The 288358-nt window shown below is 41.2% G+C and overlaps 1 protein-coding gene across 1 annotated transcript; it reads right to left on the bottom strand.

Annotated features, from left to right (window-relative positions):
• Positions 1–136206: 136206 nt before the first annotated feature.
• Positions 136207–268234, bottom strand: LOC134431404 (nipped-B-like protein). Its single transcript, XM_063179421.1, has 46 exons — positions 268093–268234; positions 266267–266432; positions 265045–265175; positions 256941–257040; positions 255840–255991; positions 254606–254766; positions 247980–248073; positions 225241–225873; positions 203139–204641; positions 185505–185687; positions 182611–182808; positions 182393–182464; positions 182219–182308; positions 180166–180269; positions 178570–178656; positions 176142–176373; positions 175703–175854; positions 175267–175347; positions 174098–174198; positions 170962–171100; positions 170678–170760; positions 169029–169161; positions 167067–167210; positions 162043–162132; positions 161584–161798; positions 161385–161487; positions 160522–160620; positions 160270–160416; positions 158386–158520; positions 156884–156982; positions 155606–155659; positions 155202–155310; positions 154527–154663; positions 153074–153214; positions 152654–152747; positions 152389–152543; positions 152033–152123; positions 148778–148951; positions 147661–147851; positions 145456–145563; positions 141101–141301; positions 140637–140783; positions 138459–138754; positions 137960–138134; positions 137135–137320; positions 136207–136572 (listed from the first exon to the last, which is right to left on the bottom strand). The coding sequence occupies exons 1-46, from the start codon at positions 268154–268156 to the stop codon at positions 136207–136209; spliced, it is 8316 nt and encodes a 2771-aa protein (XP_063035491.1). The 5' UTR covers positions 268157–268234.
• Between the last annotated feature and the right edge of the window lie 20124 nt (positions 268235–288358).

Below are 288358 nucleotides of genomic sequence, written 5' to 3'. Positions count from 1 at the left end.
AGGTCCCAGAAGCCTCTTGGAGTGTGACATCAGGAGACAATGAACTGAGACTAAAACTTACTCAGCCAAAATGAGTATATTGCAGTCGGGGGTAGTATGTAATTTCATTTACAGAATTTTTTATGCATAAAATTATAATTGGAGTCTTAGAATTAGAGAGTATCTCTACTCAAAGCAATGCTGAATGGCCTTGGTCCCAGGCTTTTAATCAGTATGCTGGATCCATGGGAGAACCTTCTGAGATCAAAGATTTAAACCTATCCACTGTAGTAATCCACGGGGATCCAGTCTGTGAGGAGCAGGAGTGGCAGGAACTGGAACTGTGGAATTGCTAATGCAAATTAACATCTCAAAAATCCAACCAGCCTGCTCCTCCTTCCTAAAAACATCTTTTGAGAGCTGGACAATGTGTTTACAAAGACAGGTATACCTCAGGAGCAGAATAAGTAAGGATCTAACTGAGATATTAGGGACAAGATTGGGAGTTTTAAATGGAATTGACTTAGAAATACTGATGAATAAACTGGCCACTACAACAAGTGGCCTAGCAAAATTGAACCAGCCTTTACAGTTATCTCTATTGGCATTAGGAACGAGCCAGTGGCAGATTTCAAAAGTACTGCCAAAGCAAGAAAGTACGAAAAGGCTGGGGACCAAGACCACAAGTTAATAGTAGAAGCACTTCATACAGTTCAAGATAATGTGTCTTTAGATTTCAGTTGTATACAAGCACAGTTATGGATACAGGCGACAGCAGCTTTGATCCTACAGGAAGGGGATGAAGATAATTTTCCAGCTGAAATTCGGAAGGTTGTCTGGGATAATGCGATTGATTTTGAAAGGAAGTTTCCATCCTAGTGGACTATGGTAAATTTCACCTATGATCCTGCTTGTAATGTGGCCACTGCCTTTGTGCTTACCATATGTAATGCCACTGTTTACGTTATCCACCCCATCATTGCACTAGGATTAAATAATGAAAAAACGGTGCTCTACCCTTCAGAACATAGAGTGTGGGCACGAAAGGTGAATGGAAAGTGGCAGACAGTAAACTTAGAATCCTGCATTACTAGAGAACAGATGGGATTCATTCGTGAAATCAATACTATTAATGCTTAAGATGTGTGTCTAGACACTGAACAGAGTGTTTGCCACTTCAAGATTCATCCCATCACTGATCAGAAGACTGTGCTTGTATATACTGGTAAAGGGTGTGTGTGCTTGAGAACTGCCTGTGCTATTGTAAAAATTGATAATGATGTTATTTTGTCTAGTAGAAATCATTCTAATTTTTGTATTTGTAATTTTGTTAAGATTATCGAGTGTGATTTTTTGTACTTGGCCCCAGTGACATCCCACCAGTTGATTAAAACCAATTACACAACGTATCACAGACTATCACCTACTCCTATCTGGATGGACCTCACATTGGTAAAACAATTAATTAAACACCAAAGACCTACTGGAGATCTGTTGTCATCATATTGTGAAAGTTCCCATGCCTTCTTGGTGACTTCTCATGGACATTCTCCTCACAGCACTAACTCATTCTTCTTCACAGTACAGCCAACAAACTCCATCTCTCTTCACAACACAACCAACAAACACCAACTCACTCCTCAGCTAGCTAATCCACTCTTGTAGCACTTGTTTTCTTATTGGACACAGCTGTGGCCTATTAAGGGCAGGCCTGTTCCTAATCTTTGGTGATTAGTACAGCTGCAACTCCTCAGGTGTGAGACTACCTTCTGCACTATCTTTATTTTCTTACATTCTATCCCTCCACAGAGATCTTGAAGAAAACCCAAGAAAGCGGGGAGAAAACCCTAATTACTGTCCAGCATGATACAAAAGAACCAGAATCCTGCAAAGAATAAAACAAAATGCAGATCATCACTGGTGGGATGTAATCTTTGGGTGGTCACCAACTGCAAATGGAATCTTTAATAAGCTTGTGTCATCCTACTGTAGTTTTGTTAATATTAGTTGGAGTAAGTTTAGTGTTATCCTTTTTATTGTTAATTTGGAATTGGAGAATACTACAGCGAGTAGCTGTGTTAACCTCCTTATCAAACGTACGTGGTAAAGCACTAAGGCATGCTTATTGTCATAGGAATTTGCAAGAAGTAAAAGAATTTACTTATTCCTTTTAGGAAAGGGGGTAATGAGGCAGAGTAGAAATTTTCCAGGGTAGAAATCCATTTGGATTTAGGTGAAATGTACATCTTTGAGTTAAGTCTGTAGCTTGCTGTTTAGTCTGACTGCCTGTTCTCGTGAAGGGCCTGTGCTTGGAGGGACTGCTTCAGCCAAAGGACAAGCCATAAGAGGGGAGGGGAGGGGGGCAGACAGAGCAAGGCAACCTGACCCAGGAATTCTTTCTCATAAAGAATTAGTGGCAAGTGTCACGCAAAATCAGTGGAATGAATATGTATGAACTTACTGTGAAATTGCATGCATATCTATTTGAGAGGGAGATAAAAGGGGATCTGGAGTTCCCAGAGGTACCCATGTCATTTTAGGGGAACGATTCCCACACGCGTCCAGTGCTGTAATAAACATACTGGCTTTACAACTTTCACAAAAGTTGTGGAGTTTGTTTATTTCCGCAAATCAGTGATAAGAGCAATCCATTTGCTCCATGTGGCAGTGGTGGCATGGTGGGTAGAAGGAATCCTTGCTTTGAACATCCACCCTAGCACCAGTAGTCAGGGTGCCAGGAGGAGTTGTGCTTCCTTGCCAATCACCTCTGAGGCAGCTTGGACTCCTTCATAGGCAGCCAAGATTTCATTCTCTGTTGGGGTGTAGTTGGCTTCAGACCAGAATTTGACTCCAGAATTCTAGGGGTCGACCACAAGTCTCACCAGGCACTTTCTTCCAAAGTCTCCAGGACAGATCCTGGCTCCCAGCTGCAGACAAGAGCTTGTTTTTCACATCTGGTCCTGTCCTGATGGGGCCAAGGGATACCGCATGAGCAATCTCCCGCTTAATCTGGGCAAAGGCTTGTTGCTGTTCAGGGCCCCACTGGAAAGTGTTCTTCTTGTGGGTGACCAGGTAGAGAAGGCTCACAATCTGGCTGTACTCAGGAATATGAATTCTCCAAAAGCCAATGGCACCTAAGAAAGCTTACGTTTCCTTCTTGTTAGTAAGTGGAGACATTGCAGTGATCTTATCGATAACATCGGTGGGAATATGACACCGTTCATGTTGCCACTTTACTCCCAGGAACTGGATCTCTTGAGCAGGTCCCTTAAATTTGCTCTTCTTGAAGGCAAAACCAGCTTTCAGGAGAATCTGGATGATTTTCTCTCCTTTCTCAAACATTTCTGCTACCGTGTTCCCCAAACAATGATGTCGTTGACATACTGCAGATGTTCTGGTGCCTCACTTTTTTCTAGTGCAGTCTGGATCAGTCCATGGCAGGTGGTAGGACTGTGCTTCCACCTCTGGGGCAGTTGGTTCCAGGGGTATTGCACTTCTCTTCAACTGAAGGCAAACTGAGGCTTTCATACTGCTGCCAGAGGAATGGAGAAAAATGCATTAGAAATGTCAGTAGTGGCACACTACTTTGCTCCTATGGACCCCAGCTCATACTGGAGCTCTAATATGTCTGGCACAGCTGTGCTCAATGGTGGAGTCACTTCATTCAAGGCACAGTAGTCCACAGTCAATCCCCATTCTCCTTCAGATTTGTGCACAGGCCAAATGGGACTGTTGAAGGGTGAGTGGGTCTTGCTGACCACCCCTTAGCTCTCCAGCTCACAGATGATTCTGTGGATGGAGATAACAGCATCTCCAGTTGTTCTGTGCTGTTGGCGGTGCACTGTCGAGGTGGCAATTGGCACTTGTTGCTCTTCCACCTTCAGGAGTCCTACTGCAGATGGATTCTCCAATAGTCCAGGCTAGGTGTTCAATTGCTGGACGCCCTCTGTCTCTACAGCAGCTATTCCAAATGCCCATCTGAGTCCCTTTGGGTCTTTGAAATACACACTTCGGAGGAAGTCTATGCCTAAAATGCATGGGGCCTCTGGGTCAGTCACAATAGGGTGTTTCTTCCACTCATTTCCAGTCAGACTCACATCAGCTTCCATCAAAGTTAAATCCTGTGATCCCTTTGCCACCTCAGCGATAGAAACAGATTCTGCCCCCATGTTTTGATGGGTTTAGTGTGCACTGCCCACCAGTGTCGACCAAGGCCTCATACTTTTGTGGTTCTGATGTGCCAAGCCAACGAATCTACACAGTCTAAAAAACAGTTTTCCCTAGCGTCTACCTGGCTAGAGAAAGGGTCCCTATAAGCCCGGTTATCCTTTTTCCCCTGGGCATATGTCTTGGAGGTTCCTTCAAAGGGATCGGACATGTCAACATCATCATCATACCTGGCAGTTCAGCTACAGGCAACTGGAGCTGCTTCCTTTTTGGTCGAACTTCCTCTCTGAGTTTTGCTCTCCTTCAATTTAAGCACTCCTTGTGCCAGAGCAGCAGTGGGTCTTCCATCCCACCTCCTTATGTTTTTCCCACACTCACGCAGGAAGAACCACAGCTCACCTCATGGGATCTACCTTCTGTCCCTATCTGTGGAACTTCTATGTTTGGTACCAGAACTTCTGATCTATACTGCCAAGATTTGGAGAAGGTCCTCTTTAATTTCCTCTCTGAGTTTCTTGTGATTCTCCTCTATCTTATCTTCTAATTTCTGCAGACATGTTTCCATATCTGCAATTCTTGCATGTGTTGCATGTGTTGGGCCACGCATGTGTGGAGAGTCTGGTTCAAGCATGGCTTAAAGAAAAAGGCCATGAAGGCATACAGTTGAGGGAAAAGTAAAAGGTAGTGTAAAGCAATTCCCAGGCTTGATTCTATAAACAATTATGCTCTCTCAAGCACCACTTTATAAACAATAAGGTTCTCAGACAGTCTTCCCATAACAGGCAAAACACTCTGTCCTTGGGCTCTCTGGGAAAAGATAGCTACTCTGAGAACAGATATGGAAGTTTTGGGAACCTTTCATATCACAGTGAGAACGCTGGTCCTGTTTTCAATAAACAATCATGGGTATGGTAAAACAAAAGGAGGGGTTAGAGTTTTCTCTGTTAACCTATCATGAGCTTGGATTTTGCAATATGCATGAAGTTAATTAACACTGTTATATAAAGTGGCTGATTTAATCAATAAATCGAAGTCAATGCTGATCAACGACAAGGTGGGTTGGCTTCCTTCGCTTTCAACATGCATGTCATCTGCATGTGCTTGGAGTTTCTTTGCCATGTCAAGCATAGTCTCCTCCCTGTCATCCTGCTTCATTATTGCTATAGCAGAAGTGTATTCTTGTAGCCCAAGTCATACAAGTTTTCACCACATCACAGATGTACATGGTACCAAGTCTGGATTCCTAGTTGTTAGGTCATTTACGAAAACAATCTCTGCCACCACCATTTCTCTCAAGCACTGAATCGCTTGTTCTATGGTCTTCCACTGGATTTGCTGCATATAGACATTGTCTGCACACAGATATCTTTGTGCCACACTTCCCAAGACCCATGCCCAGAGACTGTGAGGGTGAGCCCCCCTCATAATTCCTTGGTCGATAACCGGATCATGTGACAGGGATCCCAAATGCCTTGCTTCAGTAACACCCAGAATTGTAGCATCCCAAATATGGACTAACCAACTAATTATAGATTTGTCAGGTCGTCGAGTGTAATCCTTTCTTAGGCCACAACGTCCTTCAGGGAAAAGGACTCAGTACTGACTTCTGATTTTGTGTCAGTAGCTGGAGCTGGCTTTGAGGGTCCTTCCCCTGGATAATCATTGTCCACTGGTTGATTGGCTTTGTTTTTGTGCTTCTTTCCTATTACAGCGACCTGAGTGGGTCGCTGGAGGTGAGAGAGAGACGGTGAATCTTGTTTCTAGATCAGAAGGCTGGATTTATTGATATATGATATATAATACATTATAACTATACTAATAGAATAAAGAGAGCACTTTGCAGATGCTTGCTAAGCTAAGAATAGAAAGAAAAGAATCTATAACAAAGTTGTGTCCAGGGACTCTGTCCCTAGCTTGCACTTGTGATTGGCCCTTAATTATAAACATAGAAACATGAGCCAATCAAGGTGCATCCCATTGCATTCCACAGCAGCTGATAACAATTGTTTACATTCTCTTTCTGGGGGCCCTCAGCTTCCCAGAAAATGCAGAAATCTGAAAGAAAGGATTTCTGTGAAAAAATGTCTGCGACACTTTCCCACAGTAGTGACTGCCACCGTCTTAAGCTCACTGTGGTTTAGCTGCTGGCTTAGGCTCACTGTTTTGTTTAGCTGAAACCTGAGTGACTGGGGTATTTGCTGAAGCCTGAGTGACTGGGATAGCTGCTGATTTATCTCCCTGTCCCTCTGCTTCTATCTGCTGCCCTACAGTATCTAGCAGCGTACAATAAGCTTATGCCAGGGCCCATCTTATTGCAATGAGCCTTTTCTCTTTAAAATCATCATGGCACTTTTCTTTCAGATATTTGCCCACTTCAGCTTCATTCTGTATTTGTTCATGTGGAAAGTCCCAGTCTACAGGGTCAGAAAATTCCTTCAAGTTTTGGCCCATATTTTCCCATTCTCTACACCACTCAGGATTTTTCACACCTGGGTCTACTCCTGGGTCAGGGGTCTCATCAGTTCCTCTGGACATATCAGCCCTCTCTCTAGACAAGCTGCAGACCATATAGAGGAAGCTTACCAGAGAAAATACCAGGAAAGTGGTCTCGTTAACATTCAGGGGAAACAACATTCTCCAAAAGTGACATAACAGATTCAAAGGAGAAGAAGGAAAGAAAAGGCTGGAAAGCCTCATCTCCTGTTCCTCCTCTAACAAACTGGGTGATATTACTAATAAATTCCCAAAACATACTACTGGAACTAGGACGCAGGGTAAGATGAAGAAACCATAAACCATACATATCTGGAACAAACTCGTTACCTTTTTTAACTCCCTATAAATCATTATCACTGAGCCCAGCACAATAGCTATTCTAATCCATGTCCGTCTACTGTAATACCTACGTGTTAGGGAAAATACTGGAGCTATTTCCAGATAAGAAAATAAGCATAGGGACCAGAAAGGTATTAAAACTTCAAACAGGCTTTGGGACTAGAGAGACATGAAGGCCTCCACCCAGAGAGACATTATGAATTCAAGCAACATGGCTACTGACTGCTTTATCCCAATACAGAGTAAGTGAAAACAAAATGCAATCGGTACAGGTATTTTCTACTTTTTTGGGCCATGTGGTGGGCGCCAAAAGAAGTATTTGTCCTGGTTTAGGGCAAATTTGGGAGCAAACTTCCAAAGGGGTCCCTCTAGAAAGCAGAGTCAAGTGGCACCTCCCCCAACTGGCTCGGGAAAAATTTTCAGTTTCTGAAAACAAACTGCATGCTTCTTTTCCCCTCTTTCACTTTCAGAACCAGTCTTAGAAGTGCAGAACTTAATATCCAGCATAAACAAAACAGACTGTTGAGGATACAAGCATTGTAAAGTCACCCTAGAACGCTAGGCTATATGTAGGATTACGTTTTTTCAATCTTGAAGAGCTAAGATCTAAAACTAAACCCCTCCAGTAAGTACTCTCACACTAATGGTGGACAAAAAACTCTTCTTGGCTTTTATCTTCGCAGTGTTCATAAATACCACATGATGGCAGTGTGGACTTGCAAAAGAAAGAAATGTACCATTATTATTAAACCAACATAAGTGTAGATCCAAAGTTGAAAATGTCTAGCCACTACTTTCAAACAAGACAGAAAGATTTCCATGTGCAAACTTTGATTTGTACCAGACTCAAGCAGTAACATGAATGCCTTCCTAATTATATGTATTATTAAATACTTTTACTCTCACAAAGTCCAGCTACACAATTGAAAACATCAGGTAAAAATATAGCTCACAAAAGTGACAGATGAGAAAGCTGTTTCTGGGTGAGAAAGCTGTTACCAGCTCCATCTTCAACTGCACAACAAATAATGGTATTTTGCACTTTTCTTCTCATCTCTATCTACTATCATCATTGTACACATCGAGGGAATGCTCTGTTATGGTTTTGGCCTGGAAAAGCCAGAGCCCCCATGAGTACACCTTCTCCCCGGTGTCTGCTGTGAGATGTGACCAGGAATAAGCAAAGCAGGCTCCAACTTAAACATAAAGAAAAAAGTTTATTAACTAAGCTACACACAAACAATTAGTAAATCACACACAAAAGAAAAAAAAAAACACAAGGAAAATGAAAACCTCACAAAAAACACTCTCCCCCTCCTCCCCCCTAAATTCCCAATACAATACATCCTCCAAAATCACCAGTTCTGGGTCCAACACCACCCTTTTGATTGCTCAAACTTTCAGCTCCTCAAGAGGAGAGGGAGTCCTTCCATGTGTCATGGTGGCCTCTTCCGTCCTTGTTCCGGTGCTCTCACCACCGAACAGGGATCAGGGCTGCTTCCAGGGTTGTCTTTTTAAGGATGCTTTGTCCAGTTCCAGAAAAGCACAGTATCTCACCTTCCCACCTTTGGGACATCTATCCCCCCCATATTTTATATACCCCCTGGGGCCGAGGGGTACCCACACTGAATCTTCTTTGGCACTGGAACATTTCTCCCCCTGGACTCAGTCTCTGTATCACACGGAAACATGGCTCTGTCCATGGCTACACGAAAGAGTCCAACATAAAATGCCACTCCATCTTCTCCATTCTTTCAACATCTCTCACTCTCTCTCTCTCTCTCTGGTCCAGACCTCCATCACTCGTTCATTTCCTTCGTCCTCCTCCACTCTTATCACTCGTCTAGGAAGGGTTAATGTTCTGTAAGGCTTTCATTGTCCAAAAAGGGTTAAAAACTCCTCCAGGCAGCTGGACTCCTGGCTGCACCCCCCCCCATCTCCTCAGCCGGGCTGCCTGCTGCCAGCACATATTTACTGAGTTTCGAGATAACGACACAGGCTGCACTCTCTCTCTCTCTCTCTCTGTCTCCAAGGGGTTGGGGGGGGGGGGAATGGCTGCCTGATGTCTCTTGGGGCTCTCCACCCTTCCATCCTCCACGGCCTCCTCACTCCCATCTCTGTCCAGCCCCAGGCCTACCACATGGCTGCCCTTCCCCCGCCCAGCGGCAGCGGCTGGACGGGAGAGAGCTCTGACCTCCGTCCCTCGAAGTCCCAAGAGAGCCTCCCACGGCCGAAGCTCTGCTTTTAACCCCTGTGTGTTCTCGGAGGTGTATCCTAAAACCCACTGGCTACACCAGGTGCCAATATCAAAATCCAAGCACCCATTGGTTTGACCACAACATCCCAGAATTCCCACTTCTTCCTGGTCAAACCACCACATGCTCCCACACAAATTGTCCCAGTAAAGAAAGATGAGTGGCTTATTTTACCTGAAATACTGTGGCTAGGTGTTGTCCTTCCCATATGAAAATACTATCATCCTCTTTTGGGAGCCCATCACTGAAAATTTAATACCACATCCAATATTGCATACATACAAGAATTTCTCCGACACAAAAGGTGCCAGGACAGAAATGCCTTCATGGAGTTTGCCTTCCCATGGTACCTTATAATTTTTCCACCAACACCCAAACTGTGTCCTTTACTTCCCAAGGAAAGACACTCTAATTTACTTGCCTTCAGTACCCATGCACTGCCTTCCCTACTCCCCCTTTGCTTTGCCTTGCCTTGCTTTGCCTTGCATGCTTCCCCACCTTTCCCCTTCAGTGCCTCACCTTGCCTTACTTTTAACTCCTTTGCCTTGCCTACCACTCCCATGCTCTGCTGTGCCTAGCCTTCCTTTGCCTTGCCTCCTATACCTTGACTTGCCTACACACCCTTTCCTTGCCTTTATCCCTCCCTTGCCTTGCATTAACTTGCCTACCCCTCTTTGTGTGACCATGGGCACAGGGGTTTGCAGGTGAAGAGACGAGAATGTTGACTCCATGATCAGAAGGCCTGATTTATTATTTTATGATATATATATTACATTATAACTATACTAAAAAGAAAAAGAAGGAAAAGTTCTCAGAAGGCCAGCTAAGAATAGAATAGTATGAATGATAACAAAGCAGCTCTCCCAGACTCTGTCTGAGATAGCTCCGTCCTTGATTGGCCATTAATTATAAACATCCAAGATGGGCCAATCACAGGTCCACCTGTTGCATTCCACAGCAGCAGATAACCATTGTTTACATTCTTTTTCTGAGGCCTCAGCTTCCCAGAATGGAAAATCCTAAAGAAAGGATTTTTAGTGAAAAGGATGTCTGTGACACTCTTTGCTTTGTATTGCCTACCCCTGCTGTGACAGTGTTCACATGGGTTTTCAGATGAGGGAAGAGACAGAGATCTGACTCCATGTTACAGAAGACTTGATTTATTATTTTATTATATATATTACATTAAAACTATTCTAAAAGAATAGAAGCAAAGGTTTCATCAGAAGGCTAGCTAAGCTAAGAACAGAAATGAATGATAAAAAAGGCAGCTGTCTCTGACTCTCTGAGCCAGCTGGGCTGTGATTGGCCATTAATTATAAACATCCGAGACGGGCCAATCAAAGATCCACCTGTTGCATTCCACAGCAGCAGATAACCATTGTTTACATTTTGTTCCTGAGGCCTCACAGCTTCTCAGGAGGAAAAAAATCCTAAGGAAAGGATTTTTTATAAAAGTTGTCTGTGACACCCCTGCCTTGCCTTGCTTTGCCTACCATTACCTTGCCTTGCCTTACCTGTCCCTCCTTTGTGAGACAGAGTAGAGATCCATTCTGAATTAGGTGAAGTGTCTAGGAAAGGTGAAAAGTCTGCGAGGCCAAAGCTGAAGGAAAAGCTGCATGCCAGAGACAGCAAGGGGACAGGGAAAAAAAAACAGAAACGACCACAAGGTCAATTTGCCCCCGACCTAGGAATTCCTTTAATAAAGAAGAACTGGCGATAAATGTCACGTGGAATTAATATGTATGAACCTATTGTGAAACTGTATGCATATGCATTTGTAAGGGGGATAAAAGGAGACCTGAGGTCTCCAGGGGGACGTATGCCTTTTGAGGAGGATTTCCTTTGCATGCGTCTGACGCGTGCGCCGTAATAAAGGCATACCGGGCTTTACGACTTTTATGAAGTTGTGAGGTTTCTTCTTTTCTCCGCAAAACATTATGGCAAGCCAGGCAGAAGTTCTCTGTCCCTGCAGGGGCAGGGGGGATAGATGAACCTCCAAGGGGCGCCCTAGGATTTTTTTTCCTAGTGGGGCTCTGCTTGTCTTGACTTGCCACCTGCGAGGACAGACAACGACCTGCTGGCTGTGGAGGAGAATACGGTATGTACTGAGGGGCCCCCGGGGGGGGAAAAAAGAGCTAGAGAGTAAATCACTCAGAGACATCTGGGTACAGCTGATGGAGCAGCTACAGTAGAGACGGGGTTCATCGTTCTGATAGAGCAGACCACTAGTGACCCTGGGGGTGGGTTGGGTGAACCCATGTATGTGTGTATTGGGGGTTCATTGTTCTGATAGAGCAGAACTGCTGAACCCATGTGTGTTTTGTGTGTGTGTGTGCGGTGTCCGGACACTGTATCGCTGTATGGTTAATGCATTGTGTGGTCAGTGCACTGTGTTTGTAATCGTGCAAGTGTATAAGTGTATGGTGTATAAAAGAGAGTAGATCTACAGTGCCCTACAGTGCGGGGGGGTGAGTACTACTCGTGTTTGAAGCAGCCGAGTGAGGCCTGAGGTGCCAGCTGCAGCAGGCTGTGGGGCAGGGAGAAAAGTGCCCCGCGGAGAAGCGAGTGGAGGAACGTCAGTGATGGTATTTATTGTGTTTAAATGTAGTGATTTGTGTAGATTTGGTGCATTTTAACCATGAGTATGAGCTCAGAGAGTTCCTTTGCCCTGGATGTTTGGACTTGATCTCTAGACTGTGTGCTGTTATTTTGATTGTGTCCAGGAAAAACTGATGTGAGTAAATGCCGAATTATGGTATGCTGTGTTGTGTTGAGAAAAGTGAGCACTTTGAGAGATATGCCCTTTCCCAGTGATTTTGTGATTTTGTGTGGTGATTTTCTTCCACTGCATTGTGGTAATTTGATTCTCAGATTGTATAGTAGTGTTTGTGGAGATTTTCAGATTTTGTTTGCAACAAGAGTAGCATTTTACACAGGAGAACTATAGTATGGTGATTTATGCTTAACTATGATAAAGCGAGTTAAAGGAATTCCAAGAATTCTCCCCCCCACAGCAATTCAAGCCTTGGCTCTAGTGAATTTGAGATAAAAGGAGGGGCGAGGGGGTGCATGTGTGTCTGTGTCTGTGGGCATATCAGAGTTCCTGCTACAAGCACAGCCTTTTTGCAAGGCAGTAAAACAAGTGTAAGTAGACACAGTGCTTAATTAGATTGTGCAAGAAGAGAACTAGAAAAGACTGATATTTTGGAAAACAGAGTTTAGACAGAAGAGATGAATGAGACTTATGAGATTTATGAGACTTCAGCTAGTACTGTAGTACGTCTGGACTGGGAACAGTCTGCTGTAGGGATTTAGAGTTCTCGGTAATAAACAGAATAGCCTGCCTTTGCGGGCAATTCCTCAGAGCCTTTGGTGCATCAAGAGGCTGGCACGCTGCGTGAGGTGACTCTGGCTGCCCCGTCTCCCCAGGGAACACGGGAATGACCTGTGGGCAAAAGCTGGATGTGCAGGTATTATTGCAGTGCGGTGTTTGTGAGAAATGCTGGTATTGCTCTTCTAATAAGTGTCAAGGCACATGCCCTGACTGTAAATAAAAGGTTTCTGATCAAGCTGATTCAGAACATAAGATCTTAAGGTTCGTGTCTGTAGAAATCACATCTGATACCTGCCACCTGGAGCTGTGTGTGTGTAGGAGGAAAACTGAGAAACTATGGTGAATGTCTGCGAAAAGAGGTTTGAGTGGAAGCGAGATAGGGCAAGGAGAAATAAATAATAAGAACTGACCAGAGCAAAGAGGTTCCTAAATTAGCCCCTTTTAGGAGGGGCTCACTGGGAGAAGATTGCCAGTAGGAGCAGCTCAGAAAATAAAAAGATTTATAATACTTCATTGCAGTTAGTACTGTTTTAAAATAGGAAGATAAATGGGATGGGGTTTTTGTATGCTGAAATGTCTTTTCGTTTTAAGAAATCACCCAGAATGGCAAAGAGACTGTGAGATCAGACCGCCCTCTGGTCTTGGCCCTTGAAAAGGAAAACAAGGCAAAGAGAAAGCAAATCAAACATGTTGTTCAGCATACAGCATAAGATAGCAACGTATGAAGTCAAACAAAGATTATCATGCTGAAATGCAAAGCGATTACAGTTCGCAAAATGAGTACATGTGATTTGTTAAAGGCTCCTCCCAAGGTAAGGGAGGAAGGATAAAGATGACCTCCCCAAAAGGGTAGAATTTTAGTCGACACGAGGGCCATATATTCAGTTTTAAATAAAGCTTTAGTAGCTGTGGAGAATGTTTATGTTGTAGTGTGGGGAACAACTGAACAACTGGCCAGTCTGAAAAGGCATACTTTTGCAAACCTTTAAAGTAACATGTGTACTATGTGTACTTAGAAGCTTTTGTACAATTTGCTCAATTTGCTAAACATTCTCAAATGAGAAAGGTTACTCTGGAGGCAAATGATATAAAGATGTTAGGCTTAACATTAACAGACACTGAAATTAAGAAAGACATTAGTAAGGAGATATTAGAATAAGTAAATAAGTGTTTTCAAGGGTATGGGCCTCTGCTGTACCAGGGAGAGTGAAAGATGCCCGCCCATGGTAATCAAGCTTAAGGAAAGAAGACAACCAGTGAGAGTTGAGTAGTACCCTCAAAAGGAAGATAAGGCAGGAATCAGCCCAATAATTGATAGTACTGGATTAAGGGCTGTTAATAAGATAACACAGAATTTATACCCTGTGGTAGCAAATCCATATACTTTACTAACTTGTGTAACACCTGAGCTAACCTGGTTCACTGTTTTAGGCCTAAGAGATGCCTTCTTTTGCCTCCCTATCCACTAAGCCAGCCAGAAAATTTTTGCATTCAAACACAAGCTCACATAGTCCATGTGCCTGAAGGCTTCAAAATTCCCCACTCCGATTGGCTAACAGCTTGCAAAGACCCAGAGTCCCGGGAAGCTCCACAAGAGGAAAGGAGGCTGTTGCAGTACGTGGATGATCTTCTAGTAGCCACTCAGACGAGGGAAGCGAGAGAAGCCTAGACAGTAAGCCTTTTCAATTTCCTAGGACTCCAAGGATGCAGAGTCTCAAAGAAAAAGGCACAGGTAGTGAAACAGAAGGTAATCTACCTGGGGTAAGAACTGAGTGCTGAGAAGCAGACTTTAAGGCAGGGAAGCCATATGCCAAACCCCGAAACCTCAGACAACAAAGGAACTCCAAACCTTCTTAGGCATGGCAGGGTGGTGCCAGCTGTGGGTTTATAATTATGGACTGCTCGTCAGACCCCTCTATGCTCTTATTGCCGATGGAAACAGAGATCTCCAGTGGACAAAAGACGCCACACGGGCCTTTCACCAGCTATAGAGTGCCCTCATGTTGGCTTCAGCTTTGAAACTTCCAGATGTAAGTAAACCATTCTTTCTATTTTTCCACGCAAGGAATTGCCCTGGGATTATTGGCTCAGGACTTGGGTCTATACTGAAAGGCAGTTGCTTACTTCTCTAAGCAACTAGATGCAACAGCCAAAGGATGGCCAGGTTGCCACAGAGCTGTAGCAGCAGTTGTGCTGAATATTCAAGAGGCACCCAAGTCTACCCTAGGACAAAAATGACTGTGCTAGTGTCCCATACAGTGTCCACAGTACTGGAAGTAAAGGGTGGCCACTGGCTTTCACCACAGAGGTTTCTGAAATACCAGGCCATCATGGTGGAGCAAGATGCTGTAGAGATAGTAGTGACTAATATTGTCAACCCAGCCTCTTTTCTCAGTGGAATCAAGAAGAAGCAGTACACCATGATTGCCCAGAGACCATTGAAGCTACCTACTCCAGCCGCCCAGACTTAAAGGACACTCCTCTGGACGATGCAGAGACCTGGTTCACTGACGGGAGCAGCTACAAGCTACATTGTCAGTGGAAAGCGACCTTGCAAAGTACACAGTGACTACCTGCAGAGAGGTAATCGAGTCTGGACCCTTACCAACAGGTACCTCTGCACAGAAGGCTGAGATAAATGCATTGACCCATGCCTTAGAAACAGCAAAAGGCATTCAGAGTTGTGCATGCACATGGAGCCATCTGGAAGGAGAGGGGTCTGCTAACCTCACAGGGAAAGAAGAGACAATCTGGCTGCTGGAAGCAGTTCAGCTGCCTGAAAAGCATATTAAGGCACACTAGAGAGTGAGCTTAAAATTGGAGGAAAGAAATGAGCTGGCAGATGGAGAGGCAAAGAAAGCAGCAAAGGGTGATTATGGACAGATTTTCCTCAAAGGTAAGCCAGAATACAATAGTACTAATCAAAAGAGACGTACAACTACAAGGGGTGGGCTACCATTGAAAGAGAGCTAGTAATCTCTTCCCATTTTCGTGGTTACTAGTGAAGGAAGAGCACTAGAAAACACACTAGGGCCTAACTACTTAAAAGCTTTTTATAGAGTGTGGCTCCTTTCTCAAAATGACCAAGGCTGCCAGTGATACAGAGTGCATTGAAATGAAGTGTTGACCTTGAAGTAGTAATTTCCACAGGCTTTCTAGAACACACATCTGATTGAAAGAATCGTATAGTTGTCAGGAATTTATATGCCACTATCACTCAGGTGAGCCAACAATGTGATCCTTGCCTCCAGACTAACTCCAAAATAGCCCCCGGCCTAAACTCGGTCAGACTGAGAGAGGCCATGGGCCTGTACAGCAGTGGCAAATTAACTTTTCAGAACTCCCAAGGAAAGGAGGGTATCAGTATTGGTACCAGTATTTACTGGTGTTAATAGATACATTTTCAGGGTGGCCAGAAACATTCCCTGCCAGAACTGTCAAAGCTCAAGAGGTGACCAGATTATTTTTACAATAAATAATACCACGCTTCAGAGTTCCAGCCACGATGTCCTCAGATAAAGAATCATATTTCATTTCCAAAGCAGTGCAACAGATTAGTGGCCACCTGCGCATAGATTAAGAACTTCACACTCCATACTGCCCCAATCAAGTAGCCAGGCAGACAAAATGAATAATTTGATCATGCAGCAGATTGTAAGACTGGGGCAAGAAGTTAATCTACCCTGGCCCCAAGCTCTTCCACTAGCACTATTGCAAATTCGAACTAAACCTTCAGCTAAAGGAATGCTGAATCCTTTTGGAATGACTTATAGAAGACCATATAGAATACAAAGGGAATGTCCAGAATGTCCACCTCCATGGTGGCTTTAAGCAAACAGCTCAGAGAAATTGAGAAACATGTGGCTGGAACTCAGAGCAGGGAGTTAGATAGCCTGGGGATGAGGTATATGTTAAGTCCCTTACAGAGAAGACTTTGGAACCACAGTGGGAGAGACCACTGCAAGTACTTCTCACCACCTTCACTGCAATCAAAGTCAAGGAGCAGAATGCCTGGATCCATCACTCTGGAGTGAAGAAAGCCCTAGAAGTCCCTTGGAGAGTGATACCAGAAGAGAATGAACTGAGACTAAAACTTACTCGGGCAAAATGAGTATATTGCGGTCGGGAGCAGTTCATACTTTAGTTTACAGAATTGTTTTGTATGTAATTGTAACTGAAGTTTTACAGCTAGAGAGTACCTCTATCCAAAGCTATACTGAATGGCCTTGGTCCCAGGCTTTTAATCAGTATACTGGATCCATGGGAAAACCTTCTGAGATAAAAGATTTAAACCTATCCACTGTAGTAATTCATGGGGATCAGGTATATGAGGAGCAGGAATGGCAGGAACGGGAACTGTGGACACTTCAAGGGATCAGAGGAGAAGAAATCAAGGTAGGGTGCCGGATGATAAATGGGACGGCTTATGGGAGACCAAATGAAATTAGTGTCTCAACCTCTCCTGGTGTATATGAACACCAGGAAGTCTGTGATAACCTAAGTGAATCAGACTGTTGGTGTAATTTCACCTTTATACAGCCTGTAGAAGTGACCTGCCTTTGAACTCGAGTTGCTATCAGACTTTCATTTGAATTCAAAGTGGACACTGCAATTTTACCACAGCAGGGCCTTATACACCCCATACTAGTTCAGACTCTACCCAAACTTGAACCAAAGTGTATGAAATAGGCCTCTACGGGGTAAAGAATGTGACTGAACAGCTATTATTCAATCCAGAATGGTCTCTCAAACATGTGGAGTTGATAATGCAAATTAACATCTCAAAAATCCAACCAGCCTGCTCCTCCTTCCTAAAAACATCGAGGGCTGGGCAACATGGTTACAAAGAAAGGCATATCTCCGGAGCAGAACAAGAAAGGATCTAACTGGCGTATTAGGGACAAGATTAGGAGTTTTAAATGGAATTGATTCAGAGATACTGATGAATAAACTGGCCACTGCAGCAGGTAGCCTAACAAAATTGAAGCAGCCTTTATAGTAATCTCTATTGGCATTAGGAACTAGCCAGTGACAGATTTCAAAAGTACTACCAAAGTAAGGAAGTATGAAAAGGCCGGGGACCAAGACCACAAGTTAATAGTAGAAGCACTTAGTACAGTTCAAGATAATGTATCTTTAGCTTTCAGTTTTATACAGGCACAGTTATGGATACAGGCAACAGCAGCTCTGATCATACGGGAAGGGGGTGAAGGTAATTTTCCAGCTGAAATTCAGAAAATTGTGTGGGATAATGCAATTGATTTTGAAAGGAAGTTTCAATCCTGGTGGACTATGGTGAATTTCACCTATGATCCTGTTTCTAATGTGGCCACTGCCTTTGTGCTTACCATACATAATGCCACTGTTTATGTTATCCATCCCATCATTGCCCTAGGATTAAACCATGAAAAAACAATACTCTATCCTTCAGAACATAGAGTGTGGGCACGAAAGATGAATGGAAAGTGGCAGACAGTAAACTTAATATCCTGCATTACTAGAGAACAGATGGGATTCATTTGTGAAAGCAATACTATTAATGCTCAGGATGTGTGTTTGGACACTGAACAGAGTATTTGCCACTTCAAAATTCATCCAGTCACTGACCAGAAAACTGTGCTCATATATACTGGAAAAGGGTGTGTATGCCTGAGAACTGCCTGTGCTGCTGTAAAAATTGATAGCAATGATGTTATTCTGTCTAGTAGAAATCATTCTAATTTCTGTATTTCTAATTTTACTAAGATTATCGGGTGTGATTTTTCGTATTCGGTACCAGTGACATCTCACCAGCTGATCAAAGCCAATTACGCAATGTATCACAGACTATCACCTACTCCTATTGGGATGAACCTTACATTAGTGAAACAATTAATTAAGCACAAAGACCTATTGGAAATCTTGAAGGAAATCCAAGAAAGTGGAAAGAAAACCTTAATTACTGTCCAACATGATACAAAAGAGGTAATCAGAGTTCTACAAAGAGTAAAACAAAATATGGATCATCACTGGTGGGATGTGATCTTTGGGTGGTCACCAACTGCAAATGGAATCTTTAATAAGTTGTGCCACCCCATTGTAGTTTTGCTAATATTAGTTGGGATAAGCTTAGGATTATCTATTATATTGTCAATTTGGAACTGGAGAATACTACGACGAATAGCTGTACTAACCTCTTTGTCAAATGTACATGGTGAAGCATTAAAAGACACTTATTGTCATGAGGGTTTTCATTAAGTAAAAGAATTTACTTATTTCCTGGGAAAGGGGGGAATGAGACAGAGTAGAGATCCATTCTGAATTAGGTGAAGTGTCTAGGAGAGGTGAAAAGTCTGTGAGGCCAAAGCTGAAGGAAAAGCTGCATGCCAGAGACAGCAAGGGGACAGGGAAAAAAAAACAGAAACGACCACAAGGTCAATTTGCCCCCGACCTAGGAATTCCTTTAATAAAGAAGAACTGGCGATAAATGTCACGCGGAATGAATATATATGAACCTATTGTGACACTGTATGCATATGCATTTGTAAGGGGGATAAAAGGAGACCTGAGGTCTCCAGGCGTACGCATGCCTTTTGAGGAGGATTTCCTTTGCATGCGTCCGACACGTGCGCCATAATAAAGGCATACCGGGCTTTACAACTTTTATGAAGTTGTGAGGTTTCTTCTTTTCTCCGCAAAACATTTGCTTTGCCTTGCCTTGCCTAAAAGCTCCCTTGCCATGCCTTGCTTACACATGCCATGCCTTGCCTTTCCTACACCTCACTTTCTTTGCCTTGCCTTGCTTTCCTCTCCCCAGCCTTTCCTTACCTATCCCTACCTTGCCTTGCTTTGCCTACCATTACCTTGCCTTGCCGACTCCTTCTTTTTCTTGCCTTGTCGACACCTCCCTAGCCTTCTCTTGCCTTGCCTACAGATGCCTTGCATTTGCTTGCCTTGCCTTCCCATGTCTTGGTTTGCCTACTTCTCCATTGTATTTCCTTGCCTGCCCCTCCATTGCCTTGCCTTGCCTTGCCTACCTCTCCCTTGCCTTGCCTTCCCCTGCATTGCATTGCATTGCCTTCCCTTGCCTTCCTTTTTCTTTGCCTCCCTTCCCTTGCATTTCCTTTCCTAGCCTTGCCCACCCCCCTTGCCTTGCCTTGCCTGCCCTTCCCTTTCCATGCCTTGCCTACCCTTTCATTGCCTTGCTTTATCTTCACTTGCCTAGCCTTGCCTTTCCTACACATGCCTGCCTTGCCTTGCCTTGCTTGTGCCTCCCTTACCTTGTGTTGCTTTGCATATACATCCCGTGCCTTGTCTTGTCTGTCCTTCTCTTGTCTTGCCTTGCCTGCTCCTCACTTGCTTGCCCTTGCTTTACCTACCCCTCCCATGCTTTGTCTCAGCTCGCCTTCATATGCTTTCCCTTTTCTACGCCTATCTTGCCGACTCCTCCTAGCCTTGCCTTTTCCTTCCTTGCATTGCCTTGCCTACACCTCTCATCACTTTGTTTTGCCTTCCTTTTCCCTGCCTTGCCTTGTATACCCCTGCCTTGTCTTGCTTTGCTTACAACTTTCTGGCCTTTTCTTGCCTACCTCTCTATTACCTTTGCCTTTCCTTGTCCGGCCTACCCCTCCCTTGCCTTGTGGTACCTATTCTTCCCTTGCCTTGATTTGCTTACCCTAACTTGCTTTGCATTGCCCACCCATCCCTTGCCTTTCCTTGCCTTGACTACCCTTCCTTTGCCTTCTCTTGCATTGTCTACACATGCCTTGCCTTGACCTACCTGCATCTCCCTTGCCTTGCCTTGCCTGCCCCCCTCTTGAATTGCTGTACATATACTTCATTGGCATTGCCTTTCCTACCCCTCCATTGCCTTGCCTTGCCTATCCCTCCCTTCCCTGGTGTGGGAACAGTGCCAAACACCTGACATCTTAACCAACATTAGGACAAGAGAATATTGACCCTAGAGGCTCTGCTAATCTGTGTGCGTGACTGAAGGTGCTGTGGGAAAGAACATTTTGGTAGGAAATCCACCGTATGAATTTATGACATTGTAATTGAAAACAATCACATGCATGGAGCGTTGAGACATGTTTTGTGTGTTACAAAATTAGCAAATGCCCTGGGAACCAATCAGAGGGTGGTTGTTTATCTGCAATGAAATTAAAATAAAAGGGAGCTCGCATGGGAAAGAAAAAAGGAGAGACAAACCAACACCTGCAGAGCTAAAAACTATAACACTGCATCAGTGTCTTTTTTCCATTGCAGACATTTTTTTTTGCATTTAGATTTTTCTTTGCATTTGATTTCATCCCCAACACCCTGCCTTTCCTTTGCCTACCCCTTCCTCATTTTTCCTTGACTTACCTGACCCTTCATTGCCTTGCCTTGCGTAACCCTACCAGGTCTTGCTTTGCCTATCCTTCCCTTGCCTCACTTGGCTTATGCCCCCATTCCCTTGCCTAACCTTCTCTACCCCTCACTCTCCTTGCCTATCCCACCTTGCATTTCCTATCCCTTCCTTGCCTTGCTTTGCATGCTTCTCCCTTGCCCTTCTTTGCCTTGCCTTGCCTTGTCTTGACTTGTGTACCCTTCCCTGGCTTTCTTTTGCCTCACCTTCCACTCCCTTGCCTGTCCTTGACTACCACTCCCTTTCCTTGCTTTGTCCACTCCTCCATTGTCATGCCCTGCTTATCCCCTCCCTTGCTTTGCTCAGCTTAAACCTCCCTTGCCTAACCTATCCATCCCTTTTATTGCCTTGCCCTGCCCTTGCCTATTACTCTCTTGCCTTGCCTTGCCTTGCCTTGCCTTGCCTTGCCTTGCCTTGCCTTGCCTTGCCTACTGAAGTAGTTTGACTTTGGCTGGGTGCTAGGTGCCAACTAAGTCATTCTATCACTCCTCTTCCCAGTGAGACAGGAGAGAGAATAAGATGGAGAACAACCAACAGGTGAGATAAGGCAGTTTACTAAGGCAAAGGAAAAAAAAGAAAAGCAAAAGTTTGCATGTACATAAGCAAAGGGAAAAAAGTTAATCTCTACTTGCAATGAGCGAGTGATGATCAGATACTTCCCAGGAAGCGGGGCTTCAACTCGCATAATGGTTGCTCCAGAAGGCAAACACTGTAGAATAACAAATGCCCCCTCATTTCTCTTCCTTCCCTAAGCTTTTATATCTGAGCTGACATCATGTGGTATGGAATATCCCTTTGGTTAATTTGGGTCAGCAGGCCTGGATGTGTTCGCTCCCAGGATCTTGCCCACTCCCAGCCCCTTGATGGGGGAAGGAATGTTAGAGGGACAATGCTGCTCAGCAGTAGCCAAAACACTGGTGTGTTATCAGTACCTTTCCAGCTACCAATGCAAAGCACTGCGCTGTGAGGGCTGCTAAGGAAAAAATTAACTCTATCTCGGTCAGACTCAATACACCTACACCTTCCTTGCCTTGTCTTGTTTGCCCACCCCTCCCTTGTCTTGTCTTGCCTTGCCCTGCCTACTTCCCCCTTGCCTTGTCTTGAATTGTCTACACCTCCCTTCCATTGCCTTTTATTGCTTGCCTCTCACTTGCCTTGCCTATCACTCCCTCTGCTTGCCTTGCTAACCCCTCACTGGACTTTATTTGCCATCCTCTCCCCTGCCTTGTCTACAACTTCCTGGCCTTCCCTTGCCTATCACTGTCTTGCCTTGCCTTTCCTACTCAACCTTGCATTTCCTTGCCTTGCCTGACCATCCCTTGCCTTGTCTTCTTCCCTCTTGCCTAAACTGAATTGCCTACTGCTCCCTTGCATTGTCTTGTCTTGCCTTGCCTACCACTCCCTTCCCTTCCCTTCCCTTCCCTTCCCTTCCCTTCCCTTCCCTTCCCTTCCCTTCCCTTCCCTTCCCTTCCCTTCCCTTCCCTTCCCTTCCCTTCCCTTCCCTTCCCTTCCCTTCCCTTCCCTTCCCTTCCCTTCCCTTCCCTTCCCTTCCCTCTTCTCCATTGCATTTTTGCCTTCCATTTCCTACCTCTCACTTTGTTGTCTTGCAAACTCACCCCTTGCCTTGTCTTGCCTTCCCCTCCCTTGCCTTGCCTTGTATCCCACTCCCTTTCTTGCCTTGCCCTTCCTACCCCTCCCTTTCCCTACCCATCCCCCACTTTGACTTGCCTACCTGTACTGGGTCTGACTGAGGTAAAGATCGCAGCCCTCACAATGCTGTGCTTTGCATTAGTAGCTGGAAGGGTGTTGATAACACGCAAGTGTTTTGCCTACTGCTGAGCAGTGCTGCCCCTCTGACATTACTTCCCCCATCAAAGGGATGGGAGTGGGCAAGATCCTGGGAGGGAACACATCCAGGCCTGCTGACCCAAATTAACCAAAGGGATATTCCATATCATACGACACCAGCTCAGATATAAAAGCTAAGGAAGAGGGGAGGAATGAGGAGCATTTGTGATTCTTCAGTGTTTGCCTCCTGGAGAAACCATTACATGTGCTGAAGCCCTGCTTCCCAGGAAGTGTCCAAATATCGCTTGCTGATGGGAAGTAGAGATTGACTTTTCTCTTTGCTTATGTGCATGCAAACTCTCACTTTCTTTTACTGTAATAAAACTGCATTATCTCACCCTGCTGGTTGTTCTCCATCTTATTCTCTCCTGTCTCACTGGGAAGGGGAGTGATAGAATGGCTTAGTGGGCACCTGGCACCCAGCCAAGGTCAACCCACTACACTAGCCCTTTCTTTCCTGGACTTGCTTTGCCTTGTCTGCCTCTACTTTGACCTGCCTTCCCTTACCTACCCCTCCCTGGCCTTTCCTTGCCCTGTCTACTCCTCCCTTGCCTTGCAATGCCTTGCCTAAAAATCCCCAGCCTTGACTCCCATATCCCTTCCTTGCCTGGCCTTTCCTTGCCTTGCCTACCCTTCCCTATCTTTGCTCTTCTCTCCCCTGCCTTGCCTTGAACTGCCTACCTTTTCCTGACCTCTCCTTGTCTACCACTCCCTCGCCTTGCCTTTCCTACCCATCAGTTAGCTTGACTCACCTTCTGTAAGAACTTGATGACAAGAGAAGGGCTTCAAAAATGCTTCATCATTATGTCTGCTTATAATAATCTCTTTTGAAGACCTGAAAACTACATACAGAATGGACTGTGAGCAGCCTGCCTTGAGGCCCATAAAAAGGAAGGCAAAACATGTGCAAAAGTGTGGAGGAGAAAGAGAAGGGCAGAATCTCTGACCTTTGCCTTCTCCTCCCCCCCTCCTCCCCCCATTGCCTGCTGCAAGACACCCTGGGGCCTCTTGGAGCTGATGCCTCCAGCTTGAGAAAAATCCCCCGATCCTGCATCCTTGGACCAAAGTCACAAATGAACTGTGGAAACCTCCCCCTCTCCCTGCTCCTGCATTCTGTGGTGAGAGCACCATGAGTGGACCAAGATTCAACCACAGGGATCAAGTGCTGTGCCATGTCTGCGTTTCAGAAGGTGGGCTGCTGCATTCCAGCCAAGCTGCTCCCAATAATGGAAAAGGCAAATAAGATGCTTCAAATAGCAGAAAGAAATAAAAAAAGCACAAACTACTTGCCTCCCCCTCATCTCAGCAGCAAAAAAGGTAACAACAGTGTGATGGTGAGCTACACTATGCTTTTTAAAGTAACCTTAGCTTTTTCTTTTCTAACTTTTTTCTACTTTTCTTTCTTTCTTTCTTTCTTTCTTTCTTTCTTTCTTTCTTTCTTTCTTTCTTTCTTTCTTTCTTTCTTTCTTTCTTTCTTTCTTTCTTTCTTTCACCTCTTTTACTCTTAAATTAAATATATCAAATTTTTGTTATGAACATTTAACCTAGTTTAGTTTTTATCTCATTTTGGGGAATATTTCTAGCCTCAGAGGTCATCCTGCCTTATTCATTTTTCCTTGCTCCTCTGTGATTGGGGCAGATCATAACCCCTTCCTCTCCCCTGCCTTGCTTTTCCTAGCATACAACTTCCTGTCCTTCTCTTGCCTACCCCTCATTTGCCTTGCCTTGCCTATCCAAAGTTGCATTCCCTTGCCATGCCTGACCATCCCTTGCCTTGCCCTGTATATCACTCCCTTGCTTTGCCTTGCCCTGCCTACTCCTCCCTTGCCTTGCATATTCAGCCTTGCCTTGAATTTCCTACCCATTCTTTCCTGGCCTTGCCTTGTTCTACCTTCCCATCCTTTGTCTTGCCTTGTCTTTCCTACCCATCTCCCACTGTGACTTGCCTGCCTCTTTCTTGCCTGACCTTGCCTTTCATTGCCTATCCCTCCCTATCTTTTCCTTGCCTACCCATTGATATATTTTCTCCTTGAGCCAGGTCTTATGAACTCTCAGAGAAACATATCACATCCAAGATAGCCCAGCTACCTCAATGGCATAAAATCAGCAGGATGGCTTCTGAGGTAGTGTTGGAAACAGAAAAGTTTTCATAAAAGGCAAAATAACAAAGCTTTTTACAGAGGAAAAAATGAGCCAGGGGAAGAGGCTCTTGCTCCTGGTAAAAACACCCCACAAAAGTGATTGCTTCCTTTGTTCTCTTCTTTTTCTAGTGAATTGTTTAGGCGGGACCTTTTGGCTTCTGTCCAGTTGGGTATCCTTAGGTTTGAGGTGAAGTTCCCAAGGTTCTATGAGGTGTCTTTTTACCAAATTGAGGAGAGAAACTTGTGGGCTTTTTTCCTTTTTAAGGAGACAAAGGATAATTTGGTCACTCCATCAACAGGGGGCACATTACTACAACCCATCACTGCACGTGACGACTTCCTGTCCCATGCCTTGCTTGCTTTGCCTCCTCGGTAAAGCAAAACAAAGTTGGAATGACTTGAAACCTATTCCACAATGATTCCCCATACACATGCACCTGCTTAGTGGGGTGGAATGGAGGGTGGAGTGGAGGCACCTCGTCCAGGCTCTGTGGAAATCCTTGCAAGAAGGGGAACTCGATGGTACTTTGCAGCTGATAAACCACATACCAGGGGAGAGAGGTGAAGGTGTCCTGCTGCTGAGCCAGCAATGGTGGCAAAATCTCTCTCTTCATATGAACTTGGTTCATTAAAGCCTAATATTAATATTACTGCACACCTCCATCCTAAAGTCACCCACCTCCAAGGTACAACCAACCCTCACTTGGCATGCTCTCTATATTCTTTTTGACTATCTCTAAAAGGAAGCGAGATAATTTTACAGCAATCAGTAACACAGGTATGTATGACTAGAGTCACTCAAGCTCCTCCTAAACACAAAGAAACACTATAATAGTAAGGCAAGAATGAGGGAAAGTTAGGGAAAACTCCATCATAACTGCTGGGATCAGTCAAGGGGCTGAACCTGTCTTGTCCCCCACAGGGATGCCCATTGGGTAAGAATCATACTCTATGTGAGCTGAATATTTTATTGGGGATTAGAGCTTTTCTGTATATTCCTTCAAATACATTTTTGCAGTCAGATACTATCACTGACAATCCTTGAACCTTAACCTGTAGGAAAGACATTCTGTGCTGTTCTTGTGAGCCAGCAAAGGCTTCCTGAAGATAAAGGAAATCCCCGTATCTCTCCTGAGGAAGAAACCAAGGTTGTCACCATGGCAACGTGATGAAGGAGAGAAAGTTAAAAGATACGGACTCTAGCTGGCTCACAGAATGACGTGGCTCCTTGATCACCTGCTGAGAGCTTTGTTTCTTTCTTCTAAACAATGGGCAGTGAATGTGTATGTTAAGTAAATGTAAATATATTGAAAAAGTATAAAAGCAACATATTGCTATTGAGAGAGCTTTAAACTAGGTTTGAATGGGGAAGGGGAACCAGCTGAGCTATCTGGAAACAGGCCCAAGAATTGCAAGGCTGAGTTAGGGGTGAAGTCAGTAGCCCAGATGAGATGCATGTATACCAATGCACGCAGCTTGGGCAACAAACAAGAAGAGCTGGAGGCCATGGTGCAGCTGCAGAGCTATGATGTAGTTGCCATCACGGAAACATGGTGGGACGACTCACATAACTGGAGTACTGCACTGGATGGATACAAGCTCTTCAGGAGAGACAGGAAAAGAAGAAGAGGTGGAGGGGTGGCCCTTTATATTAAGCAAACTTTTGATGCCATCGAAATTGAAACTAAGGAAGATGGAGTTGAATGTCTATGGGTAAGAATAAAGGGGAAGGCCAACAAGGCTGACACCATACTGGGAGTCTGTTATCGTCCACCCGACCAGGAAGAAGAGGTAGATCACTTATTCTATAAGCAGCTAGGTAATGCTTCAAGTTCATCAGCCCTTGTTCTTGTGGGTGACTTCAACCTACCAGACATCTGCTGGGAACTTAATACAGCAATAAAGAGGCAGTCCAGGAAATTCTTAGAATGTATGGAGGACAACTTTTTGTTGCAGCTGGTGGGCGAACCCACCAGGGGAGGGACTATGTTAGATCTGCTGTTTGCAAATAGAGATGGACTGGTGGGAGATGTGGTGGTTGGAGGTCGCTTGGGGCAGAGTGATCATGAAATAATAGAGATCTCGATATCTGGTGAAGTCAGGAGGAGCACCAGCAAAACTCTTGCATTGGACTTCCGGAGGGCAGACTTTGGCCTGTTTAGGAGACTTATTCAGTGTCCCTTGGGAAGCAGTCCTAAAAAACAAAGGAGTTCAGGAAGGGTGGGCATACCTCAAAACAGAGATCTTGAGGGCACAGGAACAGACCATCCCTGTGTGCTGAAAGATCAGTCAACGGGGTAAACGTCCAGCCTGGCTGGGCAAGGAGGTTTTGGAGGAACTTAAGAATAAAAAGAGGATGTATCAGCGTTGGAAGAAGGGTCAGGTCTCTAAGGAAGTATTCAAGAAGGCTGCTAGAGCATGCAGAAAAAAAATTAGGGAGGCCAAAGCTCAGTTTGAACTTAGAATTGTGACTTCTGTAAAGGATAATAAAAAATGTTTTCACAAATACATTAATGGTAGAAGGAAAGGTAAGACCAGCCTTTGTTCTTTATTGGACAAAGGAGGGAACTTAGTATCTGAAGATGAGGAAAAGGCAGAAGTGCTTAATGCCTATTTTGCCTCAGTTTTTAGTGGGAAGATGACTTGCCCTCAAGACACCTGCCCGCCTGGGCTGGTTGCTGGTGACAGGGAGCAGAATGGTCCCCCCATTATCCAAGAGGAGGCAGTCATAGAACTACTGAAATGCTTGGATATTCATAAATCTATGGGACCAGACGGGATCCACCCCGGGGTAATGAGAGAGCTGGCAAATGAGCTTGCAAAGCCACTCTCCATCATTTACCAACAGTCATGGCTTACTGGTGAGGTTCCAGATGACTGGAAGCTGGCCAATGTGATACCCGTTCACAAAAAAGGTGCAAAGGAAGATCCTGGTAATTATAGACCAGTCAGCCTGACCTCAGTACCTGGCAAAATAATGGAACAGTTTATATTAAGCGCCATCACGCAAAATTTACAAGATGGCCAGGGTATCAGACCCAGCCAGCATGGATTTAGGAGGGGTAGGTCATGTTTGACCAACCTGGTCACCTTTTATGACCAGGTAACCCGCCTGGTGGATGCAGGGAAGGCTGTAGATGTTGTTTACTTGGATTTCAGCAAGGCCTTTGACACTGTCTCCCACAGCATTCTCCTAGACAAACTGGCAGGCCGTGACTTGGACAGGAGCACTCTTTGCTGGGTTCAGAACTGGCTGCATGGCCGGGCCCAGAGAGTGGTGGTGAATGGTGCTGCATCCAGCTGATGACCAGTCACCAGTGGTGTCCCTCAGGGGTCTGTGCTGGGGCCAGTTCTGTTTAATATTTTTATTGATGACATGGATGAGGGTTTAGAGTCCTTTATTAGCAAATTTGCAGATGACACTAAGCTGGGAACGTGTGTTGATCTGTTAGAGGGACAGAAGGCTTTGCAGAGGGACTTGGAACAGTTGGATGGATGGGCAGAATCTAATGGGATGAAGTTCAATAAGTCCAAGTGCCGAGTCCTGCACTTTGGCCTCAATAACCCCCTGCAACAATATAAGCTAGGAACGGTGTGGCTGGACAGTGCTCAGGTGGAAAGGGACCTGGGGGTGCTGATTGACAGTCAGCTGAACATGAGCCAGCAGTGTGTCCAGGTGGCCAAGAAAGCCAATGGCATCCTGGCCAGTATCAGGAACGGTGTGGCCAGCAGGAGCAGGGAGGTCATCCTTCCCCTGTACTCAGCACTGGTGAGGCCTCACCTGGAGTATTGCATCCAGTTCTGGGCCCCTCACTTTAGGAGGGACGTTGAGATGCTTGAGCGTGTCCAAAGGAGAGCAACGAGGCTGGTGAGGGGCTTGGAACACAAGCCATATGAAGAACGACTGAGGGAGCTGGGGTTCTTCAGCCTGGAGAAAAGGAGACTCAGAGGTGACCTTATCACTCTCTTCAACTTCCTGAAGGGTGGCTGTGGTGAGCTGGGGGTCAGTCTCTTTCTCCGGGCAACAACAGACAGAACAAGAGGACACAGTCTCAAGCTGCGTCAAGGGAGATACAGGCTAGAATTAAGGAGGAAGTTTTTTACAGAAAGAGTGGTCAAATACTGGAATCATCTACCCAGGGAGGTGGTGGAGTCACCATCCCTCGAAGAGTTTAAAAAAGACTGGATGTGGCACTTGGTGCCATGATCTAGTTGAGGTGTTAGAACATGGGTTGGACTCGATGATCTTAAAGGTCTCTTCCAACCTAGAATTTCTGTGATTCTGTGCTGTAATAAATCTCTCTCTTGCACCCTTCTGATGGAGTCGTGGTACTTTGTGCTGTGTCGCGCTCTATAACAACATTAACCTGTCATGATTTTAAAATAATAGCATTATTCTGTAAACTGCTAGTGTGAGTCCTTCATGGGCACTGGCAAAATAAAAGGGGAAGACCCACTGAGGCATCTCCCTTATGCTGTTGTTGTGTTGGACTAAATCAGACGAACCACCCCCCAACCCAGCAGGACTGTTCAGTGAAAGGGTCCTGTGGCAGTCATATTTTCTGGAAAAATCTCTTTGCCCAGGATTTTCTCCTGGGAAGCTGAGAGGCCTCAGAGAAAAAGGAAAACAAATTTGTATCTCATTTGCTTCTTCTGTGTTGTGCTCACATGTGGAATGTGTTTGGAGATTGCTTATCCAACTGGTGATTGTTTCATTGGTTTCATGTGAATTGTTTTGACTTATTGGCCGATCACGGCCAAGCTGTGTTGGGGCTCTGGAAGGAATCATGAGTTTTCATTATTATCTTTTTAGCCTTCTGTAAGTATCCTTTCTGTATTCTTTAGTATGGTTTAATTTAGCATTTTTTAATATAAAATAGTATTTTAAAATAATAAATTAGCCTTCTAAGAACATGGAGTCAGATTCATCATTCCTTCCTGCCACGGGGCACCCCGCAAATACAATAGGGTCCCCTAATGGCCCATTGACAGACTGGTGGGGCAAGGTGTGGTAGATAGGGACAGGCGCTCCGGAAGATTACGCGATGTCACGGAAAGGCAGGATCCCCTGTTCCCCTAAGATAAGAGATTACCCTAGGAGTGTGGCCCCACTAACAGTAGTGCTAGTAACTTTCCATTCCTTACCCAGTAATTTTCCATTCCTTACTAACCATAGATAATAAGGACATACCCCTTTTGACGTAGAGAGCCCCTTAGACTATAAAACCACACGAGAAGAAGTAATAAATGCCTTTTGACCGTCCACCACATTGGTGTCTGCGTGTGTCATTGGCCCGAGCGACCCTGGAGAGTTTGGGTCGCCGTGCTGTTCCTCAGAACCAGGTCGCCTTGCCTTGCACCAGAAGGCAACGGCAAGGCAAAGCAAAGGAGTCATAGACAGTTCAAGGCAAGGCAAGGGTAGGCAAGTCAAGGGAGTGATATACAAGGCAGGCGGTTGGAATGCAAGAAATAGAGGCCTCTCTGAGTCCCTCATAGAGAGAAAGGAATGCAGGGATTGAATTGGAACCTTTAGAGAAGCTGAAATATATTAAGTCACACAGACATGAAGTAGGAGAGTAAGTTTTAGTTTTAAGTAAGTAGAAATATATCTTAAGTGCCTTAAGAGACTGTGTTAGCTAGTAAAAAGCCCTAGAGCCTAGTTTAAAGTTCAGTAGTGGTATCTTTCACAAAATTAACTTAGCTCCAGACATAACAAAAACATAGCAAAACATTGCTTGCATTTCTAGATAGAACAGACAGAACTATTTGCATAAACAGATAGAACTATATGTGTAGATTTTGTGTAAGAACTGACACTACTTTTGCACATTAGAATCAAGCTCTGATAGGTTTTAGAAGAATATTTTAGAATTGTGTTTTTAGCTGATTGGATGATTTATTAATAAAATCCCCCTGTATTGGGGTGCAATAAAAAAATAGTGGTAGTAACTTCTGCTAGCTGCTTCTGCTCAGAACATCGGGACTCTATGCCAGAAAGCTTTTAGCATGGACTTTAATATTCTGAACTCTTCGTCTTCAAGGCTGATGTATTCATGCAATAAAAAACTTTACAACTAACAACTGCTCCTGTGTCTTTGAAGACCCAAGACCCACTCATAACTCGACAGCAGGCAAGTCAAAGGAAGGGCAGACAGGTAAGGCAAAGCCAAAAAAGAAAGGGAAGTCAAGGAGAGGGATGGGTATGCAATGCAATGTAATACAAGACAAGGGAGGAGTAGGAAGGGACAGGCAAAGTAGGGGATGGCGAGAAAGACAATTCAAGGTTGGGGTAGGCAAGGAAAAGGAACTCAGAGGAGGTACAGGCAAGGTAAGGCAAGGCCAGGAATGAAAGGTGTAGTAAAGTGTAGGTGGGGTATAGGTATGAAAGGCAAGGTAGAAGTAGGCAAGGCAAGGGTAGGCAATGAATTGGAAAGCAAGGCAAGGCAAGGACATAGTGGAGATTGTAAAGCAAGGCAAGAGGTCTCTAGGAAAGGCAAGGCAAGTCAAAGAAGAGCAAGACAAGGCAAGGTGAGGGAAGTAAGGGGTAGGTAGTTAAAGGGGGGGATAGGTATGAAAGGCGATGAAAAGCAAGACACAGGTAGGCAAGGCAAGGGATGGCCAGGAATGGCAAGGAAATGCAAGGTTTGGTAGGAATGGCAAGGTGTCCTAGGGTGACGTTATGATGCTTGAATCCCCATCCGTGTGTTCTGTTTATGCTGGATATTATGTTCTGTGCCTTCAAGACTGGCTCTGAAGAGTGAAGGTTTTGTTTTGGTTTCTTATCAGCCTGTTCCCCCATGGCTGGTGGGACACAGAGATGGGGCAGTAAATAGTGCTGCTTTTGGTGGGTTTTTTTGCTTTTGCTTTTCGCTTTGCTCTCGCTCTTGCTTCTGCTTTGCTTCTGCTTGCTCTTGCTTCTGCTCATTAGCTAGTTTAGCTAAACAGTCCAGATTTCTTCCTGGACTGTTTCTCCTTTCCTTTTTTTGGACCTACTCAAACCTGCTCGGGACTGGGACCTGGGAAACACCAAGAGTTTGCACCCTGTGGCCTGCAGCAGCTGCCCCAGTGCCGGAGGGACTGATAACAGAGCGACCACCCCCAAGACAGACTTTCTAAATTTGTCATCTTTTTCAGAGCAGTGAAAGAGTGTTGTCATCCGGTATTGTTCATTTTGTGTGCTGGGGGGCGCTGTGCCTGTTAAATAAACAGGTTCTTTCCACTTCCCTCCCAGGAATTCTTCCCGAACTGGTTGGGGGGAGGGGCCGTGTGGGTTTGCTTTCTGGAGGGGTCCCCTTTGGAGATTCTCTCCCAAATTTGCCCTAAACCAGGACACAAGGCAAGTCAATGGAGTGGTAGGCAAGAGAAGGCTCAGAAGTTGTAGGCATCCTCTGCTTTGACTTACCTACCCCTTTCTTCCCCAGCCTTGTGAGACATGGGTTTAGAAATTTAACTTGGGGTAGAAACCAATTTTGGATTTAGCTGGAGTCTGCTTGTTTAGTCTGTTAACTTGTGTGCTCGCAAAAAGGCCTGCAGAGAGAACAAAGGAGATTCAAGGCTACTTAGAAAGGGATACAAGCATGCAAGCTGAAGAGAGATAAGAAGAGGCCCCACCGACCTTGAGCCTGAAGCAGACAGAGAAATTGAATCTGGGTTAAGTGACTGAAGAACTGCACAGGCTCATAAAAATTGATAAGACAGGCTCCTACATATGCATATGTCTTTCATGCATATGCAGCATGTTAGGGGATAAAGTAGACTCAGGAATTTTCAGGGGTGCACATGTCCTTGGGGAGCATGTGTCCAGCGCTGAAATAAATCATTCTGGCTTTACAACTTTTACAAGTTGTGGAGTTTTTTTCCGCAAATCACTTGTCCTTGCCTTGACTAGCCTACCCCACCTTTGACTTGCCTTGCCTACCTATCACTGGACTTACCTTCCTCTGCCCTGCCTTGCCTACAATGCCAGTGCCATGCGCTTAGCTTCACAGCTCTACGTACCATCACATTCTGTCACTCTTGCAGTCTGAATCTAAACTGAAAAGTTTCCAGGTACATCTCATACAGATAAATGTTCCAGGACAAGAAGCTTGCTTTGACCTTGCCCTTTATGTGTGGAAACTTGTATTTGTTTCACAATCAAGTGGCAGTCCTCTTTCCTCTTGCAGCATATGAACTGCAGTCACACTATGGTGTTCTGCAATTTCCTGCTCAGCTACAGGTAAGGTCATGCACTTTGAATTTTGTAGTGACCAACGTGTCCATGTACCTCTGCTTACAAAGATATGCCAGAACAGATGCAGTTGCTAGGTACTTCTTTCTAGTGGCAGCATTTCAACAACTTACAACTCACATGGGAGCTATGCACCTTCCTTCTAAGCCATATGGAACGTCACATTTTTTCACTCCTTCAGATCCCAGTTTCAAACCTTAAAACTGCCCACAGCTTCTCCCATACCACAGGTCTAAGAACCAAAGCCCACTGACAGCATTCACCTTTGCCTTTTCAGCATGTATACTGCACACATCCCAGTGTGCTCTGCATGATTTTTCCTCAGCTATATGTACCATCATACACTTTCAGTCTCACAAAATCTAAAGTATCCATCTATACCTTGCTCAGACAAATGTGCCAGGACAGAAACTGTTGCTGAATTAGTCCTTCAATCTCCAAGCCTTTCAACAAACCACCAAAATCTGGGCCTATGCAAGACTGAAAGTGCGTGAAAGCACAGACCATCATGGTGTATTTCCACCTTTAGCGATGTAAGTAGAAAGTGAGTGGTACATGATTGTGTTGCAAATGGAAGTTTTAAAATGTCAGGAAGAGGAAGGTTAGTGAAAGCTATGTGTCCTGCAGAGTTCTCTGAGACAGTTGTAGCTGGAAGCAGTTCAGCTTTGCACATTAGGAGCTTGAAAGAATGTTATAGCACATAGAACTGAGAAGCAAAGTGAATAGTACCAGTGTATTTAGTGTTTTATATGCTCCAAGGTGAACATGAAGGCCAGTGCTGGATTTTTGTTCTAGTGATGCCTTATGTTTTAGCTTTTGTATTTTTCAGATTATGTACTGCTTTAGTGTGTAGTTCTGAGCTTCATATTAAGGGATGGTAAGCCCTCTTCACAGAGTAGCCAGACAAAACAATTAATTTTCTAGCTTGGGATCAAGGACAATCAATACAAGTTACAGGCCCAAGAGCATAAATAACTTCTGTTGTTAATCCTGCCATGTTTTTGTCCTCCACCTTAATTGACAATGATCCTAAACATGATTGTTTGCAGACAATTGAAGAGGTCTATTCCAGCTGAACAGACTTGAAAGACATGCCCCTGGAAAATCCAGACTGGGAGCTTTTTACAGATGGAAGCAGCTTCATGAAAAATGGCAAAAAGATGACAGGCTATGCAGTGACCATGTAGCATAAGGTGATTGAGGCAAAGGCCCTGTCAGCAGATGTATCATCACAGAAAGCTGAACTGATTGCACTGATGAGAGCCCTGGACCTCAGCAAAGGAAAAAAGGTAAATATATGGACTGACTCTAAATATGCATTTAGCGTTGTCCACACCCTTGGAGCCATCTGGAAGGAGAAAGGACCTCTGAACGCTCAAGGTAATCAAATCAAGCATGCTGAGCAAATACTCACCCTCTTAGAGAGCATTAAAATCCCGCAGAAGTAGGTATCATGCATTGTAGAGGTCACCAAAAAGGGAAAACCACTCCAGAATTGGTAAATCGCTTTGCTGATGAACCAGCAAGAGGGATTGCAGAAAAAGGGATTCTCACAGTAATTCCACAAAAAGAGATTGATTTGTCAGAGTCCACCCTAAAATATGATATGAGAAAAAGAGTTGTGTTAGGAGTAACAAAAGCAGGGGATCTTCCTGGAGATTACTGGCAGATAGATTTTGCAGAGTTACCATGCAAAGAAGGATACCAGTACATACTGGTATTAGTTTTTACCTTCAGTGGATGGCCAGAAGCTTTCCCCTGTCGCACTAACACAGCCAGGGAAGTGGTGAAAGTTTTGCTCAGTCATGTAATTCCAAGGTTTGGGGTTCCCTTGGGGATGTCATCAGATAGGGGGCCACACTTTGTTGCAACAGCGGTTAAAGAAGTTTGTTGGATTTTGGGAATTACTTGGGATCTGAATACACCTTATAGACCCCAAGTGAGTGGTAAAGTTGAACATATGAATGGGACTCTCAAAACACAAATTAGCAAAATTTGTCAGGAAACATCCATGACATAGGCTCAGGCCTTGCCTATAGCTTTACCGAGAGTCCACATGCAACTGAGGCGGAGGGATAGCATCAGTCCCTATGACATACTATATGGCAGACCATATCAGATTCCACATATTCCTGGTGAAATTCACATGAAGGGGAAACTTTATTTGCAGAAATATCTAATGGCTTCAGGTTCCACTTTGCAGAAGCTCCAGAATTACATTGTGCTATCCAAACCCATAGGACTGGACACACCTGCACATCCCTTCCAGCCTGGAGACTGGGTCTATGTCAAGTGGTGGGACAGTGATCCTCTAGAAGCCAAGTGGAGAGGACGATTCCAAGTTCTGCTGACCACCCTCACCACAGTCAAAGTTGCTAGCAAAGGACCCTGGATTCACTATTCCAGAGTTAAGAAAGCTGCTGCTCTGGAAACCACTCTGTCATGGTTTGACACTGGCGCAACGCCAGTGCCCCCATGAAAATACACTCTCCCTGGTGACTGCTGTGAGATGTGACCAGGAATAAGCAAAGCAGGCTCCCACTTAGAAATAAAGAAAAGAAAACTTTACTAACTAAACTACAACTATAAGTAAAAAGAAACAGGGAAAATAAAAACCTTCCAAAAACATTTCCTCCTCTCCCCACCAAATTCCAATACATCCATCCCCCAAATTTCAACTCTCAGTCCGGCACCACCCTTTAGATAATCAATTCTCAATTCATCAAGAGGACAGGAGTCTTTCTTGTGCCATAGGCTTCCTCAGGAAACACAGTTGAAACTTCATGTATTTCCATGTCACTCGTGGCACCGCCTGGAGAGCATTTGCCATCGTGACATCTTCCTTCCATGTCCAGTGCTCTCACCACTGCACATGGACCAGAGCTGCTTCTAGGGTCATCCTTTTAAGGATGCTTTGTCCCGTTCCAAAAAGAGCACAGTCTCACCTTTGGGACACGTCCCCCCCAAATTTCACCCCATGGGGCTGAGGGGTCTCAACACTGAACCCTCTTGGTTCTGAGCCATTGCCTCCCCCTGGATGCAGTCTCTGTGTCACAAGGAAACATGGTTCTGTCCATGACTATAACAAGAAGAGTCCAGCAAAAGCCACTCCATCATCTCTTCCCACCTAAGATTCTTCTCTACTCTTCTGGCATCTTTCACTTGCCCAGACCTTCACACTTGCACATTTCCTTCTTCTATTTCATCTCTATCTCTCTTCTAGGAAAGGTTAATGTTCTGCAAAGTTTTCATTGTCCAAAAAAAGGGTTAAAAGCTCGGGCTCTGACCGCCCAGAGACTCCCACAGCGGCCGGACACCTTCTCGCTACATCCCCGCCCCCCCCCCCCTTCTTCCACTTCTCGGCTGTAGTGCCGGTACATGTTATCAAGTTTCAAGGTAGCACAGTCCCAGGCCTGGGCTGTACTCTCTCTCTCTCTTGCGGGGGCTGCCCGATGCCTCCTGGTGCTTCTCCCACCCTTCCATGCCGGGGCCTCTTCACCTCCCATCTCTGTCCAAAGCCCCGGCCTACCTCACCCGGCCGCATGGCTTCGCCCTCCCCCGCCCAGCAGCGGACAGCTGGAGGGGGGAGAGATCCGAACTCTTTCCCCGCCAAAACCCAGGAGAACTTCCCACGGGAGTGCTCTGCTTTTTAACCCCTGTGTTCTTAGAGGCGTATCCATTGTCCCCAGTGGCCACACCAGGTGCCAATATTCAAATCTGAGCACCTATTGGTGACCACAGCATATCCCAGAAAACTTACTTCCTCTCAAACCACGACACACTCCAAAACCAGAGACTGATGTAGATGAAAACATATTTTAAATTATTCCTCTTCTGTGCCTAAATAACCGTTCACAATGATTGTTATTCTTCTTTGCATGTGTCCTGGGGTGACTTTATGATGCTCATATCCCCATTTGTCTCTTTAGCCCAGAAATAAGTTTTGCACCTTTAAGATTGGTTCTGAGAGTGAAGGAAAGGGAAGAAGTGCACAGTTTGTTTTTAGAAACTGCACTCACTCCTCCACATTCCTGTTCCTGGACTGTGTTGTCTGCAGTTGGCGGGACAGAGCTCTCCTTTGCTTTTAGTTGTTTTTAGCTTGCTGAGGCAAAGAAGTTCCTTGGACTTTGTTTTTTCATTTCCTTTGGACCTGTTTAAACCTGCTCTGGACTGAACACCCAGAAGAGCACCGACAGCTCGCACCTGTGGTGCCCTGGGCCGGGCCTGGGCTGCAGAATTTCCAGAGCCGGAGGGACTGATACGAGACTGAGTGACCCAAGCTGCAACCCAGGGAGGGGACTTTTCTGTGTTTGTCATCTCTTTTGGAGCAGCAAAGAGGTTTTATTAGTTAATATTGTTTAAGTTGTATTGTTTAATAAACAGTTTTTCCCACTTTTCTCCAAAGAAGTATTTTTCCTGAACTGGTTGTGGGAGGGGCCGATTGAATCTGCTTTTCTAGAGGAAACCCTTTGAAGGTTCTTTCCCAAATTTCCCCTGAACCAGGACAAATACAACCAGTGGCACCCAACACGTGGCCTGAGAAAAAGGAAAAAACTTATATTGATTGCATGTTGGTTGTTCTTGCTCTGTAGTGGGTTAAAGCAGTCAGTAGCCATGTTGCTTGAATTTTTAATGTCTCTTGGGGTGGACGCCTTCATGTGGTTTTGGTCGCTGTGCTTTTTTGAGGTTTTAATACCTATCTGTTCACTAGGATTATTGTCCCTAACACATAGTTTTTACAGTAGACAGGCACGGATTGAAATAGATATTGTGGTGGGTTCGGTGATAATGATTTATAGGGCATTTACAAAGGTATTGGAGTCTGTTCAAGATACATATGGTTTATGGTTTCTTTGTTCTACCTTGTGTCCCAGTTCCAGTAGTATGTTTTGGGAATTTATTAGTAATTGCACCCAGTTTGTTAAAAGAGGAGCAGGGGATGAGGCTTTCCAGCCTTTCCTTTCCTTCTTCTCCTTTGAATCTGTTATGTCACTTTTGAGAATGGTCAGTTTCCCCGGAATGCTAAAGAGACCATCTTTCTGGTATTTATTCTGGTAAGCTTCCTCTATACAGTCTGCAGCTTCTCTAGAATGAGGGCTGAGATGTCCAGAGGAGCTGATGAGACCCCTGACCCAGAAGTAGACCCAGGCGTGGAAAATGCTGAGTAGTGTGGAGAATGGGAAAATATGGGCCAAACCCTGAAGGAATTTTCTGACCCTGTAGACTGGGACTTTCCACATGAACAAATTCAGAACCCAGCTGAGGTGGGGAAACACCTGAAAGAGAAGTGCCATGATGACCCTAATAAGAAAAAGCTCATTGCAGTAAGCTGGGCTCTGGCCTATGCTTATTGCACACTGCTAGATACTGTAGGGCAGCAGATAGAGGCAGGAGGGCAGGGAAATAAAGCAGCAGCTATCCCAGTCACTCAGGCTGCAGCTAAACCAGACAGTAACCCTAAGCCTCTGGCTGTCACCGCGGGAAAGAAGCACACAAGCAAAACCAATTGGCCAGTGACCGACGATGATGATCTGGGGGAAGGACCCTCAGCACCAATTACTGATACAAAAGCCAAAGTTAAAGCAAGTGACACAAGATCAGAAGTAACTATTGAGTCTTATTCCCTGCAGGACCTTCATGGTCGAAGAAAGGATTACACTCGATGACCTGATGAATCTATAGTTGGTTGGTTAGTCCATCTTTGGGATGCTGCAGGTGAGGCTACAGTTTTGGATGGTAGTGAAGTGAGGCATTTGGAATCCTTGTCACATGATCCCATCATCAACCAAGGAAAGATGAGGGGGGCTAACCCTCACAGCCTCTGGGCACGGGCCCTGGGAAGTGTAGCACAGAGATACCTGTGTGCAGACGATCTCTATATGCAGCAAACTCAGTGGAAGACCATAGAACAAGGAATTCAGTGCTTGAGGGAAATGGCAGTGGCAGAGATTGTCTTCTCAGATGATGTAAACACTGCAAATCCAGACTTGGTACCATGTACTTCCATGTTGTGGCGAAAACTTGTGTGACATGGACCACAAGAATATGCTTCTGCCTTAGCCATAACGAAGCGGGATGGCAGTGAGGAGACCGTACTTGATATGGCAAAGAAGCCCTGAGCATATGCAGATGCTGTACATGGCCTAACACATGCCAGAATCGCAGCGGTGGAAACACGTCTGCAGAAATTACAAGATAAGATGGAGGAGAATCACAAAAAACTGAGGGAGGAGATTAAAGAGGGCTTTCTCCAAATCTAGGCAGTACAGATCAGAGGTTCTGGTATCCAACGCAGAAGTTCCCCAGATGGGAAGAGAAGGCACACCCCACGAGTTGAGCTGTGGTTCTTCCTGAGTGATTGTGGAGAAAACATGAGGAGATGGGATGGAAAATCTATTGCTGCTCTGGCACAACAGGTGCATGAATTGAAGGAAGGCAAGACTCAGAGAGGAAGTTCCACCAAAAGGAAAGCAGCTCCAGTGGCCTGTAACTGAACTGCAATATATGATGATGATGACAATATTTTCGATCCCCTTGACGGAACCTCTAAGATATATGCCCAGGGAAAGAAGGATAACCAGGCTTAGAGGGGCACTGCCTCTAGCCAGGTAGAGGCTAGGGAAAACCGTGGTTTTCTGGTCTGTGTGGATTCGTTGGCCTGGCACATCTGAACCACAAGAATATAAAGCTTTGATCAATACTGGTGCCCAGTGCACATTAATCCCATTGAGACATGTGGGGGCAGAATCTGTCTCTATCGCTGGCGTGACAGGGGGATCACAGGATTTCACTTTGATGGAAGCTGAGGTGAGTCTGACTGGAAATGAGTGGAAGAAACACTCTATTGTGACTGACCCAGAGGCCCCATGCATTTTAGGCATAGACTTCCTCCAAAGTACGTATTTCAAAGACCCAAAGGGACTCAGATGGGCATTTGGAATAGCTGCTGTAGAGACAGAAGGCGTCCAGCAATTGAACACCTAGCCTGGACTATTGGAGAACCCATCTGCAGTAGGACTCCTGAAGGTGGAAGAGCAACAAGTGCCGATTGCCACCTCGACAGTGCACCGCCAACAGCACAGAACAACTGGAGATGCTATTATCTCCATCCACAAAATCATCCGTGAGCTGGAGAGTCAAAAAATGGTCAGCAAAACCCACTCACCCTTCAACAGCCCCATTTGGCCTGTGCATAAATCTGAAGGAGTAATAGAGATTAACTATAGACTACCATGCATTGAAAGAAGTGACTCCACTGCTGAGCGCTGCTGTGCCAGACATGCTGGAACTCCAGTATGAGCTGGGGTCCAAGGCAGCAAAGGGGTACGCCCCTATCAATATTGCCAATGCATTTTTCTCCATTCCTCTGGCAGCAGAATGCAGGCCTCAGTTTGCCTTCACCTTGAGAGGCATGCAGCACACCTAAAACCAACTGCCCCAGAGGTGGAAGCACAGTCCTACCATCTGCCATGGACTGATCCAGACCACACTGGAAAAGGGTGAGGCTCCAGCACATCTGCAATACATTGATGACATCATTGTGTGGGGGAAGACGGCAGCAGAAATGTTTGAGAAAGGAGAGAAAATAATGCAGATTCTCCTGAAAGCTGGCTTCGCCATCAAGAAGAGCAAAGTCAAGGGACCTGCTCGAGAGACCCAGTTTCTGGGAGTGAAGAGGCAAGATGGATGGCATCAGATTCCCACCGATGTCATCAACAAGATCACAGCAATGTCTCCACCATCCAGCAAGAAGGAATCACAAGCTTTCCTAGGCACCATAGGTTTCTGGAGAATGCACATTCCTGAGTACAGCCAGATTGTGAGCCCTCTCTACCTGGTCACCCACAAGAAGAACACTTTCCACTGGGGCCCTAAACAGCAGCAAGCCTTTGCCCAGATTATGCAGGAGATTGCTCATGCAGTAGCCCTTGGCCCAGTCAGGACAGGACCAGATGTGAAGGACATGTTCTACTCTGGAGCCAGGAGCTACGATTTGTCCTGGAGCCTTTGGCAGAAGGTGCCTGGGGAGACTCCAGGCTGACCACAAGGATTTTGGAGTCGAAGCTACAGAGGGTCAGAAGCCAACTACAGTCCAAGAGAGAAGGAAATTTTAGCTGCCTATGAAGGAGTCCAAGCTGCCTCAGAAGTAACAGACACAGAAGCGCAACTCCTCCTGGCATCCCGACTACCAGCGCTGAGGTGGATGTTTAAAGCAAAGGTTCCCTCTACCTGCCATGCCACCAATGCCACATGGGGCAAATGGATTGCCCTCATCACACAGTGCCCCCATATTGGAAAATGGAATCGCCCTGGGATTTTGGAGATAATTACAAATTGTCCTGAAGGTAAAAACTTTGGTCTCAGCGAAAACTTTGGTCTCACTGACAAAGAGGAACAAGAAGTGATATGCGCTGAAGAAGTTCCACTGTACAAACAACTGCCAGCAGAAGAAACACGATACGCTCTTTTTACTGTTGGTTCTTGTCACATTGTAGGGATGAATCTGAAGTGGAAAGCAGCCATATGGAGCTCAACACGACAGGTCGCAGAAGCTACTGAAGGAGAAGGTAGATCAAGCCAGCTTGCTGAACTCACAGCTGTTCAATTGGCCCTGGACATTGCTGAGAGGAGTGGCCAAAGCTCTACCTCTACACTGATTAATGGATGGCAGCCAATGCTCTGAGGGGATGGCTGAAAAAGTGGAAAAAGGCTAATTGACAGCCATGGGGAAAAACTGATTTGGACTGCTGAAGAGTGGAAAGACATTGCTACTAGGGTAGAGAAACTACCTGTGAAAGCCTGCCATGTAGATGCCCATGTCCCCGGGAGTAGAGCTAATGAGGAGCACCAAAATAATCAGCAGGTAGACCAGGCTGCAAAGATAGATGTGTCAAAGATAGACTTAGATTGGCAAGACAAGGGAGAGTTGTTCCTAGCTCCATGGGCCCATGATGCCTCAGGTCATCAGGGTAGAGATGCCACCTATAAGTGGGCACAAGACTGAGGGGTGGATTTAACTGTGGGAAAGACATTTCTGTGCTGTTCTTGTGAGCCAACGAAGGCTTCTTGAAGATAAGGAAAGCCTCATATCTCTCTCAAGGAATTTACCAAGGCTGCCACCATGACAACGTGAAGAAAGAGAGAGAAAAAAGTGTAAGCAAAAAGATCTGTGTGATGGTGTTCACAGGGGTCTTAGGATGAGGGAAGAAACGAGGATCTGACTCCATGTTTCAGAAGGCTTGATTTATTATTTTATGATAGATATTATATTAAAACTATACTAAAAGAATAGAAGAAAGGATTTCATCAGAAGGCTAGCTAAGAATACAAAAAGAAGGAATGAATAACAAAGGCTTGTGTCTCTGACAGAGTCAGAGCCAGCTGACTGTGATTGGCCATTAATTAGAAACAACCACATGAGACCAATCACAGATCCACCTGTTGCATTCCACAGCAGCAGATAACCATTGTTTACATTTTGTTACTGAGGCCTCTCAGCTTCTCAGGAGAAAAAAATCCTAAGGAAAGAATTTTTCAGAAAATGTGCCTGTGACAGATCTGGACTTTGGTTGGCTTACACAGTGGCATGGTTTCTTTCACCTATTAAAAGCTTTTTTTCTTCTTTATGACCAATGGGCAGTATATGTGTTCTTTACATAAATGTAAAAATCTTGTAAAACTATAAAAGCAGCATACTGCTTTAATAAATAAGTCTAAACGGCCTTCTGAGTGAGTCCTGGTGCTTTGCACCATGTGGGGCTCAATAGTGACATTTAACCATGGACAATATTTCTCCGAATATCCATGACTGTAAGATGTGTGTTGAGATCAAGCAAGCCAAGTGGTTGAAACCCTTATGATATGGTGAGTGGTGCTCCAATATAAGTATGGGGAGGCCTGGCAGATTGATTACATTAAACTGTCCCAGACATGCTGTCCTGGATTGCCAAGCAAATTTTATTCTATTTGCCATATGTATGGCAGTTGTCTTCTGTCAAGTGGGCAGTTTTCCTTATCTCTTCCACAACCAATCCTCCCTCTGGGGAGACATCTGCTGATAATAGGATATTGAATATTATTGCATGACTGATAAGAACTAGAGCACCCCATTGTGAGAAGCTCTGCCCAGAGGGAAGAGCCAAGCATTCCTATCCAGATATAATATTGAGATTCTGGAACACCAGCACATCTTCTCCACTGGATTTCCCAGAGGAACAGCTGCCTCTTCCACTAGATCTTCAGAGGAAGACTGCACCCTTCTACAGGATCCCTGCTCCAACAGAACCACACCTGACACTCCAGGAGGACTGCAGCCACAATTCCAATTGGACTGCTACCAACACCCTGACCAACAGGGTGTCAGGTTGTGTTCTGACTCTGTCAGTGTTGTTTTAGTTTACTGCATTGTTTATTTTATCTTTTTCTTTTCTTCCCTAATAAAGAACTGTTATTCCTGCTCCCATATTTTTGCCTGAGAGCCCCCCCTTAATTTGAAATTTATAACAATTCGGAGGGAGACGGTTTACATTTTTCCATTTCAGGGGAGGGTCCTGTCTTCCTTAGCAGACACCTGTCTTTCCAAACCAAGACACATGCCAAGGTAAGTGCTATCTGCTCACAATGGTAGAAGCTACCACTGGATGGCTGGAGACCTACCCTGTGCCTCATGCTATGGACTGTAACACCATCCTGGGCCTTGAAAAGCAAGTCCTTTGGAGGCATGGTACCCCTAAGAGAATTAAGTCAGACAATGTGACTCATTTCAAGAACAGCCTTATTAACACCTGGCCTAAGGAACATGGCAATGAGTGGGTGTACCATATCCCCTACCATGCACCAGCTGCAGGCAAAGTGGAGAGGTACAATGGACTGCTAAAAACCACCTTGAAAGCATTGGGTAGGGGGTCTTTCAAAAATTGGGAGCAGTATCTAGCAAAGGTCACATGGTTAGTTAATACCTGAGGTTCCACCAATTGATCAGGAACTGTCCAATCTGAGCCCCTGCATACAGTAGAGAAAGTACAAGGCAAGGCAAGGCACATCAAAGGTGGGGCAGCAAAGGTAAGGCAAGGACAGGGAAGAAAGGGGTAGGAGAGTCAAGGTGCTGGATGAGGCAAGGAAATACAAGTCAAAGTAGAGGCTTGAAAGGCAAGGGCAGGCCAGGAAAAAAGGGCTCGAGAAGTCAAGGTGGGGAATAGGTCACCAAGGTAAAACAAGGCAATGGAGTAGTAGGAAGGGCAAGGGTAGGACACCGGTCAGTAAGGCAATGTAAGGTTGGAGCATATACAGCAAGGAAAGGCAAGGGATGGTGGATCCTGGCAATTTTTGCAAGTGTCTATATACACTGTAACATCCTAAGCCCCTTACGAACTCCTCCCAAACTCCTTCCCACTCCCACACGTCATCAGGTTTTTCTTGGATTTTTGTCCTCTATGTTTCTCATGGAGCGAGAGTGCAATCTACTGTCCATTGTTCAGAACCACAGCACCTTTTGGTATTCATTTACTTCTTTGGGGATCTTATCACACTCTTCATCACTCTGTCCTTTGTTTGAACCCTCTGCCTTGGCAGTCTTTTTAATGACTACACAGTTGACATGTGCTGACCTAATGGCCTCTTCTTTTATTGTTGTGAGTCCCTGACATTCATCTTGAATTAAACATCCTCTATCTAAACAGTCCTTTGGCTATTTAATGATCTGTGGAGTATAGGCTATTGTAACCAGACCACAGCTGCTAAATTGTTTTGATTATTTCCCCAGTCCCATGTTATGTTTGTCCTCAAGCAATTCCCTGCTGCAGACTAATGGTTAAACAATAATTAAGCAGGAATGTTAGACAGTAGCTGCAAAGTTACAAAATTTAAGTAAAACTACAAAATTATTTGATTAGAATGATTGTATATCTCCTTTCAGGAAGCATGCGGAGGAATTGCTAAGACAAGGCAAGGGTGATTTGCGGAAGCAAACAAACTCTACAACTTTTGTGAAAATTGTAAAGCCATTATGTTTATTACAGCGCTGGAGGCACGTGGGGACCATGCATACCTGTGGCAACTCCAGATCCTTTTTTATCTCTCTTTCTAATCGGTATGCATGCAATTTCACAATAGATTCATACATATTCATTCTACTGATTTCGCATTACATTTGCGCTAGTTTTTTTTATCAGACAGAACTCCTGGGTCATCTTGCTCTGTCTCCCGCAGCAGCCTCTCCATCTGTTTCAGAGTTCAAGGGGCCTTCCCTTATCTCTGTCCTTTGGCTGAAGCAGCTTCTTCGAGCATAGGTTTTTTTGCAAGAACAGGCAGTCAGACCAAACAGCTATGTCTGCAAGCTACAAATTTAATTTAAAGATGTACATGTCACTTAAATCAAAATGGATTTCTACTTTGGAAAATTTCCACTCTGTCTCATTCCCCCCTTTCCTAAAAGGAATAAATAAATTCTTTTACTTAATGCAAATCATTATGACAATAAGCATGCCTTAATGCTTTACCCTGTACATTTGATAAGGATGTTTCTCAAGCATACACAACCTTTACCAGTATATACAAACACAGTTTTCTGATTAGTGCCTGAATGAATCTCAAAGTGGCAAATACTTCGTTCACTGTTAAGACACACATATTGAGCATTAATAGTATTGCTTCCTAGTTGTTTCTTAGTAACACAAGGTTCTAAGTTCACTGTTAGCCACTTTTCATTCATTCGTGCCTACACCCTATGTTCTGAAGGGTAGAGCACTGTTTTTTTTCATGATTTAATCCTAGTGCAATGATGGGGTGGATAATGTAAACAGTGGCATTACGTATGGTAACCACAAAAGCAGTGGCCACATTAGAAGCAGGATCATAGGTGAAATTTACCATAGTCCACTAGGATTGAAACTTCCTTTCAAAATCAATCGCATTATCTCAGACAACATTCTGAATTTTAGCTGGTGTCCTAGGGTGACGTTATGATGCTTGTATCCCCATTCATGTGTTCTGTTAATGTTGGATATTATGTTCTGTACCTTTAAGACTGGCTCTGAAGAGTGAAAGTTTTGTTTTGGTTTTTCTTATCAGCCTGGCGGGACACAGAGACTGCTGCTTTTGCTTTTGCTGGTTTTGCTTTTTGCTTTGCTCGCTCTCGCCTCTTGCTTGCTTTGCTTCTGCTTACTGTTTGCTTTTTGCTTCTGCTCATTAGCTAAACAGTCCAAATTTCTTCCTGGACTGTTTCCCCTCTCCTTTTTCTGACCATCTGGAACCTGCTCCGGACTGGGACCTGGGAACACCAAGAGTTCACACCTTGTGGCTGCAGCAGCTGCCCCAGCGCCAAAGGGACTGAGAGCAGAGCGACCACCCCCAAGAGATACTTTCTGAACTTTTCATCTTTTCTCCAGAGTGTTGTCATCTGGTATTGTTCATTTTGTGTGCTGGGGGGTGCTGTGCCTGTTAAATAAACAGGTTCTTTCCACTTCTCTCCGAGGAATTCTTCCCGAACCAGTTGTGGGGAGGGGCTGTGTGGGTTTGCTTTCTGGAGGGGCCCTCCTTTGGAAACTCTCTACCAAATTTGCCCTAAACCAGGACAGTGGATATTTTCTAGCAAAATTACCTTCACCCCCTTCCCATATGATCAAAGCTTCTGCTTTCCAACCACACAAATGGGAAAGGATTACCAGTTCCCTTTCAATGGTAGTCCACCCCTCTTGGTTGTATGCCCCTTTTGATTAGTATTATTATATTCTGGCTTACCTTCAAGGGAAATCTGTCCATAATTACCTCACCTTTTCCTGCTTTCTTTGCCTCTCCATCTGCCAGCTCATTTCTGTCCTCAAATTCTGAGCTCCCTCTCTGGTGTGCCTTAATATGCATAACTGCTACCTTTTCAGGCAGCTGAACTGCTTCCAGCAGCCGGATTATCTTTTGTGCATGTTTAATGTTCTTTCTTTGTGAGGTCAGCAGTCCCCTCTCTTTCCAGATGGCTCCATGTGCATGCATGACTCCGAATGCATACCTCAAGTCTGTATAGATGTTTATTCTCTTTCCTTTTGCCATTTACAAGGCAAGGGTCGGTGCAATTATCTCAGCCTTCTGCGCAGAGGTACCTGTTGGTAAGGGTCCTGATTCTATTACTTTCTGCATGTAGTCCCTGCATATCCAGCATGTCACTTTCCATTGGCAATGTCGCTACTCCCGTCAGTGAACAAGGTCTCTGCATCATCCCGAGGAGTGTCCTTTAACTCTGGGCGGCTGGAGTAAGTAGCTTCAATGGTCTCCAGGCAATTGTGGTGTACTGCTTCTCCTTGATTTCCACTGAGAAAGGAAGCTGGGTTGACAATATTAGTTACCACTGCCTCTAGATCATCTTGTTCTACCATGATGGCCTGGTATTTCAGGAACCTCTGTGGTGAAAGCCAGCAGCCGCCCTTTACTTCCAGTACTGAGGACACTGTGTGGGACACTAGCACAGTCATTTCCTGTCCCAGGGTAAACTTGCGTGCCTCTTGAATATTCAGCATGACTGCTGCTACAGCTCTGTGGCAGCTTGGCCATCCTTTGGACATTGCATCTAGTTGCTTGGAGAAGTAAGCAACTGCCCTCCGGTATGGACCCAAGTCCTGAGCCAGTATTCCCAGGAAATTCCCTGTTTTTCATGGGAGAATCGAAAGAATGGTTTTCTTACATCTGGAAGTCCCAAAGCTGGAGCTGACATGAGAGAGCACTCTTTAGCTGGTGAAAGGCCCATGTGGCTTCCTTTGTCTACTGGAGATCTCTATCTGATGAACAGTCCATAATAATAAAAAACCCGCAGCTGGCACCACCCTTCCATGCCTAAGAAGATTTGAAGTTCCTTTATATGGTTTCCTTGGGAGCCTGCCCTAGAGTCTGTTGTTCAGGAGTAACTTTGTACCCCAGGTAGATTACCTTCTGTTTCACTACCTGTGCCTTTTTCTTTAATACTCTGTATCTTTGGAGTCCTAGGAAATTTGAAAGGCTTCTTCCTTCTTCCTGTGGAGTTTCTCAGGACTCTGGATCTTTGCAAGTTGTTCTCCAATCAGGGTGGGGGAATTTTTGAAGCCTTGAGGTACATGAACCTTGTGAGCTGTGTTTTGCGCCGCTTTTAGGGCATTCTCATTTGAATGCAAAAATTTTCTGGCTGGCTTCATGGATAGGGAGGCAAAAGAAAGCATCTTTCAGATCCAAAACAGTAAACCAGGTTAGTTCAGGTGTTAAACAAGTTAATAAAGTATACGGATTTGCTACCACAGGATATAAATTCTTTGCTATCTTTTTGACAGCCCTCAATCCTGTACTGTCAATTATTGGGCTGATTTCTTCCCTATCTTCTTTTCAGGGGATACTGCTTAATTCAATCTGGTTGTGTCTCTTCTTTAAGCTTGATTATTATGGGGGGGGGGGGGGGGCGTTCTTTGCCCTCCCTGGTACAGTAGAGGGCCATACCCCTGAAAATTCTTGTCCTAATATCTCTACTAATTTCCATCTTAATTTCAATGGCTGTTAATGTTAAGCCTAACACCTTTATATACTTGTGATCATTTGCCTCCAGAGTAACCTCCCCATTTGAGAATGTTTAGCAAATTGGGCATATACAAAACCTTGTAAATACCCCATTGTTACTTTAAAGGTTTGCAAAAGTATGCCTTCTTAGACTGGCCAGTTGTTCCCCACACTACAACATAATTATTCTCCACAGGTACTAAAGCTTTATTTAAAACTGAATATATGGCCCCTGTATCAACTAAAATCCCACCCTTTTCCTTTCTTCTGGTCTCACTGCCTCTCACAGAAGGGTCTGTTACCTCTTAGTTCTGGATGAAATTGGACTGCCAGGAGGGGGATAGGTTCGAGTAGGTATACCTTTGGAGCCTGAGTCCTCTTCCCTTTTGAGGGCAGTCCTCCTTATCCTTCCTCCCTTAACGCAGGAGGAGCCTTTAACAAATCATATGTACTCGTTTTGCGAGTTGTAATTGTTATGAACAAAAACTCGGTTAATATTTTTTTTATGAGAAAAAGTTTCAAAAAGGCAGCCAGACCACTGGCCCTGCCCAAGTTCTGTGTGTTTTGTTATTGTAATCACGGGTCGTTGTCGTTAATGGTTGTTTTTGTATTAGTAAAAGCCCTGGCTGGGGCGAGGTAATGGCCCCTCTCCTGGGTGGGGACCTTGCCCGAAGCTAAGTTTTACCTTTCTCAGAATAAGGAAGACACCTGAGAAGGTGGGGGGGGTTATGCAAAGTGACTCGCAAGACCAGAATGCTTTGTGGGACCCCCATCTCCAAACTCATGGAGAAACCCCAAAAACAACGAGCCACCTAAGAGTTGAGAGACTGGAGTGATGTCTGGACGTGAGGAACCAAGTGCTGAGCCTGCAGAGATGCGGGAAACCTTCATCGTTCCTCACCCTGTCCTCGAGATCCCCCGGGCCATGACTGGGGGGTCTGGAGACCCGGACCGAGGCAACATCTGACGGGGACATCACGCCGTAAAGGCTCCCACGAGGACTGGATTTCCCCCAGCCCTGCCCCTAGTGGACAGAGCTGCGCATATCCTCCTCCTCTGAGTCGCCTTGGGAGAGACGACGGACGCTGCAGACCGTCGAGCCGCCCAATCCTGAGCTGATCACTTTTTAATAAAGGCATTACACAGGAGAAGAAGTCTCCTGGCCCTGTTTATTTCAGTAATCACTTTGCGTTTCAGCATGATAAACTTTGTCTGCCTTCATACATTGCTATCTTATGCTGCATGCTGAGCAACACTTTTGATTTGCCTTCTCTTTGCTTTATTTTCTTTTTCAAGAGCTAACACCAGTGGGTCAGAGGGAGCTCTGAACCCACAGTTACCCTGCCATTCTGGGTGATTCTTTAAGGTGAAAAAACATAGCAGCACATGGGACCTTATCCCATTTACCTCCCCATTTTCAAACAGCTTTAACTGCAATAAGGTATTATAAATCCTTTTATTTTCTGAGCCGCCCCTACTTGCAGCTTTCTCCCAGTGAGCCCCTCCCAAAGGGGCTAGTTCAGGAACCTCTTTCCTCTGGTTAGTTCTCATTATCTCCTTCTCCTTATACTATCTTGTTTCCACCCAAGCCTCACAGTGTCTTTTCTCAGTTTTTCTCACACACAGACCTCCAGGTGGCAGGTATCAGATGTGATCCTCCACACATAAGCTTTAAGATCTCAGGTTCTGAATTGGCTTGATCAGGAACCTTCAATTTACACTTGGGGCATAGAACAGCAATACCAGCACCTCTCACAAACTCTGCATTTCACACAAGGTGCCAGCCTCTCAATGCACCAAAAGCTCTCGGGAATTGCCTGCAGGCTATTCCGTTTATCACTTCGGCATTTATCACTTAACCTCTACTGCTGGTTGTTCTCAGTCCAAACTTTCTATATTACCAGCGGAAGTCCCATAAACTCATTAGTCTCTTCTATCTAAACTCTGTTTTACAAAATTTCAGTCTTTTCCAGTTCTCTTCCCGCACAATCTAATTAAAGCATTGTTTCTACTGACACTCACTTTACTGCCTTGCAAAAAGCTGTGCTTGTTACAGCAAAAACTCTGATATGCCCACAAACACAGACACAGACACACACCACCCCCCCCTTATCTCAAATTAACGAGAGTCAGGGCTTGAATTGCTGTGGGAGGGGAATTCCTGGAATTCCTCTAATTTGTTTTACCACAGTTAAGCATAAATCACCATACCGTAGTTCTTCTGTGTAAAATGCTACACTTGTTGCAAACAAAATCCTGAAATCTCTACAAACACAACCATACAATCCCAAGAATCAAATTACCACAATGCTGGGGAAGAACCACACAAATTCACTGGGAAAGGGAGTATCTCTCAAAGTGCCCACTTTTCTCAACACAACACAGCATACAATACTTCAGCATTTTCCCACATCAGCTTTCTCTGGTCCTCACACACTCTGGACACAATCAAAATAACAGCACACAGTAAAATTCCAGGGATCAAGTCCAAACTACTAGGGCAGAGGAACCTCCTGAGTTCGTCTAGCCATGGTTAAAATGTGCACAATCTACACAAATTGCCACCTTTAAACACAATAAATTTCCTCACCAATGTTTCTCTACTTGTTCCACTTCTCTGCTGGGCACTCCCTGCACCCATGGCCTGCCCCAGCCAGCACCTCAGGCCTTACCTGGCTGCTTCAGACGGGGGTAGACCTCTCCTCCCCTGCATGCCATGGGTATACTCATTTGTTTGCTCTCTTTTATACCCCGCGCACTCACACGACTACAAACACATGTCCAGACACCACAAACACACACGGGTTCACTCGACTCACCCCTAGAGTCACTAGCGGCCCGGCTATTGAAAAGTGAACCCGTTTCTAGTCCAGCTGCTCTATCAACCGGGCTGCCTGAAGGCACAGGAATGAGGCTGTGCACTCGGATATCTCTGAGTTACTTACCCAGCAGTCCTATCTCTCTCTCTCCCCCCAGGGCCCCTCAATACATACCGTTTATCCGCACATCATCAGATCCTTGTCTGTCTCCGCAGGAGGCAAGCCAAGACAAGCGAATCCCCTCCAGAGAACATCCCCGGGGCACACCAAGGGGGTCCATTCTCCCCTCTGTCCTTGCGAGGACAGAGAAGGTCTCCTACCTGGCACACCAAAATGATTTGTGGAAGCAAACAAGCTCTACAACTTTTGTGAAAGTTTTAAAGCCAGTATGTTTATTACAGAGCTGGATGCATGTGGGGATCTTTTTCCCCTTAAAAGGACATGTGTACCTCTGGGAACTCCAGATCCTTTTTAAACTCTCTTTCTAATCCATATGCATGCAATTTCACAATAGATTAATACATATTCATTCTACTGATTTTGCGTTACATTTGCCGCTAGTTTTTTTATCAGAAAGAACTCCTGGGTCATCCTGATCTGTCTCCCCCAGCAGCCTCTCCATCTGTTTCAGAGTTCAAGGGGGCCTCCCTTATCTGTCCTTCAGCTGAAGCAGCTTCTTTGAGCATAGGTTTGTTTTGTGAGAACAGGCAGTCAGACCAAACAGCTATGTTTGCAAGCTACAGACTTAATTCAAAGATGTACATGTCACTTAAATCAAAATGAATTTCTACTTTGGAAAATTTCCACTCTGTCTCAAGGGGGCGGTAGGAAAGGCAAGGCAAGTCAAAGGAGGGGCAGGCAAGGCAAGGCCAGGGCCGAAAGTGGTAGGTAGGTCAAGGTGGGGGATGAATGTGAAAGGCAATGTGTGGGGGTGCCAGTCATCAATTTCTCTGGGTCTGGATTGAAGGCATTTTAGACGGTAGTTCATGTTCGGTCTCAGGTGTTTGTTATTTCCTATCAGTAAAACAGTCTCAGTACTGTGAGTTCAGCAGCTTTTCATTAGCAAGGCACAAAATGGCTAACAATCTCTTGTTACCCCAAAGAGCCTGCAATGCGGACTTTTCTGCCCAATTACAAAATGCCACCCAAACCCTTGAAGAAGGAAGAAGAAGCATGAAGAAGAAATCCAGGACAACACCCTGTGCCCTTCATCTTGCTTCCATCCACAACATACTAAAAATCCCAAAACCTAAATTTCTCACCAAGTGATACACCTACACTACTCCCTATAATCTATTTCATACTTTTGTGGATTCTAGTCTATCTTGAAGTCTAGGAAACTTTCTCCATGAATGAGGGTCAAAGTCAGTGCTTCCCTGGGGGTCAGGGCACCCCAGAGCAGACAGAGTAATATTCCCGGTGCCCTAGGTTTCCACAGCAATACAAGACAAGGGAGGGATAGGCAGGGCAAAGAAAGGCAAGGGGTCGGTTCACAAAGCAAGGCAATGACAGTCATGGGAAGAACAGGAAGGATAAGGCAAGACCAGGAAAAAAGAGGTAGGGAATTCCCGGTGGGGGATTGCTGAGCAAGACAATGCAAGGGAATAAAGTGGTACAAAGGGTAAGGAAAGGATATGGAGGGTTTAGTAGGGCAATGCAAAGTTCGACTAGGCAAGCAAGGCAATGCAAAGTCCACCTCTGAAAAGTGGAAACAACATGCCAAATTGAATCCTTCAGGAGACCACCTTCAGAATATGGATACCAACTCCATAATTGTACAAGTCCAGGGAGTGTTTAGGCATAGAGTGGTAGGCGAGAGAAGGCTGAGAAGTTGTAAGCAAAGCAGGGTTGAGGAAGGCAAGTCCAGTGATGGGAAGGCAAAACAAATCAATGGCAGGGCAGTAAAGGCAAGGCTAGGACAGGGAAGAAAGGGGTAGGCAAGTCAAGGCAGGGGGTGAGTAGTAAGGCAATGCTGATTTGCAGAATAAGAACTTTACAGTTAAGCAGGTATGCTTTATTCCAGCTGGAATGCATGGGGGATATTTCCACCAAAGACATGCGTTCCTGGTGAGGCAGGTTACAGGTTTTTTATACACTGATCCCACAAGCCCACACCTCCCTGCCTGCCCATTCCCTGCCCAGAGTCTTTGGTGGTGCCACGCCTCCTGGTGGTAGTGAGTGGGCATTTTTGATGAAGTAACATCATCTTCCTTGATGTTCGCTTCTTGACCCTTTCTTCTGGGCAGGTGCAGGGGAGGTTTGGCTTTGTCTCAGGTCAGTTTTTCCTGGCTAAAACCAGGACCCTGGTTCTTGCTGGTTCCTTAAGCAAAAGGTTCTGCTTTATGGGTTTCAACAATACCTGAGTCTTGCTTTACTGAGTTTTTTTATCTTTATGGCCTTTACCTAGTGCAGGAATGTGCTTGCATGGTTTAGGCCACAGTGTGCTCCAGCCAAACCGTTGCTAGTTATTCTTATCAGCACCCTCTGGAATTCGTCAAGGTTACTAAGACATAAATTATGCTAAATTAAGAAAGAAGAGGCTGAGAAAAAGAATACCAAGACTGCAAGAACTAGATAACAGGGGGCAGTGAAGCATCTGGACTGTAACCAATTGCATATCCTGAGAAGTGCGTGAAGAATGCGTGGACAAGATAGAGGCAGCAATCAAGAAATGCGTGATCAGCGTGTGCAGTAGTGTTAGAATGTATAAATAGTGAATAATGTAAAAAATAAAAAGGCTTCTGCTTAATCATATTGATTAGTCATCCAGGAGTCCCGATTTTCCGCATGCTGGAGACAGGCGACGTGATTACAATGTGATTATGTTAATGAAGTAGACCAGACCCTTTGGATTCTGGAGGGGGTCTGCTGGTCTGCTGAGCTGTAAAGGTGGGAGGCCCCAGTCGGAGACCGCCCCAGCTGGACCGCAGTGGGGGGTGTCGGAGGGCAGCTCCACAGAGTTGGAGGACAGCTCCGGGAAAAGTACGCTAATGCTGTAATGGGACACTGGAAAAGGTGAGTGACCAGGGGACAGTAGGATGGGAGACACACTGTCAAAAGAAGAGCAGGCCATGCTAACTGTCCTCCAGCATATTCTCTCAAAGAGAGTCTGAAAAATGCTATTCATTTTTGCTAAAATTTTAGAAGTTTAAAGTAATGAAAATAGTAATAAAAATTAGGACGATAAGAGATAATAAAAAGTAAAGATTACGCATGTCCAGGTGCCTTGTACTCTGCCACAAAGCACACTTTACTAACAAAGGATTACCTTTTAAAAGCAGTAGCCTATTGTATATTCATATATTTAATACATGATTCAAACTTTTTTTCACACAAGGGTGTTTCTGCTTAATTTTAGCTTCCCCTCCTCATCTTGTAAATCAATCTTCTTGGTTCTTCAAAGTTGGAACTTATCTGATAAGGAGGTAATAATTCTTCTCTTGGGATCTTGTTGTCTGTTTCCTGTTATCTCTATCTAGATAGGATAATGCAAAGAATTTCTTGATTATCTTTTCTATTCTTTGAGCTAGTTACAAAAAGTATCTTACATCAAATAGTTTCTATTTTAATGTTATGCTATAGCCTGAAAACCATATTTACTACACTACTTAAAAGACATTAATACAGCACTACTTAAAAGAGATCAATATTGTACTACTTAAAAGAGATTAATACAGCATAATTTTCTAACATAACACATATGGTATTTATTTTAATATTTGTGAAGAGCTAATAATATAATATGTATTTTTCACAATCTTCGCTCTTATTCTTTATAAATTATTTGGCTTGAGCAATATTTCTTGTCTACTTACATTCTTTGGACTATGCTGGCAATCAAATAAAACAGGGGATTAAACAAGGAAGAAATATCAAAACAATTGTAACACACAAAAGGAAGAAGTCTGATTTCTTCTGTCTTATCTTTAATGTATTACTCTATCAGCTAGTTTTTAATATTGTTTCTTCATTTTGGACTGGTACTTGGGTTATTTTTTGCTTTTTCTAGGATGACATCTTTGTTGTCATCTATTTTCAACAATTTGATATATTAAACTTTCTACAAACATCCCCTTCTTTAGCCAATAAATAGTTTAAAGCTAACTTATTCTGATACACTACCATTTTTATTTAATTTTGCTGACTTGATATTAATTCTAATGTTTGAGTAGCTTTGTTTGTTATCATCTCTAGAATTGTTTAGAGTCTTATAATATGATTCATCATATAATTTAGGGCTAATACAGAATTAGATTGCTGTGCTGGTTTTACTTTTTTGTTTACTAATTGTTCTTTTACTAGATCTTGCACTATATCCCTAAGATCAAATGTGCCGGAACCCAGGACATCCCTCTGGCTGTCCTGGACTGCCAAGACCCTTGCCAGGGGGCTCAGAAGCCCTGGCACAGAGCCCAAGAGGCCTGTGGTTTTGATTATGACCCGTGGAGCAAATTACCAACCTTATACGAAGATTAGCAAGCCACAACAGTTTAAGTAGAATAATAGTGAAGTTATCACAGGGTGAAAAAGTAGATTTTGGGGTTTCTAGAATGGGGGTTCAGGCAGCAAGATGGAGGGATCTGGGTGTGTCCAGCCTTTCTCCTTCTTCTTCTTGGCCTCCATCTTCTGCTGTGATGTTGGCCCTTACAGATTAGTTTAGAGTAGAAGCTCACTGTCTAACATAGGTGATAGGTATTGGAAAGTAATTGTAAACATTGTATATGCAGTTTTTAGTATAAAGATATAACACCGCCCCAGGGGCAGGCAGTGTGCCTGGAACTGTCCTGCTGGACGGACCTCGGCAGGACAAGAGAAAAATTTTTATAGATAAGACCCAATAAACAACCTTGAGACCGAGAACTGAAGAGCACTGACTCATTCTTCAAGCGCTCGGGCTGGGAAAAGAGACTTTTAACATTTCTCGGGGTCACAGCAACCAGCAAAGATCCTGAGACAAATGTAAAATAAATCCATCTCTCTCCTTTTGGACATTTAATTGAAGCAAAGTGAAAATTTTCCAGGATAGAAATCCATTTTAATTTAGGTGAAATGCACATTTTTGAGTTGAGTTCTGGTTAGAAACCATAGTTATTTAGCCAGACTGCAAGGTCTAAGCTCAGTGAAGTTACTTCAGCGAAGGACAGAGATAAAGGGGGGGAGACAGAAAATGACAGTGACAGGGACTGCTGTAAAGGCAAGTCAACCTGACCTCGGAATTCTTTCTGATAAAAAGGAACTAGTGGTAAAAGTCACACGAAACCCATAAAAATGAATGTGTATGAACCTATTGTGAAACTGTATGCATATGTATTTGAGAGAGATAAAAAGAGACCTGAAGGTACGCATGCCTTTTTGAGGAGAGCAATCTCCGCATGCATCAGCGCTGTAATAAACATACCAAGCTTTACAATTTTTACAAAGTTGTGAGGTTTTCTTCTTTTCTCTGCAAAACATAATTTCCTGTCTATCACTACTTTTTCTTAAGTTTCTTGCAATTTAATATTTTTTTCTCATTTTGCCTACAGGTACTTAATTTGTATGGGTTATAACAGTGACTGTTGACATGGGCACGTGTAATAAAAGAGGAACTTTGGTTTCTTTCCATGTAATGCTTTTGGTAGCATTTGTGACATGATCTTGCCTGTATCCCGAAAGGGAAAAGACAACAAATGAGTGAAAGAAAGGTGAATAATAGAGGTCTGGTATGGTTTATACCCCCACCTTCCCTGCCTACGAGGTTGCAACCAATAGCAGGTGTATATGAACTTCTCGGTGGCAAATACATAGGTCAAATCCAGACTTGCCCTCTTTTTCCCTTGTCACTTCCTTTTTACTAATTTCTAGGCAAATAGTTTTTGACACTCCTTAACTGTGGCTTCTTACTATTCTTCAGGTATCTCTCATTCAACAGGTACTAATAATTCTCATCTACAAAACAAAGTTATTATGTCAGTTGTTTTGAGTTCTATCTGGATAGGGGATAGATTTAGTACTGGACACTTCTTGCAGTGAGAGCATAGATTTTGTGAACTACAATCCTAATTATTCTCACAATTTAAACATTTACTTGTAACCCAACTAGTGTGTCCAGCATTGGGATGAATCAGAGTATGCAGTATGGTACTGATGGAAATTGTAATTCCCCTCTTCTTTGTATAAGTCACAGGCTAAGGCTAGAATATGAGAACTCTTCTTGTATCCGGCTGTGCTAACAGCTCCAGAGGTAAATTCCTTTTGTGAGCCACAATTAGTTAAACAAAAAAGGCAAGGTCAATTTTAACACGAGATGAATCACATCTATTGCTTCTTACCTTCTGGGTAATATTTTACTGTTTTAGCATCACAGACCTATTCTTCAGAACAAAAGCCCCCCTTCCCCCACAACAGTAAGAAAAAAAGAAAAGAAACAAGCAGAAAGACAGAAAGAAAAAAGAAATTTTGCTTTAAAAATAAACTAACTTTGTGAGGTTTGGAGAATTAGTAAGAGATTAAGGCTATCTAGCACTGGCCCTGCTCCCTCTTTTCACAGCAACGCTTTCAGCGCTGTCCTACACCCTTCCCCCACTGGCACCACTGCACCACAGCAGCCCTGGCCAGGGTGGACCCTGCCCTAGTGACTTGCTCCTGGAGTGGGGTGGGGGGGAACTCGCAGACAGCCACTTGCGTGGGTACCTTGGGGGCATGCCTCGCTTCCTTCCTCTTGTTCTCTCTGTCTCTGTCTCTCTGTCTCTCTGTCTCTCTCTCTTTCTCGCTTTCTCTTTCTCTTTCTCTTTCTCTTTCTCTTCTTCGACTTGCTTGCAGGGGCCGAGGCTGCCATCCCAGACTCGGGACCTCGGCAGGCTGGGAGCCACCCCTGGTAGCTCTGCCACTGAGCCAGCCCGCTCCTCAGCAGTAAACTCACGCAATCTGAGCCCAGCAACATCACCGAGCCCACGAGCTCATCCGGCAATCCCTCACCCTCCGGGACACTGGCACATCTAAGCTAGCTTCTAACTCCTTGCGGCGTCCCATGCAAACGGCACCCTGTGCCACCTCCACCGGGTGGGCGAACACTGGGATTTGCCACTCTGGGTCACCCCCATGGATCCATCCCTGCTGCAGCCCCCGAGACCTTGCCACTTGCACGAGAGTGGCCAAATACTTCCTAACCTTGACAACCTTTAACCTGGCGTCCCTTGGTGCTCTTGACATTCTTTTTCTTTATTAAGTACCAGGATAAACCATCAACATATTTTCTTTTCCCTTCAAGGAGGTCTTGTTCTGTTAAACTTTTCCAAACCTTAGTTCAGCGTTGAGCAACCTCTAAACAACTATGTGTTAGGGCACCTTCCTGCCCTTCATACAGAAATTGTATTCAAACTCCTCTCTTCTTCTAGTATTAAGATATTATTATTCTACATTCTAACATCTTAGAGTCTGTTAACGACCCTTCTTCTTTTTCAATCTCTCTTTTTCTTCTTCCTTTTTTTTCCCCCTCTGATTTAACACACTTTGGACCGCATGAAGTGTACACACAACTAGTTTATCTCTGAAGTAAGTCTTCTGGTTGATATAAAATTTCGGTAGCCAAACCAAATTTTATTTCCATATCTTTTATTTTAAAGAAAGCAAGCAAGCAGCACTGGGTGGCCAGGGAGTCACTGCTCCACTAATGGCGCACAGCACTTACAAGTTGTCATGACCCATCTTTACAAACAGGTTTCATGATGGTTCGTGGATTGATCTCAGGGTGCAAAAGAACCGACATGGTACAAGGGGGTTTGCAGTGATAATCAAAACAAATGCACCTTTACTGAAATAACCACAGCAAAAATGTGTTGGGGAGGAATTGGGGAAAGAAGGAAAAAATAAGGGAAAGAGGGAGGAAAAAGAATGGGTATATAGCTACCAAACGTAGAACTGCGAAGTCCCTCAATGTCCAGCTGATGGAATTCATCAGATCATGTCTGAGGAGATCTCAGGGGTGCAGTCCATCTGGACTCTAGTTATACTCTTTTTTGATGGGGGAAGGGGAATAGATCTTGAAACCGAATCAAAGGTAGTCTATTGTATCTTCGGGGGAAAGAATGGTATTAGAAAAGGGTATACACAGTCTATGTTCTCAGCGGTAGGCAAGACCCATTGTCTTCGTGGTCCAATGCTCAAACCTGCAGCATCCATCTTGCTTTGGTCAGCTTGCCTCCCCCTGCACACTTTCCCCGGGTTGGGGGTTTCAGTCCCAGTCCTTGGAAAGTATGAGGGGGCCTTCTCACATGGGGGTTTCATGTCTCAGTTTTTCTCTGGTGAAGAGGCTTCTTACATCTCAGTTTGTCTGTCACGGGGATTGCAAACGAGCTAGAGGGGTCTTCTTTGGAGGACCACCCAAAACTCAGGAGAAGTCCAGCCAGGCCGAGAGGTGGGGGAAAAATCCCAGAGCTATAGTTGCAAAAGGTCAGAATGTCCTTTTTTCTTCTTGTTGAGCTCAGTGTAGCATTTAGTAAATACACCTGTGAAAACAGTAACTTAGCGATGCTCTCAGGTCTCAGAGCTTTGTGGCATGTGACTTCCTCCTATGGAGTCAGAGATTTTAGACAGGGGGATCTTGTCTTCAGTGGTCCCCCAATGACGATCATGAGGCAGATGAGGGATATTTCAGACAGACACTCACACAAGTTCAGCAAAGTATATATACTGTTTTTAAGCCTACAAAGCATTTTCCAGTGTGTTTGTGTTAGTCCGAATCAGCAAATATCAATAAGCTGGAATCAGCAATTTCATAATCTTTCCAGGTAGTTGTTGGCTTTCTGTCATTCTTGTGGTCATCTGGAGCGAGGCCCTTCACCAGTGTCTGCTAAATAATTTTACTCTGGTACCAGTGCATCAAGCTTTTTATTATACATAAGCATTTAGTTGCTTTGTTACAATATCCCTTGGCTTAACCACAACTTCCTCTATTTTATTCTAAGCATCAGTCATTTTTGCTACCTCATGTCTTTACTAGATTTCTTCTGGTTTTTTGGTCAATGCTTTATTTGGCTATTCGGTCAGAAAGTTTCAAAACCGTTCTTTGTTGTTATCTCAGGGAACATGTCTGCTTTCAACACAGCAGATACAAGCATTTGCTGATTCCATTGTCAATTGACACAAATCACAAAAACATTTTTCACATGGTACAACCCCCACTTCCAGTTGTATCTGCAAGTCTCTCCCCAACAAGTTGGTGTCTGCCTCAAGAACTAACATGACATCTCTTATATAAATTCTAGCTTCTCTCTCAATTACCACATCTTTAATGACAGGAACTGTAAAACTCTCTCCTTTTGCCCCTGTTACCTTTACAGTGTCTTTACTTACACTATAACCTATTGGAATATTTAACAGGCAAGTTCTTTCTGCCCCTGTGTCTACCACAAATTCTAATTTTTCTTCTTGGGGAGCCAAGTTATTACAGGCTCTAGATGGTATTTGTTCCCTAGGAAATAGAGCTTATGACTTCCCAATTCTTCTTCTGGGCCCATCTCTTGGAAGATTTTCAGATCTTTGATTAGGGTAATTTTTTTCTGTAATGTTTTCCGATTCCACAATAAAAATAGATACTTATAAAATGCTCTTGAGATTTGGTTTGTACTGGGATTCTGTTCTTTTCTTTTCCCCCATGTCTACGACCTTCATGTCTAGGAGTGGTGCTTGGGGATTTTAGATTCTTCTGGAAATTACTTTCTCACATAGTGGTTACTATAATTTTTTTGCTTTCACTTTAGCTTTTTCTTCATTTCTCTGGACATAAATCATTTGAACCTCTTTTAATAAATCATCTAGTGATCTGTTGTGCCAGTCTTCCATTTTTTTTTTTAGTTTTTTCTTAATATCTGGCTAGACATTAGTGAGAAAATTAATTCTTAACAGAGCTTGTCCCACAATAGTTTTAGTGTCTGTTCTGAAATATTGTTTCATATTTTTCTTAAGTCTGTCTAACCATTCAGTTGGAGTTTCTTCTTTCCCCTGCTGTCCTTTAAAAGTTTTTTTAGTATTTTTCTTTTGGGGTGCTGCCTCTTTTATTCCCTTGATTTGTAAATTACGAGAATCATTTATATGTTTCCTCCCCTCCTTATCATTTTGACCTCAATTAGGAGGTGCTATTGGCATTTTCTGATCTCCTGGAGGGGCTCTGCACATTTTCCTTTTCTTAAATTTTTATTCCAGTAGCCCTGATCATTTGCCTCTCTCCTGAGAAAAAACTATTTTCATCTTAAGTCAATAAGGTGCTTCTTCTTCAGGGAGAAAGTTTTCTTGAACAGCAAGAGCTGTCATTACCAAGGGAACAGGACCCAGGGCAGGGACAGATGGAAGGGTCGAAGGAAGGGGGGTGAGGGGAGGGATGCGTGCCGAGGGGAGGGCCTAGGTGGGGTTTGCTGCTGGAACCGCCAAAGGAGGGGGGGTCGTCCAGTGGAAACCAAACTGGAGTGTGGATGGCCCGCACATGGTTCATGGCGGCAGGGTCGGCAGCTCCCAGTGCAGCCAGCGTAGGCAAAGCAGGCGGGGCGGGGGCAGCAGCAGTGGTGGCGCCCAGTGCAGTCGGCATGGGCAAAGCAACTGGGGGTGGGGCAGTGGGAACAGCTGCGGAAGAAGCAGTCGGGGCTGGAGCGGCAGGAACAAACAGGACCCCCGGAGTGGCTAGCGCGGCCACCACAGACCACGCGGCAGGCGGGACCCCCCGGCATGGCTGGCAGAGTGGCCGCAGGCCAGGCGGCCGGGACTGGAGCAGACAAATTCACCGGCGGGGCTGGAGCCGGCACAGGGGCTGGTGAGGCGAAGTGGAAATTTTCCAGGATAGAAATCCATTTTGATTTAGGTGAAATGTACATTTTTGAGTTGAGTCTGTGGTTAGAACCATAGTTATTTAGCCTGACTGCAAGGCCTAAGCTCAGTGAAGTTACTTCAGTGAAGGACAGAGATAAGAGGGGGAGACAGAAGATGATAGAGACAGAAACTGTTATGGGAGCAAGTCAACCTGACCTAGGAATTCTTTCTGATAAAAAGGAACTAGCGGCAAATGTCACGCAAAATCCATAAAAGTTAATATGTATGAACCTATTGTGAAGCTGTATGCATATGTATTTGAGAGGGGGATAAAAAGGGACCTGAAGTTCCCAGAGGTACGCATGCCTTTTAAGGAGAGAAATCTCCGCATGCGTCCAGCGCTGTAATAAAACATACTGGCTTTACAACTTTCACAAAGTTGTGGAGTTCTTTTTCTTTTCTCCGCAAAACACTGGATCGAGTGGAGCAGCCACAAGCGGCGGGGCTGGGGCCAAAACAGGGGCTGGGATGAGTGGTGCAGCTGCGAACAGTGGGGGAACAAGTGGGAACAGAGGAGGTAATATTGAAAAGGATATTTCTTTTTTTCCTCTTTGTTCCCAGCCCTTTCCTTTCCCCTTTTTCTTTTCTTGCTTTGTCTAGGAGGTTTCTGATATTTTAAAGATTTTTATTCTTTTACGATTTCCCGTCTAGCATGCGGCATATTCTCTTTCTTCTGGATTAAATGGTTCTTTTGAATTTACAAATAAATTCAGAGCTTGACAAATTTAAACTTAAAAGCTGTATCTAGGCTAATAAACGTGGTCAGATCTTATTTCCTTCTTTGCCCATTCTATCATACAAAATTGGATCATCTTTACCTCGTTCTTTCTCTTTGTATTCTTGTTAGCTAACATAACTTTTAGAGGGCTATCTTGGGGTATTTCTGCTATTACCTTTTTATTCCCTTTTTTCCCCTGTACTTAATTTATTGCTTTTTTGTTTTATTTTTTAAGATCTTATTTATTGGTCCCCTGCCTCTGTTTCTCACTTTTTCTAACAACTTAAATATTACCTACTTCCCACAACACAAAAACCTCTTCCTCTCACAATACAATTTAATACAATACACTTCCTTCCAAGGAGATAAAGTAAAGCTTAAAATAAACAATCTATATTATATATACTTTCATTTATCTATGTTTACTCACTTTCATTTCTCACTCACTCTCACAGACAACATAACAACCTTTTACTTTCAAATCACTTGTTAAAATCTCAGATGTTATTGGCCATTTCAAGGTGCTCTTGGATCTCACACCCCTGAGTCTCTAGTGTTTGCTACTCTCAGCCTAGCAGCTTTTAAGCCTAGGTGCTCTTGAGTATGGCACTCCCAAGTCTCTTATGTGATTTAGATCCTCATCTTGGTAAAAATTTTAGGGGCCCCTCCCTTTTGTCCCGTTTTCTGGTGGATTGTGCTAGGAAACTCCTGTGCTACCTTCTTCTGAAGGGTCCAAGCCCTCCCTGGGACCTCATCCCAGTCACCCCGGGGGTCTCTCTCACTCTTTTTTCATTCACTTTGTTTCCTCACTGGCCACATTTCTTGCGAAATAACGGAACTGCAGCACTCAGAAATTCTACAATCACTCTGCAGGTCCTGAGTATCCGGTCGACATCTCACTCACACATCTCACTAACACATCTCACAACCCCCTCCATCTGCCCCCCCGAAAAGTACTTACAATTCTTTTTTCTTTCTGGGTCTTCGTGTACACTACTAGTCTTAGGGGGCCAATTACCGCGGTTTTAGGGAGTCTTTTCCATTTTCTTTGTTTTATTGTCTCTTTTTGTCTACTGGGTAGGAACCTGCATCTGCCGATCACACCAGAAGAAACAGAGCTCGGCCGCCAAACTTGACAGCGTGCACCTCCCTCACTCGGAATCCTCTGAGGTTTCGGCAGTGAGGTGTTAGATCTGAGTCACAGCACCAATTGTGAAAAATGCTATTCACTTTTGTTAAAATTTTAGAAGTTTAAAAGTAATTAAAATAGTAATGAAAATAGTAATAAAAATTAGGACAATAAGAGGCAATAAAAAGTAAAGAATTACAGATGTCCAGGTGCCTTGCACTCTGCCATAAAGCACACTTTGCTAACAAAGGGTTACCTTTTAAAAGCAATAGCTTATTGTATACTCATATATTTCATACATGATTCAAACTTTTTTTCACACAAGGGTGTTTCTGCTTAATTTTAGCTTCCCCTCCTCATCTTGTAAATCAGTCTTCTTGGTTCTTCAAAGTCTGAGCTTATCCGATAAGGAGGCAATAATTCTTCTCTTGGAATCTTGGTGTTTGTGTTGTTATCTCTATCTAGATAGGATAATGCAAAGAATTTCTTGATTATCTTTTCTATTCTTTGAGCTAGTTACAAAAAGTATCTTACATCAAATAGTTTCTATTTTTATATTATGCTATAGCCTAAAAACCATATTTACCACACTACTTAAAAGAGATTAATACAGCACTACTTTGAAGATATTAATATGGTAGGACTTTCTAACATAAAACATACAGCATTCATTTTAATATTTTAGAAGAGCCAATCATATAATATGCATTTTTCACAGAGAGCAATTAAGTATGACCGAGAGGTCCTGAAAAGATTGCTCCAATGGGGTCAGGAGAGAGGGTTTTTTGCCACCCCCAAAAGTGTATTCAACACCCCCAAGTGGGAAAGGCTGGGAGTAGCTCTCTGGGAGGCCATAAGTGATGGGTTAAAAGAAACCAAGGGACTTAGCACAATGTGGAAATTAATGACAACCGTGCTAAAGCAGTTAAAAGCAGAAAGAACAACTGCGGAAGGGGCAGCAGCAGACCTACAGCCAGATGACCCTGCGGTGGCCTTCCCGGTGTTTGTGCAACAGTTTTTTGCAGGGGTGGATCCAGTTATACCCCTACCTTCTGCACCCCTGGAGCCGGAGTTACAGGCTCAACAGGCAGTCTCAGACAGTAACAATGCTGTGCTACAGTCCACACTGGCTCCGCAGCCTGCACCGGAACCAGAGAGAATGGATATGGACGTGCCACTCCCTCCTCCGGCACTGGGATTACCCACAAGGTGCCCCATGGTATCCCCTGAGGAGTTAACAATGGTGTCAGGGGGGCGCGTATATCCTCCATTACCCCCCTTCACCCCCCTTCGCCCCCAGGACTGCCGATGCCTAGTCAGCACGGGTATTCAAATGCAGAGCGTATCTATTCAGATGCAAAAAGCTTGTGCCCGCTTTGAGGAGGACAACTGCAGGCGGCAGGAGAGAGTTAGTTGAACTCAGACCTTTGATAGATTGACAGATAAGGGAAAGAGAAAAAAACAGACCATTGCTGATGGCAGAAGGAAGAAGGGGAGGTGAATCGATCACGAGATCGGCTTATCGCGTTATCGATCCTCCGGACCGTAAGGGCAGTGAGGATCCCCAAGCCTGGCTCTCCAGAGAAGGTAGCTCTGACAGAAGGTTTGCCCACCCTATGTTTCTTGAGGATGAAATAGCTCAGTGAGTGGAGGAGAAAAAGAAACAGAGGAAGTGAGAAGATGAAAGGGAGAGTATGGCAGGAGCGAGATTTCAACCAGCACTGTGGAATGCAAAGAATGTTCGATCTCCCAACTCGACGACAACCAGGAGCTTACGCAAAAGCAAAAGGAGGAGAGAAGCCCTCAATGAAGGAAAGAGAATCCTGAACAGAGGTTTCCTAGCCGTTCTGTGTCTGGTGATGATTGTAACCCAGCTCAGCGGTGGCAAGGTATCATCAGAAAAGTCCACATTGTTATAAATTGAGCCGACAATATGCCAAGTAAAACCAATTGAGAATTTATTAACTACAGCGGGCAAAGCAATAAGCAAATCAGTGCTGGGCGACAGGGGAGTCTCCACTCCGCCACTGTCACACTCTTCTGATTTTCCGTGGAGTTCTTATACAGTCCTTCTTCCGGGTTGATGTGTAGTACTCTGCATATTCTTCTTTTGTGTTTAGGTGGTCATAGTCCACCTCCCGGGGTCTGAAGATGAAGGTTGGTAATTTTCCTTTGTCTGATTCCTGGAACTTTTAGGCTCAATCTGCTGAGTTCCTGGAATCCTAGGTTTACTGAGCGGATAAGCTGATACTGTGTTATCAATCATAGCAATCCCCCCACCCATATTAACAGTTTACTAAACAGATAAACAAATGTTTGTGAAACCGATTGTCTTTTTGGTTTCACTTTCCTTATCCTTTAAAGTCTGGAAATTTACTTAAACTAGAGGTGATTCAGCAGTCTTACTGGAATAACTTTGTCAGTTTTGATGAACAAACTTAAAGCTTTAACCCATTACACACATCAAAGGGTGAGTTTATCCCACAAATGCTTCTGGTAATCTCTGTCCCCCGTAACCCAAATCAATATCAGTGAGTGGGCTGGAGTGGAAGGTGTTTTGCGAGGGGCAGAAAGCCGTAATGCAGTATGGGCTAACTAATCCATATGTGCAGACCTTGCTGGACCACATTTTTACTAGCCATTTAATGGCTCCATTAAATGCTCCCCCACAACCAGGCGGCTGCCTGGACATCCTCCACTCAGCAACAGCAGGAAGCGCAGGAGTGGACTTGGATACAGCAATAGAAGTAACCCTGGAAAACACCGATGTACAGATCATTCCATCAACAGTGAGTGGACCTTTAGGGTATGGGCTCAGTGCCCTGCTGATAGGGAGATCATCCACATCAAAGCAAGGCATTTTTGTCTTGCCTGGACTAATTGATGGAGATTATTTAGGCATTATTGGCATAATGGTGCAAACATGGAGACCACCCCCCCACATTCCAAAAGGCACACGATTGGCACAGTTGGTTCCCTTTAAGGCCAAGGTTCCTAGACAAGGGGTCATGCTAAAGGGGGATGGAGGCTTTGGGTCCACGGGAACCCCTCAGGTAATGTTTACGTTTCTATTATGGGGGACAAAACCAACTAAACCCACTACTTTTCAGCCTTCCAATGGAGGAACTCTTACGACAAAAGCGGCATTGCTGGACACGGGTTCAGATGTCACTATTGTACCCTCATTTGCATGGCCTCTGAATACCCTGGGGACACTAGTTATGGGGGTGGGAGGTGTGCAGATGACTTGAATTAGTAAAACACTCAACAGTGTGGGTTGATGAAGATTCACCTTTGTGCTCAGGTGAGATCTTATGTGATGAATACAACAATCTGGCTGTTGGGACAGGACATATTGAGCCAGATGGGTTTCTGTCTCACCAATGAGGGATTTTAGCCGCGGCCATTGAAGGGCAGCCAATCCTAAAATTAAAATGGTTAGCGGTTAACAGAAACACCAATCTGGGTTGATCAATGGCTACTGTCTAAAGAAAAGCTTGCCCATGTTAATGAATTGGTTGATGAGCAATTAAAAAGGGGGCATATCAATACCCTCTACGAGCCCCTGGAACACATCCATTTTCACAATCCCTAAAAAATCAGGAAAATTGAGATTATTACATGACCTTTGAGCCATTCATTCCATAATGCAGGATATGGGACCCCTGCAGCCCGGCCTACCCTTGCCATTAATGTTACCTGTCAACTGGCAACTGTTAATTATCAACCGAAAATATTGTTTTTTCACAATCCCCCCGCACAAGGACGACAGTGAGAAGTTTGCCTTCTCAGTGCCATCCATTAACAAGGCAGAGGCAGCAAAGAGATATCAATGGGTTGTATTGCCACAAGGGATGCAAAATTCTCCCATGATGTGCCAACTGTATGTTGCCTGGGTGCAAGCCCTGCTGAGAAAACGATACCCACAGTATTTTATCTATCATTACATGGATGATATTCTTATAGCAGGAGAACACCTAGATACAGCAACCCTGCTACCTGCCTTACAGTAACAATTACAAAAGGCAAGCCTTCAAATTGCCCTTGAAAAAGTCCAATAACAGGCCCCATGGAAATATTTGTGTATGCTTATCACTGAAGCCCAAATTTGGCCCCAAAAATTAACTATTTGTATGGAAATTCAGACTTTGACGGATGCTCAAAAATTAGTTTGGGATATACAGTGGATTCATAGTACTTGTGTCATAACTAATGAAGACCTTGAGCCCCTAATGCTGTTATTAAAAGGGCAAAATCAGGCCAATTTGCTGCCCGAACTGACTGAAAAACCACAGAAGGCTCTGACTCACATTGCCACTAAATTGGGTAATTCCTTTGCAGATCGTTGGTCCCCTACTTTGCCCTTGTCCTGTAGCTGTGCTGAATAAAGAAAATACGTGATGGCTATACTGATGCAGTGGGATGGCTAGGCTAAACAGACACTAAAAATCTTGGAATGGGTGTTCTTACCATTACTTCTGAACAAATCCTTGACCACATGAATGGAGGCTAGAGCAAAAATTGTGATCAAGGCACAGAAGTGGACATTGGAAATTGCAGGAATGGAACCCCAAAATATTCTTCTCCCATTAACAAAAGACTATTTGCAATGGTCATTACAGAATTCAGACACCTTACAATGGATGTTCTTGAGTTTTCCAGGCCTCATTAGCACGCATTTTCCCCCTCATAAGCTTTTTTCTTTGCATCAACAGTTTGAAGAACTACCTTGGCTATCAAGGCAACCTGTAGAAGGCCTCATGGTTTTTACTGATGCCAGTCAAAAGACTTCTAAAGCAGGTCTTACTTGGCAGTACAAAGACAAATGGCTCAGTGAAAGCCTTGAGGGGCAAGGAGACTCTTTACAGGTTCTTGAGTTACGTGCTGTTTTCGGAGTGTTTGAAAAATGGCCAAATGATCCGATGAACATTGTTTCTGATTCACTCTACATGGTAAGTGTTGTCAAGCGCATGGAGAGAGCACTACTGAAGGAAATTCAAAACCTGCGGTTGTGGCAACTCTTTTTGCAACTATGGCAGTTACTTGATTCTCGCAAACAGGATTATTTCATTACCCATATATGGAGTCACTCTGGATTGACGAGAGGCCTGGCCTTAGGAAATGAGAAGGCTGACCAATTGGTGGCACCACTTTGGGCCTCTGCTTCTCCCAACATTGATAAGTCTGGCCAAGCCAGAAGGGCTCATAAGTTTTTTCACCAAAGTTCAAAAGTTTTACATAAACAACTTGGAATATCGCTGCAGGATGCTCAAGGAATTGTCACAACCTGTCTTCAATGCCAGGGTATGATTGGCGGATTGGCTCCTGGGGTCAGCCCTTGCAGCCTGAGGCCCTTGCAGTTATGGCAAACTGATGTGACTATGCCCCTTTTGGTCACTTTAAATGCATTCATCTAACTATAGACACCTTTTCTGCCATGGTTTGGGCCACTCCTATGACAAGCAAAGGATCTTGTTTTGTCATTCAACACTTGCGAGGCTGTTTTGCTGTAATGGTCTTGCCGCAGGAAATCAAGATGGACAATGGGCCAAGATATATAGCTCAATGGACCCAAGATTTCTTGGCTCATTGGGGAGTGAAGCATAGTACAGGTATTCCAGGTAACTCTACAGGACAAGCTATCATTGAAAGGACACATCAGGTACTGAAAGGGCTGCTTGATAAACAAAAAACAGGGGAGGACAGGCTGAACCGGCAGGATAGAGTGGTGAAAGCAGTTTATGCTATGAATCATGTATAGTTAGTAAGTAATCGTAGTGACCCACCACCATTAACACATTATTCAGGTTTGCAGCAAGATTCTGAATTTATACAGCATTGACCAAAAATTCATTTTAAAAATCCTATGACAGGGTATGGGAAGGACCTGCAGATTTATTAATGTGGGGCAGGGGTTATGCTTGTATCATTACAGACGAAGGACCCAGATGGATACCAGCGAAATGGGTTCACCCCTGACTTGACAAGGAAACTGATCCCTAATATCACCAATGAACCAACAATCAGCGCTACCTGAAAACATCAATTGCCCTGAGAACTGTGAATGCTTTTGCTATCCTTGGGTGAGATTAGAATGTGTGGGGTGTGGATTAGATAGGTGGTGTCAGTACAGAGGAAGCTTCCCAAGGTGGATAGAGTGCAGACATCGGCACACCCAAGAATTCAATACCTGGGTGGTGTTATCCCAAGCGACAGGAATAATGGTTAATTCCCCTGAAACCTGTCAGGAAGCCCTGAGTTTGAGTTTCAGGAGCAATTGGGGCAGGCTATTCAATGGTATCATAAGGAACGCCGAAAGCTCAAGCAAAAAGAGAGAGAGAATAAGATCAAGACTATTCAATGTGGGAAAGGAATACTTATCCCTGGGACTTGGGGAGTTAGATGAGATCTGTGGAAACAAACAAAGCAGAGGTGGGAAGAGAAGAAACAGAGAAGACAGAATAAGAAAAAGGTGCAAAGAGCAAGAGGCACAGTCAGTTTGGATTTTATCCCTGATCTCATAGGGGAAAGGTTTTTTACCAATGATAAAGATGAAGAATAATCTTAAATTAGATGTGCAGGTTTTTTGCAGGTTTTTGGGGGTCTCGCTCTGTTACTTGTGATACATGGCAACATCTGTAGTACAGAAGAAATTAACCCGCCGGGATGGCATCAACAGAATATGTGGCTTACTTGGGCCAATGCTACTGGGGTGGACTCCTTTTGTTTATCCTTAGCCATGCCAGGAGACCCTTTCCACACATGTTTAATTGGTATCCTAATAAGTAGCTTTACTGGTGTCCTGGGTTGACTATATGATGCTTTTATCCCAAATTGTCTCATTCTGTCTATGTTGAATAATAATAAGTTTTGTACCTTTAAGAGTGTTCCAGAGAGTGAAGGGGGGGAGAGAAGAAGCACGCAGTTTGTTTTCAGACACTGTACTCACTCCTCCACATTCCTGCTCCTGACTGTGTTGTCTGTGGACAGACAGCGGGGCAGAGAGCTCTTCTTTTGCTTTTTAGTTAGTTTTTAGCTAGCTGAGGCAAAGAAGTTCCCTGGACTGGTTTTTTTTCCTTTTTCTTTGGACCTCTTGAAACTGCTCTGGACTGAACACCCAGGAGAGCACCGGCAGCTGCAACTGTGGCCCACCGGGCCGGGCCTGGCCTGCGACAATTCCAGCACCGGAGGGACTGATCAGGGACTGAGTGAGCTGCTGCTTGAACCCGGGGTTTTCTCAGTTTGTCATCTCTTTTAGAGTGGCAAGGGGTCTCATTGTTTTGATATTGTTGATGCCGAATTTTGCCCCAAACAGGCAGAGTGACTGCCTAATCAGACTCAGCTTAAGTCAATTAAGCAGGAGGTATTTTTATTAGCGACGCGTCGGAGAAATCACAAAGTGGATTTCTGAGTTTCCCGTAACAAAGCAAGCCTTTTATACAGTTTTGAGTATAGGATTACATCAGATCAGATACATAATCATGCATATTCATATGGGGCGTGGTGTAGGCGGAGCGTGGGCGGGGACACCTCTTTTGAGGATCATCTTGGTGGTCGTTCCGGTTGCCTTCATCATGGGCTGGGGTTTCCTGATGAGTCTTCCTCTTTAAACTTTTGAACTTCTTTCCTAATTTGGTCAATTCCCGGTGTACTTGGCTTAGATCCCGTGGCTTGGCAAAACCCTTAGGGTCGTTTCGACATTGCTGGCTCTAAACCTGCTTAGCCCATTAGTTTCTCCTATACTTATCTCTTCCCCTGTCATGATGCTCTACCTCTTATCTGTTTTCCTAGTGCTGTGCTTTCTCCGTGTGTTCTAGTGCTAGGCCCTGCTTTACATGCCTCACATTCCATGTTTTAACCCATTACTTCTGGAAGGCTATCTGCTTTAGGGCTTCATTGTTTTGGTTTTATTGTTTAATAAACAGGTTTTTTCCACCTTTCTCCAAGGAGGTATTTTTCCCTCCCGGACCAGTTGGGGGGAGGGGCCGATTGGATCCGCTTTTCCCACCGGAGCTCCTTTGGGGGATTCTTCCCCAAAGTTGCTCTGAACCAGGACAACTGGTTTTGCAAAATGGGTGGAAGCCAGAAGAAAGCCATATATGGGAGCAAATAGATAAGGCACGGAGAATCACTGGTGTAACATAACCAGAGGTGGTACAAAATACATGTGCAAAAGGTTGGGGATTAAGCCAAATGGCGAGGGCTTCCAAGCAGGTATGATAACACAATCACTGAATGAAAGCGGACTAGAGCCTCAAGAAGTAGACCTATTAGGATTGGTACCTGGGAATTATTGCTTGTTTTTTAAGTACTTTTTAAACCCAAAATCAACTGATATGAGCAATGTCCTAGTCCCATGTCCCAAAAATAATAGTGACATCCTTAATCCCAATTCTCCATGGTATAAGAACGTGACTAAATTTTGCCACAATTGGACTTATCCTGGAAGTGATGGTGCAAATGCAACTGTAAGAAAGCTTCCATCAGGTGTCTTTTTAATCTGTGGGGATAGGGCATGGCCCACAATTCCAAGTAATTCCTTTGGTGGGCCTTGTTACTTAGGAAGGCTAACCATGTTTGCCCCTAGCATGCGGGAAATGCTGAATCAGACTATTTGGAGAGTGGGACATAGCAAGAGAACTAAAAGAGCAATCATAAGCTTGGGACCTGATTGTGACAATCACACAGAGTTTTGGGGTGCTCCAGCACAAATAATAGCATCATTTCTTACTCCAGGTGTTGCTGCTGCTCAGGATTTGGCTACGCTTAACAAGTTGGGATGCTGGACAGTCAAACAACGAAACATAACTTCAGCTATTTAAAATCAGATGCTCACTGATGTAGATAGTATTAGACATGGCACACTGCAAAATAGAGCCATTATAGATTTTTTGCTATTAACACATGGACAGGAGTGTGAGGATTTTGAAGCAATGTGTTGGATGAACTTCTCTGAACCTTATGCTTCCATTCACAAGAAACTCAGGCAATTACAAGATAACATGAAAAAATTGACTGTGAATGACTGGGGTTTAGATGAATAGTTTGAGGGATGGGGAATAACTGGATGGTTGAAAAATATTGTAAAGGGAGTTTTGTTATTACTAGTAGTTATTATTATATTGCTTTGTGTTATTCCATACATAATAAAATTGGTGACCTGCTTGGTAGAAAATACAGTAAAAAGGGTTTGGCTGGTGCAAGAAGAAGGGGGAATTGTAGCAATGTACTTGCACGGTTTAGGCCACAGTGTGCTCCAGCCAAACCATCGCTAGTTATTCTTATCAGCACCCTCTGGAATTTGTCAAGGTTACTAAGACATAAATTGTGCTAAATTAAGAAAGAAGAGGCTGAGAAACAGAATACCAAGACTGCAAGAACTAGATAACAGGGGGCAGTGAAGCACCTAGACTGTAACCAATCTCATATCCTGAGAGGTGCATGGAGAATGCATGGACAAGATAGAGGCAGCAATCAAGAAATGTATGATCAGCGTGTGCAGTAGTGTTAGAATACATAAATAGTGCATAATATAAACAATAAAAAGGTTTCTGCTTAATCATATTGATTAGTCATCCAGGAGTCCCTATTTCCCACAACCTAGCAACTAAATTCTTATGTGTTCTGTTACAAGTTGTCCCTACGTAGCAAGTTAGATTCCTATATGTCCTGGGTACAAGCTGTATCTGCTTGCTAAGCTTTTTCTGTTTTCCCCTCCACCTGCCTAAGTATATTATATGCTTCTAAAATTCTGAATTTTCATATGCATATATGTTTCCCATATCAATGCAAGGGAAGGGAAAGGTAGGCAGGGCAAGGCCTGGCATGGATTTGCAAGGCAAGACAAGGTTGAGGGAGGCAAGGGAAGGCATGTCAAAGGAGAGGCTTGCAAGGCAAAGCAAGGACAAGATAAAAAGTGTGGGAAAGTTAAGGTGTGTGATGGCCGAGCAAGGCAAGGCAAGGCACTAGAGAGGTAGGAGGGGAAAGGGAAGGACATGTATGCATTGGTAAAGCAATACAAGGTTGGGGCAGGCAAGCCATGGCAAGTCAATGAATGAGCAGGCAAGCATTGCAATCCACTAAAAGCACAGAAGAGCATAGGGAACTAATTCTCTGTTAATAAAACGGAACAAACTCAGAAAGGTTCAAATATTCCCCAAAACACGATTAAAACCAAATGAGGTTAGATGCTGATACAAAAAAAATTGATATATTTTATTTAATGGTAAAAGAGGCAAAGAGAAAGAAACAGAAAAGAAAGAAATATAAAAAGAGGTGGGGAGGCAAGGATAGTGACAGGCAAATTAAGTAGAAGTATGTCACCACTCCGTGGGTCCCAACAATGTCTCATTGTTTCCCTCCATCTAATCTTGGTGGTGAGGGTCCCCCACCAAAAAAGTATAGAATCCAATGGCTTAATAAATATTCGGTCTAGGTGGGAATACCCAGGTGCCTCCCCGGCAGGGAACCAGTTTGACATTTTCCCTTGCAAGACTGTGGATCTGTTGCATCATGTTGCATCACGTGAAGTGCTCTGGTGCAAGGCCTCAGAAATTAGTCTGGGAGCACTTCAGGGCTCTTTGATGGAATATGACACCTCCTCAGCTGCACCTCCCATGAATGCCCTGTGGATGTGTCTTTCCCAGGGTGAGGGGGCGCCTACAGCTGAGCTTCTCTGCACAGAAGATCCCATCCCACAGGATGGGAATTCACTGTCTCTGACCAGAGGTTTTTTTCACCATACACCCAAAACCCTCCTCCTTCCCTCTGAGTTGGGGAAGTGTGTGCAAGCCTGGAAGCAGATAAGTCTGGGGCTGCAGTCTCCACCCCAAAGGTGGATGCTCTTCCAGTCTTATCCATCACTTCCCAGATGCTTTGAACAATAGTGTCACTTTTATCTCTATCAACTTACAGTCCAGGGCGTCAGTCAGGAGGCCTATTCAGGGTGCAGTGGTCTTCCATGCAGTTTTTGTTAGACAGTTATGCTATAATAGGCAAAAGTCCTTCATAAAAATGTTTAAGCCATAAACCATAAAATTTCAGTCTCTGTCAGCAAGGCAAGACAAGGTCAGGGAAAAAAGGGTAGGGAAGTCAAGGTGGGTGATGGGTTATGTAATATATGGTAGGGATGATTCATGCTATTAATGTATGGTATAAAATATTGTGAAATCCAAACCATGTCTTTTGACCACCTCGGCTGGGAGCAGCTGTCTTATTGAGATTCAACTAGTTCTCAGGCACAAGATAACGATCGACACCTTTAAGTAAGAATAGAAGCTTCCAGGGCAATGATCATTGGTTTCCGGAGTTGTCAGGAGCCACCCAAGAGCGATTATTGCCTTGCCGATTGCATCTATCAAGATAGCCAGTGGCAGTGCCAAACTGATACATCTGAATACTCGGTTTCCCGGACCCCATTGTCAGTGACTACACACCTGGACTCTGCTTTTGTCCAGCTCTGCACATGGAAATTAACAGCGATGCATGTGAAGAGTTACAAAGGAAATTTGGTCATCTTTGCCTCGGGCAAAATAAACTGTATAAAACCTCACTGCAAGAAGAAGCATTTGTGAACAGGGGGGACTCTGACACTCGAGAGGTCAGATCCGAGTTCACCCGGTGCCCATCCCAGGCTCCACGCTGTCTTTTTGGCTGTGGTGGTTTCGAAGACCCAACTTTGGTCTCGCAGACAAATTAATAAATCTTTGCTAAATTTTTTATAATTTTGGCTCACAATTTGATCATTTATAACAGGTTAGCAAGTCAATACAAGGCAACCGAGTAGTAGGAAGAGCAAGGAGAGGACAAGAGTGGGTCAGTAAAGAAATGAAAGGTTGGGATAGGCAAGGCAAAGCAAGTGAAAGAAGGGGCAGGCAAGGCAAGGCCAGGAAAGATAGTAGTAGGTAGGTGAAGGCAGAGGATGAGGATGCAAGGCAAGGAAAGGGTAGGCAGAGCAAAGCGAGGCAAGAGGTGTGTTTACAAATCAAGGCAAGTGCCATGTGGACAAGGTAATGAGAGTCATAGGAGGAGCCGGCAGGGGAAGGCAAGGCCAGGAAAGAAGGGGGAGGGAAGTCAAGGTGGGGGATAGGTGAGAAAGTTAGTGAAGTCATAGGAAGAGCAAGGGAAGGACACAGAGGGTTCATTAAGGTAATACAAGGTTGGTGTAGACAGGACTAGGCAAATCTAAGGAGGGGCAGGCAAGGCAAGGCCATGGAAGAAACAGGTAAGTAGGTCAAGGTGAGGGGTGGCAATGCATGGCAATGCAAGGTGTTTGCCTTTTCTTGTCCTGTCCTTTTAACTCCTTCCTTGTCTTGTTTTGCCTTCCATGCCTATCTCCCGCCTTGCCTTGCCTTGCCTTGCCTTGCCTTGCCTTGTCACCTCTTCTGTATCTATCCCTTGCTCTTCCTTCCCCTCCATTGCCTTGCATTGCCTGGCTAGCACATCCCCCTACCTTGACTTCCCTAATGCTTTTTGCCTGGCCTTGCCATACATTGCCTGCTCCTCTTATGACTGTCATTGCCTTGCCTAATCCTCCCTTGCCTTGCTTTTCCTACCCAACCTTGCATTTCTTTGTCATTCCAGACCAACACTTGCTTTGCCTTTCTGCCCCCTCCATGTCTTTTCCATTCCCTTCATTCCCTCGATTGTCTTGCACTTTCTCACCCATCCTCCACCTTGACTTCCCTACCCCTTTTTATCAGGTCTTGCCTTGTTTCCTGCTTCTCCTATGAACTCTCATTGCCTTGCCTACCTATCATTTGTGTTGGATTGCAAAGCCAACACTTCACTTTCCTTACCCTACTACCCCTCCCTTCCTTTGCATTGCCTTGAACGCCCATCCCCCTGCCTTGGCCTGGTTCTGTTTTCTTCCTTGGATATCCTTTCTCAGGCCTACCCCTCCTTTGATTTGCCTTGCTTTGCCTACCCAAAATTTACATTTCCTTACAGATCCCTGTGGGTCCTTCCCATGCATTTCTTACCACTCCCTTGCCTTGCCTTTCCTACCCAACCTTGCATTTCCTTGCCATTCCTGACTACTGAGACAGGGGGTTGGAAATTTAACTTGGGGTAGAAACCAGTTTTGGATTTAGCTGGAGTCTGCTGTTTAAACTTGTTAAATCTGTTAACTTGTGTGTTGCAAAAAGGCCTGCAGAGAGAACAAAGGAGATTCAAGGCTACTTAGAAAGGAATGCAAACATCCAAGCTGAAAAGAGATAAGGAGACCTGCTCCCTTCCACCGACCTTGTTCCGCAACCTCGGGGCTGGAGCAGATGGAAAAACTGAATCTGGGTTACAAACACCACATTACAACTACGTGATTGAAGAACTGTCCAGGCTCATAAAATTGATAAGACAGTTTAATATAGATGCATATGTCTTTTATGCATATGCAACAGGTTAGGGGATAAAATAGACTTGGGAATTTTTGGGGCTGTGCATGTCATTTGGGGAGCATGCATCTAGCACTGAAATAAATCATACTGGCTTTACAATTTTTACAAGTTGTGGAGTTTTTCCCTCAAATCACTGTCGTTTTAGAGCACGACACAACACAAAGTACCATGACTCCATCAGAAGGGTGCAAGAGAGATTTATTATATCAACATGTTGCTTTTATACTCTTTCAAGATATTTACATTCACTTAACATACGCATTCACTGCCCATTGATTATATGAAAGAAACAAAGTTCTCAGTGGGTGATCAAGGAGCCATGTCATTATGTGAGCCAGCTAGAGTCCATATCTTTTAACTTTCTCTCCTTCATCATGTTTCCATGGTGACAACCTTGGTGTCTTCCTCAGGAGAGATATGGGGCTTTCCTTTATCTTCAAGAGGCCTTTGCTGGCTCACAAGAACAGCACAGAATGCCTTTCCTACAAATCACTATCCTTACCTTTGACTTACTGATTGATCCACGTCCTTCCCTTACCTTTCCTACCAGTCCATTGCATTTCATTGACTTGCCCACCCATCCCCAACCTTGACATCCATATAATTTTTCTTCCTGGCCTTGCCTTGCCTTGCCTTGCCTTCCCTGCTCCTCCTGTGACTCTCACTGCTCTGCCTCTCACTTGCCTTGTCTTGCAAAGTAAACCTGTTCTAGATGAGTAAATGGTTGGCTCTCACAATTAAGGGGTAAGCATTATATGTATGTTAAAAGAAGTTTTATAAATGCATAGTTATATTACTGCAATTTGCTCCCCCCAGTATGTGTTATCATAGGATGGTCTTGGTAATCCGAGGAGTTGGGAAGATTGACTTGTTACTATGGCAGCACCTGACCTCCAATCAGAATGTAAGAAAGTGACTTCTACTACTGGACAGCAAGGAAGGAGTTGACTGACAAGGCTCTAGGAGGGGCTAGAGATATAAAAGGTGAGGCATCCACCTTGAAGACAAGCCAGCCACGTGGTGGGCAGCCACGAGGGAGGTTCCTTGGCCTGTTTTTCTTTATTTAGTCCTTTTGTTGTATTGTTAAAGTTTAATAAACCCTGAAATTTTTAAAGTGAGCAGTCGTTTCTCACAAAACCCTTTACTTGCCTTGTCCTGCTACTTTCCCCTGCCTTGCATTACTTTGCTTACCCATCCACCACCTTGTATTCCCTACCCCTTTTCTCCTGGCGTTTCTTGGATTTGCCTTGTCTTGCCTGCTCTTCCTATGACTCTGAATAGCTTCAGGTAGTCCCAGTATTTCAAGAACAGAAGAGAGGCAGCCCATTGGAAGACAAGGCCAGCCAGATCCATCTGTCCTGTCAGGTTTTGTCAGGGAGAAATCTTTTGATGTATTGAATTTTGGAGGTGCAATCCAAATTTTACCCATGGGTTTCTGGATAAGAATGGCAGTTCTTTTCCATAGGAAGGAAAGTACATAGCCCCAGTGTTTCAGGTGCAGATGAGAGATGGCCCAAGGGAGGTCAATGACAACCAGACCTATCTGTCCTGGCAGGTTTCATCTGGGAGCAATCCTTGGATGTATTGAATTTTGGAGGTGCAATCCAAATTTTATCCATGGGTTTCTGGATAAGAATGACAGTTCTTTCCCAGAGGAAGAAAAGCATGCTGTCCCAGTGTTTTAGGTGCTGAGGAGGAGTGGCCTATGTGAGGTGAAGGCAAGTCAGACCTGTCTGTCCTGGCAGCTTTTGTCTAGGAGCAATCCTACAACTCAACTCTCAGTCGCTTCCCTTGTAAATCGAACACTTTACTTGGTTTGCCCTGTTGTCCCTCCCTTGCCTTGCATTACCTTCCATGTCCATCCCTTCCCTTGACCTTCCTACTGCTTTCTTCCTTGGCCTTGCATTGCCAGACCTACACCTCCTTTGCATTTCCTTACCTTTTCTAACGCAAACTTGCATTGCCTCACAGATCCTTCCACATGCCCTCTCCTTGTCCTTCTACCACTCCCTTGCCTTGCCTTTCCCGCTCTTCCAATTATTCTCATTGCCTTGCCTACCTCTCACTTGCCTTGCCTTACAAAGCCAGCCCTATTCTTGCCTTGGCCTTCTACCCATCCCTTGACCTGCATTACTTCGCTCACCCATTCCCCACCTTAAATTCCCTAGCTTTTTTTTCTTGGCGTTTCCTGACCTTGCCTGCTCTTCTTATGAGTCTCAATTCCTTCATCTGGCCCCAGTGTTTCAGGAGCAGATAAAAGGCAGCCCAGGGGAAGTCAGCGCCAGCCAGACCCTTTTGTCCTGGCAGCTTTTGTCCAGCTGATGGGTTTTCCTGGTACCACCCAGGTTTTGTGGGAGTGCATTTTTATAGATAAGTTCCCCCACCCTGGATCTAAGTTTCTCTAAGGACGTTATAGCTAGGTCAGGCTCGGCTTCTTCTCCCAGGCAACTAATGACAAGAGGACAATCTTAAGTTGCACTGGGGCCAGTTCAGGTTGGGCATTAGGATGAATTTATTCACTGAAAGGGTGATTAGGTATTGGAATGGGCTGCCCAGGGAGGTGGTGGAGTCACTGGAGGTGTTTAAGGAAAGACTGGACATGGCACTTAGTGCCATGGTCTACTTGACGTAGTGGTGTTAGGTCATAGGTTGGACTTGATGATCTTTCTAGGTCTTTTCCAACCTAACCAATTCTGTGATTGTATGATTCTGTGATTCTTACTAGTCACTACATCTATACACTTCCTTTATGAGTTTCTCTGTCTTACAGTGACAAACTGAATGAGCCTTCCCTATTTAATATAAACTTGGAAGCTGTGGATAACATGAAATTCCAAGTGTTATGGATGAGCAATGTAATAGTTGGCTGTCACAATTAAGAGATAGAGATTATGTGTATATTAAGATGTATAGTGATGTTATTGTAATATGTCCCCCATAGTCCTCTTTCCCTTCCCCTTGTAATAGCCTTGGTGGTCAGGGCATTTGGGGGAAGGGCAGGCTTGTTACTAAGAGGCATGGCATGGCAACACCTGACCTCCAATCAAGTTGCAAGAAAACAGTCTCCACCAATGGAGTTAACTGACAGACTTTGGGAGGGGCTAGGGTTACCTGATGCAACACCAAGTGTATAAAAGGTGGAGCAGCCATTTTGTAGAGGAGCCATCTGGCTAGTAACCATGGCAGGGGCTCCAGGTGCTGTGATTTTTCCTTATTCAGTCCTTTGTTGTAATTTTTGTAAAGGTTTAATAAACCTTTTTAAAATTTTAAAAGCGAGGGTCATTTCTCACCATCTGGTCCGGGATATAAAACCTCATTTCTGTGGCCCTGGGAGATTTCGGATAAATGGTGCGCTCCTGCCAAATTTGGCAGCTCGAAGGACGTCTTCTGGAACCATCAGTGATTGCAGGTCGACACCCTGGAGACAACAAAGACTGGATAATAAAAATGAAAAGGGGGAAGAAGAGAAAAAGCCCCTGAAAACTGCAGATCTAGAAGATTGTGAGTATTAGTGCGTGTATGCTTGAAGTGTGAGTGGGGTAATTCCAGGAGTGTGCTTGGGGTAAAGACGGAACTTAGAAGAACCTCAAAATTATTCTGGCCAAATTTTTTATCTGTAATCCGGGTGTACAAATGTCAGCTCCAGGCAAGTCATACATTGGACCAGTTCCGGTAGTCCATTGGAGCTTAAGGACAAGCGGACGGCTAGACATTTAAGACGGGACGCATAGAAGATGAAAGCAGAGATCCCGTAGAAGGCAAGGACCTTGTGGCCCATGGCATTCATGTGATTTTGGTACTTTAAATAAACCTTCTTAAAATTTTAAAAGTGAGGGTCGTTTCTAACACAAGTTTATTATTTAAGAAAAACAAACTGATTTAGTCTTGGAATCAACATACAAGACATGGGGCATGTCCTAGTTGACCTAGGTGACCTGAAAATAATGTATTTTATATTTTCTCTACATCAATCTATGCAGTTTCTTTACTTTCTGTTTTAAGACCTGTAAGCTGGGAAGCAGAACTTGTGTGGTTGACCTGAGATTCATGGAAGGGAGGGGGTGCTGGGTCCCTTTAAAAGCAAGGACACATGTAGCTCTCTCTTTTATTCTCTCTGGGCCCTGAGGAGGTTACCTTGGGTAGGTCTCCAAGTCTCAACCCAGGAAGCTACATTTCACAATCCAAAGCTGCTTTGGAATGGATTTTGCAACACCTTGTCACCCTTGAGCCAAGAACGACGCAAGAACAGATGAGAGACGCAATTGTAAGAGGAGAAAAGAAAGCTTTATTACAAAGGATTCTTTGGTTTTTATAGATCGATACGATACATTTCACTTGATTGACTAGTTAATAAAAAACATCTTTCTCACACACTGTCCTTGAGAAGAACAGGAAAACAAAGTGGAAAAACACCACCTGCAGATTGTTTATACTAACAAGTTATCACATTCCTACAACTCCCTAAAATTCTCACAAGCCACTGTGAGAAATGATTGCTGTTTCTCTCTCCCTGACCAGGCTGGCATCCACAACACCTTCCCCACCTGTTGTTTTATTTCTGCTGCCTGCTGTTTGCCAAGGAGGGGGAGGGCATGACTGATGATGGCAGAGACACTTCTTCAGGCTTTTTGCCACTGCCTGCAGCCACTGCTGCCGGAGACGGTACCACTGCCATGCTGGGAAAGCAGTATTTTGCAACCCCCCACTGCTGACGGGATCGCCAATACCCAGGGAAACAGTTTATTGCAACCCCCAACTGCCACTGAGACTGCCGCTGCTGGGAAAGTTCCTGTCAGGTGGTGTGCAGCAGGCAACTTGGCAGCATTTCCTCTTGGTTTTGGACAAAAATAGTTCTTCCATTTTGGTTTTGTCCCCGTTCCTCATTGGTTGTTGCTTGGGGTTGGGGGGTAGGAGTTCTGTAACTGAGGAGGCTTGGTTGCAATGTTGTTTTTTCCTATGTTCGCTCTCTCAGCCACCTGGTCCAGAGAAGGGGGCTTCTTCTCCATCTTGTCTTTGTCATCTGGTCCACATGGGTAGCCCCAGCAGCCGTCAACTTGACAAAAGGGGGTTTCTCCACCATCTTTTCTTTTTCCCAGGGGAGGGGGTAACACAGCTCAGCACCTTTGTATCTAGTTGTTATTAGTGTTATCTTGTTTGTTGCTGTTTTGTTTTTTACTAAACTGTTCTTTTTTTCGCTTATATCTTCTCACATCTGTCTCTTATTGGTGAAAGGGGAGTGGTTAAAACTAAGGGGGAGATAACTCATTTTGGAGTGTCCACCCCCTAAAATTGTCTTAAACTAAGACATATTAGGCACCCAATGTGAGGCGAGAGAGAAAGTGAAAAACAAACCCCAATTTTGACCAAAATATTTCTATATTAGGAACAGAACTCCCTGGTCACCAAGCTGCTTGATCTAGTTATGGTGGCACCTAACCTTGAATATGTGTCTGTGTCCTGGTTTAGGGCAAATTTGGGAGAGAATCTCCAAAGGAGGGCCCCTCCAGAAAGCAAACCCACACAGCCCCTCACCCCAACTGGTTCGGGAAGAATTCCTCAGAGAGAAGTGGAAAGAACCTGTTTATTTAACAGGCACAGTGCCCCCAGCACACAAAATGAACAATACCAGATGACACCACTCCTTCACTGCTCTGAAAAAGATGACAAATTCAGAGAGTCTCTCTCAGGGGTGGTCACTCTGTTATCAGTCCCACCAGTGCTGGGGCAGCTGCTGCAGCCACAGGGTGCAAACTCTTGGTGTTCCCAGGTCCCAGTCTGGAGCAGGTTTGAGTAGGTCCAAAAAAAAAAGGAAAGGAGAAACAGTCCAGGAAGAAATCTGGATTGTTTAGCTAAACTAGCTAATGAGCAGAAACAAGAGCAAGCAGAAGCAAAGCAGAAGCAAGAGTGAGAGCAAAGCAAAAGCAAAAAAGCAAAAGCAGCACTATGTACTATCCTGTCTCTGTGTCCCACCAGTCATGGGGGAGCGGATGATAAGAAACCCAATAAAACTTTCACTCTTCAGAGCCAGTCTTGAAGGCACAGAACATAATATCCAGCATAAACAGAACAGACAACTGGGGATACAAGCATCATTACGTCACCCTAGGACAGTCTGTATATGTGGAACCATTTGCCAGTGATGGTCCTCTTTTTCAGATCAGAGAGAGGAAGCAAGATTTCTTTGTTGATACATTTTGTGATATCAGTTTATGGAAAGATAACATCAGAGGCAATGAAGATCATTTGGGATATGTATTCATTGCTCTTTTCTGTGGAAGGGGCTAACAGTGGGCCTGTTAGCTAAAGGAGTGAGAAGAAGCTGAGAAGCAAGAAGCTGATAAGGAGCTGTCTCCAAGGCTGTAACCAAGGAGACCAAGAGAAGTGAGGAACTGAAGAAAGATAAGAGGTGAACTTTGCAGCTGGGCGAAGTATTTTTAGAAAGTTAGTTGAAGTCACTGTAACTTTTCACCAATAGTGTTATGTTGATTTATTGTGGCCAATAGTTAGGGTAGAAGAAGCATAAACAATTGGAAAGTGTATAAAAGGTCAACCATGTTCGATAATAAAGAGTTGCCATCTGAGACTGCTTGTGGTCTCTGCTTTGTGTCGTGACTGCCTCAACAACAACACTTTTCCTGGCCTGATCTTGGCTGCTGCTTCTGAAAGTTTGTTAATAATCACACCCAGCCTGTTGGGGGAAGAGAAGATTGTTTTTCCCAGACTTTGACCTCCTTCTACCCTTTCAGGCCTGACACATAACTTTTTGAGAAGGTTCAATTCCCTCTGGATGTTAAGGACACCATAGTCTTGTTGCTAGTTCTGTTATGTCTCTTCTGTATAGTCTACAACACATTTAGAGCTAGGGCAGAGATTTCTAGGGAGGTTGCCCAGAGACCGAAATCCTGAGTGGCATAGGATAAGGGAGGATATAGGTCAGATTTTGAAAAAATACACTTCTCCAATTGTTTGGAAGTTGCCCCTTGAACAAATACAGAATCCAGCCATAGTAGCAGAATAGTTAAAGGAAAAATGCAGTGGCAGTTTTTTACCCCTCTAAAGAGGGGTAACTTATTACACTGTGCTGGGCCTTGGCTAATGCTTATTGAATGCTGCTCAATACCATACAGCAGAACCTATAACCAGAGAGGAAGGCAAACAAATTGGCAGATGCCACAATCACTCAAGCTGCAGTTAAACCAGATGTGCAGCCTAAGCCAATAGCACTCACCCCTGTCCAAAGGAGGAAATACAAGACCAGATCTGTGTATGACAATGGACAGGCAGGACCCTCTCAGCCAGGAGAGGAATCGGAGACAGAAATAACCACCAAATCCCTATCCTTAGAAAACCTGCACAATCTGAGGAAAGACCTCACCTGACAAACACAGCCCATATTGAGCTGGTTGATTTGAATCTGGGACACTGCAGGTAACAGTACAATTTTAGACAGTACTGAAGCGAGACACTTGGGATCTTTGTCATGTGATGTGGGTACTGACCAGGAGGTTGCAAGGAAACCTCTCAGCTTCTGGACGTGCCTCCTAACAACTGTGAAGGAGAGATACCTTTGCCAGGAAGACCTTCAGCTGCAGCAAGGCCCTTGGAAAACCATGGAGCAAGGAATCCAACACTTGCGAGAACTGGCTGTTCTAGAGATCACTTTCCAAATGACAACCTATCAGCGATGAAGAGAGAGACAGGGACTCAGTCAAAGAATCCAAATTTATTGTGGGATACAAATGCTTATATAATATTTTAGGAAGGCTAGTAATGTTTTATTACAGTGATTGGGTTAATCATCACATAAACAAACTTATGCATTTTACAACATCTCTTGCTTGCAGAGTTTGATGTACTTTCCTTTTTCCGGTAAATCAGTCTGATTTAATCTTCTTGCAATCTTGATTTAATTCTCAAAGTTCTGTTTGCTCCTGCCAAGGCATTTTGTTTATCAAATCTCTTATGCTAGTAAGGTCCAAAGTACTCTCTGTTTTGTGTACCCCAATAACAACCAACCCACTACAAGTCCAGACCTTGTTAAATGTACAACACAGATGTGGTTGAAACTCACACAACTTGGGACACAAGCATATTCCCATTTTCTTAGTAGTGCTGCAATGGAATAAGGAACATGAGACAGTGGGTGCTATGATGAGAAGACTCTGGACATATGAAGACACTGTCTGTGTCCTGACACGAACCCAAGTCCCAGCCCTGTAATCAGACCTGACTGAGTGTATCTGGAAATTGGAAGAGAACATTGAAGACAGTCATCAAAAACTCAGAAAGAAGCTCAGGGAGGACAGTGATGCCATCAGGATATGTGGGGGCAGAACCTGTTTCCATTGCTGGGATGACAGGGGGTCTCAACAGTTGACTGTCTTGCAAGCTGAGGTGAGCTTGACCAGGAAGGAGTAGAAGAAACACCTTATTGTGGCTGGGCCAGAGGCTCCATGAATTCTTGGCATAGATTACCTCAGGAGTGGATATTTCAAAGACACAAAAGGACATTGATAGGCTTTTGGGATAGCTACTGTGGAGACAGAAGGCATTAGACAGTTGAACACCTTTCCTGGTCGTTCAGAGGACCTTTCTGCAGTAGGACTCCTGAGGGTTGAAGAATAACAGGTACCAATCACCACCACAATAGTGCATTGTTGGCAATACCACACAAACTGAGACTGTGATTCCCATACATAAGATGATCCATGAACTGGAGAGCCCTGGACTGGTCAGCAAGACTGGCTCACCCTTGAATAGTCCCATATGGCCTGTGCATAACTCTAATGGAGAGTGGAGACTGACAGTGGACTATCATGGCCTGAATGAAGTCAAGTCATCACTGAGCACTGCTCCGCCTGTAGCAGGGCATCTCGTCCCCCACAAGAGCTTATCTACTGTTTGTTAACTGGTCAGATAACTCAAACAGGACAAGCTGTCTTGTAGTGAGTTATTTTGGTACCTTGAGGTTAACACCAGTCTGGCATCTCCCAACTGCCAATAAGCATCTTAACTGTTAAAGTGAGATCTGGACAGATAAGCTGGATTTCTGACTGCAAGACACCTTACTTTATAAGCTATAAAAGCCACACTAAGCTTTCACAAAGCAGAAATAATCTATAAATTTCCCTGGATATACATGGAGTTTCTCCTGTGAGTAAGGACACCTGCTTCGCAGTTACTCCCCAGGGGTTAAGTGAAGGAATCTGTGTACATTATCATAATTTTGGTGGTAAGCTACATTTGACTCCTAATCAATACTATTTATTCTGCTAGCTTTAATATAGGTACCTTTATATCATGCAGTGTTTTAAGTTATGGTGTAATCTACTAGTAGCTCTTTAGTTTTATACTTTGTAGTAAGAAATTTTGATTAAGATCTTTCATCTGTTATCTCTTGTCTGTTCAATAAATAATTCATTTTTTTAAATAGACCTGACCTGCCATCACTAGAACTTACAAGCCAGTGATTCTCGAAGTTCAAACTGTTGCCAAAATCTGAGGCTAAGGCAGGGCATGTCTGAAACCCACACTCATCATGCAAAAGTGCTGGACATATTGGAACTTCAGGACAAACTTGAGTCCAAGACAGCAAAGCAGTGTCTCTATCCATGGGAGACAAGAAAACCTGTTCACTCTTTGTCTTAGGTTGGAAATGCAAGATGTGGCTGGGGGTGTATATTCTATTGCCATCTGTTACACGTGGGGCAATTATCTTCTGCTAATTGGGTCACCTGTTAAAACCAGATGAAGCAGTTTTCTTTATCTCTTCCACAACCAATCCTCCCTCCAGAAAAATATCTTCTGTTAATGGGCCACTGAGTGTCACGGCATGACTTGTAAAATTACATCATCCCATTGTGAGATGCTCTGCCCAGGAGGAGGAGCAAAGCATTCCTACCTGGATATAATCTGAGTTTTGGAACACCACAGGCAGTCTTTGCCCACTGGTTTCCCAGAGGAGCAGCTTTCTTCTCCACTGGATTCCCAGAGGAAGACCAGGCTCATCTCCACTACCACTGGACCTTCAGAGGAAAACTACACCCTTCTACAGGATCACTGCTTCAACAGAACCACATTTGTCACTCCAGGAGGACTGCAGCCACCATTTAATCGGACTGCTACCACCACCCTGACCAACAGGGTATCAGGTCGTGTTCTGACTCTGTCAGTGTTGTTTTGTATTACTGCATTTTTATTTTTTCCTAATAAAGAACTGTTATTCCTACTCCCATATCTTTTCCTGAGAGCCCCTTAATTTAAAAATTATAACAATTCGGAGGGAGAGGGTTTGCATTTTCTGTTTCAAGGGAGGCTCCTGCCTTCCTTAGTGGACACCTGTCTTTTCAAACCAAGACACTCTTGCTCAACAGAAAGAACTCTGGGAAAGCTTCAGCTAACAGCGAGGTAAAAACCAGGTCCTGTAACCAGAGATCAGGTTGTATGGCTGGCATGTGCTTGCCTCATGCATGAGGCAGTGACTGGTTGAGGAGACGCATGGACACCACATGATCAGAGAGCTGATTGGGTAAAGGGACGCATGAAGAGCAGCTCTGCAGTGGCAGGCAGCCAATGTGTGCTTGTTTGAGTTAAGTTTAGAACATAAAAGGGTTCATTTTGTTACAATTAAATGATCTTCTTCGAAGCAAGTAAAAGGAATGAGGAGGTGTCTTTACAAATAAACCGTGACCTTGATGGTAGATAAGGCCAGATATGCACAGGTGAAAGAAGCAATGGAGAGAACCATAAATTCCATAGGAATTCCACTAATTGACACAGACTGTTACTCACTCAAGACTGGGCTAAATCTCTGCATTTAGAGAAAAAGAAAAATGGGGAGGGGATATACATTAGAAGGGGTCTTAGGTATTAGGCATTTCAGGGAGTCTGTACCTCTCAAGTACTTTAACTAATGGGGAAAGAGAGAGGGAAATGCGGCCAGGAAATTAGGATAAAAAGGAGGCTATGTCCTCTAAAAAATTTGAGAGACCCCAGGGGAAATGCCCATTACCTCTCCCTTTATTTGAATAAAGTTACAGGATTCTTCTGTTTCCTTTTTGGACATAAACCTCTAGTGATTGTGGATTAATTTTCCTGACAATTTGGGGGCTCGTGTCCAGGATATTTCCACCATCTAGGTGCACCTCACCCAGTTTCAGTAATCAGCTCCCCTTGGTGGCAGCCAGCACTGGGTGATTGATTAGGTTTCCAAGACAATCTGAGAGACAGACAAGTGGCAGACCAGGGGGGTCCATGAAGAGTCCACAGGGAAGGACCACTGAAAATCTCACCAGTGAGTAAAGTAGGATCTTCGGGGAGCAAACCTGGGAGGGCACCAATGGAGGGTAGCACAGGTAAAACAGGATACCCATGGAGAGCAGAAAAGGTAAAGCTGGGAAGGGGCCCCGGCAAAAGGGATGACAATCCCATAATACACCCAGAGAGTCCCTTGGGGAAAATGCTGAGGTCTTGGGACAGATTATGCCTTCCCCCAGAGGTAACTATCGAAAGAATGGTAGAATATTGTTATTTTGTGTGGCCAAAATATGAATTGCCAAAGGGACTTAAGTGGCCACCTTATGGAACAAATAGACTTTGTTTGTGTCAAAGTATGTGGTTTTATTTAGAGCAGAATTGGAAAGGAGTGATTGAAAGGGAATGTGGATTGATGTGGCTGAAACAAGCAACAGGAGAGGTCTATGTGTTAAGAAAGAAGGAAGAAGAGGAAAAGGGGGGAAGAAGAGAAAAACAGTGAAGATTGGGATGTTTTTCAGCACCTTTCCCCATATTTTCCTCCAATTTGGCCAGCTGACCCAGGGCCAGCTGCAGGTCCCCTGTATCCTCAACTTCCAGAGCAAAGGGATCAGGGAAATGCTGTTCCTATAGCTCCACCCAAGGAAAATGACAGTGAAAGGGGAGGAGGGCAGCATATCGTATGACCCTCAAGAACTAAAACTCAGTATAGAACATCAGAAGTCCTGATGCCTTAGGTTTTAGCTTGTATATTTTTCAGATTCTGTACTGCTTTAGTGTGTAGTTCTGAGCTTCATATTAAGGGATGGTAAGCTCTCTTCACAGAGTAGGTAGACAAAACAATTCCTTTCCTAGCTTGGGACCAAGGACAACCACCCAAATCTCAGGCCCAAGAGCATAAACAACGTGGACTGAAGAGAGAAAAACAAGAAGGGTGTGACTTCATAATCTGAAGCTATAATTGGACAATTAACCCCAATATGCAAATGGACCAAAACTTATAGAAGTGAGAGACCCCGTGACCGGTCATCCATTTTTGTGACCATTTTGGGTTCATCTTGGGTGTAGCCGTGGCTAAGCTCCTGTACTACCCAAGGTATATCAACTGAGGCCTTTTAATAAAGACCTACTTTATTATTTAACTCCATCTAGCCTCTGTTCTAGGTCAGCCTTCTCAAGGCATCAGCCCCCTGGACCCAAGAGACAGAGGTACACCACATGACACTATGACAAGTTCCCTTGGAGGTCATGGGGGAGAGTTTGGGTTTGTAATTGTACCACTTACTACCCAGGATATAAGAGGGTTGAAGATGGAATTACCCCCATATTTGGATGATCCCACGGGGGGTGTGGGGGGGGGGAAGATAGAGGAATATTTGGGAAATGCAGATAATACATGGAAAGATTGGGATTATCTTTTGAGGATTTTGTTTGGGTCATCAGAGAAGCTAATGATTTTGCAGAAAGCTCAGCAGTTGTAGGAGGATGAACATCAACAAGCAGTGGAGGGGCTGGACCCAATGCACCTACCGTGGATGATACAACCCCCAAAGGGGGCCCCCAGTGGGACCCAAATAATAAGGACAATCTGGCTCACCTTCACGATTACCATGCATATTTGTGATAGATGAGTAATGCGATGATAGACTCTCACAATTAACAGACAAATATCATGTATATAGGTTAAGAAAAGTTTTATAAATTTATAGTTATGTTTTACCCCCTGTGTTGTTATCAAGGCACAGCCGGGGTTGGGATATTTGGGAGGATCGGCTTGTCACTATGGTGGCATCTGACCTCCAATCAAGATTTGAGGAAGTAAACTCCCTCACTGGACAGTGAAGAAGGAGTTGTGTCGCAGACATTTCTCCACAGAAATCCTTTCTTTCGGATTTCTGCGTCTTCTGGAGGCCAGAGGCTTTAGAAGACAAGGTAAACAATTATTATCAGCTGCTGGGGAATGCAACAGGGACACCTTGATTGGCTCATTTTCTATGTTTGTAATTAAGGGCCAATCACCAGTGCAAGCTAGGGGACTGAGTCCTTGGCCAGAGCTTTGTTGTGGATTCTTTTCTATCTATTCTTAGCCTAGCCTAGCTGCTCTGCAAACCTCTCTCCTTATTCTTTTTAGTATAACTATAATGTATTATATCTTATATTAATAAATTCAGCCTTCTGATTCAAGATACAAGATTCACCGTCTCTCTATCACCAGCAGCGCCCACTCAGGTGCGGTAATAGAGTTGATGGACAGAATTCTGGGAGGTGCTAAAGGGTTAAAATGCAAAACCTCCATTGTATGGGTGAGCACAAGGTGGGGAAAATCCTTTGCTCCCGGTGCCATAACATTTTCTCTATTCAGTCTTCTGTTGTATTTTTGATAAGGTTTAATAAACCTTTCTAAATTTATGAAAAGTGAGTGGCTGTTTCTCAAAATATTTGATTAGGGCAATCAAATCAGCAGCTTCCAGAACTAACAACATAGCTAAGGCTATGTCATCAGAACAGGAAAAACATGAAAGCCCCTCTCTGGCTGGAGAGGATTAGGGATGCCTTCTGGAAGCACGGGGGGATGGATCCTGAGGGGTCAGCCTTTGACACATTGCTGAGGGTACAATTTGTTACTAAATCCTGGCCTGATATAAGGAAAGGAGTACAGAAAGATGAAGAGTGGCAGAATAAGCCTCTGGAAGAATTGATTGGAAAAGCACAGGAGATATATGTAAGAAGGGATGAGGAAAAGACAAAGGCAAATTGATGGCAGAGTTTTTACGGCCTTGGAGGAATAAGCCGAAGGGTCCACGGGGTCCCTTGGGACAGAGGGAAGAGAGTCAGCCACAAAGAAGTGGCAGAAGCATTCCCTCTTCAGCAGGGGAGAACCAATTGGGAAGAAATCAGTGTGCTGTCTGCAAGGCAGAGGGACACTGAAAGCGGGAATGTCTGCAGAGACATCTGGATCCTCAGGACGAGGAAGTCCAGAGGATAATGGAGATGGATTGTTAGGAGTGTCAGGGGCTCCCATTATACCAGGGACCCACCACACTGGAGCCCTTGATAACTTTTAAGGTGGGTCTGGATTGAGACGAGGTGTGTTTCCTGGTAGACACAGGGGCCTCTTGAGCCACCATGAATTTTTTCCCTAAGTGGGAAAATTGCCAAAAAGATCTTTGATTATTCAAGGAGTGAGTGGAAAGGATGAGCAAGTGCATTTTATTCAACCACTGTTAGTAGATGTGGGGGATAGGTTTGAAATGCATTGTAGCAGGCCCAGAGCCTGCAAGACTTCCCTGGTGGTCAGAAGCCTAAGACAGGAAATGCCAAGTCATGGTGACTGGACTAGAAGCCCCCTTCTTCTGCCTTCGGACTGTTGCTTATGTCTATGTAAGACTATAGGTCACTGTCCTGGGTTGACTATATGATGCTTTTATCCCCAATTGTCTCATTCTGTTTATGTTGAATAATAAGTTTTGCACCTTTAAGAGTGTTCCAGAGAGTGAAGGGGGGGGAGAGAAGAAGCAGCAGTTTTTTTCAGAACTATACTCACTCCTACACATTCCTGCTCCTGGACTGTGTTGTCTGCGGCTGGACAGGCAGCGGGACAGAGCTCTTTTTTTGCTTTTAGTTAGTGTTAGCTAGCTGAGGCAAAGAAGTTCCCTGGATTTTGGTTTTTTCCCTTTTTCTTTGGACCTCTTGAAACCTGCTCTGGACTGAACACTCAGGGGAGCACCGGCAGCTGCATCTGTGGCCCACCGGGCCGGGCCTGGCCTGCGACATTTCCAGCACTGGAGGGATTGATCAGAGACTGAGTGAGCTGAGCCGCAACCCGGGGAGGGACTTACTCCATTTGTCATCTCTTTCGGAGAGGCAAGGGATTTCATTGTTTGATATTGTTTAGGTTTTATTGCTTAATAAACAGGTTTTTTTCCACCTTTCTCCAAGGAGATATTTTCTCCCTGACTAGTTAGGGGGAGGGGCCGATTGGATCTGCTTTCCCGCGGGAGTTCCTTTGGGGGATTCTCTCCCAAATTTTCTCTAAACCTGGACAGTCACTTTCCTTTAACCCTTGCTATTGGACAATTTCTGAAACCCCTGTACCCTATATAAAGAGCTGCTTTTGTCCAGCTTGGGCAGAAGAGCTGTCACTGGGAACTTTTGCAGAAGAATCAATAAAGGCACTCCTGGGGAACTCCCACACAGCGCTTCTTCTCTCTCTCCCTGCGTCTGCCTACCTAGGCACTTAGCAAGCTGAAGAGCTGAAATCACAATGAGCTGATAATCACTAAAGAGCTGATATCACTTAAGCTTGCTAAGGTTGCCTGCGGCTAAGAACTGCTTGGGAGCTCGGACAGTCAGTTCCGAACAGGACTGTGCTATCCAGACCCGTGCAGCCTGCTGGGGACACCCCGAAACCCAGCAAAAGGCTGCAATAATCCATGAATTCCTGGTTTTTCCTAATTGTGATTGTAATTTACTAGGAAGGGATTTGATGGCTAATGTGGGAAAGCAAATTAGTATTGTGAAAAATGATACAGTTTCACTTTGGTAACTTTGTGAAAAATGTCTGAGGAGGCTTATGCTGAAATAAACCCAGAAGTGTGAGCAGCTCCAGGGAAATATGTAAAACTAGACATAGAACTGTCGCGGTCAGGGGGGACGGAGACCCAACATGACACTCCGAGGTTCGTGCAGCAGAGAGACTTTAATGGCTTACACAGCTCTTATATACTCTATTCAAAAGACTCCGCATTCAAACCTGATTGGCTATTGTTATGAACAAAAATTCTGTTGATTTTTTCTGTGAGAAAAAGGTTACCACTGTTGCTGCTGGGCTGCTGCTTGTGTTATGGTAATTACGGGTCGTTGTTGTTAATAGTTGTTTTTGTATCAGTAAAAGCCCTGGCTGGGGCGAGTTAATGGCCCTTCTCTGAGACAGTGAAGGGTGGGGTACCTCCCGAACAGTGAGGAGAAGAGACTTTGGAGGGGAGGGATATGCAAAATAACTCCAAGGACCAGCATGCTGTGTGGGACCCCTACTCCAAAAGTGCAGGAAGAACCCCAAAATCAACAAGCCACCTAAGAGTTGAGAGATTGGAGTGATGTCTGGACGTGAGGAGCGGAGTGCTGAGCCTGCAGAGATGCGGAATACCTTCGGAGTCCCTCTCGCCCTGAGCACGGGAGTCGTCCCCAAACCAGGACTGGACGGGAAAAATTATCAACGAAGGGATTACCACGCCCTAAAGGCTCCCACGAGGATCGGATCCCTAGCGGACAAAGCTGTGCATATTCTCCTCCTCTGAGTCGCCCTGGGAGAGACGACGGGAGACTGCAGCCCCGTCGAGCTGCCCAATCCTGAGCTGATCACTTTTAATAAAGGCATTAAAAGGAGAAGAAGTCTCCTTGCCCTGTTTATTTCAGCTATGATAGGTTGCCACCCAGCTCATTGGCCAATAGCTACCTGCTTACATTCATCATCAGGGATTGGCTCTCTGTAGCAAAACCTCTCCTCCAATTACGATGCATACAGTCCAGCTGTATGCTGTCATATAGAGACTCTCCAAATTACTTTGAAGCAACCAGGACAAGTGGTGTCTAAAAAGCATTACCCTATTTCAAGGGAGGGAAAGAAGGGGTTACAGCCTGTCATTGAGCCCCTGCTAAAGGCAGGTCTTTTGGAGCCATGTATGTCTCCCTATAACTTTCCTATCCTGCCAGTCAAGAAACCAGATGGAACCTACAGAATGGCACAAGATTTAAGAATAATAAATGAAATTGTCAAACCAAGGCATCTCACAGTTCTGGATCCCTATATCATCTTGAATCAAATCCCTTATTTGCATCGGTATTATTCAGTACCGGATTTGAAGGATGCTTTCTGGGGATGTCTGATTACCAAGGACAGTAAACAGTATTTTGCCTTTGAGTGGGAACAGGAGGAAGGAGAGAAGATGGTAAAACAACAATTGGCATGGACAGTCCTCCTGCAGGGGTATACAGAGTCACCGGTTTTATTTGGGCATGCCTTGCAGAAAATAATAAGAGAGTTTACTCCAGTCTTGGGAATTAGGTTGGTGCAGTATGTGGATGATTTGCTTTAATTGGGGGAGCAGGAAAAGGTGGTTGATGAGGCTACTGGTGCTTAATTTTCTTGCTAAAAAGGAACTTAGAGTGTCTGAAAAGAAGGTACAGTTGGTAGAGAAAAAGGTTACATATTTTGGACACATTTTGACTGGAGGGTTGCGGTGTATCAAAGCAGAAAGAATACAAGAAATTTTACAAGTACCATTACCCCAGAGAAAAAAAAGGAGTTACAACAGTTTTTAAGGATGGTGGGGTACTGCAGAGAATGGATTGAAGATTTTTCTCTTTTGGCAAGACCTGTATATGACTTTTTAACCCAAGACAGTCCTAATGTTGTGGTATGGATACCAGAAGGAGAGCAAAGCTTCAGAAAATTAAAAGACAAATTCATTAATGCCCCAATTTTAGCTCTGCCAGATTCAGAAAAGGAATTTGAGTTATATGTGGATGTTAAACAGGGCCATGCTAAAGGAATTTTGGTACAAGAGCACAGAGGGACATGGTGGCCTGTTGCTTATTTTTCTAAGGTGTTAGACCCAATGGCCAGAGACTGGCCCCATTGTCTGCAGAACTGTGCAGTCACAGCCTTGATGGCAACTGAGGCCTGAAAACTGACAATGGGAGGATATCTGCTTGTTAAAGTGTCACATCAAGTTAAAGCTTTGTTAACTGAAAGAGCCTCTAAGTGGATGACCAGTGATCAGTTATTACAGTATGAATCTTGTTTAATGGAACAGGAGGATTTAGAATTGAAAGGTGGGGAAGGGTCTAACCCAGCCTCCTGTCTGAATGTCCCTGAAGAAGGGGGCTGGGAAGAAACCCAGGACTGCATTCAAGTGATAGATCTTCAGACCCGGGCTAGGGAAGATTTGTGAGACACTCCCTGGCCTGAGGAAGAAAATATGTTTATTGATGGGTCTTCAAGGGTGGTAGAAGGGAAGCAATTCACAGGATAGCTATCATTAAGGGAAGGGAATTAGAGGAAGGAGGGAGATCGCCACCCACCTGGTCAGCACAGACAGTGGACCTGTATTCGCATGTGAGAGCCTGTGAATTAGATTGTGAAAAGGGAGTGAATACAATTACTGATTCTAAATATGCATATGAGGTGATAGATGCATTTGAGAAATTATGGGAAGAAAGAAGTTTATTAACCTGCAGGGGAGAAATGTTAGTTCATGAAAGCTTAATTTCTAGCCTATTGGAGGTGATGTATTTACCAAAAGGAGTGGCAATAATACACATTAGGGGACACCAGGCAGAGTGCTCAGAGGAGGCAATAGGTAACTGACTGCCTGATGAAGAAGCTTGGAAAGCTGCACTGTTGCCAGAAATCTCGAAGATCCTCCCATTGCTCCCAGTAACCCCACCACTGCCAGAGAAACTGTCTTTTCCACCAGAGGAATTTGAGATAATTAAAAAGAGTGGGGCAGAGGAAAGAGGGGATAATTGATTTACAAGGGATGGTAAGCAGTGGATATCAAAAGTTCTGGCCTTACAGATATTAAAACAACTTCATGAAGGGAGCCATTGGGGGTCTTGAGGACTGGCAGAAGCCTTCCTCAAAATGGATATTGTTTTGGGTCTTTTTACTTTGACAAAGTGAGCTATTGAGGGTTGTTTGATTTGTGTTAAAACCAATAACAGAGTTACAAAGAAACTTGCCAGGGGAGGGAGACCTTGGGCTGTACATCACTTCCAGAGATGCCAGGTGGATTTTACTGAAATGCCCTGAGTGGCAAGGTTTAAATATTTCCTGGTAATAGTATGTCAGTTAACGGGGTGACTGTGAAGGTCCGCCCGAAATAAACGGGTGACGAATGATTTTTGGGTGCAAAAATAACCAACAAGAGGCACAGGGGTTTTGCAGTAACAAATCAACAAGGTGCAATTTATTGATTATAACCACAGCTAAATATGCATTTGGTTAAGGGATCCGGGGAAGAGAAGGGTAAGACAAGGAAAAAAAAAGGGAGGAAAGAAGGTCAGGGAATGGGGTATAGCTACCAAGACGTGATGTCTTCGGGGTCCCGCCGCCGAAACTCGCTGGTACACGTCTTGGGGAGATCTCAAAGGACAGTCGGGCCGAACCCCAATATATATACTGTTCTTGGTTGGGGGAAGGTAACTGAAATTAGGTTTCCATGGAGGGGAGAAGTCCATTGTTTTCATGGCCGAATGCTCACATGTACGTTAAGTTTTCCCCCTCCCTGAGTTGGGAGGGAGTACAGTCCCAGTCTCTGGAAGGAGGTTGCCAGGGGGGTGCCATGGGGGTGCCATGGGGGTGTCAATAGGGTGCCAGAGGGGTTCTTGGTTCCTTGATGAGGGGATTCGCATCTCTGTTGGTCTGTCACGGTGGTTGAAGACAGGCAAGAGGGGTCTTCTCATGGAGCGGGGGGGAGCCACCCCAGAGCTCAGTCCAGCCAGCTCAGGAGTTTGGAAGAAAGTCCAGTTCAATTGTCCAGAAAAGGGCAGCATGGCCCCTTCGAGTACAGCATGGCGTGTTCTGCAAGCATCACTTGTGAACACACTAGATAAGCAGGAGACTTTCTTTCCCAACCGGCTCAGCACTTTTAACTCTTCGGTAGTCTTTTCTCATGACAATTGTGAGGCAAAAAATGAAGGATTTTCGGATGGACTTCTACACGACCCCGTGACTCACGATTGTCTTGAGGAATCTTCATCAGCAGAGCTCTAGAGTGTCTTCGAAACTCGTTGCACGTTGGTAGCATAACCCCGGAAAAGTAGGGATGACAGGAGAGAGGGGATAAAAGGGGAAGAGAAGGAAAAGAAAAAGGGAAAAGGGGAACCAACAAACATAAACATAATTATTATTGATCATCATAACAACTTCACACGTGGTTATTTTTTATAACAATTTCAAAAAATTATGATTAATTTTAACAATTTCAAAAAATATTCATCACTGAAAGCAATATCATTTGTTTAACAATTTCAAAATGATTAAAACAAATCACAAATAATCAAAACAACAAACAAATCATAATATTATCATCGTCTTTTAAAATTATTTTCCAAAAATTAAAGTAACTTTCTGCAAATCATACTTGATATTTAAGAAGTTGTTCTAAAGCACATATGCTTGATTCATAACCGTTTCGTATCAAGTGTTTTGGGGACATCTATTGTATTGAGTACATCAGCTAAGCGGTGTGCATTGACTACAGCTGACAGTCTCTTAAGCTTTTTCATCATTCTCCAATTCAAAATGAATAGGGCTGCTGACAAGATAAAGCCAAGCGTAACTAGGATCAAAAGAACAACAATTGGATGGCACACACTGTTCAGAACACCTGTGGCAGTAGGTGACCACCCAAAGAGAGTATCCCACCACCTATGCTCAGCATCTTGCTTTACCCTCTCCATAACCCGGTGTATTTGTCTCACGTTGTGATGAACAGTCACCAGGGTCTTCTGTCCGCCCTCCTTGATTTTCTCGAGGATGTCAATCAGGTCTTGATGGAGCAATAGTTGTCTCACGAGGGTGAGGTTCATTCTAATAGGAGTGGACATCAGCTTCTGGATCAGCGTGTAGTTGGATTGCAGTAGGTGGTGAGAAGTAACTGGAGCTTCATAAGAGAAATCGCATCCTACTATCTTAGTAAAGTTACAAGCACAAAAATTTGAATGATTCTTTGCATCTACTACAACATCTTCTACAAAGACAGAATCACATGTGGTTCTAAAGCATGCACAGCCATTGCCTATGTATATAAGAGCTGTCTGGGTATCCTCATGTGGACCAATCTTGAAATGACAGATATTTTGCTCTATGTCTAAACAAATATTTGATCTATGATTGCATTGCTTTCACAGATGAACTCTTGTTGTTCTCGGACAACACAAGTTTCCAGGTTAACAGTTTGCCATTTGTCATCAACCTGACGGGCCCATCCTCTATGTTCAGTAGGATAGAGAACAGCTCCGTCATGGTTTAATCCTAATGCAATAACAGGGAAGACCAAATGTACAGAGGCATTGCGTATGGTTAGGACAAAAGCAGTGGCTGTGTTTGAAATGGGATCATAGGTAAAGTTCACCAGGTTCCACCAGGATTGGAATTCTCTTTCAAATTCAGTGGCACTGTCCCAGATTATTTTCCGAATTTCTGTGGGGAAGGTGCCTTCCTCGCCCTCTCTTATAATTGCAGCAGAGACAGATTGCATCTACAATTGTGCCTGGATACAGCTGAGGGCTAAGGAAACATTGTTCTGTGTAGCACTAAGTGCATCAATTACCAATTTGTGATCATCCACATTCACTCTTTCCCAATTTGGTAATATGCTTGATAGCAGTCTCTGGTGTGTTCGCAAAAGCCAATAAGAATGACTGCAGTAGTTGCTGTAATTTGGTCAAATCTCTAATTGTGACAGCCAATTTATTCAAGTTCAATTAATTTACATGTTATGTATAATATCATCACCTGGTGTTACCATAAGGGGAAGGAAAAACATTATTTCTGTTGTTCATCACTAGTGTTATCATGGTTTGTCAGGTCTTCATGTCCCTCGGAGTTCTTCTGAAAAAGTAAACACAACAGACTCTGCCACGAAGAGGCAGAAAAGGTTAGAACAATGGAATTGTCAGAGAGGTTTTGAACAGCAGTGGTACTTCCCCTACAGCAGCAGGGGGTCCACCAAAAACAGGTTGTCCAGGGTAATGCCCTGGGTTCTTGAAATCATCTGCTCCCTGTAGTGAAGGAATTGTGCTTGGAGCTGTCTGGCAAAAAGCAGTGATTTTGGAACACTCATTTACCCCCCATCTATAGTAAGAGGTGTGAGAAGTCCATTTAATCTTTTCACCTTCTGCCCTATCCTGCACACTTTTGACAGTAAAGTGAGAAACATTACCAGATTGAATTTCCTGTGGGTTTAGGAAAATCCCAAACCATCCCTGCATTGCTTTAACAGTATTATCTCCTGTACCTCTTTTAAAAGCATCAGCCTGGAGCAACCCAAATATAAACATAGCATAGGACTTGGTGTTAATACAGACAAGAAAGTAATTCTGTCCCTCACTTTGGAAAATACTCCAAACAGTTAACAGTTCCCCAACCTGGGCATTGTCCTGTTCCTCTCTGTTAGCAGAAGTGGGGGAGAGAGGAGGGGTTGCTTTAGTCACAGAGGCAGGTTTATTTTGGCTGCTACCCAAGCTCCCAGTTTCTTGGATTGCCCAGTTCTCCTTCACCTCCCTGGGAGCCAAGCCAACCACAAACACCCCTTCCCAGGTAGTGTACCTATTCTCAGCATCTTTGAAACCATAGGAATAAAACCCAACAGGCTTTGTCAGACCCTCGGGACCCTGCTGCCAAATGTTTACTGAAAGTTGTGAGGAGGCAAATCCCCACTCCACCTGAAAGGGGTCTGTAGGATAGATAGGGTCCAGTGCTTGGTGAGCTGTCACTTCAAGAATCAGCAATTGCAATTTTTCCTTCTGAGAAGAAGTCCAATCCCATTTTATTCTTTTTCTCAGCAAGTCATAAAGGGGAACAAAAGGGTCATTCTGGTTACTAAGAAGTTTATCTGGTCTTTCTATAGGAGACAGAGCTACTATGGTTTTCTGAAGGAGAATTGCTGTAGGTTTAAGTGTTCCCGGAAGCCTTTGAGTTAAAGAGGTCATAATTTCAGGCTTTACAGGTGATTGGATTGGAGATTCAAAACCAGGAATTAATTTCTTTTCATGAATCAATTGCAGGCAGCCGGATTTGTGAATGTTTTCCAGGAGTTGGTCAAGGATACCAACCAAAGGGTCTCTCCTTTCCAAGGGGTTAAGCCCCTCAGCCCAATGAGCTGTGTGCTGATTTGGGGACCATGGGATGCGTCTGTCTGCTGTTGTTAGGAACACCCCATGTCTCCAGCACCTGCCGGCTTCTTGTTCTGACAAAAGAATCTGATCTCCCCCAGTGAGAGACACTTGACAAATGTGTTCTGTTTCAGATTTTTGGGGGAGAAGCCCGTACTGCTTTGCAAGTTTTGTTAATTCAGTAGCAGTGTACGGGATTTCTTTAGTGGTTTTGTGCGGGCTAAAATCTTCATTATTGATATAGTTGTATTCTGTTTTAATTAGAGGTTTTATGTTGTTACAGCAGTGTTTCCCACAATTTTTCATCAGGGTTAATTCTGTTTGAGAACAATTTTGACTAGTGTGAGGAGTTTCTTTCTCCTCTGTTTCTTTTGAGGAATCAGAGTTCTGTGAATTTTTAACATGTTCCTCTCTCAGGGCAGTCCGTAACAAGTTATTTACATTTCTTTCTTCATCCAATTGTTTTTGCAAAACTTCAACTAGGTTTTGGAGGGAGTCTATGATAGCATTTTCCTCACTTTTTCGCTTAAAGCGAGTTTCTATGGCTGCTGTGAGACAGGCACCCAAGACTGAGCAGAGGGTGGTTTTATTTTTGCCCAGTTTAAATTTTGTTTCATGTTGCAAAGAAGATATTCTATCAATAACATTTTCTAAGTTAAACCAATTGCAGTTTGCCCATTCTTCTCCCCCCGGAGAAGGTGTGGCATTGTATTTAGCAAGCAGACCATAAAATTCAGCTTTACCTTTTGCACTGAAGTTTTTAGTCATTTTGTGAGGGGACCAAAGCTACACCAGGGAGTTAACTTAAGTTACACAAATCACACAGCCTTTCCACTGTCCCCTTGCTTCCCTGGGTAGTTGAAGAGACAGAATCAGTCTGGGAGGCCCTGTGAGGTTGCTTCAAATTTGTCTCTTCCTTCCCAGACAGTACAGATACGCACTCACATGAACACATACACACAGAAATGTTTTCTTTGTGAGGGGACCAGAACCTAGAACAGGGAAAAGCCACTCAGCCTTCGCTGGGCCACCCCTCGCTCCCTGTGTAGGTGAAGGGACAATATCTGTCTAAAAGGCACTGCTTAATTACTTCAAGTCTGCCCCTTCCCTTTTAGACAGTCCAGGTACACAAAATACAGCAGTAAAAAACAGTAACAGGTTCAAATTCACCTCAAAAACAACAGTAACAGGTTCAGATTCAATTCAAATACAACAACAACAACAACAGTATCAGTATCAATATCAGTAACAGCATCAATATCAGGATCAGGAGAAGTATCAGTGTCAGTGTCCGTGCCGGTAAAATCAGTAACAGAAATGACAGTAACAATTTCCCCTGCTTTTGCACCGAAAAATCTTTTGTGTCAATTCCGGAGCCTGTGTGCTCAATCGAGCATGAGATTTGGCTTTGGCGTGTGTAGTTTGTGAGAGGTTACAAACTACACAAAACCTGCAAAATCTCACTGGCTGCTGGAATCCTTGTCCGTGACGCCAATTATGTGAAGGTCCGCCCGAAATAAACGGGTGACGAATGATTTTTGGGTGCAAAAATAACCAACAAGAGGCACAGGGGTTTTGCAGTAACAAATCAACAAGGTGCAATTTATTGATTATAACCACAGCTAAATATGCATTTGGTTAAGGGATCCGGGGAAGAGAAGGGTAAGACAAGGAAAAAAAAAGGGAGGAAAGAAGGTCAGGGAATGGGGTATAGCTACCAAGACGTGATGTCTTCGGGGTCCCGCCGCCGAAACTCGCTGGTACACGTCTTGGGGAGATCTCAAAGGACAGTCGGGCCGAACCCCAATATATATACTGTTCTTGGTTGGGGGAAGGTAACTGAAATTAGGTTTCCATGGAGGGGAGAAGTCCATTGTTTTCATGGCCGAATGCTCACATGTACGTTAAGTTTTCCCCCTCCCTGAGTTGGGAGGGAGTACAGTCCCAGTCTCTGGAAGGAGGTTGCCAGGGGGGTGCCATGGGGGTGCCATGGGGGTGTCAATAGGGTGCCAGAGGGGTTCTTGGTTCCTTGATGAGGGGATTCGCATCTCTGTTGGTCTGTCACGGTGGTTGAAGACAGGCAAGAGGGGTCTTCTCATGGAGCGGGGGGGAGCCACCCCAGAGCTCAGTCCAGCCAGCTCAGGAGTTTGGAAGAAAGTCCAGTTCAATTGTCCAGAAAAGGGCAGCATGGCCCCTTCGAGTACAGCATGGCGTGTTCTGCAAGCATCACTTGTGAACACACTAGATAAGCAGGAGACTTTCTTTCCCAACCGGCTCAGCACTTTTAACTCTTCGGTAGTCTTTTCTCATGACAATTGTGAGGCAAAAAATGAAGGATTTTCGGATGGACTTCTACAGTGACCAGAAGCATTTCCAACTGTTTTAGTAAAAACAGGATCAGTTATTAAAGTATTTTTGGAACAAATAATTCCAAGATATGGAATTGTGGAAGCAACAGACTCAGATGGGGAACTCATTTTGCAGGAAAAATTCTTCAAGGAATTATAACTTCTTTAGGAATACAATGGAATGTCCATACCCCCTGGTTACCTCAGAGCTTGGGCCGAGTTGCAAGAATGAATGGAGAAATAAAGAAACACCTCCTAAAGCTGGTGATATAAACTAAGATGCCCAGGGTATGGCTCTTGCCACTGGCTTTAGCAAGAATAAGGGCCGGACCCTGGGGAGATATTCAATTATCTCCCTTTGAGTTGATGTTTGGAATTCCTTACCCTAGTAATTTTCAATCTTATGAGGGATGTGGAGATAAGTGATGCATATTTGAAACAGTATGTGTCCAGGATACTGTCTCTTGTGAAATCTTTTCGACAGGAAGCTCAGCTGACACAGACCCTGCCTTTGGACTTTGCTGTTCACAACATCCAACCAGGAGAGTGGGTCCTAGTTAAGGTGTGGAAAGAAGCACCACTGGTGGCATGGACCTTTCCAAGTGTTACTGACCACAGAAACAGCCATCAAAACAGATGAACAGGGGTGGACCTATCACACTTGGGTCAAGGTCTCTGAAGCCCCAGAGATTTGGACATCTCAGCTGGAGGAGAAGGATGAGATGGGAGCCAGTGCATTGACATTAGGGGAAGCCTTGTGTGTCTACCCACAGACTGTCTGCTGAAATAGCCTGTATGGGCATCCCTCCTCTCGGATCTCCAGCCATTGAGGAGCTACTACTTACTGTCACGGTTTCCTTTATGTTAAGTTGTTTCTGTGCCTTCACTCGCCATGGGTGGTGTAGAAGACAACATGAGAATTAGATTAGAAAATCAGATTACACCATTAAAATGTTTTTCTTAATAACCTTACCTTTATATTGTCAGTTAGGTTTGGGCCAGAGATGGGAGAATCATTTCTTTAGTCCTAGGAGTGATGCCTTAAATTTTAGTTTTCATATTTTTTAGATTCTGTACTGCATTAGTATATAACTCTGAATTTCAAATAAAGTGTTAGCAAGTTATCTTCACAGTTTAGTTAGACAAAACAACCCTTTTCCAGCCCAAGAACCAAGAACACTGTTACAGCTTCAGTCCCAAAAAGTATAAACAACAGTGAATTGAGGAGAACAAACTGGGAGGATTGGACTTCATAACCTGAAGCTGTAATTGGACAATTAACCCCAATATGTAAATGGACCAAAACTCATAAAAGTGTGAAAATGTGTCCTGTTGTCCATCTTGGGTGTAGCTTTGGCAAGGCTCTTGTACTGCCCCAGGTGTATTCTTTGAAGGCCTTTTTAATAAATACCTACTTTATTCCTTTAACACTGTCTAACCTCTGTTCTAGGTAGCCTCTCCAGGCATCAGAAGTAGTAAAAACTTTTAACCTTAGCAATTCTTGGGTCTGTAGAGGGCCAGGATGATCTGAAGACTGGCCATGTGTGGCCAGTCGAACCTAAATGATGGGTCAGCACCCTGAGTGAGGTCCATAGTGGAATGGGATTTTGGGATGAGGAAGGAAGTGGCTTCATTCTTATAAAAGAGGCATTTATTGTCTAAATACAACAGGAAGCATATACATGGGGAAAAGTGTTTGTGACTGGATTTATCTTTGAATTTAGACTGTTGGACCCCCAACTGCCCTCCTTATGATTGTTCTAAATATCGAGGCACATGGAATCAAACGCATGTTAAGCTCACTAATGGTAGTTAGGTGTGGTGATCCTACCATAATTACTGAAGGGATTTTGAAGGCTGTAAAGCAGTGGGGAAGGACAGTTTTTTCGACCACTTATTTTTAAACTGCCCCTGAGATAATTCCACAAATAAGACACATGTTTTCTGTGGCTATCATGTGAAGTGGCAACACAAGAATGGAACTTGAACCCTTTTTAATATGTTCTGGTCCAGATCTAAGAAAACAGATCTGGGATGTAACTGCAGGTGGAAACCTCATGTGGGATCTTGGAAATGCAAATATTGTGATTCTTATGGTGGGGCAACTATTGTTGGAGGACCGTTAGGCCCAGGAAGCAATCTGTGTTTTGACCCACCAATTGATGATGAAAATTGAGAAGGCCAGTTTGCCAATGGGACAAGGGATTTGAAAGGGCATTATTTAATTTATGGCCAACATGCTATTATAAATAATCAAATCGGAAGCCAAATTTATAAGAAAATTTAGCAATGATTTATTAGATTGCCAGCAAAACAGAATTAAAAAAAACAAACAAAAACACAGCCTCGGGCAGCGGATCGACGCTGGGTGAACCTGGATCTGACCTGCAAAGTGTCAGAGTCTCCCCCTTGGTTCACACCGACTGCTTCATGCAGCGAGCTTATATACAGTTTATTCCACCTGAGGCAGAGATGACAGAATGTTCCTTTGTGTCCCTTCACATGCAGAACTGGGGCCATACATGTGCAGGGATAGACAAAAGTGAGTCCAGGTGTCTAGATGTTTGTCAGATCACGGAAGAGTCCGCATTCACATGTAGCAGGGTGGCACTGGTGCTTGAGTGTAGTAGATGCAATCTTCGACGTGCGAGATCACTCCTACATTCCAGGGAAGTCGTTGATCATCGCCCAGGAAGGTCCCATTCATATGTCGCCAAGGAACTAATTGAATAAAAATAAGACTCCTGCTCCTGGCTGGGGTGGTCAAAAGACATAGCTTGGATTTTACAATATTTTATACATAAACAGTATGAACTATCTCTACCGTATACTACAATGCTTATCTCAGGTTACCTCCAAACTGGTCAGGGATATGTTATGCAAGGTATATTAGACCACTGTTCTTTTTGCTACCACATGTTCAGGGAAATCAGTTAGGAATCAAGGTATATGATGATCTAATAAGAGAAAAGTGGTCAATTGATGCAGTCCTGGATGGAGGGAGCACCCAAAAGTGGGGAAAAGATGAATGGCTACCTGAGCAAATCATACAACACTATGGACCAGCCATTTGGAATCTTAATGAATTAATATCAGGTGCCAGAAAACCCATTTATAATTTGAATCGAATAATTAGGTTACAAGATATCTTTGAAATAATAACCAACCACGCAGGTACAGCTCTTGACCTTCTTGCTGACCAATCTACTCAGATGAGGAATGCAATATTTCAGCATCAGATGGTATTAGATTATCTATTAGCAGAAGAAGGAGGAGTGTGTAGAAAATTAAATGACTCAAACTTCTGTTTGCAAATAGAGGACAATGGAAGAGTGGTGAAACAAATAACAAAGGGAATAAGAAATTTAGCTCATCTACTGGTCCAAACATGGAAAGGATGGGAATGGGACATGTTTTTGTGGTTACCTGGTGGATTACGGGTTAAACGAATGCAATTCGTTTGCATTGCAATTCGAATGCAATGCTCTTATATGCTGTAGCAATTCTAATCTTTTTACCATGCATGATCTTTTGCTTAATGCAACTTATTCAACTTGTGATCAAGGGGATGCAGGTAGTAGCCATGCCTACAGGTACAGAAATGGATACAAAAGGACAGAAAATTATGCCACTGCAAATAATTGCAAAACCAAAAAGGACCCAGGAACAGAAAGCTAAATCAATGATAACTAAGGTTTGTAAAGACACTCATTGAGAAAATAAGGAGGTATATTTGTTTTGGTTTAGAGCAAATTTTGGAGAGAACTCTTAAAGGGGCTCTTTTAGGAAAGCAGATTTAATTGGCTTTTTTTTTTAACTGGTTCGGGAGAAAATATTTTTTTGGACAAAAGTGGGAAAAAACTGTTTATTAAACAATAAAACTTAAACAATATTAATCAATGAAATTTTTTGCTGTTCTAAAAGAGATGACAAACTCAGAAAATTTCTTTTTCAGGTTGCAGTTTAGCTTACTTAGTTTTTATTATTCTTTTTGATGCTGGAAATGCTGCGGCCTGGGCCTGACTTGGTGGGCCACAGATGTGAGCTGCCGGTGCTTTGCTGGGTATTCAGTTTAGAACAGGTTTAAACAGGTCTGAAGAAAAAGGGGAAAAGGAAAAAAAATTACAGTCTAGGGAGCTTCTTTGCTTTAGCTAGCTAAACTAACTAAAAGCAAAGGAGAGCTTTGTCTCGCTGTCTGTTTATCTGCAGATAACACAGTCTAGGAGCATGAATGTGGAGGAGTGAGTGCAGTGTTTGAAAATAAACTGGGCTTTTTTTCTTTTTTTTTATTTTCTGGAACAAGTCTTAAAGGTGCAAAACATATTATTTAGCATAAACAGAATATGACAATTGGGGATAAAAGCATTATATAGTCAACCTAGGACATTTCATCTTTTATTTTCATATTGTCAGCTTACTATCAAAACTCATATATTTTAACTTTACAAACACATACATTATATATTTAATATACAGCTATACACAGACAATGGTAGTAACGTTCAGCAAACAGTGATATTTACACATAGGTTTCACTTAACAATCAGATTTTTCTGAGGTACACATTGTGGTTTTCTATTTTTTTGCATTATTTATTATGTGCAACTTGGTTTTTGAGTAAAAACAATTTTACAAATGGGTTTGTCTGTATTCAATGTAGAATTAATTTAAACTGTCTTTTTTAACAAACTTTTGACATGTGTTACTGTGATTTTGTCTTTATGCAAAGGCTTAGATTGGGCAGGGTTTACTTGGTTAGTAGAGCTCTGGGTGTTAACTAGGTGGTTTTTGCTAGATGCTGCTTTTAGTTTTTGAAAGATTTCTTACTTAATGCTTTTAAGGTGTTTTTTAACAGTCTTGTATTTTTCTATTTTGCTTGCAGCTGGTGCATGGTAGGGAATTTGGTACATTTACTCAATGTTATATTTTTTAGCTTAGGTGTTGATAAGGCTGTTTTTGAAATGAGTTTCGTTGTCTGCCTTAATTTTTTCAGGGGTACTATGTTTTTAAAGGACTTGCTTTTTAAGGCTTAGGATGGTGTTACGGGCTGTAGCATGAGATACAGGGTAGGTTTTTAACAATCTTGTGGTGTCTTTTACTATAGTCAGCACATAGCGCTTGCTTTGGTGTGTCTGGGGCAGTGTGATGTAGTCAATTTGTTAGGCTTCTTTATACTTGGACTACTGCTTACTATACTATAGGGGTTTCAAATGCTTGGCTTGCTTGATGGCAGCACATGTCTCACAGTCATGGATAATTTGAGAAATACTGTCTGTGGTTAAATTTACTTTTCAGTTTTGTGCTTACTTATAGGTGGCATTTTTACCTTGATGGCTTGAGGCATTATGGGTCTATTGAGCTAGGAATAACTTTTTTTAATGTTGTTATTTTAAGCTTATTTTTGACACTTCTATCTTTGCAGCTTCGTCTACTTGCTTATTGCTTTGGTGCTCCTCATTAGCTCTACTCTTGGGAACATGAGCATCCACATGGCGGACCTTCACAGGTAGTTTTTCTACTTTGGTAGCAATGTCTTTTTACTTATTAGCAGCTTAAATTGGTTTTCCTCTACGCTGCTAGTTAGCTTCTTTCCACCTCTCCAGCCATCCCTACAGAGCATTGGCTACCATCCATGAATCAGTGTAGAGGTAGAACTTTGGCCACTTCTCTCTCAGCAATGTCTAGGGCTAGTTGAACAGTTTTGAGTTCAGCAAGTTGGCTTGATTCACCTTCTTCTTCAGTGACCTCTGAGACCTGTCATGTGGAGCTCTATACAGCTGCTTTTCACTTTCATTTCATTTTTACAATGCGGCAAGAACTCTCAGTAAAAAGAGTGCATCGTGTATCTTCTGCTGGCAGTTGGTTGTATGGTGAAGCTTCTTTAGCACATGTCACTTCTTGTTCTTCTTTATCAGTGAGATTAAAGTTTTCACTTTCTGGCTAGTTTGTAATTATTTCCAGAATCCCAGGGTGATTCAGTTTTTTAATACGGGCGAGCTGTGTGATAAGAGCAATCCATTTGCTCCATGTAAAACCGGTGGTATGGTGTGTAGAGGGAACTTTTGCTTTGAATATCTACCTTAGCACTGGTAGTCGGGGTGCCAGGAGGAGTTGTGTTTTAGTGCTTATTATTTCTGAGGTGGCTTGGACTCCTTCATAGGCTGCTAAAATTTCTTTCTCTGTTGGATTATAGTTGGCTTTAGACTCTCTGTAGCTTCAACTCCAAAATCCTAGTGGTCGATTCTGAGTCTCCCCAGGCACTTTCTGCTAAAGGCTCTAGGACAAACTATGGTTCCTGGCTGCAGAGTAGAGCATGTTCTTCACTTCTGGTCCCATCCTGACTGGGCCAAGGGCTACCGCATGAGCGATCTCCTGCTTGATCTGGATGAAGGCTTGTTGCTGCTCAGGGCCCCAGTCAAAAGTGTTTTTCTTATGGGTGACAAAGTAGAGAGGGCTCACAATTTGACTCTACTTAGGAATATGCCTCTTCCAAAAACCTGTGGCGCCTAGGAAAGCTTGTGTTTATTTCTTGCGGGATGGTGGAGACTGTTGTGGTGTGCTGTATTGTCCCATTTTAGCCTTCCAGGTCACTTTCCCAGGTGTGCCTATGTCTCTCTCCCTTCCCCCTTACCCCCATGCTGAGTGAGTCCTGTCACTCAGACTTAACATTCCAGCAAGGCGTCGTGTGGTTGGTCAAGTTCAAAAGATGCCCCTATGCCTAGAGGTCATTGGCCTGTCTGGGTGTCATCTTCCCCTGAGACCCTGCCCCTCTCACCTGGTTGGTGGCTCACCTGTACCTCCCCTCCCCTGGTCCCTGAGCTTAAAAGGTGAATCAGACCATGCGGCCGAGTTCTGTTGGAGCAGCTCCTCACGTTCAGACCTCTGTAACCATGGAATAAACCTCTGGACATTAAACCCTCCAGCAGAATCCTCTCCTTTTTCTCTTCACCATCGCCTGAAGCTATCCTCTTGAGGTAAACGGGGTCCTAACAAGCCTGGACTTGTTCAGTGCCCAGCTGCAACCACCAGCAAGCTAAGGTATCTCTGGGGTCATACACCGCAGTTGCTGCCTTTGGCCCAGCAGCGAGGGTCAGACCGGCCCAGGCACAATCTAACTGGTAATACTGGGAGCCATTTTTTTCCAATATTTGGCGTCCCTGAGGTGGGCAAAGCGACTCTGCAGCCCGAGACGGACCACAGCACCTCGGAGAACCTTCTGGCAGCCGTGCATCCAGCTGAAAGGGGCTTTGGTTGCAACGCCCTCGGCTAGAGACTTTGGGAATATTCCCAGAAGAAGTTTCGTGGACTGTTCGGCACCTCTGGAAAGCCCAGCTCCTTTCTGGTGAGCAGATTTTCCAGAGGGAGGACAGGGTAGCCTCTCTCGCCCACAGAGAGGTCCTGTTCTGGTGAAGAGACCTGCCTGTACCCAGCCAGCTACAGCTTCCATTTCGGGTGAGTATCTCTGCTCTCGGTAGGGCAGGAGCTCAAAAACAGACTCTGCCGTGAGTTCTGTTCCTTTTTGCATTTGCATTTTTGGCTGCGCAGCCCCACAGACGGGAATTCATTGATTTCTAGCTATTAGCTTTCTGCCGCGTGTTTTGCTGTCTTTTGGAATTCGCGCGGGAGCTCTCTGCCCTTCCCTCCCGGCTCTGCAGGCTCGGCTCTCTCCACGTGGTCGGGAGATCTTTCTCTCTCTCTCTCTGTGCGGGGGAGGGGGGTTCTCGGCTCTCTTGCCGCGGGGGACTCTCTCTGTGGGGGAAGGGGGGTTCTCTGCACACGCGGCGCGGGGGGCCCCGGTTTCGGCTTGCCACGTGGCGTGGCTGCTCTCTCTGCTCCGCGGGAGGGTGCATTCCACGGCGGGGGAGGCTTTGTTTCTGCCTCTGCTCGGCAGGGCGTGCCCTGCTGCTGCTGCCCGGGAATTTTAAAAGCAGTACTTACAGCTGCATTGTGAAGCTTTTGTCGGCTCGTTATCCCTTTCCATCTGTGGTTTTTTTTTGAAATCGGTAGCTGATTTTAGCTTTGTTTTTGGTCAGGTGGGATTTAGTACTTTGCTTTTTACATCTAACATGGGTTTGAAACTCAGCATTGTACAAAAAGGAGTGTATTATAATATTGTTAGCATTTTAAATAGTGGTAATGTGAAGTTCTCAAAGGGAAAATTGAAACAGTTTATAAGATGGCTTTTCCTCCACTTCCCACAAATCTCCCCTGAAGAAATCCACAATATTCAATTCTGGGATAAAGTTGGAAATGAATTGATAACCTTAGGACAATCTGGCAATGCCCCCTCAGCTAAATTTGTGTTTTGGAGTTTACAAATTCGAACAGCATTGCTCAAACAAAAGGAAATGGAGAAAAAGCCAAATTTAAAGCCATGTACCTCTGCTCTCCCTGTTTCTCCCTCTCCTAGCTCTAAAACCCCTAAACCTCTTTACCCAAAACTTAGTATTTTAAACAGATCAAACTCATTGGGAAGTCGACGCCCAAAGTCTGTTGAAATGCCTGAGTTGCCCTGTCCACAAGGCCCTGGCCAGGCTGCGTGGAACCTTTCCCAATCCCCTGTGTCCCCTCCTCAGAAACCCACAGCACGTGTTAGTTTTCCAGAGAGCAGTGATGCCCAAAATGGCCCCCAGTCCCTAGGGGCTCCACAAGATGGTGGATGCCACGTGGCATCTTCCCAAACCTGGTCTTCTTCTTCCCAAAATCCCCTTAAGCATCCCAAAACTCCAGCCCCATCCCCCTCTCCTTCTGTTCCTCCTGACACCTTCCCCCCTCCCCCTCACTTTCCTGCAGTACCCTCAGCTCCGCCCCTGTACTCCTCCCAGGGGGCGTCTTCTGACGTGATGTCACCAGGTGTCCCCGCCCCTTGCCGGCCCCCTGTCCCCGCCCCCTGTACCCGTTGCATCCCCGCCCCCTCCCCGAGCTCCCACGGTGGGGACACACCCACTGCCATTCCCCAAACCTGTAGCTGTGATCCCAATACTCCTGTTTCAAGGGATACAGAGCAGGGAACAGCAGATTCAATGCATAGTCCCATGTTGTCACTAGCTCCTGTTACCTTTCAGCCTGCAGCTCAGGGGGGAGCAGCTCCAACTGCTAATTGGAGTTCTTTTGGACGACAATTGATTAAAAGAGATCTGTAAGTCTCATAAAGAATATGGTCCACACAGTCCATATTTCTGTGGCCTTTTAAATTCTGAATTGAGTAGGACTGTAGTGATTCCACATGATTTAAAACAGCTTTTTTCCTGTCTAATGACCTCCACGGAATTTAAATTATGGGAAATAGCATGGAAACAAATGCTAAAAGATGCTCTCCCAGGCTTGCATGCTGATCCAAACACAGCCAAAGACAACAGTGGTAACCCTATCACCATTGAGCACCTCTGTGGTGAGGGCCAATGGTCTTCTCCCTCAATCCAAGCTACTGCAATTCCTGCAGAAACTCTTGAGAAAGTAAAAGAAGCAGCTGAAAAAGCATTCTTTTCCCTACAACCTGAGGGGCCTTTTGAGCCCTATAGTAAAATTAAACAGCTACCATCAGAGCCTTTTTTGAAATTTGTAGAAAGGTTAACTAGAGCTATTGAAATACAAGTTAAAAAAGAGAATGCTAGGGAAGCAATTTTAGAGGAAATGGCGTTTACAAATGCAAATAAACAGTGTCAAGCGGCAATCCTGAGCCTTCCTCTCGAACCTACCCCTACGTTAAAGGACATGCTTCTAGTGTGTAACAGGAAAGTGCCTCTGATGAGTGTGACTGAAGACACCAGACCAAGGCTGCTGCCAAGACCACCTCAGCGTGTCGCCATTGCCAGCCCTGCGCCTTTCCCCTCAGCACAGCAGTACCCTGGGCAGCAGCGGAGACCAGCAATGGTTGAGCCCACAAAACCATGCCTGCTTTGTAACAACCTAGGGCACTGGAGTAACCAGTGCCCCCTGAAAAGGGAATTTGATGAATTTAGAAATGGCAGGGGAGGAGAACTACAAGCCCTCCCTGGAGGTCAACAACAACAAAAAAACTGAAAAGAAAGCGCCCGCCTGCCAGGCGCGCAGACACAAAAAGAGCAGGCCAAGGGAATAAGGGTAGCAAAACAAATCAAGCGCGCGATAATATTAATGTTTGTGTAAGTGAAGCAGGTGCTTCAAAGACTGTGTATGATTTAAGTGATCCTGTGTTAACCACGTCTTCTGTCAATGAGCCTTACAGGTTGCAGCTGACTGAGTCACTCCATCTGGAGGACACTGATTGGCATTTTGTGTCTATAAATCCTGAACAGAAAGGTACTTGGAACCGGATTCGTTGTAAGTACATCGTCATTGGGGACACCAAACACACACCACAAGAGATCGAAATTGCTCCGGGAATGACAACATCAGATCCTGAGCAATTCGTTCTCGGCCTGCATTGTTTCCACCCACCCCTGTTTCTTCCCAAGGGACAAATTGTTGCACAAGCTATCCCTGTGCCATCTTTACCTGAAAATATCAAAAAACAAGGGCCCACAGTCGTCCGAGTCCAAGTTATTGGGAAAGACAAACCCAAATTATGGTGTAATGTCAGTGGGGGTGGGGAGTCTAAACGCATTGAGATGCTTGTAGACACAGGTGCAGACTGCACAGTGATTCCAGTACAAGACTGGCCAGCACATTGGCCTTTGCAAAATGTTGCCGGTCACCTTCAAGGTGTAGGAGGTCTGCAATTGGCAAGACAATCCAAAAGCATTATTCAATTTGAGGGACCAAACGGACAATTGGCAAATATCCGTCCATTTGTGTTAGATTATTCAGAACCTTTGTTAGGGAGAGATTTGATGGCCCAGTGGGGTGTCACAATCGATATTCCAGACTCTCCACAACATATTTGTACAGCAGTCACTTAACAACAGCGCCCCACCCAAAAACTGAAGTGGAAAACAGACAAACCAGTTCAGGTGAAACAGTGGCCGCTCAGTAAACACAAAATAAAGGTGCTTGAGGAACTAGTGGAAGAGCAACTAAAAAAGGGCCACATTGTAGAGACCATGTCCCCATGGAACTCTCCAGTGTTTGTCATCCAAAAAGCTGACAAAAAGAGATGGCGGCTCCTCTGCGACCTCCGACAACTTAATAATGTAATTGAAGATATGGGTTCTCCCCAACCTGGTATGCCATCCCCAACAATGCTTCCCCAAGATTGGAAATTAGCTGTTATTGATATTAAGGATTGTTTTTTCCAAATCCCCTTGCACCCTGACGATGCACTGTGTTTTGCATTCTCAGTTCCTTCTATTAATATGGAATCCCCTATGAAAAGGTACCATTGGACCGTTCTTCCTCAGGGATTAAAGGTCTCTCCAGCTATCTGCCAGTGGTATGTGTCTTCCCTGCTTTCCCCAGTACGTGCAGCCGCAGAGAAGGCCATCATCTATCATTATATGGATGATATCCTTGTGTGTGCCCCCAATGATGATTTACTTACACATGCGCTTGACCTAACGATCGATGCATTGATTGTTGCAGGGTTCGAGCTCCAGGAAAAGAAAATTCAAAAGATGCCACCTTGGAAGTATTTGGGCTTAGAAATTGGAAATAGGCCCATTGTTCCTCAAAAACTAGAAATCAATCCAAAGATCAAGACCCTTGCGGATGTCCACAAGTTTTGTGGGTCTTTGAATTGGGTAAGACCATGGCTCGGTCTGACTAATGAAGACCTTGCCCCTCTTTTCAATTTATTGAAAGGGGGAGAGGACCCAGGTGCTCCTAGGTCTATTACCCCAGAGGCACGGAAAGCTCTAGAAAAGGTTCAGATTGCAATGTCCACAAGACAGGCCAACCGATGCCGGCCTGACCTGCCATTCAAATTTATCATCCTAGGTAAGTTGCCACACCTCCATGGAATTATTTTCCAGTGGGAGGAAAAACAAACACTTAAAGCAAAGAACACACCAAAAAAGGACCGGGACCAGAGGGACCCTCTCTTGATCATAGAATGGGTTTTCCTCAGTCACAAAAGGTCCAAGAGACTGACAAAGCCTCAGGAGCTGGTAGCAGAACTGATCCGGAAAGCAAGGACCCGGATCAGGGAGTTAGCAGGATGTGATTTTAAGTGCATTCACATTCCAGTTGAGTTAAAATCAGGTCAAAATACTGTGAAAATACTGGAACAATTGTTTCAAGAAAATGAAGTGTTGCAGTTTGCTCTGGATTCCTACTCAGGACAAATTTCAGTAGCGCGGCCCGCTCACAAATTGTTCGAACAAGATGTTCAATTTACCTTAAAACTGAGAAGTGCTCTAAGTAGGAGACCTTTAAAAAGGGCTCTAACTGTCTTCACAGATGCATCCGGGAGGTCCCACAAGTCCGTTATGACTTGGAAGGATCCTCAAACCCAGCAGTGGGCGACAGACATTGCTGAGGTGGAAGGTTCACCTCAGGTTGCTGAATTGGCTGCGGTTGTTAGGGCCTTTGAAAGGTTCTCAGAACCATTTAATCTGATTACAGACTCTGCATACGTGGCAGGAGTAGTATCCAGGGCAGATCAAGCAATACTGCAAGATGTGTCTAACATCGCACTTTTCGAATTGCTCTCAAAACTGGTGAAGTTAGTCACTCACCGAGAGCAACCATTTTATGTGATGCATGTCAGGTCACACACTGACTTGCCAGGGTTTATCGCTGAAGGCAACAGAAGGGCAGATGCCCTTGCTGCCCCTGCAGTGATGGCCACTCTCCCAAATGTTTTTGAACAGGCAAAAATCAGCCACCAGCTTTTCCACCAAAATGTACCTGGCCTGGTTCGTCAGTTTAACATCACTCGAGAACAGGCCAAAGCGATTGTGGCCACATGCCCAAATTGCCAACAACATGCACTCCCTACAGTGAGTACGGGAGCAAACCCAAGGGGACTGAACAGTTGTGAACTGTGGCAAACAGATGTAACACACATACAGTCCTTTGGACGGCAGAAATATGTTCATGTTAGTGTAGATACCTTTTCTGGAGCGGTCTATGCTTCTGCCCACACAGGAGAATCATCTATTGATGCTATTAAGCACCTCTTACAGGCTTTTTCTTTCATGGGCATCCCCAAGGAGCTGAAAACTGATAATGGGCCTGCTTACAAATCCAAGGAATTCGGGAGCTTCCTGCAGCAATGGGGAGTAGAGCACAAAACTGGCATCCCCTACTCCCCTACAGGTCAAGCCATTGTAGAAAGAACTCACCGTGATATTAAAAGGGTCCTGGACCAGCAACAACAGGTTCTGAAGGTGGAACCTCCCCACATCCAGTTATCCAGGGCGCTATTCACAATAAATTTTCTGAATTGTTCTTTTGACAGCCTGAACCCACCCATCCTATGCCACTTTGGGGGGAGCAATCATAAGTTAATGAAAGAAAAACCTCCAGTTTTAGTAAAGGACCCTGAGACTTGGAAAATGGTGGGACCCTACAAATTGGTTACTTGGGGACGTGGATATGCCTGTGTGTCCACCCCCTCTGGTTTAAGGTGGGTTCCTTCCAAATGGGTAAAGCCCTATGTTCCCAAGGTCTCAGAGAAATCTACAGAAGCACCCCAGGTTGCTCATGCTGCCTGGAGAAGAAAACGCCGCACGCGTTCTCTGGAGGAAATTCCATTTAAGCCTCCTATCTGGAATAGTTTATAATATATATTTTTTTCAAATTTTTGTGCCAGTTTAGATCCCACTGTTCGTGTGTAGCCTCGAGACACCATGAGACCGAGCCTGCTTCTCGTCCTACTCGTGATCATCCCACCTGTGGCCTCCTGCATAGTGCCTCAGCCCAAACCACATATGGACTACCTTGGCAAAAGCTCTCGGACATCAACAGAGAAACTGACGACTGGCTGAATGGACTGTTCAAAGGCTGGGGACACTCGGGCTGGTTGGGATCTATTCTGAAAACTGTGTTTTTAGTGCTGTTTATTTTAGTTATAGTTATTGTAGTTTTTAGCATTGTTTTTGGACTAATCAAATGCATGGTGCTCAAGTTAATTTCAAGCTCATCTCCCCCTCCTGAAGTCTACCATTTGGAAGCCCTCAGTGCTCCAATGGATGACCTGGAAGCCTCAGTGGAAAACACTGACCCTCCTGTAGAGGAAGAACTGATTTACCAACCATGGTTTGGCAATCATTCTGCACCACAAACACAGTCCTCTTCTTTTTAAACAAAACTAGGGGGAGATGTTGTGGTGTGCTGTAATGTCCCATTTTGGCCTTCCAGGTCATTCCCCCAGGTGTGCCTATGTCTCTCTCCCTTCCCCCTTGCCCCCATGCGGAGTGAGTCCTGTCAATCAAGCTTAACATTCCAGCAAGGCGTCGTGTGGTTGGTCAAGTTCAAAGGATGCCCCTATGCCCAGAGGTCATTGGCCTTTCTGGGTGTCATCTTCCCCTGAGACCCTGCCCCTCTCACCTGGTTGGTGGCTCACCTGTACCTCCCCTCCCCCTATCCCTGAGCTTAAAAGGGTGATCAGACCATGCGGCCGAGTTCTGTTGGAGCAGCTCCTCACGTTCAGACCTCTGTAACCATGGAATAAACCTCTGGACATTAAACCCTCCAGCAGAATCCTCTCCTTTTTCTCTTCACCATCGCCTGAAGCTATCCTCCTGAGGTAACAGGGTTCCTTACAAGCCTGGACTTGTTCAGTGCCCAGCTGCAACCACCAGCAAGCCAAGGTATCTCTGGGGTGATACACCACAGTTGCTGCCTTTGGCCCAGCAGCGAGGGTCAGACTGGCCCAGGCACAATCTAACTGATAATATTGGGAGCCATTTTCCCAATAGATCACCACGCCCTGAAGGCCCCCACAAGGACCGGACCCCCAGCTCTGCCCCTAGTGGACAAAGCTGCGCATATCCTCCTCCTCTGGGTCGCCCTGGGAGAGACGACGGGAGACTGCAGCCCCGTCGAGCTGCCCAATCCTGAACTGATCACTTATAACAAAGGCATTAGAAAGGAGAAGAAGTCTCCTGGCCCTGTTTAGTTCACTCATGAAAGCCATGGGGAGATGAAGGGTTCAATTTGATATTGAGCAAAGGTCTCCATGCCAAAGTAAATAGATGTTAAAGTAGCTGTGATCTTATGAGGAGTTTGAACAGAGGAGAGAAGAGTGGTCCTGTGCCCCCAGGAAGAGAAGACCTCTGTTCCCAGAGATGAAGATGATTTTAGAGATAGATAATGAGAACATTATGATGAGCCTTTGAACAGTTCATCTTTAAAACAGTGCCCCATAAGTTGACATGGCCCATAAACACAGCTGTGAGAAAAGCTTGTGGAAAATGGGAGGGACTTCACAATTCCATGTTTCCCTGGGCGGCTGCTATTCATGACAAATTGAGAGCCACGATAGAACTGTTTTTTCCTCATCGAGAAGTTTCTATGACATTAACAAGAGGGACTTCTCTCCCTAAGTGAACTGAAGAAAAAACTATCCTAGAGGTGGTAAACTGACTGAAATTTTAGGTTTTGTTTCTTTACATTGTCAGTGGAAAAGAAAAGGTTGTGGGGGGAGGAGAAGTGTTCTGAAGGTTTTGTTCTGATTCTTATTACTCTTTTTTTTTAGTTACTGTTAATAATTTTTTCTTTATACCCTTTTAAAGTTTTAAGCTTGCTTTGCCTTTCTCCTAATCCTATCTCACAGCAGGAAGTAAGTGCATTGGTGCATTGGCTGGGAAATCTCAAAATTGGTGAACTCTCAAATTAGCGAACCAAAACCACTACACTACACTAATCATGCTTTCTGTGCATATTTCAAAACTTTCTGGGTTAGATCCGTTTTATTCACAGAGGCTTAGTTTCCTTTGGTCTTCTGTGTTAAACCAGTTCGTAACACTCCCTGGCTCCAAACTCCACTACAGTTCTGCAGATAAACAGTTTATTGAATTGTTAAAAGCCACTCAAGAAGCAGGAGTGCGGAGGGCAACCCCTAGTGGGCAAATAGTAGTTCCACCAGTATAATGAAAGAAATTATTGAAAGAGAACATGAAAGAATGTTGGGGAATAGAGTTAGGTAAAAAATATGCAGAAAACATTGGTTAGTGTGGTAAAGACAGGAATTGCCAAATCAATAGTGAGCAAATGTTTAGTCTGCCAGAAGAACAATCCTAACAATGCCAGAAAACCTTTATTGGGGACTTTACCACCAGGTAATACACCTAGTGACTATTGGCAAATTGATTTTTCTGAATTACTATGGAAAATTGGTTACAGATACCTTTTAGTACTGGTTGACACCTTTTCTGGGTGGCCAGAAGCATGCCCCTGTCATGCCAACAAAGCCAGAGAAGTCACAAAGATGTTGCTCAAAGAAATTATACCTAGATTTGGAATACCTTTGGGAATGTCCTCAGATGGAGGCTTCCATTTTATAGCTGAAATTATAAAGCAAGTCAGGTCCTGGGTTTAACCTGGTATCTACATACTCCTCCACAGTCCAGTGGAGACCACAGTCCAGTGAGAAAGTACAAAGAATGAATCAATCCTCAAAGAGGCAAACGAGCAAGATCCAAAGATAACCTGAATCTATATGAATTGTTGTATGGAAGGCTGTTTCAGGCCCCTGTAATTCCAGGTACTTTGCATATACAAGGAAATGTGGAAATAAACAAGTATTTGATCTCTTTAGGCCATGTTCTACAGGCATTACAAAAAATACATGGTAACCTCCAGACCGCTGAAACTGAACACTTTGATGCACTCTATCCAACCAGGAGATTGGGTACTTATTAAAACGTGGGACTCGGAGCCTTTGGCCCAACAGTGGAAAGAACCCTTACAGGTATTGCTAACCACTTACGCTGCACTTAAGATTGGTGAGAAGAGACTGTGGATTCATTACTCTTTATTAAAGACCTCCACTCTTGAATGGGCTTGTACTCAACAAGAGCCTACAAAATTAAAAATAGCTAAGTGCCAGTTAACTGTACACATAGCTTTTCTATTTCATTTATTGATCTAGATTGCATTTATGCTCAGTGTTTGTTATATTTGTTGTTTGCATATTATCAAGCAGTTTGGGGTATGGGTGTTACAGATTTAGTAAACAAAATGGTAAGGATGCAAGCCCTATTTCTTGGATACCTTGCTGCCTATTAGAAACGTATGAAGGGAAATGGGCAACAGAATATAGTTATTTAACAGATCAGTAGAAATAGTCTTCAGAACAATTCGCAAAACAACTGAGAATTCAGTAAAAGGAAGTGATCTCCTTTTAAAAATAGAAATTGAGACCACACAATAGCCAAAAGGACATGGTTTTACTTTTTGTTGTTGAGTAGGATGATTGAAATATTGGGAATTGCCAACCATGATGCTGAACCCTGGATTTGACATTATTTATGCAGGAATTGAAAAAGGAATTTAATTTTATTCCCAACACCGAGCTTTCATGTATTCTTGTTTATGATTGGGATAGAGCTACCTTTATGGGGCTACCTTTAAAATGTAATGGGAGTAATACAAATTATAAAATCCCACAAAGACATGATTATGTAAATCTAACTCTAAAACAAGAGAAATGGCATTCTCTAGAGGTAGAATGTAATGGAAATAAGCATTTCCAAATGATACAGAACACAAAGCATTAAATCGGACAAATTTCAGAGTATGTTCATTTTCCAAATGATATAAAGTGGAGAGTAGAATTGTTTGGAGTTTCCATACCAAAACAAAACTGGGACACACTATTTCAACAACCAAAGTTTACTGATTGGAAGGATACCGATTTTACTGTCTGGAAGGTAAAGATGCTTAATACTACCTGTGCAAAATGTGTAACAGCTGAGAAAATAAAGTCTCAAAAGGACCGCCTTGAAATATCAGTAGGAAATGACCCTTTTTGTACTAGGAAAATTCAGGTATAAGGTTTAGATTAGGTCCTGAACATTGAAGGAAAATATTGGGAGGCCCCTACAGGGTTGGGATGGTACTGACTTTGTCGGGACACTGCTAGAAAAGCTTTACCCCCATGATAGCATGAATCATCTACTTTAGGAGCAATAGTTCCAAAACTGACAACATACTCACTAGATGAGAAGGGGTGGGTCAGAAGCTATGTACATCAGATACAAAGATCTACCAATCCTTTGGATGAGAGGCCAACAGCCTTTCATTTCTTTGTAAGATGGTTCGTTCCATGGTTAGGGGTATCTAAGATAGAAAAGGCTTTAGTAAATGTATCAACTGTAATGGAATCAATTAGTAATAACACTACTGATGCCATACAAGCATTACAAGAGGAAATTTCAGAAAAAGGTGGAATTGCAACTCTAAATAGGATTACTTTTGAAACACAGGACTTCTTTAACACAAGTGCCTTAGTATAAAGTATAGATTAATAAAAGTTGGGTATTGGCTGCTGTGCTCGACTGCAACCTCTTTTGCAAGACAAGAAGCCTAGCCCCAGCAGGGGCTACGATGATAAGCAAATAGTAGATGCTAAGGCTAACGCTAGCTACTCTTGGAAAATAATAAACCTGAGTGGACTAAGATGATAAGGGAAAGGAATGTGAGCTAATGGGTTTGGCTAACTGCTTTTCTGCCAGACAAGGGCTTAGCCCCTGTGGGCTAAGCAATAAGAAGGATGTCATGGTTTGACGCTGGCGCAATGCCAGTGCCCCCATGAAAATACATTCTCCCTGGTGTCTGTTGTGAGATGTGACCAGGAATAGAGCAAAACAGGCTCCCACTTAGAAATAAAGAAGAGAAAACTTAATTAACCCTACAACTATATGTAAAAAGAAACAAACAGAAAGAATGAAAACCTTCCAAAAACATTTCCTCCTCCCCCCCCACCAAATTTCCAATACATCCATCCCTCAGATCATCAACTCTCAGTCCATCACCACCCTTTAGATAATCAATTCTCAGTTCATCAAAGGATGAGGAGTCCCTCTTGTGCCTTAAGCCTCCCCTGGAAACACAGTTGAGACCTCTTGTGTTTCCATGTCAGACGTGGCACCGCTCGGAGATCATTTGCCATCGTGACATCTTCCTTCCGTGCCCAGTGCTCTCACCACTGCGCATGGGCCAGAGCTGCTTCTAGGGTTTTCCTTTCAAGGGTGCTTTGTCCAGTTCCAAAAAGAGCACAGTCTCTCACTTTCGGGACACCTGTCCCCTGCAAATTTCACCCCCTGGGGCCGAGGGGTCTCAAGAACAGAGATCTTCTCCTCCACTGAAGATCGAGGGCACCAACCACCACCCTCCTCATCCATTGTCTCTGTTCATGCACTCCCATAACATCACTGCACTCTCTTGGCTCCAAGCCATTGCCTCCCCCCTAAATGCAGTCTCTGTGTCACAGGAAAAAATGGTTCTGTCCACAGCTATACAAGAAAAGTCCAGCCAAAGGCCAATCCATCACCTCCTCCCACCTAAGATTCTTCTCCACTTCTCTCATGGCCCACTTCCTCTTATCTCTATCTCTCTTCTCATTCAGCTCCAGGAGGATCAGCATTTTTAAGGTTTCCATCATCTAAGAAAAGGGTTAAAAATCTTAGTCTCTGCCTGTCCAGAACTCCCACACTGCCCTGCTGGGCACCTTCTTGCCACACCCCCCCTCCCTCTTCTCCTTCTCGGCCAGCTGCTATCAAATTTCAAGGTGGCACAGGCACAGGCTGGCTCACTCTCTCTCTCTCTCTCTCTCCTGGGGGGGGAGGGTTGGCTGCCCAATGCCTCTTGGTGCTCCTCCACCCTTCCATCCTCAGGGGCCAGGCCTACCTCACCCGGCTGCATGGCTTCCCCTCCCCCGCCCAGACGGCAGCTGGGCAGGGGAGGTCTGACCTGTTTCTCCACCGGAACCTGTGGAGAGTTTAGTTCAAGCATGGCTTAAAGAAAAAGACCATGAAGGCATACAGTTGAGAGAAGAGCAAAAGGTACTTGCGAAGCAGTTCCAAAAGCAGTTCCCAGGCTGATTACTATAAACAATTAGACTCTCTCATGTATCACTTTATAAACAATAAGGTTCTCAGGCAGTCTTCCCATAACAAGTGAAACACCCTCTCTGGGAAAAGATGGCACCCTGGGAACAGATATGGAAGTTTTGGGAACCTTTCATATCACAGTGGGAACACTGGTTTTGTTTTTAATAAACAATTATAGGTATTGTAAAACAAAAGGAGTGGTTAGAGTTTTCTCTGTTAGCCTATCGTGAACCTGGATTTTGGAATATGCATGAAGTTAATTAACACTGTTATTTAAAGTGACTGATCGATCAATAAATCGGAGTTCGATGCATTAAAGGATGGTCGTCTCCCCTTCACTTCAATAGGAACCCAAGAGGAAATTTTCCTGGGAGTGCTCTGCTTTTAACCCCCTGTGTTCTCAGAGGCATATCCATGTCCCCAGTGGCCACAGCAGGTGCCAATATTCAAATCCAAGTACCTCTTGGTTTGACCACAGCATCCCAAAAAAACTCACTTCCTCTCAAACCACAACAAAGGAAGATGCATACTAACTGCCGTTTTTATGACAAATAGAACTGTCACAAAGGATAGAAAAATGTAATAAAATAATAGGAACATAATTAATGCCCAATTATAGAGGAAGTATAACTAATATAGCAACAAGGTGTGTAAATATAAAATTAGGTATGTATTAACAAAATAGGTGTGTGATGAATGTATTAGATAACAATAGCGTGCCGTGTTTGTAACCCTAAGATAATAAAATCACAAGTTATGTAGGATCCCAACCCCTTAAGACTGTAACTTTTAGATAAATGAACAAACAGGGCAGATGCCAAACTTGTAAACTGTCTTAGGTTAAAATGTAAGATGTAACCAAAAGGTATGTATTCTATAACCATCCATATAATCTGTTAAGATAAGTTAGGCAGTGTTCTCCATCCTCTTTATGACTCATCCCTGATAATTTCCTCTGGAGACTATCTCTGCTAAATGGCTCATCAAGGCCTCACTGCATGACTCATAAATTACATCATCCCATTGTGAAATGCTCTGCCCAGGGGGAGGAACCAAGCATTCCTACCTGGATATAGTCTGAGGTTTTGGAACAACAGAGCAGCCTTTTCTACTGGATTCCCAGAACACAAGAGCTACAGAACCACCACTGGACCTTCAGAAGAAGACCAGACCCTTCTACAGGATCACCACATCTACCATTTTAACAGTACTGCAGCCACCATTTAATCGGACTGCTACCACCACCCTGACCAAAAGGGTGTCAGGTTGTATCCTGACTGTCAGTTTAAGCCAGTGTTTTCTGCCTTTATTTTAATTTTCCTATTAAATTGTAGTTCTGACTTGGAATCTCTCACTGGTTTGCTTTCAAATTAGTACATAAACGTATAAATAACCTCTGTAAGATGAGTATGGCAGACATGCACATGGAGGTGTGGTGTCAACCCCCTGCATGCCGCATGCTCCCCCCAGCTGGGCCAGTAAAGGTGTGCTTTACAGTATCTTACTGTGGAGTAGATTCCTTTGAATCACTTTAAACATAGTAGCTTCACAAGGCAGAGTATGTGCAGTAGTTAACTCAAGCTGTTGTGTTTCTATTGACCAGTCAGTTAAGAGTTTCTACTGACTTACAGCACATTTGGGAGCAGACTAAAATTTTGCATGAAATTCAAAAGGATGACACTTCATTGGAACTTGAAGAAATCTGGAAAAAGCTCACTTCCTGGCTTCCTGATTTGAAATGGTAAAGTATCTATTTGTTGGAATATGTGCAAATGTCTGCTTTTTCTATTACAGTACAATGTTTAAGCTTGTGCTTGAATGCATGTGTTGCCCTTAAGTATAGATATTCAATAGAATAAGACTTGGTAAATTATCCAAGTCTTAAAGGGGAGAATTTATATGGGAGGATTTAAGTGAATAGGAAGATAAAATCAGAGTGTTGATCTGTAACAGAACACAAGAACAAAAGGATAGTTAGAACAAGTTGGTCTGGACCATAGCCTGCACAGCCAAAAAATGCAGGATGTACTGATCATAAAGTTGAAAAACCAGATTGGCTTGAGTTTGGAAAACTCCATGATCTCCTTATAAATGTGCATGAGCACCAAGGAGTTCATCTAAAGGGCAGTATACAGGTGACCACTGTGTGACTGACAACGGTCACAGAATACACCCAAACACCCTCAAGATCGCCTATAAATGAAACCAAGTAGGTGGTGTCAAAAGGTAGGACAAATGCAAATATCAGCATACATATGTAATAGATTTCTGGGAAATATAATGAATATTAATGCATATGTAAGATAAAAAGATACAGGTTTGTCTCTGACATTCACATTAGCTGGAGTTGTCCCTTGTGAACCCAGTGCTGTCAATAAAGAATGTTTGCTCTCTGAATACCCAAACTGGTGTCCGGGGGTTTCTCTACAAGTTTTCAGTTACACCCCTTTCTTCATTCATCACTGATAGCTTTGCAAACAGGGTCTTGTTCAAGTTGTTTTACCCCCATTCAAAGCAGTGTGTCCTGCTACATTAGCACACAGTCTTATTTTCATGACAGAGCTTCTGATTTATATGTCTCCTTGTTAACCAAAATATTCTCACAATATATTTGGCTTATGTGCAAACTGATCAGTTGCAGAAAGATGGCAGTATCAGTAAGTTAAGGAAATACATATGGAAATAGAGGAAAGAAATGTGAAAAAGAGAATCTATAGAATCTCATGCATACTTAGTTAGAAAACCCTAATAGAAAAATGGAGAAAAAGTGTTTTAAAATAATGATTGAACTTTTAGAATGGCTCAAGTGGCATGAGCTACAGAAATTTTTATATTCCTAAGACACGGTAACTCTCTTTTGGAGTCTCACCTTGTTACCAAACAATTTAGATTTCTTTAAGAAGTAGTCTATGCAGCAGTGGGGGAAGATGTCGGAAAATTGTTTTAACTTTAGCACAATACTATACTATCCCTATATTAGTGGTTAATGCTTAGTTTTGTACCATACAGTGCTTAGTAGAAATGCCATAGATTACTGTGGCTTTCTGTAAACTCCCTACATCTGTGGCTGTCTTGTGCCAGCTAATGCGTCCTTGTTTACTTATATCAGTGATTAATATGTACTAGTAGATGTCTTAGTTTTGAGAACAAAGAGAGAATGCTGGAGTAAAGAATAAGAGAAGTGCATCATGACCTGACCACATATTTGAGATACTCTCAAGGAGAAAAGATTCATTAGAACATCTGGAAATATAAAAGGGAAATCTGGGGAATGGGATGTTCCCAAATGACCACAAAAGACCCTCAAAAGACCTCTGCTCACATCCAAATCAGTCCACAAAAATAATGAGCATATATGCATGTGTTTGGGAAATGTGCTGAAAATGTAATAGAAATGTAGTGTTAGTTTAATGAATAAAGCCTGGTCTGTTAGGTTACTGGACATGCATTTTGGTGGAGTGATTCCCCATGCACCCAGCATGCTGAATAAAGTAATGTTGGCTTTCTAACCTAACAAATTCTTTGGAGAGTTTATTTCCTGGTTTTCAGTGACATGAAGAAACCTAAATTTCCTTTAACAGTTTAGTAGTGAGACATTTCCATCTGACTCCTAGAGACTGAAATTTCACAGCTTTAAGCATAAGATTATTTTATTTGGTTTAATCATATACACAGGCTTAGAAACGTGAATTTAGGTATATTTTTAATGTCTTAAACATTTTTTTCTGTATTTTGTACCTTATTCCACACATTTGACATCTTAATATATGCTTTAATCTTTGGTTTCTTTGGGAGCTTCAGTCAGAAAGCTTAAAAAATCCAAATAAAACAAATATCTTCCAGGAAAGAAAAACTCTTCCAGGAAATTAACAAAAAACCAAACAAACCTAAACCAACAAAACCCACAACAACAAAAAGAGTCACTGAAAACAATACCCATCACCAACCAAAAAAAAAACCAAGGAACCAAAATATTTTTAAAAGGAACAGGAAAAAGAAAAAGCTTAAGATACCACTTTGAAAATTTATTGTTCTTTAATATGGTATCTTGATTATTAAGGGACTTGGAGAGTAATAAAGAAAGTGGCACTTACTAGTCATTTGCAGCCTTTATAAATCTTCAGAAGTCTGTGTCAGAGCTCTGCCTGAGATTACTAAACTAAGGGACTACTAAAGAAATGTCAAATTATGTGAAAAGACATCTTAAAATACACAGGGCATGTCCCACATCATAGAACCCAAATCCCTGAGCATGGCACCTGCTGGGTACCTAGTCATTCACCTGATGTATTAATCTCCTTCTTAGGTCACAGCCTCCAACTGGGAGAATAAAGAACACTACCTATGCTACTGATTCCTTCAACTTCTTTCCAAGAGACATGAAGTTCCTTTTGGTATTTCACAATATCCTTGTCTTCTGGTTTTATCAGGCTTGGTAGCCTCTTTGTGATTGCAACTACCAAGTCTTGTCACAAGGTCCATGGGTGGTGAGATCTTTTCTAATCTTATCCTTTCTTCCCTTCACTTTCCTTTCCTTTTACATTGTTACTTTTATTCTTTCATATATTGCTATATTACCATAGATAATAATAACTAAAACAGCTCCATACCCGCTTTCCATTGCAATCAAATTGTTCTAAAATAAACCCTAAATATATATATATATTTGCAAACACTGATCATTCAGTGTCGTTTCACTCTAATGTGCCCCAAGGGATCCATTAATAAGAATCCGGGTTACTCTTGTCTTCATGGCTGTGGGTTGTAACAGGGGGAGGGGAGGATGCACCACCACAGGACTCTCCAGTTCCTGACACCTTTAGTGCTTTTTTTGCTGGCAGTAGTTCTAATATGGATGGTTGGTTGGCCCTTCCTGTGAGCGAACTGTGCTACCCTGACCTGTTTGCCCACCCTGTTCCCTGGAACTGTTTAAATCTCCCTCCTACAGTTGCTCTGGTAACGCCATCACCATGTCAGCCCCATGCGCAAGAACTGCTGGGTCCTGCTGGGTCACTGTGCTCTTTCTCAGTTTCCCTGACTCCTAGTGCTCAATCCCCAAGTTTACCATAGCCAGCAACATTTCAATATGAAGGGAATGAAGGAATCCTGAGTCTCTCAAGTAGAGCAATGAAATAACAGGGCCAGGAGACTTCTTCTCCTTTTTAATGCCTTTATTATAAATGATCGGCTCAGGATTGAGCAGCTCGACGGGGCTGCAGTCTCCCGTCGTCTCTCCCAGAGCGACTTAGAGGAGGAGGATAAAGCTTTATCCACTAGGGGCAGAGCTGGGGATCAGGTCCTCGTGGGAGTCTTTTAAGGCGTGATGATCCCTTCGGTTGTTGAATTGGTTTGAGTCTCGCCTCCACCCAGACCTGGCCCGGGGACTCTCGAACACAGGATGAGGAAGAACGAAGGTTTTTCAGCATCTCTGCAGGCCCAGCACTCCGCTCCTCACATCCAGACATCACTCCAGTCTCTCAACTCTTAGGTGGCTCGTTGTTTTTGGGGTTTTCTCCGTGCATTTGGAATAGGGGTCCCACACAGCATGCTGGTCCTTGGAGTCACTTTGCATAGCCCCCCCCCACCCTCTCAGGTCTCTTCACCATTCTGGGGAAAAGTATAACTTAGCCTCGGGCAAGGCTCTGCCAATACAAAAGGAGCAATTAGCCACAACGACCCGTGATTACAATAACAAAACACGCAGAACTTCGGCAGCGACAGTGATCTGGCTGCCTTTTTGTAACCTTTTCTCACAAAAAAAAATCAACAGAATTTTTGTTCATAACAAGCAATACCTTCAAAGGAAATTTGCTTTCTAGTTCAGAACTCTCCTGGTTATAGGAATATGAGATAGGCTAAGGGTGACTGCAAACTGTGTATTCCATATCTTCTCTACATCAACCCATGCAACTTTTTTACTGTCTCTTTAACACGTGGAGTTGGAAGCAAAACCTCTGTATTGTACTCAAAAGGGGAAAGGTGCAGGGTCCCTTTAAAAACAGGCAAAGGAGACACGGAGCCCTCTAGTTTTCTCTGGGCTCTGGAGAATTTCGAAGTGCCTTCACTGCTGCCGCCTGCCATTTGCCAAGGGGGTGGGGAGGGTGGGTCAGTCCACCACTTTTTAACCGGTGCACCGCAGAGAGCAAGCCTGCCAAACAACTACATAGGAGCCTGTGCCAGCACCCCAGCAGCATTGACTCATTTTGGACAAAAATAGTTTTTCTCAGGTTTTGCTTTTCCCCTGCTCCCTGCTGTTTTGTTTGTTTGTGGTGGGGAGGGTGCTTGTTTGCTTTAAACACAGAGCATCGCTTGCCGTGTTGTTTCCTTTGTTCTCTCTCTCGGCCATGTGGTCCAGAGATGGGACTTTCTGACATCTTGTCTTTTGTCCTCTGGGCCACATGGGCTGCCTGGGTGGCTGCCATCTTGTTTTCTTTGTTTCTGGGGGGAGGCACGTGACTCATAACCTTTGTATATATGTGTTATTGCTATTTTATTTTAGTAAACCGTTATTTTTTCACTTATATATTTTCACATTTGTCTCTCCTTATTGGTAGAGGAGAGAGGTTGAAAACTAAGGGGAGGTAACTTATTTCAGAGTTTCTGCCTCATAAAATTGTCTAAAATTAAGACAAGAACATAATCTCCCCCCTTCCTTGGGATGTTTTGGTTTTAAATACCATTGATGTGAAAAATGCAAATAATATGATTGTCTTTTCGCAACTACTAAAATGAATATTATATGTGTTATGTTCGAAAGTTATGCTGTATTAATCCTTTTAAGTAGTGTGCTAAATATAGTTTTAGGCTACAACATAATGTTATGAACAAAAATTTGGTTAATATTTTTTTTGTGAGAAAAAGTTACCACTACTGCTGGGCTGCTGCCTTTGTTATTGTAATCACGGGTCGTTGTCGTTAATGGTTGTTTTTGTATTAGTAAAAGCCCTGGCTGGGGCGAGGTAATGGCCCTTCTCCTGGGTGGGGACCTTGCCCGAAGCTAAGTTTTACCTTTCTCAGAATAGGGAAGACACCTGAGAAGGTGTGGGGGGGGGGGTTATGCAAAGTGACTCGCAAGACCAGAATGCTTTGTGGAACCCCCATCTCCAAACTCATGGAGAAACCCCAAAAACAACGAGCCACCTAAAAGTTGAGAGACTGGAGTGATGTCTGGACGTGAGGAACCGAGTGCTGAGCCTGCAGAGACGCGGAACACCTTCGGACCCTCTCGCCCTGACCAAGGGAGTTGACCCCGGCGGTGAGACCAAGCTGACAGAGTGGGAGGGGCACCATCTGACAGGGATCAGGAGACCCTAAAGGCTCCCAAGAGGATCTGATCCCCAGCTCTGCCCCTGGTGGACAGAGCTGTGCATATCCTCCTCTTCTGAGTCGCCTTGGGAGAGACGACGGACGCTGCAGACCGTCGAGTCGCCCAATCCTGAGCTGATCACTTTTAATAAAGGCATTAAAAAAGGAGAAGAAGTCTCCTGTCCCTGTTTATTTCACATAATATTAAAATAGAAACTGCCATGTAAGATACTTTTCTAACTAGCTCAAGGAATGGAAAAGATAATCACGAAATTCTTCATGCAGAGATAACAGCAACAAGACACTAAAATCCAAAGAGAAGAATTATTGCCTCCTTGTTGGGAAGAACCAGGCTTCTTCTACCTCCTTTCAGACTCCATGGAGCCAAACCATGATTTACAAGATGAAGGGGAAGAAATTGACAATAACAAGAAAACACCCTTTGTTTGAAAAGAATGTTTGCATAATGTATGAGATATATGAATATACAACAGGCTATTGCTTTTAAGGGTTAATCCTTTGTTAGCAGACATGCTTTTTTGAGGAAAGCATACAAACATTTGTAATTCTTTGCTTTTTTATTGTCCTAACTCTGATTGTCCAAATTCTTATTGCTTTAATTTGTATTACTACTTTTATAACCATTTTGTTACTATTAAACTTTTAAAATTTCAAAACAAGTGATTGGCATTTTTCACAACTGATACTTTGAGAACATGGCAGACAGAATTTTTTGAGGAGTAAATTATTTAATGAATAAATTATTTAAGGAATAAATTTCTGCCTTTCCAGAAATCTCTGACAACTGGGCACAAGTTTAATCAAATATGATAAACACAGTTTTGGCTTTCACAAATATTAAAGTGGATACTATGTGCTGTACATTATAATATAATGTTAACTTTTGCAGAAGTAGCTATAGTTGTGAAATAACTAATGCTTTGATTTTTGTGGCTGTCAATAATTAAAATAACTCAGACACATTTGTAGAGTAGCTGATGTTGATTTAGGGTACTTGTGGTTAACTTGCAATGACTAAAATAACTAAACCATCTGTGTGGTCAGATAACATTTGAGGAACGGGTGTGTTTAGCGCTCATAGCTACAGCTTCCAAAAGACAGGCTACCTTACAAACACAGAAGTAGGATTCTGTTTAATAGTCAATCCCATGGGGAGGTGGAAATCAGTTAAATCACTGTTGTAGCTTTTAGGAACTAGGATACCTTTTTTTCAAAACAAAAAATATGAGCCTTTCAGCACAGCTTCACTAAGTATAGTTATGGAGAAAAGCTCTTTTGAAGTCAAAAGAATTTTTTAAAATAGTCACTGAAATACTGATAAAGACATGCCATTCCATTTTTGGATTTGTCATTTTGATAATTCAGGGATGTTTTCATTATTGCTGAACAGCACTTACACAGATCCAAGGCCTTTTCTACTCCTTGTACAGCCAAATTGGGGAGGGGACTAGTACATGGGTGTCGCAGACATCTTTTCATTAAAATCCTTTCATTAGGATTTTTCCTGCTGAAGCTGAGAAGTTTCAGCAACAAAGTGTAAACAGTGGTTATCTGCTGCTGTGGAATGCAACAGGTGGATCTGTAATTGGTCTCCTGTAGATGTTTGGATTTACTGACCACTCACGGCAGAGCTGGCTCTCGCTCTCTGCCGAGACACAGATCTTTGTTGTCATTCTTGCTATTCTATTCTTAGCTAGCCTTCTGAGAACTTTTCCTTCTCTTTCTTTTTAGTATAGTTATAATGTAATAAATATATATATATCATAAAATAATAAATCAAGCCTTCTGATCATGGAGTGAACATTCTCGTCTCGCTCTTCACCTGCAAACCCCTGTGACCATGGTCACACATGGGAGGTTGGGAGGGGACACAGCCTGGACAGGTGACCCCAACTAACCAAAAGGATATTCCAGACTATGTGACATCATGCTTAGTTTAGATAATGGGGGAAGAAGAAGAAAGGGGGGGACATTTGGAGTGATGGTGTTCGTCTTCCCAAGTCACTGTTCCACAGGATGGGGCCCTGCTCTCCTGGAGGTGGCTGAACGCCTGCCTGCCCTTGGGAAGGGCTCAATGAATTTCTTGTTTTGCTTTGCTTGTGTGCTTTTGCTTTCCTTGTAAAACTGACATTCTCTCAACCCAAGAGTTTTCTCACTGTTACCCTTCTGATTTTCTCCCCATTACACCCAAGGGAAAGTGAGTGAGCATCCATTTGGGGCTTTGTTAAACCATGACAGTGAGGCTCTTCAGTGACTGGAAGAAAATTTGTGCCTTGGGTTCTTGCTATTTCTATCACATGAGACTTCAGAGTGCTGGGCACATAACAAAAGTCTTTGAATTCAACTCCATTAATATCTGTCTGTGACTCAGAGTTAAAATGTTTTATCTTTACAGTAAGGATCAATTGAACTGATCCATTCATTACCCTAGAGCATTAACACCTGCATTTAGGAAGAACATGCTGTTTCACTAACACCAGATGAGTGAGACCCGATCACAGGTTTTTTTTTGTCATGAGCCACAAATACATTTAGGAACTATTTCAGTCTTAAAAGGTACTTTGTGTTAGAGCTAATGTTTACACAATCCAATTATTTCACAGTGACAATACCCTCACTGGTGACACAACAGCAAAACAAAGGCTCCAGTTTGATTTAAATTTTAAATAGCTTTTTAATGGCCACACCTCACTAAAATATTTCTGCAAAATATTGTCCACACCTACCTTTATACATGTTGGGAGCCATTAATATAAGCAATAGAGAACTTAAAAAAATACAGAAGGGCATACTGAATCATTTAGAAAAATACTTATTTGTAATTAGTTTTGTCATAAACAATTGTGATTTTTTTAATAGCTGCAGATAATGAAAATAATTATTCTGCAATTTTGCAGCACTGAAGTGGAAGATTTGAGATAATAATTATTATTTATTTGGATTGTGGAATTGTCTGTCTTTTCTTAAAGAGTACAATATGGTTAGCATTAATTCTAAAAGCTTGAAAATATCCCTTTGTTAGGTAAGCTATTGCAACAAGTTTTCATGTACAGAACTTGTACTCAAAGATAAAAAACTCCAATAATATAGTTATGTATGTAAAAATCTATAGCCATACAGTGAAAAAAATACTATAAGGCTATGTAAACACAAAGGGATAAAATGTTGTTGTGTCAATTACTGCAATGCAGCACTTTTTAAAAAAACTTTTTTTTTATGTTAGAAAACCCCTAATCTTGGTACATGCTGTTGTCAAGAATATGGTTCATGTTGGTAAAACCCACGACTGCTACTCAGAGACTGAGCGCACTGCATAGATTACAGCTGCAACCTTGGGCTTTCTATTTCAAATCTCTGAAAACAATCAGCCCATGTTATACATAACTAACAGGAATTTATTTCCCAAAAATGAACTCTGCTACCTTTTTTTCCCCACAGTAAGTAATCTGAATGCTTGTGATAGGCAAAACAAAGATATTACTCTGGGTAGTACAGAAGGGGAAAATTCAACTTTTAACTAGTGAAAATCTTATTCAATAGTCTAGAATTAATTTTATAAGTTTATATTATTTAGTATAGCTAACAGATACTATCAAGGAGCATGTATGCCCTTTGACATATTACACAATATAGTAATTGTCCACATCCTCTCAACTAAGACAGCTTTAGACTTCAGGTTTCTATTGTTTAATTATAATTTATTTCTGATATTTTTATTTTAATAAATACCAAACAATTTGAAATAAAAAGCCACTCTTTGCTATTGGGAAAATTCACATGACCAGGAAACATTGTTTATGAACAAGGAAACATCTGTATTACCTATTAAAAATAAGATTCAGTAATATAAATAGCATCCAAAATGTCTAACAGACTAGTGACAACTTCATTTTAGACTGCATCTGTTTGAAATTCTTTTTTCTTAATCATTCCGTAGTTTCTTGTGAAGTATTTTAAACTCTTTCTACTAGTAATGTGACATATCATGTGACATATTCTCAAAGTATGAAACTCCCACTATAAAAGCCACTCCTAGACCTGAGAAATACAGTATTTCATTGTTTGGTACAAAAATGTCCTGCTTCCAGAACTGCAAGGGTGACTTTTGCTTTTTCTGCTTCTCCCTACTTTAATAACACCCATTTTAGCATAAGATGTGGCTTTTTGCACGGTGAAGAAAACACCATTAACTGTGAAAACAAAAAGGTGTGAAAAGATTTCTGTTTAGAAAAATTCCAGTGGTGAAACAGTCAAAAGGCATTTCCCATGGGAACAATTACTAACTAGATTCTGAGGAGTTATTAATCAATTTGGTTTAATGCTTTTTCTGTACATGAGAATATTTTGGAATACTGACACTATTCCTCACAAATCGAATAATGTATTAGAATTCTGCAAGCTAGTTTAATAAAAACAGCCTCCTATCACATATTAAATTCATAAAAGAAAATAAACATAAGAGAAAGATTTACTTAATAAGGAACAACTGCTTTAGATAAACATATTTGAAAACACAGCAGGGTTTATATGTCCCTAAAAAGTTCAGTTGTTTTAGATTTTTTTGTTTGCAAATCTGCTGGTTTTGTTACTCTCTGGAAAGGCAAACTGCTTTTGAAAGGCTTGTGGCAATGTAGTCAAATGCTTCTGAAAGCTTTCAATAGTACTTTTTCAATTTACAAAATGTGAAAACATGTTTCAATTAGTAAAAAAAATAGGCTAATATACAAACATTTTTTTAAAATTTCATTTGTGAAGGAATGTAGCATAATTGCCCAGACTCATACCCATTCACTCCTCAGATACTGGTAGCTACCTCCTCTTGACACAAGCCTCTCTATATTAACCCAGAGAAATGTGTACATGGCCAGTTAGCCCAAGCAAAATAGTCATTCAGCTTTCCCCAAATTTAAACTATCATAAATTACCATTTAGACAGCATTATAAAGAAATTGAAGCATACAAGGAATAAACTATATTTTCTTTTTATATCAAAATGTACTCTTGAAAATGTGTTTGGCACAGTGCTAAATCATATAGTTAATACTAAATACTGCAGGGTACAATAAACCCCTGGAGTTAACTTGTGTTTACACCCTTCAAGGGATAAAAATAAAAAGATATCAATTATTCAGAAAGCCTATAAAACTGTATAAACAATATTTGTCTTGTTTTGAAAACCACTTGTATAGTAAATTTTACATAAAAGACTGCAAAATAATATAAATGGATTTAAACAGATCTTTACAATAAGAAATTCAAATGGAAACAGACAAGTAACAAAGAGAAGTAAAAAAATTTATTGCAGTATTCATTCCACCAGATTTGCTGGGGATCCCTTTTCTTGTATTATTTCAGGGCAACCTAATACATCAAAATCTACATTTACAAAAACTTCTGCAGATAGGTCATAGATACTGCATGCGGTTTTGTTTTTTTTTTTTCCAACAGAAAAAATTATATATCTGGGAGATTCTGCCACTTTACAGCCTGTAAAAACAATGCTTCCCTGGAAACTGGGCTACACTAAAGAAAGCCATCCGCTGCTAGGTTAAACTCCAAGAACACTTTATTAAGAACATTAACAGACTAATTTCCAACATTCACTTGTTTATTTTTTTTTAACAGAAAGGTTTTTTTCAAGGTATAAACAATTTTTTAAACTATAATACAGTGGGAGTAAAAATGAACTGAGAAGTTTCTGCTGCACAACAGCGAAGGAAGCTCCCACATAAATGTTTACCAAATATTTCCTTCTTTTTTCTTGCATCCCAGATTCCATTCTTACTCTTCATTTAACTGATTTTTTTTTTTCCAGAAAGTTGATATCTCAAGTTTTTCTGTTATTTCGATTCCTGTAAATTTGGCTGTGTGTACAAATTCATTAGCTGGAAGTTCCATCCTTGGCAGCATACAGCGATCGTAAATTTTGAACAACTTTATTAGTCAGCTTATTAGCACTCGTTAGAGCAATTTTTTTGTAAATAATGTCTGACTCTTTAATAGTGTCTACCCAAGGCACCAGTTTGCGGCCATCACGGCGCTTAGCCTCAGTCCAGGAGCCACTGTAGGAGCCTGCCATCCACTGAACACTGAAGCCATTGCTGGTTTTCTGTACTACTCTTGCAATTTGTGGTCGGTCTTTGTACTTTGGACAGCAAATAGCGATGACATCCATGACATCAACACTTTCATTCATCTGTGCTGCCAACTCTGTAGAGTCTGAATTTCGTTTTGACCTTCTCAATGACTAAAACATTGGGGGGAAAAAAGACCAAGTGTTACACAAAAGAACTTTAGTGAAATTATTGCTTTTATTGCTTTTAATCCCTTGACGCCGGGAGTTGGGATTCCCCGGCACACATTCCATTGCCGGCAATGAGACGCACCGTGACCGCCAGCGCCAAGGGGTTAACATATCCTTTTAAAACCACATACTCTTAATTTGTACCCGTGTCTTTACCTCTTATTGATATATAAAATTATATATACACATGAATCATAAAGCTACAGAAAAACTTGGCAACAATAAAAAGGATAACACACAGTACATTCCAAAAGAAAATTAATAAATTTTTATATGGGATAAATCTCATTTTCTAGTTTGTGTTTTTTTTATTGTCTTTTCTGTTAAACTTTCTACAAAACTTGTATAAATGGTTAAGTAGAGAATCTCTATCTACAAAATGCTTTCTTTCATGTCGATTACATTACTTGGTGTACATTTAATATAATAGACTGACATTTATAATCACATAAAAATAATTTTACGTAATACGCTGTGAAATACGTTGACTCCTCCTCCGCCTCACCCCTAAAGTGCCTCCTCCTCTATCCTCCCCATCACTTTCATCATCCTCTGTCTCAGCTGCATTGTTTTTAGGGCTGCCTCCTCCAAGAAGTGAGGTAATTGCTTTGTTCCGAGCATTTGTGCTAGCTGACACCTCTCCATCTTCTTCCTCTTCATCAGGATCCAAATGTTCCATAAGGAGCTTGAACTATTAAATAAACCCCCAAAAAACCAGATCAGTTTACATTCAAACTTTAAAAACAGACATTCATATGACACTACATTAAATAAAAAACAAATTAAAAGTTAAAGAAACACTGTAAAACAGATGGCAGAAAACTTCAAACTTTAACAGAACAGCTTGTATTTTGTTCTACAAACATTTTACTTTCATTTTCTAGTAGATATGTAAAAGCTTTCTTCCTGTGCTTCCAAAACTGCACGTTTTCTCTAGTTAATATTTTAAAGAATTGGAAAAGAAAAAAAAAGGGTAAATACACTAGATCTAGTCTCTGTTCCAATGACAGAAACAGTCAAAGATAAAGCGAACGTTATATGAAAAAGTTATACACGATGGACACCAGAAATTAGAAAATACTCTGCAAATATAAATATCCTTCAGTTGAAATTAATTTTTATTGTGTTTAAATTTATTAAAATAATTTGAAAGGTAATACTGCTAAACATCCTGAAAGGAAATTGTGAGTTATCATATACCCATCACAAATGATTACCAGAAACAACATTTTGAAATCTTCTTCCAATACATCAGCACCTAGTTTCAAGTTTACACTGTGTTACCTAGTTTGAAAGGATTTCAGATTTTCTCCAAAGCAACTTTACTTACATCTAAGTACTGTTTTACTATACTCCTCTTTACTTCTTCAGTAATCTTAGAATTAGCCATATCACTCCGCAGAAAATCCAGAGTTTGTTTTGGATGGAAATGTACTCCTGTCTTCCTGTTTATAGCTTTATCATACACTTTTGCAGATTCAGATGGAGAATATTTCTGAATTTTACTGTTTAAAGAGAACAAAAGAGAAGAAAGAGCTTTTAAGCAAAGTCCAAAACAATTTCAAGGAAAAGCTTTTAAAAATATTCAATATCAGTAGTTATATTTTAACCATTCTGTATATAATACACATCCTGGTAAGAAATTAAATCATTATTTTTTCTAAGCCAGTTTCATTACATTCAACTGATTCCATTTATGGTTTTCTCTTATACAAATCTACTGCAATTATTAACAATCAATGAAACACCTCCCTCCAACTTCTTCCAAACTTAATCCTTACAAAAAACTCACTAGATAACAAGATGGCCTATTGTCTAAATATTCTTACCTATCAGAGAATCCACAGAGGTTCTTTAAATGCTGTTTCAGCATCAAAAGTAATAATATGCCTTGGGAGACATTTGCAAATTCAATTAAAGGAGCTGAATTTTCTGGTAAACATTTCATCACGGCATTTATATCATTTTCTTCATCAGAATCTGAATCAGAGTTTACTCGTTTCCGTAACCTCTGAGGCTTAGAAGCTTCCTCCTCACTTTTGCTCTCACTACCACTGTTACTGTCACTCTCAGTCTCCTCGTCTGATGAAGGCTTTCTTTCCTTTTTTTTGTCTTTCACCATAGACTGTGAGACAGAGAAGTAAACATACATTCCAAAATTAGAGTAAGTAGTATCATGTACATTTCTAAAAAATCATTACTGACTTAAATTAGGAAAAATTCCCTGAACAATATTATTAATTCATAACTTGATTTTCATAACTTTATATTCAAAGATTAAAATAATTTATGACAAAAAAAAAGCTGAATTCAAGGTCCCTGAAAAATTGATCCGAAGTCCACTTTTTTTGCAAGGTGGTTACAGAAAGAACTGAAGCAAGAAGTACTCCATTGGCATGTTATTCTTAAAAAGACTGCTCAAGTTTGTTATCAGAGACAGTAAAATGAAGTAAAAGCCATATACAATAAATCAGGAAGAAAATCTCTTTTTTTTCCACCTGAATAGAATTTTTGCATGTTACATATATTTCCATATGTACATTGGTGCAAACTAGTCCAAGCTGGTTTTAATCCTTGTCTCTGTTAAAATCCTATTACACTAATTACACTGCTGACCAGAGAGCCCCTCAAATCAGCATATACAGTATTATTAATAGCCAGTTACATTACTTGTAGAGCTACAGAATTTCATACCTGCATTATTACTGCACATAGTATGCTTTTTCATAACACAGAACTTAAAATGTCCCAAGCAGGATTTCATCCTCTACATTCTGGTCCCCCATCAAAAGAATGTGCTTTTCCAAGCAAATTAAAAATTTACTTTGGTAGGGTGAGAATTCAAAGCAGTGTTCCTTCCAGGTATCAACTCTGACTTGTAATTACTAGTCAGATTGGAAATTCTAGAAATGGGTTTGTTTCCTGACAGTTTGGACCTTCGACTGTTAAAGTAGTCCAGGAAATGAAGACACTGAAGTCTTTAAGAATCATGGAATGGGTCAGGTTGGAAGGGACCGCAGTGGGTCATCTGGTTCCACCTCCCTGTTCCAGTAGGGTCATCCCAGAGAACACAGCACAAGATTGTGTCCAGATGGGTCTGGAATATCTCCAGTGAGGGAGACTCCACAGCCTTTCTGGGCGATCTGTTCCAGTGCTTGGTCACTGCACAGAGAAGTTCTTCCTCAAATTCAGGTGGAACCTCCTGGGCATCAGTTCCTGCCCGTTCCTCTTGTCCCATTGCTGGGCCCCACTGAGCTGAGCCTGCTCCATTCTCTGACCCTTCCCTGCAGACACTGACAGACATTGATAAGGTCCTCTGACAGATGACTCCTCTTGAGGCTGAACAGCCCCAACTCCCTCTGCCTTTCCTCATAAGAGAGGTGCTCCAGTCCCTTAATCATCCTCACAGCCTCTGCTGGACCCACTCCAGGAACTCCACGTCTCTCCTGTCCTGAGGAGCCCAAAACTGGACACAGCACAAGAAACAAAGGCCTTTTTCTTACAGGATTGCGTATTGCCATAGTAACAGATACTATACCATTATTTTGGTTCTTATATGCTACCTTAAGAAAATACATATTGCATACTCTTTTCTTGCAATAAATAATGCATTTAATTTCTCCTAGGCGACACACATGGCACTGCCATCAGCTACTTGATAACAAAAGAAAAAGAAAATGGGATTTTGTTATTATAATTATGCATGCAAGTATTATTAATTTCAATTAATTCAGAAATATTAGCTAATTATATAGATTTAATATTAATATCTCAAAATTTATCATTCATTTTTAATAACATAAGCAGCAATATAAGGAAAGTTTTTAACTAGTGTCTACCAGAGACAGGTCAGAACAGAAAGGGTTGTTTTATTAACTACCAGTTACAAACTAGCAATACTGGTCCATATCACAATAATGGTACTGTATTCATTGAAAAATTAACCAAATTATATAGAAGCTTATGCTGCCACCATAATAAATATACTAAAATATAAATGCACATACCTCTTTAAATGACTGTAGTAGGTTGCTACCAGAAACTGATAGTGTAATGTCTATATGATGCATTATAAACAGTGGCTCTTCCTGTGTTTGATAAGGAAAACAGGCTAGATTGTCTGCTATGTACAAGAGCATATTCACTTCTGTTTTCTGGAAGTTAAAAAAAAGTACATATAAATATACATACAAATATCTTATTAAACATATATATACATGCAAAATTTAGTCATATCTAAAGATACATTATTCCTAAACAACCTAAAACTGAGTAGAGAAAGATACTGAATGATGCAAAAGTGAGTAATGCATTCTATTAGGTAAATACCTTATATTATAAAGCAAAACAAAGTACCTTAGGGAAATAAAGCTATCAGTAATTATGTAATAAAAATATATTACAAAAAGAGAATTTAAGCTTGCAATGGTATATTTTTTTTCTTTATAATTGAAGGAAATGTGGTGCTTACTGCAGTATCATCAAAGAGGTTGAGTAAGGAAATTAGAAATGCTCGTCTGTGTTGACGGTTCCCTCGAATCATGGAGTATAGGTGTGAACACAATGCATTGGATGATTCATCATGTCTAAAACCTCTCACAGGAGCCTGTGGGCAGGTATTGATTGCCTGTTGTACCTGGTAAGACATCTTCATACCAGCCACTGCTTTCATCTGAAATGAAAAAGTACTTATTTTTATTTAAATCATTGCTTTCAAGCAGTAACACTGAAAGTGGAAATTAAACAAATGCCTGAAAACAGAAACTTCTAGATATTTTTTAATCTTTTTTCCCTTTAAGTGGTTCCTCATCTGAAGTTTAACTTTTAAACACACACTGAGGTGCACTACTGCCTTTTGAGAAAGCATACAGATTTAAACACATTTTGTGGTAGAGATCAAAATGTATTGTGAACTGCTTCTATGTTAGAAACATACAGATGATCTGTTTACCAACTACAGCCAGGTACTCAAATTTAAACAATTTTCAAGAACCATAGATTCATAGAATATCCTGAATTGGAAGAGACTCACAAGGATCATTAAGTCCACCTCCCAGCCCCACACAGGACACCCCAACAATCCCACATTGTGCCTGAGAGTTTGTCCAAACAGTTCTTAAGCTCTGGTAGTGTTGGGGCCATGACCACTGCTCTGGGGAGCCTGTTCAGCTCCTGACTACCCTCTGGGTAAAGAGTCTTTTCCTACTATCCAACTTAACCCTCACCCAACACAGCTCCAGCTGTTCCCTTAGGTCCTGTCACTGGTCACCACAGAAGAGATCAGTGTTTGCCCCTCCTCTTCCCTTAATGAGGAAGTTGTAGACTGCAAAGAGGTCTCCCCTCAGTCTCCTCCAGCTGAACAGACCAAGTGCTCTCAGCTGCTCCTCATATGGCTTCCCCTCAAGGCCCTTCACCATCCTTGTGCCCTCCTTTGGATGGTCTCCAATAGCTTTATATCCTTATATTGTGGTGACCAAAACTGCCCCTAGGACTTAAGATGAGGCTGCCCCAATGCAGAGCAGAGTGGGACAATCCCCTCCCTTGACCTGCTGGTGATGCTGTGCCTGATGCACCCCAGGACACAGTTGGCCCTACTGGCTGCCAGGGCACCGCTGACTCATATTCAACTTGTCATTGACCAGGACCCTCAGGTCTGTACATCTACGGTTGCCCCATCCCAGGAGAAGAAACTGGCACTTGCCCTTGTTAAACATAATATAGTTGGTGACTGCCCAGTCCTCTAATTGGTTGAGGTCTTTCTGCAGGGCCTCCCTGCCTTCAGTGGAGTCAACAGTTCCTCCCAGTTTTGTATTGTCTGCGCTCTTACTCAGTATCTTTTTCAGTCCTGCATCCAGGTTGTTAATGAAGATGTTGAAGAGCACAGGGCCAAGGATAAAGCCCTGTGGAACCCCACTAGATACAAGCCACCAGTCTGATGTCACCCCATTCACTATGACCCTTTGTGCCCCACCCATGAGCCAGTTGCTCACCCACCCCATGGTGTTTATCCAGCTGAGGGCTGGAAATTTTGTCCAGAAGGATCCTGGGAGAGACAGTATCAAAAGCTTTACTGAAATCCAGAAAGATGACATCAACTGGCTTCCCTTGATCAACCAGGTGGGTTACCTTGTCATAAAAGAAAATCAGGTTTGATAAGCAGGACTTTCCCCTCATGAAGCTGTGCTGGCTGTAACTGATGACTGCATTGTCTTTCAGGTGTTTTTCAATACCTCCCAGAATAATCTCCTCCATAACTCTACAAGGCACTGAAGCAAGACTGACAAGTGAGACTGGAGGCCTCCTTCTTGCCCTTCTTGAAAATCGAGGCAACATTCCCCAGCTTCCAGTCAGCTGAGACCTCTTCAGATTCCCAAGACCATTCACAAATCATTGAGAGAGGTTTTGTAATTACATCAGCAGCTCTGAGTAGCCTGGGATGAATCCCATCATGCCCCATAGACTTATAGGGATCCAGCTGGAACAGCAGAATCCACATATTTTCAGGGTTGACTGGGAGTTGATCATTCTCACAGTCATGGTTCTCCAGCTCAGGGCACTGGGACCCCCTTGGTCTGTCACTAGTGTTGAAAACAGAGGCAAAGAAACCATTAAACATCTCTGTCTCGTCCATGTCCCTGTTTGTGAGGTGTCTATTCTCATCATGGAATGGGCTGATGTCATTTTTGCTCTGCCATTTACTATTGACATATTGAAAAAGGCTCTTTTTATTGTCCCCTTGATCGTGAAGCCCGGCTGGAAACTAAGTACCACGCAGTTGCTTGTTCAACCCCCCTCTCTACCCCCACCCTGGTGGAATGGGAAGGACAATCAGAAGAGTAAAAGCCAGAAAACTCCTAGGTTGAGAGAATGTCAGTTTAACAAGGAAAGCAAAAGCCACACACACAAGCAAAGCAAAACAAGAAATTCATTGAGCCCTTCCCAAGGGCAGGCAGGTATTCAGCCACCTCCAGGAGAGCAGGGCCCTATCCTGTGGGACAGTGACTTGGGAAGATGAACACCATCACTCCAAAATGTCCCCCCTTCCTCCTTCTTCCCCCCACTTTACATACTGAACATGATGTCATATGGTCTGGAATACTCCTTGGGTCAGTTGGGGTCACCTGTCCAGGCTGTGTCCCCTCCCAACCTCCCATGCACCCCCAGCTCCCTCCCCAGCGTTCAAGGAGCAGAAAAAGGCCTTGGCTCTGTGCAAGCTCAGCAATAACAAAAACATCTCTCTATTATCAACTCTGTGTTCAACACAAACCCCAACACAGCCCAATGCCAGCCTCTGGGAAGGAAATTAACTCTACCCCAACCAGAACCAGCATAACTGTCCAGCTCCAACTCCAGTTGAGCTTTGGCCACACAGATTCTCCCAAACAGTTGTGAACAGCATCTCTATATTCTTCCCATACCACCTGACTTGGTTTCCACTGGGCACACACCTCCCTTTTTTGCCTTATTTCTAAGAGAAGATTCCTGTTCAGCCATGCTGGCCTTCTGCCTTGCCTGCCTGACTTCTGATATCTGGGAATTGTCTGCTCCTGTGCCCTTAGGAGGAGATGTTTAAAAAGTGACCAGCACTGATGGACCTAGCACCTGCAAAAGTATTTTCCCAGGGGACCTTACTTGATATTTCCCTGAGCAGCCTGAAGTCTGCTTTCCTCATGACTGGAGTTGAGGTTTTGCTGGCACTTTCCCTCCTGGCAACAGAGATTTTAAATTTGATTGATCAGTGGTCACTGTGGCCAAGATGGCCACCAATCACCACTTCATTCACAGAATCACAGAATATGGTGAGTTGGAAGGGACTCACAAGGATCATCAAGTCCAACTCCTGGTCATGCACAGGCACCATCCCCAAGAATCACATCATGTGCCAAGAGTGTTGTCCAAACGCTTCTTGAACTCTGTCAGGCTTGATGCTGTGACCAGTTCCCAGTGGAGCCTGTTCCAGTGCCCGACCAGCCTCTGGGTAAAGGACCTTTTCCTGATATCCAACCTAAATGTCCCCTGACACAGCTCCAGCTGTTTTCTCAAGTCCTGTCACTGGTCACCAAGAGATCAGTGTCTGCCCCTCTTCTTCCCCTCACGAGGGAGTTGTAGACTGTGATGAGGTCTGACTTCAGTTAAGTATCTCTTTGGATGCCATGAACAGTGCAATGCTCAAATTTCAGTGGAATACAATTAGATTTATAAAGTCCCACAATGTAGTACACACACTGAACTAAGACTGAGGCCTTCTGAAATAAGGAAAGGGTGCTGCAACTCAATTTCAGATCTTTAGCAGAACTATCGTCATCATGCCACAACTCCACAAGTCTTCACTTAGCCCTCAGATTTTCCTTTCAGCAAGATCCCTCAGTTCTTGAAATCTTCCTATGTTCCTTCTGCTTAGATTACAATTTATAAAGCATTGATGTCTTAAAGTTCTAATACATATATACTGACCTCTACTTTTACAAAGTGCTCTCTCTTAATACAGGAAAATCATTGCTAAACATTATGAAACAGCTGTCCTTACCTCTTATCAAATAAATGCTCTTAACATACTACTCGGTGAGGAAAACACTACTGTGGATTATAAATTAAAGGAATTTTTAGACTGGAAGAGATGCTTCAAATTATTATATTCTTTCTATTTCTACAAACAGAAATCTCCAAACAGGGGAAAGAGTTGGGATCTTCTTTACAACTGCTTACAGTTATTGTTATTGTTTGTTTGTTATTTATATTATTTTTCTGCAGCTGAGGCCTATCCAAGTGTTGAGTCACCAGAGAATGTAACAGTATTTTGTAAAATGATAAATAAGAATTACTTACATGAATGAACCCAGCATACTTTTTGTCTATTTCCACCAATTGCTGGTCTGCTTTGTTTCGCATAGAGGGCTCTGGATCTGTGCCCATAGCAATTAAGTACGGCACACACTTGAAAAAAACCAGATGAAATTATTATTTAGAGTCATTGTATCTTGTCTTTCTCACTCTTTGCTTTTTTATTACAGTATTGTTTATGTAATATTCTGACTACTGCAGAAACTAGAATAGGAAGCTTTATGCAACTTACTACCTGACTACTTTTTTCAAGCAATTAGAACAAAATACACAAAAGACCAGTGTCGCTCTTGCGTCGAGGTCGAGGCAGGAACAGGCGAGAGGCAGGATCGTAGAAAAGGCAAAGAAGGCTTTATTCAAAAGAACCACGCAGTTTTTATAGAGTGGTACGATAGGTTCTATTCGATTGGCTAACTAACAGAAACATTTTTCTCACACACTGTCTTTGAGAGGAACAGAAATATAAAGTAGAAAAACACCACCTGCAAATTGTTTATGCTCAATGAGTTATCACATCTTTCTAATTCCCTAAAACTTCTCACAAGCCACTGTGAGAAACGCTTGCCATTTCTCTCTGTCCTATGGCATCCACAGACCAGTGTTATCACAGAATCATAGAATAGTTTGGGTTGGAAAGGACCTTAAAGGTCATCTAGTTCCAACCCTCTGCCATGGGCAGGTACACCTTCCACTAGACCAGGTTCTTCCAAGTCCCATCCAACCTGGCCTTGAACGTTTCCAGAGATGGGGCAGCCACAGCTTCTCTGGGCAATCTGTTCCAGGGCCTCATCATCCTCATAGGGAAGAATTTCTTCCTAATATCTAATCTAATCCTACTCCCTGTCAGTTTGAAGCCATTCCCCCTCATCCTTTTACTACATGCTCTTGTAAAAAGTCCCTCTCCATCTTTCTTGTTGGCTCCCTTCAGGTCCTGGAAGTTCACAGTTAGGTCACCCCAAAGCTTCTCTTCTCCAGGCTGAACAATCCCAATTCTCTCAGCCTTTCCTCACAGCAGAGGTGCTCAATTCCTCTGATCATCTTGGTGCCTCCTCTGGACTTGCTCCAGCAGGTCTATGTCCTTTCTCTGCTGGGGACCACAAAGCTGGAGGCAGCACTGCAGGTGGGGTCTCACCAGAGCAGAGGGGCAGAATCCCCTCCTTCTCTGCTCCCCAAACTGTGGGATCAGTCCAGCCCACAGGGGGTTTCTGGGTGCCAGCGCACATGGATGGGGCATGTCCAGCCTCTCACCAACCAGCACCCCCAAGTCTCTCTCACCAAGGCTGCTCTTGATCTGTTCATCCCTCAGCCTGGATTGATCCTGGGGATTGCCCAACCAAGGTGCAGCACTAGCACTTGGTCTTGTTGAACCTCATGAGATTCCAATGGTCCACTTCTTGAGCTTGTCCAGGTCCCTCTGGATGGCCCTGTCTTTCAGGTGTGTCACCTCCACTACTCAGCTTCATGTCATCTGCAAACCTGCTGAGGGTACTGTCAATCCCTTTGTATGTGTCATTAATGAAGATATTTAATAACACTGGTCCCAATATAGACCCCTGAGGGACACCACTGGTCACTCTTATTCATTGAGGCTCGGAGGTCTTATAAGTGACAGAAGTTGTGTGAAGTTTCAGGTAGTATTTCCAGTTCTCTCAAACTCTAAAGTCAATTTACACTACAAAAAATGCCATTAAAAAAACCCAAACCACACACTACCAGTTATGACTGAACATGCACAATGGTTGTGTTATAAACAAATAATTACAAAAATATTATGTAAGTAAAGAATAATGGTGATGATAACTGAAGTTCTGACATTGACTCTGGAATTCCATAATGTTTGGAGGACATGGGAATTAAAGTGCAGACAAGCTGTCACAGTTTTCAGGATAAAGAATTAAAGAAAAGAGCTTGGCATATACATGAAATTCATAACAGAAATATGCTCCAATGTACATTTGCACGTGCACTTTAGGCACTGGCTGGGCTTTTAGATCTTGATCCAAAGACAAGAAAATACAGCATTTGGAATCTAAATTTCAAAATATGTTTTCTGTAAAGGCCCCTTGCTACAATAAGAGATTACTGTAACATAGCTGCAAGAGAAAAACTAAAAATGTATCTAGCAAGTGTAAAAAGCTCTGAAACTTGAAGACCAAAAAAACCACCCCACATCATAAAAGGTTGCCATACCTGAACAGGATGGATGAGACCCTGGTTTAATGTCAGTGCAATGACATTTAGAGCAAAGTGGCGTACACTGGACTGGGTATGAAAGAAAGCCTCAAGGACCTGTTTGAGATATAGCTGCATGATGGAACTACTCATCCCTGAGGAAATATCACCCATTTCTTTCAGATCTTCCTGCTTTGCTACTTTTTTCCCTGTAAAAAGGATGAAAGCAATAGCACACTCACCACAGTATAATAATTTACTTTGCTATTATTTGATGCATACTTATCTTTAAGCTTTATAATACAAAGACATTTCAGCCATCTTAGAATGGGTTTATGATCTCATGAAATATAAAGCAGTCTGATAGCAAATATATTTTAAAAAATTAAAGTCACACAAATTTAAAGTCTCGTTCCTTGATAAAGGTTTTATTTTTTAAAATTTCTTATTTTGTATCTGCTAATTAAACTTAGAGAATATTTTGATAAAAAGTATTAATACCATCATTACAGCAATTATGCATTCTGGATTGCTTTCAGGATTTATACATCCTGAAAGTAAATAATAAGCTACATGTCTCAATATACCTAGATGTCGCAGACATTTTTTCACAGAAATCCTTTCTTTGGGATTTGTGCATCTTCTGGGAAGCAAAGGCCTCAGAAGAGGAATGTAAACAATTGTTATCAGCTGCTGTAGAATGCAATAAGATGCACCTGTGATTGGTTCATGTTCCATGTGTACAATTAAGGGCCAATCACAAGAGCAAGTTCGGGAAAAGATTCCCTAGACACAGAACTTTGTTATAGATACTTTTCTATTCTTAGCTTAGCAGCTCTGCAACTTCTCTCTTTATTCCTATTAGTATAGTAATAATGTATTATATATCATATATCAATAAATCCAGCCTTCTGATCATCAAACAAGATTCTCATCCTTCTCTCACCCTGGAGACCTCTTCAAGTCGCTGTAATACCTATACACATAATGAATTTTTGAAAATTATTCTAAGATATCTTGTGTACAATATTACTAATTAGATAACAATGTTAAATTACTCAGTTCATGTATATAGTAATTGTATGCAAGAAAGTTAGATTTTCCCTGCCTCAGCACAGAAGAACTTGGCACTTACAGTCTCTGTCTGCCTGCTGCATACGTGTATCCTCCTCCTGCAAGTAGGTCTGAAGGTTTTTCAACACCTGGATTTTTAAGTTTACTGAACAGTTCTTGTCCGAAAGAATGCTGTTGTACAGGGTCTTCACTTCCTGTTCAAACATTAAACTTGGGTGTTGTATAAATGCAAATCCTAAGGGTGGAAGAAAAGAGGAAATATTCCATGTTATTAACTAGAAATTGTATTTCTGCTTCTTAAGTCTTTCTTCAAAACAGAGGTTTGAAATTTATCTCCTCCCAAGTGTGGTGCTAACAAACAATATTGCTTTTTCATATGGACACCATTCTAAGTTTATAAGGAGTTCTATTATCTGTCTGATAGATAAAGATAGGGTCCCGACCCAGGGCAATTGAACTAAGAGTTATATAGGTCTGGATATTTAAACAATAAAATCTTAAAAGAAAAAATATAGCAAACACAAAAAAAAAAAATTTAGACCTCTCACTGTTATTATTCATATACCTATTAAGGTCATGTCTTGAAAATTACCTGAAGCATTCTCAAGACTACATCTGTTAGAAGATACACACTGTAGAACTGCTTTTAGCTGCAGCCTTACCCTTAACAAAGAACTGGTTATTCTTAGTCAGGGAAGTCTTTCTTTCATAAACAGTTTGATCTAAATAAGTAATAGTATATATAATTTTAGATCACATATGTAGATTTAGGAATGCTGGCAACAGACTCTTACATAGTATCATAAAAAAACAGTAATGGGAATATAACTTCCCAATTTAAACTATATTTAACTACTTGATTAATTTTTTAAGACTGTGAGAAAAGCAAACATTAAGTGTATTTTTCACGACCATAGGAAACTAAGATTCTGAATGAACACACAGAAAACATAAACATAAAAGAAGAATGGGGGAAAAAATGAAAGCAAATAAAATTATGTGAAAGCAATGTATAAAAGTGGGCATAACAAAGGAAAGACTGAGTCAGGTTTTTAAAACTGGCTCTGTGCACACAGAAAAGACAGTGTAGGTAGGTAATGACTAAGTCTAGGGCAAGACCTAAGTGCATTTAAGATCTCGTTTCAATTTCAAAACAGGAAAAGGAAAGAAGGCAGGGGAGATAGAGGGGAAAGAGGTGAAAGAAAAAGGAATGATGCTCCTCTTTGTAGTAGGTAGTATAATTGTCCACTCTATACAGGTATATATAGATGTTTATAACTTGACCACCTCTGAGAAAGTCCAACCCATTTCTTAAGTTTAATTTTGAAAATGGAAAGCACTTGCATGTATGTGTAACAATTCATAACTCTCTTTCATTCACTTACTTAAAAGAATCTAAAACCACTAGTACTCTTAGGGAAATTATTATTTTTCCATCCCCTGTAAGCAGGGAAGAAATTTTACTTAGCATAAGAATTTGTCATAGGGGATGAAAAAAGGCAACTGCTGTGTTCATTTAAGGACTGACTTCCCATCTTGGGGCTGCTCTCACACCACTTCTCTTCATATCTTTGTTTTCACTCTGTTAAGGTTAAGCACTGAACTTGGCTGAGTAAGACATTACCCGTTATATACTAACAAATTTTTTTATCCTCAATCTGCCTTGCAAGTACACATCTGGAAGAGAAGCATAACCATAACGCTTATGGTTAAACTCAATCTCTCAACAGCAGTGACACATCCCAAAGGAAAGGTTAAAACTGTTGAGTGTCCTTACTGTAAGGACACACTAATAATTACCAAAAGGAAAGTACACACTCTTCATTTGAAGCCTTCAGTGTGTATAAATTTTGGATTAGCTTGTTAGTAATTTTCACCTTATTGCTGCACATAAATGTTGAATGTATTTGACAACTTGACTCAATATTACCAGCCTGTAAAAGACAGCTTTGCACTGCCTACTACATCTCTGTACACCCAAGCAGCTACCTTCAAAGTGGAATCAGTACTTAGATTAGACTAATATATCACTGAAAACAGTTGTCTGAGGTTTAATTAAGATAAAGACTGACATGTTTACAGGCAGAGAAAAAAAGAATAAAAATATCTGAAGAATGCCTACTGATAGTCACTCCTGTTTTCTCCTCTTCCCCAAACTGATCACAGTTCAGTCTGTAATTCAGGAACATTTCTGATGAATACAACACTCAGCCTCCATGAGTAAAGCAATCATGTCTACGGTTAGGAAGGCAGCCCCTATCCCATGTGCAATATTTTGTATAGAACAATTAAATTAGAATGGACTACAGTAAGCGTTGTGCATCTTGATACAATGCTTAGAAAAACCTCCAGCTAGTTGTTAGCACCATAGCACTGTTCCTGCAACAGAGGCAACTTAAAGCCATTAATCCCACTCAGCTGTCTGCAATGGTTTCCTCACAGAATATCAAATCAAGATTCAGTCTCAGTCCTTATTCTCAGTCCTCCTTAGCCTAACCTGTACCAGGATATCTAAAAAGCCACCTAAACAGCAGCATAAGGAGGAAAATTCTTATACACAGTTAAACCGCGCAATGCAAGCTCACACACAGGAGACAACTTTCTTTAGACTAAGCCATAACCATGAACTGAACTCTTCCAGAAACCAAGGCCTATCTGTCCAAACAAGATGCTCTTACATGTACAGTTTTGGTCCTTGAGCAGAGGGTGAACATGATACAAATCACTCAATGGCAGTTCATGCATTACTGCAAGTCACTGAGATACTATACTAATGCCTTCAGACAAAGAATCTATTTATAATTGAAATACTGCCAAAGATCCAAAATAAGCTGTAATATTTAGACTATGGCATAATCTCAATGCCTCGTGAAATTTCACAGAGCATCTCTCAGTTGGTATAAACTACCAGAGTTCCTTCAATTTCTGTGGAATTTCTGCCCCTACACTTAAAATTCTCAAAATTTTTCCATCATTTTTTCTAGTTATTCTTTAACCATACCTTGAGGACTGAAAAACAATATTTGGAGTTACAAAATATTTGTATGAGGGGAAAAAACCTCATCTCCATTTACTTTGGAAACTTGATGCTTTTTAAGACTTGGTCATATATCAAAAAGGTATTCACTGTCAAAAGCATCCACTCTGCTGCAGAAGTATGCAACTTCCAAGTATCCCTTTGACTACATTTCTATAGCCAGGTCTCAAATAAAACATGTGGTGAACTTTGATTTTAAACAAACTTCCCTGCCACTACACAAATAAATGCATGGATTCCTACTAGAGCAGAATAATAAAAACTATTAATATTTCTTACCAAGGCCAATAATGGCTTTTGTCTGTACTTCTTCATCTGAATGCTTTGTAAAATACATCAGTAGTTCAAGTACTTTATCCTTAATGTTAACCTGAGGAAATTAAAACACAAATAATAGCTATTAGAAGATGAAACAGATATTTTTAATCTCTTATAAAGAGCATATATATCAAAATGGAGAAGCACAATCTTACTGCATTGTCTTTGCAAAACCATGTATTTACAACCCAAAAAATTATATCATATGTATTATGAAGAAATGCATAGCTTTGAGGGCCTAGGAATACTGTGTTTTCAAACTGAAGTGGAGCATTAAATATGCACAAGACGCGGAGAATAAATACAAGTTATTTTACCTTACTGTTGCCCTTAAAATCTTCCTGATCAAAATCAAAATGCCGACACAGTGCTCCAACAGTGAAAAGTGATCTAAGGAGTGCTGGTTTATTGGCAGTAAGTATTGTACTGTTGGGGTCTTCTTGGTGTTGACTTTTTAATTTTGAAAGTGCACCTACAGCAAGATAAAAGTTTTGATCACAGTATTTAATCATGGTGTATCCCTAAAATAAGACTTGTAGGTGAAACTGAAGAGTGACATGTACATATTGTGATTTTACTTACCATAGTATCTATTAAAACAGGCCCACACAAATTTATAGTTCTGAGTGACCTTGTTCACAACAGCCCCAAGACAGCTCACACAATGCTGAACAACCTAGGTGCAAGAAAGAACAAATGAATTATATATTTAGAATTTAAAACTGAGACTTTTGTGATGTTATGCAGGGAAAAGGCATGTAGAACTAAAAGTAACTATCTAACAGATGTAATGTCCATCTCCTAGACTGCTCCGAAAACATGCCAAAACTTATAATTGTTAAAATATAGCAACAACACATACAAACACAAGTAAACCAAGAACATTGATTTTTCATTGCTCAAAAGTTATCTTCATAATGAAGACAGACTTTCTTTAAACCAAAATTATGTATTTCACAATGTGAAATGGAATTAACTGAATAGTAGCAATTAAAAGCTTACTGTCATGCCATATTTGATGATGAGTTTCATGAGGTCTTCCTCAATAGTGGCAAGAAATGTCTCACTTGGGTGTTCCATTAGTGGCACTACAAGTTCTAAGATTTTTGCAACATTGCAGATCACCATGAAATCATTCTGGGTCTGAAACAACAGCATTTATAGCATTTAACATTTCTGGCTGTGTTACCTCTAAGTATTATTAATATGTATTATGCAATACATATATAATACATATTAATATAATACAATTACATAATAGTATGATACAATTATGTATCTTATGCAAGTTATTTGGTAAAGATTTAAAATAATATATAGTTTACATCTGCTTTTAAGTTACATATTATTTTGAAAGCAAGTTCTCATTTTCTACAGAACTTTTATAAAAAAAAAAAATTGGTAGAAGCAGAATTCACCTGTCATCAAGGCTGAGACAGACCTGAAAACTTTTGGTCATGAAAATTTTTTTGAGTCCTAACACAAATTTAGGAACTCTTCCTGACACATGCACAGTAGAGAATGCACAACACCTGGCAACAGGTATTGGCAGCAAGTAAATAATGAAATAACCTTTTCCTATACTGTTTGATCAGAAGCAGCTCTACGTCTGTTGTAGATATGCCTAGAGAATGCTCTAGGGCTGAAACGGTAAAATTCTAGGCTATACCTGCAAGCTAAGCTGCTAACAAGCATTCTCAGGCCTGCTCTTCCCTGGGCAGCTGACCTAAGGTAATGAATTGCTGTCCCTCACTCAGTCAAGCTCTTCCTTGAGCCATGGCTGCACAATCCTGCTCTGCTCCTGCCAGATGATGGGTTCATCACAACTTTCACTGAGCCAACTTTGCTAATCAAAATGGCAGAAAGCAGTGCAGTGTTTCAGAGGAGGGGGCCATTTTCCCGGACTGGGGGGATTCAGCACTGTAGCTCTATCATTTCTGTGAGCTAAACTGTCTTACAGAGAAATACAAAAACACCAGAGCTAGGGTAGAGAGAGGTGAACTGCTGAAGAGGATAGAGCAGGACATATTCCTTCTAATATTTATGCTATATGTTAGATCATCCTGCTTTATGGAACCATACCTTTAGTCTTAAGATTAATTTATTAAATCTTAACTACTTTTAAGACTGTGACCATAAAATAAAACAATTTAAAGAAATTATTTCATAACAGGTGGAAAACTGTGTTTTAGTCTTTAAGGGAAAGAAGCACAGGTTTCAGTTTCATTTGAGTGTAAAATGTGAAGGCAGAGGGTGAGGAACAGCATCTTGGAAGCTATAGAGATCATAAAATGACCTAATATCTTTAAAAGATACGATCATGAATCATAGAAACATAATTTTTATTTCTCTTTTCCTACCTTCAATTTCATCAAGCATACAAGATAGCCATTAATTTCCATGCTTAATTATCTGGGAAAAAGAAAAGACTGATTTTCTAATTTTCTCTACTTACACTACATTTAGTGGTCAGGTATGGCTGCATGGTCATGGCATGTTTGACCATTAGCTGGGGCCTGATTTTGCTGAATAAGAACAAAGTGGTTATGCAAGCAACCAAGCGACCAGAATTCACACTTTTGTTGTCAGAATCTGCAAAAAAATTAGAAAATACACAAAGCAATGTTTGAGCAATGAAAAACATATAGCCAAAAAATCATATGAATATCTCTTTCATAATATATCTTTCAAGATCAATACAGAATATTCTTATTAGATTAGAGACGAGAACATAATGTGCTAACATTTGTATGTGATCACAACATATGTAAAATAAGCAAAGATGCTTCAAAGATATCACTAGTTTTTAACCTAATTACTGTACACAGAACACTGGCCTAGCCAATGATTCCTAATACAACTGTAGAACGTATTAATACAAATAAAAAAAAAAGTTTGAACAAGTTATTTTAAAATTAGCTCTGTTATTGTGATTAGCTAGAGAAAATTAGGGAAGCTTTATTATTACACAGTGCTCAAAGATTCACAATCAAAATAAATGCAATAACTCATTACCATCAGTTTTGTAATAGGAATTCTGTAACAGTAACTTTACACAATAGTCATTTGAACCATCACTGTTACAGTATCATAAAATTCAAAGAAGCTACTAGGTTGTAAACACTATTACCTGACAAGGATTCCTCATATTTAAGAATGTGCTCAACCAAATTGTCAACAAGTTGAGTACAGGCTTTCTTCACAGGTTTATATGAGGCATCTTCTTCTGACTTCAACAGCTATAGCAGAAAATTATTTAGTATTCAGGGTGCATTCATTTACATTGGATATCTACTGGTTTTATAACAATTACTACAGATCCACAAGGATTTTGCACTACAAAACCATTTAACTTCTCCATAAAAGTTACACCAATGGAGAATTAAAGAAAGGTCAGATGTTTAAAGGGCATGGATTGAATTTGTTTACTGTAAAGGACTGGTCTTGCAGTCTCCCTTCAATTTGTTTTAGTACCAAAAGAAATTTTAAAATTCTTACAATGATTGTGCCATACATTCAAAATTCATTACTTACATTTTGAAGAAGTTGTTCAAACCAATCATAGCCTGTATCTCTACAAGCTGCAACCTAAAAGTAGTTTTGAGAATAAACTGGTTAAAAAAAGCATCTGATTAAAAAATATTTCAATACAGATGCCATCTTAAAAGATCAGTAAACATGCACAGACATATTTTCATAAATATTCAGTATGATATCTTTGGAGACCAGAAACTTTTTCCTGCATTTGAAAAAGAGTTCTCACCATTTAAGTGATCTCAGAATTTGTATCCCATACAACACAAGGCCTACACATTTTACTGGAGATTGCTATCTCTAATGACAACCAAATTTTGGGTTCGTAGAACAACATTTTGTACAGATTAAAGCACAAATACAAGTCTGACATATTAAAAATGAACATGTGTGTGTGTATATATATATATATATATATATATATATATATATATATGCTAGTACATATTTTTATATAAACAAACTAAGCCTTCACTGGTATCATGTGTCAGGAACAGCTCAGAGATGCTCCAAAAAAGAATTGGCAGGAGAACTGAGAATTAAATTGAAGTCAAATAAGCTGACTGGTCATTCTGGAAAAATGCACAATACACTAGAATTTAGTAAAAATATTAAAAAGCAGTTTAAACTAATATTTTTAAGTCATGAGGAGAATACTTTTATTTGATATTTACATCTTGGTATAATTGATATTAAAATACCTTTTCAGTACAGTGGCTTTACCAATATGTTTTCACTACAAATGTAAAAGCATTTTATTTGAAACAGATTTTTGAGACATACAATTTAATTTGCTGCTCCTAAAAAGTAGATAACATTATGCAGATACTAGTTTACCTTGGGTGAGAACATGACCTTGCATTTGTTGAAACAGCTTGATAACCTTTCAAAAGAAATGTTATCAATTGTGGAAATTTTTCTTTTAAGAGACAACTTCTTAGTTAGGCTTAATTATATGCTGCTACTAGCATTTCCTGGAAAATGTTAACTATAACAGAAACTTGTGGTGTTTTAACTGAACAAGTATTTTCCACAACCTGAATATAATGTGGTCTAAGTTATCACTGCCAGCAGATTAGTGAGCATTTAAAGTTTCTTATAGCCTGTTCCATCAGATTAATAATTCTAGCATGTATTCAATGTCAGGGGACATATAAAGAAATTAATCTGATAATTAAATTACTTGTGTATTTCTAAAATACTTAAGACAATATTCCAAAGATACTAAAAACATAATGAAATTTTACATGCAACCTAATTAAAATTTGTTTAACATACCACATCAGTGATGTTTAGTATTTTCCTAGTCATTGCTTCTTTGTCATGATGTAGAGTTGGAGTGAACCAGAGCTTCTGGAATGTCTCATTTACTAATTTCTGAAGGAAAAAAAATAGCAGAAATTAATAATTTTATCTTGGCACATAGGTATTATTACCAATACATCCGTACAATAATTTTTTTTACAATATGTGCACTTCTGTAAGGAATTATTCAACCTATGTGATACTGTTGTAGAGAACGTTATCTGAGATAGACCCAGATTACTAGTACAGCAGTTATACTGGTCTCTAAGCAAGCTTCACTAAAATGATCACTGGGAAAGTGATGCTACAGGAAATAGTTACCATTTTCCTGCACTAATCTGCATTCCTCAGGAAAGCATAGTAGGCCTGAGAAACTGACAACTGAACACAAGACTATAATTTCTACAGCAGAATTAGCAGCAATTGTAGATTGGCATTTTCAGAACAGCTGTGAGAAGACAGAGAAGTCAAGTCTCTCTACCCAAACATAGGAAGTTGATTCCCTTACAATGTTTTTGTATAGAGGAAAAGATGGAATAGAATGAAAGCGAACTATTCCCAAATTACATATAAAGCATATGCTTGTAGGAAGCATTCCTCATCCATGGAGACTTAAAAAAACACATTGCAGATACTGCCTCATCTTTATGAGGTTGTTGGAAAGGCAAGGGAAAGGTCATCCTCCTTTCCTAGCAGCACCTTAGATACAGCTGTTCATCTACTACTTGATTAACAGTCTGCCCTGAAAGCCACTTGGCACTAACATATCTCAAGTGGTAAAATTATATGTTGCAGCTTTAAAGTTCCAGACTTCAAATCCCACTGAAAGTGTGATACAAAATTATTACAGGTGTATTCTTAATTACCCAACAATTTAAAGATTATTTTTGCCAAATCAAACAAAAAACATCAGTGTCAGGTTTATGATTCAACATAATCTTAGGTTTTAACCCTTCTGCATATATGTCACACAAAGATAAGAATATGATGACATAAGTAATATTTTAGGGGGAATAACTGATTCATTAAACATTCAGAATTAATACAAAATTTTCACAGATGAATACTTTATATTTTTTATACACAGAATTTATAAATCTGGCATATAATAGCACCAAGTACTTAATTTTGACTTAAAGTTTATTTTGTTTTCAGAAAGGAATTTTATAGACTAATTTTACTTGTTAGAAAAGAGAAGTATCAGAGACAATACTTGCAAAGAGAAAAAACCCCAAAACTCTAGATAACAACTTTTTAAAATCCTTTCTCAGCAAGAACTTGATGAAAATAGAAAAAAGAAAAGAAAACCAAGTCAGACAGCAATGTAGAAAGGTCTTTGCTCTTAAAAATTAAAAATAAATAAAAATAATAAAAAATTACAAAGGAGCAATGAAATACTTTTTTTATTACTTTTGCCTCAAAATATGGAAACCAATTATGATAATTTAAATCCTGAAGGATATGTTTCATTCTACCTTAATGCCTTCTTCATCATTGACTCTCCGAATCATTTTTACACACATCTCAGTAATTTTGGGAAATGTTGGTTGTTCAATGCAGATATCCCTAAGTATCTTTATGACTCTTTTTCTGACACTGATACCAGTATCCTGTGAGGAGAAAAACATTATGCTCTTGAAAAGAAATCAGACATATTATTAATGTATTATATAAATTATACTTGAAGATCCCACAATCTGACCTGAAAAATGCATTCAGAAAATGCAGTTAAAATATTCTGGAGTATATTTATATGAAAGATCACCATAACTTTATTTGCAACAATTCTAAAGGTTTGGGCTGAGTCCCCAAAACATTGAAACACTTCCTTCATTTATATCATCCCAATTAGGAACTCATGATATTGCAAATGTATAATGCCACTTCTTAATTCAAGATCTTACAAGCTAGATGCGCTGATTCTTTAGCTACTGTTTATGAACACCTAAGATCCTTCGTAAGTCTGGACTGTAATACTTCAAAATCCTTTGAATAAAGCTTATGGATGATATGTGCAGCAAATATTTTCCAATTTCCTAGGCTTCATGTAAGGAGAAGGATGAGTAGCTTCATTTCATATTACTTAATTCAAAATATGTTTAATCGAAATGCCAGGATGAGTGCCTTTATGCATCCTCATATGGACATTTCCAAAACACCTTACAAACAAGTTTTATCATGTAACTATAGCAAATGAGTAGTATTTGACTAAAAACCTAACATGAATGCTAAAAGCGTTATCTTAAATTAACACTGTATTTATCGGATCATCCAGGCAAAACCCACTTTTTATACAAAAAAATCTAATAAAAAGCCTTTTAAAGCACTAAAACATGGCATAAAAAACCAAAGTAGTTTTATCTTTTATTTTCTTTTGGGTAACAAATGACAACTTTAAATTACATTGTTATAGACTCTTTTTATCACCCACACTTCTGAACTGCCATCAATAACCCATATCTGGGACTTCAGAGATGTGGCAAAATTCCTCATTCCATTTAATCCATGCCTCAATAAAGGAACAAAAAGGAATATAATTCTGATTCTGTTGCAGTACAACTTTCTATATATATTTACTTATTGATGTATAAGCTGGTTCTGGCTGGGGTAGAGTTAATTTCCTTCCCAGAGGCTGGCATTGGGCTGTGTTGGGGTTTGTGTTGAACACAGAGTTGATAATAGAGAGATGTTTTTGTTATTGCTGAGCTTGCACAGAGCCAAGGCCTTTTTCTGCTCCTTGAACGCTGGGGAGGGAGCTGGGGGTGCATGGGAGGTTGGGAGGGGACACAGCCTGGACAGGTGACCCCAACTGACCCAAGGAGTATTCCAGACCATATGACATCATGTTCAGTATGTAAAGTGGGGGGAAGAAGGAAGAAGGGGGGACATTTTGGAGTGATGGTGTTCATCTTCCCAAGTCACTGTCCCACAGGATAGGGCCCTGCTCTCCTGGAGGTGGCTGAATACCTGCCTGCCCTTGGGAAGGGCTCAATGAATTTCTTGTTTTGCTTTGCTTGTGTGTGTGGCTTTTGCTTTCCTTGTTAAACTGACATTCTCTCAACCTAGGAGTTTTCTGGCTTTTACTCCTCTGATTCTCTCCCCAGTCCTGATGGTGGGGTTGTGAGCGAGTGGTTGCATGAGGCTTGGCTGCTGGCTGGGGTGAAACCACAACAATGTAACAAAGCCTCACTGAAAACAAGCAATGCATTATAGAAGGTTGGTCTTAAATCATGATGCTCCCCATTAAAATAATAACATACATATAACATACTCTTGGAATCATCATTCCATATTATTAACCATCTAAACTCGGTTGAAAACAAATTTTCCAATGACACATCATAAATAAGTCACCGTACCAATATTCTTTCAATCAGCATATCATAATACTGCTCAGCTAGCTGAGGACGACAGAGCACAAATCGGCCAAGAAGCTCCACAGCTGCCTCTCTTACACTAGTGGAGTTATCCATTAGCCGCCCATGAACTCCTCGTTGCATATCCAGCTAAAAATGAACAAATAAAACACAAATCCAAAATAAGAATTAAAGATTTCTTTAAAGTGTGACAGAAGAATGCATATACATGATAGATATTTCAGATTTTTTTACCCTGGCTAGAATACTGGGGTCTACAGCAACAACCTCAGACAGACACTTCATGGCTTTTGTTCGAACAGCAATTGCATTTTCACCAAGTACACGTAGAATCTAATAAAAGAACAAAAACAAAGATTCATTTGCTTTGGGAAGGTCACAAAATGTTTAACAGGCAACAGTGCACCAGAATAACATGCAAATGAAGTAACTAAAATAAGAATTCCCTTTATTTTAAACTCTACTTTTGCCATTCACTTGTGCCTTTCATCATGGTTCTTTCAATAGAAGAGGTGGATTTGGGCACTATCATTTTAAGAATAGCTCTATATGCAGATCACTATAAGTAACAGAACCTAAACTAAGCTAAACCAAACCAGTACCGGAGTCCAAACATGTTGCCATGACAACATGTTAGTGCTCTTCTCCCAGAAAAAGGAAAAAAACCACACTGGTTAAACAACAGCCTCCAAAGTGACAGTAACATGCACTGCAAGCAAGTAGCTAAGCTGGCTTGTATTTTCAAATTAAGATAAATTTAATGAGTTAATATCACCAGATGAGCGTGCATCTGGCAGAAACTGTAAGAGATTTCAACATTCTGTAATTATTTTTTTACTGTGTACATCTAAGATATTGATTTTGCCATCTACATCCATTAACAAATAAATTGATGCATGCACAATATGACATATAAAATGTATGCAAGAAAAAGAAATATGAGCACTTATGTCATTCATACAGAAAGCACATGGTGTTGTTGTGGCCTGTTAAATACCCATGCTCAACAATGAACAGATATGGTACACTACCACTAAAGTGTTTGGAATCAGAAACCAACTGCATTTCACTGTACTAAGACTTCCAGCACAGTTTACCTGTGTCAAATAAATATCAAAGCTCTGGGCAAATGGCCTCATAGAGGCCAAGTAGCGAACAATCAAACATGCATCTTCATAGTCCACAGTATCAGAATTCATCCTGCAACAAATTCAAAGTTTTAATTAGGACACGTTTATCAAAAATGATTAAAAATGTCAAATGTGTGGTTAATAAAGCACTGGTGCTCAAACGTACTTTAATGTACTGAACTGAGATGGAGCAGTTTTAATGATGCTGCGAAGAAATGTTTTGCGAGTTTCCGCTCTATGCATGATCTGCCCCGTGGTCTCAACATCTTTTGCATGATGAGTTCCTTCAGATGAATCCTCATCCTTCTGAGATTTAATTGCTTTCTCTGTCTCCATAGTTGTATCCCGAAACCACTGAGCTATATAAAACTTCCGAGAAAACTGGAGAAATACAGCAAGATACACAAAAACCAAAAACAACAGATGTAGAAGAGTGAAATTAACGGATATATGAGATTAAGTTAGTTTAATGCAACAACCATATTTCAGAAAACACAATCAACATTATACGTTAGGGTGACAATTTAATCAAATCTCTAATATGTATGACCAAAACCAGTTTTATTCAGTGCATGTTACGAAAATTATTTTTCTATAAATTTGACATCAGAAAGCTGAAATTTACCACTAATGATGCATCAGTTTCTGTGTTCTCATCCAGATAATCTAGCAAAGCCTTTTGCAGCTGTTGAATTTCATCTTCTCCTCCTGAAACCTATCAGAAATAGAAAGATAGTTTTAAAATAGAATATTGCACAGTGGTAATTAGCACCTGAAAATCTGCATGTCCACATATAAAATACACTGAAATTAATGTTCTGTAATTATCAATACAACTAACAATTTTTTAATCAATTACTTCTAAACTTAATAGAGATTAAACCAAATTAGACTGTAGCTCCAAAGTCAAAAAATATTAACAGCAGAATAAGACTTGGTTTAAAACAGACTGACTGATTTGATTAATTTTCATTTTATGATCTTGTGTGAAGACCCTCTATTCCCAAGGAAAAACAAAGGGCTGAAATCACACATAGTAGACTAAAAAAAGATTTAACCTATAAAAGGCATCATTAGCTCTCTCAACAATTTTAAACTCTGAAACAATGACTTTACAGGTCAACAAGGGATAAAAGGAAAAAAAGTCAAATGAACATAAATATGAAACACAGACAACAGTAAAAACATATGGGAAGCGTCAAAGAAATAAAAATAACTTATCCCTCTGCAAAATATTTGGTATAAATGTCTTCAGGTTTAAAGCATTGATACAGAGAAAGTGCAGCAAGTATGCTCAATTCATTAATCAAAGAATTTACAGAGGTTATTCCCAAACACCCCTGAACTCTAGCACTAAAGAATCATACTCTCTGATACTCAATTAAGTTTCTATCAGGTCAAAAACCTTGAGAACAAACATATATTTTATAAAAATTCCACTTAGTGCATAAAGTGTATCTACAGAATAGGGTGCTATTAATTTTCCTGCGAAGCACTTTTAAGATGCACAAAAAGGATTACATATGAAATATTATTCTGAGAACTATGCATTGTTGTGGTGTGCTGTATTGTCCCATTTTGGCCTTCCAGGTCACTTTCCCAGGTGTGCCAATGTCTCTCTCCCTTCCCCCTTACCCCCATGCTGAGTGAGTCCTGTCACTCAGACCTAACATTCCAGCAAGGCGTCGTGTGGTTGGTCAAGTTCAAAGGATGCCCCTATGCCCAGAGGTCATTGGCCTGTCTGGGTGTCATCTTCCCCTGAGACCCTGCCCCTCTCACCTGGTTGGTGGCTCACCTGTACCTCCCCTCCCCCTGTCCCTGAGCTTAAAAAGGTGATCAGACCATGCGGTCATTGTTCTGTTGGAGCAGGTCCTCACGTTCAGACCTCTGTAACCATGGAATAAACCTCCGGACATTAAACCCTCCAGCAGAATCCTCTCCTTTTTCTCTTCACCATCGCCTGAAGCTATCCTCCTGAGGTAACGGGGTCCCTTACAAGCCTGGACTTGTTCAGTGCCCAGCTGCAACCACCAGCAAGCCGAGGTATCTCTGGGGTGACACGCCGCAGTTGCTGCCTTTGGCCCAGCAGCGAGGGTCAGACTGGCCCAGGCACAATCTAACTGGTAATATTGGGAGCCTTTTTTTCCAATATTTGGCGTCCCTGAGGCGGGCAAAGCGACTCTGCAGCCCGAGACGGACCCGCAGCACCTTGGAGAAGCTTCTGGCAGCTGTGCATCCAGCTGAAAGGGGCTTTGGTTGCAACGCCCTCGGCTAGAGACTTTGGGAATATTCCCAGAAGAAGTTTCGTGGACTGTTCGGCACCTCTGGAAAGCCCAGCTCCTTTCTGGTGAGCAGATTTTCCAGAGGAAGAACAGGGGAGCCTCTCTCACCCAAGAGAGGTCCTGTTCCGGTGAAGAGACCTGCCTGTACCCAGACAGCTACAGCTTCCATTTCGGGTGAGTATCTCTGCTCTCGGTAGGGCAGGAGCTCAAAAACAGACTCTGCTGTGAGTTCTGTTCCTTTTTGCATTTGCATTTTTGGCTGCGCAGCCCCACAGACGGGAATTCATTGATTTCTAGCTATTAGCTTTCTGCCGCGTGTTTTGCTGTCTTTTGGAATTCGCGCGGGAGCTCTCTCTCTCTTCCTCTTGGCTCTGCAGGCTCGGCCATTGCTGGTCTCCGCTGCTGCCCAGGGTACTGCTGTGATGAGGGAAAAGGCGCAGGGCTGGCAACGGCGACACGCTGAGGTGGTCTTGGCAGCAGCCTTGGTCTGGTGTGTTCAGCTACACTCATCAGAGGCACTTTCCTGTTACACACTAGAAGCATATCTTTTAACGTTGGAGAAGGTTGAAAAGGAAGGCTCAGGATTGCTGCTTGACACTGTTCATTAGCGTTTGTAAATGCCATTTCTTCTAAAATTGCTTCTCTAGCATTCTCTTTTTTAACTTGTATTTCAATAGCTCTAGTTAACCTTTCTACAAATTTCAAAAAAGGCTCTGATGGTAGCTGTTTAATTTTACTATAGGGCTCAAAAGGCCCCTCAGGTTGTAGGGAAAAGAATGCTTTTTCAATGCATCAGATTTGTAAATACCTAAAATGTATGAATGTTAAAACCAGAATATTTTTTACAAGAGGCTATTTTATAGGAAATATGTATATCCTGATCTCTTAAATAATTCTAGCCTACGTAAATTGAACAATGATTTTGTATATGACCATCAGACAATGTACTTTTCCCCATATAGGGGTTAGAGATCAAATCAGAATCAATTAACATGTTAATGAATCAGAAACTAACTTTCTCAACACCTACAAGACAGCATAAACCCAAAATCATAAAACATTCTTTTTTCCTTAGTATTATACTGAAAAGTGCAGGTCCTTGCAATTGTTGATGCTACAGCAGAAAAAAGGGGTTTTTTTCCCCTCAAATTAATCAGTTCAAGAATTCAAAAGACATCTACAGTAGACATAATACTAATGTAGGTTTATTAATTTATATTTGGCACCCTATTACGTGCAAATTGTGATTTGAAAGTCTGGCCTTCAAGCAATGTTAAATTCTGTGGATAAAAAGGCTGAAAAAGTTTCTTGATGAACCTTAACCGCCTAACTATTTTAAAAAGTAAAAAACCCAGAACAAACAGAAAGAAACTGTGAAGCCCACAACAAATCATATTCAATATTGATAATAAAAGTAGAAGAATAATTTCTGGCTTAAACTTCTTCAGCTACAAAACACTTTTCTTCTTCAGCAATAAAACCTGCAACTTAGAACCATCAACTTGTGTATGAACAGCATAGATTGAGAATCTTGTCACAAATGTAGCACATAATATAGCTTGCAAACAACAGCAAGTGGAAAAAGGTACAAGTCCAGAAGATCAGCATATCAAGAGATAAATTAATGAAAAGCATGCACAAGTGTTCAAATCAACTTGACAATCTATGACAGATTTCTATGAAAAAAAATCTGTTTAAAAATGTCAAAACAGAACAGATTTTCTCTTAAATCTAATTATACAATTCATGAGTCCAAACCACAACAGACAGAGTTATAAGCACTCATCAATCATTGGAAATTATCCTGGTAATGATATCAGAGGGTAGAAGGAAATATCCAACAATCTAAATACTCGATTCAGCAGGAAAGAAAAATCTGTAGAGATATAAGTTCATTTCTGAATGAAAATAATAATTTAAGATATTTCTAATTATTAGAGCTGAATATGTCTACCAATGGATCTTATTTTTTTGCCATTTGGGCAACAAAGCGAAGCTTAGGTGTTGTGCACATTTTCAAGTAATTTGTTCGTATGTTACAAATCACTTATAAACAACACAGTCTACCCTGAGTAAATGTACTGTATAATATACACTTTTCACAATGCCATCATTTATGTTAAGCTTCCTGAGTAAGTGAAAAAAGCTTTTAGTGCTCAATTGCCCACAGATATTTTATTTTCTGTGGATGCCAATGCCTAGTTTCTGCCTGATCCTGTAAAAAACTCAAAACAAATAGAAAAATTCAGGTCACCACTCATGTATGTATCTTTTTAGAATATCTTTCAATATTATTATATAACTTCTGGAGATAAGGAAAGAGAAAAGGATTCTTCTAAAGTATTTCCTTATGAAGTCTAATGTATAATTGTCAAAATCACTTGCAAACAGAGAATTACACCCCCTTAGCACATAGAAGTATAAATTATAATAAGCCATGAACATAAAGATTTGACACTATACATAGTCAAATATTCCAACTGACAAAAGTCATGGGAAGTATCAGCCTCATGAAGGAGTAGATGAATTTTGATACTTTATCTGAATGCCTGTAAATTGCATGAGTTTTACCTTCAAAACAAGTCTGTAACAGTCATCATACCACCTTGATATGACTACTCAACTTTAGATCTCATCATGCTCAGAACAATTAATAGTTCAGACAGAAAAGTATTGCATCCATAAGAAATGTACAAGTTCACATTTTTGAAAATACCCATAAGGCCCAAGATTTTCTTAATGTACTACAGAGAGCCCAAATGCACATACTGCTTTGTTAATTGCTGGCAATCTTGCAGATTTGGAAACATTTTGATAAGGAGCATTAACAGAAATGCAAATATGTATTCTCCAATGAAAGATATATGCAATTCTAGTAAAAAAACTCCCACGAAAATAACAACCCCCCTACACACACAACCAATATCAGTTCTATCACATAAAAACTAACCTTATAGGCCTAACAGTTTAACTCTCAAAAGTCTCTATATGAGTGCCATAAGCTCAATTACCATTTTGCAATAGCAAATGCACATACATGCATGCACATGCATGCATATACACACAAATATATTTTAAGGCCTCCTAAGATATAATCCAACTGTCACTCCATTATTTCATCTATATCCTCACCAGAAAATTGGTTTTACCATTTTAATTAACCATTTAAAATGATCACTAGGAAGATGGTGTGAGAAAGACATGAATTAACAAATGTGATACTTAGAAATTGAGTATATTTGATTCAGAAATCTGAAGAACGATGAAAACTCATTCCCCATAATTGCAGTTTTTCGCACATCTTTAAAATGTTTAGGCTTTTAAATAGATACATCTGAATCCAACTGGCATGGGATCTTTCACACACCTGTTTGAGTATTCTGGCTATAGAACCTTGATCCATTTTGCTAGTGACTGCATCTTTCCTGAGTCTTGCAGCTACAGTTCCAAGATAGTCAAGCGATGCAACTCTTAATGCCATTTCTGTAGATTTGTTACTGAACTGGTGAACCTAAGAAAAGCAGAATAAGCTGTTATAAAAACTATTTATTTCTGCAACTGAGATTCTTCTTACAAGACAGTTTGACCTTATTAAAAAGTCCACCTAATTTTCATGCTGCTTAAAGTTATGTTACTATTACATCACAGATACAGTCCTTACTTTAGAATAATGTTTTTTTCCTTTATTGAGTCTTTTGCCTTACCATTATGCCTGTTATAAAAATATATATTTTTAAAAATCTAAAATAAACCAGACATCTAGTAAAGCAGATATCCTTTGCAATAGTGTAGCAACATAATACATCTTCCTCATTATTCACACAAGTATAAAGAAAGCTGCATTTTACCAGGAACATGACCATAAAATATTTTCCAAATAAAAAGCTCAAAGTACTGTATTAATTGCATTTTAATACTGAAGAACAACTCTCAAAAAACATTACTACAAAAATATTCACATTCTGTAAAATGTCACAATCTGTAAGTAAATGTACCACTTGAAGACCAAACTTATAAAAGACCAAACTACTTAATTGTTTTCAGGTTCTGTGCTAAAGGAATAGTCCAGAAAAGTATGGGACTGGGAGAGCAAAGTCCCTCCCATTTTAAGTGAAGATCAGGCTCATGACCACCTGAGGAACCTGAATGTCCATAAAACCTTAGAGAACCTTCCAGTTCTTGAAGAGGGCCTGTAAGAAGCTGGAGAGGGAATATTTGCAAGGGCATGGAGTGATAGGTCAAGGGGGAATGGCTTTCCACTGCCAGAGGGCAGGGTTAGATGGGATATTGAGAAGAAATTTTTCCCTGTGAGAGTGGTGAGGCACTGGCACAGGTTGCCCAGAGAAGCTGTGGCTGCCCCATAGCTGGAAGTGTTCAAGGCCAGGTTGGACAGGGCTTGGAGCAATCTGGTCTAGTGAAAGGTGTCCCTGCTTGTCCACTGCAGGGGTGTGGAATGAGATGAGCTTTAAAGTCTCTTCCAACTCAAAGTATTCTATGATTCTATGAATAATTACAGGTATTAGTCTGACTTTATTCCCAATGAATATGAATGAAACTATTGGATAGCATCCAAAGGAGGGTAATGAAGACGGTGAAGGGTTTAGAGGGGAAGCCGTACAAGTAGTGGCTGAGGGCATTTGGTCTCTTCAGCCTGGAGAAGAGGAGACTGAGGTCAGACCTCATTGTGGTCTACAACTTCCTTGTGAGGGGCAGTGGAGGGGAAGACACTGATCTCTTCTCTGGTGGCCAGTGACAGGACCTGAGGGAATGGCTGGAGCTGTGTCAGGGAGGTTGAGGTTGGATATCAGGAAAAGGTTCTGCCCTCAGAGGGTGGTCAGGCACTGAACAGGCTCCCCAAGGCAGTGGTCGCAGCCCCAAGACTGCCAGAGCTCAAGGAGTATTTGGACAATGTTCTCAGGAACAGGGTGGGATTGTTGGGGTGTCCTGTGCAGGACCAGGAATTGGACTCAATAATCCTTGTGGGTCCCCTCCAGCTCAGCATATTCTACGGTTCTATGAATATCTAAACTTATTAGATGCTACAGAATGGCATTTTTTAATGTGGAAAATGTCATGGAGTATTAGAAGAGGACATTAATGAGAAACTGTATACATATAACCTTTACTAAGTTCGATATCAATGATCTTCTGACCTAAATTTTATTTTCTATGCATTATGTAATAGTGATACATGTAAGATTTTCCTTACATGCTGCATGCATGTGTCAACAATCAGAAAACACTCCTGCAATAGTTTGAGCTGAAATAAACACATTTCATTGTAATAAGAAATAAATTAATATAATAGTTAAGAACAAGTATCCCTTACCAATAGCCTTCCTAATAAGCTAAGTAGCAACTCTGCAGCTGGCCATTCTGGTTTATTGACCGTGGAAAGAAGATCTTGAATAAAGTTCTCAAACAGTGGTCTGTAATCTTCTTCCCCTTGTTTACTGCCACATCTGTTTAAATAAAAATGCATGTTTGCAAGTGAATTTAAGAGCCATTTAAACATTTCTTTTGATGCAAAGAGAACTAATTCTATTTTTAGCCAGAAAACCAGTTTTATGTAATTCTAAAAAAAAAAAAACCCAAATATTAGCAGAAAAATTGTTTTTTTCCATTTACAGACAAATAGTTCAAACATTTATCACTTCAAGTGGCACTGCAAGTAAAGCAGTTAATCCAGGGTAGTAGAATTTTGTTACTAAGGTTTTTTATTTATTGTTTTGAGGTAAAGTCTGCATTAACTTGGATAAACAAAGTAGGTAAAATTCCAAAGCTCAAGCTAGAGTAGGGTATTTAGAAGGTGTTGTGTCCTTAAACCTGGTCTGACTTAACTCACAGTGATAAGGCATCTCAGTATTATGTTCCAGAAAGGTTAAAATCAGAATGCTAAAAAATCAAAAGATAACATATGTGACATCCCTAACGTTAATTATATCAGAAGTATGCAGAGAAACGCAGACAAATTCATAACCAGCAGCAGAAATAGTCCAACACATTTCCTTCTAATTTTAGTTAAAAGAAAAGGTGGAGTTGTTGTAGTGCACTAAATAGCTTATTTAGTTGGTGTTTTTACCTTGGGTGATGGGGAAATTTTACTGGGTATATCAGGTTTATTCCCCCTTTCTTATCTCATGGTTTATCCCCATACCCCCCTTTCCCTCAGTGGTCTGTCCCATGGGTGGCCCCTCCCCTCGCCCTAATGGCATCCCATTGGCCACGGTCCTCTTCCCCCGTCCCCTTTCCCTGGGGTATAAAACTGCACTGCAAGGGGGCCACACCCTCTTTGCTACTTGGGTGGTCTCTGCCACAGAAGTGTCCTGTCTCAAGCTAATAAAGTGGATACTCGTCTCCATGTGGCGAAGAGCGCTTCTGGTCTTCTATCCTCCGTCTATGCGGTTCCGTGTGGGCTTTAGTCCTGAGCAAGCTGGATTTGGACTTATATAAAGCCCAGAGACTCACGGTTACTGCAAGATAGCTCATAAACAGCGTTTTGGCTTAACAACAGAAATCAACACGATAAAAAACCTCAGGACTTCTTACAAATCCTTTGCTTATTCAGGTTTGGTTTTTTTCCCTGCTGAGCTATTGACATTCCTAACTTTACCTAAATGAAAGTAATTTTAGGGTTTTTATATTGTGGTCCTTTTGATGACTGAAATAATCTGGTTTCATCACTTAAATATTTACTCAGCCTTCTCTTCCATGTTTCAAATGAGTAAAAGATCCCTGATAAAAGGTTCCTATATAAATTATCAGATAAATTCTTGAATGTGTTCTTAAACTCTGCAGACTGTTCCATAAATTTTTTTTCCAGACAGGTAGCTCTCTCAGAGATCTATAAAATATATTGTTATAAGTAACTTTATTAGTAGTAATTTAGGATTGCAAAGTGGTTTGGTTTGTCTTAAGGTGTGACATTTTATTTGGAGTTGGTTTCATCAATACACTAAAGAATGCAACAGTACTTACTTCTTAAGGAAAATAGAAAGGAAGTTTTGTGCTGTTCTCATGGCTGTTTCATATGAGTTAGTCATAAGCACATCTTGATCCACCTAAAAATAACAAGATGTATTTTTCTAATATTTTAGCATGCACAGAAATATAATTTCCAGACCAGCCTTTCTCATTCATCAAATAATTAGAGCTGACATAAAATTAAAAGGCTTGATTACTAGAGCACCATTATAAAATATTATACCTACAGTCATTCCTGTAGCAAAAAAAAAGAATTATGGCTCTTAAAAAAAACTTACTTTTTTGTTTGATTCCTCTTCTGAATTAGAATCTTTTTCTGTTGATGGCAAATGCACCACACACTGAATAAGCTGCAGAACTAGTGCTGTTACCATCTGAATATACATAAGCTCTCCATCAGTGTCACTGCTGTTTAATCTGTTAATAAGACAGCATTAGCACTAAAACTAAACAAAAAACCAAAACAAAACAGAAAACCCCCAAGCCAAAACAACAACAACAAAAAAAAACATATTTTTTTTCTGTCCTAAATAACATCTTTCCTAAATAATAATGAAAGCTAGGAATCTGTGTTATACACATTTATCTTGTCATCTGCTCTCTTATGCAGTAAAAGATTTGGTCTAACTAAAATGGTAAGCATTATTCTCAGTCCAAAGAGATGAACTGAAACAGCTCACAGATGGGACATCAGAGTGTCTGTGAAGTTCAGCAGCAGAAAAATCTTCAGAAATATTTAATAAATCAAACACATCCATGCAAAGGCACTTACTAATAGGCTGATTCTGTATAATGCCATATCCATTTCCAACACAACATTAAAAAAATAGACCAACTTTGTAATAATAATTTATTACTTATATATTATTCAATGTATCTGAAATGTGCAGGAATTTTAAATGAGAAATTAGAGACCATGACCTGGACTGGCTTCTACAAGAGTTACACCTGTGGTAATCTCAGGTAGTGCAACAGACAATAAACTTCAGCATGCAAGACTGTCTTTTAAGTTGGTATGACCAGCATGAATACACTCTACCTCACATTTCTCCCTTTCCAAGTGATTTAACCTGATAAATAGTGTAGTGTTTACTACCCATATGTACATCAACACCACTTAATGTTGCCTTTAACAATATGAAAAGGTGATAATCTCTGACATAATTTTCCCTAAATTATCAAAATAATAACTGGACACAAAACAGATTGCAATTATTATCTTTATAAAATTATCTCTAACTACTTGTAGGTAAGCTGCACCCTTTTATGACTATAGCCACAGACAGGGAATGTCCTTCAACAAGTTAGAGCTAGGACTCTAAAGATAAGCAGTGCAGTCATGGCCTTGAGACAGTAACTTCCTTATAGTAAAAGTCCCAATTCAAAGATGGTATCTACCATTTATGCTCCTGTGCCTAACACCTTCCTATTTACTAGATCTCTCTGATGTCTATAAACAAAACAATAGGAAATACTAGGAATAAGCACTCATGTTAACATTAGAATTGCTGAATTCAACTTCAGTTTCCATGAATTTAATTTTCCTGGATATTTCCTGTTCATCCACCCTGGGTCAGACAACCTATTTCATTGACAACTTGTCTGTCTCCAGGGAAAAGATGTATGGAAGCAAGGAACAAAATCAATAGTAAAACCAAATGTTTTAGAATAATTTGCAGCATCCAAACCCAATTTTAATTAAAATCCATCCCAGGTCAGGTTCTTTCTCTAATTTAACCTGAAACTATACTATTATTCAGAAGATGCACCGAAATCCAGCTGAAGCACTTAAAAGACAGTTAAAGCTAACTGAGCAGTTTCTAAATGAGACTCAATCAAAGGAGTATTAGATTGATTTCATGGAAAGAATGCTCTGAGCATGTCTTGAAAGAAATTCAGCCAGAATTTTCCTATTATGCTTTAGCAATGACATTGTATAAAATCCATATAAACAGAACCAAAGCATTTTCCAAGAAAAAAACTTTTTAATTCATAATAACATTACAGCCATTTACATACTTAGTGAGACAGATAAGATATTGCAATTAGTTTGTGTTGGGGTTTAGGATCCTTTCCTTTCTTTCTCGAAAATAATTTTTCCCCAAATGTGTTGCTAGGAAACAATAACGACCATGTACTTAAGAGAGACAAAAGAAGTGGTCACAGATCAGGGGAGAGGTGTAGCTGGTTACTCTCTCTTTTTACCTGGGGGTTTCTCTGGGAAGGGCAGAGATACCGTGAGTATGGAATCGGGCTGGGGAAAAGGGGTTGGGTGCAGCCCCTAGCTCTCTTGTGCTCTCGGCATTGGGGGAGGCAGGAAGAGAGGCTGCTGTTGCCATGAGGAGAATTTGTCACCACTGAGGGGCTCCATCTCCCGCTGCCTTTCTTCTACTGTGAGTGGAGCTTTGCTCATAAGAGTGGCCGTTGCACTGGGACCTCATTAACACTCTACTTCACCAAACAAAGGACCCCTCACCATCGAGCCCCTTTTCCCCCCAAGAGAGCCTGCTGTGCTCAGGAGCGGGGCTGTTGCTGCCCAGCCCCCTGCCATATCTTTGCCACTGCTCCAGGTTTTTGCTACACTGTATGTAGCCCCAGCATCCCCTGCCTGCCAAGACGTCCAGTGTTCCCAGCTACAGCTGCAGAGCTTCTGATACATCTCATCTACCAACCCGGAATTTTGCTTGTTCCTGCCATGCCAACTTGCTACTTCCGAGAGTCCTGCTGGGGCACCGGGATTGACTGTTCCTGGGGGTTTGTAAAGCAAGCCCCTTTCCTATCCCTTCCTGTCTCGGTCAAGCTGCCATTACCCATGTGGTCTCCAAGCTCGCACCACACCCCTGCAGCCGCGGGGGAAACATCACACCTGCCCTGCTTACCGGGAGTCACCAGCGCCCCTGCCGGCTGTGACCAATACTACACCAAAGGGGAAATTGTTTAAGGAGCAGGGAAGAGAGTTTATTGGGTTTTCTGTTCTTGTTTGCTGTTGCTACCATTGCTGTTGTTTGTTTGCCTTGTTATACATATACATACTAGTAAAGAACTGTTATTCCTTTTTCTATATCTTTGCCTGAAAGCCCTTTAATTTCAAAGTTATAATAATTTGGAGAGAAGGAACTAATATTTTCCATTCCAAGGGAGGTTCCCATCCTCCATGGCAGACACCTGTCTTTCAAACCAAGACATTTTGGAAGCAAGCATAAATATGATGGCATAAGAAAGTGATTATTACAAAATACATTGGTCAGACAATGCTGCTCTCACTGTAGAGGTCTTGAAATATCAACCTCTAACAAAACAGCTCATGGAGTCACAGATTTTTAAAGAACGAGTTAACACTGAAGCCTAAAATCCTACATCTAAAAAACTGTAAATGTTGCTGTCTACAAATTATCAATCTATGTCAGAATTTACCTGAAATTTCTCAAACTCCTCTTGCTGGTTGGTAGTCTTGCGAGGGAAGTGAAAATTTCTTCTAGTATTAGCTGTCTATGTTTTTCATACCTGGAGAACACCTATTTAACAGTAACAGAATTGTTAATTGTTAAAAAACTATTTGTTGTTACATAAAATATCACCTGTTAAATAGATTTAAAAATTATATATAGAAAAATACTCTTTACATGACATTTAAATAAAATATATTTAATGCATACCTTGCTTTAAATGCATTGCTTTGTTTTTTCAAAGCAGGCATTTCTTTATAAAATACATAAAACCCTTTTCAAATATAGCTTTTTTAATCTTCAAATAGCATAAATGTGTAATAGCTCTTAAAAATATAATGTGTTTTAAATTTTGTTGCCAATACTACAATACACTGAAAGTCAAACAGTGTAAGGCTAAGGTATCAGACTCCAGTATAGAGCAAAAGTCTGTGGTAACATACATTAAATGAGAACACATGTATAGTTTTAGAGCACATGTGAGAAAACTAAGCTTTGATGTTTGCTTGACATGACATATTAATTCAATTTATGGAGTCAGAATGGTAGAGTTTGCCTCTCCTTTTGTTCAGGAAGAATTACTTTTATAAATACTGGAGTACATAATCCTTACAAAGATGAAAAACTTTCACTTGAACAAACACATCTGTGTGGCACTGCAGTTTTCCTGAAAAAATATTTAATCTGCCCCATGAATTTTTCATATAGCCACCTCTTCTGAGGAAAAGAACTTGTTCTATTATATAGTTCTATTATATATTATATAGAACTATCTTACTAGTTCTATGGCTTATACCATTACATAAACTAATCTTAACAAAGGAGGTAAGAAAAATCACACTGTTAAGATTTCTTAAGATGAGGAAGGGGTTTGTGTTTACACTTTAAACAGCATAACCAAAATTAAGTAAATTCCTTGGCTTATGTAAGCTATTTCTTCCTATAGAGTGCTCTGCAAATGGGAGGAGCTCAAGTAGCTTAAATATTGTTCCTAGATTTTGATACCTAACTGTGAAAACATGCAAGAATAAAATTAGTTCTAAGCTCCAATTCTCTACCAGCAAAAATATAGCCTATATAAATGCCCTAATAACTCTCAGAAGAACATGAAACTACTGTAAATTAAAAATTACTTACTGCAGTCACTAATTTGATGGCACATAGCTGTAGTTCACTGACATTTTCTACAAAGAAAGGTGTTATTCCCATGGATGATATCTATTAACAGAAAGAAGTTATTCTAAGTATATTTGACTATTAAACTGATATTTATGCATTTTCACAAGTAGATTATTCATTCATCGGGTAAGGTATTCAACAACATGTATTCATTCATATGGTTTACAAATAAAGTTACTAAAGGATATTTTAATACAATCAGATTCAACTTTTCTTAAGTGTACAATAAAAGCTATTTAAGATGTGAACATTACTACAGAACAAACTAGTCACTACTGTTAATAATTCAAAAGTTTGTACTGGTTTCATATTTCATGTCATTGAGACAGTTACACTTTACAGTCTCTGGAAAAAGAAAAAATTCTCAGACAAAAATTTTTCTAATAAAACTTACTTGAAGAATAGTTGTATCAGTGAGAAGCTGTATCTCTAGCAACTCTGACAAACTACTGACAATGTCACAAACTTTGTTATATAACATCACTATAACTCTTTGCTTGTGGGTGGAACACTTGGCACGTTTTGCTTTTGAACTTAAAACACCACCTAGAAAATAAAAAATATCTTTAATCTTTTCAGTATTTCACATCAGATATTAGAAAGATGATAATCTTCCTCAAAAAATGTCTCCAAAACAAGTCCATGACTACAGCTTTGTAAATGAATTTTTTTACAAAAGAAAAACTATTTAGTAAAATCAGCTGGAAAGCAAGAATTTAATATTTTCATAATTGCTTTGAATTCTGGATCCAAGATTCTTAAAACCATTCTTGAATACCTGCACCTCAAGATATGCATATGACAACAAAATGCAAAACATTTAGCATACTAACCACCATGAGGATCCACTCTATACACAGGATCATACTGAGGATATAGAGTGTTTTGCAAATGAAATTTTGTGTATTGAATAACTCTTTCTATTACATCTTCAATATATACAGCTTTAGGCATATTTGGTGATGTCATAATATTGATAGCAGTAAGACAAGCATCGGCAGATTTTGTCACTCTCTCCATAATAAGATCTCTCCATAATCTCTCCTCATCTTCAGTGTCATTGTTCTGTAACAGGTGATAGAAAACAAGACTGTAAACAAGAAGTTAATTTTTTTTCCTTACCAAGTAAAATATAACATTATTTTAACACACTTACACACATACAAAATGCAGTATTACCTTTGTGATACAAAAATAGTTTGGTTTAGAAATCAACAAATGTTTGTTTTATTAGTAAAAGGCTTGTAACCCTGTTGGGGGTCAGGTTTCTTTCCTTTTGTTCCTTTTTAGTATAGAATTTTTTCCCATAAGTTGCTAGGAAACACTAATACCTGGGTACTTAAGAAAAACAAAAGAAGTGGCCAAGCTTAGGGGAGGGGGGATCTGGTTGCAGTTCTGTTATCTGGGAGTTTCTCTCAGAGGGGTAGAGATACCACAAGAATTGGGCAGGTGAAAGACAGGGCTGGGGCAGCTGCTAGCGCTCTCTCTCTCTCGGCTTTGGAGGAGGACAGTCGGAGCTGCTGCTTGGGGAAGGGAATTCACTGCTGCTGCTGGAGCCCAGCCTGGAGCTGCTTCTTCTGCTGTGAGGTGAGCCTCTGCTTGTGAGAACAGCCACCACTGAACTGGGACCTTATTAACACCTACCTCACTAAAAGAAGGACCTATTACCATCTGCTTGGGTGCCCGGGATCCTGAGCTTGCCTCTCCCTGCCCTGCTGGGAGCCAGGCTGCCGCTGCCCCGCCCCCGCTGCTTCTTCGGCACTGCTCCAAGTTTTCGCTGCACTGTAGCCCTGCACCCTCTGCCTGCTGAGACATTCTGCTGCCCCAGCTTGCTGCTTCTGAGAGTCCTGCTGGGGCACTGGGATAGACTGTCCCAGGGGTTTGAGAAGCAAAGCCTCTCTTCCATCCCTTCCCATCTCGGTCAAGCCGCCATAACCGCATGGTCCCCGAGCTCGCGCCACAGCGCCCCTGCAGCCGCATAGGGATCATCGCACCTGCCCTGCCCACTGGGAGCCACCAGCGCCCCTGCCAGCTGTGATTATCACTACACCAAAGGGGAAAGTGCCTGCGGCCGAGAAGGCTGTTGCTGGGTTCCTGGTTCTGTTTGTTGTTAATGCTGTAGTTGTTGTTGTTGGTTTGTTTTATTATACATACTAGTAAAGAACTGTTATTTCTATTCCCATATATTTGCTTGAGAGCCCCTTAATTATAATTAATTTGGAGGGAGGGGGTTTACATTTTCCATTCCAAGGGAGGCTCCTGCCTTCCTTAGCAGACACCTGTCTTTCAAACCAAGACAAACCCTAAGTTGCAGGCCTTCAATATCTCACTGTGTTCTTCTGGTAAATCACAAAGAAGCTTTCTGTGTATCATTGGGAAGCACTATGAAGGAAGACTGCCACAGTCTCTATTTGAGAATTATGTACCTTAATCAAAATCTAAACTCATTCATCTAGTGTTTTCTTCAGTGGCTTATACATACCAGTTGCTGCCTTGATCAGTCTAATTTTTGCCACTAGAGAGAATTCTTACACAAAAAGACTGTTAAGTCACACAAAACTCATGAGAATACAACTTTCTCCAGAGACCAACTCATCTATATCAATGGGTTTAAAACATGTCTTATCAAATATGATCGTATAAGGACTCAATGATCCTTGGGGGTCCCTTCCAACTCAGCAGATTCTGTGATTTAGATTTAGCACAGGGTATGGAATCTCTGTATTTCTGTGTTTCCACAAGTCATAAAACATACATGAGGTTAATTGTAACCACACAGCACTACTGAAATATTGTAATAATGTTATTAATAGCAAAACCAAGTGAAATTTTTAATAACTTCTCTGGTACAGAGAAAAATAATCTTTCTTGCCTGTATAAAAGCACAGGCTGTTATGTTTCTTCCACTGTGGTAGGAATGTTTTATGGAGACATAGAAAAGTAGAAAAAAAAATACCCAATAGTGCAAGTTACACCAGTTACCATGAATATTTCAGGATGAAACTACAATATTTAAAATTAGGTCCAAAGATAACCTTATTTCTCTGAATACATGTTTACTATAGTAAAACATACTGAAATAATATAAACTATAATTTTACTTCAAATCTTAAAATTTGGAAATCTTTTAAGCCCATGCATATTACATCAGGAATTCATTTCAGACACATGCAGTATTTGAAACTATCACTAATATAGGACTCAAGTGAAGAAAACCCTATTCTACACAATGGTGTGAAACAATGTAATTTGAAAACTCACATGGTTAAATAATGTGGAAAGCTTTGATCCATCTTGAATATTCTTCTCCAAAATATTCAAGACTTTTACTGTTTTATCTGTTGAGAGCTAAAACAAGAAACAAAACACATCAAGCAACTGTAGGAACATAAAGGCTTCCAGATTGTGGAAAAAAAGTCCAATCTAAGTATTGGATCTTGATTTGTCAGGTTTCTGACACAGCATGATTTAGAATGCTGATAACAGAATTAAACTAGTGAAAATATGTTCTAAGACTGCAATCAAACTTTATTTTCAGCCAGAAAAATACATAGAAATGTATTTTAAATTGCATAACAGTAATTATTGTTGTATAGTTGTATGCTTTTGCATTTGCTTCTAGAAACAGAAATTTACCAATTCTGAGTATCAATCCCAAATTCTAGCTGACTATATAGATCTTTATAAAGACAAAATCCAAGTTCTATGGACAAGCAGAAATAAAATTCCCTGATACTTGAGTTCTAATAAAAAGGAGATGTATTCTCAATAATGGTTCATTTTAAAAATTAGCATGTTGAAAAAAGTAACTCAAATTCACTTGCTGATGTTTTACAGAATTACAATTAAATAATCAGTAGAATATGCTAAACTCCAGGAGAATTAGTTTCATTCATCCAGATACTATTGGTGCTCACCTTTAGAAGCAACAAAATTCTGATTTTATGCATACATGTAAGTATGTATGTGAATAAAACAGGTAACAGAGGTTAAGGGTGAGAACTATCAGGAAACAGAAACACTCAGGCTAATATCATGCTACAAAGGAAGGTAGAGAGAACAAAGAAAGAGCCATGAAGAACATCTAAATCTCAGACTAAAGAAAACCCTTTAGCGTGACTTGTATAAGTGGCTTCACAGACACTTCATAAACATAAAAAATGGTAATGAGAAGGTAAAGTAAGAATTTAATACAAGACTGCCCAAAGCAAATAGTTCTAGGAAGATAAGGAAAGCAAGAATACTGTTTCTAAAGGTGTGATACCAACAGTTTTTGCCAACAGAAAGTTCCTTTGAACAGAAGGTGGGAAGAGTATGGAAAAGAAATCACAATATGCAGTCTACAAAAAAATTAATCTTATTATCAGCTTAAGCATTAAATCTTTGAAGTTTGAAAGGACTCTTAGGAGAGAGGAAGGGAGTGGGCAACTCAGTGTGATGCTGGATGGACATCAGATATTTACATTGCACTAATGGCATATATCAGCAAGGGTGGATATTTTGGCTTTGCCAGCAGGTTCTGTTTTACTGTGGTTGCTCAACAGTAGCTGTAAGGAGCAAATTATGTGCTTTTGTGAAAGTAGATTAATTATTAGATTTTACTGCTCAGGCATGTGCTACCTATTGGCATATAGCGCTCTGAGTCAGCCCTAACACAGAGGACCATTTAAGTCTTGGCTTCAGAGACAGTAACAGTTAAGATGTGGGAACTTTTTAAGCACTTCAGCAGTAGCACAACTGCTCACAGTATTTGTCACAGATATACCTGAAGAGGGTGGAATATTAGAGGGGGCACAATTTTTTGTATGTTTAACAAAATTTAATGTTCAAAAAGAGTTAAATACTATGAAGGTGTACCTTGTCCATAATGCCCATTGCCTTGATTTTTGCAGATTCACTCCCCAACTCACTAAGCTGATGCTTTCCCAGTAGCAGTTCTTGTGGAATCTCATCATCATCACCTTAAAAGAAATTAATTAAAAATTATCAATCACATTTCTAATAAGACTTCAAGGAAACCAGTATTTTAGAGTTAATATGAAAAAGCCAACTGAAGAAAAAGAACTCATTTTCCAAATAGCTAGCATATCATAGCTCCATCTAATGAAGACTGATGATGACAACTTTTGGTGGTGTTAAAATGACTACTTGTTAAGTATGACTGAAAGTCATAGATTAAAAATATTTTTAATCCAAGGTTGTAGACACCATAGCTGTAGTGATTTGCTTATTAAGTTGCTCCCTTTGTTCTGGTTATAGCAAAATTAACAAATGATCTGTTATCCATTTCAAAATAAAGTCATGTTGGTCAACCTGAGCTACTTCATCAGACACTTATGCTAAATTGACTTAGTTTCTACTGAAATGGATAAGGAGCATATAGTGATTCAGTGCCCCATCCATAAGAGAATAAGCACTCTGCTGCTGAATTGAAGAATCAATCTCTGTCAGGCCAAAGGCCACAAAAGATGCAAAATTATGTGCCTCAGAAATTACTGGTGTATTTGGTGTGTATGTCCAGGTTTTGGTAGCAGGGGGACTACAGGGGTGGCTTCTGTGAGAAGCTGCTGGAAGCTTCCCCCATGTCTAACAGAGCCAATGCCAACTGGCTCCAGAATGGACTTGCCACTGGCCAAGGCTGGGTCAATCAGAGATGGCAGTGATGCCGCAGGGATAATGTAGTTAAGAACAAAAAAAAGTTATTGTGCAGATGTAATTGGGGTGAGAATATGTGAGAGGAACAACTCTGCAGACACCAAGGTCAGTGCAGAAGGAGGGACAGGAAGTGTACCAGGTGCCAGAGCTGAGATTTCCCTGCAGGCCACGGTGGAAGACTATGGTGAGGCAGCTGTGCCCTTGCAGCCCAGGGAGGGCCACAGGGATGCAGAGATCCACCTGCAGCCTGTGTAGGAGCCCATGCTGGAGCAGGGGGATGCCTGAGAGGAGGCTGTGACTCTGTGAGATGCCTGTGCTAGAGCAGGGTCCTGGCAGGGACCTGCAGACACGTGGGGAGAGGAGCCCACACTGGAGCAGGTTTCCTGGTAGAACTTGTGACTGTGAGGGACCCACACTGGAGCAGGCTGTGCCTGAAACCAACCCCATGTAAGAGTGATCCATGTTGCAGCAGTTTGTGGAGAACTGTAGCCCTTGGGAAGGACCCATGTAGGAGAAGTTCATGGAGAACTGTTTCCCATGGGAGGGACCCCATGCTGGAGCAGGGGAAGGACTCCAACTCCTGTCCCTGAGAAGTGTCAGGAACAATGGGCGATGAACTGACCATAAACCCCATTCCTGTTTCCCTGTGCCACTGGGAAGGAGGAGGCAGATCTGAGAAAGTGGAGGGAAGGTGTTTTTAAGATCTTATTTTACTTCCCATTATTCTGCTCTGATTTTGTTAGCAATAAATTCAATTAATACCTCTAATTCAAGCCTGTTTTGCCCGTGATGGTATTTGATGTGGGATCTCTCTAGGTCCTTATTTTAACCCATGAACCCTTTGTGAATTTTCTCTCCCCTGTCCAGCTGTGGAGGGGAGTGAGAGAGAGGCTTTGGTGGGTGCCTGGCATCCAGCCATCTTACATTAGCATTCTTTACAGATACATTTGACAGAAGATACCCTAATGATGTCCCAAAGTGGTATCCTTTCCACTCCAAGGTACTATTATTTGTCTCACTGTGATTTATGTCCCTTTTGGATTCTGCGGGGAGGAAGGAGGATATTTTTCCTGTAGTAGCAAATGAAATTGGAAAGGTAAAGGCCTCCACTAAAGGTAGAAGCCATATAAATGTGGTATACCACAGTGTGTTTCACAGGCTATTAAATCACAAAGAAGGAAATTTGAAAATATGGACATGCAAATTCCTTTCTTGTGTTTTTAATTAAGCATTTTGAAAATTTTTGCCATATTACCAAGTGCTGTAAAATCCATGTCTTCTAAATTTTCCAAAATATTCTCTATTGAAGCAGCAAATCTTTTGAAAGTAGAAGAATCCATCATTTCTGGTGAAAAAGAAATGTATATATAATTATTTTATATACAAACCAGAAAATACAAACTATAGAAAATAAATATTCTAAAATTACCTTCAGGTGTTAGTTTAGGTTCATAAGCTTTCCTCTTCTTTTGTTTTTCTTTTTTCTTCATTTTTCTAGCTACTAATTAAGAGAATAAAGGATTGTTTACACTTTTTATGCTTATATTCAATATTACATGTAAAGATGTTTATTTTGAAATGTTTAACATATCCTTTAAAATGCACTAGTATCATGGAAGAAATTATTTGTTTAAAACCATCAGTTACCCTCACTGAGGCTAGGAAGAGGAGAATAATCATCCATCTCAGAGTCATTGGGACTGCGATTACGATAACGGCCACTACCAGAAGTCCTCCTTCCTTCATGACAATAACCACTTCTCCTATGGTCACCAGAACTTCTTCTATCATGTTCTTCATACTCCCAAGCTTCATCTCTATCCTTTTTATGTCTTTTACGAGAAGCTAGAAATAAAATGCATTTTCATTATAAGGACAAAAATTCTACTTTTAATAGCTAAAAATTATACATTTGCAAGTTAAATACTATCATATAGATGTTCTGTAAAACAAGCAAACACTCTAAAACTATCATATAAAAATCTGGTATGGAATTATTCTAACAATTTCTACAATTCTAACAATTTTGAATTACATGAAAAATGTACCTAAAACTGGGAAAGATGAGCAAACATTTAAAAATAAAAAATTACAAGGCATTTGTCATTTTACACAAAGGAAAGTAGAACAAATCAAAATAAGTTGCATCCTTTCATAACAGAACACTAAGGTTGTCTAAATTCTATTATCTGGTGTCCATGTTCCAATTCAGTGATTGCTTTGCCCATCTAACACAGTGAGTTCCAATGAGACTTGGTAACCTAGTTACTTAAAGATATTCTGTTCTGCCAAGACAACTAAAATTTTGTCTTGATATATATTGCAGGAGATTCAATGTAAAGGAGAAAGCTGCAGTCACAATCCTGGGCCATGCAGCAAGTATATACCACAGAAGGTTATTAAAATCAGTTTTCAGTTAGGACCAAAAAGCCTCACACAACTGAATGTTGAAAGATTGGGACAAATGTTCTATACAAAACTAGAAACTTGGTAGAAATAAAGTGTGTGTGTAGAGGAGAATGGAGATTTCTTTGTTTTCAAATATAGTCCTGAAGGGCAAAGAGTGCTAAGATGTAACAGAAAAAGGATATGGAGAAAGGAGGTAATTTCATCCATGAAATCAGCCAACTCTCCATTATCAAAGGTAACAGGAAAGCAAGATGTCTAATGCAGACTTTGCTATGAAGATCAAAATGGCTCCAAAACATTACATTCTAAACTAGAAGAGTTTATTATTCATGTGAACTTGCATATAGCAGCCCTGACATCTCTGTGTCTCTACCAAAGCCTCCTGAAGTTCAGAGAGGTATGACTGTACAGTGGGTCATTTCTGAGCAAAATGGCTCCAAGCATTCAGACAGAACTGGAACAGAATTGACAAGTTCTTTCCACAACCCCAGTTTATTAAGAAGAATAGGAAACATACCAGGATATAGTTAACAGTCAGCCCAGGCTCAGAACTAATGAAACCAATACTGAGTAAGAGGCGATACTAATGCTCTGCACGGCACCCTAGAGGGCTTCCACTTTTGAAAACTTCTGTGCAGAGGTGGTTCAAGTGTTAAAGGTAATAACTTAGTTCATATTTTTGAGGCGTTCTGCTTATGGATCAGACTTGCTTCTGGAGGCAGTAGTCATGTTCACAAGGCCTGAGCTACTAACACTCAATTTTGAAACGTTTGAGAGTTAACTACAACTGAAGAAACAAAGAGCTGTCTGGGATAACTGAAGTGAGCATACTGGAGAAGAAAAGTAGTGGGTTTATGGGAAAAGACTTTACACATTTCAACGGATTCTTTTCCCCCATGAGGGAGTATTTTGTGGAGGTAGATTAAATCTGTCTCTGCAGTTTACAAATCATCAGTATCAATTTATGCTCTGTAGGACAAATTTTGACCCCAGCTATATCTCCATGAGAAAAGTAACTTCCAATATTTATCAATGCCGCACAACAAAATAGAACGTGTTACAGATGTGCTGACTCTGCAAGGCAAATAATATGAACATGGGAACAGCTATTCACAGTTATTCCTCTACAAAGTTTATTTTGAAGCAGATAAAATGACTAAAATGTAAGTACTAATAATATTAAAGAGTTACTATTAATTTTTATACATAAAGACTACTCAGAATATAAACATCCAATTTCCTTCTAAACTTTGCCAAACATTTATGCAATAACAGTTATCACTCACTGAATGTGATTTAATCAAATTTTAATTCTCATAATTTAATTTAATGAAATGCCCTTTCTTCATTAGATACTCAAAGAAATTTATCTTCTATAACAATAACTGTTCCATATTTTTAAAGTTCCATTTTGGACAACCAAGAGAATTCTGAAATACATATTTGTAACACTACAAATCTATTTGGTGTACTTGTCACAGATCTGTCGCAGACATCTTTTCATGAAAAATCCTTTCCTTAAGATTTTTCCTCCTGAGAAGCTGTGAGGCCTCAGGAACAAAATGTAAACAATTATTATCTGCTGCTGTGGAATGCAACAGGTGGATCTGTGATTGGTCTCATGTGGTTGTTTGTAATTAATGGCCAATCACAGCACAGCTGGCTCGGAGAGAGTCCAAGACAGCTGCCCTTGTTATCATTCATTCCTTTCTATTCTTAGCTTAGCTAGCCTTCTGATGAAACCTTTTCTTCTATTCTTTTAGTATAGTTTTAATGCAATATATATCATAAAATAATAAATCAAGCCTTCTGAAACATGGAGTCAAGATTCTTGTCTCTTCCCGCATCTGAAAACCCCTGTGAACACCATCACACAGATCTTTCATTCTCTTGATCTTTTTGTCTTGTTTTACCTGAATACAGTTTTACAGTATCCTTTGAGAAATATTATAATTTATTTTTAACCCAGATGTCCTCAATGAATTGTTTAGAAAGATGACCAGATCTCTTGAGTGGATGTAATGAACCTAGAATCCCTTAAAGCATATAATTACTGTGAAAGTTTTCCATAATTTACTTTACTCCACATATAAGAATTTCAACAGCCACTGGGGCTTATGTGTACTACTTACATTCAAAGGCTTCTTCACTGTCATTGTCATCATCAGAACTGATTTCAGCATATTTTGGTTTCTCATTAACTGTGCTACGTTTGCGCTTGTTCATTTTCACACGTTCACAAAGTGGCATGGTGGATTCAATTTCTGCCAGGAGATCAGGAGGTAATTCCTTTAACACTGACTGATCTATGCTACCTATTAGTAAAGAGAAGAAGAACAAATGTGAACCTGGAGATAATAATAAAGGCTCAACACTACAGTCCTTTCTCAGGAACTGCTTAAAGTATATCCTCTAATAAACATTAGTGCAATGACATATACTTACTTGTATGTATTTGACAGTTGCATTTATTGTTCACACTGCAAGTAGAAATTAACACAATATATTGCATACACATCTCCTTCCATAAAATATTTTGTTAGGCATATAAACAAATTTAAATTAGTGAATTTCCTTTGTAAAAAGACATTCTTGCTCTATTTCCACAAAATTTAGTCTTATTTTGGTTCATTCTCTGAATTCAGCAGGTTTTATAAGTGTATGTAATTTAAGGATTCATTATGCCTAATTAACAGTTCTGTTTATTCTCATTCAAATTGTTTAGTGCACACAAGACAGCAATCTTCCCATTTCCAGCAGTTATAGACAATCTGTGGCAGAATCTGTGGGGTCTTATCCCTAAATACAGACAAAATCATTGACATTTCAATCTCTGCTTCAGATTTTTTTTCTTACCTCTTATTAGTAGTTTTATAATGCAAACCAAATTTTTGCTTGGTTTTTTTACAAAACATAATTGAAATATTTTCATTTAATACAGAAAAACAGCAAGCTGAAACACATCAGTTTTCTTTTCCACAGAGGTAAATACTTAGATATCATCACATGATTCTCAGCACATTTTGAAACTATGATTAGGCCCATATGGTCACTATAAAGGAATTTACAGTCAAAATATTTTACAAGTGACACAAGAAAACCAAATTAATTCAAAAGTATTTATTGGGGGTTTGTTTGATACCTTTATTTGTCAAAGAACCTATTGCACAGATTTCAAGATTATTGGACTAAACTGTTAACCTTTTTCCAACAACAGAACAAATGCTTTTGTCATAAGTGCCTCTCTCTCCTTCCCAAGAAATAGAGAGAAAATCACCTGCCAATTGCTATACACACACAAATTCTCCAAGAAATCATCTTCTGGATGATAATTCACTTTTTAATTACATTAACTATATCACTAACATAACTTTCTAAAATTTATTTCAAATTTTAGACAAATATTCCATTTTCTAATCCAAGTTTAGTTCCTCCCCCACTTTAAACAACTTAAACTGGAATTAGAAGAGCCTGAATAAGAGAAAATAGTTTCCAGCAATAAAATGTTTTTAAAGTCTCATATATTACTGGTTTCACATATCTCTACAATGAAACTAATGATCAGAACATTATTTTTCTACAATTCTCAGGTATATTTATCAAGTCATCCCATTTAAGTGCATTTTAAAAAGGATGTAACTTAAAATATTGGAGTTTTCGAACTGAGGTAGGAAAAGTTATTTGAGGATAGCAAAAGTTGTTCCTGCTTCCCCCATGCTGTAGTCACTCATTTATTTGCTTTTAATTTCCATCCTTTGATAGTCACCACCCGACAAAGTTCTAAAATCCATAATATTGCTTTTAAAAATGCTAGAAAACATTTCACGGTGTTGTTTACTATGGTGCTTTGAAATTATTAGTCTTCGTGGATTGGGCACTAGATTGAAGGTTGTCAGAAATAAGACAGCATGGACAGATCAGTTCCTCTGTGTGCATCGGCAGCTGACTGGATGCCAGCCAGGTCTAATCTGCATACTGCGTAGCCATGTCTGAGCAGTGGTATCCCTACACTAATACTCTTTGCATGCCTATGCAATGTCTGAACAGAGTTAGCATACATTCAGCTTCAGACTAAAGGAAAATTTGCACATACATGTTCAAGACAATTTCTACAGGTGAAATTGCTAGAGGGCCTTAGATCCTGGGTTATTTTAACACAGATTCTCCACGCACTGTCGGTAATTTCACTGAAATCAAGGGGACAATACACAAGAGCATAAAGCCTATAGGACATCTGGCCAAATATACTGCAAAAACCAGCTGCAAGGAAAGGAATTAAATTTGTGTTATGATTCGTACAGATGCTTAAATGCTTGATGGGCTAGATGTACTTACACTAGCAGGAGTATTTTTCTACAAATATATCTTTAAGTCTCTCCTAGTCTACAATGAAAAGTAAATTTAAACCCAGAATAATTAGTAAGACAGATTGCTTGGAAAGGAAATAAGAAAAGGAAACAAATCAGTAATGGATTGTATACTGATCTTGTCAAGAGTTCTGTAACCAAATTCTAATTCAATCCAATATCAAATTCAGTTTTAAAACTATGCCTGAATGTTTAATCATGTAATTTTAAAATTGTGAACATTTTGAGGAACTGTTAGAACAGAATTCATTCTTATTTTTCTTATACTGTGCACAAAGAACATATCAGTAAGACTAAAAAATGATATATTTTAAGTAAGAAAACCCAAAAAACCCACTCACCAAAACAAGAAGTAAAAAGTCACAAGCTACTACTTTCATACCTCCAAGGAATATCTATTCTTGCTTTCCTTATTGATTTTGTTCTGGAGGTAGAACACTACTCAATCTTTAAAAATAAGTCAATTACTACAGTGTTAATTATACATAAATGAAAAATAAAAATGCAAGTACATAAATGAAAACTAAAAATGCAAGTACTGTAAATATTTGGAAAAATATTTCCTTTTCAAAAGTTCTAAGTATTCTATGTTCTCCAATATAATTTAAACTAATGCTTAAACTGTACTTTCTCCGGTTACAGATATTTCAGATGACAATATAATCTTCCCCCTTTTTCTTTTATTAGGGAATATGAAAAGCTTTCTGGAATGAAGAAGGGAATAGCAGAAAAGAGAACAGTAAATTATTGCAAAGACCTCAATAATCTATCTATAAAGTGTTTTTGTCACATTGCTCCCTGGAATGAGTCTGCTGAATGCTCAGTTTCCTTAGCTGCTGAGGATTGTAAATAACCAAATCTAAAAAGTGTTTTACTCATGCAGTACACAGGAGTTGAGCATGACTGCACATGTATGAACAATTCTGATATACATGGAAAAGGACTCCCTGTCCTTTCTGAAGAATTTCAGGGATACTATATACTGTGAAACTTCAGTCAAGATTTTAAAAATATTTTACTTTATTAATTATGTTATTTTGAGTCAGGGCAAGCCAATCTTCACTAGAAACATCTTACTAAATTCTATTTTTATAGGTCCATATTTTATAATAAATGTACTATTTGTAAAGAGTAATAAATACTTAAGGTATCCAGTTCACCATAAGAATCCAGTCACATGGCAACAAACATTAAGTTATAAACCCCATACGAATGTCTTTTCAGTTTACAGGATATTTTTCAAAAACATTTGAAAGACAATAGAACATAAAACCATTTGAAGGAATCTACAAAAACATGTATGATCAACTTAAGTTTTTCAATTTGTTTAATAAGTTTGTGAAGAGCTGGTACCTACTTTCCTGTTACTCTACTTTCAGAAGAACTTTCCTTGTCAACAGAACAACTCAAATTTTTGCAATGTGCATGATCAGCATATATGGTATGCCTGAAATGGACTATTGGCATCAGTGTTCTTCAGACATCACTTCAGTATACTCTCAAAGCTGCTGCTACTATTAAAATAAACAAACAAAACCCACAAAGAATGCCATCACAACCAAATCTTTGTTCCACTGTAAGGAATCACAATGCTGATAAACTCCACATTAGTGAAACTCAAGGATGAATCAGAGTAGCTGTAAGAACAGTTCATATTGACAAACCACATATATCAACAACCACTTCTTCAGTGCTTTTCTAAACCTACGTAACGCTGTTCACTAGTTGCTTGCTGAAGGAAGAACATATGCTTGGTTTTATTTTATTGCAATTATAAAAAGATTTCTTAGAGAAGATATTCCAGAATCTTCAGCTGTTAGTGAATATCCACTAACCATCAAGATGCTTGTTGCTCACCAAACAATCCTTGACAAAATATAATACAGCTAAAAACTCGCCAGAGAAACTCAACTAAAAATGAAGTCTGTAAACCTCGTCCCATATTATGTTTTAATATGGGAAGCTTTTCAAAGGGTTTTTGCCCTGTACAGTGAAAAGAGTTCTATAAATGTCTAGTGGATACAGTATTTCCCTTTGTCCTAGGTTACAATATAAAGATGTATTCTATTCTCATCCTCAAGAGCTGCTGAAACCAGGAGGGGCATTGTTTTTCCTTATCTCCTCTTAATGGGCCCATCAATGTGTTGCCACATGACTCAGAGATAACTCCCTCAGGGAGCCATTTCTATTTAATGGGCAATCAAGGACTCACTGCATGACTCATTAGAATGATAACAGCCCATTGTGAGAGGCTCTGCCCAGGGGGGAGGAGCTAAGCATCCCCACCTGGATATAATCTGGGATTTGGGACAGAACAGTCAGTCTTTCCACTGGATCTTCAGAGGAAGACTACACCCTTTCCACAGGATCACTGCTCCAACAGAACCACATCTCCCACTCCAGGAGGACTGCAGCCACCAATCCAACTGGACTGCTACCAACACCCTGACCAACAGGGTGTCCGGTTGTATTCTGACTTTGTCAGTGGTCTTTCCTTTGTACTATTGCATGTATTTTGGTTTTCATTTTTCCTAATAAATGGTATTTCTAACTTGGAGTCTCTTACTGGTTTTGCTTTCAAACCAGAACACCCTTCTTCATGTATGGCTTAAAAAAACAATGGCAAGGCAAGGCTGTAATTCAAATTCAGCATTGCTTTTTGTTCATAGCTTGATGGATGGTTTCAAGTTTGTACAACAGTCTTTAGCCAATATTTATGCAAATCTAATCTTCAGAATGATCCAAAATAGTTTTGCCTTGAAGTCAAACACATCTCCCTGATTCAGGCAGATGCACCCATCACCAGAATGCCTTCAAGAGAGGTTGAACATAAAAAAACACCAAAAAAAACCCCAACATTATTTTGGACGTTTATTAGATCCATTCAGTATGGAAAGCACAACTATATTTTGACATGACAATTAGTGTGTTCATATTAGTTTCACCTGACTTGATATGGTAACTTCAAACAAGCAGCTATGGAAAAAGAGATGATGCTTGCTGCTGCTTAGGTTAGCTTTCCAGGATCAGAGAGGCTGATCCTGCCATAAAATCAAAGCCAAATCTTCTCAGTAATTATTTATTTTGCTTTTCAAACTATGGAAAGCAGATGTATGGTTTACATTTTGCTGTAATTTCCTATTAACTGACAAATCATCGATATTTGAAAATATTTATAAACCTAAACTCTGATTTGCTACTTCCATAAGACAGGGTTAGTACAGTGGAAACAATCCATATCAGTTTGCTTATACGATTACTTTGAAATAACCATGACATCAAAATTTCTTGTTTGCACATATATCTATTACAACAAATGAACAAGTGCTTGAAGAAAAACTGCCCCTGAAGTGAATTTAAAAACTAAAATTATGTTAATGAAATCTTTTGCATAAATTAGCTTCCCATAAATGCTCTTTTCTCTTTCTGTGTGCTAAAACTTTGTAATAAGCAAAGCTGCAGTTAATGCAATTTCATATTTGTAGTCTATATATACCTTATATTTTAAAGTGCAAAATTTTCCACATATCAAGACATTATAGAAAGGAACATGCAAGGGTTTAAGAAGGAACAATGACACTTTTTTGGGGTGTGGATATGAATCTTAATTTTGTATTTCTCATTGTTTAGAAATTTAAGTTTAGCCACTCCCTACATTCTGGAACTTCAACATTAATGAATTGCCACACATCTTCATTTTGACATTAAAAATAAAAACATACATATTACAGTTCAGTTTTGCCCTCCCCTCACTCCTTTTTAGTCACAGAAAACATTAAATGCTTACTGGACTCTTCTTATTTTGCCAATGCCTAGTATATCCAGTCTTGCTGTTCTTCCCAGATACCAAACTCACCTTGCATGCCTTCTCTGAGCATTTGATAGAGGATCTTCCAGTGGTTTTAGGTCTACCTCCCTTATGTATGACTAGGTTACTCTCTTAACTCTTTCAAGTCATTTTAGGTCATTGTTATAACTACACTGATAAAATGTCCCATGTCAGAAATATATACAGGAAGGAAAGCAGTTTCTTTCTGGATTAGCTCAACAAACCTCTAAACTCTGCTAAATCAAATAAAATGTACTCTTACTATATAACAAGAGTGCCACCTTCTTGTTCTTGGATAGCCATATCATTGTAACTACAACAGCACAGACTCACAGATTAATTCTATTACAACCACTTGTGCAGATAAGGTTCTATTTTATATTAAGAACTAAAAGCAAAAAGAGGGGATAAAAGTACTTCCCTGCTTTATATAGATGTTTGGAAAATAAACACTCTTTAAAACTAGTTCAGTACTGTTACAGTATAGCATGCAGGCAGTACAGTGCAAAGGGCCACATGACTACCTGTGATTGATGAATAGCTTACAAGTTAAAGCTGAAAATTTTCAGCTATCCCTTAGTGTGAAAATTTAATTTCATCATTTCCATTGTGCTCTCCCTTAAAATGCTCCATTACGTCTTTACATCTCAGTCCATGGTGATCAGAGTCCCCTGCTGACCAGCATCACACTACTCCAAATAATTATATGCCCTGGAGAGGTTTAAGAACAGAAGGGGAAACAGAGAAAACACTATCCTTTTATCAAAAAGGAATTTAAGGCACGAGGAAAGTACATCTGCTCATAAGACAAAAGTTACACTTTTATCTCAATACCATATCATCAGCTAAAACACACCATCAAGATGAATACTGATGAAAATAATCTGAGTAGTCATGCATTGACTTTTCTCTTTCCCACTCTCTGCTTTAAGGTTTGTGGAAGGTGTGGAAAGTACGGCAGGAGTGTCCCCTGGCAGGAGGGAGAGAAGTACTGTTTGGAAGTATGTCCTGTATGATTTCATAGAACCTGCTTGAACACATCTTTCAAAATAATTTTTCCTCATCTACCCCAATACTGACACAAAGGGAAAGCTCTAAGCCTCGAGATAAGTACTCTTAGAAGAAAGAAAATTTTGACAGTGGGAAGAGATTTCCAAAGAGCACCCTGAAGGATCCAAAGATCAAGGAATATACCCAATACATATTCTCCAAAGATGCCAAGAAACATGAGAACTCACTTTACAGCGATATTAATGATTTCCTCAAGCTGATTTCTGCAGCAACTATAGCCACAAGTTATTTTATTCTTTATTGCTATTACTTGGCTTCTCATATTTATAAAAATTGATAAAAGAAGGCTAGAGTAGTTTTGCAAGATACTTCACAAAAAATATAGTAGAGGAATGTGCCCCCTGTTGAGGGAGTCACAAAACTATCCTTTGTCCCCTCAAAAAGGAAATAAGCTCACAAGTTTCTCTCCTCAATTAGGTAAAAAGGCATCTCATAGGACTTGGGGGACTTCACCTCAAACTTAAGGATAGCTAATTGGACAGGAGCCAAAAAGTCCTGCCTAAGCAATTCACTAGAAAAAGAAGAGAACAAAGAAACTAATCGCTTTTGTGAGGTGTTTTACCAGGGGCAGGAGGGCCTCTTGCACCTGGATCAGTTTTTCTCTGTAAAGAGTTTGCTATTTTGCCTTTTATTAAAACCTTTTTGTTTCCAACACTGCCACAGAAGCCATCCTGCTGATTTTATGCCTTCTAAGGTAGCTGAGCTATCTTGGGTGTGAAATAGATCTCCAAGAGCTATGAGACCTGGCTTGAGGAGACTCCTATTTGAATATAGCAGTACTCAGAATAAAATGGAGCAAGATCAGCAATTTAAATAAATGCAGTGCTGCACAAAGAACCTCACTTTTATGAATCTGCTATTAGTGCTTGTAATCTGAAATTTATGACATGCATTTTCCCAACCGTGTATTCTGATTAATTTAAAAAATGAGCCATGGGGCCTCACCCAAGAAAAAAGATCTTCATTAAATATAGTCAAATCAAACCTTAATTTTTCTTCTCATCAAACTACTATTTAATCCGTATAATACAACCAAGATCTCTGCAGAGAACAAGCAAAACAAATTTCATTATTTATATCTGTTTTGCAACTATAGGCACATCATCTGCTTTTACCTTGCTCTATCATGGAAAGATTCTCATACTTTATCACTGAAAATATCACATGAAGGTACTCTTGTTTTACTTCTTCAAAGTAACTTAATTACATTAACAACAAGAAGAAAAAATTGCTGATATTTTAGCTTTTAATATAAAATACTACAGGAAATACTCAAAAGATAAACAATAAGCATATTTAAGTAACATTTATTTGATGCAAACAACAATTTGGTAATTTGAAGAACAAAAAAGGTCTTATCTTTTTCTTTTCTGTTCATTAGTAATATTACCATGAAGCAAAAAAAAATTGTAGATTTCAAGTAAATAGTTTAAAGTAAATAGTTCAAATTTTCCTACACAGAAACATCCACTTAAAATGGTTGAAAATATCGAGCAACAGAAAAGTTCATTTACCAGAAGCAAATGTGAGGGTTTCCCTTATTTGTATTTTGCCAAATTTACCCTTTGTCTAGAAGAAAATTCAAACAAAAAATTTTGATCACATATCCCGGCACATATGCCAAGAAATAACATCCATATTTAGATACTTACTTATGCACATGAACAAGTCAACACTTCATATTGTAATAAACAAATTGCTGGCCCACAATTTTACATATTGCAGTGCATTGTTGCAAAACTAAATTATGCAAAATAGCTTCAGCTTTTCCCAAAAATAAGAGGAACCTGATCAATCATCCATACGCATGAACCAAAGGCAGTTTCAGACTTTCAATAAATTGCTCTGACAAATTAGGCAATAAATTTCTATCACTTACATGTACCAAAATAATTTTTCAAAAGTGAACTAGTTAAACAACACACTCCTAAATCTGCAAACAAAACAAAATATTTCAGATGAACCAAAGAACAATGAAATTATTATATTTGGTCAAGTTTGGTCAAGCTGCTAAGAAGTAGATGTGCAGGAAGTAAATTTCACTCTTAGTATCAAGAGAAGACTTAAGAACTGTGAGAGCAAGAATCAAACTATTTACCTTAGTGACAAAGACAAAAATAGGAAATAATTCAAGCAACTTCCAGGCAAAGCAGTGTGCTGAAAATGTCTCCTATTGTATTGGTAACAGATCAACACAAGAAAGGACTCCGGTGTGCAACTGCTGAATTCCTTCTGTCTACCTGATATCAGTTTATCAAACATCTACCAATAGTAGCTTATTGTCATGGTTTGATCCTGGTGCAATGCTAGTGCACCCATGAAAATATAATTTTCTCAAATGAGTGCTGTGAGATGCCACCAGAAACAGAGCAGAGCAGGCTCAAGCTTAGAAATAAAGAAAAAAACTTTATTAACCTACAACTATAATAAAAGGAACACACAATTAAAATTGAAAACCTTCCAAAACATTCCTCCTCCCCCCACCCAATTTCCAACTCAGCAGCACAGTGAGACAAAACCTTAGATTCTCAATCAAGTTACCATCCCTGAGATAATCAGTCTTCAGTTCATCACCACCCCTCAGATAATCAATTCTCAGTTCATCAAGGGAGGGAGGAGCCTCTCTTGTACCATAGTCTTCCCCAAGAAACACAGTTGAAACCTCTTTCCACCTCACACATGGCACCGCCCGGAGAAAATCTGCCATCTTGACATCCTCCTTCCATGTACTGTGCTCTCACCACTGTTCATGGACCAAAACTGCTTATAGGATTCTCTTTTAAGGATGCTTTGCCAAGTACCAAGAAAAACAACAATTTCTCACTTTTGGGACAAAGGTTCCCCCCATTTTCACTTCCCCTGGGGCTGAGGGGTCTCGAGAACAGAGATCTTCCCCGAAGCCAGAGGGCACCACCACACCCTTCTCATCTTTCTCTGTTCACTTCTCTCCTGCAGTGACAGTCACCGCAGCAGGTCACTCTCTTGGCTCAAGCCATTGACTCCCCCAAAATGCAGTCTCTGTGTTACAGGAAAAACTGGTTCAGTCTATGGCTATACAAGAAAAAGTCCAGCCAAAGGTGACTCCACCATCTCCTCTCACCTAAGATTCTTTCCCATCTTCTTCTGACATCCTTCACTTGCTCAGACCTTTACCACACTTGCTCATTTCCTTCTATTTCATGTCTGTCTCTCTTCTAGGAGGGTTAATGTTCCGCAAAGATTTCATTGTCCAAGAAAAGGGTTAAAATCTCGGGCTCTGCTTGCCCAGGACTCCCACGGCTGCCGGGCACCTTCTCGCTGCACCCCCCCCCCTCTTCACCTTCTCGGCAGGTGCTGCCAGCACATGGTATCAAATTTCAAGGCAGCACAAGCACAGGCACAGACTCTCTCCCCCTCTCTCTCTCTCCTGGGGGTGCCTGCCCGATGCCTCTCAGTGTTTCTCCACCCCTCCGTCCTGCAGGGGCTCCGGCCTACCTCAGCCCAGGCCACATGGCTTCCCCTCCCCCACCCAGCCCGCAGCTGGGCAGGGGAAGGTCTGACCTCTTTCACTGACCATAACCAAGAGAGTTCCCCTGGGCGTTCTCTGCTTTTAACCCCCTGTGGTCTCAGAGGCGTATCCATGTCCCCAGTGGCCACACCAGGTGCCAATATTCAAATCTGACCACTGACTGGTTTGACTACAACTTCCAGAAAAACTCACTTCATTATCAACCCAGGACATTTATCCAACATCTACTTCTGAAAAAGTGACATCAAAGCCAAAGGCCCCAGAGAGTATGTACAATGCTCACACATCCCAGCACACTTTTTGGAATAGAAGAGATGCACCATACTTTAAAAAATCCCTGCAAGTGGGAACAATCCATGCTAGAAAACCAAGATCTTCCCAGACTATTGGATTTAACTGATGTTATTTACACACACATATATATATATTTACACCTCGAATATTTTTCATTCTAGAAAGGAGAAAAAAAGAATAATGCTAAGTGAACATAGAGTACATTAAATGGATCCTTTGAAAATCCAACATATCTTTAATTAGTTCTAATGTCACAAGGAACAGCCAGCTTCTCTTCTAGACTAGTTAAGTTGAAAAGAGGTAGTCACCAATTCCTCAGAAAATAGGAAAATCAGGAAAATGGTATAATTCTCATGAAAGTGATGTTTATTCTACAAATTCCGTTAAATTTAGAGTTTAAGGGAAGCTTTAAAGACTTCAGCTGTAAACCACTAAATATATCCTTTACTTCTCTGAAATGTGGCATAATTTACTAGAGGACTTCAGAGAAAGTTTTAACATGCTTGATCCACGTGGTAGTATATACACATGCAAGATGCCCAGTGAGTTATTCCTCTAGCCCTCCCAAATGCAAATTCAGTTGCTACCAGGAACTCTAAGAGTGATTCCAAATTTCAGATTTGTGGAATTTGGACATTCCCAATGGTTATCTTTAGAAAAGGACAATCTGTATTAAGCAATCTGAGTTCCAGGAAATATGGGTTTATTCCAGTTATTTCCTAGCAGCACAGCTGCTTGCCCCACTGATTTCAGTAAGTACAACAGTATGCCTCTTTCAGCATCAAGAGATAGTTATTTTGGAAATAAATTTGAGTTGAACTCAAGTTTTCTTGATGAGTTAATATTCATAATATATTTTTCTCAAAGTTTTGTCAGTTTTGTCTTTGTAGAAGTCCTATACATGAAGGATTTAAGCAAATGTTTAAAATTTATTTCCACTCATTTTTTGTCTAGTTTTCAGCTGCACCAAAAAGTATTGGTGAGTAGCTCAGCTGTGCTGTCCAGAGGACTGTAAGAAGCATCAGAAGTTTGCTCACTGAGCCTTTCTAGTCACTCCTACCTAAAAGATGAAGCCTAACTGGTTACTCTGCTTCATAAGTGAGATTTTCAGCAGTACTAGAACTCAAAGATGGACCATCACATTACACAAATGCCATGGAACTTTGCACTGCTACAGCCTGCCACTGACTACAAATTATAGTTATTATAGGCTCTGAAAAAGTAATCTGGAATTTAAAAAAAGCCCCAAACACACAAGCATAGAGCACAGAAATATCTAAAAGCATTGTTTCAACCCTGTGACATAAAGATGATTAGGCAGCAGTAAATTTTTTACCTGCACTTGTAAAAATATGAAGAGGACCTTTGAAGAAATGGCAAATCTTCACTCATATTTCAGATTATAGCAGCAGAGAGCACAGAGACTTGTAGTGATCAATGAAAACCTGTGTTTAAAGTTCTGCACTGTAATGATAATTAAATCCTAGAATAACAATCTACATAATGAACAAGTAGCATTCAGCATTATATTCTGCAGTGAAATTAAAACATTTTTTTAAATAATGAAGCCTTTTCAGGTAATGTTTGAAGACTCAAAAGGTGTTTCTGCACAATTCTTAAAAACACACTCATTTGTCCTAGAACTAAAATATGCAATTACATATGTAGTGCTTCTTTTAGAAAGCTAATACTTTAAATATATTATAAGCCAACTCAGACATCTCCTTACCACACCTAAATTTTTCTCTCATTCTCTGTGGATGTGTCTACCCAAACCTTAGTAAAGCCTTGATGCTGCCTCCCACAGCATTTTCCTGGAAAAGCTGGCAGCCCATGGGTTGGACAGGTGCTCTCTTCACTGGGCTAGGAACTGTCAGGATGGTCAGGCCCAGAGAGTGGTGGAGAATGGAGCTACATCCAGTTGGCAGCCAGTCACCAGTGGAGTTCCCCAAAGCTCAGTATGGAGGCCAGCCCTTTTTAATATCTTCATTGATGACCTGGACAAGGGGATCAAGTGCAACCTCAGCAAGTTTACAGAGGGCACCAAGTTGGGGTGGAGTGTTGATCTGCTGGACGGCAGGAAGGCTCTGCAGAGGGATCTGGACAGGCTGGAGCAGGGACAAGGCCAATTGTATGAGGTTCAACAAGGCCAAGTGCCAGGTCCCGCATTTGAGTCACACAACCCCCTGAAACACTACAGGCTTGGGAAATAGTGGCTGGAAAGCTGCCCACAGGAAAAGGACCTGGGGGTGCTGAGCGACAGCAGCTGAACATGAGCCAGTGTGTAATAATGCCTCTTATCAGGCCTTATCATAGAGCAGAGCCTTGGGGCTCAGGATCTCAGTCCCCGAGGAGGGACCGGGTGCCCGAAGCCAAGCTAGCTCAGGCCCACAGGCCGTGGGTCAAACACCTAGCAAGCTTGATGTATATCAGCTCTTATAGTGATTAGCCAGCTCTTAAGATTTCAGCTTGCTGCTAGGTAAGTTTGCCCTTGGCTTGAGGCTTCAGCAGACGGAGAGAGGAGAAGGAGAAGGCATAAGCTGTTCCACGGAGAAGGCTTTATTTGGGGGTCCGCGAAGGGTCTCAGCTCTTCTTCTTCTAAGCTAGTAGGCTACAGTATGCTACTTTTATAGCCTTGGTAAATATCCAAACTTGACCAGTGGCAAAGGGTTAGAGGGACCATAAGTGACCAATAGTAGGGTTAACAAGATATTGCCTTACATGGTTATCAGGATAGGTTATAGGGCAGATGTCCATGGAGTCAGGAAGCTTCTTTGCTGCTGTGTCAGCATTCCTATTGTTAAATTCTCCATGGAGCCTTTGCTAAATCTATGGGGTTTACTACAAGTGTGTGCCTAGGTAGGCAAGAAGGCCAATGGCATCCTGGCTTGGATCAGAAATGGTGTGAGCAGCAGGACCAGGGCAGTAATTGTCCCTCTGTACTCAGCACTGGTGAGGCCACACCTCAAATGCTGTGTCCAGTTCTGGGCCCCTCACTGCAAGAAAGACATTGTGGTGCTGGGGCGAGTCCAGAGAAGGGCAATGGAGCTGGGTCTGGAGCACAAGAAGTGGCTGAGGGAGCTGGGGGTGTTTGGCCTGGAGAGCAGGATGCTCAGGGGGGACCTTCTTACTCTCTACAACTCCCTGAAAGGAGGGTGGAGCCAGGTGGGGGTCAGGCTCTTCTCCCAGGGAACAAGCAATAGGACAAGAGGAAATGGCCTCAAATTGGTCTAGGGAAGGTTTAGATTGGATATGTGGAAAAATTTCTTCACAGAAAGTGTTGTCAAGCCCTGGAAAAGTCTCCCCAGGGCAGTGGTAGAGTCACCATTCCTGGAGGCATTTAAAAGACATGTAGATGTGGATCTTGAGGACATGGTTTAGTGGTGGACCTGGCAGTGATGGGTTAATGGTTGAACTTGATGATCTTATGAACTGTAAAACCAGTAACATGTTTAATCTCAAGATAGTTGATCAGTATAGCTATAAGCAGCAGACAAGGTATTTGTTAAAGCTCTGAAATGAAAGCATAGCAAACATGACCTCTTCATTGCAGGCACAAACTTGAAGGGAGAAGTTTAATGCATTCCTCAACAACATACATTTACATTAAAACCAGGATAAAAGGTATTCACAGATGTTAAAACCGGAAGCAAAAAAAAGTGCTACAATTCATTCTGACCTGCAAAAAACAGGCCATAAAAATTCAGCATAAGACCCCTTAAAAAAAGTACTGTAAAAAAACTTGTATAAATTTCCTCTGAGCTAGAGTGCATCTTTGAGAAAAATGTTCAAAGATCAGGAGAGAGTAAAACAATGTTGCTTCTTTTTTGCAAATGCCAAAAGGGACTGTTGGGATGGTTCAGTCTTAAGAATCACATACTACAGTTTTCCGAGTCATATAATAGCCTAACAAGCTTTGAAACCTGTATATAAAATTTGCTTAAAATGCTACTTGGGTTTTTTTACAGTAGAATGCAAGGCTTATCCATGTTCACAATAACAGGATGATTTTAAAATTTAGTGTACTGAAAAAATGTAAGAAGTTATATAGACTTTCAGTATATGTAGCATTAATTCTAGCTTAAAATAAGTTGATTTTACTGAGTTTTATAATCAATGGGCATTAGTCCCTTAAGACAGAATAACTATCTAAATGTTTTTTTAACTACCTGAACTAATCTTAAACTGGATTTCAGATAAATCACAGCAATGATGTTGTATGTGACAAAGCCAGGAGAACACATTTTCTTGGGGAAGGATGAGAAAGGAGAAACAAAGGACAAGAAACACATGGAGGTGAAAGAAGGAAAGATAAAGTAAAATATACTAAGCTACATGGAATAGGAGGTATGCAAGAAGAAATGGAATAATGATGCAAAAAGGCAATCCTAGAAAAGATTTGCTAAAACCTATTAAGAAATATATGATGAACTAAATAAAGAATGTTTATGAAAATTACATCTTCTAGTGTAGTAAAACAGTTATAAGTAAAAATGGCATGGAGTAAAACTGGATGCTATTTCTCTCAATTGGAGTGAGGACATTGTGGAAAATACATTAATATTTTCTATATCAGTTACTGACAAATAGACCTTGGCTTATTAAGAGATATATTTATGAATTATGAACCCTAAATTATGAACACTGGAATTCGCTTAATTATATCCTAGAAAGTAGGCTACCAGGAAGTTGGGCAAAAAAATGTTAAACTAAAAATGCACATGAAAAATCTGAAGTTCAGACACTTTCTCCAAAATTTGCATGGATGAACACTCAAAACTTGATTTGTAAGAGACACATAGTTATCCTTTCCATGAAACTTATTTCTAGTATAATTGTAAGAATCTTATTCTAGATACAATAGCAACGAGACTGATATCATATTCAAACTTTTTTTTCCCCTGGAAACTATGTCCCAAGTTATTTCAAAATATGTAAGAAATATATGACTTCATAAAACACAAAATACACAAAAACACTGCAGAAAAGCTATAAACCTGAATTTAAAATGAATGCATTGCTCATTTGTGACACTGCTAGTAGAGTCATGCCAACTGGATTAGAGTCAATAAAACCTTTATGCATTACTAAAATATACTATATAAATAACCACATACAATACAGACTACAAAAAAGCCTACTTCAGAAACATTTTAGAAAGGATACATAAACTGCATATAGCTCTGAGGGCTCTAAATTTACCAGCTTTCTGCACATAGACTTGTGTGATTTCAAAGTCTATCTTTAGGAGCTGAACTCCATCAGAAAGTTTTCCATATGCCTTATAATGAACATAAAAGTTTCATCTGAAATCTTTAGACTAAGCTGACAGCAAGGATGTCACATTTTTCTGTCTGACTCTAGATACCCATTATTGTTAGAACTGGAAACTTTGCCTGTTCTGAATATCAAAAAGGGATAGTGGAAATGTTCATATTTCCAGGATAAAGAGAAAATATTTAACAAGAAGGCTAACATTTTACAAATAAGCAATATTCATGGTGAATTGTTAAGTCTTTAAGGGTCAATACAATCAAGTTAGTAGAGACCAGATATAGCAAAATAAATTCATAATACAGATATAAACTCAATACACATGCACATAAACTTAGCTATACATTCACAAAGATTTCTAAATCAGTTCTTATCAGATAAATGTTGTAAGAAAACATTTTATTCTCAAATTAATGAGCAATGATATACCCGGAACTGCATTCATAAATAATCCTGTATACAGTTAAAATCCTCTCCTCTGACACTTTATCTGCCTATTTTTGAGACATGACAGCTCTATAAACATAACTACATAAGAAATCTAAATGCTCTAAATGCTAAACAATAAAAAAGAACCCTGACCAGTTAGTAACACTGATTTCACAATGTGAAATTATCTACTTCAGTCTGAAACCAAAGAAACTAAAATTATAGCACCAAGAATAAAAAAGTGTTAAATCTGCAGAAGAGACAATCAAATATCAAACCTACGATCTGTTATGAACAAATTCCTGTTTATATGACTAATTTGATAATGCCAGTCTACTGTTTACATTTCTTTCGTCCTTCTGCATAGACTGGGCCATAAGAGACAACACTATCTGAATTCTCCTAAAAATAGAACTTTTTAATAATCTTATTGTCACACAGCCTAAAGTATGGAGGCTTCCCAACAGAGCTGTATTTATAGTATTAGAGGCAGATGGGGCTTTGTAACTGCCTTCTTATCTCCTAATGTAAAAATATCCCTTAGAAAAACCACATTTCATTTCCAATTAAAAATATAAAGGAATCTTAGGGCTTGTATACATAGTATTTCACAACACTTCGGCTACAACAATTTAGTTAGAGTAGTACCATTCCCTTATACAGACACACCTAATAATTCATATCATAGTTATATTTAACTAGATAAATTACCAGATTAAACTCATGTAACTGAAATACATTTTAAGACTATTTACGTGTTCCCACATTAGGAACTTGCATTGGAACAAATAAATCATTTAAGTTATACTGTAACAAGATTTCCAATAACCACAATCCCATAGACAAATTTCACTTTGTTTCCCAAAATCACCAAATAAGCAAGAGTATAACCTACCAAACATTTGTGTTTAATTTCTAACCATAGGAGTAGCAAATAGAAAAGAATGGGCGTATACAAGATATAATGCAATTAACATTAAAAAAGACAACTTACCTTTATTAGATTTGGATGACTTGTTCTTGCTAGGTTTAAAACAAGAGCCCCTTGATTTATCTTCTCTATCCTTAATAAATTTCTGCACATCATCCAGTGAAAGTTTTTGAAGGACAACTATAGGCTTAGCTCCTTTATTTAGATCTTCAACTAGCCCAATCTTCTCTACTTTGTCCTGTTCACCTTTAAATTCAGTTTTCCTTGATTCCTGAGTGACATTGACATCTTTATCACGCTTGATTTTTGGAATGACAAAATGTTTCAATGCACCAGATCTTGCCCCCAACAAATAACTGGGAAACTCTGCTTTACTGTCAGCATGTGCTTTATTACTATTTACTTTACTCTTGTTACCATCTGTCCTTTGTTCATCCTTGCTGTTTTGTGATTTAAAGCCAGGTTTATCAGGTCTTGATTTATTAGAATCTCCTCTACCTTCTTGTTTAATACGAGGGCTGTCAGGTCTTGATTTCTGATCCCCAGAAGAAAACCTTTCCCTTGATTCACCAGACTCATGTCTATGTTTCCTTGCAAATTTCTCAGGTTTTGAACTATCAGATTTAATACCATGTTTAGAATCATGTTCATTTTTGTTTGAGGATCTCAAATATTCAGGTCTTCTGATCTTGGATGGATCTCCTCTGTATCTCTCTGACTCCTCCCTGTCCTCTGATCTTTGTTTGAGGCTATCATGGTCACGCCTTGGTGTATCAGAAACTGAGCGCCCATCAGGCCTCAGTTTTGTTGGATCGGGTCTACTTTCAGATTTTATCCTTGAAGGATCAGATTTCACATCTATTTTATGCCTAGATATTTCTATTTTCTTATCTGATAATGGTTTACTTGAGTCCCTTCTGTTATCATGTCTATGTTTTAGCATTTCAGGCCTGCCTTCATTCTTCTGTTTCGGTGTTTCAGGCCTCTGCCTTATTTCCTGTTTGCCATTGTTTTGTTTTCCCTCATTTTGTTTCATCTCCATTTGCCTGCTCTGGTTTTGTTTTGATTCTGTTTGCCTGTTCTCATTTTGTTTCACATCCATTTGTCTGCTTTCATGCTTGCTTTCATGTTTAGCTTCTACCTGTTTCTTCTCATTCTGTTTACTTTCCAACTGCCTCCTCACATTTTGCTGAAATTCCATTTGTCTGTTTTCATTTTGCTGGATATCTGTCTTTTGACCCCCAAAGTCTGACATTTTCCTAAAAATCTCAGGATGGTTTTCAGGTTTAAATTTAAGAACTCCAACAGTGTCTTCTTGGGGAACACACACAAACACATCATTATACTGCTTAATTTCTTCAGGTTTTTTGATGATGTCCAAATCTTGAGTTACTGTTGCCTGAGAATCTGCTCTTCCTGCTTGCTGCAGATCAATACTAACCATCAGCGCTGGCCTTGCCCCATTTCCTGCAGAATCTGTCTCCTGAGAAGCTGTTTTATTTCCTCCAGTAGCACCTCCAACCTCCTGTGGTTTATTTTCTTGTTTTCGCTTCTTCAGAGGCTTATCTACAAATTAAAAGAGAAAAATCACAGATGCTATATATTAGAAAGAGGCAAATGTCCAAGCAAAAATGTCCATTCCCCCTCCACCCCCACCAATTAATCCTCCTCCACATGTATGTGCACACAAACAACAAAACCCATTGAATTTAAAAGCAAGAATAGAACTTCTCTAATACTTTTTAATGTGTTTGTTATCAATCTACCACATGTGCCAATTAATCATTAAAAAACATCTTCAAAACATATGAAATCAGTTCCCATACAATTCCCAAGAGAACCATCTAATAAACAAGATGCAATAATGGCCAAAATATATCATTAACAGTTGAAGCAAGTTTTGAGGAGTGCTACTATAAAAGATTCTCCTTTGCAGATTATGCCTGGTTCTTTACACACAAACTATGCAAGGATCTGCAATGATTAGGAGACAGAGCTTCTCCCTACTCGATTCAGTTGAGCTTTGCATATATTGTAGCCAGGGAACACATGAACAATGAACAAAAATTATGAAAATAAGTCCAACACACCATGTTTCTCTTTGAAACAAGGAGTATACCAAGAGTTGGAGTCTATACCATACCACATATGAATAAGTGGAGGGGCCACTACACACTTAAAAGCTTCAGTATTTTGCCCTTGCAACCATAATGTTTTTCATGGATGAAATAAAAAATTCAGCGATAATTTTATATAGTGTCAAGAACTTGACTCTACAATAATCCTTTCAGTTTACATTAAAAAATCATTAAAAGTAGAATACAGAAAAATAGAAAGTGAGCCAAGTACCCTCTCCTGTAATTTGGTAGAATTCATAGAAATGAGAAGCACATGAAAATATCTATTCATTTAAAATACAACCTATTTATATTACCAACATGATACTCGAAACTTTAATTTCTACCATGAAACTCAAAAGCCCTACCTGTACTAAGGCTTATATTCCCATTTTGTAGTTTGTCAATAAAATATTTTCTCTGTAATCAGAGAATATAATTTTAAGTCTAAGTAATGACCAAACACAGGTTGAAAATTCTATCAAAATGTCTAGACCACAAATAGAATATAAGAAAAATAACTTATTTTGTGCTTAGATTTATGGTGCCTTTTCACCAGATGCAATGAGTCAGCTCTCCTTTTGGGAGCAGGGGAAAAGTAAGGAGGATGCAATCAAGGAAGAAGGAATTAAACTCTTAACAAAAATACCCCCAACCTCTCAAATTGTAAACCAGAATCATAACTATGACTTCTAATTTCCTCTATACTTGTAGAAGATTCTGATTCAAAGAATTAAAATTTTTAAATATCATCTCCAAAATTATCATTAGAACACAGTAACAAGTAGTAATATAGTCAACTCCAGTGATGTGAACAGTTTTGTGGTTTTTTTCTGTCATTTTAATTCTCAAATCTAACTTCCTAAAACTCCAAAATTATGTATAACATTTAATGTCTGAAAGACAATAAAGACAAGTACAATAAACTCCACACAGAAACTGGTCAACTGCAAATAAGGAGCTTTTCAAAGTAGGAGCACTTGCCAACTTTATGATAGACATGTGAACCAAACTAAATTTGATTAATTGAAAGTGCAGCTTTTTAGCATGGCGGTTTTTCCTTTTTCTGTCCAACAACAACAAAAACTGTTGGATTCATATGAGAGCTTATATAGATTAACTTCCTTACACTACTTATTAAAACAAATGTGGGGGTTTTTTGAAACCTTCATCCAATGACAAAAAATATTTTTCTCCCTGTGACCAAGAGGGCTTTGACCTCACTGAACTTCATAGCAGGTCTTAGGAATAACTATGAAGTAGAAGCTTCCAAACTGAGAGATTTCAAATTTGATTTTTTTTTTAAACACACATATGTTAATATACATACATACATACACACACATATCACTATCTTATTTCTCAATTAAAACTGTTGAAATTTTGAAACACAAATTGAGAAACTTGTGTTCTTATGAAAAAGTCAGTCAGCTTTTTCATTTTAGTACAGAAATGTCAGTCACACTGAAAAAGTCCTGTAAAGCTCTGATGGTGGATCTAGGTTTTAAGACATTACTGTTACCAGTTATCCCTGTCCCTTTAACTGAGGTTATCACCTGTAGCAGAAGAGAACACACATTTCTACAAGTGTGTTTCATTGTCTAGTGCATCAGATTACAGCACTAGTGAAGATGGTTTGCATTAACCTAACCAGACTGAACAAGCCAGCTAAGAACCAAGCAAAGGTTTTCTTCTGCTACCCCTACTATATATAGAAGCAAGACAAATGGTAAGGAGATCTGATGCCTTAAACTGGTGTAGCTAGATCAACAACTCACCTTTCAGAGTCTTCATGCTGAGGGCTCTAAGACTAAACAACCAAAACAATTCAAGTATGACCAATTTTCTCTCTTGAACTCTATGAGAGTTCTGGACCTAGGACAAAAAAGCTGACCCAAGTATATAAAAAGAAGCAAGTTTGCAGACAATACAAAACTAGGAGGACTTATTGACTCCCTTGAAGGCAGAGAGGCCCTGCAGAGAGACCCAGACAAATGAAGGGGCTGGGCAATCATCAACCATATGAAGTTCAACAAGGGCAAGAGCTGGATTCTGCACCTGGGATGGGACAACCCCAGATGTACGGACAGACTGAGGAATGAGAGGCCTGGAGAGCAGCTGCAGGAACGGACCTGAGGGTCCTGGTTGATGGCCAGTTGAACATGAATCAGCAGTGCCCTGGCAGCCAGGAGGGCCAACCATGTCCTTGAGTACATCAGGCACAGCACCACAAGCCAGTCGAGGGAGGGGATTGTCCCGCCCTGCTCTGCACTGGTGTGGCCTCACCTTGACTACTGGGGGCAGTTTTGGGCACCACAGTATAAGGAAGACATTATGCTATTGGAGAGTGTCCAAAGGAAGGCACAAGGATGGTGAAGGGCCTGAGGGGAAGCCATATGAGGAACATCTGAGGTCATTTGGCTCGTTCAGCCTGAAGAAGAAGAGATCGAGGGAAAACCTCACCAGGGTCTGCAGCTTTCTCCCAAGGGGCAGCAGAGATGCAGGCGCTGAGCTCTTCTCTCTGGTGACCAATGACAGGACCCAAGGGAACAGCTGGAACTGTGTATGGGGAGGTTTAGGTTGGATATCAGGAAAAGGTTAAAGGTTCTTCACACAGAGAGTGGTCAGGCACTGAACAGGCTCCCTAAGGAAGTGGTCACAGCCCCAAGGCTGTCAGAGCTCAAGAAGCATTTAGACAACGCTCTCAGGAAATGAGTGGGATTGCTAGGGTGTCCTGTGCAGGGCCAGTAGTTGGACTTGATGATTCTTTTCGGTCCCTTCCAGCTCAGGATATTCCATGAAAATATCAGGTTGAACTAGTACATTAAAGGTAGGATGAGTACATAGTACCACTATCTTCACTGAGCATAATGGAAAAACTCCACTGAATGGGCACAAATACTTTTTTGTTTGCCATCATAGCTGCAGAAATATGAAGGGTGAACAACACCATTGGCCTTTAACAAATTGTGAACTCACTTTGAACTATATGAGAATAATCAATAGAGTATCAGAGAAGTGAGGAGAGTAATTAACCTCTGAAAACAGATGTTTACAAGTCTTCTCTTTTACAATCAAGTATATGCAAGTTTGCATAAATCTGTCTTGTTAAGGCATGAGTCCCAAGACCCCATAGGGTCTTAATGAACAGATGAACTTAGGAACTTTACAATAGCCATTCAAATATTGTTCATAATCTTCAAGATGTCAGTATCCAAGGTTCATTCTGTAGATGACAGAATTTATTATCAGGATCTAGGAGTTTGCAAAAATATCAGACTAACATTTTTCTTTCAAATCCTGCAGACCGAGGTTCAGAGCTTGCCGCAGTTTTGAACAGGTAGGCTCTCATGCTCTTGAGACCAATTAAGTGTGATCAGGATCTTTTTGCTTCACTCTTTACAGCAATTTTTGTAATAGAAGGGATATGTAGTAAGCCACAGAAGAGCTTTCTGACTATATTATAGATCAGGTATCCAAGTTTGTTGTTCTCAGATTCTTTTCTTTTTAAAAATATTATTCACTCCTTCCCCTTCCCTGCCTCCCAAGAACACAGATACATCAAAAATGTATCTACATTTTGTTCAATTGCTTGAACTAATTTATGACTGTTCAGAGTACAGTCTGATCCCAGTTGTTCTCCTATGTGTGCATTGGTTTGTCTTGGCAAATTTGCATGGACATTCTCTTTACATTGCAACATGCTCACCAAAAGGCAGTACCTTGGTACTCAGAGCAAGATGATAAACTATCTAATTCTAAAAAATAGCAGAGATGTTCTGTCAAATTAAATGGGTCACTGTGGTGCAAGAAACAAAATATTACAGGAACCACAAGTTTGAAATGGATTTCCAAGCAGTTGTGTCTCACCTGTCCTGTTATGAACAGTATTCCTGGAGACAGGTTGTGGCCTTCATCTTTGGAAATATCTGCATGTCAAAACAATGAGTACTTTCAGATTTAGAAATTAATTACTGCAGAACCTCTGTGCAAAAAACACATTGCACTGGAATAACCACAGATACCTTTGAATATATTTCTGATGAAACTGCAAGTCAATTGTGATTTGCAGCATATCCATGCTGAAAATGGATATACTTGGAAGCTGAGCAAGTATTAGGGACAGTAGCTGGATGAGGGGAGCTGTATTAAAGAAGTATCTGCATTCTTCCATTTAATCTGAAATCTTTCCAAAGCAGCAGCCAGAACACCACTAGTGCTGAAGTCTTTGATGTTACTGCTTTCTTGCAAACACGATGATTGTCTTAAGTCTCGGATTAAACTTTTCCAACAAATTAGTATAATAGGATGATAGCCTAAAAATCTCTAGAACTGCATGTCCTAGCAGATGGAAATGGGTCTTGTGTAAATACTTGTGAAAAGGTAACAAGTCTAAATAAGAACCACATGCATGGTTGCTGAGCTTTGTTTTAGCAGAATGGTAACACTCTGTTCTATTAATATCGCTTGGTAAACTTTAAAATCCAGAGATTTCTGATTTATCTTGAAGATACAACATATAAATTACCACTTCCCCATTTACACCTTGTAAGAAATTCAGTTAGACTTCATATCCAAGATGGATAAATGTGAATGTACTCCTCTTCAGAACCACAAAGGTTGGTCCTCTAAAGCTGCATTCTGTGTGAACCATTTTGATGACTCCAGTAAAAAAATTTTGAATAACAACTTAGAGTGTAATATTTTAAAGCTGTAACACTCTTCAGAGATTATTGGGATATGCCTCGACTCATTTAAAATACCACTTATTTACATTATTTAAATCAGGAGTGAATAAATTTATCCCAAATATACCAGTCCTAAGTAGCTATTACTTATTGTCAAACCTTCCATTTTTGAACATCAAAGACAAGTCATCCAGAGGCCAGTTATGAGCTTATTTAAGCTAACAGTCAAGACTAGGAATTTTCAACAAATAGCACATAACCATATGCCTAAATAACAAATCTATGTTTACTAGGGCTTGCACTCTGCTGCCAGAGGAATGGAGAAAAATGCTTTGGCAATGTCAGTAGTGGCATACCACTTCACTGCCTTGGACTCCAGCTCGTACTGGAGCTCCAACATGTCTGGCACAGCAGTGCTCAGTGGTGGAGTCACTTCATTCAAGGAACAATAGTCCACAGTCAATTTCCATTCTCCTTCAGATTTACGCACAGGCCAAATGGGACTGTTGAAGGGTGAGTGGGTTTTGCTGACCACCCCTTGGCTCTCCAGCTCTCAGATCATCTTCCACCCAGGAGAAGGAACCAAGGATTCCTACCTGGATATAATCTGAGGTTTTGGAACATCACAGGCAGCCTTACCTACTGGATTCCCAGAACACAAGAGCTACAGAACCACCACTGGACCTTCAGAGGAAGACCAGACCCTTCTACAGGATCACTGCTTCAACAGAACCATATCTATCACTTCAACAGGACTGCAGCCACCATTTAATCTGACTGCTACCAGCACCCTGACCAAAAGGGTGTCAGGTTGTATCCTGACTCTGACAGTTTAAGCCAGTGTTTTCTGCTTTTATCTTAATTTTCCTATAAATTATAGTTCTGACTTAGAGTCTCCCACTGGTTTGTTTTCAAACTAACATATTTTGGCGCCCAATGTGTGGCGGTCCAGAGAGAAGTCAGAATTACAATTTTGTATTAACAGAAACCTTATCACCACGATGCTCAACATGTTTACATGGGTATTGTACCTTGCTCTCTATATTTTCCCACACATGGGGTACTATTTGCCAGCCATGACGCTCCATTTGAGACCAGGGAATGGTAAGAAAATCGCTTTATTGGTTTATTATGTCTATTGCATGATAACCTTCAAGGCAATGAACATCATTCAGAATATATACTCAAATTTGTTTGCCTGTCCTAGTCTGGACTGCTATGTCTGGGGCCTCCTCAACAACCACACCGATCCCCAAGGGGGAAGAGTAGAGAATGGTTTCTTCCAGCCTTTCAGGCCAGACACAGCACTCTTTGAAAATATGGAGTTCCTTCTGGATATCAAGGATGGCATAATCTTGGTGTTAGTTTTGCTTTGTCTTCTCTTTATGGCCTGCACTGTGCACACCATGCTTGGTGTCAGGACAGTGCTTGGTACAGTACATGTTCAGGAAGAGGAGGAGAAAAGAAGCAAAGCAATAAGCACCATGTCTATGTGAACCATCACTAAACCAGAAGGACAGCCCAAGCCGGTAGCAGTTGTCCCCCTTCAGAAAAAGAAATCGAAGAGTAAATCAGTCCGCATAGTGACTGATGAAGAAGCAACTGGACCTTTGCAACCGACAGAGCTGGAAATCATCACTTGCTCTCTATCCCTGGGTGAGCTGTGTGACCTGTGGAGGGAGTTCATCTGCCTGGCAAACGAGTCCATCCTGACCTGGCTGCTCCACATGTGAGACACTGCAGGTAATGACACCATTCTGGATGGAAGTTAGGCCAGGCAACTGGGATCCCTGTCCTGAGACGTGGTCATTGACCAGGGGATTTGGAGAACCCAAGCCACTCTCAGCCTCTGGCAGCAACTGCTAGCAAGTGTAAGGGACATATACCTTTGTAAAGAAGACCTCCAGGTGCACCAAAGAAAACTGAACACAATGGAACAAGGTATCCAATGCCTAAGGGAATTGGCTGTGCTGGAGATATTTTTTTCAGAAGATGAGAGATTCCCCAAGAGCCCAGATGGTGACCAGTGCACATCACAAATGTAGTTGAGATTCGTGCAGCTTGGACCAGAGATATAGTCTTGTTACCTAGCGATGCTGGAATGGAGGGAAGAAGAGGACAAGGTGGGCGCGTTGGTCAACGAACAGAGAATTTATGAGGACACTGTTACTGCCTGTTATGCACCCGTGTCTCGTCCATGGAAACAAAGCTGGCTGAGCAAGTTTGGAGCTTGATTGAAGAGGGCCATCAGAAACTGAGAAACAAACATAAGGAAGGAATTTACCACATCTCATCAGAACCAACAAGAGTCTCTACCATTAGGAGCAGATGTCCCCCAGCCAAGGAGAGAGGATACACTCCACGAGGTAACCTCTGTTTTTTCCTTCAGGAGCATGGAGAAGACATGAGGAAGTGGGATAGAAAATCCACTGTTGGAATGTTGGGGGACACAAGACAGATGATGAACTTTGGACCTGGTTAACATAAGAGGTTTGATAACAGGATGCCTTGGCAAAAGCAAACGGAAGTTTGAAAATTAGACCTAGATTGCAAGAAGATTAAATCGAATGGGTTTACTAGAAAAAGAAAATCCCATTAAACTCTGCAAGCCAGAGGTGTTGTTATAAGCATAAGTTTGTGTATGTGATTTTAGCCCAATCATTGTAGTACACACTACTAGTCTCCCTGAAATAGTACATAAGCGTTTGTATCCCACAATAAAATTGGATTCTGATCACTGAATCAGTCTTGCCCATCTCTCTCCATTGCCAACAATCCACCTCCTCTTTAGTAGTCTGAGTACATAAATTGAAAAGAGAAACATCTATCACAAGAAACTCACCTAGCGTCAATACTGCTCCAGTCTTGCATGGAGAGAACTCCAGACGGTATAGGAACACTAATATGACCTAGTCTCTTGAAGGGACCTCAGGAAAATATTTACAGGAGGAGAGCAACATGTACCATGACCAGGATTAGAGGGGCCCTGCCTCTAGCCAAGTAGAGGAAAGGGACAATCAGATCTTTTGGACTGTGTGGATCTGATGACCTGTCATGTCTGACCCACAAAGATATAGGGCTTTGGTTGACACTGGCGCTCAATGTATCCCAATACAATCAAGGTATGTGGGAGCAGGATCCATTTCTATTTCTGGGTGACAGGAGGATCCCAGCAGCTGACAGTACTGGAAGCTGAAGTGAGTTTAACTGGGAACAAGTGGCAGAAACACCCCATCGTGACTGGCCCAGAGGCCCCATGCATCCCCAGCATAGACTCTCTCTGGAGTGGGTATTTCAAAGACTCAAAAGGAAATTGTTGGGCTTTTGGGATAGCTGCTCTAGAGACAGAAGAAATCAGACAACTGAATATCCTGCCTGGTCTCTCAGATAATCTCTGCTGTGGGAGTGCTGAAAGTGGAACAACAGGTACCAATCACCACAGCAACAGTGCACTGTCGGCAATACTGCACTGACAGAGACTCTGTGATTCCCATCCATAAGATGATTCATGAACTGGAGATCCAAGGGGTGGTCAGCAAGGCTCATTCACCCTTTAACAGCCCTACACGGCCAGGGTGTAAGTCCAATAGAGAATGGAGACTGATGGTAGATTACCATGATCTGAATGAAGTCACACCACCATTAAGTGCTGCTGTGACAGACATGCTGGAACTTCAGTATGAGCTGGAGTCCAAGGCAGCCAAGTGGTATGCGACCATTGATATTGCCAATGCATTTTTCCCCATTCCTTTGGCAGCAGAGTGCAGGCCTCAGTTTGCCTTCAGCTGGAGGAGCGTGCAGTACACCTGGAACCGACTGCCCCAGGGGTGGAAGCACAGTCCCACCATCTGCCATGGACTGATCCAGACTGCACTGGAAAAGGGCAAGGCTCCCGAACATCTACAGCATATTGATGACATCATTGTGTGGGGGAGCACAGCAGGGGAAGTCTTCAAGAGGGAAAGAAGATTATCCAGATTCTGCTGAAAGCTGGTTTTGCCATTAAGCAAAGTAAGGTTAAGGGACCTGCTCAAGAAATTCGGTTTCTAGGAGTCATGTGGCAAGATGAACAATGCCAGATCCTAACAGAGGTAATAAAAAAAATCACCACTGTGTCCCCACCTACCAACAAGAAAAAAACTCAGACTTTTCTAGGAGCCATGAGCTTTTGGAGGATACATATCTCAGAGTACAGCACGATTGTAAATCCCCTTTAACTTGTGACTGTCTTGGGGTGGTTTTATGATGACGCTTTATTCTCTGTCTGCCTTACACTCAGAAAACAACTGCTGTAGCTTTAAGATGGACCCAGGTGGTGGGGGAAGCTTCCGGGTTTTTGTTTTGTTGGGTTTTTTTTCCTTCCCCTGGTCTGGAAGCTTTTCACCAGCAAATCCTTTTGGCAGGTTTTTTTTTTTTTGTTCTTTTTTTTTCTCTCCAACCCAGGGAGCCTGCAGGGCCACTCTGGCTGATCTAAATCCCAGAAAGACTGAGCCAGCGAAAGAAGGGACATTCAACTCCACCAACTGCGAGAAGACCCACGCCAGAAATCCAACAGGTTCCCAGCTGCTGCATCAACTCTGTTCTCCTCCCCTCACAGAGACAAAGATGGGCAGTCGCCATCTTTGTGTCTCAGCCACGCAGCAAGTTGGGGGTGGAGTGTAAGGTTCAATTTTCTTTTTTTCCTGTGCTTTGTGGGTATCTTGCTTTGTTAATAAACAGTTTTCCCTTTTTTTTCACTTTCATCCCCTGGTATCCATTTCTCTCACTGGCAGAAGAAAAGGGAGTTATTGAAGCCCTCTTTCTTTAGAGAAAAACATTCATTTTAGAGCATTCTCCTAGAATTTGTCTCTAAACCGAGACAATGACATGAAAGAGAACTGATTTCCAGTGGGGCCCTGAACAACAACAAGCATTCAAACAAATTAAGCAGGAGATTACCCATGAAGTAGCCCTTGGGCCAGTCAGAATGGGGCAGGATGTGAAGAATGTGCTCTACACTGCGGCTGGGGAGAATGGTCCTTCCAGGAGCCGCTGACAGAAGGGACCTGGAGAGACTCGAGGATGATTGCCTAGGTTCTGGAGTTGGTGATACAAAGGATCTGAGGCCAGCTATTCCCCAATCCAGAAAGAGATTCTTGCAGCTTATGAAGGGGTTTGAGTTGCCTCAAAAGTAATTGTCACCAAAGCGCAGCTGCTTCTGGCACCCTGACTACCAGTGCTGGGTCAGATGTTCAAAGGAAAGGTTCCTGCCACCAACACCACATAAAGCAAGTGGATTGCACTGATCACGTGGCAAGCCTGGATAGGACATCTTAATCACCTTGTGATTCTGGAAATAATAACAAACTGGCCCAAAGGTGAGACTTTTGAATTATCTTCTGAAGAGGCGGAACAAGTGACACGTGCCAAGGAAGCCCCACCATATAATGAGCTACCGGAGAGTGAGATGATATGCCCTCTTCACTGATGGTTCTTGCCGAATTGTAGGGACAAACTGGAAATGGAAAGCTGCAGTATGGAGCCCCACATGACAAGTTGCACAAGCTACCGAGGGACAAGGTGGATCGAGTAGGGTTGCAGAGCTTAAAACCATCCAGCTGGCTTTGGATATTACTGAATGAGAAGTGGCTGAGGCTCTATCTCTACACCGACTCGTGGATGGTAGCTAATGCTCTGTGGGGATGGCTGGATCATTGGAGAAAGGCCAACAGGCAACGCAGCGGGAAACCCATCTGGGCCGCTGAGATTTGGCAGGACATCGCCGTCTGGGTAGAGAGGCCGACTGTGAAGGTTCGACACATAGATGCACACTTACCCAAGAGTCAAGCTAATGAAGAGTATTGTAACAATGAGCAAGTGGATCAAGCTGCCAAGATGAAGATATCACAGGTGCATCTGGACTGGTAGCACAAGGGAGAATTATTTCTAGCTCATTGGGCCCACAATGCCTCTGGTCATCAGGGGAGAGATGCAACATACCCATGGGCTCATGACTGATGGGTGGACTTAACTATTGACAGTATCTCACAGGTCATCCACAGCTGAGACATGTGCTGCAGTCAAACAGGCCAAGCGGGAGAAGCCTCTGTGGTACGGTGGGCAATAGTCAAAGTGTAGGTATGGAGAAGCATGGCAAATTGACTACATCACCCATCCCCAGACATGCCAATGCAAGTGCTATGTGCTGACTATAGTGGAAGCCACCACAGGATGGTTGGAGACCTACCCTGTGCCTCACACTACTGCCCAGAACACCATCTTGGGTCTGGAAAAATAAGCCTGGTAGAGACATGGCACCCCTGAGAGAATCAAGTTGGACAATGAGACCGATTTTAAGAACAACCTTGTAAACACCTGGGCCAGAGAACATGGTATTGAATGGATATATCATATCCCTTATCACGCACCAGCTGCTGGGAAAGTTGAATGGTGCAACGGACTAGTAAAAACCACCCTAAAGGCACTTGGCAGGGGGACCTTCAAAAATTGGGAAGTGAATTTAGCAAGAACCACCTGGATAGTCAACAAACGAGGCTCCATCAATCCAGCTGGTCCTGCTCAGTCTGAACCATTGCACACAGCAGATGAAGATAAAGTCCCTGTGGTACACATAAGAAGTATTTTAAAAATGACTATTTAGATTAGTCTCACCTCAGGCAAAGGCAAACCCATCCACAGGATTGTTTTTGTTCAAGGACCTGGTTACACTTGGTGGGTAATACAGAAAGATGGGGAAACCTGCTGTGTATCACAAGGGAATCTAATACTAAGCGAGAGCTGTGTGTAAAGTTTTATTGTGTATAGATATATAAGTTGAGTTTAAAGAGGGTAATGATTCGGGTATGATGTAGATGGTAATAGAATAAGAGGTGGATAATGTCTTAGGTTACAATGTAAGATGCAAACAAAAGTATGTATATTATCACCATTTTCATAAGCTGTTAAAAGCAGGTGGGGCAGTGTTCTTATCTCTTCCATGACTCATCCCTGATAACTCCTTCCAGGGGATATCTTCTGCTAATGAGCCATCAAGTCTCACTGTATGACAAAATTACATCATCCCATTGTAAGAAGCACCACCCAGGGGAAGGAACCAAGGATTCCTACCTGGATATAATCTGAGGTTTTGGAACATCACAGGCAGCCTTACCTACTGGATTCCCAGAACACAAGAGCTACAGAACCACCACTGGGCCTTCAGAGGAAGACCAGACCCTTCTACAGGATCGCTGCTTCAACAGAACCACATCTATCACTTCAACAGGACTGCAGCCACCATTTAATCTGACTGCTACCAGCACCCTGACCAAAAGGGTGTCAGGTTGTATCTTGACTCTGACAATTTAAGCCAGTGTTTTCTGACTTTATTTTAATTTTCCTATTATAGTTCTGACTTAGAGTCTCCCATTAGTTTGTTTCACACTCCCCTTCGAAGGAGAGACTCAGCAAACATAAGTCAAAAATTTTAGTCTCACTGCTTGCTCCCTTTACAGAAGAAACTAAGAAAGTAAAGTCATGAACCTGGTATAGGAAGCTTTATAGAACAAACACAATTACAAAGGCTCCAAAGTAGAGACCAAATGGCTTCTAGCTGCTGCAGTTCAGAGGAAGGGATTTCCAAGAATCTGAACAGAAACTGCTGATAATTTTTAGCAATCTGTCAAGAGACTTTATCAAACTTCTGGTCACTATGCAAAAAACAAAGTCCATCAAGAGGAGTGTCCAAACTCATTCAGGAAATAAAACAACTTCAAACCAAACCAAAAACAAAACCTCTAAAAGTACTACAGGAATCTCTGACATGCCTTAGGGTGTAGCACAATTCATAATCTTCATTTTAGTAAAGTTCTGTTTGTTTTCTTGAGTATGAAAATAATGCAATCAGCATAACTGGAGGATAAAATATGATCTTATGAAGTTTTCTGCTTAAGAATGTTTGGTAAATCATTATTCCCTGTCACCGATATTAATACAAAAGAAATATTACACTAGATAATAACAAGAATTGAACTACAGCAAATTATAATCAAGCATCTCCACTTGTTTAAAGACTGGAGGCTGTAATTTAACCTTCCTGAATTGTTTTTATAAACAGTATTATATCAATTTATCAGTGAGAGAGATTTTTCTGAAACAAATTCGGGGTTTTATCCATTGGATTGTTTTGTGAAGAATTATAGTTTTGTAAACTCAATTGTTAAAATAATCTGAGAAAAACCTGAAGTGTGAATACTTTTGAAATACATAATGCAGCACCTAACTTTACAAGAAAAAGGCAACACACTAACAGTAGACTTAATAAAGACTAATTATTTCATGTATCACATACAGATTAACATTTCCAATCAGTTTCAAATTCATTTGTAGGAACAACAAACTTTTGAAAAAAGGAAATTACTTTAAAATTTATTGGTGAACACTTTTAATCTCCCTTCCAGATGTTGATTTTATTCTGGCATCATACCTTGCATTCAAAAGTATTTTCAATTAACTAGATCCAGTAACATTTATATAGGATGATAATGAAAAAAGCCTGTGTCATCATCTTAGGTTGATGTTAGAGTGAACTTAGTGACTGTGAGCTACAAAAATGCTGGGGTTAAACTGTTAATAAAGAACAGTATGTGAAATTAACAAAGCTTACCAAAATTTAAATCCATTATAGAGAAGTGACTGTCCCAGAACAAAATAAAGTCATTACTGGGTAAGTAATATTATAAATCCTCCCATCCATTTAACAGGTACAATCAAGGGCATACGCTACATGTATATTTTGCTTAATTATTTTCTTAGTTCATGCTATAAATAAAAATAAAATACACTTCTTACTAAGCTGACTTTTAGTTATTTTCTACACCTCCTTACAAGAGCAGGTTTTTGCACTACCCTACTTAAAGCACAACCTGGATAAATGTGGGAATTCGCTTTCATGTTACACAAGAGCACCAAAGGAAAGTAAACACCATTAAAATACACCTTCTCTTTTCAAAAAACATGCTTTTCAGTATTACATTCTCAAAAAATTTAAAAGAAAGCAACTTTCCCTAGATAGTTGGAATCACTGCAATACTTTATTGCAATTTCTCTAGATAAAAGAGAAACTGCTTCCCTTTACTTTTCTTAAAACACATCTGAACATAAAAGAAAAAAAGGCTTTCATCTATAGGAACTGGATTTTGCAAATCTGCTTTTTATTGAGAAAGCTACATTGGGTGCCAGTTTCATCTATTACATAACACTATAAAATGCAAATCTAATGAAAGTTTGTATATAAAAAATACATGGTATCCAATTGTCACACCATCCTACTACACAGAGAAATAAATTGTATTTTACACTGTCTCATTTCATGTTCTGGTATTAAATGTAATCTTTAGCAAGATGACTATACAAATGACTACGCTCATATCTCTATGTTAACGTAAATAACCTCCCTATAACATATTTTTGAAAATTAATGGTAATATACTGGTTATAATTACACATTCTGTCATTTCATTCACTTGGTACATAAAACTAAATGTAAAAAAAGTTAATTCTTGATAGCGTTCTTCTCTTTTTTTGTGGGACTTTTGGGAGGAGATGGGTAATGGAGAGAAAAGGAAAGGAGCTGAATAAGAACTTTAAAGGTAAGAGAAAAAGTTTACTTACCTATTATGTAGTTTTGAGTTTTGCTCCGGCAGATTCACACTCTTGGGATGGGTGTGTCTGCTGCTATGGGCTTGGAATGAACTAAAAAAAGAAGGGCCCACAGCAGGCATCCAAATGCCCCCCAAGTGATGCAATTATTGGAAATAAAATTATTACAGCTTCACTTCTCCCTAATTCAAAGAATCTACAGTAAGATCCCAAAGTAGGTAAAATGGATCCTCAAAGGTAAAATATATAGGGGGAAAAATGCCAAAGAGATGAATAAGTTTGTCTAATTTAAAACATGCTTCTAATCCTTTTAAGTTTAAAAAATATATATTAGTCTCACAATTAAACAGTGAGGAATGATTTCATGATTTTTCTTGCAAATACCAGAAAACAGTGCCTTTCACAAGTAAAAGTATAACTCCTTAATCTGTTAAGATAGCTACATCGTATAAAGGGTCTTTGAAGTAGCCTAAAATCTAACAATGAACACACACTGCCATGTATGGAAGAGCTCAAATTAAAATTTAGCAAATCCAAATAAAAAAACTAAAACGATTTGAATAAGTCTCTGAAAAAGAGATGGGTTGCTTTCTGTTTTTTCAAGTAATTTTCAATATTATCTTCCCTTTTCCTCTTTCTAGAAGACTCAGAGCTCCTTTTAACATCAGTATCTTAAATATTTTTGATTCACAGTATTTGGGAGTTTTAGAAAAGCATGAAAGATCTTGAGGTAGAAACCTTGAACCTAAGGTAATTAATTAAGTAATAGATCTAAATCTTAATTAACAAGAAGAACTTAATGTAATGTTCTGGGAAAGGTTTAGACTGAAAGTGACTGACTAGTTTTGAATTACTTTACTATAAACAAAAATGTGACTACTGACAGTGATTAGAAGAAAGTATGCATGAAGCTTCATTATTTCTAATTTCTTTAGAAAGGTATTGTTAAGATAACTACTGTCTGACCATTCAGGAGCCACTCTCACACCACCAGAGACTGTCACTGCTGGGACTGAAGTCTCTTCATAGCAGGAAACTCCAGTTAACCAATGGGTGCCCTGTTTGACTCCTTACCACAACACACTAAGTCAGACAAGTTTCCCTCATTGGCCCAGCCTCAGGCTTCCCACAGCAGAGTCCCAGACACCTGGTTCCTCTGAGTAATTGAATCATGTTGCAGTGATATCATAACAGCTCAAGCTGGAGCCTCTGGGAAGGGACCCCAACAAAAGAATCCCTGGACTTTGGTACCCTCACAGTCTGTGCCTCAATAGTCTGGGGTCTTCCTGCTGAGTCATCTGCTCCTGCTGAGTCTCTGAGTGGCTGGTCACCCAGCTGGCTCTGCAGGTCCTCATACCCATTGTTAGGTAAAGGGTCAGCACCAGTTTACGGCTGGGGTTCCAGTCATTTCCCACCACCCAGAGCACAATCTGCATCTCCCACTGCAGCTGCACACTGAGCCATCAGCAGTAGTGGTATTCGTCAACAGTATCCTCATGTACCTAGGCAGAAGATGGTTTACTTCTTGTCGACTTGTGGAAAAAGATAATCCCTTTCTGTATTAATCCTTCTGAATTGCTTTTTTAAAACTCAATCTGAGTCTTGATAATCAATAGAAGGATCTATCTGTGATATTACACATCCTTTCAAAAAAGAAAACCTAGCATTGATTAACAACTTGCATCTGATGAGGGTATAGAGGCCACTGAGAGGGGAGGCAATGGGAATTGAAAACCTGAGTCTTATCATGTTTCATGGACTCATTTGTTCTGAAGTTATTAAACATAATAGATGCATTAGACTGTAACTTTCAGAGCCTTGATCTCCAAACTTCAATCATTCCTTTAATTAACAGACACAGACAAATTACTTCCAAGATTAATCAATACAGAGATTCTTCCTTGATGGAAAAAGCAGGAAGAGGTGGATTCTTGTCCTTCCACACAGAGGATAAGGACAAAACCAAATTTTCAAATTTTACACCCCTCTATAATGATGAAAAGACTATATAATCCACATAATCCAAAATTCAAATAGATCAAAAGGATAAAATAAAAACAGAGCTCTGAAAAGCACTCAGATATGGAGGCAAAATGTCTATATTCTAAAATCTCTCCTTATGCATATCTGATAGACATTAGATCAAATCTGAGAGATTTTGCATTAGTGATTTTTGCACTAAGAATTCCTTTTTCAGAAACCAAAGGCATAATAACAATAAGGTTCCAGAAAAATACACTCTATTTCAAATAAGTCAGCACTTTTGAAAAGCACTGTATTAGTTTCACCTAAGGGGACTGCATCTCTACTTTCAGAGACTTTGGCGGGAGCTAAATATTTTAACAGTTTTGCTAGGATCAGGAATTTATTACAGAAAGTACTATAATTTCCAAAGGACTGCAATCTCCATTTCCCACCTCTACTAAACATTCTTAAGGTATCTCAACATTAAAAAAAAAAACCAAAACCTTAGCATTGCCTTTAGGCAAGTGTAATAGCTGTATAAATTTTACCAAGAGCCTCCCAGAAAAATATCCCTGCCTCTCCTCTGGAATAAACAGTTCCACCACACTAATGGTTCCCAACCTCAGAAAGAACATGTCATATCCATGCAAAGTCTTACTGTTAAAAAAGAAGCATCTGAAAACCTCTGATGAAGCATAGTACTGTAGAGATTTCATGTCAGCCATACGAGGAGCAGCTACGGTCACTTGGCTTGTTCAGCCTGGAGAAGAGGAGACTGAGGTCAGACCTCATCACTGTCTACAACTTCCTCACTAGGGGAAGAGGGGGGACAGGCACTGATCTCTTCTCTGGTGACCAGTGACAGAACCTGAGGAAACAGCTGGAGGTGTATCAGGGAAGGTTTAGGTTGGATATCAAAAAAAGGTTCTTCACACAGAGGGTAGTCGGGCACTGGAACAGGTTCCCCAGGGAAGTGGCGATGGTGCCAAGACTGACAGAGTTCAAGAAGGCCTTGGACAATGCTCTCAGGCACATGGTGGGATCATTGGGGTGTCTTGTGCAGGGCCAGGATTTGGACTCAATGATCCTTGTGGGTCCCTGCCAACTCAGGATATTCTATGGTTCTACAATTCTAAAAACAATGACACAAGAGATCACTAATCTTCTATCAAAACTTGTGAGTACAATTCTACTCAAAGTAATTTATGGAAGACAACAACACATGCCTACACAGAAAGTGTAGTGTGACTGTAATATGTATTTCCATGCCTCAATTACAAAAGCAGCAATGCTTTCAAAAGCATATGCTTTCATGCAGATTTTACCATGTGCTAGCACCTAGAGTAAGATCTTTAGAGGGACACTTGCTATGTACATCATCAGCTAGCACTATACATTCCTGTTCTAATTAGACTGAGTGCATGCTACAAGCATGCTCTTTTCTTGACATAATGTGATCTGAAGTTACAGTAGATGTACTAAAATGCACAAATTCAGGGCTCTTGCATAAATACAGTAAGTAACTTGACAAAAATGAATGGCATATTTAGGAGTTACTGGATATTTTTCTAACATATTCCCATAGGAAGAATAGAGTAAGCTACTTCCTTGCAGTCACACCAAACCAAATTACTATAACTAGAACAATCCCTGAGCATATGAACTTGTAGACATAGTACAAACTTCCAAGCAATGGCAAAAGTGTTACCAAAAATAACAATCATATTTCTCCAAGGTAAGAATTTTTCAGGAAATCTGTCTCAAGACTGCTAAAAATCCTTTTACTCAATATTATTAATTCATGGCTGAAACCTCAGCAGCTAAAGTGAAAAGAACTGCTGTCTGGCATAGGGGCAACTTACTACCAGTGAATAAATGGTGGTCATTTGTCCCAATATAAGGTAACAACTCTTGCACCTGATTCACAGCAATTGCAGGAACTCAAGAAGAACTGAGACTTGCCAGAGGATATAGGTGGAAGGAAAGCATAAGGTTGGAGTCCTTAATTGGTAAGATGGATATTGAAGAGTGGTGAAAGGGTGAGATCACAGTCTATAAAAATCACTTATTTCCCCAAAAGAAACACATCAGTCTGCCCATGTCTATGTAATTACAGTTTACAAACTTCACAACTCATGCTCAATATCTCCTGAAAGCCAGAACAAAACAGAAAGAGTGTTTTAGTCTCACTCTGTTTGAAGATTGCTGTGCATCATCAAAATGCTGTGCATTTTTTGAGATGCTTCTTCGCTAAAATGTGCTGGAGAATCTACTCAAAGTATGGAGATATAAAAGTAGCTTTTTAAGTAGTAGAAGACAAACAACACTCTCCATAGATAAATTTAAAATTAGTAGAAATATAAGCACAGTAACCAACTTGATAATTTCATTTAGGCAAAATTAAAGGTAGTAGAGATTTCTTTTAAGGTGAGCACCCATTTTCTTTGTACATTCACAATGTTTTCTAACAAGACTTGATTTAGTTATCAAATGAGAAATACCTAAAAAGTTAATCCTTCTAAGGAACTGCAACAAGAACATTTACACACACACACACAAACACAACAAACGCTCTCTATCTTCAGGTATCTTTAAAAACAGAAAAAAAAATTCCTTGAATGGGAGAAAACATGTTCATTCTCTGATGGTTAACCATCCAAACCATATGTAAATTAAGTTGCCTCCATGCAAGTACATCCAAAATAGACTATTTTTACCTATGAACTTCTAGAATCAGAATTTATGCTGTTTTCCACTCTGCAAATTTTTATTTGGCATATCTAACAAATTAGTATTATACTATAAAAGAATTTTTCAAGAAGTAGTTAAACAGAATGCAGAGGAAGCTTCTGAAAAATACTTATGCTAACCTGTCACTATCTACTTTAAAAATCACATATTCTAGATTTACATGTGGGTTTGCATCCACTTTTGATATTTGTGAAGGCTGAGACCTTCAAACCAGCGAACAACAAAAAAAAAAAAAAAAAGAAAAAGTAGGGAAAAAAATAAAAGGAATAAATAAAAGAGGATAGATTGATAGATTGAATGTAATCAGTTAAGACAACCAGTACAGCTACTGAAGTGAAGAGCAAACATTTCACAGGCTTATCTGGTTCTGTGCTAGAGACCATATCGATATATGGTAGATCTCTAAAACTTGGAAAGCCTACGTAATAATGAATATCCAGTTGAACAAACATTGGAGACAATATAGTAGTATATATTACCCAATCATTACAGTGCCTTTAAAAGAATAGATATGATTTTAGTCTAACATCTCCTTCTCATAAGGTTCAAATTGGGATATGAATAGAAATAGCATAAAAGAGCTTCCCTGTATTTTCTTAAATTAGTTACTTTTCTTAACTAGTTAATACTTTAACCACCAAAACTTATTACAAATTTTAAATTATGGTACTGATAAGATTTTAGAAATTATAAACAACATCAATTGTATTTCACTCAGTCTCATGGTTCAAAATAAGGGTAGCTTAAAAAGAATGTTGAAACACAAGACCTTCCCTTTCCATCCATTAAGATCCCAAATAAAGAATGCTAAATATTTAAAAAATGTATATATGAGAGATTACAATTCATTACTTTAAGGGGAATGGTGATGAATGTCATAGAACCACCTACACTGAGTAAACAGAATTGTACTATGGGACAATGACAGAAAAGTTTATATATGGGGTCTATATGCATATATATATTTTATAATATATAGTATATACACACACACAATCCTTTTACCTTTATCTTGCACTTCTTTTGAAAATCGCTCCCTTTCAATAGCTGATTCACGTTCTATCCGCTCAATTTCAGCCAATGCATCCAATTCTACTTCATCATATGACGTTATAGCTCCTTGTTGCGAAACCTGTTGCTGTGTCTGTACCACAGGAGTTTGAGGCTGTTTTGCAGCAACTGAAGTGTTCTGTTGCAAAACAGGCACTTGTTGTGCCTGAAGGAAAGCTGTCTGTTCATGCTGCAGCAAACACTGAGCAGCGTTTAGTGGGCGGTTAACATCCTGTGGAGTAACGGGTGTTTTAGAAGTCTGTCCTGGGTACTGCACATTAAAAGGAATATCACCCTCTGAAACACTGCTGTTTTCCAAACCAGAAAGCATATCATCCTGCTGGTCCATATCCGAAGATCTTACACGAGACAGTCTTAACGTAAGCTTAGTGGAGTCCTTGGAAGGAGAGCTAATGATATCATACATTGCAGCTTTTTCAGTCTGGTCTTTTTCATCCTTGCCTAACTTCATTTTCTTTTGTTTCTTTTGCTTTCTTTCTGGAGAATCTAACAATATGTCTGGGGGAACATCTCTAGGTGATGAATAAGGTGGAGGTTGAGATTGTTGGATTAAAGGTTGTCTTGATCCTAGAATAATAATTCAGAAAAACTGAACAGTTATGTTGTTCCACGTTTATATAAAAACACACTAAATATAACCTACATAATTTTAATATGTATTTGTACATATATCTATGTTCATAAAAAGTCTAAGTGAGAGTGGCAGGAAGCACATCATTTCTAAATCAAGATGTAATTCAGATAGCTGCAGTGCATTTCCTAGGAATTTTAGTAGTCTGCTGTAGGTAGATAAGGGATCATTTCAGAGAAGATGAAACAAAAAACACACCACCAAAAAAGACTACATAAAAATTGTACCTGCAGGTTTAGAATATCAACTATTAGAAAGCAGTCAATGAAAGCACACTGACTACAGAAAAAAGAAATATCAAAAAGATTCTTAATAAGGTCCAATGATAAAGACTTAATGTTCAGTGCATAGGCATTAGCCACACATTTTTAAGTAACCAAATATATATCTATATATAATCAAAACATACACAGCCTCCTTAACTTTCATTCTGACAGCCCATTTTCAAATTTGTTCTTTGGGGGTTGTTATTAAATTTCAGGTAAACTCATTCTAACCTCCCCCACTCACTGCTATCTAAAACCCACTAATTGTCTTAGAGTATTTTTCATCATTTCCTGCTTTACCTTCACTCTTTTTTTTCAACACATGAATTTATATGCCTACATGCACCCATTTCAGACTTTGAGTTCATCTAGGGAAATTTTTAAGAGAACATCCTTTGTTGCATCACAGTTAAGATGGCCATAATACACATAGTATCATCCTACAATTACAAAAAGCATCAACTGCAGAACAACACCAGACCACCTCAGAAAGCTTCAAGCCCAACCTTTTATACCCCTCATATTCATGCAATGCACCTGTGTGCCTTCTGTTCCCTTTTGTGATTGGTCAGTACACCTCAGCACTCCATGTCTCATTGCTTTCAATACTGTTCACCTGCTTTTCACAGTTGTAGCCCATTAGGGATGAGGCTTGGCCACAGCCCCATTCCCAATTACCACAAACTGTGTACCTACAAGTCTTCAATTAATTGCATGACATTTTTTTGTTCCTCAAATTAAACCAGCTCCCCATAACTGTTAGCCCAGAAAAAGCTTTGAAAAACAGAGAAGCTTTTAAACACGTCTCACTTATAACTAAGCTATAATTTTTGCCTTAAAAAGGAGTACTGGTAGGAAAAAAAAATAAGAGCTTCTTGCCTAGACCAATAGGGCCAGCCTCCTCTTGTTAAACAATGCAAGCATTTCTCCAATCCCATTCATTCACTGAGGAATAATGATCTACAGAAAGCAGTGACAGATTATTATTAGTCATTCTGTTTTAGGTCATCATAGGTCAATACTTCTAACAACAATCAAAAGCTAATTGAAATACAAGTCCTCATGTGCTTTATTCAAGATATACCACTAAACAAGAAAGTAGCTTCATTCTGAAGCTCAAATTTCTACCATATATATTAAGAATTATTAAGCCATGTACTGACCTGTAAATGAAAAAGAGAATGGATACTTCTAGCAAAGTTTCAATTCATATAAAAGGTGTGCCATTACTGATGACTTCTTTGCATAGACTACTATGCTTATTTTCTCTCCCTAGTATGTTCTGCAAAAGTCCTATAACTTCTGTATGTAGAGAGCAGGGTATGAAATGGATTTATCTTACCCTTTTTCTTGACCATCAGCAATAACTCCATATTATGCCAATTAAATCCACAATTTTGGGAAGCCCTGTTTTGTCTCATCCTGATTCCTAAGATCTTTTCACTACTCAATTTCCCCTCTTCAGATTAGATACCACACTCAATCACCAGTACAGAAGACCTGGCTACACCCTATGAAGATCTCTCACTTGCCTTCAACCAGAGATTCCTATTATTGTGATGTCCCCTACACACACACACACACACACACACTTCTAATTACTGTCTCTTTAGACAATAATTTACATAATCTCAGTATACTGTACAGCAGAAACTGTTTGCTATTAATTTTTTAAGGCAATGACTACCACTCACTGGAAATACAGGCTGCATTTTTGTTTCTACAAATATTAGAGGCAACTCAAAACTATTTTGAGATCTTATTGACATCTTACTCTTGATTTATCTCCTAAATAAATACTTAATAAGTTGGAACAATAGAACATTTACTGTTTTTCACAGCTGCTCTTCAAATAAAGGAGACATTTGATTCTCCCTTGTCAAAAACATTTAAGTAAATTTGACAAGATTGTTATTAATTGTATTCATTTGGTATTTATCATGCTGAAAAATAACACTGCATCAACAGATAAGGTGGTTCTTTTAATCTTTGGGTAGACTTGAGGAAGTAGGATGGCACAAGAAGCGGCGACAGCAGGAGCCACAACTTCAGCATATTCAGACAGCTCCAGAGGGTGCTGCGAACAAGGTGGGCAAACAGGGCGGGGTGCAGCAGTTTGCACGGCAGTACGTGCAGGAAGGGCTCAGTACCCCTACTAGCTCCAGAGCTCAAGTGGTGGTCAAATGCCGTCTCAGGAGGAGCCTGGGTATGGTACCCACTCAGTGGGGACTCATGCCCTCTGCAGTTGCCAGAAAGGATGTACCAACACAGACAAAAACATGCAGCCGTTGAGGTCTCAGGCTGCAGGGGGAGCCAGAGACTGGCACTGTCATTGGACAGCAGTGGAGACAACAGCTGGGTGAGGTGTGATAAGGTGGGCGATCTTTTCAGCCTGGTGATGGAGCTGAGAGAGGAGGTAGAAAAAGGTTTAAGTATCAGAGACTGAGAAGGAGTTTTACTGGTGGAACCATGCTCTGGCCTCCCTGAGACAGGAAAAACCACCAGAAAATAAACCAGATCAAGAGGGTCATGTATCTTCCCCTTGCCAGGCTGAAGGCAGTAAATCAAAAGGAGTTAATGGAGGCAAGTCCTTCCTTGGGGAAACAAGTGAAAGCCCTTCCTACCCACCTCACCCTCCCAGATTCCTCTGGAACACAGGTGTGAGGTTCTGATTGTTGAAGGATGTCATCAGGAAAGTTCCTAGCCTGGTTTGGCCAATAGATTGCTACCCATTACTGGTCCTTCACATTGGTGGCAATAAAGTAGCAACACATAGTCCAAGGGTGATCAAAAGAGACTTCAAGGCCCTGAGATGGTTGGTGACAGATTGTGCAACATAGGTAATTTTCTCCTATATCCTTCCAGTTCCAGAAAGAGACACTGGAAGAAACAGACAGACCCTGTCTATTAATACATGGCTCCATGGCTGGTGTCACCCAACAAAATTTTGGTTTCTTTGTCAGTAGGGTGGCCTACATGGCACTGGGCTTGGTGGCATAAGGTGGAATTCACCTCTCAAAGGGGGAAGAGGATTGTCGGCCAGGACCTAGCAGGGCTTATTGATAGGACTTTAAACTAGATGTGATGGGGCAAGGGGACATCAGGTTTAACAGTGATAAGGTATGGGACAACATGCCATCCCACTCATAACAGTTTAATGCCAGCAAGAAATGCCCAGAGCCTGGAGACGGATCTCATGTCAGCAGGAGAGCAGCTGAAGGACAACACCAAGGAATTCCAGGCACTCCAGCCAGTAAGCCAGCTTCATCAGGGGCCCAACTTAAACGCCTCTATGCAAACACATGCAGCATGGGGAATCAACAGGAAGAATGAGAGACGTGCACACACCTATGATCTTACTGGCATCATGAAAACATGGTGGGATGACTCCTATGACTGGAGTGCTGGAATGGAAGGATACAGGCTCTTTAGCCTGTATCAGGAAGGACGGACAGGGAAGACGAGGAGGCAGTGTTGCCCTCTATGTCAATGACCACCTAGAATGTACGGAGCTCTGCCCAAAGATGGATGAGGAGCTAACCTAGTGCTTATGGGTCAGGATTGAAGGGAGGACAGGGACAGATGATTTTATAATGAGGGTCTGCTACAGGCCACCTGACCAGAAAGACTGAGCCAATGAGGCCCTCTACAGACAGATAGGAGCAGCTTCATATTCACAAGCACTGGTGCTGATGGGAGACTTCAACCACCCCAACATCTGCTGGAGGGACAACACAACAGGGCACAGGCAATCCAGGAGGTTCCAGGAATGTGTTGATGACAACTTCCTCCTCCAAGTGACAGAGGAGCCAACAAGGAGAGGTGCTATGCTGAACCTTGCTCTCGACAACAAGGAGGGGCTGGTGGGGAATGTGAAGCTCAATGGTAGGGTTCAAGATCCTTAGGGCAGAAAAGAGGGCACACAACAAGCTCACTGCCCTGGATTTCAGGAAAGCAGGAAAGCATACTTTGGTCTCTTCAGGGAGCTCCTTCATAGAGGTCCATGGGATAAAGCTCTGAAGGGACAAGAGGCTCATGAAAGCTGGCTGTTATTCAAGGATCACCTCTTCCAAGCTCTGGAGTGATGCATCCCAATAAAGAGAATGTCGGGCAAAAATGCCAGAAGACACCAGCATGGATGAACAAGGAGCTCCTGGACAAACTCAAACACAAAAAGGAAGCCGACAGAGGGTGGAAACAGGGACAAGTAGCCTGGGAGGAAGACAGAGAGATTGGGCATCCAGGGATCAGGTTAGGAGAGCCAAAGCCTTGAGAGAATTAAACCTGGCCAAGGACATCAAGGGCAACAAGAAAACCTTCTAAAGGTACATTGGTGATAAAAGGAAGACTACAGAAATATGGGCCCTTTCCAGAAGGAAACAGGAGACCTGCTTACCTAGAATATGTAAAAGGCTGAGGTACTCAATGACTTTTTTGCCTCAGTTTTCACCAGCAAGTGCTTCAGCCACACTGCCTGAGTGGCAAAAGGTAAAGGCAGGGACTAGGAGAATGAAGAACCACCCACTGTAGGAGAAGATCGGATTTGAGAACATGTAAGGAACCTGAAGGTGCACAAGTCCGTGGGACCTGATGAGATATATCTAAGGGTCCTGAGGGAACTGGCAGAGAAAGTGGCTAAGTCACTATCCATAATATTTGAGAAGTCATCTCAGTCCAGCCAAGCTCCCACTGCCGGGAAAAGGGGAAACATAAGCCCCATTTTTAAAATGAAAAATTTGAAGACCCAGGGAACTCCAGGCCAGTCAATCTCACCTCAGTGTTTGGCAAGATAATGGAGCAGATCCTCTATGCTAAGGCACATGGAAAATAAAGAGGTGACTGGTGACAGCCAACATGGCTTCACTAAGGGTGAATCATACCTGACAAATTTGGTGACCTTCTATGACAGGGCTACAGCAGTGGTGGATGAGGGCAGGGTGACTGATGCCATCTACCTGGAATTCTGCAAAGCATTTGACACTGTCCCACACGACATCCTTGTCTCTAAACTGCAGACATAGATTTGACAGATGGACCACTCAGTGCATAAAGAACTGGCTGGATGGTCACACTCAGAGTTGTGGTCAACGGCTCAATATCTAAGTGGAGACTGTTGACAAGTGACCTTCCTCAGGGGTTGGTATTGGGACCAGCACTGTTAAACATCTTTTCTGGTTACATGGACAATAGGATCAAGGGCACCTTCAGCAAGTTCACTGATGTCATGGAGCTGTGTGGTGCAGTTGACATACTGGAGGGAAGGAATGCCATTCAGAGGGACCAGGAGAGGCTTGAGAGGTGGGCTTGTAGGAACCTTATAAGTGCAAGGTCCAGCACCTGGGTCTGGGCAATCCCAAGCACAAGTACAGGCTGGGCAGAGAATGGGTTGAGAGTGGCCCTGGGGAGAGACTTGGGGGTAGTGGTTGACAAGAAGCTCAACATGAGCTGGTAATGTGCACTTGCAGCCCAGAAAGCCAACCCTGTCCTGGGCTGCATCCAAAGAGGAGTGGCCAGCAGGTCAAGGGAGGTGATTCTATCCCTCTACTCTGCTCTGGTGAGACCCCCACCTGCAGTACTGCCTCCAGCTCTGGAGTCCCCAGCACAGGAAGGACATGGACCTGCTGAAGCAAGTCCAGAAGAGGCCACCAAGATGATTAGAGGGCAGAAGCACCTCTGCTATGAGGAAAGGCTGAAAGAATTAGGACTCTTCAGCCTGGAGAAGAGAAAGCTCCAGGGAGACCTTAGAGCAGCCTTCCAATAGCTGAAGGGAGCCTGCAACAAAGCCAGAGAAGGACTCTTTATCGGGGAGTGTAGCAATAGGACAAGGAACAAGGGCTTAAAGCTGAAAGAGGGTAGATCTAGATTAGATGTTAGGAAGGAAGTCTTCCCTGTGAGTGTGGTGAGGCCCTGGAACAAGTTGTCAAGAGAAGCTGTGTCTACCAAATCCCTGGAAGTGTTCAAGGCCAGGCTGGATGGGGCCTGGAGCAACCTGGTCCAGTGGAAGGTGTCCCTGTCTACAGTAGGGGGTTGGAACTAGAAGGTGTTTAAGGTCCCTTCCAACCCAAACCATTCTATGATTCTTTTAAATATTTTTTTGGAGTCAGAAGCTGACAAAGAAAAAGACTAGAATATCCATATTGCACTCATGGATGGTTGGTGTGTTTGATAAAATGGAGGTGAAGACAGATCCTTAGAAACATACACACACTACTGCTAAATATTTTAAGAGACTTCAAGCTACAATGTGTCAATGTTGGGTTTCTTTTATTTTTAATACAATCCTATTTACCACCTTCACATAAACTGTTTTCATGAAAATGAGATTAGACAAATTTACCCTGGAACCCTGGCTAAATCAGTCTCAGAACTGATAATAATATTCAGAATTTGTGACTCCACAGCAGATTCAAAAAGTGAAATACAGTTCCTTCAAAAGGATGGTAAAGTGCTGCCCCCAGTATTACATATTGTCTGTATGATTTCAGTACATACTAGAAAAACAATTTCTCTATATGGATTGGGATGATAAAGAGACAGCATTCCAAAGTGAATTTGTTAAGAATAAGCACCACCAAATCAGAACAATTTTATTCCATAGAGCAATGTCTTGTGGATTACAAACTGAGTATCATGTCTCAACTTTTTAATGACTTTCTATATAGCTTCTCATAACAATTTCACTAACAAGCTGTAGAAGTATGCTCTAGACAAAAATACTGCAAGACTACAGTATACCCTATCGTAAAACTTTCAAAATATCAGTTGTTCTTGGTAAAAATGGATGTACAGAACAGAGGTGAACAAAAGCAGCTTTCCAGAGCACTGCCTTAAGAATAATACCATAAAGTATTTGTCATTAACAACTTTTCATGTAACATAATTATTTTATTAATCTAAAGATCATAATGAGCTTTTGGTATTGAGGGTTTGAGGCCCACAACTGCTTTTAAAAACAGAATCAAACACTTTTCTTGACTAAGTGGAATAATCTTTTTAAACAAAAGAAATTCTGTAAGAAGCAGCACAAATTTTATTTATCTGAGAAAGAGCAATTGTAACAACACGAGAAGAGAGGTAAGCTCTACAGAAAGACAGCAATAGGTTTATAACAGCTTGCAACATGAATCTAAATTATCACCAAAGGAGCAGCTACATTCATATGACAGTAGTATACAATGTCATCTACAGTACTTTTCTGACTACTCATCCTTCTAAGTCTTTAAATAGAGTTGTATCTATGACTTAGGGTGGTACAACATTAAGACAAATGCAGACCAATTAGAATTCAGATAAAAAAACATCAAAAACAAAAGCTCAGAAATTATTACTTATACAAAGATGATAGAAAGAAATGGTACTGTTCAGTCTGTAGAAGATTAGATAGTTGCAAGACACAATAACATTATTTGATATGTAAATGATTGCTAAAAATAATAATAATAAAAAAATCTATGTTGTTTGTCCTTTCCCATTGGAAAGAAGTCAAGAAGTGTCATGCCTAACTGCAACAAAAATGATTCAGGCTAAGTATTAGAGGAAAACCTTTGCAGCACCAAGAATTTGAACAGGTTTCATGGCAAGAGTAAGGCAACTCCATTGACATTTTAACAAAAAAAAAAAGAGATGGAAGTTATTCAGAGTGATACTGGTACATCTCATCCAACATGAGATAAAAAAGATGGGAAGCCCCAAAGCCCTTTACTGCTGTATTTTCTAAAATCACAAAATCTTTCTCTGGAAATCTTCTCAACTTTTGTACTAGATATAAAGAAACTATTACTTATTTTGACCAACAGACTATATTGACATTCATTTTCAGAGAGCATAACTTGAAATTTAAAGAGATAGCATATGAGACAAAGAACATACATTTGTGAGGTTTTTCAGGATATATTATATTTACTTTCCACACACTCTTTGAGTATTTTTCAGGGAAGGGTCCCACCAGTTTCTCCAGAGTTTTAAATGCCTCATGAAAAACCTCAGCTTTGGCTGTTCCAGCTTAAAACTGTTGCATTCAGAAGTATCCTTGCATAAAATATGTTAAGACTTGAAGAAATAAACAAGAATGAATGCTTATTTTGGCCCTGTCAGAAAATATCTTTGAATAAATTTCTTCCACCTTAGTTCTGAATGACAGAGAGTGAGATGATAATTTTTCTTAACAAGTACCTCTGAGAGCACTGAAGTGTGTACTACAGATTTGAGAAGACTGCTAATTCTTCTTGCCAACCACTATACATGCAAGGACCAAGTGTAGAGAAATCTCCATGGAGAGGTCTCATAAATACCTAAGAAAACAAAAACAATCTTTCCAAATTGTTCAGAAAAAAATAAAATACCCATTTATAATTTATGGAAGAAATGCAACTTATTTCTGGAAAAGAGTAAAAACTCACATAATTTCATAAGGGTTGTTACTATTTCTTACAGATGTTTTTCTAGAAGAACTATATGGAAACAGGATGGTAAATATATGAATTCTTCTCTTGGGAAAGCAATGGACTAAAAATATTGTGGAAGACTTTTCTCTATATAGATCTTTAGAAGTTGTCTTAGGTTAAAAAAAATCCAATATTCCAGAGTATTGGGAAAGTAGAGCAAATGAATAAAGGATTTTGATAAGTAATTGATCTAGGGTAATAGAGACCACAGAATATTTTATGAGCTCAACAGAAGTAAAATACATGTTAACTTCTTGTAGAGGAATTTATAGAACTATTTTTTTTATGAAAGGAGATGATAGCAAGAAAACAGAGCAACTATTGTGTTTGCATAGCTAAAAATATAACAATTACATAACAAAGAAGGGATAAAGTCCAGCTGAGAACTTTTGGATAAAACTTCAGCTGCTCTGGTACCTTTACTGGAACAGAAGTGAGGGGAAAAAATCTGTAGCAGGGAAATTTTACTCTGTTGAGTAAGTAAATAACCAACCAAAAGAAAAAAATATACCTTCTGTCATCTCTCAAATAATTGCCTGAGTTGCAAACAAAACTTCTTCCTCCTTCAGATTCTGTTAATCAGACAGCTCTCATTCCTAAAATGTCCTGAGCTGGAAGAGACCCACAAGGATCATTGAGTCCAACTCCTGGTCCTGCACAGGACACCCCAACTATCCCACCCTGTGCCTGAGAGCATTGTCCAAACACTCCTTGAGCTCTGGCAGCCTTGGGGCTGTGACCACTGCCCTGGGGAGCCTGGTCCAGTGCCCAACCACCCTCCATGCGAAGAACCTTTTCCTAATATCCAGCCTAACCCTCCTGACACAGCCACAGCCATTCCTTCAGGTCCTGTCACTGGTCACCAAAGAGAAGAGATCAGAGCTGCTCCTTCCTCTTCTTCTCAGAAGGAAGCTGTAGACTGCAATGAGGTCTCCCCTCAGTCTCCTCCACAATAAACAAACCAAGTGACCTCAGCTACTCCTCATTAGTCTTGCCCCCAGGGTTTTTCACAGAATCACAGCATGATTAGGGTTAGGAGGGACCTCTGGAGATCATCTAGTCCAACCTCCCCTGCCAAGGCAGGGTCACCTGGAGCAGGTGACTCAGGAACACATCCAGGTGGGTTTGGAATGTCTCCAGAGAGGGAGACTCCACGACCTCCCCAGGCAGCCTGTTCCAGTGCTTTGCCACTCTCAATGGACAGTTCTTCCGCATGTTGAGGTAGAACTTCTTGTGTTTTAGTTTATGGCCATTGCTCCCCATCCTGTCACTGGGCACCACTGAAAAGAGTCTGGCACGATCCTCTTAATGCCTACCTTTGAGATATTTATATGCAATAATGAGATCCCCTCTCAGTCTTCTCTTATCCAGACTAACCAGGCCTAGGTCCTGAAGTCTCTCCTCATCAGAGATGCTCCAGATCCCTCATCATCTTTGTAACTCTCCATTGGACCCTCTTCAGGAGCTCCTTGTCTTTTTTGTACTGAGGAGCCCAGAACTGGACACAAGCACTCCAGATGTGGCCTCACTAGGGCCAAGTAGAAGGGGAGGATCACCTCTCAGAGCTGCTAGCCACACTCTTCCTGATGCACCCCATGATACCATTGGCCGTCCTGGCCCCAGATTGCATTGCCAGCTCATATTCAACTTGTCATCCACCAAGACTCCCAGGTCCTTCTCTACAGAGCTGCTCTCTGGTAGATCAGCCCCCAACCTGTGCTGGTACTTGAGGTTATTCCTCCCCAGGTGCAGAACCCTACACTTTGCCCTTGTTGAACCTCATTAGGCTTCTCTCTGCCCAACTCTCCAGCCTATCAAGGCCCCACTGAATAGCAGCACAGCCTTCAGGTGTATCAGCCATTCCTCCCAGTTTTGTATCAACAGCAAACTTGCTGAGGGTACGTTCTATCCCATTGTCCAAGTCACAGATAAACAAGTTGGATAAGATTGGACCCACTATTGATCCCTGGGGAACACCGGTGACTACATGCCTCCAACTGGATTCTGCCATGCTGATCACAACCCTCTGAGCTCTGCCAGTCAGCCAGTTCTTGATCCACCTCACTGTCTGTATTGGGTCTGACTGAGATAGAGTTCATTTTCTCTTAGCAGCCCTCACAGTGCTGTGCTTTGCATTGGAAGCTGGAAAGGTGTTGAGAACACACCAGTGTTTTGGCTGCTGCTGAGCAGCACTGGCACAGCATCAGTGCTGTCTCTCAACATTCCCCTCTGCCATCAAGGGGCTGGGAGTGAGCAAGATCCTGAGAGGGGACACAACCAGGCCACCTGACCCAAATTAACCAAAGGGATATTCCATACCATGTGACATCAGCACAGATATAAAGGCTAAGGGAGGGAAGCAGAAGGGGGGGGGGGGGGAGGGGGGGCCGCGCGGCGGCATTCTTTATTCTACGTTTGGCTTCTGGAGCAACCACTATGTGTGCTGAAGCCCTGCTTCCTGGGAAGTGTCTGAACATCACACACTGATAGGAAGTAGAAATTATCTTTTCCCCTTTGCTTATGCACACACAAACTTTTGCTTTTCCTTTTTTTGCTTTAGTAAACTGTCTTATCTCAACCTACGAGTTGTTCTCCATCTTATTTCCTTGCCCCTGTCCCACTGGGGAGTGATAGAACAGTTTGATGGGTACCTGGTGCCCAGCCAAGGTCAAACCACTGCACTACACTATCCATTCATCCAAGCCACATTTCCTGAGCTTACCTACAAGGATGTTATGGGAGAAAGTGTCAAAAGCCTTGATGAAGTCGAGGTAGACAACATCCACTGCTCTCCCCTCATTGACTCATCCTGCCATGCCATCACAGAAGGCTATGAAATTGGTCAAGCATGATTTCCCCTTGGTGAATCCATGCTAATTACTCATTATGACCTCCTTTTCTTCTACAGGCTTGTTGATGACCTCCAGAATTACCTGTTCAATAATTTTCCAAGGATGGGAGGAAGGCTGACTGGCTCATAGTTTCTTGGGTCCTCCTTCTTGCCCTTTTTGAAGATGGGAGTAACACTGGATTCCTCCAATCATTGGGCACCTCTCTCATTCTCCATGACTTTTTCAAAGATGATGGACAATGTCCTAGGGTGACGTTATGATGCTTGTATCCCCCATTCATGTGTTCTGTTTATGTTGGATATTATGTTCTGTGCCTTTAAGACTGGCTCTGAACAGTGAAAGTTTTGTTTGGGTTTTTCTTATCAGCCTGGCGGGACACAGAGGGCTGCTTTTGTGGGTTTTTTTTGCTTTTGCTTTTCGCTTGCTCTTGCTTCTGCTTCACTTGTGCTTGCTTTTTGCTTCTACTCTTTAGCTAGTTTAGCTAAACAGTACAAATTTTTCCTGGACTGTTTCTTCTCTCCTTTTCTCAACCATCTCAAACCTGCTCTGGACTGGGACCTGGGAAACACCAAGAGTTTGCACCTTATGGTCTGCAGCAGCTGCCCCAGCGCTGGAGGGACTGAGAACAGAGCAACCACCCCCAAGAGAGACTTTCTGAATTTGTCATCTTTTTCCAGAGTAGTGTCATCTGGTATTGTTCATTTTGTGTGCTGGGGGGTGCTGTGCCTGGTAAATAAACAGGTTCTTTCCACTTCTTTCTGAGGAATTCTTCCAGAACCGGTTGGGGGGAGGGGCCCTCCTTTGGAAACTCTCTACCAAATTTGCCCTAAACCAGGACAGACAACCACAGAGTAGCAACAGTAACATCTGCCAGCTCCCTCATCACCCATAGGTGCATCATGGGCTCATGGATTTATGGGTGTTGAGTCTGTTTAGTCAATCTCTAACACAACCCTCTATGACCACGGGAAGTTTCCTTTCTCTGGTCTTCCTCTCTTACCTCTGACGTCTGCGACTCCTGAGAGTCATCCTCATCAGTGAAGACTGAGGCAAAGAAGACATTCAGTAATTCTGCCTTCTCTGTATCTTCCATTACTAGGACACCCATTGGATTCAGCAGAAGCCCAACATTTCCCCTAATCTTCCTTTTGCTGCTGGTATACTTGTAGAAGCTCTTCTTTTTATCCTTGATGTCCTTTGCCAGACTCAATTCCAAGTGGGCCTTGGCTTTGCTTGTCATATCCCTGCATAGCCTGACAACATTCCCATAGTCTTCCCACATGGCCTGTCCCTTTCTCCACATCCCATAAATTTCTTTCTCGCGTTTGAGATTTGCTAGAAGCTCTCTGCTCATCCATGCACATCTGCTCCCTTTCCCTGATTTCTTGCTCATTGGGATACATTGGTCTTCAGCTTGGAGGAAGTAGTGCTTAAATACTGACCAGCTCTCTTGAACTCCCTTCTTCTAGAGCCCCATCCCATGGGATTCCTCTAAGCAGGTCCCTGAAGAGGCTGACGTTGGCTCTCCTAAAGTTAAAGGTTCTAGTTCTGCTGTTTTTCTTCCCTCACGCAGAATCCTGAGTTCTACCATCTCATGGTCACTAAAGCCAAGGCTGCCCCCAACCTTCATGTCTTCAACCAGTCCCTCCTGGTTTGTAAGTACAAGGTCCAGCAACACTCCTTTCCTTATTAGCTTCTCCACCACTTGCATCAAAAAGTTATCAATGATCTGCAGAAAATTCCTGGACTGTGTGTGCTGGGCCATGTTCACTCTCCAACAAATATCAGGGTGGTTTAAGTTCCCTGGGAGAACAAGGGCCTGTGACTGCGAGGCTATTTCCAGTTGCCCATAGAAAGCCTCATCAACTTCCTCCTCCTGATCAGGTGGTCTGTAGTAAACACTTGCAACAATGTCACCTATATCAGCCTGTCCCTTAATTCTCACCCATAAACTCTCACCTCGTTCATCTGTCCCTGGGTAGAACTCAATACATTCCAGTTGCTCTCTCACATAAAGACCAATTCCACCATCTCGCTTCTCTGACCTGTCCTTTCTAAAATGTACATACCCATCCACAACAACATTCCAGTCATGTGAACTATCCCATCATGCCTCTGTCATTGCAATGAGATCATGGCCCTGCAACCGCACAGATTTCCAGTTCTTCCTGTTTATTACCTATGCTGCATGTGTTTGTATACAGACACTTCAGAGAGGCAATCAGGCATGCAGGTTCCCTAGAAGGGGTATAAGAGGATTCACCATAACCATAACCACTCTTGATGTGTTTTTTCCTTTGATCTTTACCTTGAGGGGCAGTCAAGGAACATCAATCACTGCAATGACTGGTATGACCTACTCCCCAGGAGGAAGCAAAGGCATGAGTATTGCCACTTTGGACCCTATCCCCAAGTCCTTTGGTTTAAAGCCCATCTCACCAAATTGGCCAACCTGCTGCCAAAACTTCTCTTGCTCTTTTAAGACAGGTGGATCCCATCCCTCCCTAACAGGCTGCAATCATTAAAGCACAACCCACTGTCATAAAAGCCAAAACCTTCTTGATGGCACCAGCCACAGAGCCAGACTGATCTGCACTATGTGTCTGCTTCTGGAGATCCCCATTTCTCTGACCAGTAGGATAGATGAGAAGATGACTTGGGCACAGATATTTTTCACCTGCCTCGCCAAGGCTTTATAGCCTTCCTTGATCCTACCTACTTTTTGGCTTGCAGCATCATTCATACCCACATGAAAAAGTAATAGCGGGTAGTAGTCTGTACTCTTGAAAAGTTGGGGCACTCTTGGCAACATCATGGATATCAGCCCCCAGTAGACAGCATACCGCTCCTAGCTCTATCAGGCTGGCAGATGGGGGCCTCAGTGCCCCATAACAGAGAGTCACCCACTACGATCACTCAACATTTCCTTTTACGGTAACTACCATGCACTGCTGGTGCAGGTTCCCTTTGTTGGCCTTGCTCACGGACATCTAGTCTTTACAACATCATATCTTTTTGGGACACCTTCCACTAGATCAGGTTACTCAGGGCCCCATCCAACAGTCCCAATTCTCTCAGCCTTTCCTCATAGCAGAGGTGCTCCTGCCCTCTAATCATCTTGGTGGCCTCCTCTGGACTTGCTCCAACAGGTCCATTTCCTTCCTATGCTGGGGACCCCAGAGCTGGAGGTAGCACTGCAGGTTAGGTCTCACCAGAGCAAAGTAGAGGGACAGAATCACCTCCCTCGACCTGCTGGCCACTCCTCTTTGGGTACAGCCCAGCACACAGGGGGTTTCTGGGTGTCAGCGCACATGGACGGGGCATGTCCAGCCTCTCACCAACCAGCATCCCCAAGTCTCTCTCCCCAGGGCTGCTCTTCACTCTCTACAACTTCCTGAAAGGTGGTTGTAGTCAGGTGGGGGTTGGTCTCTTTCTCCAGGCAGCAACTGACAGAACAAGAGGACAGAGTCTTAAGCTGCAGCAAGGGAAATATAGGTCGGATGCCAGGAAAAAGTTTTTTACTGGAAGTGATAAAGTACTGGAATTGCCTGCCCAGGGAGGGAGGTGGTGTAGTCACCATCCCTGGATGTGTTTTAAAAAAGACTGGATGTGGCACTCAGTGCCATGGTTTAGTTGAGGTGTTAGGGCATGGGTTGGACTCAATGATCTTAAAGGTGTCTTCCAACCTAGTGATTCTGTGATTCTTCATCTGTTCATCCCCCAGCCTGGTTTGATCCTGGGGATTGCCCTGACCCAGGTGCAGCACCAGCACTTGGTCTTGTTAAACCTCATGAGATTCCAATGGGCCACTTCTCAAGCTTGTCCAGATCACTCTGGATGGCCCTGTCCTTTAGGTGAGTCACCTGCACCACTCAGTTTGGTGTCATCTGCAAACCTGCCGAGGGTGCCCTTGATCCCTTTGTGTCATTAATGAAGATAACACTAGTCCCAATACAGACCCCTGAGGGACACCACTGGTCACTGATGTCCATTGAGCCTCAGAGCTGTTGACTACAACCCTCTGGATGTGACCATCCAACCAATTCCTTCTCCCCTGAAGAGTCCACCCATCAAATCCATCTGTCTCTAATTTAGAGAGAAAGATGTTGTGGGGCTCCATATCAAAGGCTTTACAGAAGTCCACAGAAAGGACATCTGTAGCCCTTCCCTTGTCCACTGATGGAGTCGATCCATCAGAGGAGGCCACTGGGTTGGTCAGGCAGGACTTGCCTTTGGTGAAGTTGTGCAGGCTGTCCCAAATCACCTCCCCATCCTCCATGTGCCTTAGCAGAGCTTCCCGGAGAGTCTGTTTCATGATCTTCCCAGGCACAGGGGTGAGGCTGACAGGGTAGTGGTTCCCAGGGTCTTCCTTTCTACCCTTTTTAAAGATGGGGACAATATTTCTCTTTTTCCAGTCACCTGGGACTTCACCTGACTGCCATGCCTTTTCAAATATCATGGAGAGTGGCTTGGCAACTACATCAGTCAATTCCCTCAGGACTCTGGGATGCATCACATCGGGTCCCATAGACTTATCTACATTCAGGTTCCTCAGATGGTCATGAGCCCGATCTTAAAGTGGAAGGGACTTTTCTCCCCTAGTCCCCATCCTGCTGTCCATCCATTTGACAGGTGTGGGAAGAGAGGTTGGCATTGAAGACTGAGGCAAAAAATTGAAGAGTACCTCAGCCTTCTCCTTGTCTATTCTTAACAGTTTCCCAGCACTGTTTATCAGGGGGGTAACACCCTTTTTGACTGCTGACAGACCAGCAGAAGTCTTTCCTGTTATTCTTTGCATCTCTTGCCAGGTTCAGTTCCATCTTTGCCTTGACCTTCTTGACCCCATCCCTACACAACTGGACTGCATCCCTATACTCTTCCCAGGATACCTATCCTTGTTTCTATTGCCTGTGCATTTCCTTCTTACCCTTTAGTTTGACCAGCAGGTCCCTACTCAGACATGCCCATCTCTTGCCTTCCTTGCCCAATTTCTTGCTCCTGGGGATCACTGGCTCTTGTGCTCTATGGAAGGTTTCCTTCAACATCTGCCAGCTCTATCCTGCTTCCTTGTCCGAGGGCAGTTTCCATGGGGTTCCTATTGACTGACTCCTAGAAGAGCTGGAAGTTTGCTTTCCTAAAGTTCATTGTCCCAACTTTACTCTTTCTCTCCATAATTCTACCAGGCACTCAAGTGAGCCAGACAGGCCTGTAGTTTCCAGGATCATCCTTCTTGCCCTTCTTTACAATTGGGATATTTGCCAGCTTTCAGTCAGCTGAGGCCTCTCCAGATTCCCAAGATCATTCAAAAATCATTGAGAGAGGCCTTGTGGTGACATCAGCAGCTCTTTGAGGAGCCAAAGATGGAGGCAAAGAATGCATTAAACATCTCTGTCTCATCCATGTCCCTGTTTGTGAGGTGACCATCCTCATCCTGTAATGGGCCAATGTTATTTCTTCACTGCCTTTTGCTATTAATGTATTTATAAAACTGTTTATTGTCCCCCACAGTTTTGGCAGCTCCAGCTCCAGCTGAGCTTTGGCCACACAAATTTTCTCCCTACAGTGGCGAGCAGCATCTCTGTATTCTTCCCATACCACCTGACCTTGCTTCCACTGGGCATACACCTTCCTTTATAACCTTATTTCCAATAGGAGATCACTGTTCAGCCATGCCTGGCCTTCTGCCTCACCTGCTTGACTTCCAACATTGGGCAATTTCCTTCTCCTGTGCCCTTAGGAGGTGATGCTTAAAAAATGACCAGCACTGATGGACCCCAGCATCTTCAGAAGTTTTTTCCCAGGGGACTTACTCACTAGTTCCCTCAGCAGCCTGAAGTCTGCTCTCCTCATGTCCAGAATTGAGGTTTTGCTGGCACTTTTCCTCCTGTCAAGAGATTTTAAACTCGATCTCTTCATGGTCACTGTGGCCATGATGGCTGCCAATCACCACTTTGCTCATGAGATCCTGTGTTGACCAGCAGCAGATCAAGGAGGGCATCTTTCTGAGTCAGCTTCCTTAGGATCTGTTCCATGAAGTTGTCATCCATGTGTTTTAGCAATCTTTTGGACCTGTTTGTACCAGCTGTGTGATATTCCCAGTTAACAACTGGAAAGTTCAAATTCCCCATAAGGACAAGGGTGGTTGATTTAGAGGTGTTCCTCAAAGAATAATTCATCGGTGTCATGGTCCTGGCTAGAAGGTCTATAAAAGATTTTCACAATGACATCCTCATTATTGGTTTGCTCCTTGATTCTTACCCAAAGGATCTCAACCATGCCATGGCCAACTCCACACATTGCAGTCCCTCCATTACATAGTGCCATACCCCCCCCCCAACACTACCTGCCTTTCCTATCCCTCCTAAAGAGACTGTAATCATTCATCATGACACACCAGTCTTGAAGTAATTCAGAGCTGTACAATCACAGTCTCCAAGTCTCCAGAAGTCCTTGCTACTTCCATCTCAGAAGTACAGAAATGCAGTCTGTAAACATACCTTCAGTAATTGTCTCACATTTCTATGTCATATAAGAAAGATTAGATATAACATCCTTCTTGTGTTTTTTTCTCTGGACTGGTATCTAGTGCCATTCTTTTTGTCCTCCCAAGCAAACAATTAATTATTTTGCTAACTTTATCAAAGTTTGCAATTTGTCAACCAAACTTTCAAGGACAAATTATAGTAGCAACAAAAAGCTCAGTGTAGATACTTGCTGTTTGTCACTGGAAAATTTATCAGCATAACCAATCGCTTTCACTCCAAATTATAGGCAAAAAAAACTCACAGTCAGAGATCACGTATTCTAAATAGCACTCATTATCTATATCTCTTCAATGCATTTCTAAAATGCAAGATTAGAGGAAGTAAACATCTGGCAAGATTCTTGCAGCATCAAGGACTGGTTCTCTCAATCAGGGTTTATTATTTTTCTTGAAGAAGTCAAAATTAGTAACCATTTTTCAGTTGTGTGCTTTATCAATGAGAAAAGTAAAGCTAGCATACAGGTGAATCAAAAAGCTCCTCTTCCACTTTTTCAGCCTCTCGAATGCTGAAATGCTACAATCTGAACTGTACAATCAGTTGTTTTCAGAAATATTAATGAAAAGTATACCTTCAAAACAAGTTCCAAGACAACCAATTGAAACAGCAGCAACTTTAACCAGAAAAATAATTCAAATATTCTTCTGGCTGAGTGGTTACCAAACAAGTTATATTTCTTTAAGAAAAAGTCTATGCAGCAGTGGGGGAAGATGTCAGAAAATTCTTTTAAATTTAGCACAATACTATATGATCCCTATATTAGTGGTTAATGCTTAGTTTTGTACCATACAGTGCTTAGTACAAATGCCAGAGATTACTGTGCCCTTGTGTTAACTCCCTACATCTGTGACTCATAAGTCTTATGCCAGCTAATACTTCCTTGTTTACTTATATCAGTGATAATTATGTACTAGCAGATGTCTTAGTTTTAAGAACAGAGAGAGAGTACTGGAGTAAAGAATGATAAGGGAAATGCATTGTGATCTGACCACATATTTGAGATACTCTCAAGGAGGAAAGATTCATCAGATAATTCGGGAACATAAAAGGGAATTTAAAGGAATGGGATGTTCCCAAATGACCACCAAAGACCCTCAAAAGACCCCTACTCATATACAAATATGTTTGTGGAAATAACAAGCATGTATGCATGTATTCAGGAAATGTGATGAAAATGTAATAGACATATGATGAATATATATTAGTTTCAGGAATATAACCTGGTCTGTTAGGTTACTGGGCATGCATGCTTTGAGGAGAATTCCCCATGCATCCAGTGCTGCTGATTAAGCAATTTTTGCTTCCTAACATAAAAAAAAAATTGTTTGGAACGTTTATTTCCCAGTTTTAGGTGACAATGGTTATCATATATTTGAGTGCAAGTAGCTTATGTCAGAACCCAGGACATTCCTCTGGCTGCCTTGGATGGCTCGAGCCCCTGGCAAGGAGCTCAGAGACCTTAGCACGAAGCCAAAGACACCTGTGTTTTTGATTTTAACCCATGGAGAAAATTATCAACTTTATGTGAAGATTTACAAGCCACGAGAGCTTAAGTAGAATGATAGCTAGTTTGTCACAAGAGAGAAAAGTAGAATTTTGGGGTTTTTAGAATGGAAGTTCAGAAGCCAAGATGGAGGGATTTGGACGTGCCTTGTCCTTCCTCTTTCTTCTTCTTAGCCTCCATCTTCTGTGTGATGGTGGCACTTTTGGATTGGTTTAGAGTAGAGATGGACTGTCAAACATAGGTGATAGGTATTGTAAAATTATTGTAAATAAAGTATATGTAGTTCTTAGTATAAAAAACTAACACCACCTCTGGGACAGTCAGTGTGCCATGGACCGACCTGCTAGACAGACCTCAGCAGGTCAGAAAAAAAATGTTATAGATAAGAGAAAATAAACAACCTTGAAAACCACAGCCAAGGAATCCTGACTCCTTCTTCGATTGCGACACTGGGAAAAAGAGACATTCTAACACCTCGGGGTCATCTCGACCACAGAGACTCCGAGAGCTTAGATTCACAATGTTGTTAAACTGATAAGCTCAAACATCAATTTTGTGTATAGAGTTAAAGAAAAACAACCACATTTAGTCTCTGCCATTTACATAAGTCTCACAACAAGTCCTTTAGCACAAAGCCTCCTAAAATACTCATGAAGGCGTGCTATACAATTACTTCTCATTTGAGCCACATTTCTTCTATCACTATTTACCACAGTATATGCCTGCAGAAGATGAACCACAGTGATCATTTAGCAGTAACAGAATCATAGAATAATTCAGTTAAGAAGGAACCTCAGGAGGCCTTTAGTTGATCCTTGTGATCAAAGCAGGGTGAGCAAGACCATGTGTCCTGGTTCTGACCAGGACAGGGTTAATTTTTGCAGTAGTTGTGAGGGGGCATGGCCAGGACCCAGAAGTTATTCTATACTACCTAACATCATTGCTGGGGGCAAGGGGAAAGGGAGTGTCTTCTGGGGAGAAGGGGCTCCTTCCAGCGAAGTGGGGCAGAGGAAGCCATCCAGCCATCAGCTATTTTAGGGGGGTTTCCATGTGAATAATTTACTTTCTTGTACCCTTTGTCATTAGTATTGTTGCTCTCACTGTTACTTTTCTTATCTCATTGCTGTTTCCAGTAAATTGTTCTTATCTCAACCCATGATCTTTGCCCTCTGTATCTCCAATTCTCCTCTCTGGCCCACCACCCACCACAGCAGGAGGGGGAGGGGAAAATGGGAGACCAACAGAAGGTCACATAGTTTGTGAGAGTCTTGGTGGGGGTACTAAATTGGGAAGTATCCCTCCTAAACCATGACACCATGTTATGCAGGGCTAATCCAGCCAGGTCTTGAAAACATCCAAGAATGAAAAATGCAGATTCTCTGGGCTTTTCTAATGCTCGACTGTCCTGATAGAAAAAAAGGTTTTCCTTATATCTAGTCAGAACCTCACATTTCAATCTAAGTCCACTGTGTCTCATCCTTGCTCCACAACACTGTGGAAAGCCTGACTCAAGTCTTCATGATAATCTCATAGGTATGAGGAAACTGCTCTAAGGTCTGCCTGGTTCATTGTGTGTCATCCCATCCGTGTGTCCCTGTCAGCATCATCATCTACATTCACCTGCAAAGACTTGTTATCCAGGCTGCACAACCCCAATACCCTTGCCTTCTGTGGAATCTCCCCCATCTCCTCTTCTCCCTCTCCACCTATTCTGACCACCTAGAAAGATTTAATTTTGTTTCAGGATTAAAGAGAAGAAAACAATATTGCTTCTTTTTACTATTGCTATGTAAATACATAAGCACTGAATACTTAAATTAACAAGAATATGCCCAAACCCCTACCTTACTAATCTCATCTATCTCAGTCATTGCTTCTTAGGAAGAATATTAAAAACAGCAGTATGCATTACATATTTTAGCATAAAGAATTATTTTCTCAGCTGACTGACAGTTTATCCTATTCCTTGTCCACAGCTAAGGTTTTCAGGCTTCATTTATGCTATATATATTGTGTTCATTGAGCTACTTTTAATTTCATGTTCATAAAATTTGATTATGGCAATCAAGACAAGCATTACATGTTAAAACACTTTTGAGCTGGTTAAGAGTTCAATACTTGTAATGCTGCCTTGAAATAATTTCTTATGTAGAGCAACTGAAACTATTCCTTTAAAGAATTTAATCCTCATATTGGAAAGGATTTAAAATTATTCTGTCCTTCATGGATTTGAGTTTTGCTTTGAAGTATGATTAATCAATTTTTGAACCTTCAGAAATTTCTTCTGAATCAGGGCTCAAAATATTTTTGTATCGAAAAATTAATGACATACTCTTTAGCACTATTGGAATACAGAAGTTGGGAGAACTAACTTTAAACTCTGTGTTTTAAAACTGGGAAAAAAATACATTCATATATATGACTGCTAGATTACCTTTAAGGGTTCCATTACTTCCAGATGGAGAGCAGACTGACTGTGGTGACCTCAAGGAAAAAGATGCAGCATTCCTTACTGAAGGATCGCCATCCTAAAGTGACCATGATAAAATAAAAAAAAAAATCATGAACACTTCATAAAATAAAGACCAAAATTAGTACATATACTGGTAAAATGGACTGGATGAAAAAGCATACGAAAATATTAGAAAAATATTTCTTTATATAAAAAACTTTGTCATTTAGACTCCTATTAGACTACTATATAGGCAAAATTAAAAAAAAAAATCAGCCTTAAGAATTTAGAACCAGAACATGCACACAAAAATAAATCCATGTATGTCTTCTAGCTAAATAAGCACTTTGGTTGACATTAAGATTTCATTTAGAAGTTTTTTGTTACATATAGTAAAGAGCTGAAAAAGAGAAAGATGAACTCTCTACAATACCAACTGAAAGAAATTGAGTATAATAAGTAGATTTTTCTCTTTTTTAAACAAATTCAGCATTATTTAAATTAGCCTACCCTTAAAGTTTACTAGAATGCCATCTTACTTTTACAGTTAAGCAAGCCAAAACTTTGTATTCATACACTCCAACATAAACACATCAGGACTGAACAAAATCTGTAGCACACCCATTGTGGCAACTGAAATAGATGGATGTCAACTACACACTCCCTCTGACAATGGTAAATCAGCCAATTTCCACATGCATAGCAGTAGATCAGTCACTGCATGTTATGCCTTGTGAAGGCATAGTTCACACTGCTTAAGAATAAAGAAAATAGTTTGATATTTATGGACTGAAAGTGCTTACAAGGCAAAGAGTATAAATTCATAAGAAACCATACTTCATCAATTTCATCACACATAGGCATTTACAAAACATTTCTATTAGATTTTTTCCCCTCCCACAGCAAAATGAATCTAAACCTCATGACGTGCTATTAATTACACTTATTTTTCTAATTGCTTGCAAAAAGACTTGTTGCCTGGTGAGAAAGCCTCATGTGTAAAGAAATCTAATATTCTGATTCGATGCAATAAAAACAACTATACCTTAAACTTACATGCTTTTTATTGCAAGTCAAAATGAATTAATTTGCTGATCTAACAGTTACTTGCTTATTTGATACACTGAAAGTAAGGAGACTATTTTTTCAAACATTAATTATCACTGAATTATAATAAATCTCAAATCCACTAAAATACTGGAGGGAACAAAAGCTTAGTAACTTTCATAGATTTTTTTTTTATTAGAACAGGAGAGGTCCTCTACCCATGGACATCCAAGGACAAAGGTAAAGACATCTTTTATTAAATTAATTGAACTAACTAGGTAGATGATCTTTCAGGTACACACATGCCATTCCTGAAAATTTGTCAACTAATGTACAAGCCCTCATTTACTCTTTCCTAGATAAGAACTTCATCAAATGGTGAAATGTAAGCACAAACTTCTATTCTGAGCATGTTCTCACATGCACTTATAGCCCAGAAAGCCAACTGCAGTCTGGGCTGCATCAAAAGCAGTGTAACCCAGCAGGTCAAGAGAAGTGATTCGGTCCCTCTGCTCTGGTGAGACCCCACCTGCAGTGCTGCCTCCAGCTCTGGAGTCCCCAGCACAGGAAGGACATGGACCTGCTGAAGCAAGTCCAGAAGAGGCCACCAAGATGATTAGAGGGCAGAAGCACCTCTGCTATGAGGAAAGGCTGAGAGAATTAGGACTCTTCAGCCTGGAGAAGAGAAAGCTCCAGGGAGACCTTAGAGCAGCCTTCCAATAGCTGAAGGGAGCCTGCAACAAAGCCAGAGAAGGACTCTTTATCGGGGAGTGTAGCAATAGGACAAGGAACAAGGGCTTAAAGCTGAAAGAGGGTAGATCTAGATTAGATGTTAGGAAGGAAGTCTTCCCTGTGAGTGTGGTGAGGCCCTGGAACAAGTTGTCAAGAGAAGCTGTGTCTACCAAATCCCTGGAAGTGTTCAAGGCCAGGCTGGATGGGGCCTGGAGCAACCTGGTCCAGTGGAAGGTGTCCCTGTCTACAGTAGGGGGTTGGAACTAGAAGGTGTTTAAGGTCCCTTCCAACCCAAACCATTCTTTGATTACCAGGTTTCTCAAATATGGTCTTTACTTGAGTATTTGCACAGTGAGTCTTCAAGTATATGCTTGCTGATTTAGTAGAATCGAGTATTACAAACCCACAATATCCTACAGACATTAATAACTTTTTAAGAACAAAATCCCAAAGCTAAGAAAAAAGATAAACAAAGTTTTAGATTTTATGATTTAATAATCCTTGCTCATAACTATCTCTGTCAACGTTAATACTGTTTTTAAAAAAGATGCAGCATTATGATTAATGTGATTGTTCATATATAAGTGCAAAACTTGAATTACTTCAACTTCTTCAAACTGTTTTCTGCGGGACAGCTACTAAAATCAGTTTTTAAAGGTATACTTACTTTTTACCCTCAGTCTTTTTCCCATTAAACTGAACAACGATGGTATGCTTTATGTTTTCACAGTCGGTCAGTTTTGAATGAGTTTCATAGAATTGTTAAGGTTGGAAAATATTTTTAAGATCATCAAGTCCAACCAATAACCCAGCACCACCATTATGTTGACCATTAAACCATGTCCTCAAGTGCCACATCCACACATTTTTTTGAACACTTCCAAGAATGGTGACTCAACCAATACCCTGGGCACTCTGTTCCAATGTTTGACAACCGTTTCCATAAAGACATTTTCCCTAATATCCAATCTAAATGTCCCCTGGAACAACTTGAGGCCATTTCCTCTTGTCCTATTGCTTGTTCCCTGGGAGAAGAGCCTGACCCCCACCTGGCTCCACCCTCCTTTCAGGGAGTTGTAGAGAGTAAGAAGGTCCCCCCTGAGCATCCTGCTCTCCAGGCCAAACACCCCCAGCTCCCTCAGCCACTTCTTGTGCTCCAGACCCAGCTCCATTGCCCTTCTCTGGACTCGCTCCAGCACCACAATGTCTTTCTTGCAGTGAGGGGCCCAGAACTGGACACAGCATTCGAGGTGTGGCCTCACCAGTGCTGAGTACAGAGGGACAATCACTGCCCTGGTCCTGCTGCTCACACCATTTCTGATCCAAGCCAGGATGCCATTGGCCTTCTTGCCTACCTAGGCACACACTGGCTCATGTTCAGCTGCTGTTGCTCAGCACCCCCAGGTCCTTTTCCTGTGGGCAGCTTTCCAGCCACTATTTCCCAAGCCTGTAGTATTTCAGGGGGTTGTGTGACTCAAATGTGGGACCTGGCACTTGGCCTTGTTGAACCTCATACAATTGGCCTTGTCCCATTGCTCCAGCCTGTCCAGATCCCTCTGCAGAGCCTTCCTGCCGTCCAGCAGATCAACACTCCACCCCAACTTGGTGCCCTCTGTAAACTTGCTGAGGTTGCACTTGATCCCCTTGTCCAGGTCATCAATGAAGATATTAAAAAGGGCTGGCCTCCATACTGAGCTTTGGGGAACTCCACTGGTGACTGGCTGCCAACTGGATGTAGCTCCATTCTCCACCACTCTCTGGGCCTGACCATCCTGACAGTTCCTAGCCCAGTGAAGAGAGCACCTGTCCAACCCATGGGCTGCCAGCTTTTCCAGGAAAATTCTATGGGAGACAGCATCAAAGACTTTACTGAAGTGCAGGTAGTCACACACACAGCCTTTCCCTCACACACTAGGTGGGTCATCTGGTCATAAAAGGAGATCAGGTTGGTCAAGCAGGACCTGCCTTTCCTAAACCCCTTCTGGCTGGGCCTGATCCCCTGGTTGTCCTTTGTCCTGCGCATGCCATGTGATCACACTCAAAATGATCTATTCCACAACCTTCCTAGGTACTGAGGTCAGGCTGACAGGCCTGTAGCTCCCCGGATCCTCCTTCCGGCCCTTCTTGTTTATGGTTGTCACATTGGTACCTCCAGTCACCTGGGACCTCCTCAGTTGGCTAGGACTGCTGGTAAATGATGGACAGTGTCTTGGTGACCTCTTCTGCCAGCTCCCTTAGTACCCTTGGCTGGATCCTATCCAACCCCATAGATGTGAGGGGATCTAAGTAGCATACCAAGCCTTTTCCTCATCATTTGTCACTGTTTACCTCCACATCAAATACAGGATGGAGATTCTCCTTGGCCCTCCTTTTGTTGCTGATGTATCTGTAGAACCACTTTTTGTTGTCTTTTACAGCCGTAGGCAGATGAAGTTCTAGCTGGGCTTTGGCTCTTCGAATTTTCTCCCTGCATGACCTCACAACATCCTTGTAGTCCTACTGAGCTGCCTGCCTCTTTTTCCAGAGGTGATGCACTCTCTTGTTCTCTCTGAGTTCTATTCAAAGCTCTCTGTTCAGCCAGGCCAGTCTTCTCTGCTGGCTTGTCTTTTGGCACATGGGGACAGCCTGCTCCCTTCAGATTTCTTTTTTAAAGCACATCCAGCTTTCCTGGAGCCCTTTGCCCTTCAGGACTGCCTCCCAAGTGACTCTCTCAACCAGGCTCCCAAACAGGCCAGTCTGCACTCTGCAAGTCCAAGGTGGCAGTTTTGCTGATCCCCCTGCTTACTTCTCTGAGAACAGAAAATTATCATTTCATTATCACTGTGCCCAAGATGGCCTCCAATTATCACATCCCACACCAGCCCTTCTCTGTTCACAAACAGCAGGTCCAGTGGGGCACTATTCCTGATTGTCTCACTCACCAGCTGTGTCAGTTCTTCCACACACTCCAGGTACCTCCTGGACTGTTTCCTCTGCTGTGCTCTATTTCCAGAATAGATCTGGTAAGTTGAAGTCCCCCATGAGAACAAGGGCCAATGATCGTGAGACTTCTCCCAGCTACCTATAGAACATTTTGTCTTTTTCATCTTGGCTGGGTGATCTGTAGGAGATTCCCATCAGGAGATTTGCTCTGCTGGCCTTCCCCTAATTCTTACCCATAAACACTCAACCCTACCATTACCATCATCGAGTTCTAGACAATCAGAACATTCTCTAACATACGAGAGACATCTAACGCCTCTCCTTCCTTGCTGATCCCTTATAAAGAGTTTATACTCATCCATTGCAGCCTTTCAGTCATGCAAGTCATCCCACCATGTCTCCATGATTGCAACTATATTATAGTTTCCCTGCTGTACCGTGGCTTCCAGTCCATCCTGTTTGTTGCCCATGCTGCATGCATTGTTGTAGATGCACTTCAGTTGCATGTGCTGATGATACAAAACTAGGAGGAGTGGCTGATACACCTGAAGGCTGTGCTGCCATTCACAGGGACCTTGATAGGCTGGAGAATTGGGTGGAGAGAAGCCTAATGAGGTTCAACAAGGGCAAGTGTAGGGTCCTGCACCTGGGGAGGAATAACCCCAAGTACCAGTACAGGTTGAGGGCTGCCTACTAGAGGTAGTAGTTGGGGAATATATGTTCATTTAATGTCAAGAACTACTTCCTATTTTGAAGAATTTGCATTGCTGAAACAGAGACTGAGAAAAGTACCTGATGAGATTGTGTATTATGATAGATTCCTTCATTGCAAAACTCTCTTGTTGAAGATATCACTTCTCAGCTAATATTTTTCATCAGCATAATTCTTTCATTTAAAAAGAGAAGACTAATAAAACAAATAACTGTCTTAGAGTCCCAGTGTCCTAATCCCTGTAAGGAATTTAGGTAGCCGGGTGTTATCAATACACTTGTTGAATACAACAGTTTTTTGCTTCCACAAGCTAATTTAGGAAGACAAGAGTTGCCCCTAGTTTTCATAAGGTAAATTAAATATATCTTTTTTTAAAAAGGTCAAAAAAAGGCCCACTTGTCACCAGGTTTGTAGGCATCACTAAGACCGCATAGTTCAAAGAACTAAAAGCAAAAAATAAAAATGAAACTTAAGTGCTGTCTCCTTAAGAGGTGTTAAGAGACTGTGTGCCAAACTTGTAAAGAAGAGTCAAAACATGCTTCATCCACAGGATGAGATGCTCATTAAGAAAGTGAAGAAGTTGAAAACACCATGGGAGAAAGTTGCTGTTCTTTTTCACTTATAATCAATACTTTAGCAAGAATTTCTCTCACATGAAATCAAGTCACTAGGAAAACATATTATAAATAAACCAGGCCATAAAAGCACATAATAGATCTGTAAGAAAAAAATGTTAAAAGCAATTTTTGCCTTTGACAACACTACTATATTACTGAATAGGTTATGCAATTGTCTCATATAATTGACAGGGGAATCTTCAGAAAGACATGTTAACTATAAACCTATTTAGAATCTAGTATTGTTTACATCAATATATTGATACAATAATTGCAGAGAGACTCTACCATCTCTTTATAATAACCTCACATACGTTAGATTTTTTTACTTTTCATACTTTCATCAGAATCAATGTCACACACTGTTCCAAAGGACAGAGATCTAGAAAAATCTTAAAACTTGCACAATAAAGTTGCACATCTGAGTGCACACATCTGAAACCAAAATATATTGTCAGTGGTTTTATTCATCAACAGCATCCTCATAAAATATCTGACTTTTAAGGCAGCTAAACACATACTTGGTTTATCACAGTAAATATTTGTTTCATCATCATAAACTGATCTAGGTAACATACATCACTACTTATCCTGTGCACCATCTGTAGATAGTCTTCATTTGAGCCATGTCTAGAATTATCAGCATGATAATTAGCTGAATTTCCAGACAACTGACTTGAAACTTTATTTTCATGGAGATTTCTCATCCCAGTTGTGACAATGGGACTAGATACTGAAGCTGAAATACAGAAAAATAAAAATAATTATACTAATATAGTCACACAATCATAAACTCTAAAAAAATCTCACAGAAAAGGCCATAATATGAATGTGCTGGATGTAGGAGGTCTAGGATTGTAACAAGAATCCCAACTTTCTTCACTGAATCCTTTTTGCACAAATATCTTGAATAAAATTAGTATCCAAGTTTTAAATTTTCAAGAGACTTAAACCTAAATTCCATGTACAGATTAGCCAAGCTTCGCTCCACATCTATCCTAATTACAGTCAGCATCATACTCATAGGTTATAGAAAACTTTATTTTCCTCTATATAATATGCATTCTCTACCTTTAATAACTTCCAAGGTATTCATGAGACACATAACATTACATACAGAACACCTATATAAATTCTAAGCACACTGCTAAACTTTAGGAACAGATGATTTAAAAGAATCTAACAAGAACTCTACTTCCAAGAAAGGATAATGCCTAGATACTTGACAGTGTTCATGTTGTTCAAGATTGCTTTGAGAAAAGGGAAAAACAAAGACATCCATTAACTCTGAAGGTCATCTTTGCCAGTTACTGCATACCTTGAGTATAATTCTGCCAACTTAGCCTAGCCTACACTGCAAAGGTTTGGTACGGTTAAATAAGCTGGCAGGAAAATTTACATTACACTGGCAAAAAATATGTTTTCGCCAGTACAGATAAACAATTGCCATAGCTAACAAAAAGTTTTAGGGTTTTTTAAATTTTTCTATTATCATGTATATGTGACAACTATGCAAAATAAGTGTACATAGAGGAGAAGCATTAACACCAAGGTCACTGGTTCAATCCCTATATGGGCCATTCACTTAAGAGTTGGACTTGATGATCCTTCTGGGATTTTTTGAAATAAAATAAATACTACCATTGTACAGTCAGGAAAGCCAAGTTTAAGCATACCCAAAAAATTCTCTACCAACTCCAAGATTTGCATTAAGCATGTGACTCCTTCAAAGAAATTAGAGAACTGTGAAACACACTCATGAAGGTAAAGCTGACTTAAGATAGGAGAATAAAATAAATATCAAAGACTTACCTTGCTGCATCTGAGGATGTGGTGTGTAACTTGGAGGATGTGAATATGGCATGTATCCTGCAGGACTTTGAGGAGCATATGGACTAGGCACTGGACTGTTCTGTTGTGCCAAAAATCTGTTACCAGAGCTTGTTTGTGGTGGCACAAACCGGCTAAAAAATAAAATGAAGAAGTTTGAAAAAGTTGGAAAAGGAAATTTATACAAATTTCTTATTTCTTTTAGAAGACAAAGGGAGCTGGGGGTGTTTAGTCTGGAGAAAAGAAGGCTCAGGGGACACTTTATCGTTGAAAGGAGGTAGCAAGCAACACAGCAAGAGGAAATGGCCTCAAGTTATTCTAGAGGAGATTTAGATTATATATCAGGAAAAATTTCTTTACCAAAAGGTTTGTCAAGCACTGGCTCACACTGCCCAGTGAAGTGATTAAGTCACCAACCTGGAGGTATTTAAAATGTGTGTACATGTGTCACTTAGGGACACGGTTTAGTAGAGGACCTGACAGTGTTAGGTTAACGGTTGGACTTGATGATCTTAGAGGTCTTTTCCAACCTAAATGATTCTATAGGTACATGCTACTTGTTGACACTCAAAGTTTGAAAAAGAACCCGAAAGTTGATGAGAAAGCTGATGGAAGACTGGACAAATTACTGGACCTATCCTCCTCTGAGCAGCCTTTTGTATAACTGTTACAACAGTATTCCATGTTTTTACAAGCCTTCTTTTCCACCCTTCTGTCACACTGGTAATGTTATACATGCTGGAACACATCGCCTCTTCTCTCCTGTTCTCCTGCCACAGGTAGAAAATAGCTGTAGGGGTGTCAGGAGGCAGGGGTATTATTTTAGCAGGAAAGAAAGTTTGCCAAAATTATGTGAGGGAGGGACAGCAGGGAATTCTGACTAATCAGAATACAAAGATTACTCACTAGCAAAACCATGTTGCTTTTCCAGCTGAAGAAACTCACCCTGCTGTCAGACAAATGCAAAATATATCCTGACACTGATCACCTTCCATTCACATACTTGCAAAAAGAATTGACTGTCACTGTAGATAGAATTTGCAGTTTGCTGCCCATCCCACCCCATTTAAAAGAGAATGTTACCTGGAAGGGCTATGTGAGATAGTAGTTTGTTGATAATTAGAAGATGCAGGACTACCTCTCATGGAGTTCTGAGAAATATTAAACTGCGACATCATCATCCCTATTAAGAAGATAGCAGCATTACTTTACATGCATTTCCTTTTTAATCAATGAAGTCTCTCATTTCAGAAATTATTATATACAAAGAGATTACAAACTTTACAAACATTAACATCTTCTGTCTACAACTGTTAGAAAACATTTTTAAAAGATTGATTTCATGTAAGATGTCCATTTACACCATGACATAAAAAGCATGTTCCCTAAAGGAGTATTAAATCAACAATAAATGTCAACGGCAGTTCCCCCCTCTGGTCCTTAGCTAGTAAATAGTAACATTTTATAACAGGCCACATACTCCACACCCCAGGCTTGTGTGTGGAGTACTCAATGTGCCAATAAGATCTTATCTCCCATTTTTAGATCAAGTACAACAAACAATCACCTCAGGCTGAGTGGTGCAAGATATTCTCCCTGCTCCCCTAATGCCCTAGTGGTTCCTTTCTAGCCAGGGACAGCTTTCTATTCCAGCTCCACCACACTTAAAAGGAATGTTATCAAAGAAGGTGCTGAAATATTTTCAGTTGCAAAGAACCACCAGTATCCCATCTGTAGTCTCCAACAGCCTGTAGATTGCCACAGCCATGCTTTGAAAATTCAGGAGTTGTACTAGATGGCAAGCCACAAGTACCAATGGGCCTGGAACTAACTTGCATCTTTATTAGGGAGAATTTAAATGAATCTTTTTAGTTTTCTCTCTTCCATACAGATATAAAGAATTTCTAACCACCACATAACACTGGAAATTGAAATGGTACAGGTACACAAGAACTTATATGACTTTTAACCAGGTGATTTTAATGATAGAATTTAATGTCTTGCAGCTAAAACAGCATCAGAATTCAAATACACACTTGTGGTTTCAGTTCAAAACCGGGCAGAAAGACCAATTTCGTGTTGTGGTTTATGTTTGCCAATTCAAGATTTCCCCAATTTGAAATTTTTCCAGCCAATGCACTAAAGAATGTGGTATGTTTGGTGCTGGCCAGTCACCAATACACTCACTTCCTGCTGTGAGACAGGATTAGGAGAATGGCAAAGAAGGCTCAAAACTTTAAGAGGGTATAAAGAAAATTTTATTAAAAGTAACTAGAAGGAAAAAAGTAGTAAGAATCAAAACAAACCCTTCACAACACTTCTCTTCCCCTCACAACCTTTTCTTTCCTACAGACAATGTAAAGAAACTGCACCCAAGATTTCCAGTCAGTTTACCACCTCTAAAATAGTCTTTCTTCAGTTCACTGAGGGAGAGAAGTCCCTCTTGTTAAGGTTATAGAGACTTCTCCACAAGAGGAAAGGAAACAGTTCTCTCGTGGCTCTCAATTTGTCACGCACAGCAGCCACCCAGGGAATCCTGCCATCATGAAGTCTTTCCCATTTCCACAAGCCTTCCCACTGCTTGTCAATGGGCCACATCTACTTATGGGGTATTGTTTTAAAGATGAGCTGTTCAAAGGCAAAAGTTCTCCTTATTGTCTATTTCTAAAATCATCTTCATCCCTGGGAACAGAGATCTTCTTCTCCTGGAAGCACAGGACTACTCTTCTCTCTTCCTCTGTTCAAATTTCTCATGGGATCACAGCCACTTCAACATCTGCTTATCTTAGCATGGAGGCCTTTGCTCGATATCAATTTGAACACTTGCATCTCCCCATAGTTTCATGCGTTATAAGGAAAAAGAGTTCTTTCTCCATAGCTTACAAGAGGATTTCAGCTCCAAAAACAAGGCATCTCCTCCTCCCTCCCATCTGGGACTTAACTTCTTCCTCACTGACCTCGATGTCTTCATGCTGTTCCTTTACATGTTTGCATCTTGTTCCTTTCTCTCACTCGAGGGAGGCTTGAAGCACTGAAAGGGTTAACATCCCGTCTAGGGCCTACCTGACCCGCTGGTAACTTGTGGAGAGAACTGCGGCTGGGCTGTGTCAGGATCGGCCTCATGGTTGGTCATTGCTTTTCTGCACAGGCTGCGGGGGTCTCAGGTCTCAGCCGCGCTGGGGGAAGGGGATTTGATCATAAGATCTTCACAGCCACGGCCAGCCCTGCTCCGGCCCGGGCTCGGTAGCCTCCCCCGCCTTCCTGCTCGGCCGCTGCTGGGGCCCGGCCCGGCCTGACCCGATCGGAGCCGATGGGGGGGGGGGGGGGGCGGCGGGCGGCCCGGGGAGAGGGGAAGGGCCCCGGCCCGCGGCAGGACCGCCCGGCCCGGCCAAGACGGGGCGGTCGGGGCCGCCACCTTCTCACCGACCGGAAAGAAAATGAGAGAGTTCCCGGGTTTTTTCATCTTTAACATGCGTGTTTCACAGAGGCGTGTCCAGCTTCTCAGTGGTTCAACAGACTGTCAGTTACACAAAAAGCTTTACATCACTTCCCTGAATTTCCTCCCATTCCAAACCAGGACAACGCTGCAGCTTGGGAAGCCACAGCAAGTGATCCAAAGCCATGGGTAAAGAGCACATCAGCAATGCAAATATTTAAACCTAAGTTTAGATAGACGACTGACTAATCCAGAGTGTTTGGGAGTCATCAATCTTTGTATTACTATCACTGATTTCAATTACTGCAATATGCACACAAGCAAAGCTAGTTTCAGAAATCTTCCTTGTCATCCTCTTTTCTCTTCCCCTCTCCCCAACAGAGAAGTGATGGAATAATCCCCCAGGAATTAAGCCATTACTACGTCCTGGTATGTATGAAGTGCTGCATTCCAAGTATATTAGCCCAGATAAACTAGCCCAGAGCAGGAGTGAAACTCTCATTTTGTGCTGGAAAATAAATAAATAAATAAAATAAGAGACCTCCATACTTTAGTACAGAGGACATTTCATTGCCCAGAGTAGCAGAAGTGGACTCCTCAACTCCTGCAAAATTTGATTAAATGAACACTGGTTGCCTTGCAGAGAGGCAAGTGAGGAAGAAACTCCCGAGGTGCTGGAGGCAGCATCTGGCATGCTCACTGCCCACTCACCTCTCACAGCCACTCTCACCACAGCTAGGTAGTAGTTAGTCAAACTAATGACCCTTAACCCTGACGTACAGAAAGCTCACAGAACGTGCCAGTATGAGCATGAACTATGCAGAAGTTTCATTTTATGCCTAAAACAAAGATTGCACTTTTAAAATACTTTAAAAATATATCTCTTTTCTCCTCTGTAAATTTAAAACACACTTTTGGTTTAAAAAAGTATGACAGAAAATATAAAAAGTAATACATTTTAATGCCATTTTAAAAACCTAAAACTTATTCTGAGACAGGCAGTTCTCACCTCTTTATCTCTGTAAGGGGAGACAATCTAAATAACTTCAAAAAAAACAACCAAATAAAACACCTTAAGTCCACAGTGCCCATCCCCCCTCCCCTTGCCCCACTAAAACCCCCCAAGCAACAACGACAACCAACCAAACAAAAAAATCCCCTACCACAACAGTCTCTGAAGTTTTCAGACAGATAACAAGTCTGTCTAATAATGATGTAATGAGAAAGTAGTAAAAATAAGCCCAAACATTTAGTTTAAAAAGGAGTTGAAATTAGTCTGTGGTCATTAACACTAAAATATCTATCTTCTTGTACATTTTTACACTGTTGTTCATATCACTAAGCAGCAGATGTATGGCTCCACTGTGCATCTCCATACCTTAAAATACTTAAGAATTTCTTTTAAATGCAACTTTAATTTTGATTGTTGGTAATGCTCAGTTTTGAGAAAACATCATCCTAGTAATAACATTCACACAATCACGGGATATGGGTCAAGTTGGAAGGGATCACAGTGGGTGTTGTGGTCCCGCCTCCCTGCTCAGAGTCATCCGAAAACACAGGTCACAAGATTGTGTCCAGATGGGTCTGGAATATCTCCAGTGAGGGAGACTCCACAGCCTTTCTGGGCGATCTGTTCCAGTGCTCGGTCACTGCACAGAGAAGTTCTTCCTCAAGTTCAGGTGGAACCTCCTGGGCATCAGTTCCTGCCCGTTCCTCTTGTCCCATTGCTGGGCCCCACTGAGCTGAGCCTGGTCCATTCTCTGACCCTTCCCTGCAGACACTGACAGACATTGATAAGGTCCCCTGACAGATGACTCCTCTTGAGGCTGAACAGCCCCAACTCCCTCTGCCTTTCCTCATAAGAGAGGTGCTCCAGTCCCTTAATCATCCTCACAGCCTCTGCTGGACCCACTCCAGGAACTCCATGTCTCTCCTGTTCTGAGGAGCTCAGAACTGGACACAGCATTGCAGGTGTGGAGAGGGGTAGGATCACCTCCCTGACCTGCTGCCAATGATCTTTCTAATGCATCCCAGGATTCCATTGGCCTTCTTCGTCAGAAGGGCACACACTTGTCCATCAGGAGCCTCAGGTCACCCCTAGCCTGTACTGGTGCCTGAGGTTGTTCTTCCCCAGGTGCAGAACTCTGCATTTGCTTTTGTTGAATTTCAGACAGTTCTTCTCTCCCAACTCTCCAACCTGTTGCGGTCCTTCTGAAAGGCTGCACAGCGCTTGGGGGTATTGGCCAGCTTTGTATTCTTAACATACACTCCCAGTCTTGAATGTAATTTTTTTGGCTCAGAAAAAAGGGATATGCGTAAATCCATTTTAGCATTCCTACTGCCAAAGAATATAAAAACACAGCTCCAGATCACAGAAAAGGTATTGTATGATTAAACAGTATTACAGCATCATGCATGCTTAAGCAAGGATTGCTCACCAACAGGCAATTTTTAAGTTAAATATACGCTCTTATTGAAAGCATATGTCTACAAAGTTTTTCCCTTTTATGCATTAAAATGTGCATTTTAATTCTTCTATAGATGGAAAAAAAATCAAAGCAACTGATGCTTAGGGAAAGATGCATAAGATTTTAATCCTCAAAAATGCACAAGTAAATAGTTTAAAGTGAAATTTAAGTCCTTTCTACATCCTAAGCTATGCTATGAAGACTAACCTATTGCAATATGGTATTTTAGCTGATCTAATAGATATCTGCTGAAAGACAAAGCCAGTGTTGAGAAGAGAAAAAAATATTATGAAAACTGAAATTAAATAATAGCCTAATTTTAAATAAATAATTATGATAGCACCCAGAACTTTCTCTGTCATTTGATTAAAAAGGTCTAAAATAAAATTAACATGTTGTCCCTGTACTGATGCTGCACAGTGATGTGATGCAGTCCGTTCAGACAATCTAGTAATAGAAAAGAGTCTGAAAACTCTAATTAAAAATCTTATCTGTATGAACCCTGTTTCAACAGTGGGGCTGGCTATTATCAAAATACATGGAATAAAGGTTTGAATACTGCTGCTACTTTACCTGAAACAAAATATGCCAGCAATTTGGGGGGGGGGGGGGAAGGTGGTGCATCTAGGATACAAAACAAGTATTCAGATAATACATCTTCCTTGCACTTATTTGTTAATCATAACTAAAACCAATTCTTGGTCTAAACTTAGTGTTGAGCTACAAATCAATATGACTGGAAAAAACAGCACAGAATTCTGCTTGTGCTTTACCTTATATTCACATGTATTCAACACCTAATATTTAGGTTTCTGAAGAGGCCTTTTTTTCCTGTCAAATTGTACCGAACCAAGAATTTTATGCCATGTTTAATGTAATTCTTTAGCCAGGTGATCTTTCTGATCTTGCATTAGAAAAGAAGGCTTAAAGAAATGAATTTAAATTCAGTTTGTCCATACAAATGCTGGAACTGATGCTGAAGGGATCATGGTGTAGAGGCCCCCTCCAGGCAGAGTAAATTGACACAGGGTACCAGTGCCTTCTTTCCTTCTCAGTTCTGGGCATTACAAATACTGGATCACAGTACCCAGCACTGACTTCACCACATGCTGGACTCAACAGAAGGCAAAAGGACAATATTCAGAAAGAAGACAGTAAGGAAAACAGAAAAGATGAATTTGAAATACTATAAAATAACATAAATTTCATTCTTATGGTTGGCAAAATGCATTACATAAGATCTCTACCAAACTCTCAAGTGTTCTACAAATCATGACTTCACAGAGATTACAAAATATGTTCAGAAAGCAGAAGAAAGCCCAACCTTTGCTGCCAGAACACATCAGTATACCCTCCTTTGGCCTAGGAGATCTGAACGGGATGTACTAACAGCTAACATGACTGCCACCATTTGCCAACATCTAGCTTAAAGATCCTCCTATTTCCAGGTAAGAGTATGGCAGAGAAATGAATAAATTTAAAAAAAAATATGGCACTTCATCTAGCTTTTCCAAACATTCATTACAGAGTCTTCTTCCTCTCAAAAAGCTTTGTGTACAGCTATACTTTTCTCCTCTTCCCCTTTTCTTTCAATGGTTCCAATTTTACACTTACATTTCAATGTTTGCACTGGTACAAGTATTCAGAATTATGCAAAATAAAATTAAATACTCAAGGAAGATTTAAAGTCTGATCTCTTTTGGTTCTCTGAAAGCATTTGGTTAACTTTATTAAAATGGCATCAACTATTATTTTAAGTTTTATGCTTAATTGTTTTTTAATTCTGTACTAGTACCTCCCTTCAAGCATAGGCAAAAACACATTAACTAAAGATAGGTGGTTTTATTTCAATAAGGATTATTCTTAATCTATCGAATCAAGCAGCAAAAGTGTTTCCCCCTCTGAAGCACAGAATTAGCAAAAATTAGAAAGAAACTAACTTGCTTTATCTTCTTTCTTTCAAAAGCCTCTGCTGGAACAAATAATTTCATAAATAATGCCTCCCTTTTGCACTGGTAAATAATTATTTTACTCTACAAAACTGGTGGAAAAATGTGTGTTATCAACATTATTCTCATACTAGATCAAAAAAATCACACCATTGTACCAGCTATTAAGAAAAAAAATGAACTCTATCCAAACCAAAACCAAGACAAGTATATGTTTTTTGTGGAACCACTATGCAAAAACTGTCAGGACAGTCACAACTCTTCCAACAACTGGAAAAATTATACTCTGCAACAGCTACCTCCAAACCCAGAACCTGGAGACTCTTTTCATAGTTTAAATTTCAGGATATATGTATCAATGACCTACTAAATATTTAGCACTGCCTTCCACATTTTCATTCATGGAAATTTTTGCATTCCTTCAAGGAACATTATGTGTTCTGTCCTTAGCAACTTCTTTTCAAATGTTGTATTGCTTTTTACTCATTAGCCTAGGTGAATTAACTTAATAATCTAATTTTATTTTTTCCCCCTCCAAAAATGCCCTAACACTTTATGTTCCCTGTGGACTCCAGTAACACTTCTATTTATATTTCTACAATGCTAGCGAAGCTTCATCCTCACATTGTGCAAACTCTGAAACCCCCCCTACTCATTTCATAGTTAGGTATTTAAGAATATATTTCAGGTGCAAATGAAGAAGTCTCCAGATCTACAAGTAGAATCTGTCCGATAAATCCTGTGCTTGGTCTCTCCCCTTTTCTATCTTTGCTATCCAGCAGTATATCTCACTAAACCTCAGAAAAGAATTAGTTATCGAAACAGTAAAATCTGTAGGGCACGACAAATTGCTGAGAAGAGGAATGGCAAGGAGGAGATGTTACATATGGTTCATTCAACCTTATTCTTTACCTCAGGACTATCAAAAACTACCACTACAGTGATATAGTTTAATTGTACAGGTTTTCAATACAGAGCAAGGCCTTTTTTCCCAACTTCAATTTACTAAAACAAATAAATAAACCTACCTATAAAGAAATTCAAATAAAATTACTTAAAAATAAAACCCAATCACTCATCCTAGAAATTAAACTTAGTAGAGAAATTCAACATTATTTTTTACAAAAACACCTAGTAGAGTATATTTCTGTGCTTATTCTAATACAATCACTCTTAGAAGATGTCATGACACCTAGATTTTTATCATTATCAAATACAAGATAAGGCATAAATATCACAGTTGTGCTCCCTACATATTTGTGGTTAGTATCAGCCCCCTAAACTTACAGAAGAACATAAAAAGCAATCAATCATCAATCAAAAATCCTTACCGCTCTGCACCCCATATCTGTTTTGCATGCTTTTCTCCCTGAAAACATTAGGATTCCTTGCCAGGACAGCCTGCAGCAAGACTGGTATATCTCCCTCTGGATCATCACTGCCGAGGTTATCTTTCAATTCTCTGGAATTGTGGAAGTAAGCAAATAAAGAGGCAAATGCATTTCCAAATTATAAGAAACCATGAGTCAAGTAAAAAAACCCAAACAACCACAACCAATCAAAACCAAACCAAACAACAGCATTTTACTGTTAAAATACAGAAAAAACTCCCATCAAATCTGCACTGCACCACTGTTCTCTAAATCTACTTTTTTCCTCTCATGCTAAAGGAATGGTAGAAAAGGCATTCCTACTAGTCTTCAAAATTATTTTCTGCTAATAAGCACTTATATATACATGGCTCTCAGTTTCAGACTATTATAACACTTCTCATGTCCATTTCTGTATTGTGATCTTGTCCATAAAAGAATGCTTTGTCATAACATCCAGAAAGTACTACTGTAGAAGTGAAAATAAGATAAGCATAAATGTATGACATTTACATTGCAGCCCAACATTTTCAAAATCTTTTATTTTAGAAGGCAAAATTGACATCACAGGATTCCCTTTGAACATTCAAAAATTTTCTGTAAATGCATCCATATTTTCACTTTTTCTTTGCATTGATGACTTTGAAGAGCTACTTTCATTTGATCAAAATAACAGATTGGAACATGTAGGAAAAAGCGCTGTACACATAAGACAATTTAAAGAGCATAACTGAAAAATGAAAAGACCAAAATACTTGCTGGTTCAATTCTTAAATATTTTAAGTTCAATATCTAATCAGAACTGACATAGATCTTGCATGGGTGTCTCAAAAAAGTATCTTTTTCTGTAATACTGGGTATAAAATTTGTCAGTGCACATAACTAACGAAAGTGGGACACAAATGACTTTTGCACAATTGATACAACAAAGTTTGCACTCCTAACTAGCAAGAATAGAACAAGCAGCATACCTATTAAAAAAAACAGTTATGCATAAGGGCTGTCAGACAATTACTAGCATTCCAACAGAAACAATTGATTCTTATACTGCAGTAATCTGCTAAGTTAGCCTAATAAAAAACCTGCACCTTCTAATTTTCACATACTAACACCCTTCTCAATTCAGTTCAGTTTAAAGTAATAAGGATGGTGATCTGATATAGCTGAAGCTCAAAATACATACATGTGATCTGTTGACACCTGATTGAGACTGTGGATGAGCTGTGAAACCAAGTTTTCATCCCTGCAAGCCAAAAGGCAGTTCACCTCTTCAGCTATCCGTCCATTGAAAAGCAGGCTTTTTGTTGTGGTAGCAGGTAAAGGTGATGGAAGAGGCAGCTGGTTCAAAACTGTTATCAGAAAATAGAAAGGAGTTCAGAATTATTTCATGAAACACAAGCATACAAAGATGGACACCTTCTTACTCCCTCATGTGATTATGAAAGAAAATCTGACAACTACATTACTTGCATTAATTACCTTGAATGTGCCTTGGAACTTGGAAAAATTAGCAAGATCAGCGAAACATTTATTAAAACAGTATAAATTCAGCTAGTTAATTCGGCCTACTCTACTGCCTCTACTCATCAAGTCCTCCATATCTTTAGGGCAACAGGACTTGTCAATTCCAGTACCCTCTTTTTACACAGAGAGAAATAAGGTGAAGCAGTGACATGCCTTTCTCTTTCATGCACCCCTGACTTTCTGAACATCAGAGAAATATGACAGAGAAGGAAGCAAACACACCTAACACAAGAGCTAATCCCACCAAAGGTAATCACTGTTTTAAGAAACTCTTGCATCAGAAGTCTGGCCAGTGACTTCTACTAGTTAAGTATTTTGCCTTGAGAACCATACCTGCAAATAATTAGTGCTGGAAAACTGTCCATAGCCCAGAAACTTATGATTTGCATCCTGATGGACCATTATTATACACACATAACGGTACATATATACACATATAAATACATAAGCAGCATCTTCCAGTTTAATAATTCAGAATATCAGAAAGACATAAAGTGTTTTTCCCCCCATTGAATACATTTGCTTTTTTTTACTATAGGCAATTAAATTTAATTGCTGGGTATATACTTTCAGTGTCTCTTGAAAAGTCTTCAAATTTCAACAGCATAATAATAAAACAAGAGCTCAGAATAAGCACTTGGATCACTGAGTCCAGTTATCCTCACACAGACAACTGAGCTATAAACTCTTGCTTATGCTTTATAAAAAAATATGCATCTTTGTCCCAATTTCTCATATTGAAATGGCTGTTATAGGACTTCATTATAGTAATGATAAATCTCCTCTAAGTTTCCACTAGAAATTTATTTTTGGTCAGATTATAACCATTTGGTTTTGTGCCAGCATCAGCTTTTAATTTAAATAGTTCTTTTTCTTTCCTTGCATTTTGTCTTCCTGACATATTTAAAGATAGTACACTCACCTCATCTACTCACAGCCAAGAAACAAGGCTCATAGGTTCAGCTGCTTATTTCCATTCTAGCAGCCACTCTTTGCACTTGTTAATTAGAGCAACTTTTTTGTACTTTGTCCAAAACTAAGGAATTAGGTTTCAAGTATATTCAGAACATTCCACAGCTCTCTATCTGAACATCAGTCTAATCATATCTTTCTCCAGTGAAGATGATGATATGTATATTTTAGAGAAGTATTTCATCATTTATATGTTTTTCTTTATTTGTGGGGTTCCCAGATATGTAACCGAATGATATTCCAAAGAACGAATTCCTTTTTTTTTTTTTGTTTTGGGTTTACTTAGAGGTGCTTTTTTTAACCCACATGTTTCAATTAGCATATTTTGTTTGAATATATTTTTTAAATTCTAGCAAGGACAAGAAATGTTTTAATACCAAATCTGATTTTGAACAGATTTACTTTTAAGAACTTTAAAAATAAAACTGTTCTTAGTACTTTTAAAATGCAGGTATATTAAGTGAAGAGGTAGAAGGGAACATAGCAAAGACAAAAAAAAAAAAGAGTACTTACGGTCTGTAAGACTAGCAATCCCTGCAAGAGTAGTGATGGGAACATGAGGCATATCCCCATTCATCCTGAAGTTCTGGGATGGTAGCGACTACACAGATATTTTAGTTCAGGTGCCAGCTATCATTACTTCCCATCTCCCAAGCACTGAAAAAGCAAAAAAACCAAACCAAAACACAAAACCAAATTAAAACTCAGTTTACTTAAAATAATTTTAAATTCAATAACATACATGAAAGACTATAATCTCAAATGCATAGTAAGCAAATTTTGTCAAAAGTGGGTGGAACAATTTAGAATTTAAATACCAAATAGCATTAAGCAATCAAAAGGCAAGCTTCTGGGTTTCAGAAGTAGAGTCCGTCACCAAAAAAGATGCAACGTAAGGCAATCAAAAGACAATTTGTTCAGGTTATACAATACCAATGCAAAAATTAGCAACAAAACTTTTTTTGGCTCATAATGCAGTGGACAGCACTTAATACATAATCACTTTAAGCAATTAGCTACTATATTCACCTCCCAGTTTTGGAGGAGATATTTTTCATATAAGAAGTTAGCAAAAACAAAAGGAATAATTTACAGGTGCAAATGTCAAACAGTAAGCAAAGTGACAAATACAAAATCTTAGTATATTTTTGTCATGGTTTAACCCCAACCAGCAGTTAAGTGCCATTCAGCTCCTCATTCCCACCACTCACCCACTCCAGGTGGGATGGGGAAGAGAATCAGAAAAAGGCAAAAACCCATGGGATAAGAACAGTTTAATAATTTAAATAAAGTAAAATATACTACTACTGCTGCTAATGAAAAGGGAGATAAAAAAGAGAGAGGAATAAAACCCAAGAGAAACAAGTGACATGCAATACAGTTGCTCACAACCCACTGACCAATGCCCAGCCCGTTCCCGAGCAGTGATCAGCCTCTTCCGGCCAACTTCCCCAGTTTATATACTGGGCACAACGTTCCATGGTATGGAATATCCCTTTGGCCAGTTCAGGTCAGCTGTCCTGGCTGTGCTCCCTCCCAGCTTCTTGTGCAGCTCCTCCCTGGCAGAGCCTGAGACACTGAAAAGCCCTTGACTCGGGGTAAGCAATGCTCAGCAACAACCAAAACATCAGTGTGTTATCAGCATTATTCCGTACTGAATCCAAACCACAGTGCTGTACCAGCTACTGAAAAGAAATAAACTCTGTTCCAGCTGAAACCAGGACAATTTAAAAAATAGTAGTATTTCAAAATTTATCTGAAAATATCTCCTTAATATTAAACATGTAGCAGACTCTGTGGAGCTTGCGAGAGCTCCATGGAGGATAGAGACTTAACAGTAGGAACTGCTGAGTCGTGATGAGACAGCAAAATAAGCTCCTGTCTTCTGCCTCTTGCCCCACAGCTTATCTCTGTAACCCCATAGGCCACTTTTCCCTAACCCTTACTATTGGACAAGTTTGGATCCCTTTATACCCTATAAAAAGGGGCTGGTTTAGCCCATTCAACAGAAGAAGAGCTGTTGCTGGAACTCTTCACAGATCCCTCAATAAACCATCACTGTGGAACCGACAGGACCTCTCCTTCTCCTCTCTCTCTGTCTGCTTCTGCCCCAGCCAAAGTTGCCCTAGCAAGCAAGCTCGAGCTGAAATCCTAAGAGAGCTGAGAATCACTAAAGAGCTAAAATCACTAAGTTTGATAAGGGTGGCCAGTGGCTAAGAGCTGACTGGGTATTCGGGCACTCTGTCTCCCAGAGGGACTGAGTTATCCAGATTGGCCTGCATCTCTCAGGGATAAGCCCAGTATCTGAGTCTTATCATAAACGCACTCTGGTCAAACTATTACCAGGTACTGTTTCACCCTCTCAGCAGAAAGAAAAGGTTTAGTCACCACTGAACTATTTTATTTCCTATAAAAGAACATAGTTTATATTCAACTACTGAAAAGGAATTTGTTCATCTAGTTTTTACTCACTATAAAGACGGCAATTGTAAGGAAGTCTACACTATTTAAAACAAACAAAAGAACAAAAACCACCACCAATCTCCCCCCAAAAAAGATCATCACAATAATTTGAACTGCATTTCCAAAACAACAAAAATTTACAAATACCATACATTACAATCCACTATTGTTATATTAATGAAATGAAAAAATTGAGCATGATATCTTCTGAAGACAAAATAAATTAAAGGAACTTGTTCTAGGTACATTTACCTATAATAGACAGACTCCTGTATTAACTTATGAAATAGTAAGACTTCTTCTGTCAGCATTTATATTGTTTATTAAGACTCTGAAATAGTGATTTGTTTATACTTACTTTACAAGTCAACAGTTTTGCAAATTACATATACAATACATATAAACCAAAATATCACTGGCATTTCCTTAATAATCTTTATCTCATTCTTTCTTATGTCACACCAATGACAATATATAATACCACTGCTAATACATATGTACAGATTCCAAGCAAAAAAAAGAAATAATATTTTTCCTGCACAAAGTTTTCATGAACCAGTGAAGTTAACTTTTCAGTGCTTCCCTATCTACACACAACCAAATTATTTTGGGTGGGAGTGGGGGCGGTGTGGTGTGACAAGGGACAACACAACCAATACACAAAAAACTGCCACCCAAGACTGAGTTAACTTCCTTTGCTGAACCTGCCACAGGCTCATTCCCACCACTAAATTACATTTGCTTGTTAAAAATATAATACATTACAGATGCAGAAATCTAGTTAAGGAAACTGCTGCAGATAGATATATGCTGTGTTTAGGTTTTTTTTAATCCAGGAGAAAACAGCCTTCAAACACACAGAGCAGTTTCAAATGCTACTTGATACTGAATCTTCTTTACCTGAAATGAATACCAATACACAAAGAATTTCAGTTGTTTCTTAGTTCCATACATAAGCAATTCTTAAAGAAAAAAAAAAGGGACCTAACTTTTACCACAATGAGTCTGCAACAGCAAACCCACAAGAGCTAACAACACTTTTAGAACTTGAGTTTTCATTTAAAGGTAAGAAGTTAAAGAACACCTTTCACACATAAGTTGTATATACAAGAGACCATGTCCAATGAGCTCTCCTCTCCTAACTTAAACTGCATCAAAACTGATTAAGGTCACACAACTATCCAGTATTATTGGAAATCCCATATGTAACACAAAGACAAGGGGGGGGGGGAAATGGGGAAATTTGTTTACTTTCCCTTCCTGTTCACCTTGGAAAGCTGTAAACATCAGAGACAGTCACTAATAATGCAAGTTCTTTCCTGGTATTACTGCTACAGTAATTATACAGATATTAAATGTAGAAATGGGGGAAAAAAAATCCCTCCAAAAGTAGGCATTTAAATTAGATACCTTCTCCACAGATACATAAGAAACGGGAACTGGCAAGATCCAGATCCAAGAGTGGAACAAGTGCAGACAGCTAGGTAGGATGGTCAGGGAAAGACTAAGTTTTCCAAGAGGAGAGTAGAAGGGGCTGGTTTGTTTAGCTAACAAAAAAAAGTCAGGAGGGGATGTGGTTGCTATGGCTAGGGCAAAGAAGGTTACAAAGGAAGAATACTCAAAATATCGAGCAGTTAGGGAAGAAAACTGACAGCTCAAGACATGTTACTTCACACAAAATATCAAAATATCATGCAACAATTAAGGGCTTGACAAGTCAAACAAGTTTTGCTGTTTTGGTTTTTCATTCCCAACTCTAACGAGTCATTTATCAATATTTAGAAACTTTTGTATTATCAACTTTGTGCAGTAGCTGCTACCAGTAGTAGTGCAGCATTTCTACCACTAGACTGAAAAAATAAATCTGTCTTGGGGATAGTTTTAATCCCATACCAGTTTGTTTGTTTTTGTTTTGTGTCCGGAATGGTCACTGCCGCTCCTCCCCTCCCTCCCCGGCTCCGGGAGTATTGTGATGGGTAAGAGGCAACCCGGAATCCTTCGAGGGTTGGGGACCAGGGGCTACTGCTTCCTTCCGGTGGGGTGATAGTCTCCCCAGCCACGCGGCACGGTGCCTCTGACTGGGTATCCTGTTGCACTGTGGTTTTTGCATGGTTTTTGGTTGTTTTTTTTTTTTCCACTTTTCCTTCGGCACTGTGATTGGGGCTTGCCAGCTTGCTTCTCTGCTCCTCTGCTTGCTTGGGAACCCAGAGGCAGTGCGTGCTACGTCGGGAGCCCTCTCCGCCGGGCTGGCCCGACCCCAGGACCAGCCATCGCCGGTGAGCTATCCAAGGGAGCAATCTCCCACCCAGCCCCCCTGTTTTCTGCCTCTGTTTCAAGGCTTTTTGCTATGCTTTAACCCGACACGCTGTGCCCGCCCGGACACCCCGCGGCTTCTGAGTCTTTGCTACACTTTGTTTGCGACCCCGGGTATGCTCGCCTCTGCTGTTCCAGCCTGCTGCTCCGAGGTTTCCTGCTGCAGTCCATTCAGCTTCCCGAATGGCACTGAGACCAGCTGCTTCTTGTGAGTTTGCAAAGGAAAGCCGCTTCTCACTCTTTCCCACCAGCTGATCTGCCATTAACAAGGAGGAGAGGCGGCTGAGTTCGCGCCACAGCGCCCCCTGCAGCTGCGGAGAAATCATTACACCTGCCCTGCCCCACCGGGAGTCAACAGTGCCCTGCCGGCTGTGACCATAACTACACCAACAGGGAAGTGCTTGACAGCCGAGAAGGCTGTTACTGGGACTTTTTTTTGTTTATTGTTGCTGCCGTTGTTGTTGTTTCTCTTGTTATACATACTAGTAAAGAACTTTTATTCCTTCTCCCATATCTTTGGCTGAAAGCCCCGTAATTTCAAAGTTATAGTAATTTGGAGACAAGGGAGTCATATTTTCCATTCGAAGGGAGGTTTCTGCCTTCCTTGGCAGACACCTGTCCTTTAAACCAGGACACCTTAATATTAGCTGAATTAAGGAAATCAAAAAACTGTTGCACTGAAAAGCTTTTAAACAATGCATCATTGTTGCAGTTCAAAGAGAGAAGAAGAAACCAAATTTACATATATGCAAAGATAGACTTGCATATTCAGTATATACATATACTCTTGCTGCTTTATAAAGAAAAACAGATATTGTAAAAGACATTCCAGGGAGGAGGAAACTACAGTGCACAAAGGAAGTGATACAAAGAACCCCTTTGAGAAAGAGAAACAGTGAAAGGGCAGCAGATATTGAAAATAATGTATTAAAAACTATCATCATAACATAATATACAATTTTTTAAAAGTGAAACCAAGATAGCAAGGACAGTAATATTGAAAAAGTTTATGCTACAGGTAATAACTACACATTTAAAGCACTACTTCTGTATGTTATCTTCTTCCCTTTTTGTTGTCTATTATAGATATTCTCATTTACTGCAAATTAATATTCCAAAGAAAATTCCAACTGAAATGTTAAATTTTAAATGCTGTTCATTGGTTGGGGTTTTTTAAAGTGCATTGTGGTTTAACCCAGCTAAGCTCCATGAAGCCATACCCTTACTCCCCCTTCTCCAGTGGGATGGGGGAGAGAATCTGAAAAAAAGGTAAAACTCATGGGTTGAGATAAAGCATATTGGGTCTGGCTAAACTGGATTTCAGCTTTTCATTGGTAACTAGAAAGGTGTTGAGAACACACCAGTGTTTTGGCTGCTGCTGAGCAGCACTGGCACAGCATCACGGCTGTCTCTCCAACATGCCCCCCAGCTCAGATAGAAAAGCTAAGGGAAGGAATAAGGGAGGGCATTCGTTATTCCCCAGTGTTTGCCTTCTGGAGCAACCACTATGCGTGCTGAAGCCCTGCTTCCTGGGAAGTGGCTGAACATCACTCACTGATGGGAAGTAGAAAATAAAATATTTTGTACTTTTTTCCTTTTGCTTGCACACAGGACCTTTGCTGTTGCTTTAGTAAACTGCCTTATCTTGACCTACAAGGGTTTTTTTAATATCTTATTTTCTCCCCTTTCTCTTTCCTCTTGGTTGAAATACATTCTTGTCCCCTCAACAAAAATACCAGTCCTTCCATGGCTTAGCTACGTTCATTCACGAGAACATTGGAAAACAAAGGGAAAGATCTGTTCATGTGCAGTAATACACAGGCTCAGTAGTAATAGAAAGATAAGTAACACCTCACGATTCAGAAATTTAGTATTTATATTTCAGAGTTTCATTCCCCATCCTCCAGAGTATTCTTTAACTTCTATCTTTAGATTTAAAAAGTAACTTCGTAGTGGGTTGACCTTGGCTACCTTAGATAACTAACCTAATATATTTCTGAGGAAAAAAAAAAGATAAAATTAGATGGATTAAAATCAAATTTTAAAGAACTGCTAAAATATCAAGCCTCTATAGCTTTCTTTTTATAAAACATTGTATTAAATAGAACATGTTAAAGACAGTTCTGTTTTATGTAGTTTATATTATGAAATCTTTAGTTTGGATGAAACTACTTTAAAAAAATTGTTTTAATTTCTTATATGTTGAATAGCATTGTACTGATATAACCACAGCATTATGCTCAAAGTTGATTTCTGCAGCTGCACAAAGTAAACCAGTACAACTAATTTATTAGCTACTTTATAATTTAGGTAAGCAGTGAACTCTTCTTTTAAAACATAAAACATGGTATTATAAATTTAAGAAGCCTTGCCTCAACCAGTTTTAAGCTTCCACATTTTGGAATAAACTACTACTCTTATTGGTTATTACATGAAGCTCTGCTAGTTATCAGTTCATAAACTGTCCTTAAAAAAATTTAAAACACCCACTCTTAAAAAATGAGAGAGGCAGAAAGAGAATGAATTATTTTCCTCTCATTCTCATTCAAATAAGATGCCATAGAGAATGAATTATTTTCCTCTCATTCTCATTCAAATAAGATGCCATGATTGAGTGCATCAGACAGATTTAGGTAGAAGAGGGCAAATTTCTGGTTTCTATACCAGAGCTACAGTTTCATACAATGACAGTACTTTGCTACAAGTTTCCTGAATTAAACACTTATAAAAATACTTTTAAAAATAATAAGGAAGGAGATGGGGTTGCCAAAACATAGTCCAACACTTAAGTTACACAGGAAAAAAAAAAGCATATACAATCACAATATAAAGCATTTTAACACTAATTCAATCTCAGAAAAAGTCAGTATTGGAAGTGAGCAGTAATCAATCACCAATGCAGCTGCCTAAGGTTAAATTTGTAATGCAGGAAACCTGATATGAAGCTAACTTGAACAACCAAAAAGGAGGGCAGCATGTGGGACGAGGCAGGGGTATTATCAGAAATCAAGAAGACTCATTATTACCGATAAAATCCCATTAAACACATCAGGATTTATAAAACCAGAAAGTTTATGGCATATACAGAATAGTTCCACCTACAATACTGGCTACAAAAAATTAAGTTTGAAAAGAGAGATACAGAAATCCCAGAAACACAAAAAATTCAGAGTACTAGTGAAATTAATGTTTAGTTCAAAAAGTGATCAGCCAACAGAATGAATAATGCTGACAAAGCAAATGAAAAATTAAAAAGCTTGAGATAAAAATTATTTAGCATAACTTCTAAACCAGTATTACATAATGTTTTTTTCCTAAAGCTATTCCAATAGTAGCTGCTCAAATCACTATAGCTACTGTAAGAAAAGAAATTTTAGTGAAAAGTACTGTACTGGACCAAGTGAGAGTTGCTTTTGAATATAATGCAACCTTTAGAAAAAAAAATTAGAGCAACCAGCTTCTTCCTCTGTGGCTACTGTCACACTGATTTGGCCTCTGCTGTTCTATTTGATAACAATGACACTGATGTCTCTGCTGCCTATGTGCTAGTAGTGGCAGTAACACCACAGTAAATGGCAAGAGAAGCCACAGTAAAGGTGGTGGAAGCATACAAAAAATGAGGTCTGTGGATTCAAGGAAAGATGTCCCCTAACACAGTAGTGCACCCAGTTTCTACAAGGGTAGACTAACATAATGCATAATTGTGCTTTGTACCTGTAATAACCCTTCCCTGAAGGGGTGAGGAATTGACACAAGCAAACAACAAACAAAACCAAACCAGACTAAGTCATGTGCAGAGAGCAGATACCTATGGGTAGTATGCAGCTTCCCTGACCTATACTACATGAATGTCTAGCAGGAAATGTTTACTTTTCTTGCTACCTTGGAATCACAAAGGGTGAAAATTCATTAGAACAGTTTCCCTAAAAGAATGAACAGCATTAGCATCTTTTTCTGTTAAAGCCATTTCCTTCTTGTAAGCACAGGAAGCTTTTTGTTTTTAATTTTATTTTCTATAAAAATTAAAAAGCATTTATAAAAAATGTTCTCCACTTTAAAATAGCCTCTCAAATATTTAATTCAGGTGCCTTAGCACTAAGAACTCTTTAAAATGAGGCCATATCACATCCTTCATACACAAATCAGTTATGCATCAAGAAAATCCTATTCATTAAGGCAACACAACCTGTCTCAAAAATTTGCGGAAAATGAAATTGTATTTACAAAATGTTGTGATGATCAGCAAGTGTACATTATTTCAGGCAAAGAGGAAAATGCAAATCTCAGAATTACTGATTTTCAAGGTAACTGCCCAGTGCATCATTGAAGCTATACAAAAAAAAAAAAAAAACCCAAAAAAACACCAAACCAAAAAAAATTCACTGTTCTATGGGAAAGTGTATTTCCTGCTATTTCATTAGAGAACTAATGCAAAACAGTCTGTTTTAGAAGCCTTAATGTTGAGACAGCTCAGTTGTTGCCTTAAGATACTACTAGCTCCTTCTCATTAAAAAAGGGGTACTGGATCAAGTTTAACTGATAAGGTAGCAAAATCTAAACCAAAAATTGGTATTTTTCAAAAACTTAAGCTATATGAAATACACATTCATTTTGCAGTTATGTTCACCAGTTCTGCAAAAGAAAGCAGCTAAAACTATAAAGGAGAATCCAGTTATTCAGGAAATTTATTACTGCTGCTTTACAGCTTTTTAAACAGTATCTTCTTTATGAGCCTTTCAACATCAAAGATTCTGACACTACTGAGAGCTACTGAATTATTTTTGTTCTGCAGAAGTGAACATAGAATTAAACTGTAAAATCATAACTTTGCTTTCAAGCAGTCATGATACTAAGCTTAACTGAGAAATTCAAACATAAAGGGAAAACCTCAAGCTACTTCAGCAGTTCATACATTTATTATTTCCCATCTGTACTACATATTCCTCATGCAACTTCCATTGCAACAAAAAGTATATCTATAATTATACTCTTTTTGGTGAGCACAGCCTTTTCAATGTTTCAAGCAGAAGCTGATATTAGATACAGTCCATTGTATTCAAAAATGTATAGAAAAGCAAGAGCTATGAATAGGGTTTGGTAGGTCAGCTCTGTCAAATGGAAAGCATTTTAGGTTGCAACACACATCTTTGTTAACAAAAGAGCGATAGAGAGAAAGTAGTAACTTGAGTTTTTTTTCAAATTCTTGACTGTCATTTGTTAGCCGGTAGTATCATTATCCTTTTCTAAAAGCAACTGTCTACTTAAATTACTTACATTTTAAAGCCTTTTAATTAGGTTGGATCTTAACCAGGCTGAAAACTTAGTCACTAAACACTGGACCAAAATCTATTCAATTCAGGAGTCTTTTTCAACTTTTAATCTTGCCCTTCTGTCTTTGAACATTCTCAGGTGATTCCTAACCTTTATAAAACAAAATTGCCAAGAAATATACCTGTTGATTAAGTAGCCGATTTTGCACAAAACTTGACATCACACCATTTTTGCCTCTTTTTTGGCTTTGAAAAACAATTAAAACACCTCGACACTTCTTTAATACACACTAAGAAAACCGATGCACAACTATAACATTTCTTTGAAGACCTGCAATAAATGCCAATGGAAAATTCTGTATTTCTGAATATCTCCAATGATGGAAATTCACTGAGACTTTATTTCCCTTACTGCACATGGCAACTGTAGCTTCTTTTGTTATGCACCTCAGACAGCTTTGTCTTCATCCTCTGTATAAACACTCATTAGCTAGTTAAAGGCAACATTTCAAGCCCTCTTAGCTTTTTTTTTCACCAGGGTAAACAAACCCAGCTACCTCCGATTCTTCCTCTACATTTCATGCTCCAGTCCCCTAACCATCTTGGTGTCCCTCTGTCACAGTCCCTCCAGTTTGTCAGCATCCCTTTTTTTTTTTTAATGGATCATGTCATTTATATTCTGGTTTCAGACCATTTTTGCCCTCACAGGCTACAGCATACTTCATTGTTACAATTGTCTTCTTGGCATTTTGAGTCCATTTTTTCATATTTTCCCTTTGTCATGGTTTGGGCCTGGCACAGAAAGAAATGAGATAAGAAACAAACTGTAACAGAAACAATATTAATAAAAAAAGTATACAAAAAGAGGGTGATTTACATCCAAAAAATTCTCACCCAGCCCAAACCCATGAAGTGGGCCCCAAGACAATAAACAAAATGGCAGAGATCCTCTGCACCCATACTTTTTCTCCCAAGCACCAACCACACATCCTTCTTGAAAGTAAGAATTCCTTACTTCTGCCCCCCAGTGATGATCTGAGTGGTATAGAATAACAACCTAGACATGCCTACATGGCTCCAGGCTTTGCCCCCTCACAGCTACTGTGAAAAACTCAGTCCTGGCAGAAAATCAGGACAATCCTCCACCCTGAAATCTCTTGTGAACAATATTCTCTTTGAAAAGCATGGAACACTTGTTGATTGTCATATATAAAAGGTACAACTTGTATACCCTACTTATATAAACTTGTAAACATAACTATACTTACCTACTTCATGTATCCACAAATTATCCCATCTTTCCTGAGGCTGAAAGGTTATTGCAACTTTCGGTTTAAAAGGCAGTTACACAGCTGAAGTAATGAGCTACTCTCTCATTATTTTTGAGAACTGCTAAATTCAGGAATTGATTTTATTATTTTCCTGATGAATTGCTGAATGAGTTTTAATTTAGCTTGGTACAAGAACTGTGGTCATCAAGATTTTTTCTATCCATATATTGTCAATATTCTAGCTTAGGGCTGCTCTTCATGCTACTGTGCATCAGATAAGCTAAGGTAACTGTATGTGACTTCCTTGAAACTTTGCAACTGAAAAACAGTACAAGTAAAAATATACCTCTGTCAATATTCAAAACTATTATGCTATCACACATTGACAATGGAAGTTTAGCGCTAGAAAACATCTGCTTTATACATCAGCAAGCTTTCCATTTAATTTACTTTATGCTGCCCCCCTCGAGGAAGCTGTGGACTGGATGAGGCCTCCCCTCAGTCTCTTCCAGGCTGAACAAACCAAGTGACCTCAGCTGTGACTTGTAAACCTTGCCCTCAAGGCCTTTCACCATCTTGGTCGCCCTCCTTTGAATGCTCTCTAATGGCTTTATATCTTTTTTATATTGTGGCACCCAGAACTGCCCCCAGGACTTGAGGTGAGGCCACCTTAATGCAGAGCAGAGTGGGACAATCCCCTCCCTTGACCTGCTGGTGATGCTGTGCCTGATGCACCCCAGGACATGGTTGGCCCTCCTGGCGGCCAGGGAACACTACTGACTCATATTCAACTTGTCATTGACCAGAACTCCCAGGTCCTTTTTCATGGTGCTGCTCTCCAGCCTCTTGTTACCCAATCTGTCCATACATCCGGGGTTGCCCCATCCCAGGTGCAGAATCCAGCACTTGCCCTTGTTAAACTTCATATGGTTGGTGGTTGTCCAGCCCTCTAGACTATCTAGATTGCTCTGTAAGGCCTCTCTACCCTCAAGGGAGTGAACATCTCCTCCTAGTTTAGTATCAATGGAAAGCTTGACATACATTCAACTCCTGCATCCAGATAATTTATAAAAACATTTAAGAGCACTGGCCCTGAAATATGTATTTCATATTGTAAGTTTGGATTTCATAAGAGACACGGGAATCTGAATCACCTCACTGTTATTTTAATTTAGGTAATTCACAACATAAATTAATTGAAATTTTCTAATATATTGTGTACATAAACAGAAAAGTGGGAGCAAAACTTGTATGATCAGTTGACAAAAGTTAGTTCCAAGACTTTCTCTAAATTAATGCATCAGGAAATAGGAAGAGCAAACAGAAAGTAATATAAAAAACAAATGCAGGACAACCTGAGAGTCAGAGATGCTGAGTGAAAGTAATAGCACTACAGGTGCTGACATAAAGCACAGGAAAAATTTGAAGTAACAGCTGAACTGTTTGAGTGGCTTACTGACACTGAAACCTATGGTTTTCACATCACTCTGATTTGTTATTCATTTTAATGAGAAAGGATAATACAGTAAATAAATAGGAGGGTCAGAAGGAAATGGCCTAATCTTATTATGAAAGGGGGCACTCAAAAGAAATCTATATATTAAATTTCTCATGCAAGTAAGGGTTGGATTGAGAAACAGGAAATAGCACCAATCATTTCTTTATCTCCCTTTGCTGCTTCCTGTTCATTTGCAACTGCTAAAGCAAGGACAAATATGCCTCCTTTCCTACTCCTGTTGCTACTGCCAACTGTTCAAAAACAGTATTTTGGAAAAAACTTTCCTCAAATTCACATATTCTGTCTTACTGTTTTCCTTTTCTCTCAGTTCTATTCATTGGCCAGGTTTCTTTCTATACTGCCCCCACTGCTTCATGCAAAGATCAAGAAAAAACTAGGATTGATCCTGCTCCTTCTGCTCTCTCAGGACAAGAGGGCAACACTCTGGTTTACTCAACATAACTATTAGTAGAAACAGTGGTGACTAAGTGATGAAATCTTTGAGAGCACAGATGTGCTAAACTCTACTGTCTAGCCTGCTAGTATTTCCAAATTCTTATATATTATACAGTAATAATTTAAACTTGAGATGTATACCTGACTTCAGATATACATGGGCAAATAGCTACAAAGAAAAAAAAGAAGGGAAAAAAAAAAGACAGGGAAAAATCACGGGAACTTGATAGTCAACGATGAAAATTATTCACTTATGAAAGGCATCTCATCTCCAAGTACTATAGAGACTATTTGGTGATCTAAAGTAGATTTTTTTTGTTTCACCTGTTGCTACCATCTTATCAAGAGTTGGTCTACATGGGAAAATTGGTCACTTCAAGCACTCACATCCAAATTTTCAGTCCACTGATAAAAACCCTACTGGTCCCATGTACCAGAAAAAAGCCTGTGGATGCCATGGGACAGAGAGAGAGAAACGGCAAGCATTTCTCAGAGAGGCTTGTGAGAAGTTTTAGGGAGCTGGAAAGATGTGATAACTTGTTGACTATAAACAATTTTCAGGTTGTGTTTTTCTACTTTATTTTTCTGTTCCTCTCAAGGACAGTGCACGAGAAAGATGTTTCTGTTAGTTAGCCAATAGAATAGAATCTATCGTATCACTCTATAAAAACCACATGGTTCTTCTGAATAAAGCCTTCTTTGCCTTTTCTACGATTCTGCCTCTCGTCTGTTCCTGCCCCGACCTCAGCGCAAGAGTGACAAAAGCCTTCAGCTATTATAGCCCAATCCTAGGGATACTCATACCTCTAGCAGGATAATTTTATAACGACAAGCATCAATATGCCAAAAATCACATGCAACAACAATGTAAAATAAGCTGAATTTTAAATAAAACCACAATTTTAAATAAATCCATATACAATATCCACTTTAAAATAAAGATATATAGTTAATATAACATCCACTAATCAAACTGACTTAAGAATTTCTAACACATTGTGCAGTCCACAAAACCTTACCTTACACCTTCTGCAATACAGTAGCATAACACTGGCAAGCTCTGGCTTTTTTCCCTGGTACTACTGCAGGAAAAAAAAACATCTAAGACTTAAACAAGTTACTAATATTTCTATTTTTATACTATATACAAAACACCCCCGTTGGTCTCTGGAGAACCAAACTCCAGCTGATGTTTCACTTGCCATCAAACCCATACCAGTTCATTGAAAGTTTTGGTCTACTGAATACACTGACTGGAAAAAAAAAAAAAAACAACCTCACTACCTGACCTCTAAAATATCTGTATATATGTAGATGGTTAACCCATTATCTAACACTGTGTAGACAGCACTCATGAATACACAACATACTTCCAAATGAATCCCCACTGTCCAATGAAAATGGATCATTTTGTACAGGCTCCTATTTCAGATATTAAGGGCAAGCTCTTCTCTAACTTGAATTCTATTTAGCAAACATCCTGACCTCCTAATTCAAATTATGCACACATGCCTTCAAAGCAGTAAGGGCCTCTGGGTGAAACTTGAGGAATACTTGGGCAATGCCTCCTAGACTGTCAGGTAATCCTCTTCAAAAAGCTTAATGACCCAAGATTTTTTATGACTCATGAATAACATCATTAGTAAATACTAGAAAATCAGTAGCACTTCTATGAAGAGGGCCAGGCTTCAGTAGCAGTACTTCTCAGACATATTTATGGGTCTTGCAGATTGTTCACTGGCCTGTCAGGGAATAGAGAGTTATCTGGGTTTTAGAAGGTAATAGGCAAAGATGCTCAATCAATATAAAATGTAGACAGGGAGAAACACTTGTCCATTAAACTGCAGTAGTTGTTTCCAGCTTTTAGCAAAATGCTTGAATTCTGTGAACAAGGAATAAGGTTCATACGACAGCATCCTTAAACCTCTTTTTCCTTTCCATCTTTCTTTTAAATTACCTTTACAAAATTCAACGTATGATCAAATTTCCGAAGAACAAGCATTTAAAAATTCTATCATTTCTGATGTGGTTTGGTTTTCCTGATTTTCTTCCACACAATTACAAAGGGATAATTTTTGAACATAACATAGCAATCTGAAAGTTGCAATACAGAAATATGAAAAAAAATTCTAATTCTTATAACTAAAAAAAGCTGTAGAAGACATGACATTGCCACGTCAATAAGGATAGTAAAAGGGGGTGTCCTGGTTCAGGGCAAATTTGGGAGAGAACCCCCAGAGGGGCTCTTGTAGAAAAGCAGATTCAACTGGCCCCTCCCCCAACCGAGAGAAAATACCTCCTTGGAGAAAAGTGGAAAAAACTGTTTATTAAACAATAAAACCTCTTGCTGCTCCAAAAGAGATGACAAATTCAGAAAAGTCCCCTCCCCGGGTTGCAGCTCGGCTCACTCAGTCTCTTATCAGTCCCTCTGGTACTGGAAATGCTGTAGCCCAGGCCCGGCCTGGTGGGCCACAGGTGCGAGCTGCCGGTGCTCTTCTGGGTGTTCAGTCCAGAGCAGGTTTAAACAGGACGACAGAAAAGGGAAAAAAAACCCACAGTCCAGAGAACTTCTCTGCCTCAACTAGCTAAAACTAACTAAAAGCAAAGGAGAGCTCTGTTCCGCAGTCTGTCCATCCGCAGACAACAGTCCAGGAGCAGGAATGTGGAGGAGTGAGTGCAGTGTCTGAAAACAAACTGCTGCTTCTTCTCTCCTCCCTTCACATTCTGGAACAAGTCTTAAAAGTGCAAAACTTATTATTCAGCATAAACAGAACAGATGATTGGGGATAAAAGCATCATATAGTCAACCCAGGACAGGGGGTATTGTACATCAAAGGTGACTCTGACAAAGGGGAGAAAGATTGATGCATCTGACTCCATCATCAGAAGGCTAATTAATTACTTTATTATACTATACTATGTACATTGTATCTAAACTGCATCTTCCATGCACTCACTCTTGCTCACAACTGCACTCATCTCTGATTCTCTCGTGACTGTCCCGTGACAGTCCGACACACACACATTTCTTGGCCCTGATAGGCCAAGAGAACAAAACATCCTCACGTTGGGTAAACAATCTCCATATTGCATTCTACTTTAGCACAACACAGGCACAGCAAATGAGACAAGAATTGTGTTTTCCTTCTTCTCTGCTTGTCACACAGCTTCTCTCTGTTCAGAGGGCATGTGAATACCACAAGGGGGGAATCAAACAATAACAGGAAAAGCCAAAGAAATATGCAATAAATTATTATACATTTGTAACAGAAAATTTAATGTGTCTAGGTTGTCTATTTATATTAATATATTTTTTCTTAAAAGAATTTTTACTCACATTCTCTCTCTAAAATCATCAAAGTTGTAAGCCACACTAGTAGCAGAAGTAAGAAAAAGCTATTTCAAGTAAATAATTTGTTCCTAGATTTGCTACTCCCGCTAAATAGCTAAGTGATTTCACATTTAATAAATGATAGAGCAATCAAAATTAAATTATTACACCATGCCTTAAATGACAGCAGGCTGTCCACACGACTAAAATTAAAATTACCATATGATTCTGCCCCACTGGACCTGCTGTTTGTGAACAGAGAAGGGCTGGTGTGGGATGTGATAATTGGAGGCCATCTTGGGCACAGTGATAATGAAATGATAATTTTCTGTTCTCAGAGAAGTAAGCAGGGGGATCAGCAAAACTGCCACCTTGGACTTGCAGAGTGCAGACTGGCCTGTTTGGGAGCCTGGTTGAGAGAGTCACTTGGGAGGCAGTCCTGAAGGGCAAAGGGCTCCAGGAAAGCTGGATGTGCTTTAAAAAAGAAATCTGAAGGGAGCAGGCTGTCCCCATGTGCCAAAAGACAAGCCAGCAGAGAAGACTGGCCTGGCTGAACAGAGAGCTTTGAATAGAACTCAGAGAGAACAAGAGAGTGCATCACCTCTGGAAAAAGAGGCAGGCAGCTCAGTAGGACTACAAGGATGTTGTGAGGTCATGCAGGGAGAAAATTCGAAGAGCCAAAGCCCAGCTAGAACTTCATCTGCCTACGGCTGTAAAAGACAACAAAAAGTGGTTCTACAGATACATCAGCAACAAAAGGAGGGCCAAGGAGAATCTCCATCCTGTATTTGATGTGGAGGTAAACAGTGACAAATGATGAGGAAAAGGCTTGGTATGCTACTTAGATCCCCTCACATCTATGGGGTTGGATAGGATCCAGCCAAGGGTACTAAGGGAGCTGGCAGAAGAGGTCACCAAGACACTGTCCATCATTTACCAGCAGTCCTAGCCAACTGAGGAGGTCCCAGGTGACTGGAGGTACCAATGTGACAACCATAAACAAGAAGGGCCGGAAGGAGGATCCGGGGAGCTACAGGCCTGTCAGCCTGACCTCAGTACCTAGGAAGGTTGTGGAATAGATCATTTTGAGTGTGATCACATGGCATGCGCAGGACAAAGGACAACCAGGGGATCAGGCCCAGCCAGAAGGGGTTTAGGAAAGGCAGGTCCTGCTTGACCAACCTGATCTCCTTTTATGACCAGATGACCCACCTAGTGTGTGAGGGAAAGGCTGTGTGTGTGACTACCTGCACTTCAGTAAAGTCTTTGATGCTGTCTCCCATAGAATTTTCCTGGAAAAGCTGGCAGCCCATGGGTTGGACAGGTGCTCTCTTCACTGGGCTAGGAACTGTCAGGATGGTCAGGCCCAGAGAGTGGTGGAGAATGGAGCTACATCCAGTTGGCAGCCAGTCACCAGTGGAGTTCCCCAAAGCTCAGTATGGAGGCCAGCCCTTTTTAATATCTTCATTGATGACCTGGACAAGGGGATCAAGTGCAACCTCAGCAAGTTTACAGAGGGCACCAAGTTGGGGTGGAGTGTTGATCTGCTGGACGGCAGGAAGGCTCTGCAGAGGGATCTGGACAGGCTGGAGCAATGGGACAAGGCCAATTGTATGAGGTTCAACAAGGCCAAGTGCCAGGTCCCACATTTGAGTCACACAACCCCCTGAAACACTACAGGCTTGGGAAATAGTGGCTGGAAAGCTGCCCACAGGAAAAGGACCTGGGGGTGCTGAGCAACAGCAGCTGAACATGAGCCAGTGTGTGCCTAGGTAGGCAAGAAGGCCAATGGCATCCTGGCTTGGATCAGAAATGGTGTGAGCAGCAGGACCAGGGCAGTGATTGTCCCTCTGTACTCAGCACTGGTGAGGCCACACCTCGAATGCTGTGTCCAGTTCTGGGCCCCTCACTGCAAGAAAGACATTGTGGTGCTGGAGCGAGTCCAGAGAAGGGCAATGGAGCTGGGTCTGGAGCACAAGAAGTGGCTGAGGGAGCTGGGGGTGTTTGGCCTGGAGAGCAGGATGCTCAGGGGGGACCTTCTTACTCTCTACAACTCCCTGAAAGGAGGGTGGAGCCAGGTGGGGGTCAGGCTCTTCTCCCAGGGAACAAGCAATAGGACAAGAGGAAATGGCCTCAAGTTGGTCTAGGGAAGGTTTAGATTGGATATGTGGAAAAATTTCTTCACAGAAAGTGTTGTCCAGCCCTGGAAAAGTCTCCCCAGGGCAATGGTAGAGTCACCATCCCTGGAGGCATTTAAAAGACATGTAGATGTGGATCTTGAGGATATGGTTTAGTGGTGGACCTGGCAGGGATGGGTTAATGGTTGGACTTGATGATCTTAGAGGTCTTTTCTAACCTAAATGATACCATGATTCTGCCCCTCTATTCCACTCATAAGACTGCACCTGGAATACTGCTTCCAGTCTGGCACCCCAAACATAAGGACCTAGACCTGTTGGAGTGATTCCAAAGGAGGGCCATGAAGATGCTCAGAGGGCTGGAGCACATCTCCTATTAAGACAGGCTGAGAGAGCTAAGGCTGTTCAGCCTGGAGAAGAGAAGGCTCTGGGGAGACCTTAGAGCACCTTCCAGTACCTGAAGGGAGCCTTCAAGAAAGCTGGGAAGGGACTATTTACAAGGGGATGGAGTGACAGGTCAAGGGGGAATGGCTTCAAACTGAAAGAGGTTTAGATGGGATATTGGGAAGAAATTCTTCATTATTGGAGTGGCGATACACTGGCACAGGTTGCCCAGAGAAGCTGTGGCTGCCCCATCCCTGGAAGTGTTCAAGGCCAGGTTGGATGGGGCTTGGAGCAACCTCGTCTAGTGGAAGGTGTCCCTGCCCCTGGCAGGGGGATTGGGATGAGATAGTCCTGAAGGTCCCTTCCAACCCAAACCATTCTATGATGCTATGAAAGTTTAGTACAATAGAACAGATTGCTAGGAATTGCTTATAACTGCAAAATTTTCATAGAATATACTGAAGTTTTTCTATATTACAGATTATGCCTCAATAACAGTTTTTAAGGAACCTGCCAGGAATAACAAATCATCACTGGGAGTAGTAGTAGAAAAAAAAAGAATAATTTCCTTTTATTAAAAAAAAAACAAAACCACACCTAGCATGTATTGTAGTAAAAAAAAAACCTAACAAACAAAAAATCCAACAGTCTCAGTTTGAACTAGGATTTTAATAGACAAATCATCAGGCAGATTTTTAATTTTCTCTTCAGGAAAAAAAATAAAAATCAAACTGATTTTAGATCTGCACAAGGCACTGTCCATGAGTTCTCACCACAGTCTTATTAGTCTTATCAAATTTTTCCCAGCTTATATAGACTGCAAAAAGCATGTTTCAGCATATTTTTTCTACACATGCAAAGGTAGTTACTGTATGCTGCATTCAATGAGTGATCTCTAAATTTTCCCCCATCCTAGTTTTGGCCAAGGACTGGGGAAGCCTGGAGCCATGTGGGCGTGTCTAGATTGTTATGTTATACCATGCACATCATTGCTAGGGGGCAGAAGTAAAGGATTCTTACTTCCAAGAAGGGGGCGTGACTTCAGGGAAAGAAAAAGGTTGCGCAGCAGGTCTGTAGCCCTTCTCTTCTTTTTCCAAGGGAAGCAAGCAGTGAATGGAGCGGTGGGGTAACGCTGGTCCTGACCAGAGGGTTTGTCAGCCATTGTTTTTCATTGTTTCAGGCTTGGGGGAAAAACATGCATGCGGAAGGTCTGGGGGCAATTTTGTTCTTTGTCTCGGGGGCGTGCCGTGCCGCGTCACCTCAGGCTTGGTAAGCATTTTTTGGATGTAAATCACCCTCTTTTTGTATACTTTTGTTATTAATATTGATGCTGTCACTGTTCATTTTTCTTATTTCATTGCTGTTTCCAGTAAATTGTCCTTAACTCAGAATTTCTGCCTTTCATCTCTCTCACCCAAAGGGGTGAAGGGAGGGGAGCAGCTTCGTGGGGCCTAGTTTCCAGCTGGGCTTAAAGCACAACACCCCCTATTATTAATATCCAGAAAGCATATCTAGAGAAAAAGAGGAAGCAGCATAATTAAATGGAAAATAACGTACAAGACAGTGGAACAGTCTCTATCAAAACCTAAGATCTGAAAATAGAATTTTAAAAACTCATTACCTAATCCTGAGTGCCTAGTCAACACAGAAGAGAG

The sequence above is a fragment of the Melospiza melodia genome, chromosome W, assembly GCF_035770615.1.
Source record: "Melospiza melodia melodia isolate bMelMel2 chromosome W, bMelMel2.pri, whole genome shotgun sequence".
In the NCBI taxonomy this organism is placed as follows: domain Eukaryota; kingdom Metazoa; phylum Chordata; class Aves; order Passeriformes; family Passerellidae; genus Melospiza; species Melospiza melodia.
This window is presented reverse-complemented; position numbering and strand designations above follow the sequence as displayed.

Excerpts from the sequence above, each read along its gene's own strand:
- LOC134431404 (XM_063179421.1), bottom strand. The coding sequence starts at position 268,156 with ATGAATGGGGATATGCCTCATGTTCCCATCACTACTCTTGCAGGGATT. Across the intron at positions 185,688-203,138 it reads GTCATCCAAATCTAATAAAG|GTAGCATAGATCAGTCAGTG; the intron begins GTAAGTTGTCTT and ends CTTTACTAATAG. Across the intron at positions 182,309-182,392 it reads ACCTAAACTAACACCTGAAG|AAATGATGGATTCTTCTACT; the intron begins GTAATTTTAGAA and ends CTTTTTCACCAG.